Source organism: Hypanus sabinus, chromosome 3, assembly GCF_030144855.1.
Source record: "Hypanus sabinus isolate sHypSab1 chromosome 3, sHypSab1.hap1, whole genome shotgun sequence".
NCBI lineage: Eukaryota > Metazoa > Chordata > Chondrichthyes > Myliobatiformes > Dasyatidae > Hypanus > Hypanus sabinus.
In genome coordinates, this window is record NC_082708.1 from 145,487,899 (window position 1) to 145,776,256 (window position 288,358).

Sequence of the window (288,358 nt, forward strand, 5' to 3'; positions counted from 1 at the left end):
TAATGTTCATTTATTTATTATTACTATTTATTTCTTTTTTCACTTGCACAGTTTATTGTTTTTTGCACACTGATTGAATGCTGAAAGTGTAGTCTTTCATTGATACTATTATGGTTATTATTCTACTATGGATTTATTATGCTTCCAAGGAAATGTAGCTCAGGGTAGTATATCTTGACATATACGTACTTTGATAATAAATTTACTTTGAACTTAGGAAGTCCCTGATGTATCTGCCTCTACCACCAACTCAGCCAGTTCATTCCAGCTACCCACCACTCTCTGTGTAAAAAAGTTGCCCCTCACATCTCCTTTAAAATTACCTCCTCTCAGCTTGGATGCATTTTCTGGTGCTAGACATTTCAACCCTGGAATAAAGATGCTGCCAATCTACTCTATCTATGCTTCTCATAACCATATAAACCTCTATCAGATCTCTCCCCAGCCCCCACCATTCCAGAGAAAACAATGCAAGTTTGTCCAACCTCTCGTTATAGCACATCCCCTCATCCAAGCAACAAACAGGTAAACCTCTTCTGCACCTTGTCCAAAGTGTCAACATCCTTCCTAAAATGGGGTGAGCAGAACTGTATGCAATACTCCAGATGTGGCCTAAGTAAAGTTTTATAATGCTGCAACATAACCTCCTGACCTTTGAACTCAATGCCTCGACTAATAAAGGCAAGCATGTCATATACGTTTTTCACCACCCTATCAACCTGTGAATCCACTTTCAGGGAGATATGAAATTGGGCCCTAAGATCCCTCTGCTTAACAGCACCATTTAGACATTTGCCCAAGATCCTTCTGCTCATCCACACTTGACTTAGCAAAGTGCAACATTTCACATTTGGCTGGGTGTAACTCCACTTACTATTTCTATGTCCATATCTGCAACTGATCGATATCAATGTATTCTTTACCACTCATCTATGCTATCCACAGTTACAATAATATGTTCTGAATCTGTGGCTTCATCTAAAATAAATTGGAATCTCTGGGCCTTTAAAGGAGGGCAAGAGTACAAGCTGCAAAGTTTAATTGTAGGAACCATGTCTTTGTACAATAAACATTCCGGCCTTCTTTTAGAAGATACAAGATGAGTCTACACAATATGAGTTCCCAAGGTCTTAAACTGAAATGGAAAGTTGCTTAACAAGTTACACCAACAGATCTAAGATAGAGTTTGGTATCATATTAGCTTAAAAAAAAACAGAAGTGTAAGCTTTCACAGTTCCTACGGGTGTTTTTGCAAATGCGCTGATATCTGTTGAAACATGGGTGGAACATGTAAAACAAGAGAACTTGTTAAATTCAATTCAGTGGTGTCATTAGTAGACCTACTGCCTCCCAACTTATGCGACCAGAATTCAATCCTGACCTCCAATGCTGTCTGTGTGGAGTTTGCACACACTCACCGCAACTGTGTGGGTATCCTCTGGGTACCCTGAATTCCTCACACATACCAAGGAGGTGCAGATTAGTAGGTAATCACCCATTGCCCATTGCCCTGCTGTGGAGATGAGGGCTAGAACCTGGGTTCAGTGGAATATAAGGGAAGTATTATTATTGCTGGATTAGAGTAAATGGGTATTTAATGATTGGCATGGACTAAGTCTAAATATTGTTTAAATGCTTAATTGTATCGAACTCTATCACTTCCTTAAGTAGTTCATTCCATATCTCCACCACCGTCTATACGAAAATCTTGCCACTTAGGTTCCCTTTACATCTTTTCCCTCTTATTTTAATTAAGCCCATGCTCTCTAATTTTAGACTCCCCTACCTTGGGAAAATAACTTATCTATGCCCCTCATGACCTTGTAAACATCTACCAAATCACCCCTCAGCCTCTTTCCCTCCAGGGAAAACAGTCACAGCTTATCCAATCTCTTCCTGTTACTCAAGCTGGTCAGTGCTGGCAGGAATATTTGAAACACAAGGATTAGGAAAAATAAAGGTTTTATTGAAATTACGAACAAGATTGGGTGTCAAGAGGTTTTTCTCTTTTTTTCTGCTTATCAATGTGGGTGTCAACCTCTGGAATGTTAATGGTTTGTGAACAAATACAGATTCAGAAGGTAGCTGAGTGAGTGGTTTGCCATATTTAATAACACTGCATACATAAAGAAGGTGAGATTGCATGTTGTGCTATTTAAGGGATCAAGGAAGGATCAGCTGTTTTGAAATAGTCAAGGATGTTTCTAAATTGTGCTTTTGTCTCTTCTACCAGATTGTGTGTCTGATGAGGAAAGTGTTGTCATGTTTAATTGTACTGTGACTCTTTGGGATGGGCCCAGAGAACTATTTGGTCATTCCCAATGTTTTTTTGTGAGGTTTTCAAATGTTTACTTAAAACCTATTTTTAGAACACTTACTACTATTATCCATCAATCAATGCTAGATTTGCCCCAATGAGAACAGAACATTGGGAGATAAGGACAGAAGCCTGCTCCAGCTGCAGCTAATGGCCTCATCAGCAGAAAGTGAGCAATGCTGTTAATGGTCAGGTATTTCAACAAGAGTGAAGAGCAAAGAGGACAGTTGATTCTGAAACAAAATGTGAGTGTGATGAAACAAAAAGGACTGGAGATTCCAGCCTGTGACTATATCACTGAGAGACTTTATGTGGATAGATAATCTGCCCCTAAAAGTGCTCATTAAAATAAGGCTTCATTTTGTTTGCTCACAAGAAGTTTCTAATCCTTTTTAAACCTTTCTAAACGGTTTTTCCGGGGACTCTAGGAGTTAAAGTTAATTTGGATATTACCATGAGCAGAGTAGGCCATTATTTTTTAAAAAAAACTTCGAGTGCTTTAATTACAAGGCTGTGAGTGGTGAACTACATGTACCTGTCTGGACATGCCCCTCTGCTGACTGCTCCTGTGGCACCTCCCCACAGACCCCTGTATAAAGGTGATTGGAGGCATTGCTCCTCCCTCAGTCTCCAGGATGTCGTGTAGTGGTCTCTTGCTGCTAATTGTGGTCTCTCGCAGCTAATAAAAGCCTATCGTTCTCCTCCCTTCTCCGAGAGTTATTGATGGTGCATCAGTGTGTGCATGGGTCAGAGTGAGCAAGTAGGGGCACAGACCTAATCAGCACTCTGATGTGGTTATGTATCTGTATGTACAAGCACTTGCACAATAACATTAAGGGAGTCCGCTGCAAAGCCCAGCATACTTAAGGCCTTTGGAGGTCCTTCACTAACTGTTGAAACATTGGCTGAAAAGAGTCAGAGGATAACTGGAAATATAATTAAATCCCTAAGTGACACTTAGCGATATACATCTGTATTCTATCTATGAGCCTGCTCAAATCTTGATCCTATTGGACAGTTGTGTCATGTGGTACAACAATGTACCACCAACTGGAACATTAGAATATTGTTGTACTGCAACACACAATTGTCTAGTACAACAAGCAAGAGAAAATCTGTAGATGCTGGAAATCCAAGCAACACACGCAAAATGCTGGAGGAATTCAGCAGGCCAGGCAACATCTACGTTTCATTACGCATGTCAGCTCTTACCCTATCCTCCTGCCACCCTACCATGGATAGGGTTACTCCTATCCTCATCTACTACCCCACCATCTCTGTGCCCAGCACATAATTCTCTGGAACTTCCGTCATCTCCAACGGGATCCCACCATCAAGCACGTCTTTCCCTCTCCTCCACTTTCTGCTTTCTGCAGGGATCGCAAGCTAGGCGACTTCATTGTCCATTCGTCCCTCCTCTCTGATCTGCATCCTGGCACTTAAGGGGTAAGTGCCAAGCACCTATGCTCCATCTGCCAGAAGAAGCAGGATTTCTCAGTGGCAACCTATTTTAATTCCACTTCCCATTCCCATTCTGATATATCAATCCATGGCCTCCTCTACTATCATGATGAAGCCACACTCAGGATGGAGGAGCAACACCTTATATACCGGCTGGGTAGCCTCCAATCCGATGGCATGAACATCGATTTCTTGACTTCCGGTAATGGCCTGCAACCCCCCCCCCCCCCCTTCACCATTCCCCATTTCCTTTTTCCCTCTCTCAACTTATCTCCTTGCGTGTCCATCACCTCCTTCTAATGTTCCTCCCCTCCTTTCCTTCTTCCATGGCCTTCTATTCTCTCCTATTAGATTCCCCCTTCTCCAGCCCTGTGTTTCTTTCACCAATCAACTTCCCCGCTCTTTACTGCATCCCTCCCCCTCCCAGTCTCACCTATCCCTTTGTGCTTTGTGTTTCTCTCTCCCCTCCCCCCCCCCCCCCCCCGCTTTTAAATCTACTTCTCAGCTTTTTTTTTCCAGTCCTGCCAAAGGGGCTCGGTCCAAAATGTCGACTGTACTTTTTTCCATAGATGCTACTTGGCCTACTGAGTCCCTTCAGCTTTTTGTGTTTGTCCAATATGGTCACAGTATGATCAGGTACATTGCTAGACTACAGATGTGTATCTGAAAGTATCACTCAGGCCTTTAACTATATTGTTTGATGAACGTACATCACGCAATTGTGAAGATATTGCAACCTTCCTGCTGGGAACCCAGGTCCTAGAAGATAAAAATGTCTCGTCCCTTATTTAAAGAGAGGATGGGATATCTCCCAATGTCTCCTTTTAACTTCTGAAAACTTCCACTGAAGATACAGTAATTATTTGGGAAAATCCCCAGGGAAAACTTACTCCACGTGTAGTTCTTATTCCAAAGCCTCAACAATCTTGCTTCTGCGGAAGTGGTGGGGGCTGAGGGTTTGAACGTGATCAACTCAATTAAAGAATTTTGAAAATGATTATTCCTGTTTTTAGCAAATGCAGCTGTATAAAGACATGTAGTGACTTAATGGAATTTGCAAATATAAACAAAACAGAAAATAATTTGCCTCTGTCTCCAACAAAGGTTTCTCCCTAAGGCAAGAAACATGAGCAAGTTAAAAAATTGAAAGGCATTTCTTAATAAGTGTTTTGGTTTGATATAATTTAGAACAAACTTAAATACTTCTGCACCGATCAAACAACATTTTGATTAAGAACATTAAATATGATATATGGTTAAATGATCATTATTCCTAAATATAAATTGAGACAATGAGTGTGTCTGGCACCTGTCAGCTTCTGGGTGAAGAAAGCATTTCATGGCTTGTTAATGGCACAATCAGTATAACTTGTCTTACTGTCAACTCTCAAAGATTCCTGCAATTCCTCTTGGCCCAAGCCCAAGGGCTTCTCCATGCTTTCAACAGTCTAGTTAGCACAACCGTTTTTACTTTGCCTACAAATTGGAGCAGGGGTTATTTCTACTGGTTTCTCACATTTACTTAGAACACAGAAGAAGGTAATTTGGCCTAGCAAGTCAATGCTGGCTTTCAAAGTGTACTTGATAGGCACATGAGAGAAAATCCTTTTTTAAAAATATTTGTTTATCCAGATTTATTGATTTATCACATATACATTGAAACATGCAGTGAATTGTTTCATTTGCATTATCAGCCAATGTACCTACGGATGTGCTGGGGACAGCCCACAAGTATGGCCACACATGCCAGTGCCAATAATGCATGCCCACAATGTTCAGCAGAACAACACAGAACATAACAATAAGGAATACAGCAAGCAATAAAACAACAACAGCAAAACAAGCACCTTTCCTTGCTCCCACCCTTCCTCACATCCACGTACATGGATAGTCCTCCAGCTTCAGGACAGGCCTCCAGGCTTTAGCCATTGGGCTACAACATTCAGACTTCCAATGGACCTTTGTGCTGTGATTTTTAGATATTGAGCCCCAGACTAGCGATGTTGGAACCCCGTAGCTCAAACTGTGAGAGTGCCAACTGACTGCCCTCCTGCTCACGTGGACATGCACAAGCCTGAGACAGCCCTATAACCGCGGACGTCCTTTGGCCACATCTCCACATTTCTGGCCTTCGAGCGCAAAGAGGAGGACTGGACTCCAGATGTCTTTCATCCCTATGTCTATGTCTCTGGTCTTCGAACGCAGAGCGCAGAGTGTTAGCCTGACCTCTAACCCCTCCACATCACTATCCCTAATCTGATCCCTAACTCCTTCTCTGTCCCCAAGACCATTCCTACATATTTATAAAAAAAAGCTTGGCACCATTTTGAAATTTTTCTTTAAGAAATCTTATCTTCTTACCTGTTCTCTCTCATATACTCATCAACCACACCCCGATTCTCATTCCATCCTCCTACGCCTACGCTCAATGCATTTTACCAACCAGTTTACCTTTGGAACATGTGATGAAATCAGAGCACCTATGGGTCACAGGGGGACTTTCACACAGACAATACAGGAGCTTGGTTTCAAACCGAGTTACTGTTGACGTGAAGCAACCACTGTGCAGTCCCCTCCTACCCTATATGTTATCAAATAAACAGGTGGGCACATGAGTAAGCAAAGAACGGAGGGATAGGGATTTTGGGTGGGCAGAAGAGATTTGTTTAGTTGGGCTCTTAATGGTTAATTTAATTAGTATGGCACAAATGCCAAATTGGTCTATTCCTGTGCTGTACTACTCTGTGTTCCATGTTCTACAACTCAGCTCACTCTGAGATCATCATCTATAATTCCCTCCAGAGCTTTTATACACGGATGTACATTACAGGTCCTTGGTGTAAATTTCTAGATTCCTGCAAAGAAATAATGAGGCACTGAATGATAAGCTGGAGTTTATGAAGCATTCATTTGCGCTGGTGTCACTGGCAGGAGCAACAATAATATCCAACATTTGTACAGAGAGCTGGCAATTACAACCAAGCTAGATTGGGTAAAAAAAAAAATTCTTCCCTGAAATGCATCAGGAAAGCTATTTTGCCTAAAATTCCGATTTTATCATTTTTGGTGTGCTAAATCTATAGTGCCTCGTATGCAAAGACACACTTGCCATGCCCTGAAAAATCATGAAATTGGCCAAATATGAATTTGAAATTGTGCTAAAGGTGGTTTACACCCAGCTTCAAGTGCTGAATTGGACTCTGCACAGTTTCCAATAGCTCCCTCCTAGCTTATCCTTGGTAGTTGATCATGGGAGGAGGCACCAGACCATGCAGACCTCTCCCCATGGCAGAAACGGCTGCTTTGAAGACGGAAAGAAAACACAATGGTGTTGGGGATTGGCAGATCATTACTCTTCTGTGCAAAACCTGCCCTGAGTGAATCTTGTCCCAAGCCATCATGAGATGAGCAGTGAGGCAAAAGTTACAGCCGGTAGAGCTGTCTTGCAGAGTATAGAGAGGCTGCATCGGTGATCAAACAGCAGGGGTGACGTCTCAAATACATATAGTAAGAACTGAGGCTGAGTCAGAGAGCACAGATCAGGCCCTTCATGCATGCCAGTCCTGATGAAGGGTCTTGGCCTGAAACATCAACTGTTTATTCCCATCCATACCTGCTGCCTGACCTGCTGAGCTCCTCCAGAACATTGTGTGTATTGCTCCAGGTTTACAGCATCTGCAGTACCTCTAGTGCCTTTATGCCTGCCAACCATTTTACCCATCCTACGCTCATTCATTTGCCCACATTAGGTCTATTTCCTTTTATGCCTTGCCTATTTAAGTGCCTGTTTGAATGTATCCTAAGCATAGTGATAGAATCTGACTCCACCATCTCCTATGTTCCAGATATCAGCAAAAAACTTTTGCCCAGTTCCTCTTTGATGCTCCTTCCTCCCATCTTAACCCAACGCCCTTTTGGTTTTGATACCTCTAAAATGGGAAAGTAATTATCACTATCTCCCCTATTTCTTGTGATTCTTTATGGTTCACTACATTATCTAAGCCTCTTTTGATTTTACAGACCTGAATCAAGTCACTTTGAGCCTGTCTGATATGTCCTTATAATTAAGGTCATCCAGTCCAGGCAACGTCTTTGTGAATAAGAGCATAAGAAATAGGAGCAGGAGTAGGCCATCCGGCCCATTGAGCCTGTCCCACCATTCAATAAGATCATGGCTGATCTGTCCGTAAAATTAGCTCCATTTACCTCCCTTTTCCCCATAACCCTTAATTCTCCGACTATTTAAAACTCTATCTAAATGGATCTTAAATATACTTAGTGAAGAAGCCTCAACTACTTCCCTGGGCAGAGAATTCCACAGATTCACCACTCTCTGGGAAAAAGAGTTTCTCCTCATCTCCGTCCTAAATCTTCTCCCCTGAATCTTGAGGCAATGTCCCCTAGTTCTAGTCTCACCTACCAATGGAAATAACTTTCCTATTTCTATCTCATCTATCCCTTTCAAAATTTTGTTTGTTTCTAAAAGAACCCCTCTCATTCTTCAGAGAGTATAGTCCCAGGCAACTCAATCTCCCCTCATAGGTTAACCCCTTCATCCCTGGAATCAACCTGGGGAACCTCCTCTGCACTACCTCCAAAGCCAGTATTTCTTTCCTCAAGTATGGAGACCAGAACTGCACACAGTACTCCAGGTGCGGCCTCACCAGTACCCAGTATAGTTGCACCATGACCTCCTTGCTCTTGAATTCAATCCCTTTAGCAATGAAGGCCAACAATCTGTTTACCTTCTTAATAACCTGTTGTACCTGCAAGGCAAAGTTTTGAAATTCATGAACAAGCACTCCCAAGTCCCTCTGCACAACAGCATGCTGCAATCTTTCACCATTTAAATAATAATCTGTTCTTCTATTATTCCTTCCAAAGTGGATGATCTCGCATTTACCAATGTTGTATTCCACCTGCCAAACCTTGGCCCACTCACTTAACCTATCCATATCCCTCTGCAGACTCTCCACATGCTCTGTACAATTTGCTTTTCCACTCAGTTTAGTGTCATCAGCAAATTTTGCTATGCTACACTGTCCCCTCTTCCAAATCATCAATGTAAATGGTAAACAGCTGCGAGCCCAGCGCCAACCCCTGCGGCACCCCACTCACCACTGACTGCCAACCGGAGAAACACCCATTTATACCAACTCTCTGTCTTCTATTGGTTAACCAATCCACTATCCATGCCAATACACTTCCTCCAACTCCATGTATCCGCATCTTATTTATAAGTCTCTTGTGTGGCATCTTATCGAACGCCTTCTGGAAATCCAAGTATAAAACATCCACCTGTTCCTCTCTATCCACTGCACTCATTATGTCCTCAAAGAACTCCAGTAAATTTGTCAAACAGGACCTGCCCTTTCTGAATTCGTGCTCTGTCTGTCTAACTCTAATGGAACCACTCCTTTCTAAATGTTTCACTATTTCTTCCTTAATGACAGCTTCAAGCATTTTCCCAACTACAAATGATAAGCTAACTGGCCTATAGTTCCCTGTCTTTTGCCTACATCCTTTTTTAAATAGTGGCGTGACATTTGCTGTCTTCCAACCTTCCGGGACCTGCCCAGAGCCTAGAGAGTTTTGATAAATGATTACCAACGCATCTACTATAACCTCTGTCAATTCCCTCAGCACCCTGGGATGCATCCCATCAGGATCAGGGGACTTATCTACCTTCAGGCCCTCCCTTACAACTTCTCCTGAATGTCATAATGGGATCTTTTACGATGTTTATTGATGAATTCAGTATGATTGTTACATAGAACAGTTCAGTACCGGAACAGACCCTACTGCCCATAACAACTGTGCTGACTATCGTATCAATTTGAACTGCACGTTGCATGCACATGATCTATATCCTTCAGTCCTCAGCCTGTATGTGTGCCTAAATGTCTCTTAAATACTGCTGTTGTACCTGCATCTGTCAACTCCCCTGGAAGCACAATCTGGGCACCTACCACTCTCAATAAACTCTCCTTTAAAATTTCCCCCTCTCACCTTTAAATTATGCCCTCTGGTATGTTTTGAGAATTCAGTCCTGGGAAAAAGAGTCATCTTATCCACCCTGTTTATGTCTCTCATAATTTTACAAACTTTGATCAGGTCACCCCTCAGTCTCTGACACTGCAAAAACCACAATCCAGGTTTGTGCAACATCTACTTGTTTTTTTTTCTTTGCGTATCTCCACCAAAAGGCAGAAGATTACATCTAAAGATTCCATTTTATGTTGGTAAGTAAAGAAATATATGGTGTGTGACTTGTGATGTCATCAGGTACATGACTACTTAAGATTGCTTTGATATGGAACTATCCAAATTAATCACTTCTGTGCATGTCTTGTCAGTGTAAAATTAATGCAGTAGGTTAATTATCTATTGGCACATTGTTCTAAAGAAATCTGAAATCTGGGATATTTTCACCCCCACTAGTAAACCAGCTTCCCTGGACGAGAGGTAATAGTGTCAATAAGACTAGGCCCGTTTATTGTTACAATGGAGAGGGAAACACAGACTGTCCACCTGCTATCCCGATAAACCTGCTTCATTGGTAAAAAGTATGTGGTTCCCCCATTGGCCTTATCAGCCATCTCAAAAACTATAAAACTGAAGTAGGCTCCTCAATCTAGAGGGTCTATCTGCCGCAAACTGGATCCAAGGTAATTGCTTTTAGACATTTTGAGCTTATGAGGGATAAGTTTATCCTTAATTCCAAAAGCAGATGTATAAGCTACAGTTGATTCTTATAGTCATGAGAAAGATCCCTCCTGGTGCTTCAGCATAGTTGTAAACTCCAAAATCACAGCTGCTAGTTTCCTGGTTCAACTAGTTCATCAGTGCTGTTAATGCCCACAATTAGGTAGTAGAGCAACCATACCATTCAGAATTGGGCTACCACCCTGCTCTTCTGCTGAGAGCTGTAGCAAGAACTCTCACATTGATAAGAGTCCAAGATTGTTTCTATTTGTGATACGTTCCACACCCACCCTGTTCTACAGGTTTTTCCAAAAGGCAACCAATGTAAATTTACAATGTTTGCATTTTCTTGTTTTCAACAATAGCTCATCCTAAAGTGAGCAGCCAGGGAAAGAAAAACAGTTGGGTAGTATTTGGAAGAGCACGTTTTTCAGACATTAGCTAGCAGTCATAAGTACTTTGATTTTCATAAATATTCATTGCTTCTTATAACCATATTCTGGAGAAGCATTTTATTTAGTATTGTGGAAGAGCTGTTCTTGTGTCCCAGAAATTTTGGCAAAAATTGGTTTATTACTTTTGTGAAGCTGTCAGCTATGATCAGGCATGACTTAGCTCCACCCCAATTTAATGGGTTCTGCAGAGACTGCTGAGGCTAGTGTGGGAACCACAGGCCCAGACTAGGGCAAATAGTGCTGGATGGGACAGATGGACAGTTAGACTGTGGGGTGGTGCTGTTCCTTTTGTTATTTATTCAGGGTATCTCCGTGAACCCAGTGCGTAGTCTCCAGGATCTCAATACCATACTGAATGCTTCTTCTCCACTTTAAGTGATCAAATGCCAGAGATTCCCAGGAGTCAGCACTCAAGTAGTTTTGAACACATCCTTGAATCTTTTCCTCTCTTTGATAATCTTATTCAATGACAGTATTTGGAAAAGACTCTTACGTCAGGCCCATGAATAATGTAGCCTGCCCAGTGGAGTCAGCTGTGTATAAGTATGCTACTGGCAGCAGTATAGTTGAACTGAGCAAGTCCTTCAGAGAGCGAGCAAGGTAAGGAAAAGTTTGTAATTTACGTTAATAATCAGTCATCAGGTTTTATGTGCTCCTATATCAAACCAGCTGCTCACTCTTCATGTAGAGATACTTTGATATTTATGGTAGCAACTGGAAAGATCTGGGCTCTCCCTATCAATGGGCAGTCCATTGTGGGCCTATTATCTCCTTACATAGTTTGGCAATTCCTTGTTTTCTCACATGAATATGGAAGTTCTTTCTGGCCACATTGTCTTGACCTGATAGTTTTCAACACAGAAATTTTCATGGAGACCAGAGGGAGGATGAAAGCTTGTGGAAATCTACCAGTGAGCAGATTGCGTAAGTTCAGGAATTGCCTGAGATGCCAGCAGCATCCTAATGCAGCTTTGATCAGAAATATTGACAATTCCTTTACACCCTTAATGCCCCCCACACAAATGACACTCAAGCCACTGAATCAGATCGTTTGCTGCTCGAGATGCCAGCAAAATCTGATCTACAATGTTTTTGAAAGGTTTCACAAATGACTATTCAAGTGCCGTGGCCTGTACTGCTCTCTAAGCTGCTTCAGCAGTTTCGTAGGGAAGGGCCTATTCAATATCACTTCCCCTAATGCCCCACCCCCATCACATAATAGCATTTATGTGCATCAACTTCTGCTAGCGGACAAGGTTTCATTTTGACAATCAGCTGGCGCATTGCAGGAGGCTGTCATCAACATACCTGCAAATGGTTCATCTGGATTTATTCTTTAGATCATTCTAGAAGGTTGGTGTGTTTATGGAATGAGCTGCCAGTGAAAGTGGTTAGGGCAGGTACAATAACAGCATTTAAAAGATATTTAGATAAATACTTCGGTAGGAAAGATTTAGAGAAATTATGGGCCAAACACGGGCAAGTAGGACTATTGTGGTGAGCACCATGGTTGGCTTGGATGAGTTGGATCGAAGGGCCTGTTTACATACTGCGTTACTCTATAACTCGATCAGAGGAGAGTTAAAATGTTCCGCAGTTGACTTTGCCAATTTTATCTCATATTCCACCCTAGTTCCTGCCTTATCATCACCAGCTGGTTCATCTGTGGAACAGTATGCAGTTACCCTCCCCCCCCCCACGCCCCACAGTGACCTTACCCTAGGACCCACAAAATTTAAGTGGAAACCATTATTAATCCCAAGGGACAGCCTAACAAGAATTTCACACAAACTCAGACATTCTTCCAGATTCCATTCAGCCTGCTGATGGCTGTTAACCTTTGAACAGACTGCTTGATTGTCCACCTTAACTGAAAACTTCAAACAATTGATTCAGAGTCTGCCCAGTGGTAAATCAGTCAAGCAAAACCCATCATGAGATGGAGCTCATGTTGTGCAAGAAGTCCCCAAATTCAAGCTGTTGGGGGTAGCAGCAGGAGGAAATGATAATCCTATTGTGACTGGATTTTTCCAGTATTGAGTCTGCTCTGCCAATCAATCACGGCTGATTTAATACCCCTCTCAACCCCATTCTCCTGCCTTCTCCCCATAACCTTTGACACCCTTACTAATCAACGATCTATCAAATTCCACTTTAAGTGTACCCAATGACTTGACCTCCACAGCAGTCTGTGGCAATGATTTCCACAGATTCTTCACCATCTTGCTAAAGAAATTCCTCTTCATCTCCATTCAAAAGGGACATCCATGTATTCTGAGGCAGTGCCCTCAGGTCCTATATTCCCTCACTATTGGAAACATCCTCTTAAATCCCTTTTAATCTAAGCTTTTCAATATTCAGTAGGTCTCAATGAGATCTCCCTCTCAGTCTTCTAAACTCTTGTATGTACAGATTCAGAGCCATCAAACTCTTTTTTGCAGATCCAAACATAATAAGAAGCAAACTGTTATTGTAATTGTAAAATTTGGGAAAATATTTGTTTTGTACACTTGAAAGAATAGGAGGTTATACCAGATTTCTACTTACTGTACGTAGCTTAAAAATGACTTGCCTGAAACAAATTGGAGCTTTATTTAAATTTTAAACATACTGCACACTTTCTCCCTATGTAATATCTCCCAGCAGATCCATTTGATATGAATCTCACTTGACTTGACTCATATCATGGAAAGCTATAAGAAAATTACACAGTAGTTCAGTCAATTTTACCTTTAATTCTTTCTTCCTTTCCGCCTATTATTCTAATTGTTTTCATTGCCATCTTCACTGATATCAGTACCAAAGCATTTCTCAATGCACGGCTCCATTTCAAAAGTATTTCACAGAAGGTTAACATGATATAGGCACGAGAAAGTCTACAGATGCTGTGTGTGATAATGATATAGACCATGTCCTATGGACCACAACTATCAAAATAATAAAGACCAGCATTTATTTTGTGACTTTTATGTCCATCCAAGGTAGCCAACTGCATTTTATTAGTAGTGGGGTGTATTTGAAGTGTAGTCATGGTTCTAGAGCAGGAGTGTAGGAAAGTTTATATGCACATAGGAACACCCATGAATATGATAACAATCATATATTTTTTGTTGATGTTGGCTGAGGATTACATGTTGATCAGACACCAAGAAAAGGTCCTATTCTCTTCAAAATACTGCCTTTGAATATTTTCTGAAAGATTTTGATTTAACTGTCTCACTTGAAATAAGCCAACTGCAACAGAATGGGAGTGGACATTAGATCTCATCCCAAGAGTGAGTTTTGAATGCACCTTTAGGCACATAGACAACTTTAGACACAAACTACACTACAGCTGAAATGCCCTGGACCCACATAGACCATAAGATATAGGAACAGAATTAGGCCATTTGGCCCATCAAGTCTGCTCCACCATTTCATCATGGTTGATCATATTATTCCTCCCAGCCCTAATCTCCTGCCTTCTCCCCATATCCCTTCCTGCCCTGACTACTCAAAAATCTATCAAACTCTACCTTAAATATTTGTCAAGAGTTGGTTTCAACAAATTCCACAGATTTTCCCTCTGGTTAAAGAAATTCCTCCTCATCTCCTTCTAAAAGGACACCCCTCTATTCTGAGGCTGTGCCCTCTGGACCTAGACTCTCCCACCATTGGAAACATCCTCTCCACATCCACTCTGTCAAGACATTTCACCATTCATCTGGTTTCAATTAGGTCACCCTTTACTCTACTGACTTCTAGTGAAGACAGGCCAACAGGCCCAGAGCCATCAAATGCTCTTCATATGACAATTTGTTCAATCCTGGAATCATTTTCGTAAACTCCTTTGAATCCTCTCCAGTGTCAGCATATCATTTCTAAGGGGCCCAAAACTAGTGACAAATACTCCAAGTGAGGCCTCTCCTTATAAAAAACTCAATGTTACATCCTTGCTCTTGTGTTCTATTCACATCCTGCTATGTAGACAGGAACATGTCATCTCTAGCCAAGTATTTCATACTGTTTTTGAGAGAAGTTTATCCTCACAATAGATGACAAAACAGTGAGCCCAATTTCATTGTCATCAATTGACTGCCAGTCTCAGCACAATGTGAATGTCAGATTAACCACAGTATTGACTGCAGACACCCCATTCACACTGGGCTCACACTCATCATTACCATATCAATGGCCAGATTTGTGCAGGATCGAAAGAGCTTGCAGAGGGTTGTAGACCCAGCCAGCTCTGTCAGGAGCATAACCCTCCCCACAATTGAGGACATCCTTAAGTAGTTGGCATGTATCAATAAGGACCCTTACCATCTGGGGCATGCCCTCTTCTTGTTACTATCATTCTGAAGGGGGTACAGGAACTCTAAGACTCACTCTGGATGTTTTAGGAACAGCTTCTTCCCCTCCATCGTCAGATTTCTGAACTGTCCTTAAACCCATGAACATTACCTCAATTTGGACTATTTGTTTATTTATTCTAACATAGTAATTTTAAATCTTGACTTTATAGCTGTGGCTAAGCAAGTAGTTTCATGACAAATGTCGGCGATAAGAAACATGATTCTGATTTGTACACCCTTTCTGTGATAGGGAATGGTGATGGAGGTAGCGATGTTTATTCCCCTATTGACATAACAGCTGGAAGGAAGGTATCGATTTGAGTCCACGGATGTCACTGATGCTTATAGTCAGAAACTCATTGAAACCCAGGGCGGGATTAAGGCTGAGAAGGTGTTCAGCAACGTACAGATTGATCCAGTGAATATTTCTAGATTCTACTTTGCATCAATTATTTGACTGTGAAAAGACTGGGAATTTGTGGCCAAGCCAGGTTTCCACATAATTTAAATTCAAAAGCTACAGACGCTGGGAATCTAAGGGGAAAAAAATCGATGCTGAAAATACTCAGCGCCCAGGCAGGATCTGCGGAGTGAAAAACAGTTCTCTTTGTAGCCAGAGTGTTTCCATCAGTTTCTAAATTTACTTCAAATGTCATAATCTGGTAGCAGTGAATAGTGAAGGGCGATTAGAATTGAAGCGGATATTTAAATGAAGTAAGTCAATGGAATTTTCGTTCTGTCGTTCAGCAATTGAAATGAAGCAGTAACACTGGCAACCGTGTCAACACTTCAAACGTGCTTCATTGGTTGTAAAGTGGTTCAGAACGTCCTGAACCAATGAAAGGCGCTATTGAAATACGAGTCTTTATCAAATTACAGCGTCATTGTTTGCCTCCAATGGCAGAATAATGTTCAACTGAACTGACACTTGTTCTGTGTCATTTGTTTTGGGCCAGTCTCAAATTCTCATGAACATCATCTCCGAAATTCACTACTTTCACTCGGTATCTGTTTCTCTCGCTCTCTGTTTTCGCATCGTAGCTTTGCTGGGAAACATTCAGTGTGCATGGTAACAAGAGAGATCTGGGAATAACTTCGGGAAACTCGTGGACTCCAATTCTTGGCTCCTGGTTTGCATCAGTCCTAGCAACCTCCAAAGAAGGCGGGTTGTTTCGGTGCGATATGTGAACAAGGGTCATTACTTACCCTGGTTTCCGTGAGGAGTATAAACAGCAGTAAAGGTGACGTATGCGCGCGCTCTCCCTTTCGCACACATCACCAGACTGTGTGTAATCGCAGAATTAAACGGCCGATCTTGATGTTTGGAAAATTACAGCAAGCCCGTAACAGAGTTTGCCGCGTTCAATGTGGAGCTGTGTCTGCAATGTCTTTCAAGGCAAAGACAATTTCGCCCGTGTAGGATAATCGTTACCACACAGCCTCTGTAGTCAGAAACAGGCGGTGTCTTTTTTTTTTAAAAGGGGGCGGCATTATGTTTCAGAATCGTTAAATAAGCCTCATCACACGCTCACCTCCTGTTTGTGCATCTCTCCAGTAGGTAACCGTGTTGGAACCCAGCGCAATGCAGAGTGGCGCAGCTGGTAGGTCCGACCCTCTGGCAACTTTGACAGAAGAGCAGATTCAGCAGCTAGAAAATAATTTTGCCCAAATGAAGCAGCCGAACGGCTCGTCGCTGATTCTGATCGCAGCCGAGTGTGGACTCTCGGAGGAGTTGACAGCGGTGAGTGAAACCACCATACACACTTACAACAGAGCGGCAGCTCCACAGCCTTGCATTTTTCGCTGAGGTAACGTCAATCGACTGTGATCCGGTCTTTCTCAACAGGACTGCCCTCAGCTTCCTATTAAGTGCCACCCTGGATTTAGAATATTCGTCCGTAATCTCCAGCCCTTGCAAAATATTCTCTTGGTCCCGATTTTCGTTCATAATACTTTGTAGCTGTCCCATTATCTCTGGAAATATTTATTCCTTCTGCTTTAATGTCTTGCTTTATGCCGCTGCGGCTTATTTGTCGGGTTTGGATTGCAATACTCCCATGAAGCGCCCAAGGGTTCAAGTATGTTTTGGCACTTTCAAGATTAAGATAGTATCTACTTCCAGTTTTTTTTAAATGACAATTAGTCCTTGGTCTTCAGGATATAAAGTTAATTGAATCTCATTTTCATGGGAATTAGTGTGCAATCTCCTAGAAAACAAAAAATGTCTTGTGAAAAGTCCATTGTATAAAATGATGTAATGTGGACAAGACCAAGGTTGGGGAATTGTATGATGAAACTTCCTGGAATGATATTTGCCTGACTCCCAGGTTTGGTTTAACAAGTCTGCAAATTCTAATTGCTATCAACTAGCTAAACCCCTGGTACATTCTTTACACCTGTAGGTTGGTATTTTTAAACATCATGTGGGATATCGGCTTCAAATGTGGACAATTCCCAATTCCCCCCCTCTCTCCACCAAAAAAAATCCAAATATGCTGCTTAACCTGCTGAGTTCCTCCTGCAGGTTGTTCCGGTTTCCAGCAACTGTAGGCACTTGTTTGGCCAAGATGTCTCACCTTTGGCCCACTAAACTGGAAAATAACACTTTTTAAAACATTCTTAATACTTATTCACAGTTTCTGGCCCATTACCTTCCAAAAGGGCTGGTATGATTGATTTTGGGCCCCCTTTTCTCACTGATGGGAAATTCCTTAGCACAAACAATAAGATCTGATGCTGTCTGCAGAATATTGATTTAACCATCAATGAATACCAAATATTTTCAAATATGTAAAGAGAGGTGAAAGTGGATATCAGACCACTGGAAAAGAATGCTGGAGAGGTAGTAATGGTGGTGGGGGGGGGGGGGGGGAGAAACAAAGAAATGATAGATGAGCACAATGAGTATTTTGTTCTCTTCACTGTGGAAGATGCCGAAAATATGCCAGAAATTTGAGGGACAAGGGCCAAAAGTGATTGTGATTGCTATTACTAAGGAGAATACTTACTAGGAGGTAATTACTAGAGAATAATTACTAGAAGGTGCTTGGGATGCTGAAAGTTCTGAAGGTAGATAAGTCACTGGGATCAGATGGATTTGCACCCCAGGGTTCTGAAAGGGGGTAGCTGAAGAAATTGTGGAGGCATTAGTAATGATCTTTCAAGAATCACCGGATTCTGGAATGGTTCTGGAAGACTGGAAAATTGCAAATGTCACTCCACTCTTCAAGAAGGGAGGGAGGTAACTTGGACACCATGGAGGTTCCGGTACAGGCAAACAGGAAGCAGGCAGGAGAAATTTTAGAAGCGTGGTTCTCTTCTGATATCTTAGTAAACAAACATATCAAAATAGACAACATCTATGAACTCCTCAGAGCAAAAGAAACATGATTCAAAAGAATTTAAAGATGATCTGAAGGAGTAGCCAATCAGGACTGGGGCAAGTGATCAAAGGCCTATATAAATGTGTGCCCTCCTAGAGAGAAACAGCAACAACTACACACTGAGGTTGTCACCTTTACTGGTGATGCAAGCTAATTTCCAAGCTCAATGGATATTCTTTACTTGGATTTTCAAGAGGCCTTTGGCAAGGTGCTGCCCATGAGGCTGCTAAGCAAGATGTGTGCCTGGGATACTACAGAAAAATACCAGCATGGATAGAAGATTGTCTGACTGGCAGGAAGCAAAGAGTGGGAATAAAGGGGGCCTTTTCTGCTTGGCTCCTCGTGACACCTGGTGCTCCACAGGGGTCAGTGTTGAGACTACTTCTCTTCACATCATATATCAATGATCTGAATGACGGAATTGACGGTTTTGTGGCCAAGTTTTCAGACGATATGAAGACAGCTGGAGGAGCAGATAGTGTTGAGGATGCAGGGAGTCTGCAGAAGGACTTGGACATATTGGGAAGATGGGCAAAGAAGTGGAAAATGGAATATAGTGTAGGGAAGTGTATGGTCATACACTTTGGTAGAAGGAATAAAGGTGAAGACTTTCCCTAAATGGGAGAAAATACAGCAATCAGAGGTGCAAAGGGACATGGGTGTCCTTGTGCAGGATTCCCTAAAGATTAACACAGGTGGTAAAGAAGGCAAATGCAATGATGGCATTCATTTTGAGAAGACTAGAATATAGAAGCAATGATGTAATGTTGAGGCTTTCAAAGAACACACTTTGAGTATTATAAGCATTTTGGGCCCTTTAGCTGAAAGGATGTGCTAGTAATAATATAACTTTATTTACATAGCGCCTTCCATGCATTAGGATTTAGGCTCAAAGTGCTTTACAGATTGTAAAGATAAATCAATATAGCCATAAAAATAAGAGACAAAATTAAAAATCATGAGTAGAGTCAAACATTATATAGAATAAAATGTAATTGATTATATCAAATTATATAAATGTGAACAACATCAATAGGCATTAATTAATCCTATAAGTAGACTAAATATTTGGGGGAAAAATAGGTTTCTATAAGTCTTTTGAAACATTCCACAGTACTAACCTGATATATTTCAGTTGGGTGAGTATTCCAGATTTTTGGTGCATAAGAGCAAACGACCACATCACCAGTTCTTGTATGCTTGGCTCAAGGAACACCAAGATTATGATTGTGGCTGTAAGAGGATAGGCATTCCAAAATATGGGGAGGAGCTGGATCATTCAGAGCCTTGTATACAATTAAGAATATTTGCAAATTGATCCTAATGTACATAAGCAGCCAGTGTCATGATGCCAAAACCAGTGACAGGTCTTCAGTTCTTCTTTGTTTGGTTAAGATTCTTGCTGTTGCATTTTGAACAAGCTCAACCAATTCATATCTGTCTTAGGAACCTGATAGGAGCCCGTCTAATCAACTAAAAACTAGTGTGTATCAATTTTTCTGCATCTTGAGATGGCATTAGAGAGGGGTCAGAGAAATTTCACTACAATGATCATAAGAAAGAAAGGATTAATGTATCGGCAGCTTTTAATGGCTCTGAGCCTGTACCTGCTGAAGTTTCGAAGAATAAGGGGGCATCTCATTGAAACTTGTTGAATATTGATAGGACCATATAGAGTGGATGTGGGGAGTGTGTTTCCTATAATGGCATAGTTCGTTTGATGCGCAGAACAAAGTGTTCACGAGGAAGGCACCTTCCTGCTCCCCCCCACCCCCAGGGGAGCAGACATTCCATTTGGCTGAGATGAGAAAGACCCTGGTCAGGATTAACCCACATAAATTGCGGGGCTTGAAAATGTACTAAATCGGGTTCTGAAAGACTGCAAGCCCAGCTGATGGAGGTGCTGACAGATATATTCAACATCTCTCCGGAACAATCCATTGTCCCCTGGGTTTTCAAGGTGGCAACCATCATTCCAGTGCCAAAGAAAGTGACAGTAACCTGCCTAAGTGGCCATTGTCCATTGGCATTGACATCAGACATTATGAAATATTTTGAGCGGCTGGTCATGGAGCACATTAAAGCCTTTCTCCTGGCTACATTGGACCCTTTCCAGTTTTGTTGTCGCTCAAATTGATCCAATGATGATGCAGTAACTTCTGCCCTCCACTCTGTCCTGTCCCATCTGGAAAATGGGATCTCGTTTGCCAGACTGCTGCTTATAGACTTCAGTTCAATGTTCAACACCGTCATACCTCAGAAACTGGTGGGGAAACTGTGCTCACTGGGTCAGAACACCTCCCTCTGCAGTTGGATACTCAGCTTCTTAACAGTAAGGCCACAGCCTGACCATGTGGGTAGCAATGTCTCTCGTCCCATTGTGCTGAGTGTGGTCACTCCCCAAGGCTGTGTGTTCAGCCCATTGCTGTTCACATTCGACGCTTGACTGTGTTGATGGATCCAGCTCAAATTTGCGAATGACTAAACAGTGGTTGGCCTTATCAAGACAGAGAATAGAGAGGAAGTGAAGTGGCCAATGGATTGGTGCGAGAAGACCAACCTAACCTTGAATGTGGAGAAGACAAAGGAAATAATTGTGGACTTCCGGAAGGTGCAGACAATCTATCCCCCTCTGCGAAAACATGGCCTATCCATAGAGAGAGTTAAGTGTACCAAGTTACTGGGAACTCACATCACAGATAACCTCACTTGGTCCCTTACTAGCACCTCCCTAAACAAGAAGGCACAGTAGTGCATCCAGTCCCGAAGAAGATTGAGGCAAGCAAGCCTCCCCCCACCCCCCCCCCATCTTAACTGTGTTTTACAAGAACACTATTGAAAGCATCCTGACATGTTGCATCTCCATCTGGTATGGGAACAATCAAGCATAGATCAGAAGTCCCTACAAAGGACTGTGAGAAGAGATGATCATCCGGGTACCCCTACATCCATTGGGACATTTATCAGGAGCATTGCATACACAGGGCCCATAGCATTATGAAGACTCCCATCCATCCATACACACCCTCTTTGACTTTCTACCATCAGGCAGGAGATTACGATGCATAAAAACCAGAATGGTCAGGATGAGAAACAGCTTCTTCCTCCAGGCCACTAAACTTCACCTGACTCTAGGACCAGAGGGCAAAGGCTCAGAATGGAAAGCGGTCCCTTTAGAATGGAGAGAGGACAAATTTCTTTAGCCATAGGGTGGTGAATCTGTGGAATACATTCCCACAGATGCCTATGCAAGCCAAATCATAGGCTATATTAAAGCCGAGACTGATTAGTTCTTGATTAGTAAGGGCATCAAAGGTTATGGCGAGAAGGCAGGAGGTTGGACTTGAGAGGGATAATAAATCAGACGAGAATGGCTGAGCCGGTTTGATGGGTCAAATGGCCTAATTCTGCTTCTTTGTTTTGTAGACCAAAAGACTCACAGTTGTAACCTTATCCAACTTTTGGGTTAGAAAGGTGGAGTGAATAGCAGCTGTAGTAGATGTTCAAACATGACTGGATTTTCTAAAATTTTAGGAGTGTCTCTGGGTGAGATACAAGAACTGCTGAGTTTATGGTTTACTACAATTACCAAATGATGAGTCCAGCTACATAATTCTACTGTTACTGTTACTTCCTGTTAAGTGCTATGAGTCCACAACTTCAGCCAATGCTATGCCCCATTTAATGATACAAGTATGAGAATCTTAGTCTAAATTTGAAAAAATATACAGTTTATTCTTCTACAGTAAATTGATATGCTTAACCTATTTGGCATGCAAGGAATTTTGATCACAGATCGGATTGGTTTGCATTTAATTTGGATATTATGTTGCACAATACAAATATTAAGTTCATAGTTTTGCACAGTATTAATTGATCATTAACTGACAACCATATACTTTCCACTATTTTTCAATCTCTCAGCAATGGTTCAAGCAGCGCATGGCAAAGTGGAGACAATCAGAAGGCTTCCCTGCAGAAAGTGGATCTGTCAAAGATTAAAGAAATTTGAATATGACCAGAAGCATCAAAGGGAATCATTCCACACTGCAGCGAACTGCTCCACCCTTCACCGCCTCCACTCAGCACAAAGAGTCCCCGGGATTAGGGTGTGAGCAGAATGCTGTCTTTAACTGACTTTGGTATATTTGTGGAATTTGAATTCATATTTTGCCTAGTCTGAGTCTCATTCTCTTAGAAGTGCTCATTTATGATATACTAATTATAGTTTATGTAATATTGTTTAGCTAAATAAGTTTGTGAGGTTTAAGTGCAATTATATCAAAATTTTGGAGATATTATATAATATAATTTGAAGTTGAGTACTGGAAGCTATTCATTGTCTAAATAAAACTATCTTTGACCAGTCACAGATTGCTGAGACAACCTGCAACCAGCTTTTTGTGGGTGGTGGAAATTTTGAGAATTGCCTTGAAGACATGAGGCATTTGTGAATTTCACTGTTAAGAGTAAAAAGTTCAAACACAGCTGTGCACAAAAGCTTCATCAATTTATTGTTGGTCTCTCAGAGGATTATTACTGCTGAAGACTGATGTATGAAGCGTAGAAAACATACAGCATAATACAGGCCCTTCGGCCCACAAAGCTGTATTGCATATGTCCCTACCTTAGAACTACCTAGGCTAACCCATAGCCCTCTATTCTTCTAAGCAGCATGTAGCCATTCAGGAGTCTCCTAAAAGACCCTATCGTTTCCACCTCCACCACTGCAGCCAGCAGCCCATTCCACGCACTCACCACTCTCTGCGTTTTTTAAAAAAAAACTTACCCCTGACATCTCCTTTGTACCTACTTCCAAGCACCTTAAAACTATGCCCTCTTGTGCTAACCACTTCAGCTCTGGGGAAAGCCTCTCATTATCTTGTACACCTTTATCAAATCACCTCTCATCTTCCATTGTTCCAAGGAGGAAGAACCGAGGTCACTCAACCTACTCTCATAAGGCATGCTCCCCAATCCAGGCAACATCCTTGTAAATCTTCTCTGCACCTTTTCTATGGCTTTCACGTCCTTCCTGCAGTGAGGTGACCAGAATTGAGCTCAGTACTCCAAGTGGGGTCTTACTAGGGTCCTATACTGCAAAATTACCTCTTGGCTCTTAAACTCAGTCCCAAGATTGATGAAAGCCAATGCACTGTATGTTTTCTTAACCACAGAGTCAACCTCCATAGCAGCTTTGAGTGTCCTATGGATTCAGACCCCAATATCCCTCTGATCCTCCACACTGCCAGGAATCTTGCCATTAATGCTATATTCTGCCACCATATTTGACTTGCCGGAATGAACCACCTCACATTTATCTGGGTTGAACTCCATCTGCCACTTCTCAGCCCAGTGTTGCATCCTATCAATGTCCTGCTGTAACCTCTGACAGCCCTCCACACTATCCACAACACCTCCAACTTTGTGTCATCAGCAAATTTACTAACCCATACCTCCACTTCCTCATCCAGGTCATTTATAAAAATCACAAAGAGTTGGGGTCCCAGAACAGATCCCTAATGCACACCACTGGTCACCGGCCTCCATGCAGAATATGACCCGTCTACAACCACTTTTTGCTTTTTGTCGGCAAGCCGGTTCTAGCTCCACAAAGCAATGTACCCTTGGATCCCATGCCTCCTTACTTTCTCAGTAAGCCTTGCATGGGGTATTTCACCAAATGCCTTGCTGAAATCCGTATACAATACATCTACCGCTCTACCTTCATCAATGTGCTTAGTCACATTCTCAAAAAAATTAATCAGACTCATAAGGCACAACCTGCCTTTGACAAAGCCATGCTGACTGTTCATATTATGCCTCTCCAAATGTTCATAAATCCTGCCTCTCAGGATCTTCTCTATTAACTTACCAACCACTGAAATAAGACTCCTTGGCCTATAATTTCCTGGGCTATCTCTACTCCCTTTCTTGTATGAGGAAATAACATCCGCAACCCTCCAATCCTCCGGAACCTCTCCCGTCCTCATTAATGATGCAAAGATCATTGTCAGAGGCTCTGCAATCTCCTCCCTCGCTTCCCACAGTAGCCTGGGGTACATCCTGTCTGGTCCTGGTGACTTATCCAACTTGATGCTTTCCAAAAGCTTTAGCACATCAATATCTACATTCTCAAGTTTTTCAGTCCACTGCAAGTCATCCCTACAATTGCCAAGATCCTTTTCTGTAATAAATACTGAAGCAAAGTATTAAGTACCTCCGCTATTTCTTCCAGTTCCATACACACTTTTACGGTGACACACTTTTACATTATCACACTTGATTGGTTCTATTCTCTCATGTCTTATCCTCTTGCTCTTCACGTACTTGTAGAATGTCTTGAGTTTTCCTTAATCCTGTCTGCCAAGGCTTTCTGATGGCCCCTTCTGGCTCCCCTAATTTCATTCTTAAGCTCCTTCCTGCTAGCCTTATAATTTTCTGGATTCATATCATTACCTGGTTTTTTGAACCTTTCATACACTCTTCTTTACTAGATTTACAACAGCTTTTGTGCACCACGGATCTTTGTACACTACCAACCTTTCCATGTCTCATTGGAACGTGCCTACTCAGAACCCCATGCAAATATCCCCTGAACATTTACCACATTTCTTCCATACGTTTCTCTGAGAACATCTGTTTCCAATTTATGCTTCCAAGTTCCTGCCTGATAGCCTCATTGTTCCCCTTACTCCAACTAAACGTTTCCCTAACTTGTCTGTTCCTATCCCTCTCCAATGCTATGGTAAAGGAGATAAAATTGTGATCACTATCTCCAAAATGCTCTCCAACTGAGAGACCTGACACCTGACCAGGTTCATTTCCCAATACCAGATCAAGTACAGCCTCTCCTCTTGTAGGCTTATTTACATGTTGTGACAATACCCAGTATGTTATTGCTGTCTTTCATATCTTGTAATCAAGCTTCCGGAGTTGATCCAGCAGATGGGTATGTCAGTAGGGGTCTTGCTGCTGGATTTGTTGCTTTCCATGATGGTTGGATTCGGCTATTGAAATGTGGAGACATTGTGGAACTTCCTTCTAGAACCTGCTCCACATTGGAGCTTAATTCTTCATGGTCGTCATAGCAGATCCAAAAGAAGTGAGAATTAGTGTATGTGTGCAGGTGGTGGGGAGAGGGAGGTATGGTAATTTCCTATGTCTGGTGTCTCAGAAGCCATTGACAATGCTCTGCATTGCAGATAACTGGATAAAGCCAAGAGTTACAATAGCTACACTTTAAAATCCCATCCAAGTTTCTACGGCAAGCACGCAGACCAAATATGTCTAGATTTGGGCTGTAGGATGGCACGAAATTTGATAAGATTTCAAATCTGGGGCATGAGAAATTCTTTGGGAACTGGAGATGTGATTTGTTTCCAGGAATAGGCTTTACAGGTAGCATTCAAAATAAGGTTGATAGAAATGAAAAGGAATTGAATAAATATTTAGATAAAGTGGTGCATGATAATAACTGAAGTGGAGACCAGGTGGGTAATTGAGATTATAATAACTAGCTGGTTATTTTATAGGGTAGAAAGTAAGAATGAGTGTTTGTGCAAATGACCTGTTTGTGTACTAAAATGAGCTCAACATGAGTGTGCACAGATGTAGGTTACTCCTTGATTGTTCAGCTTGTGTTTGGAAATTCTGGCTGATGGTGGAAATGGAACTAATATCCAATCCATGTCACCTTGTTTGCAAATGTCCCTGATCCCGTCGGCTTTCTCTAGAATTGACAGAACTGGATCTTTTCTTTGTAGTTGAGGGACAGCTTTTATCATTAATGTCCAGGTGAAACCACATCTACTATTAAAGAAGCTAAAGACTTTACAAGCAACAGGAATATTGCATCTAGAGAAAAATGTATAGCAATTTCTTTTCTTTTCAATTCTTTTTATTATTATTATTATTATCCAAAATACAAGATTACATTGAAGTAAGTAACACTTACAATGTCTCAAAAGAGAAAAAAAAACACTATTAAAGCAAGAAAAAGGTGAAAAAAAAAGAACCCATTGGGTGTTCAACCCCGGAGTCATGTGTCGTACAAAAAGCTGCTAAAGATAAACATCAAACTGCCAGATGAATTGCAATTTCATAATTTTTTTTTCAGTTTTGGGAACCCATAATTGGAGTACTTCTGAAATATACACACTGTAACATAAAACACAGTAGCTAACTTTGCACATGAAAATATAACAGTTGTTAAATAGTTATTTTATAGGAAGTAGGCATTTATCACAGAAGGACTAAAAAGGAATGCTTTGTAATTGGCGGAACACTGCCCCCTCTTGAAGTGATCATGCATTGCAGCTTTCAGTAACATGGATCATGCTCTCTTGGTTTACGGCCACTGTGGCATGGGCATGATCCCAGGTTTCTGGCTGTAAGCACTGGAGCAATTGTTGGGAAAGAGATGCATGAAATTCCATTTACAAAGGGGAGATAATTTGTTACAAAATCCCCTTTCACTACACAATTCCTGATGTTATAAGTCTATAATAATCTTAAAATTGGAGTTATCACTGATAATGTTAAATATTTTGAGAGCTCGATTAGTGAGAAGCTAGCAATCAATTTGCTGAAGAGAGGTTGTCTACCATTTCCTTGTGGGTCTTAAGCAGAAGAACTAAGATGAGTGCGGGGGTGGGAGGAAACTTTGGTTACTCTGTTCAGCAGCATGGGTGATTTAACTCCAATTTGCCTTTCATTTTCATTTTTTATTATTAACATGGGGATAGGCAAATGTTGTTCTTGTGATTTTTGTCTTCTGAAAGAAGAGAAATACTCATTTTTAGATATGTACTGAATATTTACTTGTGAGCATTGAAACATATTTGATATTTACAATTCTTATCTTTAAAAGGCAGGCTGTGGTTTCTGGGTTCAAGACCCAACCTGTGCATAAAAGTCTAGCTGATTATCCATAATTCACTACTCAATATTGTGGAACTGTCAGACTGAGGGACTATCTTATAGGAGAGGTATTAAATCAAAGTCCTACCTGCTCTCCAGTCAATGAAAAAAAGACCCAAATGGCTCTTTAAGTTCAAGTTATACTGGCTATTGTTTAGCTTTTGATCAACCTTACAAAGAGATGTGTGGGAGCTTGTTGCATGTAAGTGACATGTTTTCCTACACTGTGACATTTTCAGTGCTTTAGAAGTAATTCACTGTTGATGAAATACTTACAAATTTCGAAGTACATTTTATCAAAACATGTATAAATTAAACAACCTTGAGATTTGCCTGCTTAAAGGCAGCTACAAAACAAGAAACCTGAAAGAACCTGATTTAAAAAAAACTAAATAAAGAAGAAATCAAATCATGCAAACAATAAAGCAAGCATCAGCATTCAGAATGAAATTGAGTCCATAAACCAGAAGTCATGAGCAGTGCGAGGAGGCCCATCATCTCAGTCTCTGTCCATCAGACAGAGGCAAATCGCCGTGAAGCTCACAGACACAAAGCCTAGAGCAGCTGGGGCATGATGCATCCTGATGCACCATCAATAACTCCAAAAGACTGGAAGTAGAGTAAATACTGAAAGACTTTTATTAGCAGTAAAACAGAGCACATCCATGCTGGATGACTGTGGGAGGAGCAGTGACACAATCACTTTCATCCAGGGGTCTGTGGGAGGAGCCACAGGAGCAGTCAGCAGAGGGGTGTGTCCAGACAGATATACATGGTTTATCACATTCACCCCTCCTTTTTAAAAAGAGAGTCCCGTGGGGTGAAGTGACTGACAATATTTAAGACAAATATATTTACAGGTCAAGTCTATCAGGCAGTCGAGTCCGTCGCTGCGATCTACGTAGCACCGGTGGTGATTGCACCGGTGACGGTGGTTGTGCTGGCTCCGGCCAGACTTGAGGTGCCAGCCTGTTAGGCATCAGTAATCCCTCGTGTGTGTGCATCACGCCCAGTATGGGAGTGTCGTGAGGTGTCTGTGTTAGGCTTGGAGTGCGCGGTGTCTCGTAGGTATATATGTCGGTGGGTATGGGGTTCATAGTCACCGTGGAGTGTTTGGGGTAGGGGTCTGGTGCTCCTGCAGGCACCAGGTCGATGATGGAGACCGTGTCCTCCAGCCCATCAGGTAAGACCACGTAGACATACTGGGGGTTCACATGAAGTAGGTGAACCCTCTCGACTATCAGGGAGTATTTATTGCTCCTCACATGTTTCCAGAGCAGCACTGGCCCTGTGGATGTCAGCCAAGCTGGTAGGCCGGTCCCAGTGGTTGACTTACTGGGAAAAGAAAAGAGTCGCTCAGGAGGGGTGGCATTGGTGGACGTGCATAACAGGGAGCGGATGGAGTGGAGTGCCTCGGGGAGGACCTCCTGCCAGTGAGAGACCAGCAATCCCCTTGACCAAAGGGCTACCGGCCTTCCTGTCTGGTTGAGGGTAGCAGCCAGCGCGAAGTCGGAGGTGTCACTCTCTACTTGGAAGGGAATGGTCTTGTCCACCGCATGCATCGTTGCTTTGGCAATGTCCCCTTTAATGCGGCTGAAAGCCGTTTGGGCCTGGGCTCCCAGGCACCTTTTGAGAGCTCTGAGGGTGGTGGGAAGAGGGAGTTCCAACAGGGGGTGCATACGGTCGGGGTCAGGGCCAATGATCCCGTTCTCCACGACATACCCAAAGATAGCAAGTCGGGTGGTTCTGAACACACACTTGTCCCTATTATAGGTGAGGTTAAAAGCTTTGGCCACTTGGAAAAAATTTTGGAGGTTGTTGTCGTGATCCTGCCAGTCGTGACCACAGATGGTGATGTTATCCAGATAGGGAAATGTGGCCTTCAGTTGGCACTGGTCCGCCATCCAGTCCATTTCCCTCTGGAAGACAGATACACCATTCATGATACCGAAGGGGACGCGCAGGAAGTGATAGAGCCTGCCACCCGCCTCGAAGGCGGTGTAGGGGCAGTCCTCCAGGCAGATGTGGAGCTGATGGTAAGCGGATTTTAGGTCTACGGTCAAGTAAACCTTGTACTGAGCTATCTGATTGACCATATCCGCGATGTGGGGTAGGGGGTACGCGTCAAGCTGCATGAACCTATTGATGGTCTGGCTATAGTCCACGACCATCCTATTTTTCTGCCCGGTCCGAACAATGACCTTCTGGGCCCTCCAAGGACTTGTGCTTGGCTCAGTGATCCCCTCCCTGAGCAGCCGCTGCACCTCCGACTTAATGAAGGCCCTGTCCCCCGCGCTGTATCTCCTGCTTTTAGTTGCCACAGGTTTACAGTCGGGGGTCAGGTTGGTGAACAGCGGTGGGGGAGGGATCTTGAGGGTGGAGAGGCCACAAGTGGTGTCTGTAGTGCAGCTGTTGGAATGGTGTTGGGTGGGATATGTGGGATAGTGTGGTCAGTAGCGGGGTATGTGACATATTTCCACAGAACTGGGGATTTCTGACAGGGATTGGTGGGAGGGGCCTGTCATACTCCATTGTCACGCTTTTCAGGTGGCTCTGGAAGTCCAGCCCGAATAGCACAGGCGCGCACAGTTGAGGCATGAACAGTAATGTAAAGTCTCGATATTCTGTGCCCTGCACCACTAGTGTCGCTACACAACCCCCCTGGATGTCCGTTGTATGCGACCCAGAAGCCATGGCAACCCTTTGGCTTACCGGCCATATCACAAGTCCGCAGCGTTGCACAGTGTCCCGGTGGATAAAACTCTCCGTGCTGTCCATGTCAAACAGGCAGCTAGTCCTGTGCCCCTCCACCAGGATGTCCATCATTGACCTTGCGAGCTGGTGTGGAGCGCTTTGGTCGAGGGTCACGGAGGCCAGAGTTGAATCGCTGTCTTGGTTCAGTATGGTGGGGTGCCTGGTAAGCACCCGTGGGTCGTAGGTGGTGCGAGGAGGCGCCAACCAAGATGGCCGCCCCCATGCCTTGCACACGGCGGTGGGCAGACAAGATCGCGACGGCCAAGATGGCAACCCCCATGCCTTGCACGCAGCGGCAGGCAGGCAAGATGACGACAGCCAGGATGGTGACCCCCATGCCTCGCACGCGGCGCTGCTCGATCCCGCTCGTGGTTTGGACTTACGGGCCTTGGCCAAGTGGCCCTTCTTTCTGCAGCTGGAGCAGGTAGCTTGTCGGGCCGGGCAGCATTTTTGGGGGTGCTTCTTGAGTCAACAGAAGTAACACTTTGCAGCAGCCGTGGTCGATTCACCAGCAGGTTGCGGTGTCTGCGGCGTCCACGAGGCCGGCAGGAGATCGCGTGCCTGGACAGCGTCAGAGTTGTGCAGAGCAGCCTCCAGTGTGTCGGCCAGCTCAATTGCCGAATGTAAGGTAAGATTGGCGTGTTCCAGCAGCCGCTGGCAACGTACACTGACCTGATCCCTGTGACGAAGGCGTCTCTTACTATTAGCTCCGCATGCTGTTCGGCTGTCAGCCTCTGGCAATCGCAGGCCTGCATGAGTGTCTGTAAGGCCCGGACAAACTCAGCGCTCGACTCTCCTGGCCGCTGCTGCTGTGTTGCTAAGCAATGTCTTGCATAGATGGTATTTACCGGCCGCAGGTACTGTCTACTGAGGGCGCTCATCGCGCCATCGTAGCTCGGCTGGTCTCTAATCATCGAGTAGATCCGTCGACTGACCCTGGAGGGGAGAACTCTGTGCTTCGTGGCGGACTCGGTCACTTCGATCTCCTCCAGGTATGATTCGAAGCAGGCTAGCCAGAGTTTGAAAGCATTGCTGGCCTCAGGTGTTTGCGGGTCGATGTCCAATTTGTCCTGTCTCAAAACGCTCTCCATGCTTTAAAATTACTGCTAATAAAATTGATGCACTATCAATTACTCCAAAAGACTGGAAGTAGAGTAAATACTGAAAGGCTATTATTAGCAGTAAAACAGAGCACATCCATGCTGAATGACTGTGGGAGGAGCCACAGGAGCAGTCAGCAAAGGGGTGTGTCCAGACAGATATACATGGTTTAGAACCATAGAACCATAGAACATTACAGTTTACCACACTTCCTCAGTCTCAGTGCTGAGGAGAGTGGAGTAAAACATCACAGAGAGAACCAGCTTGACCCTCACTTTGGGTCCCGACACCTTTCCTTTCCAGTCGATCTGTCCAGCGTTTAAATTATCCAATTACCGGGTCAGCCCCCAAACTCAAGCCCTTGTCATGATTTGGTACACCCCTACTAAAAGCATACAGATATGTTCTGATTTTCTTCTGTGAGTAAGATGTGTGAATTTAGAAAGTTAATATTTGAATTAAACTTTAACAAACAGTTTAATCTCAGTGAAAATTACATGAGCAAACAAGAGGAAAACAGTACTTCTCCCTATAGATGCTGCCTGTCCTGCTGTGTTCCACCAGCATTTTGTGTGTGTTGTTTGAAAATTACATAACAGCTTTCATCTTTGTGCTATATCTCAGAGTCAGAATTAGCATCAAACTTACTTATTAGATTACGTGAAATTAGTCATGCAGCAGTATAGTGTAAAGACATAACATTTCTATAAATTACGAACCAACTAAATAGTGTAAACAAAAAGGAATAATGAAGTGGTGTTTATGGGCTTATGGTCTTTCAGTGAAGATAAGATGATGTTTCTGATTTGTTGAATGCTGATTTTCAGGCTGCTATACCACCTTTCCAATGCTAGTAGCAAGGATATAAACAAGAATATAAGATGAAAGTCTCTTTCAGATATACTCTACAAATGCAAATGTAAGAAGACTATTTGTACTAATATAGTAACGTCATTGTAACTAGTTCTGCTATCTTTAACTCTTGCCCCATTTTACTGACATCAGCTGTTTTACCACCATTGTAGAAGAGCATACACTTATATCCAACATTGATAGTGTTATGATATTTCTATTCAATTAAATTCTGCAGTGGGCAAAATGTTATTGAGGCATCAACAACTGTAATGCTGCAGATGGTGCAGTTGTCTCCAAGCTCCAAAGACCTGGTTTTGAGTCTGACTTCCGGAGCTGTCTATGAGGAATTTGCAAGACTTTCCTGTGATAGTGTGGATTTCCTCAGGGTGCTTTTGTTCCCTTTATATTGTTAAAAAAAAAGTGATAACTGGCCACTGTAAATTAGTGTAGATGGTGGTGGAAGAATCAGTATGAGTTGGATTAGCAATGCTAATAGGCATATATGACAGAGAATGGACAAAAGGGAGGTAAGTGGGGAGAATGAGATTGGTGGGATTGTTCCCAGAAAGGAAAATATTTCATCACTTTGTGGTGCCTCAGTTGATCCATGTTGCATGGGTTTAGAGCTTAAGCTAGAATGTCTTGCAAGTAGGTTGGTGGCATTCTTTATGTTCCATTGTCGGATTCCTGTGCCATCAATAATTGGTACTAAATCTACAGTTGAGCTACCTCATACCAGAGGAAGGAACTTCTGCAGACTACAGCACTACATGGTTCATGTTAATAAATATATTTGTCATACTTTGCTAGGAATTGTGTGCCATGGGAGTTCTCAGATGAACTTCAAATAAATCAGCCTCAGCTTTTAGAGTCCTTTATGTATCATTCAGCATACTATTGCACCAGTGTACAGGAATTTAGATTACACTGATAATGAGATGGAAAGGAATTGAGATCTATGGAAGCAGAAAGTCTTTAAAGGCACTGAGTGACTTTATACTCATGATAGTGTGGGCGTGAAAACTAACAGTCACAGCAATTACAAAATGTAAACATAAAGAAATAGAGTCCTGGGACAGGCTTCAACACAGGACAAAAGGATATGGTTGGTAGATTGTTGAACATAAACACAAAAGAAGGGATGGAGCAAAATGATAGCTCAGAGCCAAGATTACCATTAGCAGCCTTGGTGCTTGTAACAGAGTGCAAGGGCACATAGCCTCAGTGTAAAGCTGGACCCTGAGGCATAATAACATTAATCAAGTTGAATGTGGATAAAAATGCCACACTATCAACTAGAACATGAATCATCTGTATATACAGTGAAAGAGGCACTAAAAAAAAGCAAGATACGCATGGCAGATCAAGTCTAACTTTAAAATAAAATCACAGTTTTTTCTATTGAGGTTCAGTTCAACACCAGACTTCACCCCAAGATGTATTCTTACAGGAGTGTGAATGTAAATAAGACTCAAGATGTACATATCTGAGTCATGTTCAATCATTTCTGAAAGGGAAGGGTGGAAAAGACAAAGGTAATCATGTTTTAAAGTGGTTCATATTGTTTGATAAGATTAGCATGCTAACACCACTGAAGATTGGAGATCAAAGGTGAGAAAATGGGGCACGGGGCACCGGGCAGATTGTAGTAATATGTGGTTCCAGGACTTGTCTCTTGTAACTGAGACAATATCATGTGGATCACTTAATGCGAAGTCCCTGGGACAACTCTGAGAAAGAATGTGTTTGAATTTGCTCTTGTGGAAAGTCCTGCAGCTGCTGAACCTGTAGATTACTATCAAGACCAGAGGGAGATACTGCAACAAAAACTTCAGCTGAGTTTCCAAGATCAAATCAAGTAACATCAGCACAGTTGCATGAACAAGAAGAATATGAAATGCCACAAATCAGTAAATGTTTTTACACAAGATTAACTCGGCACTACCTACCACTCCACCTATCTTCGCATCACCAGCAAACTTTGCCACAAAGCCATCAATTCCATTATCCAAATCATTGACAAACAATGTGGAAAGTAGTGGTCCCAATACTAACCCCTTGAGGAACATCACTAGTCACTGGCAGCCAACCAGAAAAGGCCCCATTTATTCCCACCTGATTCTTTCTACCTGTCAGCCATTCCTCTATCCATGCCAGTATTGTGTCACTCAATTAGATAGTTGATCATGTGTGTATCATTGTGCACTTGTGCACAGTGGAACCTCGAATAAATCTGAAATGCTTCAATAATCAGAGTTCTGTGTCACTCTCTTGTATTACTTGAGCAGAGACAGGAATCCACAATGACAATCACAATACACTGTAATGGAAGAAGGGAGTTGGAATAAATAATAGCAACTGCTCTCATGCAAAGAAAATAATCACTCTACACATGTAGAGAAAGAATTAGTGTCGCATTCATAATTTAGATTGCCTTCAGCTTTGACAATACTGTGTACCACTTCCATTAGAGACAGCTTCACTACGCTTGTCACCAGTCATCTGATTTTCAACATGTCCGAATCTCCACTGTGTGCACATCTTTTGACATTAAGCTGAGCCTTCAGGTAAATCCAACTCAGCTTCCAGTTACCAAAATTGACCACTGATGCATTCAGCCAAAATTGTTCAGGGAAACTGTGTAGATTCAGCCATTGACACAATTGGGGGTGGGGGGGGGGTGCTGGGGGGAGGGTGGCTGAGATTGACGAGAGGCCTAGGTGAGCATGGTTAGGACCCAAGTTCTGGAGTATCCAAGACCAGAATCAAGGTACAATATAGAAGTTAAACAAAGATAGGGTTCTAAACTAGACACTAGATGAGAATTGAGCAGCAAAACTCAGATCAGGTGTTCTTTAAATATTAAACCCTGGTGCCAAAACATTGCTGCCAATTAGCAGAGCAGCCTGGATCTTTAAAGGTGCTAAACCCTGGAAGCTGGCACGGTTGGGTGCATGCCATAACAGGAACCGCCTCCCTATGGCCAGCTCCTGACGGCTGCTCAGACAGACGATGATGGTGATCATGGATGACAGCTAGATCTAAGGTGTCCCTTTCAGGAACATTGCTACATTCCTAGGGTCCGAATCCTTCCCTGTCTACAAGGAACTGCCAAACACCCTGAACAGTTTGTGAATCCAAAATTCTTCTCACAGTGAAGACCTGTTCCTTATCAACAAACCAGGGTGGCTGCAGGGCTGATGGTGGTGGGGCTAAAGGGCTGGTGTTCACAGGTTTTAATTCAGAGACGTGGAAAGTGGAATTGATCTTGAGGGTCTTGGAGAGTTGCAAGGTGTAAGCCACTGGGTTTACTTTCTTGAGCATCTTGAAAGGTCCAATGAACTTGGGCATCATTTTCCTAGACTACACTCATAGAGGCAAATCCTGAGTTGACAGCCAGACCTGTTGCCCAGGCTGGAAAACTGGATCTCAGAAATGGTTGGACCTATTTCACACTGGATGTTTGTGACTAATGTCTGACTGCCTGAGTCTTACTAGGGTCCATCTTGAGATTGTCATTAGAAATGATGAAACCCGACAATGAAATGGCAGTTACATGAAATTCGGACTTCTCCAGCTTGACGTAAATTCCATGATCAAGAGGCCTCTTCAAGATATCTCTGATGTGAGCGATGTGCCCCTCCATGGGTTTGGAGATGAAGGCGCACTTATGGAGCACATCCTGGAGGCCTGAAAAACTACTGGCACATTCACAAGGCCGAAGGGCTGACCAAATATACATAGTGCCCTGTCGGTGTGCTGAATACCATCTTCCACTCGTCACCTTCCTTTATGTGAACCAGGTTGTCCGCACTCCGCAGATCGAGCTTTGAGAATACTCTTGTCCCTTGGACAATCTCAAAGACCATGTTCATGAGTGGAAGAAAGTAACAATTCTCAGCTACTGTGTGATTCAGCACTCTATTATCAATTCATAGCCACAGACTCTCGTCCTAATTCTGTGCAGAGACGAAACCAGCGCTGGCTGGAGAGGTAGAGGGCTGAAAGATTTCCAGGGCCTCCTTAATATACTCAACAGTGCTTCTTTCCGGGCCTGTGATCGCATATCATTGACCCTGCAGAGGACAAGTACCAGGCAGTAGATCTATTACACAGTCATAGGGTCAGTGTGGTAGAAGAGTCAAGGTTTTTCCCTTGCTGAAGTCTTCTTCCAAATCCTTGTAGATGGAAGGGATTTCTACCAGCTTCGGTGCTGCAATTATCCCCAAACCTTCCTCCTAGGATTACTCATGAGGCTCCTTAGGTAGCAGGGGATTTGGCCCCCAGACCTCAGAGTCTCCTCCATAGGTTCATAAGAGTCTCTAGTGAAAACAGAGGCCAAATTGAAGTCTAAATCCTTGTCCATATCCTCAGACATCGGCAGCGAGGAGCAACAGATAGTTCTTGTGCTCCTGGGGCTAAATTCCAAGAGTCTACATTTTGGATCTTACCTCGTAGATGGAAGCTGGCAACCTTAGCCACTAAAGTTCCAGACTGCGAGGGCATCTCCTTGGCTTGCTTCTGAATTAGAGAGCCTCTCTTTCTAGTTCCAGCTCACTCCTGACTGAACAGGGTCAGGACTTGCATGGACCTGTTGGTGGAACCGGCTTGTCTGCCCTTGAAGGCAGAACTGGGTTTTCTGAAGGCTCCAGGTTACCCTGAACAGAGGTCTGCCTCCTCATTGGCATTTGGTCTCGGGAGAGTCTGGGGGTCTGAACACCAAGCTGAAAACATACCTTTGTGCAGTAGCTGGACATGCAATGATCCTCCCTTTCTTCCAGTTCATGGAATGGTTATACTGGGATCAGGGGTATGTGAGGAGACTCAGTGATATAGAAACCAATGATTTGCATGATCCTCTATCCTCATCCACAAGCCTACTCCCGGATCTGCCTGGAACTAATTCAGATGGCTATCCAGGACATTTGCTATATGCTGAGCTGATGTTGAAATTTCCTGCTGCCCTAGAGTCCAAAAAAGCATTCTCCTCTCATCAGTTCATAGCCCGGGAGATCTCCGCCCTGAGCATGACACTGAAATCCTTGGGTTTGGGGATAGTAGCTGCTACTGTCACAGTCCTCCCAACACCGGATGGTCTTAACAGTTCTCCCGACGGCAACAGCTTTGGATGTTTGGCCCACAAGTGACTTGCTTTCCCGCAGTGATAGCAGCAACCTTGACTCCAATGCCAGAACCTCTCATTGGCGGAGAGTCTTGTGTGGCCGATTTGCATGAGCTCAACAGGATCCTGAGCAGGAGACAGGCAAGTCATTGTTCAAGGTCGGGATGTGGAACTGTGATGCATTAAGTCCAGGCTCAGGCTCGCCCTCTTTGACCTCTTGAGGTAGCCCCACTCCCGCTCTACCGGGCGATTATCAAGGTGGATGGACTGATCAATCAGAGCCTCTAAGTCCTCTACCGGCTCCCCGCAGGGAAGCGCTTCCTTTAATTTGCTGCAGAATTCCACAGCAGTGCCGAATGACCGAGACCGCTCCATTCCAGCCTCTGTCTTGGGCCAAAGTCTGAAACTCAATAGCGTAGTTGGCTGCCGACCAACTGATCTGACACACCTTCAGCGAATGGTCCAATGCTCAGTTTGCTTTGGCAGGATCAGGGAACCCTCCTCATAGCATCCATGAATTTCTGAACTTTTCTCCCAATGCGTGGTGGCTCTCCCGCTCAGGAGAGAGATCATGAAGGCCACCTTTCCACACTGTGTAGGGAACCAGGCTGGCAGGAGGTCGAACACCAACAGACCTTGAGTAAGGAAGCCACGGCGTGAGCACAGGTCACCGCTGAATCTCTCTGAGGTCGGAAGATGGACCGGCTCCGCAGAGTGAACAACAGCCTCACCCGAGCGACTCTGGCTTCCTCCCTGCAATAGTTGGAACACAGCAACCCGGCGGTCATCTGTCTCCAGGCTCTGTCTTGACATTTTCCCACTGTGGCTGGTCACAGCTGACAACAGGATCCAATACTCCACTAGGTTCATGTTGGCTTAATTGTACAGTAACAAGAGACCTAGGTGATGATGGTTAGGACCTAAGTACTGGAATATCTGAGTCTAGAATCGAGGCACAATATGAGATTGGAATGAGGAATGGTTTCCAAACTAGATGCCAGACAAGAATCCAAAATTGAGCTAAATATTAAATCCTGATGCCAAAACTTGGCTGCCAATTAGCGCGCTGGCCTGAATCTTTAAAGGGCCTATGCCAGCTCTCCATATTCCAGAGAGTTAGAACATCTAGACCCTTGATACAGGAGTGGTTGGGTGTCTGTTGTAACACTGAGCCTGCGTAGGAATCTTTCAAACGCTCCAATGGTGCATTGTTAAGGAAACAACATGACTCGCATTAATGCATTGCAAGAATGAGTGTAAAAGATGCTAGATATGCAGAATTATAGTTATTAGAATATGCTATCCAGATTAGGACTGATTTCTTTGGGACAAAGCTGAGAGGGGAAATAAAGGTATATGATTCCTAGCCAGGGCAATTCCCCACATTACATTTTTCTCTACCTTCATGAGTTAGACACATTTTCTTACAAGGTGTAGAGTCATAGAGTACTGCAACACAGAAACAAGCCCTTCAGTCTTTGCCCAACTATTATTCTGCCTAGACCCATTGACCTCAAGTTTCTCCTTAAACAGTGTCCCCATAAAGTGTTTGAGAGACTGTCACATAGACTCAGCACCCTCCAACTCCCCCCCCCCCCACCATGTCCACCAGTGACAGGTCCTTGGACTGTGGTTCTTCCCCACAGATCCTCTGAGGTGACCACAGCGAGCATCCCATGCATCCATCAGCACCTTGAAATGTACCAGTCAGCGCCATCTACTTGCAGACATCTCACTTCACTGGAAACCCAACAATGCAGTTTGGGAGGAGGAATACCAGTGTAGACTATTTTCTAAAAAGGGAGAAAATTCAGAAATCAGAAGGATTTGAGAGTCCTCGTGCAGGATTTCCTAAAGGTTAACTTGCAGGTTGAACTGGTGGTAAGGAAGTGAAATGTAAGAGGACTGGAAACTTTATATGGCATTGGTGAAACTGCACTAGGAGTATTGTGAGCAGTTTTGTGCCCCTTATCTAAAAAAGGTTGTGCTGGCATTGGAGAGGGGACAGAGAGGGTTGATGAAAATTATTTCAGCAATGAAAGGGTTAACATATGAGGAGTGTTTGATGGCTCCAGGCCTGTGCTCAATGGACATGAGAGGGGAATCTTATTGAAATTGATCAAATCTTGAAAGATCGAGATAGAGTGGATGTAGATAGGATGTTGTCTATAATGGGGGAATCTAGGGCCAGAAGGCACAGCTTCAGAATACAAGGTCAGCCCTTTAGGACAGAGATGAGGAAGAATTTATTTGGTCAGCGGGTTGTGCATCTGTAGAATTCATTGCCACAGTGGCGGTGGAGGCCAAGTTTTTGGGAATGTTTAAGGAGGAGGTTGATAGGTTCATGATAAGTAATGGTATCAAAGATTGTGAGGGAAAGGCAGGAGAATGGGGTTGAGAGATAATAAATCAGCCATGATGGAATGGCTCCACCAACTTGATGGGCCGAATAGCTAATTTTCTCCTATATCTTATGGTGAAAGTTCTAGCAGATCAAAATATGTCTTTTATTAAGTTGATCTTTTAGTAACAGTTGATATTTGCCTCACTTTGTATCCCTGGGAACAGTCTGTAGAATGCAGAGTCCCCTATTAAAAGGCTGTTTAGCACAAACCTCAGTGAGGATCAGTGCTTCCTTTTCAGGCCTTCCTTGCGAACTGACTGTCCATAAGGAGGGAAACAATCATCTTACCTTCACCATGGCCATTTCAAGGGCAAAATGGCAGGAGTAGGACTCCAGTTGGGCAGGAAGGATCTGAGGTGGCGAGCCCCTTTCGCTGGCACCAAGTGATGACTTGGTACTTGTTTGTGAGTAAAATACTATGTGCAGGAAATACATTACTGTTAGTACAGGTTTCTCTTTATATCACCAGGCCTGATGAAGGGTCTTGGCTTGAAACATTGGCTGTTTATTCTCTTGCATAGATGTTGCATGACCTGCTGAGTTCCTCCAGCATTTTGGGTGCTGGTCGCCACGGTAACGTAGTGGTTGGCATGACTCTATTACAACTTGGGGCTTTCTGGAGTTCAGAGTTCAATTTGGCACCATTCTGGAAGGAATCTGTACATCTCCCCGTGAAATGCGTGGGTTTTCGCTGGGTGCTCCAGTTTCCTCTCACTGTCCATAGACGTACCAGGTAGGTGAGTTGGTCATTGCGAATTGAGTGTCCTTTGAGTAGGTTAGGGTTAATCGGGTTCATCGGGCTTTGCTGGGGTGGTGTGGCTTAAACGGCCAGAAGGAATACCCTGCTGTATCAGAATCAGAATCAGAATCAGACTTTAATCACCAAGTACCTGTGCACATACAAGGAATTTACTTCCGGCAGATGTTGTCTCTCTGCTCATAACAATAATAATGATAAATATAAATGAAAATATAGATTATACATACAAGTAGTGCAATCCAAGTAATAGTTAGCCGACAGTTAACCGGCAGTTAACTGTTCAGCAAAGTGACCGCAGTAGGGAAAGAACTTCTCCAGTGCCTATTAGTCTTAGTCTGGAGGGATCTGAAGCGCCTACCAGACGGAAGCAGTTCAAACAGTCCATGCGCAGGATGGAAGGAGTCCTTTATGATGTTCCCCGCCCTCTTCTTCAACCTAAAAGAGTACAGGTCCACAATAGAGGGCAGGGAGGCTCCAATGATGCGCTCGGCAGTCCTCACTGTGCGCTGTAGTCTGGTTCTATCCTGCTTGGTGGCGGCTCCAAACCACACAGTGATAGAGGTGCACAGGACAGACTCAATGACTGCAGTGTAGAACTGCAGCAGCAATTCCTGTGGCAGACCATACTTCCTCAAGAGCTGCAGGAAGTACATCCGCTGCTGGGCCTTCTTCAGGATGGAGCTGATGTTCTGCTCCCACTTCAGATCCTGGGAGATGGTGGTTCCCAGGAATCTGAAGTTCTCCACGGTGGACACAGGGCTGCTGAGGACTGTGAAGGGGGACATAATGGGGGGATGTGTCCTGAAATCCACTATCATCTCCTTTGTCTTGAGCGTGTTCAGCTCCAGATTGTTCCGACTGCACCAGAGCGCCAGTTGGTCCACCTGCTGTCGATATGCAGACTCATCACTGTTCTGGATGAGTCCGATGACAGTGGTGTCGTCTGCAAACTTCAAAAGCTTCACATAGGGGTTCAGTAAATAAAAATAAAATAAACGCTGTTGTGATGATCAACACATGTGAGACAATGTCGTTCACTGTTTCTCAGTACATGTGACGATAATCAACCAATTTTCCAGTGTTTGAGAGACTGATTACTTTGGCTTATGTCTGAGGTTGGTTTTGTGATAACTGGGTGGTACACAAGGTATAGCCATGGGTGCAAGCCTTCCTGCCATTGAGGACATCTTCAAAAGTAGCTCCTCAAGAAATCAGCGTCCATCATAAAAATCCTCACCACCTGGGGCATGTCACCATCAGGGAGGAGGTACAGGAGCTTGCACACCAACACTCTGTGTTTTAGCAACAGCTTCTTGTCCTCTACCATCCTCCTCACTTCAGGATGACTAAGCCTGCACTGCTCCCTGTTACTATTGATGGTGAGGACGTGGATGTGGTGAGGACCTACAAGTGCCTGGAGTGCACCTTGATGGCTGATGAGTGGAGCACCAACACAGAGACTGTGTACAAGAAGGGCTAGAGTTGCCTCTACTTTGGAGAATGCAAGCCTCTCCTTCACATATTCTACCAGTCTGTTGTTGCCAGTACAGTCTTCTATGTGGTGGTGTGCTGGGGCAATGGCATCAACACCGGAGATGCTAACAGGCTCAATAAACTGATTAGAAAGGCTGGCTCTGTCATAGGAGTCAAATTGGACTCACTGGAGGCTGTCGTAGAACAAAGGACCCAACAGAAAATCCTGGCAATTCTGGACAATGTTTCTCACCCTCTCATGCCAACTTGACTGAACAGAGGAGCACTTTTAGTAATAAACTAAGACAACTGCACTGCTCCAAAGAGCTCACTCTTACCCTCCTGTACCTCCTCCCTGATGGTGACATGCCCCAGGTGGTGAGGATTTTTATGATGGATGCTGGTTTCTTGAAGTACTACATCCTGGATGACATGCACCCATGGCTATACTTTGTGTACCACCCAGTTATCACAAAACCAACTTCAGGCCTAAGCCAAAGTAATCAGTCTCCAAACACTGGTAAGGTCATTCTAACCCTCAGTCATTAGGCTCTATAATGAGTCAACCTGTAGCCGGGGAAGTGATGCCCCCCTCCTGTTTGACAGTTTGTGGTAACTTTTTAAAAATCTTTCTTACTTCTCTTCTAATATTTGTACATCTGTGCACTTGTAATGTTACTGTGACACTGTCATTTCCTTTAGGACCAATAAAGTATCTATCTATCTATCTACCAGATTTCTGAACAGTCTATGAACTCATTGACATTACTTAGCTGTTCCTCTTTTGCATTGTTTATTTATTTATTCGTTTATTTTTATAACTTGTATTTTTTATATCTTGCTCAGTACTGCTGCCACAAAACATCAAATTTGACGACATACTGCAGTGATAATAAATCTGATTCTGATTATTCAGACTTCCAGCGATATGCATACCTTCATATTTAAGGTTTTGCCAACTACCTATGCTCACATCATCGACTAAAGTCTTCATGACTATAGCAATAAGCATAGATACTTCAGCGCAAAACACACACTGGTGTGCAGGTGAAAAGGAAAAATTTTGAGAAATCAGTAAATAGCTCCAAGATTTCTTCTTAAATCATCTTCTTAGCACTGTAGTCAAAGAAAGAGCAGCTGAGAGGGGTTAGGTCCTTGTTTGTAATCCTCTGGTGTAGGGATAACCCGTCTGACAACTGGGATTATGTTACAGGAGTGAGGAGAACTCGCTTTACAGACTATAATGGAAAATGCCAATAGTTACATCACTGGACTGTAGAGATATTTTGATCATTCACCGGCACTTCCAATGACGCAACATAACGACTCGAATTATTTCACTCGAAAGGATGTTCCCTACTTATAAATCAGGTAAGGGATAATAGCAGGACTGGCTATTATTGTATCACATGACACCTGAGAGAATTTACGCGCGCAGCAAGCAGTTCACCTTCAACAGCATTAGGACGACGCTTGCTGAGGGCAGTGAAACCAGACCGGAGCATCGTCTGTGCTTTCACAGGCAATGCAATGAGCTAGACCTGGTGCCGAGGTTGTGTACCTGACGACAGTGTCACCTGAATTTGTCCGGCAGAGCCCTCAGATAGGTAGAAGTCACCAAAAATGAACAAGGAAGATGTGGCGAAATTCCTGGACGCCAATCCTGCTTTCACCAAGCAGTACTTTGAGAAGAAACTGCGCCCCGAAGTTGTCGCTCAGATCCTGCCCACGACAGACTCTACTGCTGATATCACAACCTTCCGGGAAATAAGCCAAGTGGAAGAGGGGGAGATTCTCTTCGATCTTATCCGGGATATGCAGGAGAGCATAAACATGGAAAAAGTGGTGTTCAAAACTTTAAGGAGGGTCAGTTATCTGATCCACGCCGATCGAATGAGTCTCTTCATGTACCGGCAGAGGAACGGCATCGGGGAACTAGCCACGAGGCTGTTCGACATCCACAAGGATGCCGAGATGGAAGATTGTTTTGTGCATCCAGACCATGAGATTGTCTTTCCACTGGACATGGGCATTGTAGGGAATGTTGCCCAGACCAAAAAAACTATTAACATCCCTAACGTGGCTGAGGTAGGTCTGAGAATGTGGGAACGAAGTAAATATCTGAAAGAAAGTGTTTGGGAGCTCATAGCTTGCGGCGACGGGTGCTTTTATCTGATAGAGCAAATTGATTAATAAGATTACCCGGCTCTGCCCGTAAGGTTGAATTAGATTTTAATGACTTTGCTGGTATGGAACTAAATTTGAGGAAATAAAGGGAAAGGAATTCAAGTTTATTGGCATGGACATACATACCCAGGGTGTAAATACCATAAAACGTTTTTGCAGTAGCAGAATCACATTCGCGCATACAAAAATAAATAATAGAATATAGTTATAAAAATAATATAAAATATAAAGAAATATTGTCGTGCTAACAAATTTGTATATCTATACAATTTTCATTTATATGATTCTGTATTCAGTATAGGAATGTGCGAATTAGGAGACATTACGTAACACTGAGCGCCGGGACATCATAGCAAGGGTATATTTTAAGTCGACTAACTAACGGAAATCTCGGCCTTTTCATCAACATGTTTTATTTGTAAGGCCCCTTCAACGTATGAGGTTAATCAGGCGATGTGCAGTTTGAGTCGCTTGTTGTAAAAAATATGTTTAAAGATGAGTCAAATCCTCTTTTTGTAATCCAGTGACCTGGTTATCATATCTGGGATTAACTTTTCAGTTTAAATCTTATTAATTCTATTCGGTTTGGATCACTAAGGTCAGTTCCTCTGATGGGGAGAGCGTTTGGGATGTAACCCACACTTTATTGTGTTGGTATGGGTTTTCATTTATCGTTTCGACTCTGGATAGTTGAGTCTGTGCGTTTCAGATCATGCGCCAAAATTCTGCACGTGGATCACCTGTGTCAATTTTGTGCGGAATATTTTACCTCCATAAAGTGCGTCCAGGCATTGTAATTCTGGGCCTTTCATGTGGTTATGCGCGGAAAAAAAATGCAGGTTAAGTGTGAAAGGCGCCAGCTGAATACAAAACTCTCCGACGGCAGAAACGCTTAAAGCTGTGACTCTCATTAGGAGTCACCACTTCACGCAGTGGGGTCCACTATCAGTAGCAGCTCAGGCACCGGGTGTTTCTCTGTCTTAGTGCACAAGGAATAACGCGCAAAAAAAGCTGGAGGGACTCCGCATGTCAAGCAGCATCTAGGGACGGAGATGTGCAATGTTCGTTTAGGTTCAGACTCATTTCCATCCATAGGTGCTGCTGAATTTTCTGAGTTCCTCCACCGTTTTGTTGCTCCAGATTTCCCAGCATCTCCGGTTTCACAGCCTGGTGTGTAAACACCAAGGCCCTTGAACAGAAAATCCTGCAGAATGTAGTGAATATGGCCTACTCCATCTGAGGTAAAGTCCTCCCCACCTTTGAACACATCTACACAGAGCAGGAAAGCAGCATCCTTTATCAGGGACCCCAACCACCAGGTCATTATCTCTTCTCAATTTTGCCATCAAGAGGAAGGTACAGGAGCCTCACTCACATTGCCAGGTTCAGGAACAGTTCTTACCCCTCAGCCATCAGGCCCGTGAACCAGAGGGGATAGCTTCATTCAACTTCACTTGCCCCATCACTGAACTGTTCCCTCAACCAAAGAACTCACTTTCAAGGACTCTTCATCCCACGTTCTTGATATTCATTGCTTATTTATTTGTTGTTATGTTTTTTTTGTTCTTTTGTACTTGCACAGTTTGTTGTCTTTTGCCCTCTGGTCATCTGCCCTGTTGGGTGTGATCTTTCATTGATTCCGTTATGATTATTGGATTTGCTGAGTATGCCCACAAGACAATGAATTTCAGGGCTATATGTGGTGACATATATATACTTTGATAATAAATTTACTATGAACTTTGACTTTGATCTGCAGTCTCTCTCATGTCCTGCACAAGGAAGTTCTGATTGCACTGAGCTATTGATTTTCCATACCCAAGTTATTGCTGGCATGAAAAACTGAAATCCCTATTGGCCCAGTATGTCCCACATCACATACATAGGTAAGCCCTGATTTTCAAAGCCCCAGAAAGCATTTACATGAATGAAAACTGCGTGAGGAGCAGGACGTCATTTTCTAGCTATTATCCCAGCTACTGGATCTAACGTCACATCTTGACCCTTCCTGTCTTCAGTCAGTGCCAGAGTGCCACTGAATTGCAGGCTCCAATCCTTGGCATTTTCTGGGAGATTAGCAGAAAGCAAAGTACTGGGATGCTATAAGGAGAACTCCAGAGAGATGATAGGGGAGTAACTCTTCTCAGAAAGGGTGATGCAGACATAGAATGGCCTGCAAAATGAGGCAGGGAAAGCAGCAACATCTCAAAGACAGGTAAATGTGGGCTAAACATGGACTAGCTTAGATAAGCAGTCTGGTCAGCATGGACAAATTGGGCTGAATGGCCTGTTTCTATTCTGCGTGACTCATGACAAGTATCTGAAAGCAAAGATCAAGCATTTGGTTGCTAAGTATTTTAATCTTTTATTGGAGTTATCAGACTCTCATGGCATACATGTAAGGAAGCCATCCAGCCTATTGAGTCTACATTGAATCTTGAAACTTCCCTATCAATCCCATTCCTCTGTTGTTTATTTCCCTGTAACCTCTTCTCCAGTTGATATAAGTTCACAAAGATTAGGCCAACTCAATATTCCTTGTTCTCATCCCACCTACTGATGTAGTATAGTTACTCCAAGTCTATGCATCCATTCCAGTCCATTGTGCATCTTGTTTATCCTTTAACACAATTATCTGAACCTCACTCAGTCCATGGACCTGAGAAATTGGTTCAAACTCTTCCATATGATACTGATGAACACGCCACAGGAGGCGCTGACTCTTGTGTTTCCTGCGGAAGCACTGTTCTGTCTGAGCGGTGCGTACGTGTGGCGGGACAGTAACAGAAATGCTCCAGTGCACCGAGCCTTTGTCACCACGCGGCTGGAATAAGGACAAATGGGAAATAGTTTACAAAACATCAAACAGTATCATGTATATCATGATACCCTTCAATTAATAAATAAAATAAAAAGTATGTGATTTTTCAGTTTTTATTCTAAATATTCATACCATGCATAATACAAAGAAACATTAAAATACCACACAGATTTCAGGCCGTGTAGAAATTTCCTGCTCAGTGCAATGGCTGATCCATGCAGCTGTAAAAAAAAATTAAAGGGAACATTGCTCAGAACTGGTCCCATTGCCCCTGGAATCTGGCACCATCTCTACAGCCGCAAAATCACATCCATTATCATTCTATTTCTGTACTCAATAGGAATCCAGAGATCATTGTCTGATATTCTGCTTAAAAAATTCCAAACTTTCTCAAACCTGAAGGAAGAACTTATTCCTGCACCTATGTCACCTATGCATGGACACAGTCCTCAGCGGTTCACCCCCGTTCCTCCAAATAATCTTCATTCCCCTCACACCCCTCTGTCCTCCCCATGACCATCTTCTGGTCCCCTTACTCCTAATGTTTATTTTATGGTTCACTGTCCTCTCCTATTTGATTCCTTCTTCAACCCTTTAAGGATAAAGATAAAGATTAGCTTTATTTGTCAGATGTAAATGTTCAAGAACTTTTTGCTGTACAGTTCATTTTTCTGATGTATGAACCTGTTTCTCAGAGTAACCTGGGACCATTCATATATAGGAATGAATGTGTGGATGTGGGGTCATTGGGAGGTGTATGGGGTAGTGGTGTGTGAGATCTATTCCTTCCCTTCATTTTAAGTACAATTCCTGTGCCTGCCATGGTGAGTGTATGTTAAAGTGCTGGCCAGCTTTCCAGTGGTCAGTGAGGGAACAATGCCACATCTGCTATTTTTAGCTTTCTTAAGGGGTACAGGGCTTTTTTTTATAGGATATAATGGATAAACAGGAATAGGGTACCAGAATGGCCAAAGATGGGAGGATAAGGTGTAGGTTAGGATATGTGTGTGTGTGTGTGTGTGTGATTGGGTGAAGGGATTTACAATGTGAGTCTATTGCACACTCCGGAGCGGAAGGTGGCGGTAATGCACCATTAAGCTGGGTGCCAACCACCATAAAACAAGACAGAGAGAGAGAGAGAGGTTGAGCAGCATCTGTGGAGAGAAAGGAATTATCAACATTTCAGGTCAAAGCCTGATGCCTCCTCCCTCAGATGCTGCTCGACCCACTGAGTTCCCTTGGTAGATTGTCCGTTTTTTGAGATTCCAGTATCTGCAGTACTAAAACTGCTTCTGGATCTACATACTGCTGCTATCTCAGTCTGTGGACACCAGACCTAACCTCGGCACTCTTCAAAGCACTTCTTACCTATTAACTATACTTTTGAGTACTGTAGTAGATCTCCAAAATAATTTGAAGCAATTACTTTGTGCGTGTCACTTTTAATATTTAGTTATTTCTGTTTAAATCCAACCTGCGTGACTTTATGAGAGGCGAATCAGTTGGTTTAATCTGTTCAGAAGTTTGGAGACTCCAACTAGTGGTCAATCTGTGGAACTCATTGCCGCTGGCAGCTGGAAAATCCAAGTCATCAAGGAGGAGGACTTGGTTAGTCCGGGCATGAAGGATTATGGGGAGAAAGCAGGAGATTGGGGCTGAGGAGGAAATGGATCAGCTATGGCCCAGTTGTGCTCCCATATCTTATGGTATAATGTAGGGGTTCCCAAACTTTTTTATGTCATGGACCAATACCATTAAGAAAGAGGTCCATGGACCCCTGTTGCAATACTCTAGTCTAATGGGACAGGCATAGACAAACCAGCGGATGTTGATATCTTTTAATTTTTTTTTAAATCATCAGATGATTTTCCACATTAAATGTAATGGATAAAGGATTGGTTAATGACCATAGAAATAAATGGGTCACTTCTGATTAGTGATTTCCTTTTTCCTTAGTAATTTCAATTTATACCTTTGACCTTAAAGAAGGAACAAGTAACCTATTTACATGTGCTAGTAATAGAAACCTAGGTGAGAAAGCTGTAAAGAGACACAAGGTATGGCAAAGGGCTACAAGACACATAAATGAATTCGGGTCCTCCCCAGATTTAGAATGTCCGATTGTGTGCAACCCATATATATGACTGAGAATTTGGGTGGCTTTTCTGGATGCTTCGGGGCTGCTGCCATCTTCTGCTGGGTTGGAATGGGGCATTTCCATGTGCCTGCTCTCCCCATCCACTACCCACCCCCTCCCAATCCACAACTGAGCCGAGCAGAGCTGGGAGAGCTGAGCAGGTTCACTCACTCACTCACTCACTCACTCGCCGAGTCGGTGAGGCCAACTGGTGGCCACTCCTCCTGTGCTTGCTCACTGTCCCGTCACGGTGGGTTCTGTGATTCTCTCCCACATACTGTTCTTGTTCATTTCTGACCTACGGACTGGCCAAGTTAGTTCTCAGGAACAGGACACTGTCCTCACCTGGGGAGAACCTGTAGGAAAAGAATGTAGCAGCTGTAACATAATGCTGGGATCTCTCCCAGAAGGTTAATTCACAGGTTGAGTCTGTGCTAAAGAAGACAAATGCAATGTTGGCATTTATTTCAAGTGGAATAGACTATAAAAGCAACGAGATAATGCTGAGGCTGTATAAGACACTAGTCAGGCCACACTTGGAATATTGTCAACAGTTTTGGCTCTATATCTTAGAAATGGCATGTTGTCATTGGAGAGAGTCCAGAGGAAGTTCATGAGGATGATTCCAGGAATGAAGGGGTTAACATTTGAGGAGGGTTTCGCAGCTTTGGGCCTGAACTCACTGGAATTTAGAAGAATGTGGGAGGATCTCATTGAAATCCACCAAATGTTGAAAGGACTAAATAGGGTAGAAGTGGAGAGAATGTTTCCTATGGTGGGGTATTCAGAATAGAGGGCACTGCCTCAAAATTGAGGGGCAACCTTTTTAGAACAGAGGTAAGGAAGAATTTTTTTAGCCAGCAAGTAGTGAATCTGTGGAATGCTCTGTCATAGACAGCAGTGGAGACCGTCCATAGGGATATTTAAAGGGGAAGTTGATAGTTTCTTGATTGGTCAGGACAGCAGAAGAAATGGCGAGAAGTCAGGTGTATGGTTTGAGTGGGGTCTGAGGTTAGCTATGATGGAATGGCGGAACAGACTTGATGGGTTGAATGGCCTAATTCTGCTCCTATGTATTATGGTCTTATTCCTCCTGGTTGTTAGGTTTCCCGGTTGTCCTGTTGGCCTTTTTAAGGGCCCGATTGATTTCCTTCGCCTTGTAGCCGTTCTGTAGGAATATCATACATTATCGTCTACTACCACCTGCCTTTCCTATGTTTCCACTGTTTCTCGAAGAATTGTAGGGATCCTTAAGGAATACCAGATAAACACCGTCCACAAACCTGTGAGGAAGTTCAAATCCCAGCTGATGCGTGCCAAAGATGACCTGGGACTCAGGATGGCTGGTGTTTACAGGATTTTCTGTGAATGCAGAGCAGTGTATGTTGGAAAGTCACATCAAGGACCATAGGAGGTGTATCTGGCTTGCCAGGAGAAGCTAGCTGCAGCAGAACACTGCATTCACAATGACAATAGGATTGACTTTGACGGCACAAAACTACTGTGCCATGCCAATTGTTTTTGGACTGCCTGGTGAAGGAAGCCAATGAAACAAGACGAGAGAACAAGAATTCGACAAAAGCGAAGGTTTCACTTTAAGTAAGAACTGGAGTGTAATTTTCAACAAAGCAGGAGAGCTGAAGCTTGATTCAAGGCTCATTTATCAAAGAATGTATAAATTATACAACCTTGAGCTTTGCTTGCTCACAAGTAGCCACAAAGCAAGAAATCTGAAAAAAACCAATTAAAAGAAAGAGAACAGAAAAATAAAAATAGAAGACCAACACTTGATGCACAAGCAACTCGCTCCCGGCCCGGTTTCTGTCGCCCAGCCCAAAGCCCCTTTCAAGCTCTTCAGCTCAGCTCAGTACCCAGAGTGATCCAACCTCACACCCAGGTCAGTTAAACCAGCATCAGAACTTCTCTGCCTGGGCCTCAACTTCTTCCAGAGCAACCTAACCTTGCTCCCCAGGCAGACTGTATGGGCATCCGAACTCCAACTGCAACAATTCTGTAACGAACATCTTGGCTCGTGCTCTGAACTCATCTCACTATCACTCACCCCTTCACTATTTACAGTAATAATTTAACACTATTTACTACAGAAAGGGTATTTTTAGTGATGACTTTAGTAGGATTTCTTATCTTTATGGCTACCAGAATCTGTTGCACACATTCGGTCGATAGCGTCAGTTGAAGACTAACGAATGAAGAGGGATGGACGATGGGAGATGAGTATATATACCACTGGATTAGACAGGCCTAGGCATCATCCCTGATGAAGATGGCGGGGTGTGTCATCGAAACGTTGGTTAAAATCAACATCTGGACCCAGCTGGAAGCCTGAGAAGAGTTTATGCATTTTCTTTCCTCTTTAAATAATTCCAGTGATTCATCTCCCAGAATAGAGAATTCCAAAGATTCACCACTCTGAAGGAAGAAAGTCCTGCTTTGTAAGATGGTCCTGACAGGGCAATACTAGGAATTAGTCCAGTGAATCTCTTCCGGGATGCCTCCAACATCAGCATATCCTTTCCTTAAATATGTGAACCTAAGTAGTACACAGTAGTCTGTGTATGGCCTCACCAGTACCCTGTTCAATCACTCAACTCTTGTTCAGTCCCTTTTCAATAAAGGTCAGGGTGCCATTTTCCTTCCATCTACTTGCTGCACCTTTCTGCAAACATTTGCAATTTGTGCATAAGAACACTCAGATTCTTAGATACTATGCTTACCTGCAATCTTTCCCCATTCAGTTACTCCTCTGCTTTTTGAATGCACTCCAAAATGTGTGACTTCTCACTCTCCTACACTGAACTCCACTTGCCTAGCTTCTACTCGATCACTCAACCTATTCATATCCATTTGCAGAGTCCAAGTATCTTCATCTCGTTATGCCCTCCCACCTATATTGTCAGAGGCAACACTGGAAACCTTGCACTCTATCTTTCCTTCCAAGCCACCAATACAAATAATAAATAAGATTACAGATATAACTACTTGACATGTCTTCTAAAGTAGTAGCCTCTAACATCCTGAAGATGAGCACATTTCCCAGCAATCAATACAGTTCATAAAATGGAAAGTTACAGAACTTTTTATTGTAATTGAATTGACTTTATTTCTTACATCCTTCACAAATATGAGGAGTAAAAATCTTTGTTACGTCTCCATCTAAATGAGCATTGTGCAATCATAGTAATTTATAAACAAACAGAACAGTCCATGTAACATAGAAATACACTCAATCACTGTGAGTTAATCAGTCTGCTGGCCTGCTGGAAGAAGCTGTCCCGGAGCCTGTTGGTCCTGGCTTTTATGCTGCAGTACTGTTTCCCGAATGGTATAGCAACTGGAATAGATTGTGGTTGGGGTGACTCGGGTCTCCAATAAACTGCAGAGGGATCATAAGAATTGGAAACAGGAACAGAACAGGCCCCTCCAACAGATTCCCCTATTGACCAGATAGTGTCTGACCCTTTATTCAGTCTAAACCCCTGCATTTTGTTATCACAGAATCATTTTATCTTTGGCATATCCAATAGCTGGGCAACAGCGCCCCTCTGTGGTGGAAAATTATGAACGTTCAGTGCCTTTTGCCTGAAGTAATTTCTACTTATTTTTAACTCACTTCATTTAGAAATAAATATATTCTGGCCCGACGAGCCCATGCTGCCTAATTATACCCATGACCAATTAAACTAACACACACAAAATGTTGGAGGAATTCAGCAGGCCAGGCAACATCTATGGAAAAGAGTAGAGTCGACGTTTCAGGCCGAGATCCTTCATCAGGACTCATGTTTGTGACCAATTAAACTACTAACCCGTACATCTTTAGAATGTGGGAGAAAGCTAGAAAACTTGGATGAAACCTATGTGGTCATAGAGTGAATGGCCAATCTCTTTACTGACAGCAGTGGGATTGACTCTGAGTCAGTGGTACTGTAGCACATTACTCTAACCATTACACTACTGTGCCATCCCAGTTGTGATCATGAATGACTAATTACATATTCTAGGACAATAAACCTACAGAACCTGGCAACCTGATATGTTTTATGTTTCATGGAAATCACCTCTCATTCTGGGGAATAACTGCTCAGCCTCCTCTATCGTTAAGAGCTAAACTCATCTAATGAACCAGTCCAGTGAATCTCCTTAAGCAAGCAGATGAAGCCTGCTCACTATGTTCCAGGAACAATCATATTAAGGCCCTAAATAATTAAAGTAACATGTATTCACAATTTGACTTTGTGATTTCTTAATGAATCGTCTCCATTGGATAGAGAGTTGGAATAAAAGTGTCTTTGTCATGTGGAAGAATATAAGGTGAAGTGCCCCAAGGTTCAGTTCTCAGCTGGCCAATAAATGCAATATCTTTGTCATATACTAGTTATTTGTTCCCCACTCATGATATGATATTTGCAAATTCCCCACAAGATCCATATTCCCTATTAGTAAAGTTAGGGACCTGCAGCAAGCCCATGGGTTATTATAGTTGCCACCTCTAGAATCAAAAATGCTCTCTTGAGCATGTTTGATATTTCTCACAATGGCTCATGATGGCTGTCGTACCATGCTCTACCATATGTCTGCCTTTATTGGCATTCAACAGTTTGAAAGACTTAACTCATTTGAGTGATAGCAGCAGTTTAGAAAGAACATAATTCTGCCTTTCCTCTGCTAAGGCAGTGCTAAACTATTCAGGTGAAACCTAGTCTTAATGCAGGGAATTTTTTTTCCCGATATATATTGGTTCCTGTTGTCAACAAACAGAATCATTGCTCGCTATGTCCAACATGATAAACAAATCGTAAAGTTGCTGGTTCTATTTTTCCGGTCAGTAGCTCTTCTCTTGCACAATAGGAAATTGAAAGCAACAGTCTGGTCATTGTGATATCTAAATTTTAGTGAAAGATCTATTTTTAAGTCGTTTGGGAAAGTTACCTTTATAGCCAGTCTTTAGATAGCCATTTGCAGTGGAAAAGGTCAGAGAGGTAGGAATGAGTTTGAGTCAGTTGCTTCCGTGAATATTGGATAATATACACTCCACAAACACGGTGCTTCTCACGTTCAGGTTTATGGTGTCTGACTGTACATATATACAACCAAAAGAAGCAACATTCCTCCAGACCACGATGACTCCCCCCAAAACATATATCACACATAACACAAAATATTACCATAAATAAGTTAATAAAATATATTTAAAAATGCATGTAGTGCACGGCACAGGTAAACAGTAAACAGCTCACTAGTGATGAGACCTCCATGGTAGGGATCCTCAACAATGCTTTGGGCCCTTTATCTGCAACACTCCTATCCTCTCAGCTGTTTTTACTATGCTCTGTTGGGTCATGCCTTGCAGCTTCCATACCACACAATGGTGCGGCCATATAGAACACTCTCGATGATGCTCCTGTAGAAATTTATTACAAGTCTCAGTCTTCTCAGAAAGTGTAGATGCTGCTGTACCTTTTTGACAAATGAGGACATGGTTTGAGTCCAAATGAGGACATGGTTTGAGTCCAGATTAGGCCATCTGTTATGAAACTTTGTACTATTCATTTTCTCCATGGCAGAGCCATTGATGTGCAATGGAGAGTGGTCAACCAGTGTCTTCCTGAAGTCCACAACCATCTCTCTCGCTCCTATAGTTGGATACAAGGGTAGGGCCATAGACTAAAGCAGGTGTTCTGTTTTGGGTGGTGTTATCTGAGTGTTTTTTCTTCCGTAACTCTTTCACATAAGAGGTGAATATTCTGCTACAGTTCTGCCATGTAGATGAGGAAGAGTTTATTGGAGTCAGGAAGTGAGCCATCTTTCCACACTGCAAAGCTTCAATCTTCCTGCTATTAGTCCTAACCAAGTCTGGCCTGTCATGATTCCTAAGCTGGTGTCCGGATGATCTATGGCCGGAAATCAAATATGGTGTAAGCTGTCCTACCACTTGTTAGGTTTTTACTGAGGGGCTGAGTTGGTAAGAATAAGCTAGTAAGGCATGATTACAAACTTAAAGGTTATTCACAGTATATTGTTGGTAACAGGTTACACATCAGCTTTATGCACACTTCCAGAAGAAGACTTGAGATGCATTGTGTTCGGTAGTGTAATCATATGAGCATGGGATCATTTATGTGATAGTCTGTTGCATGGTGCTTGTAGTAACAGATCCTGTGTCCAACTGCTTTAAGGTAGCTGAAATTGTGTTCCTACTCTAATATCCTTGTAGATATACTTCATTTCACTCTTTCATTTAAATGAGCAATCAGAATAATGTTTCCAAAGTTGGGTAATCAGTATCAGAAATAGATTTATTATCACTGATAGGGATACAGATGTACAAGAGTGAGATAGGTTAGCTGCTTGATTGGTGTCACAGCAACCTCGCATTAAATGTAAACAGACCAAGGACAGATCGTGGATTTCAGGAAGGGGAGGATAGTAGAATAAGCACCTGTCTTCATTGAACAGCCAGCAGTGGAAAGGGTGAGCAGCTTCAGATTCCTGTGTGCCAACGTCTCAAAGGGTCTATCCTGGATCTGACAGAATGATGCAAGCAAGAAGAAGGCAAACAAATGGAGTATGAGGAGATTTGGTATGTCACCAAAGGCTCTTGCAAATTTCTGCAGATGTAGGTGGAGGACATTCTGACCAGTTGCATCACAGCCTGATATGGAGCCTCCAATGCACAGGATCAGAAGAGGCTGCAGAGGGTTATAGACTCAGCCATTTCCATCGTAGGCGCATCCATCCCTGCTATCAAGGTCATCGTCAGGAGGTAAACCCAAAATTAAAGACCCTTACCATACAGGACATGCCTCCTTTGCATTACTACCATCAGAGAAGAGGAAAAGGAGTCCAAAAGCCACACTCAATGATTTAGGAAACTACACATGTCAGTGACAATAAGCCAGATTCCAACATTTTGACTTGCATGTCTTTTCAGCAGTTAATGATAAAGATTAATAAATAGTTCCAAAAAATTAGGAATAATGAGTTGGTGTTACTGGATCCATGAGCCATTCAGTAATCTGATAGTGGAGGGGGAAAAAGCTATTCCTGAATCATTGAATGTGAGTATTGAGGATCATGTACCTCCTCCCTGATGGTGGTAATAATAAGAGGAAATTATGCCATTCCTTCAAGTTATATTGAATTTAGTAAAACAAAACTACAGTCTACCATTTGCACAGGGCAATGAAATAGCTAGGTACGCTGTCTTGGACAGAATGATAATGTCTGGTATTGTGTACGATAGTTGTGACCAATGTTCCCTCTAATTTTTAGTAGTCAGTGTGCGCAAAAATCTTACGTTGTGCAAATTTTTTTTTTCCTGCAACAAAAGCATTTGCGCACGGAGTGCACACGTGGCACAGTTTATGTAGGTTTACAAAATATTTGACATAAAACTGCACAGAATAACAACAAAATAACATACATATTTAAGTCACTCGGTTACCTTTTTCTCTCTCCTGTCTTTGGCATCTACCCATTCTTTGTAAACTCTATCTAGACCAATGGTTCCCAACCTTTTTTTGGCCATGCCCCACCTAATCACCTCTAAAATCCTGATGCTCCTGTGGTGATATATAATTCTTATTATTCAAAAAGTGAACTCCTATTCACCTGGAGGAAGCCTAAAAGACCATGAACTTGGTTTAAACAAGCTTCCAAAGAACATGGCATTCATGAAAGAGAAAAACAAAAGAACCAAAGGACTGTTAAAGTTCTGAGGAAGAAATTACTAAGAAATTGTAAAAAGAACATTAAGTGATATTAAAATAATAATAATAATCATAATAAATGAATAAAACAATGCCGATTCGTTTCTACAGCATACAAAGACAGATACACCATTTAAAAGAGATGACACAATGTACACACCTTCACACCACCAAGAACCGAAAGCTACTCCAAAAAGCAGCATTGGCGCAACCTCGTACGAGTTTCTTATGCGTTTGGACTTGTTCATTCGTTCCTTCCTACATCAGTCAATTCATTAATTTAATTATGAAAGCCATTTGATGGTTGTAATGATGGTGATACACTATATATACAGTACATACGCAATTACACATGTACATACACACAAGTATTTTTATGTATGCATACTGTATATACACATATGTATTAACTCGCACACACACTCATACTCACACAGACTTACTAGAAAAAATTCACTGTTAATAACTCATTCTCGAATTGCCCCCCTTAAAAATCAAATTACCCCCCTGTGGGGCGTATGCCCCACGTTGGGAACCACTGATCTAATAGAACCACTAATAGAACTTCCATCCAATTGATATCTTTTGATTCTCATTAACTGTGCATGGTCACAAAACTGTTCATGTTGAAGTACAAATGCCACCATTTGAGCAAAGTTTGAAATCTGTTTGGATTTAATTTTTTTCTTGCATGGAAAATTTGAAATCATTAAACTGTCTAGCTGAAAATACTGTAATAGTTAGAAAATCATGATGTTTTAGACATGACATTAACTTGTTCATCGCCAAATGTGAAGTCACAATCTGCAACTCAAGTCAAGTCAACTCAACTTTATTGTCATTTCGACCATAACTGCTGGTACAGTACATAGTGAAAATGAGACAACGTTTTTCAGGACCATGGTGTTACATGACACAGTACAAAAAACTAGACTGAACTATGTAATAAAAAGAACACAGAGAAAGCTACACTAGACTACAGACCTACACAGGACTGCATAAAGTGCACAAAAACAGTGCAGGCATTACAATAAATAATAAACAGGACAGTAGGGCAAGGTGTCAGTCCAGGCTTCGGGTATTGAGGAGTCTGATAGCTTGGGGGAAGAAACTGTTACATAGTCTGGTTGTGAGAGCCCGAATGCTTCGGAGCCTTTTCCCAGACAGCAAGAGGGAGAAGTGATTGTATGAGGGGTGCGCGGGGTCCTTCATAATGCTGTTTCCTTTGCGGATGCAGCATGTAGTGTAAATGTCCGTGATGGCAGGACGAGAGACCCCGATGGTCTTCTCAGCTGACCTCACTATCCGCTGCAGGGTCTTGCGATCCGAGATGGTGCAATTTCCGAACCAGGCAGTGATGCAGCTGCTCAGGATGCTCTCAATACAACCCCTATAGAATGTGATGAGGATGGGGGGTGGGAAATGGACTTTCCTCAGCCTTTGCAAAAAGTAGAGACGCTGCTGGGCTTTCTTTGCTATGGAGCTGGTGTTGAGGGACCATGTGAGATTCTCCATCAGGTGAACACCAAGAAATCTGGTGCTCTTAACGATCTCTACTGAGGAGCTGCCAATGTTCAGCGGGGAGTGGTCACTCCGTGCCCTCCTGAAGTCAACAACCATCTCTTTTGTTTTGTTCACATTAAGAGACAGGTTGTTGGCTCTGCACCAGTCTGTTAGCCACTGCACCTTCTCTCTGTATGCTGACTCATCGTTCTTGCTGATGAGACCCACCACAGTCGTGTCATCGGTGAACTTGATGATATGGTTCGAGCTGTGTGTTGCAGCACAGTCATGGGTCAGCAGAGTGAACAGCAGTGGACTGAGCACGCAACCCTGGGGAGAAATCAAAAGCTGACCATTCTTGTACCTCATCTTCAGGAAACCTTTCTCTAAATGAACACAAAGACTATTTATAAAAGTCAACAGCAAACTTGTATCTACTGTGACATTTTCTTCACAGTTTTGGCTTAGCAAAACTTTAACTTTGTCACTCCATGAAATATTGTCTTCCAGATACTGCTTTCTTATCTTGTTAATTTTGCTGCTTGCAAAATGAAATGAATCCATCGGTGTCAGTCCACTCTTTTGCAGAATCTTGCACAGGTTTTCAATAAGTATAATTATTAATTACTACATTATTTTAGGTGACTAAGCTTTTGCGTGCACGTTAATTTCCTTTGTGTGCTGGTTGAAGAACACGTGTGCACACGCTCACAACCACAGCTTAGAGGGAACAAAAGTTGTGACTATGAACAAAGTCACCGGGAGACACTAAATCATTCCCCTGGTGGGGAAAGTGTCTTCGCTGGGTCTCAGCACTTCCCCCTACAATTGGATACTGGACTGCTTAACAGGAGGCTGCAGTCAGTCCGTGTGGGCAGCAATGTCTCTTGTCCCATTACACTGAGCACTGGGGCTCACCAAAGCTGTGTGTTCAGCCTGCTGCTGTTCACACTGTTGATGAGTGACTGTGTCACAAGATTTAGTTCAAACCGTGTCATCAAGTTTGCAGGTGACACAACAGTGGTCGATGTTATCAAGAATGATGACGGGATGGAGTATAGAGAGGAAGTGGAGCAGCTGGTGGATTGGTGTGAGAAGAACAATCTAAGCCTGAATGTGGAGAAGGGCAAGGAAAAAATTGTGGACTTCAGGAAGGTGCAGACGAACCATCCCCTCTACAAATACATGGCTCCTCTTTAGAGAGAGTCAAGTGTACCAAATTCCTGCAAGTTCACATCACAGACGACCTCACCTAGTCCCTTAATATTACCTTATGGAACAAGAAGGCACAGCAATGCCTCCACTTCCTAAGAAGGTTGAGGTAAACAAGGCTCCCCCCACCCATCTTAACTGCATTCTGCAAGAGCACCGTTGAAAGCGTCTGGACAAGTTGCATCTCCATCTGTTATGGGAGCAGCCAAGCTTGAGACCAGAAGTCTCTACAAAGGATGGTGAGAACAGCTGAGAGGTCTCCCTACCATCCATCGGGGACATTTATGAGAGGCCTGCATATGCAGGGCCTTTAGTATTATAAATGATCCCACCCATCTATCCAGCATTCTCTTTGACTTTCTACCATCAGGCCGGAGATTATGATGTATAAAAACAAGAATGGTGAGGATGAGAAACAGTTTCTTCCCCCATGCCATTAGGCTTCTGAACTCCCTGCCACTTTGTATTCAAAGTGTCACTGGCTAATCTGTTCCATACCTTATAATAATATTAATGCACTTCAGTTTGTTATTTGTGAGTGATACATCTGTAGATTTTATCTTTACATTTCTATATATATTATATGGTTATATACATTATATATGTGTGTATAGTTAAATGACAATAAACAAGACTTGAAGCTGGTGATATAGAAGCCTCTATTCAGCACACAAAGAGGCATCATTCTGGAGACACTCTTGGAAGAAGAGGATTCCTGACCCAATACCTCATCTCACTTTACATGTTAAAGAACAAAGGTAACAGGACAATTTCTATAGTTATAATGCCTTCATAATGCTTGTCTTGAGTTCCAGGTATTTTCAAATATCTGGATCTTGCCAGCAAAAGACCAAAATGATTATTAATACATAAAATGGTAATTAACACTTATTTTAGTCTTTTGGTGGGAAGAACCAGGTATTTGAAAATACTTGTAACTCAAGACAAGCATTATGAAAACATTGTAACTATAGAAATAGTCCTGCTAACTTTGCATTTTAAACTCCGTCTACAGTCCACATTCAGATTTGAAGACTGATTGTTGTTGAAATTAATATTTGCTATATACGATGATTTCAGAATACACCCTAATAATATTGACATGGAGTGCAATAATCTACTTTGGCATTCAATGATATGGAATGTTGTGACCGGCAACGTGATGGTGTAGTGTACTGTGGTAGCCAACGTAGCGGTGTTTTGTTTTGTGTTTAGCATTGTAAAGGTGATAAATTGCACTTGGTAGTTTAATATTCTGGTGTACTGTGCTTTGCAATATGATGGTGTTATAGTTCAGGTTTGGTGGTGCAACATCTTTTTAAAAAAATTACCAATAGACAATAGACAATAGGTGCAGGAGTAGGCCACTTGGCCCTTCGAGCCAGCACCGCCATTCACTGTGATCATGGCTGATCATACACAATCAGTACCCCGTTCCTGCCTTCTCCACATATCCCTTGACTCTGCTATCTTTAAGAGCTCTATCTAATTCTTTCTTGAAAGTATCCAGAGAATTGGCCTCCATTGCCTTCTGAGGAAGAGCATTCCACAGATTCACAACTCTCTGGGTGAGAAAGTTCTTCCTTAACTCCGTTCTAAATGGCCTACCCCTTATTTTTAAACTGTGGCCTCTTGTTCTGGACTCCCCCAACATCAGGAACATGTTTCCTGTCTCTAACATGTCCAATCCCTTAATGATAACATTGAAAGAGTAAAGATAAATTTCCAAGGGTGTTGGCAGGAATTGAGGATCTGAGTTATAGAGAAAAATTGAATAGGTTAGGACTTTATTTCCTGCAGCACAGGAGAATGACTGGAGATTTGATAGAGGCATATAAAATCATCAGTGGTATAAATAGGGTAAATGCAGACAGACTTTTTCCACTGAGATTTCATTCAGACTAGAACTAGAGGCCATGGGTTATGGGTGAAAGGTGAAATGTTTAAGGGGAACATGGGAGGAACTCCTTCACTCAGAGGGTGGTATGGAATGAGCTGCCAGTGGAAGTGTTTAATTTCAATATTTAAGAGGAATTTGGGTAGGTACTTGGATGGGAGGGGTATGGAGGGCTAAGGTTCTGGTGCAGGTAGATGGGACTAGGCAGAACTATAGTTTGGCATTGACTAGATGATCCAAAGGATCTATTCTGTGCTGTAGTACTCTATGAATCTAAAGAGTGACAAAGCAATGTGTTGTGCCTGCTAATGTGATATACTGTTCTATTGCTATTGGCAATCTGACACTGCCATACTATGTATTTGGGAATAGATGTTGTAATGTGCTGTGCTCGGCAGTGCATTGGTGTGGTGCATTTGGCTGTATAATTGAGTGGCTCACAGAGATTTGGTGTAAAGATGGTGTTGCATTGTCTTTGGCTCTGTGAACGCATGGTGCATGGAACCAGCACTGTGATAGTGTGCTTGCAATAGTGAGGGTGGTTGTTTGGCCTTTCATAAAATGAAGGTACATTTTGTGTTAGGCAGTGGGATTTTGTTCCGCGCTATGTTTTGCAGGTTGATTATATGGTGTCTTGTATTTTACAATTCTTCTGTCTGAGTACTTGCTGCATTTTATATTTTTGTTTCAGATTTCCAACACCTACAGATTTATTTATCTGTTTGTTTTTCGATGAGGTAATGTTTTGAGTTTGCCAGAGGGCAGGTGTGGTGCCTTGTGTTTGGAATTGTGAAAACAGAATATAGCATTTGGCCATTTACTGGTGTGGTATACTGGGGTGTCTAGTAAAGTCATTGTATGGATCACTGTTTCACAGCCTCATGGTGTGATACTACATGCTTTATAGTTCAATGCCTTAGAGTCTTGTTTGGCATTGTAATGTTGCTTTGTATTGGACTGAACAGATGAATGATGTGCAGTGTTGTGTCTGACAGGGAGGTGCTGTAGATTTTGTGTTTATGTGAGGGATAGTCCTATGTATTGTTCTTTCAGTGTAACACTGTGTGCGTTGTGTTTGTCAGGTTGGTGGTCTGGTGTATTGCCATTACCAATCTGATGGTGTGGAGTACTGAGTTTGTTTAGCAGTGGAGTAGTATTGATTTTTGGCACTGTGTTGCTGATGTATTATATTTGTTGGTATGATGATGTGGTGTTTGTGGGTAGCAGTGTGGTGGTACAGAAAATTGTGTTTGGCTGTGCGATGGAATGGATACTGTCCTACTTGTAGTTAACTTATTATTTAGTAATAACTAGTATTTTAGCTACTATAATTTAATAGATTTATTATATCTCTAAGTTAGCGAGACTTTTTCAAGTTGTCCTTGCAGCTTTCTCTTACACTTTCAGCGAGTGTATACACACAAAATGCTGGAGGAACTTTAAAACTTCCTCAGCGGGTGTTGAGTGTGGATTGCAAATCTGTAGAAACCTCATGAAGAGCCTTTTATAACCATATAACAATTACAGCATGGAAACAGGCCATCAAGGCCCTTCTAGTCAGTGCTGATCACTTATTCTCAAAACTCTTTTAATTCCTGCAATACAAGGTCTGCTTTCAAATATCCTTTTGGTTCTCTCATCACCTGACTCTTATACAGTGAAGTGCTTCCATCTCTGGGTCCTGACTTCGTGCCATTAACTGTGATTGACAGACTTGAAATGTGGAAGAGAATTATGTTAAATTTAATGCACCAAAACAAGTTATTTAGTGGATTTTTTAACAGTGTTTCTGCCTCTCTTGAACCTCTTCTCACCCCTTCTTAACTCCATCAAATTTTCTAACTTGGTCTCTCTCACAGACTTCTATTTCCCACTAAGTACATATGTGCTGTTCAGCTAAACCTCATGTTGTGTGTCTGAATTCTGCATTCTCTCACCTCTCTGAGATGTAGATTTCTTCTTCATTCTTTCATGGGATTATTGGAGAATTTATTAAGAAATTTAAAGATTTAGTATTTTGCCCTACCATAAAAATAAATATATTCTCCTTGATTAGAAGTTTAAATAAATTTCAGGACCTCTAACAGATTTTGCCGATGTTTTTGAAGACAGCTCTAACTAGTTCAATGTTTTAGTAACCATCCTTGCAGGATCTTTTTCATCTTTGTTCTTAGCTGTTTTTGTGTCTAACCACATTTTTAGCTGTATTCTGCGAACTTGATTCTCATGGTAATAAATTAGACCATAAAACAAAGGAGCAGAATCAAGCCATTTGGCCCATTGAGTCCGTTCACCATTCCATGGTGACTGACTTATTATCCCTCTCAACCCAATGCTCCTCTATTCTCCCTGTAATCGTTGATGCCCCTACTAATCAAGGACCCATCAACCTCTGCTTTAAGTATAGTCAATCACTTGGCCTCCAAGCCATCGGTGGCAATGAATTCCACAGTCACCACCTCTGGCTAAAGAAATTCCTTCTCATATTTGTTCCAAAGGGACATCCTACCATTCTGAGGCTGTACCCTCTAGTCCTGGACACCCCCACTATAGGAAACATCCTCTCCACATCTATTCTATTTCAGCCTTTCAATATTCAATAGGACTCAATGAGATTCTTGACGCCATTCTTCTTAACTACAGCAAGTACAGGCCCAGGGCTATCAAATGTTTCCCTTTCATTTCTTGGATCATTCTCATAAACCTCCTTTAGATACTCTCCAATGCCAGCACATCCTTTCTTAGAGAAGAGGTCCAAAACTGCTCACTATACTCCAAGCGAGGTCTGACCAATGCCTTATAAAAGCCTCAGTTTTGTTTTACTGAGTCTTGAGAATATACGTTGTGTGCAGCAGTAGGAAAAGTCTGCTTGGCCTCTCAACACTGGTCCATCACAGAATAAGATCATGTTCACTATCTTCAGATGCCACATACCAGGGATGATCCCTTAAACCCTTGCTTAACAAATATCTCTATATGTCTGCCTCAAAAGCCTCTGTTCCAACTTCCACAAAAACTCTAGTACCAAGAACTTACAAGCCTTTGAGTGAAAGATCACTTCACCATGTCCCCTTATTTTTAAACTTTATGTTCAACCAGTTAATCAATCACTAATTAATGAGCTAGTAATTGTAATCAGTAAAACATTAATTTGATTTACCAATATTTTTCTGCTGCATATATTGTATCTGGACTGGCCTTTGTGATTTCAGATCCACCAATGAGCTAGCCTTTTAAAGGTTCTCCCCTGCTTATGAATGCCTAATCTACATGCCGCCTCTATATAAGAACAAGTGTTTGGGAGACAAACAAGGTGGAGTTACCAACTATTGCTTGGCTGCAGGCATCTGTTCTTGACACTAGCTGTAATTTTGCCTCATCAAGTCCAAGCGGAATACATTCTAGTTTATATAATTTTTCTGTCCATTTTGTGACTCCTGTCTAGAGACTCACCATCTGAGTCCACAACTGTGCTCTTTTTAAAAGTGTCATATAGCTTTTTTGGGTGGGGGATGAGAGTGGAGATGCATCTCTACCAAAGGAGGTGTAAGACACACCTTCCGTCCACTAGCCTGCAGGTCAACCTTGGGCAAGGTGTAGCACCTGCTTAGCCCCCTGATCAGATCACATGATGCCATGGGAGCAGGTGGTGGGTGACTGTATGAACAGCTGATGTATATCTCAAGTCCTGGTAATGCGACCACTGACACCAGGCAGACAATCTCTGAAGATTATTGATAATGGCTTGGGTCACCTGTCTTGTAAAGACACTGCCCAGAAGAAGGCAATGGCAAGTCACTTCTGTAGAAAAATTTGCCAAGAACAATCATGCCAAACCATGAACATCTATGTCATATGACATGACATATAATGGCATTTCAAACATCATCTGCAGTAAAATCTTTTAAAAGAATATCATAATTAGCCCAAGATAGGCTAAATTTGTGAAAATCAACTTTAACATTAAGAATGGAAAAACATGATTTAAAATGCCTCTCTAGACCATAGGCATCTCCTGCCAAGTAAAATCTCAGTTTGTGGTGCATTTCTGTCCTGTGAACTGCTTGGGTTATGAACAGTTCTCATGGAAGGAACCCTTCCTTAACCTGGGGAGGACCTGTAATCACCTTCCTTGTCCAGCAGTGGACAAATTTCCAACATTTCCAATGATATCTATGTCTTATAAATAAAACCCCAACCTGAGGCTCCATGTTAACAGTGCTAAAGTCCTTTAGCCCATTGGTTTGTGTATCCCAGTGTAAACAGAGTCAGAAACATGGAAAAGTTTCCAGGTATGTTTGGGTCTTCTTTTGACCCAGATAAAACGCGGAGGCTATATGCCATTATATTTGCATGTAGAGTGGAATGTTTCTTTGCTGACTTCATATCTGCTAAGTGGTGAGCAGCAAATTAAAGACTAAGACTTTCTGCTTATGAGGTTGAGCTGGAAATAAGGAGAACTAAACTTGCAGTGTTGTCCTGCTTTTAGAGACATCATCAGGAGTTTGAGTCCAAAGCTCTACACGGGACCCAGAAAGAGGAATTGGGATAAAAATATTTTAAAGGAAAAAATATTCTTTGGCAAAGGGAGTAAATCAATTCAATAGAAGTTATGTCCAAGTTTTAATTAGATCTTGAGAGGAGAATTTCAGAAAACTCTTTATGGAGACAAAAGGATGTAGCCAGACTCTATGGCTTAAGTTATGAGGAAACTGTTGATACTAAAGTTCTATCTCCTGGAATATGGGAAGTTCAGGGTTGATCGGTTTCAAGTTTTCAAAGCATTAAGGAAGAAATGACAGGAAAATAAATCAAGACTAAATCTTACTCCTATATGGAAAGTCTAGGAGAAAGGGAATAGTCTAAATATCAGCAAGGCTTTTCAGGAGTGAAAGTGGGAAAGTGCTTTCAAAAAGCAATGGACAGGTGAAACTCTTTGGAAAATAACAATTGACATTAAGTGTTAATTTTGATTGATTGATAGATTTGAGTTTACCCAAAGATGTTAAAGGATATGACTGAAATGCAAGCTTATGAAATAGACACAGGTGAGATTTGACATTGAATGACTGAAAGGCTTGAGAGGTTAAATAACTCATTTTGCTGTAAATTGGATGATGCATAAAATCATATTAGTATATAGCTTATAGACAGTGTAATGCTGTGGTGTAGATATCAGTCCCAGTGTCTCTACAGTAGACATTGTGTCTTTACAGCTGTTCTCAAATCATACTTGGAAAATGTAGATCAAATAAAATAAAAACTAAGCAAATTACTCTCCTCGCTATTCTGCATAGCATTTAATTTGTGAAAATTCTCTCCCTCCTCTCTTCTACCTAATTTATTATTGTTTGTTTCTTGCGGATTAGTCCAGCTTTTACAGCAGTTTTGTCGATGAGCTGACGGAGTATGAAACAAAGAGTGTGCTTGCAACTCCCATCATGAATGGGAAGGATGTTGTTGCTGTGATAATGGCAACCAATAAAACAGATGGATCTCATTTCACTGAAGATGATGAAGATGTAAGTCTTCCCATGTATCTGTAAAATCAAGTTCTTATATAAAGCAAGTATGTTTGTTTTGGTTTATTTACAGAGCATAATCTGTTTTCTTTCAGCTTTTCTTGAAATATCTCAACTTTGCCAGTTTGAACCTCAAAATCTATCATCTGAGCTACCTTCACAACTGTGAAACCAGAAGAGGCCAGGTAAAGGAAATTAAAATTAAACATTTCCAGACAGTGGCAGTCCAAAAGAAAACTAAAAGTAGTAGAAAAACTCAGCAGGCCTGACAACATCTGTGGAAAGAGAAAGAATTGGTATTTCAGGTTGAATAGATTGTGGTAGAAATGGGTCTTTGACCTTCAAGTTTGTTTCTCTTCCACAGATTTTTCCTTGAAGTTTCCAGCATTTTTGGTTTTTATTTGAGCTGAGGCAAAATTTCTGTTAGGATTTCTTGCTGTTATCTCTGCTGCATTCCCAAGGAATATTATTATGATTATGATCAAGGAATGCATAGATTTTGCAAAGGTTGTAATTTTCATAATATTACATTGGGAATGTGGAACTACTGTTACATTACATTAAGTGCTCACATAAACTATTCACACTCCAAGAAAAGCCAGTTGCTTGGTATTCACTGTTCACTTACATTACTGTGACATATATATGTAACATAACACCAAGGAAGACAATTTCCAAATTAGCAGAATCAGTCACTTGGGATTTGGAAATAGTTTATTTTTATTTACATAGGTCATGAGCATTATTGACAAGCTCAGCATTTATTATTCATCCTGATTGCCCTTAGGATGGTTGGAGGAAACAATCTTTATGGAGTGTGGTGGTCTATGAGATGATGGTACATCCAGAGTAGTGAGTTTAAAGACATGCATAAATTAACAATTGGAATTAGATATTTTAAAGACAAAGATGGTGTGTGACTTGGGGGGAGCCTGATTACATTTCTGTCAAGGTGTCAATGATAGTTGCTTCATGGTGTTTCAGACTTATTACTACTGACACTGTGAACTTCACATGAACAGGGAATTCCATTGCGCACCAGTGTATGTACAATAATCTAAACTACATGCGTGTGTTTGGGATGTGGGAGGAACCTAGAGCACCTAGAGGAAACCTGTGCAGTCACAGGGGAACATGCAAACTTCACACAGACAGCACTTAATGTCAGGATTAAACTTTGGTCTCCGGCATTGTGAGGCAGCAGCTTTGTTGCTACCTCCAAAATGGTACCTGATTTGTTAGATATTTCTAGTAACTGTTGCTGTATTATGCATTTCTAGCATTCAGTTTCATATCCACTCCTTTTATTCTAATATCCTGATTTTTTTTCCATTGCTGTAGGTTCTTTTATGGTCGGCTAACAAAGTATTTGAGGAGCTGACAGATATTGAGCGCCAGTTTCACAAGGCTCTTTATACAGTGAGAGCTTACCTGAACTGTGAGAGGTACTCAGTTGCACTGCTAGACATGACCAAGAAGAAGGTTTGGATCATGCTAAATTTATTATATTGATTTAAGTACCACATCATTTAGAACCATTGAATTGGATCTTGTCTACAATGAAATCATTTATGTGTCTGAATATTATTTTACACTTTTAACATTTGAGGAAAGCTTGGACAGGTACATGGATGAGAGGGATATGGCCCAGCTGCAGGTCAGTGGGACTCGGCAGAAAAATGGTTCGGCACAGCCAAGAAGGGCCAAAAGGCCTGTTTCTGTGCTGTAATGTTCAATGGTTCTGTGGTTCTAAATTTAGGCTTAAACAATGAAACCTATTCACAAATACTTTCCTAAGCCAAATACCGAGGGTTCAGTTGAGTTCATTTGCATTCAGCCTGAAATATTGATGACATAACTCTACTGAGGCCTGGTGCAGCCACCACAAATACTCTGTAGGGAGAGGTTACAGTACAAGGCCTCCTGCCTTTACACACTGAGAGTCTGGATCATGTAATTTGGTCATGAAATGAACGTAGGTGAAAACATGATGCCATTTTATCTAATGGTAGAATGATATGTCTTGGCTACATGTAGTACTAAACATATTTATTAAATATTAAATATTTAGTTTTGTTGTAGATAAAGCTGTTTCTCATGATAAAAGAACAACACTAATACAACTATATTTTACTGTAATATAGATGGTGAATGAGACAGGTAATTCACCTGTGTGATGGTATTGGCTTTGCTTTTGGTGAAATTCTAAACTCAAATGAAGATGTTAAGCCCTTAAGCCCTATTAGATAGATAGATTACCCCATAGATAGCTATGGGTATCCTCACTAAAGAGAGGTTATATTGTAGCCACCTATTCTTTAAAAGCTAGATCACTTGCCTTTTTATCTTCCATAGCAAGTTTAACTGCTGGTACCCAGTATTTGAATGGTGTGTCCCCTCTTCACGTAGATTATCCAAAAGATTCTGGAGACAGAGTTCCAAACAAACAAAATAAACACTGTGAACGTTGATCCTGAGTACACAGATCTTTCAGCTATTGATGGATAAACTATTTGATGTACTAAATGACAGTATCAATTTGGTCTGCAAACCTCCTTGAACTTAATAAGTTTGACAATGTTGTCTGGTTTTATATTGGCCCAATTAACAACCCCATTGTCTTGCACTGCATCTCTTAAACAGTCAGCCTCCTGCTGTGGGTCATCAGTCTATGCCAGGGGTCAGCAACCTTTACCACTGAAAGAGCCACTTGGACCCGTTTCCCACAGAAAAGAAAACACTGGGAGCCGCAAAACCCGTTTGACATTTAAAATGAAATAACACTGCATACAACGTTTTTTTTTGCCTTTATGCTATGTATAAACAAACTATAATGTGTTGCATTTATGAAATTGATGAACTCCTGCAGAGAAAACGAAATTACATTTCTGCATGCAACAAAAACATTTTGAACTCCGAAAAAAAGACGTTGGGTTGAAAGTTACTTTTAAGTAAAATATTCAATGTCTATTTGAGTCCTTCTTGTATTTATGAAAAACGCCGAACTTAAATTTTCCGCCAGCAGCAAACCAAAAATAACGTCAGCCAGCTGTCATCCTGAAAAATGAAAGGACTATTTCACTGAACTATGAAAAAATATGAATATAAGTAAAATAATAGGCAATTAAAATATTTATCATACTTGGTTAATGGGATTTCTGCTCCTGGACCTCAGCGCACAGCGTCTGCACATCAGGGCTGTATGATGTCACCTTCATCTTTACACAGGATCGCAAGCTGTCATCTGTGAGGTTTTCAATATCACTCCATTTGTGTTTCTGAGCAAGAACGGCCTTCTGACGGGCAACATCTTCAAGGTCTGCTGTCAAGCGTCTAAACTTGGACACCCATATGTCTTTGTCGGCTATGTCGGCCAGTTCCATCTCAAGATCAGGTTGACTCACACCTGCCAATGCAGTCGTATTCAGTAGGGAAGGATCGATGCTTAAGGGAGTGACCGGGAAGGATAATGTGTTTTTTTCCTCTCTGAACTCACAGAAGCGTTTCCCAAACGATGTTTGCATTGCGATGATTGCAGAATGTAAATACTCCGAAATTATCATGTCGTGACCTTGTTTGAACTCTCTCAAATTGGGGAAGTGAGACAAAGTGCCTTTCTGTAAATCTCTGGCAAGCACTGTCAACTTGCGCTTGAATGCCAAAACATCCTCCAACATGTGCAGGGCTGTACGTCCTTTCCCCTGAAGAGCTGTGTTCAGCGTGTTCAGGTGCGCTGTCATGTCTACCATGAAGTGTAGCTTTTCCAGCCACTCTGGCTGTTCCAGCTCAGGAAAGGTGAGCCCTTTGCTGCCCAGGAAAGTTTTCACTTCTTCCAGACACGCGACAAAGCGTTTCAGCACCTTCCGTCTGGACAGCCAGCGATAAAAACACGTTGTAGCGGTGTCAGTAAACTGCAGTCAAAGATAGCTTTATTCGAACTAAACAGCCTTGCTTTTAAGCCTCCCTCAACCCAGCCCCCATGGACGCAGATGCTGCAAAAGACGCGTACTCACAAACCCCCGTAGGCTATCTCCCTTAGCCGGAATGCCGGCTAATTGTGAGCCGTTTCGGATGTGGCAGGAAATGTACAAGATCACCATAATTACATTTCAAAAGCTAACAAACTAACATAAAATACATTTTAATTAAATACTGACCAATTATTTCCCAAAGCCACAGGGAGCCGCAGCACAGAGGTGAAAGAGCCACAAATGGCTCGGGAGCCGCAGGTTGCCGACCCCCGGTCTATGCTCTATAGACAGCTTGCAAACGGTCCTTTTATCTTCAGACTGACTATTGCTTGCCATTTACATCAAAAACTGAAGATTGGCTCCAGTTTATGACAGGAGGCTGAACAAGTATTGTTGGTTGGAAGTTTGCCTTACTCAAAAACAACACTTCGGTCTGTACGAGTGTCAGCAGCTGTATTAAAAAGCTGAGTTTGGCAGAAAGGTCTCCTGGCCTCAGACAGTGAATATCCGTCACATCTGCAAATCCACCAAGCTCTGTAGTCATTAAAAGTCCATTGATGCTTACTTTCGCTGGTTATCAATGTCGAGTGGGGGTCTTGGTTGATTTCATTTATGTAACCCAGTGACACAGGCTCGTTGTAGCTTTGGCTAGGAAATTCAATCTAAACTGATAGTGTAACTTATAGACTTGATAATAAAGTTGCCATTGTTGGTGATGAATTCACTAAGGAAACCTTATGTCATCTTTATTGTGGTAATAAAATAGGGTAAAAGGTATTTTAAAAAAAATTTAAATGGTTTAGGTTTAATTGGTTCTATTGGTCTATGTTGCATTAAAGTAATATCTACTCTACAATTAAACAAATATAGAATAAATCTATATAAATCTGAGGTTCTTAACTTCACATTTCCAAATTTGTCATTGCTTAACACATTATTAATTAGTTTTATATTCCTGAAACTGTGTCTTATATTCAATAAGACCTTGATGGAAACCACGATTGATAGTCTATGCTGTAACAGTAATAGCTTTTACTGTGTCACTGGTAATCTATTGATAAACAATGGATACCATAGATCAGTAGGATCTTGTCTCCCTTGTGACTAGCTCATCAATATTTTCATGGCCACGTGTCACTCTCTCTTGTGATAAATTAACAGGCTCAATATACAGTTTCATAACAATAGATTCGACATGTTTTTTATATTTCATTTGCAGGAGTTCTTTGACCTATGGCCTGAACAGATGGGTGAAGTTCCTCCCTACCAAGGTCCCAGGACACCAGATGGCAGAGTACGTTTTTATTGGATTTGGTTGGAATATAAGAATCCTGTTATTGACATTGACAATAGAAACTATCTCCTTTTATATTGTGCATTTCACAGTCAGTTCATCCCTTTACAACCAATGAATTATCATTACTCTTACAATGTAGGGAAGGTGGTAACTCATTTGTACACAGCAAGGTTCCATAATGTAATGAGGATCAAATAATCTGATTCATTCATATTGGGTGATACATATTGGCTGGAACTTCTGTGATCTCCTTTGTATTGTGCCATAGATTTCTTTCAATGGACTTCTGAAACATCGATGTTGCTTCAGTTCAATATTTCCTCTACTTTCCCATCATCCCAGTGCTTGCTAACCCACAGTGATTCACAATCAAGCTATGCCCCGATTTTTACATTCTTAGCCTTGTCCTTAAACCCTCCCAGGCCATATCCCTCTCTATCTCTTTAATTCCTCCTCGTGCACTGTGATAAAGGACCCCCTCAAATTTTGGCTTGTTGCTCAATCCTGAATTTAATTACATAAGTATTAGTTTCCTTGCCTTCCTCTGCCAAGATCCCAAGCTCCAGAATTCCCTCCCTGTACATCTTTGCCTTTCCACCTCTTTTCCTTTCTTCAAGGCATGTGTTAAAACCTTAGTCTATGACCAAGATTTTGGACATCTGCTCCAACACTGTGCTGAACATAAAGCCAAATTAAATTAAACCTCTTCTGCCTAATAGTATCTGAAATATATTTTATGGAAATGTTTGTTTGATGTTGAACTTCAATAAAAAAAATTACAAAAAAAACTTGATCCATATCCCTCCATTCCCTGAACATTCAGTGTCTATCTAAAATCCTCTTAAATTTCACTGTCGTATCAGTTTCCACCATTTTCCCTGGCAGCCCATTGCAGGTATCTACCATTCTATGTAAAAAAAAACCTGCCCTGTACCTTTCCTTTAAACTTTCCCCCACCCAACTTTAAATGCATGCACTTGGTATTTCTGCCTGGAGAATAATTCTGACTACCTGTGCTTCTCTTAATGCTACAAACTTCTGTTGGATCTCCCTTCAGCCTCTGACATTCCAGAGAAAGCAATCACAGTTTGTCCAACCTCTCCTTATATCTCATACCCTCTAATCCAGGCAGAATCCTGGTAAACCTCTTCTGCACACTTTCCAAACCTTCCTCATCTTTTCTGTACTGGGATAACAAGAAATGCATATAATAGTCCAATGCAGCATAACCAAAGTTTTATACAGCTGCAACATGACTCCCTTATTCTTACTCTCAATGATCTGATCAATGAAAACAAACATGGCATGTTCCTTCTTTACCACCGTATCTACATCAGTGGCCATATTCGAAGTTATTGAATGGCTCTGTGATTTGAGGAATTATCCTGGTATACCTTTGCTAGATTAAAGATGCTGAGTAACAAAAGCTGTTGTTGGAAGGTGGCAGAGTAGAATTTAATCCAATAAAAAGCAACACACACATTCCACTTCTGAAACTTGATTTTGTTAATTTCAGTAGAATCATATTTCCGAACAGAGTACAAAACAAGATGAATTACTTCCCACCCCAGATCTCTGACAATCCCTCAGATTTTGACAGAATAGTATATGAAGCCACAACCTTATAGGCAGGAAGAATATCGTCAAAACCAAGGTAGAAACTAGGCCATAGCAGACAACAAATTCCAGCTGATTTCATCGTAAATTCTGCCTGTTAATAGCAAATGTTATTATTTTATAGGAAATAATCTTTCACAAAATCATTGATTACATCCTACATGGGAAGGAGGAGATTAAGGTCATTCCGTAAGTTTTGAACATCTCAGTTGGCAACTTCTTTTTCAGGTGGTAAAATAATATAAATATCCAACTTGTGGTTTTCTCTCTCTCTTCTTCAGGACTCCTCCTGCCGATCACTGGGCCTTGGTTAGTGGACTGCCAACTTACGTTGCAGAAACTGGCTTAGTAAGTTTTATTTTCAAAGCCTCTAAAACATTTTGCTAATAACATCATCTTACCTTGGAAAACAAATGGAGGAGAGAAATGGAATAATTTATCTACTTAGAGTTGGGGCATAGGTAGTAACAAAGAACACCACCATTGGCAACACATGCTAGGAAACTGAGAACATGAAGTGTGAAAGTAATCCAAAGTAAGATATAATGGGTGATAGCTGCATGTCACAAGAGATGAGGGGGTTACAATTGCTCTATTGTCAAATGCATTGAAAGTCACTCTCAATTCTGACTCCAGTGTATTCTGAAAGTTCTAGCATGTGAGTAATCCTGCTTAATTTTAAATTTGTTTGTGACAAACTTTTCCATAGGCCTCTCAACGTGATCTGTCTCTCAGAAACTGTCTCCAAGCCATTTAATTCCGCTGCTCCTGCATAGCCTTTGTTTCATTATCTTTTGCTTCCATCTGAGAGCAACCTGTCATTCCACTTGAGCAGCTACTGAAAACCCTGCTGACCCTGCTATAAGGTTCCCCATGTGGAGATCCATTCCTCTAGCACTGGAGATCCAGGGCATAGGTTGTGAAGTGATACAGCCAGCTGAAGTGCACAATGTGTACTTCACCCCGTTTGTAAAATTGCTGAGACTTTAAAGTTCCTTTGTTTGTTCTGTAGATACCAATATATTGCATTCTGAAGAATCTCCTTGACTTTTGCATGGCAATTCGGAAATATTTTTGGATTGGAAACCTGGTGTTTCCCATCATCCTGAGGAGTTTTACCTCAACTGTGAATACTTATTGTTTAAGACAAAATCCACACATGGAAAACAGCCTGATTGGCTGACTGGATTCTGATCAAAAAGGAGAACATCCAATCCATGACCCACTGCAGTGAGAGGGTGCATGGTGGGGTCAGGTTTGAAGTGAGGTGATATATGTCAGGTGATGAAGCTAAGATGCAATGATACCTTGTGGAGTTGGGAAGTCAACTTCACAAAATGTTTGAACTCATTAACCTTTTCCTGGAAGCCAACTTCATCCCTTTTCAGTTGAAGTTGGAAGAGTTTCCAGAGATTTAGGACACCCATTCTTCCCAGTAAAACAGAGTTAGCTAAATCAGAGGCTGAATATATTTGGGATGTTAACCTAGAATTGAAATGATTTCCCCCCTCTTGTTCTTTCCTAGTAAAGTCAGAAGATGGCTTGTTAAAGTCAATTTTCCAATACAATAGGAGTTTTATTTCCAAGTTAACCCTCCTATCCTCACAATTACTCACATTTTCATGTTTGTGGACAATGATTGGTGGAATCAGCATTTATTTTAAGTAGGCTCCTGAATCCTCCGTGGTACAGTGTCACAACTAGTAGAGTTTCTGCCTCACTGCATGGCTTTGTTGTCTGTGTGGAGTTTGCATGCTCTTCTTTTCACCGCATATGTTTCCCCAGATAAAATGCATGCTCTTCCTGTGTTTGCTTCCACATTACAAAGACATGTAGATCTGTAGGATAAATGACTGATGTAAATTGATTCTAACGTATAAGCAAATGGTTGAATTTAGATAGGGCCCTTACAGTTACCTTTTTTGAAGTTTTGGATTTGATCAGAAAGTTTTTCCTTGTTTTCTTTTTTGCTTTCACTCTCAGTTTGAGCTGCCCAGTTTTTTTTTCTTTTTTAAATTGTTTTTGTGTTTTTCCTGTATATGTCAATTATAAAAGTTTCTTTATCTTTTTTTTTCTTTTTATGGATAACAGGAGAATCAATTACCTTTTTCTTTATTATATACTATTAGATTAATACTATGTTTGATCTCGATAATGTTTATTTTTTTTATTTGAACTGATATAGATATTTGTGATAATTCTCTTTTTTATATATATCTATATATAATATATATGTGTGTGTACTTTTTTATTTAACTAATAAAAAGATTGATAAAGCAAAGCAAAGAATTTAGACAGGAATTGTTGAGAATATTGGGAGAATATTAAATCACATTAATATATGATTAGTGTAAATGGTAGCTGCTGTTTGGCACTGACCCAGTGGGCTGAAGGCTCTGTTGTTGAGCTGCAATTCTCTATGCCTCTATGACTAATCTGGTTTGTTATTATCTTTTCAGATTTGCAATATCATGAATGCAGCAGCTGATGAAACTTTCAGCTTCCAGGTAAAGCAGCTATTTGCTAGAATCACAAGCCTACTGACTTCCACACCCTCTTCAAATCCCAAGCTCTACAATTCAGAATGACATTTTCCAAAAACAAAACTGAAAAGTATTTTGATTATTCTATTCATAATAAGAAACCGGTATTTGTTGCTCTCAATAATTTTATTGCTTTTGGATTTGCATAACTATGGCAAACAGGTTTAAAAAAGGATGGAACGTCAACTGTGGAAAATTGCTTTTGCCAGCTAAAGGGCAACGAGACCTTCTTCAATTGTAGTTATGGAAATAGTTAGAGGCTCAGAACTCATGAGTAATTTCTGAATCCTGAGGACACATGGAAGAGAAATGGTCTCTCTGGCACTCTTGTGACTCCAAGCCACTTCAATAATGCCAGTGCCTGGTCAATCACAAGATAGGTAGGTCAGTGGCATTGGTAGAGATGGAGTCACCAGTTACAGCACTATCCTGGGTTATGTCTTTGGACCCTAACATATGGACTCATGCATTTCCTAGCTCCTGATATTAAAGTATAAGTGAATTGTGTTTTGGTCCCTTTTTCACTGAACCAGCAAGAGAAGCTAGAACTTGTATACAGAGGAGATACAGTACTGTTTTACTGAAAAGTCTCTTTGAAGTACGGCTACTTTGAAGATTTCCCTCTCCCTTTGATGAGAGTTCTGTGAGATTCTCTCACTGCTCACCTCTCGATCTCTGCGCTCTTCTGCTCTTTGACCATGTGTTCATGCAGACTCACTACCACAGCCATGCATTCTTCCTGGGAACTCACCTCCCTACCTCCCTCCCTTTATTCCATGGTCTTTCTTACCCTCTATCAGATTCCATCATGTTCAGCCCTTTGTCACTGTCATCCATCACTTCCCAGCTTCTAATATCATTCCCACTCTTCTCTTCCTCATCTGCCTATCACCTCGCTCACTTGGATCCACATCACCCACCAGCTTTTGCTCCACCATTTTCTACTGGTTATTTCCCCTCCAGGTGAAGGGTCCCGACCTGAAATGTGGACTGTCCATTTCCTCCAAATATGCCATCTGACTATTGAGTTGACTATTGACTATTAGTTTGTACATCACTCAAGAATGTGTATAGTGCACACTTATCCGAATTCAATTGTAAAATGGCAATTGGGGTCAGGTGTGGTTACCACCAATTTAATGTGCCTGGTGTCTGGATCAGGCAAAATTAGGCCCATCAGTGGGAAGAGGTAGTAAATCATTGAACCCGATCTCTAGGGATTACCAAACCAAAGGGGAACTTCAATCAGGTATCTCTTGTTATGGTAATGTTTTACATCAAAGTGGTTAACATTTTTGGATGAGAATGATACAGATTAACTCACTGAGAGTTGTCCAAGCTGCAATAAAAGGGAATGAAAACGAAGTACTCAGCAGGTCAGGCTAATGAAATAAAATTAACATCTCAATTTGGTGATCTTTAGTCAGAATTGGGGAACGTTAGAAATAAACAGGTTTTAAACTACAGAAAAATACTGTAGTGTGAATCAATGAAGAAGAAAGAAAGTTTATGATAGACTGGAAGGCAGGAAAAGTTAAATGAGAAAAGGGATGACAGTGCAAAGGTATCAGGTGGTTGTGGGGTAAGTAAGGAATTAAGTGAATAATTCAGGGAGGCTCAAATGATAGAAATAGAATCAATATCTGAAATCAGCTGAGTTAAATTCTGTAGATGTTGAAATAAGTATAAAATATTTTAGCTAACTATTCTACTTCCAGGTTGTATTCCTCCCTCAGATGATTCTTTTGTTTCTTATCAATCACTACTCCTTTTCTGTTTTTCATCTTTGGGAAGTACGGATCATATAGGGAAATACAAAATATCTTCATGACAAATAGTAAATAACTCAGGGAATAGATTGCCCTTTATGCAGCCAACACTAAAGAGTTTTTGGAGAGAAAAGTATTTGAGAGAGCTGGTTAGAGAGCCAAAACAGAACTCACGATAGCTCACACAAAATGCTGGTGGGACACAGCAGGCCAGGCAGCATCTATAGGGAGAAGCGCTGTCGACGTTTCGGGCCGAGACCCTTCGTCAGGACTAACTGAAGAGAAAGATAGTAAGAGATTTGAAAGTAGTGGGGGGGGGGGGGAGGGGGAAATGTGAAATGATAGGAGAAGACCGGAGGGGGTGGGATGAAGCTAAGAGCTGGAAAGGTGATTGGCAAAAGTGATACAGAGCTGGAGAAGGGAAAGGATCATGGGATGGGAGGCCTCAGGAGAAAGAAAGGGGGAGGGGAGCCTCCAACCTGATGGCATGAACATTGACTTCTGTTAATGCCCCTCCTCCCCTTCTTACTCCATCCCTGACGTATTTAGTTGTTTGTTTTTTTCTCTCTCTCTCTGCCCATCACTCTGCCTGTTATCCATCTTTCTCTGGTGCTCCCCCCTCCCCTTTTCTTTCTCCTGAGGCCTCCCGTCCCATGATCCTTTCCCTTCTCCAGCTCTGTATCACTTTTGCCAATCACCTTTCCAGCTCTTAGCTTCATCCCACCCCCTCCGGTCTTCCATCATTTCACATTTCCCCCTCCCCCCACTACTTTCAAATTTCCTACTATCTTTCTCTTCAGTTAGTCCTAACGAAGGTTCTCGGCCCAAAACGTCGACGGTGCTTCTCCTTATAGATGCTGCCTGGCCTGCTGTGTTCCACCAGCATTTTGTGTGTGTTGTTTGAATTTCCAGCATCTGCAGATTTCCTCATGTTTATTCACAATAGCTGCTGGATCAAAGTCTTTTTCTGTTATTTCTGCTATTGACGTAGCATATTCCAGTCGTTTAAGCATTGGAGTTGTGTCTTAAGTGTGTTACATCTTTATTTGTATGTAATCACCTTGGGGCCCTATTGCAGATCTGGGAAGAGAGCAAACTACATTAAAATGGTTCCTAAGTGGATAAGAAAAGAAAATTTTTACATTGGGGCAAGAATTGCATATTTCAAACTAGTGATTTTTTAAATTTATTTCTAGGGATGTGGACTTTGCAGATTGAGTCAGTATTTAATTTCCCACCCCTAATTTCTCTTGAGAAGTGGTGCTGAGCTGCCTTCTTGAACTGTTGCAGTCCTTGAGGTGTGGGTATATCCACAATGTTGTCAAAGTGGGAGTTTCATGATTTTTACTCATCGACAATGAAAGAGCAGAGATATATTTATAGAATGAGATGATAAATAGCAAGAGGGCAACCTCCAGGGGTTGGTGTCCTCATACTTTTGCTGCCACTGTTCTTCTTGTTGACAGACGGCATGGGTTTGGAATGTGATGTCTAAGGATGCCATTTAAAATATTCTCTCATCTCCTGCATTCAGACTGAACCTTTGGATAGCTTTGGATGGACCATCAAAAATGTCCTTTCAATGCCAATAGTAAACAAGAAGGAAGAGATTGTTGGAATCGCTACATTTTACAACAGGAAAGATGGGAAACCTTTTGATGAAATGGACGAAGTTCTTATGGAAGTAAGCCTCACACCATAACTTTTCATCATATTTGACCAGTTTGATTTTTACTCTGAAGTGGTATCTGATATTTCATTATTCTCTGCCTCTAATTTCACTCCTAGTCCTTGACCCAGTTCTTAGGCTGGTCTGTTCTCAACACGGACACTTATGATAAAATGAACAAGCTGGAATATCGGAAAGACATTGCCCAAGGAATGGTGCTGTATCACGTGAAATGTAGCAAGGATGAAATTCAGGACATATTGGTAAATATTCCAATGTCACCACGCTTCCAGCGCCTACATAGGATGTCCACAACTCACTCATCCTAACAATACATTTTTGAAATGTGGTAGGAATACATATAGAATCTGAAATACATCTAATGGAAATGTTTGCATGGTGCTGAATTTCAATAAAAAATAAATTACAAAAAAAAAGAAATGTGGGAGGAAATCAGAGCATCCAGCAGAAACCTATGCAGTCATGAGGAGAATGTATGAACTCCTTACAGACAGCAGTGGGAAATGAACCCCGATCTTGCAGCAATTGATTTGATAACTGCTGTGCCACTGTGTCGCTCCACCTAATTCATCTAATGGTCTAATTCAGTGTAGTTAAGATTGACATTTGCACACAACTGAAGATGGTTTGACAAGTAGTCTTTCAGGAAAGTTAAACCCCCACTATTCTGACAGTGAACAGTGTGTCTCTTCAGATGATCAACAGTAATTGCAATGAATCAGTAAAACAATAAATCTACAGAATCAAACTATACAGAATGTAGCCATTATCACTAGGGCCACATTTGCCTTCACCTAGTTTTCTGGTACCTCACCTGTGCCTAGCAACAACTTCTGTCAGGGTCCCCATAATCCTCTGCTTTACCTCCTGGAACAGTTTGGAATACATCCCATTGTGTCCTGAGAATTTATTCACCTTTATATCTAGTAAGATATCTGAATACATCTGCCATTTCAATGTTAACATGTCCCAGATTATCTGTACCTCTCCTTGAAAAATGTAACTTTGGTGAATATAAGTAAGAAGTATTCAGTAAAGAGCTCTCCCACTACCTCAGGCTCCATGCACAAATTGCTCCTTGAGTCCTCTTTCCCTAGTTATCATTTTGATCTCAACAAATTTATAAAATCCCTTGGGATTTACTTTACTCTTGTCTGCCAGATGATATTGCATGCCCCATTTGTCACGCCTCCCCCCCCCCCCCACACATTCTAAACCCCTGGAGGTCTCACCCATTTTCAGTGTTCAGTACTTGTAACATGATTCAGTTTTCTTCCTGCATCAAACCTTCAATATCCTTTGTCAACTGGGGCTTCATGGACTTGTGTTCCTTTGCTTTCACCCCTACAGGTACCCGTTGGCCCTGAATTCTCACTATTTCAGTTTTAGAAGGCTTCCATTTGTCAGAAGTATATTGACCCACAAACTCGCAATTTACTTTTTTCTGAGCCCTGTCTTGTAATATTGAAATCACCCTTACCATTGTTCATGTCCATAATTTCTGGACCACTCTTATCCCTTCCCATAACTACCTTGTTACCTTGTAGCATATAGAGTTACGGTCATTATCCTGAAAATGCTTGCCCACAAACATTTCAGTCACTTGCCTGACTTTATTCCCTAACTATAAGGTCCTGTACAACTTCTGCTTTCTGTGTGCTGACACAAAAGGCTCTCCGGAATGTACTTTACAAATTCTACTACCTCTAAAGCATTCACACTAAGACGAGGGATAATGGGGAGGTTGAATCACCCGCTACAATAACCTTATTCTTCAACACTTCTCACTGATCTGCTCTTCAGTCTCCTGCTGACTATTGGGAGGTATAATGTGGTATAATGCCAGCAAAATAATCACTCCTTTCCTTTCATTTCTAAACTCTATCCACTCGATTTTTCAAAAAGCCTTGTAGGAAGTCCTCCCTCATTACTGAATATTCTCCCTAACCAATACTGTAATGCCACCTCCCCTTTTACTTCCCCAGAAGTCTGAAGCTTGAAGATCACTTTTACAGTGCTTCCATTTATTTACCATGTTTCTTTAGTTCTAGTTCTTTGTACAGCATTTATGTGGACTATGATATTTGTAAGATTATCTGATTAATTAGCTGGCTAGTGGTGTAGTGACACCAGCACCGGGCTTCAAGGCAGAGGGTCCCAGGTTTGAATCTGGCCAGCCCCTTGCACTCTTTCTGTCTGTGCTGGTATTGAGCGTTGAGCTAGCAACTTGGCCTCATAAAAAATCAGGCAAATGCTAAGGAGGCGGCAAAAAAAATGCTGCCCAATGCACCACAAAGCACGGAAAGGAAGAACAACCTTATGAATTCCATTCTATCAACTTAAAATACTAAATAAATAATGCAGCAATAAACTGCAGAATAATTCTCTTGGAACAGTCATTTAGAAAATGATACAGTAAAATGTGAAAATAGTAGTAGGGTCTGAATTCCCACAACTATGTTCACATTTTATGTATCATTTTCTAAATTCTAAATTTAAAGTATATTGAGGATTTTTGGAGCTAATCTACAAAACATTGTGCTTCATTTCAAATCAAAAAATATATTCCAAATTTTGTCAATAAATTACTAAAAATTAAAAACCAAAATTGTGAAGCTGAAAAAGTATCCATACCCTTTGTAACTGCTATGCTAATTTTCCTCCGGTGCAACACTGTACCTTACCTTAACAATTCACCCAATTTGTTGATGTAGGACGATCTTCTGTTTTCAATAGAATAATTAACCCCTCGCCCTGTAAGGTCCAACAGTATGGTAGATTTTCAGCATACCAAACCAAATGAAGACTAAAAAGAATTCAAGACAAGTCAGGGAAATGATAACAGAGAAGCACTAATCTGGGGAAGGGTACAAGAGCACTTTAAAGACACTGAACATACCTCAGAGCTCAGGGCTGTCCATCGTAAAAACATGGAAAACCTATGAAACCACAGCCACACTGCCTAGGTCAGGCTACCCCTCTGAATGTAGTCACCAGAGAAGAATGCCATGGGTAAGAGAGGTACTGTGATGCCAGCAGTCACTCTGAGTGAGCTGCGGGAGTCAGTAGCTGTAGGTGGAGTTTCATTTCATGGCTCCACAATCTCTAAGTTCTCACATAAAAAGGGTATTTCTGGAAAAGTGGCAAGGAAGAAGTCCTAGCTAAAAAAAAAAGCATATCCTTGCCCGTAAAGACTTTGAAAAGCACCATTTAGAAGGTACTGCAAAGATGTGGAGGAAGATTTTGTGGCTGGATGAGACTAAACTGAAAAGTTTTGGCCTCAACTTCTCAGTGGTTCATGTGGCGTAAATCTCATATTGTGCATTATCCAGGTAATTCCATCCCTGCTATAAAGTATGGTGGAGTAGCATCATGCTGTGGGGATGCTTTTCCATAGTAGGGACTGGAAATTTGATCAGGATTGACGGAAAGATGAATTCAGCCAAATACAGAGAGATCCTGGATAAAAGGCTGCTGGTCTCTGCCGGAAAGCTTAAAATGGGGAGGTAATTCATCTTTCAGCAGGACAACAACCCAAAGCACACTGTCAGAGCAACCATGGAGAGGCTTCAAATGAAGAAAATTGATGTCTTTGAGTGTCCTAGTCAGAGTGCTGACCTTAACCTGATCAAACATCTCTCGCAAGAATTCAAGATTACTGTCCATCACTGCTCTTCAACTAAATTGGCACACCTTGAGCAATTTAGCAAGTAGAACAGGGAAATCTTGCTCCATCAAATTGGGCAAAGACTATAGAGACTTATCCAAAAAAACTACTGGCTGTAGTAGCTGCGAGAATTAGTTCAACTAGGTAGTGAGCAAAGAGGGATGAATACTTTAGAACTGCTGGCACTTCAGGAGCATGTGATTCACAAATAAAAATTATTAGTTAAATAGATCAAAATCCCTAGTTGTAATACTCATTTATGTAAGCAAAGGGTTGGGGCTGAAAACTTTTTCAAGGCATTGTATACAAGATTCATGATAAAAACAAATTATACAAAATTATACAAGAACACAATTAGAACGAAATAATTTAAATGGAATATGGATGATCTGTACTATATTCCCATTTATTACTACCTTCACCTATTAAAAATGAACTTACATTAGTTTTGAAAGCTCCAATGAACTCAGCAACCATAACTATTTGGGAAGTATAGATTTCTACTACCATTTAATGTGCTGAGCTTGTTTCCTGATTTCCCTGCCTACTACCAGTATTACATATTTGAGGTTTTGACCTCCTTAAATTTCCCTGATCAGTAGAAGCAGTTGCCTTCTATAAACACCTTCAGGCAAGAAGTTAACTTTGCACAATGGCCTGCTCAGCCATTGAAGCAATAATTTTGTGTGATCAATATAACGCTGCCATAAGCTGGTCAATACGACTGTCTAAATCCAATTTGCATCACTTAATTTAACTGCACTAAGTAGCATCAAGTCTGATTCAAACAATGATCATTCTCTTAGCCAATATTCAAGAATAAAAATTTAATCATTTGTGCAATCAATAAATCTTGTTCTTTGTTACCAGCCAACAAGGGAACGTTTTGGAAAAGAGCCTAATGAATGTGAAGAGGAAGAATTGCAAGAGCTCCTGGTAAGACATTTCTGATTGCTGATGCTCAAAGCATTATCAAATTGGGCTGTCATGTCAAAACAGCATTAAGCCTTCCATCTATCAGAGCAAAGAGGTGACATGCACAAGTTTATACGGAAATGTGTAAGTTGAGATGCCTGTTACTAGATCATCAGCAGTGAGAAAAAGTTAGTTTTAAGTTACTTCTGTATCTATATTCTGAGTTGTGATAAAGCATCTTGACCTGAAGTATCAACTTGTTCAAACTTTAATTCCCCATCTCACTGCCACTCTGACTTCCCCGCCTGCAATCTCCTGAACTACTACAACAAGATTGAGGAACAATACTTCATCTTCTGACTGGGCATGTGGGAGTCATCTGAACTCTCTGCACTCCAACTTTAGTTAACTCAATCTTTCTGTAACCTCTGTGTTACAGCTGGCCATTTCTCCAGTCATCCATCTCTCATTTTGGCTGAGGTTTTAACTTTCTAGTATAGTTTGGTCTGCTGGACATTTTCTACACCGTTGCTATTTTCAAACCATTAAACTGACAAAGTAGAATTATCTGATTCTAAATCTCACATTAACTCATTTAGTCACATCCTATCAGAGATATTTTTATTCTATTCTTCCCTCCCTTCATTCTCCAAATGAAAATTAACTTGTTTTCTCTCTCACCCAGTTCTGACAAAGGATCACAGACCTGAAACGTTAACTCCATTTCACTTTCTACAGATGTGGCTGACCTGCTGACTGTTTCCAGCATTTTCAGTATTTATTTCATGGTTTCCAAGACAGTTTTGGTTAACTCAAAGACACTTTAATCTTCCATGTTCTCTCTTAACCCCTCCATTCAAAGTCTATGAGGGTTCAGGCTGAGATTGTTGCCATGGAGAACAAAATTCTTTCATGCTTATTCCACCATTAAGACCTTCATCAGCATTGTAAACAATAATAACATGAAGCTTTTTATAAGAACCAGTTAAATATTTATTGATAAATTCTCTAGATAAATTATTGGATTTATTAACAAAGATGATTTCAATATCCTATTGATCTCAATTAATATTTTCATTATTGAATTACAGTGCAAAAAGTGACATTGATATTTAACGACCTTCCAAAATTTTTGAGTCATTATCAAGTGAGTAAAATTAGAGTTATGATGAGACTTTGACTACCTAAGCATACAGACACAACTCCCTCCTAAATCCATTTTCCTTTAAAAGAATGCGCATGAGAACAGTAGGCCAACACACTTCCACAATAATAGTGACTGTGGTGAACTACATGTACCTGTCTGGACACGCCCCCCCCCGCTGACTGCTTCTGTGGCTCCTTCCACAAACCCCGGTATAAAGGTGATTGAGGCCTGAGCCCTGCCCTCAGTCTCCAGGATGTAGTATGGTGGTCAACTACTGCTCGTTCTTTCTTCCAGACAATAAAAGCCGATATCTCGCCTCACGTCTCAGAGAGTTATTGATGGTGCATCAGTGACCAAATAATCTGACAAAATCATCTTATTTTTCAGGACCAGCAACTTCCTGCACCAGAGCAGTTTGACCTTTATGAATTCAGTTTTAGCGATTTAGAATTTGCTGAGATGGATCTTGTGCGGTGTGGCATTCAGATGTACTATGAATTAAAAGTTGTGAACAAATTCCATATTCCACGTGAGGTAAGTAATTCTGTGCTATGGGGAAGCTGAAAAGGAAGGAGCTGGATAATTATTGGGATTTAAAATTCCTGGACACTAAGGGGATCTTCAAAGAACCCAGTTGTTGTTGTTGTTGCTTGTGTGTTCTATAAACATGGTAGGCATGTTATGTTGGTGCCGAAATATGTGGTGACACTTACAGGCTGCCCTCAGTACATCCTCAGGTGGTGGTGGTTGTTAACACAGATAAAAAATTTCACTGTATATTTCTGTGTACATGTGATCAATAAACCTTAATCTGAATCAGATTGTAGTAGATTATTGAATAAACTGAATATAACTTTCCAAGTGTCATTAAGAGCAAGGGAGTTACACAGCATGAAAACAAATCTTTAGGTTCACCGAGTTCTTGCCAACCCATTTACACCAACCTTACACTTGTTCCAATCTTACAATTCTTCCCAGATTCCATTCAATTCTCCCTAGACTCTACCATTCACCCCAAACACTGAGGGCAATTTCAATACCAATACCTTCATCTTCGGTCCTTTGAAGAAAATATCTGACCCTGAAGTTTCTCTTTAGTTGATACTTATTGAGGAATTTCAAGGTATGTGATTTAAAAGATGTAATAATAATAAGTACTTTATTGATCCCATGTGAGAAATTATTTTGTTACAGCAGCAACATTTAAAAACACACTTAGCAATGATAGTAAATAATAATAATAACTAATAATAAAGTACAGAATAATAATAAACACAATATTAATTTACCAATGTGCAATACTGTACAATAATGTGCGAAATAATAAATGAGACTATTGTATTATGATGTGTATTCTGCTGTCACACAGAAATGAACTATTGTATATGCTTACTGCATTTAGTCTAATTATCTAGACCAGGGGTCAGCAACCTTTACCACTGAAAGAGCCACTTGGACCCGTTTCCCACAGAAAAGAAAACACTGGGAGCCGCAAAACCCGTTTGACATTTAAAATGAAATAACACTGCATACAACGTTTTTTTTGCCTTTATGCTATGTATAAACAAACTATAATGTGTTGCATTTATGAAATTGATGAACTCCTGCAGAGAAAACGAAATTACATTTCTGCATGCAACAAAAACATTTTGAACTCCGAAAAAAAGACGTTGGGTTGAAGGTTACTTTTAAGTAAAATACTCAACGTCTATTTGAGTCCTTCTTGTATTTATGAAAAACGCCAAACTTAAATTTGCCGCCAGCAGCAAACCAAAAATAACATCAGCCAGCTGTCAGCCTGAAAAATAAAAGGACTATTTCACTGAACAATGAAAAAATATGAATATACATAAAATAATAGGCAATTAAAATATTTATCATACTTGGTTAATGGGATTTCTGCTCCTGGACCTCAGCGCACAGCGTCTGCACATCAGGGCTGTATGACGTCACCTTCATCTTTACACAGGATCGCAAGCTGTCATCTGTGAGGCGTGCGCGATGTTTGTTTTTAATAAAGTTCATGTTGGAGAACACCTGCTCACATACATATGTGGATCCAAAGATCGACAGGACTCCAAGCGCATACTTTTTCATGTTTACATAAATGTCGGGCATAGCATTCCATGTTTCGAACACAAGTTTGTCCGGTTTTGGAAGGTTTTCAATATCACTCCATTTGTGATTCTGAGCAAGAACGGCCTTCTGACGGGCAACATCTTCAAGGTCTGCTGTCAAGCGTCTAAACTTGGACACCCATATGTCTTTGTCGGCTATGTCGGCCAGTTCCATCTCAAGATCAGGTTGACTCACACCTGCCAATGCAGTCGTATTCAGTAGGGAAGGATCGATGCTTAAGGGAGTGACTGGGAAGGATAATGTGTTTTTTTCCTCTCTGAACTCACAGAAGCGTTTCCCAAACGATGTTTGCATTGCGATGATTGCAGAATGTAAATACTCCGAAATTATCATGTCGTGACCTTGTTTGAACTCTCTCAAATTGGGGAAGTGAGACAAAGTGCCTTTCTGTAAATCTCTGGCAAGCACTGTCAACTTGCGCTCGAATGCCAAAACATCCTCCAACATGTGCAGGGCTGTGCGTCCTTTCCCCTGAAGAGCTGTGTTCAGCGTGTTCAGGTGCACTGTCATGTCTACCATGAAGTGTAGCTTTTCCAGCCACTCTGGCTGTTCCAGCTCAGGAAAGGTGAGCCCTTTGCTGCCCAGGAAAGTTTTCACTTCTTCCAGACACGCGACAAAGTGTTTCAGCACCTCCCCTTTGGACAGCCACCGGACTTTGTTGTGCAGCAGGAGATCAGAATATGCGCTTTCCATCTCGTCCAGTAACAAACGGAATTGACGGTGATTTAAACTTTTTGCCATTATTTTATTGACAATCTGAATGACAACATCCATTACTTCTGTGCATTCCGGAGGAAATGTTTGAGCGCACAGTGCCTCTTGGTGCAAGATGCAGTGAAAAGTCAGCAGCTTTCTGTCCAGCGACTTCTGCAGTAAAGCCACAAATCCCTTGTGCGTTCCCATCATATTCGGAGCCCCATCAGTAGCTACTGACACCAGATGGGTGGTCTTTATTCCTTTGGCTCTTAAACAATTCAAGACAGCCTCACAGATGTCCTCCCCCCGTGTTTGGTCTTTTAGAGGTATCAACTCAATCAGTTCTTCCTGTGGCCCGGCAGAGTTTACATACCGGCAGAACAACGCTATTTGTTCAATATCACCTTTGTCTTTAGACTCGTCACAGGCAATCGAATAGGCCACAGCTGAATTGATGTCTTTAATTTGCTGTCTTGTGATGTCTTCTGCCATTTTTATGGTTCTGTCTTTGACAGTCTTTGCAGAGAGGGGCATATCCCTGATTTTCTGCACAATTTCACTCTTGTTTTTAAAGTCCGTGAATAGATGTTCTGAAATCTTAATGAAAGATTCTTTTATATATTCACCATCTGTAAACTGCTTCCCGTGCCTGACTATTTCCTGAGCGGCAATATAACTGGCGTATGTCGTTGATTTTCCAGACTTCATCCATTTCTGGAAATGATTTTTGCTCAGATCAACCTTCCGCATCAGTTCCGAAACGGCTTTTTTTCTCTCATCTCCATCCGGATATTTTTGAGCAAAGGCTGCGTGTTTACTCTGGAAATGCCTTGCGACATTTGACTTTTTGTTGTTTGCTAGTTTCTCATTGCATATTAAGCATACCGGTAAACCAGTCTCGTCAACAGTGAAAGCAAATGAATCTGTCCACGTATCGTTAAACGTTCTGTTTTCTTCAGTCACTTTTCTTTTTTTAGAATTCTCCATAGTTGGCTTACCTTGGATCGAAAAATTAAAGAAATCGCGCACTGGCGGGTGTCAGGTATTGGCAGTGGTGACGTATATTAATAGCGATAAAAACACGTTGTAGTGGTGTGCTCACGTGCGTCAGTAAACTGCAGTCGAATAACTTTATTCGAACTAAACAGCCTTGCTTTTAAGCCTCCCTCAACCCAGCCCCCATGGACGCAGATGCTGCAAAAGATGCGTACTCACAAACCCCCGTAGGCTATCTCCCTTAGCCGGAATGCTGGCTAATTGTGAGCCGTTTCGGATGTGCCAGGAAATGTGTCGCCACACTTAGATTGTACAAGATCACCATAATCTTCAAATTTAGAATTACATTTCAAAAGCTAACAAACTAACATAAAATACATTTTAATTAAATACTGACCAATTATTTCCCAAAGCCACAGGGAGCCGCAGCACAGAGGTGAAAGAGCCACAAATGGCTCGGGAGCCGCAGGTTGCCGACCCCTGATCTAGACCAAGAAAATCCAAGTGTCATTGCTGCCACGTGTTGATGATTTCAGCCATAGCAGCATGTTAGCGAGGGAAAGCAACATACTTTTAACTCGTGATAATTCATCCACTGAACTAATGAGGTCCAAGCCTAAGACTGGCAAGGGACAACTGATTGGAACAGAAACAGAAATCTGTAGAAATAAATCATGATCTAACCAGTTCCGGCACCGTTGGAAAGCACATTAATTCGTCATTCAGGATGCAGAGGAGATTTACCAGCAATGGAATTGTGGTGAGCCACTTCAAATAGGTGGAGAGTCAAGAAAAGCTATGATTGGCTCCCTTGAAGCATATAAAGCTAAGGCAAGATTTAATAGAAATGATCAGAATAATGAAGGGTGTTTAGAATACCAGGGAGATGCAAGTTAACAGGAAGACACACTTGAGAAATGGGAAAAGAATCAGGAGGAGCTGGAAAAGGAAATTGTTGTCATCCTATGAATTGTTGTGTTCTGAAATGGACTGTGCAAAAAGATGGTAAGAGAATACTAAATTATCATATCAAAGTGAACTGGAGAATGTATTTGAAGGAATTGAAGAAGGAGCAGGCACGTTAGATTAATTAGATGGGCTTTCAAAGAACTACACAGGTATAACAGCTACAGAGTCCCCTGTGCTGCTTCAGTCTATGATCCTGAGAGGTTCCGAACTGATCAAAGCTGACATTTTATTCAAGTATTCTTCTCCAGCTGTATGCCAGGGCTTGGTCTCAGAGTTTTGGGAATGACAGGCTTATAGGGATATTGTTCGTGAGCTCCATTGTACTGATTGTTCTTGATTCTCATAAAGTGTAAAAGACAATGTTTTATATTGATTGCCTAATATTGCTGTCTCATTTTCCTGCATTAATAAAATATTCTATGGATAATTCATAGGTGCTAGTCCGATTTATTTATTCATTAAGTAAAGGATATCGAAGAATTACGTACCACAATTGGCGCCATGGTTTCAACGTTGGACAGACCATGTTCACTCTTCTGATGGTAAGATTAGTCTCTTGTTTGAGACTCGAAAATCTACATTAATGTTAGAGCCCGCTTTCCCCCCTTTGGTCTGTAACACATAGCACTACCTTAACATTCATGATCTAAATTATGCCTTAATAAATCGCCTTTGAGAAATCTTTCTAAATTAATGCATTATATCGGCATAAGGTATGAATGTCCTTAAAGGAGAGGACAACGCTAATGACCGACATTAGCACCCTACATACTTTATTGACAAATTCCATGATCACACTTTTGTGGGCCTGCAGTTTCTGATTACTGCTTAAAAAAATGTAATGATCAATTCTCCAGTCAGAAAGCTATAGGAAGTTGCATCAATAAGATATGCAGTCATGTGGATTAGCCCCATAACGTCTTTGATTGTTTTGCATTTGCAGACCGGTAAGTTGAAACGGTATTACACAGACTTGGAAACACTGGCCATGTTAACTGCAGGACTTTGCCATGATATTGATCACAGGGGGACCAACAACTTGTACCAGATGAAGTAAGTTCTTGATGAACAGATGTTCTACTTTTCACTTACAGCTACATTTCACAATTATTAAACAAGGTCTCTTTATGTTTCTTTTACTCATAGTTCTCTGACAAGTTACTATTTGTCATTGTTATTTATTTGTCATCAGATCCCAGCACCCACTAGCAAAACTTCACGGCTCTTCAATTATGGAGCGTCATCACTTGGAGTTTAGCAAAACTCTACTTGCCGATGAGGTGAGCCTTTGGATCACATGCACACTTGTGTTTATATGTGGGCCTTCTACTAATCCCATCAAGTATTAGAGTGAAATGGAGCAGGACATAGTTAAAACAGGGGGAACTGAAGATGAAATTCACTTGCGCAATCCCTCTGCCTCTGCATGATGACTCACCTGCAGCATATTGTGATTATTTTTCCCATCGACTTCAAGAGAAATTTCAGTTGTATTAACGCCAGGAGAAAATAAAGTGGGCTACTGCATATATTAATTGAGCTAAAAAGACAAACACTGGAAATGTGAACGACAGAGTGCAGAGGCCTGATGTACATCTCCATTTAGTAACTGTTTTCTTATTTGTGCATGGAATGTAGATGCCATTGGCAATGCCAGCATTTATATTTAATCATAATTATCTCATGAACTGCAAAGCCAGTTAACAGCCGTACAGGGTAAGGATGCCAGATTTCCTTCTCTGAATGATACGTGGACCGAAGCAGATTTTACAAAAATACAGTGCGCTCATGGCTACCATTACTAATTTGTGACCTTTAGTTTCAAATTCAAATTCAGGCTTAATTGTCATTCAGTCATACACATGAATACAGTCAAATGAAACAGTTGCTCCTCTGGGCCAAGGTGCAATACACAGGGCCAACAGTCACAGAGAGCACATATAGCATCTATAATTACAATAGCAGAAAAACATAGCCCAAGTCCCTGAGTGTCATGGCCTGGAGATTGATGGTGCACGGGATGTTGTCCTGGAGCCACGCTTTCTGCAAGTAGAAGCCCCCAGTAGTCTTTCTCATGCACTGGTATGGCTGCAGACGAACGCAATCCACCTTGTCATCTAGTGAGCAAAAACAGGCAGGCAGGACCAACAGAAGGGGCCAGCCGCCCACCCAAAACTGAATCCAGCTGTGTCCCTGCTCTGTCCTACACCGCCTTCAGCACCTCCTTCCTTGTGCGGCTGCAACAAGCTTGTGGGGTACGTAACACAGCTCCCCTGCCGGTCCCTCGCCAATGAACCCATCAATTGGGCTTGTATCATTCAAATTATCAATGTCCAGGAGGGTTTTGTGACCGTAAGAAAAACGACCAAGACAATCATTTGCACTGTTTGTTGGACTGCGCACAGACCCTGCTCAGCACCTTTCTCCTTGGGTGGCCTTAGCAGGCTGCAACACAGTATGCAACAGGTCCAGCTCCACCGTTGTTGAGCAACTCACCAGTGGCGTAGACCCGCAGTACTTGATGTTCTTAATTCCCAACAGAGTCTTGCTATCATAAAAAAACCTTTGTTTGGACCCCAGAGAGGCTGCTGCAACCGAGCGTACCACCATCTTACCGAAAGATAATTCACTGAACAAACCAGAAGTGTAATGATGTGAAGTTAAATTCCCCTGCTGACATGGTAGGAGTCGAATTCACATCCCTGGATAAATAATCCAGCAATCTAGTCACTAAATCAGTAACTACCTCACATTGGAGTGCTTAACATAATTGAAGGTTGTGTTAATAATATCACTTTAGAGGTTAAAATATCTGTTATTCCTGGGATGGCAGACTGTGAATTAACCTGCCTCACAGCACTGAATAACTGGGCTCAATCCTGACATGTGTTATGCTTTTGTACTGCTGTGTTTTGTAACCCTAGAAATTAATTGAAAAAACCATGGGAGCCCAGGAGTACTCATGTTCTTTGTTTTATTTTCAGTGAAGCATGCACAAATGCTATGGTGGCGTAATGACTTATTCCACTCACTTATTTCTTACGTACAACCCATAATGAATTAGGTAAACAAACAAAGAATGCTTAATCAACCAATATATTTACAATATTACTCAAATAATACAGTAATATTAAGTACACAAACACTTCTCCCTGCTTAGTTATAAACTCCAACTCAATATAGAATACACCCCTAATATACATGCATACACACGCACAATATACTACTGTATATAATACAGCTACTATACAGACATACGCAACTAGTAAATTTTAAATTGTCCCATTCAGGCCTAATGATTTAATCACTGTGGAGGATTTCTTACTGTTGTGGAATAACATCTTTCCTGACAAGAGGAGTCATTGTGTTTGACAGGTGAGACTTGTGGCTGTGAAACACTCCCAGGTTCTGGGGTCTCCTCTGTGGTGGTTGTAGGAGTTGACTCAGGGACAGAAAGAAGTGATTCTGACAGCTCTGGACTCCTTTCTTCTCCCACAATTGACCTTGCTGTCCTCAACTGATTGATGTGCATCTCCAGATGACATCAGATGCAATCTCCTCTGTGTGGGCGAGTGGTCCAGTTCTGTTCCTAATCTTTCCAAGTACACAATTTTGATCACCTCTGTAGTCCCTCACCAGGGCTGCTTGTCCAGGAGTGAGATATTGAACCTACTTGTTTGTGGAGCTCTCAGTTTGCCTCAACTGTTTGTCCTGCATACTCCTTCTGAGACTGGGTTTGAGGAGATCCAAGTGTGAACACATGGGACGACCCAGGAAAAGCAAAGCTGGTGAGTTGTTTGTGGAGTGTATTGCATTGTGATATGCAAGGAGAAAGTTGGCCAGTTTCGGATTTAGTGTTAGTGTGTTCTGTTGACATTGCTCAAATTATGTTCTTTAGATTTTGGTCAAGCATTTCCATCAAACCATTTGTAGCTGGGTGGTATAGTGCTGATGTAATTATTCCATTATTTTCAGGAATCTTATTCCATTCATTTTTAGGAAAGCCTGAAACTGTTCTGCAACAAACTGTGGTCCATTGTCATTGACTAAGTGTTCTGGAACACCAGAACTCCTGCAAAGAGCCTTCTCAACACATTAACAGTGTGCAGTGCTGTAGTGGAGGCTGTTGGGAACACTTCTGCCCATTTTGTAGCTGCATCCACTACCACCAAGAAATAGGAGCCCATGAATGGTCCTGAAAAACCCCGGTGAATCTTCTGGCAGGGCATGAAAGCCATTCCCAGGGATGGACAGGCCCTGCTCTTGGCATCCCAGACAGTGCATGGCAAGCTGCTTAGTCTGTTGATTAATCCCATGCCACCAGACAAAATGCCTTCACTTTAACCATGCCTAGATGACTGGCATGTAGCTTGTCCAACACTTTAACTCTCAGCTTGGATGGTACAACATGAGTCCCCACATAAGACAACTCCTGCCAAGTGCAAGGTCATTCCTGTGCTGGTAAAAATGGGGGAATTGGAATTTCTGCTGCACATTCCAGCCAGTTTGTGTTGCTATATAGACTGAGATTGTGTGTGTTCTTTCTGGTTTCCCTTTGGATCATCTCTGCCGTAATAGGGGGACTTTCAGTTTTGATTCGGGAGTAAAAGAGGAGAGTTCTATTTTGTCAGGTTTTCTGATATTCCCTTTTCCAAGGGTGAAAGGGACAATCCATCTGCTTTTCCATGATGAGTTGCTCTCTTGAATTTCATCTTGTAATTGTGTCCTCCAAGAAACAGAGCCCATCCCTGCACTTGTGCTGCTACTGTTGTGAAACACCCTTCTGAGGACTGAAAATGGAGACTAGTGGTTGATGAACAGTAATGAGGATAAACTCTCTCCCATACAAGTACTGGTTAAAATGTTTTACTGCCCAACCAGTCTCAAGGCCTCTCTGTTAATCTGTACATAATTTTTCTCTATAGCTGTAAAGAAACATGATGCAAAGGCTATGGGAGTCACTTCCATCCCTCATAACATGTGACAAATAGCCAGGTTTGGAAGGAACCTGTTATAGGAATTGACAAATCCTAAAAAGGCCTGCAGCTGTGACACATCCTTTGGCAGTATCACCCACCACTGCTTGAACTTTCTTGTGTATTTCTTGTGCATCAATGGTGTGACCACAGTAAGTGATGCTTGGCTTAAAGAAGTCACACTTGTCACATCATATTCTGAGTCTATATTTTTCTAATCTTTTTCACACATTCTTGAGATTTTGGAGATGATCCTTTTAATCCTCATGGGTAACAATGTAACGCTGAGTACCTGTGCAGCCTTGTAGCACCTGGTCGACAGCTTACTACCAGTGTGCTGGTGTAGATACTACTCCAATCATAAGCCGATTATAGTGCTAAAGTGCTTTGTGAGTGGTTTTGGTGAGAAACACTTTGGACTCTTCTTCCTCCTCCATCTGTAGGAAGGCCTAAGCTATGTCCACTTTGCTGAAGTGTTTTCCTCCAGAAAGGTTTGCAAAGATATGTATAGGTCTCTATTCATTGGAGCGTAGAAGGTTGAGGGGGGATTTGATCGAGGTATTTAAAATTTTGAGAGGGATAGATAGAGTTGACGTGAATAGGCTGTTTCCACTGAGAGTAGGGGAGATTCAAACGAGAGGACATGATTTGAGAGTTAGGGGGCAGAAGTTTAAGGGAAACACGAGGGGGTATTTCTTTACTCAGAGAGTGATAGCTGTGTGGAATGAGCTTCCTGTAGAAGTAGTAGAGGCCAGTTCAGTTGTGTCATTTAAGGTAAAATTGGATAGGTATATGGACAGGAAAGGAGCGGAGGGTTATGGGCTGAGTGCGGGTAGGTGGGACTAGGTGAGATTAAGAGTTTGGCATGGACTAGGAGGGCCGAGATGGCCTGTTTCCGTGCAGTGATTGTTATATGGTTATATGATATCCTCCATCCTGGGCAGAGGGTATTGATTGACTTTCAGTACTGGGTTAATGATGACCTTAAAATCACCACAGATCCTGACAAACCCATTTTTCTTAGCTACTGGGACAACTAGTGATGCCTAAGTGCTCCACTCAACCTTGGAAAGAATTCCTTCAGCCTTCATATGATCCAGCTCACTGGCTATTTTATTACAGATGATATAAGGAACTGGATGGGCTTTGTAAAACTTGGGTGTAGCATTTTCATTTAACACTATTTTACCCATGATATGTTTGAATTTTCCAATGCCATCCTTGAATACTGCTATGGCATCTTACCTTTCTTAATTTGCTTTCAGTTGACTCTATTGCAGGGGATGTGGTAGGAAATTGGTGGATGGATCTCCAATCAAGTTGTAGTTGTCTGAGCCACTCACTGCCCCACAGTGCAGGCCCTCCTGTTTTTACTGTACTCAAGCCCAATGTGGTTTGTTGGTTGTTGTATTTCGCTGTTACAAACATTATTCCCACATGAGTTATCTTTTCTCCAGTATAAGTTCCTAGTGGAATATCTGCAGGCTTCGGTTCAAACTGCCTTTGTGGAATGACTGAAACAGCCAAGTCAGTGTCCAAATGCATTTTAATTAAATTGCTGTTCACTTCTGGTGTAAGTCATATCGCCCATCTCCTGTTACTTTTCGCATTGTATACTGTATCTCAAGGTTACTCAGTTTTATATCACTCTCATCATTATCATATTTTTCACCAACAGCATGCTGTATTTGAAACTGCAACTTGATTTTTTTTTCATCTTTTTCTGTTTGTCGTGCAGTACATTTATTTTGTCTGCTCAACATGATTTTTGTATGTGTCCTACTTTGTGGCATTTTCTGCAAGTTCCACCTTTAAACTTACATTGGTCTGGTGTATGCGAACCTCTGGTAACACAACTTGATCGATCAGGCCAGTTTCTGTTTAGATGTTGCAATTTTTTTCATGCTCACTTTCATTCCTGACTGCTACTCTCTTGCTGTTGTTTTCATGGATAAAGCAATTTCAACTGTTCTTTTAAATGTGAGATGTGCTCCAGAGAAAAGCCATTTTTGAATGCTTTTTTGTAAGATTCCACAAACAAAACAATCTCCCAGTGTATCATTTAGCCCAGCACTAAACTGACAATGCTCCGACAATTTCTTAATTTCAGCCACGTATACTTAACTGGACTCCCCTTCTGATTCTGTATATGAAACATAAGATGTTCTGCAATTAGCAATGGTTTTGGTTCTAAATGTTTTTGCATAACTTTCGCAATATCGGCAAAGCCCATTTTAGTTGGTTTGTTTGGAGCAGTTAAACTTCTAAGCAAATTCCTGCTTTCCCAACTATTGCACCAGTAAACTGGCACCCACCTTTCTTTGGCTATTTCATTTGCTTTAAAACACGACTCTGTTCATTCAGTATACATCGGTCAGTTATCTGTTGTACAATTGAACATGTCTATCTGTCTGATCTAGCCAGCATTTCTGTATTTATTTATGATTATTATCACCCGGTACACACTATTTATGAACCTGTGAATTTTATTCGTTTTCTGCCTTGTTTTTAACTCAAACATCTCGTTACGCTTCAACAGGTAAATAGTCATATCAGGTTTGTTTTAATACTTCTTCTTCACCATTGTCATGTTTATGTAATGCTATGTTTTGTAACTCCAGAAATTCATTGAAAGAAAAACATGGGTGCCCATGAATACACGTGCACTTTGTTGTATTTTCAGTGAAGCATGCACATATGATGTGGTGGCATCGTGACATAAGGCATTCATGAGTTTGTTCATAAAACCAAAACAAATTGTGTAAACAAACAAAGAATGCTTAGTCAAACAATATATTTACAATATTACTCAAATGTTACTGAAATATTCAACATGTAAGAACATGAGGTTCTATTAGTCTAGAATTTGCATGTCTCTGTGACTGTATGGGTTTCCCCTGGCTATTCTGGTTTCCTCCAGATCTAAATTTTCTCTGCTGTAGATGTGTGATAAGAGCTTCATATGGGATTGATGAGAATGGCTTACAGGGAAATAATTGGGAGAAAGGGACCGAAAAGAGTGTTCTGAGAGCCAGTCTGTACATGATGGGACATGTGGCCTCCTTTTTCATAAGGAAATATGGGAAAATAAAAAAATAGAAACTGCTGGAGCAGCATTTATGGAGGGAAAGGCTTCAGGTTGGGATCCTGCATCAAAACTGAGAGTGGAGAGGGAAAGTAGCAATTTTTTCTAAGCATTATAAACAATAAATCATATGTACATAACCATCTTGCTTTAGTTTCCTAACTTAACAGATATGCTGCACTTGCTTCTACTTGTCAAATTGCACGGCAATTTTTATTTGTGTGGTTCAGTGTAATTTATTTGTCAGCCTTTAAATCCTTTGCATCAATCCTTATTTTCACATTTAAAATGAAGCACAGAGAAACTGTGTACAGAGTTCTCTCAGATAGGTTGTGAGAAAATGAACCATTCCGGCTCTTACTTCCACTGTGCTAACTTGAGTCAATTGCAATGTTCTTGCCCTTGTGCCTTGCAAGGGCTGAATTTACCATGTTTCAGAAATTTAAAGCATTCCTTGGCCTTCAACATCAGTGTAGTAAAAATATGTTACATTCTTGGTGGTGTGAATAGGATAATAATGGGTTAAATCAGGCTGCACAGATAATTCTTTTTCCCTATTATTAGCTGGTTCAAGGACCATGAGATACAGAGTTACTATGAATTGAAGAAGATATAGAAGGGATATGAGGATTTTTTTTATGCAGAGTAATGATGATCTGAAACTCACCGTTTGTACGGTGGTGGAAATGGAGGCAATCACACTTTTCAAAGGTAAATAATTCATGTGTTTGAGGAAAAATAATTTACAAGCTGTGAGGAAACAGCAGGGTGACTGGATAGAACTGATAGCTGATGAGGAGCAATATATACTAAGTGGAGTAAATAGCTTCCAGTGCACTGTATGATTCTACGGTAATGAATTTATATTACATTCAATGACTACTTCTAATATTTAGTACTGGTATCCAGCAATTTGAGGTCATTTGGTTCATAATATTCAGCTACAATGCAATTGACATTCAGGAATAAGTGTGCTCAATTTACAGAGATTTTTCATTATAATGAACATTCTTAAATTTATGAACTAGTCAACAAAATTATTTCAATATGTCTGGTAATCTGCTATTGAACTCCCAGGTGTGTCTTTGCCAAAAAGACTCATTACACAATAACACCGACAGGTGCATTGACATAAACAGCTGTTTACACAGACCATTGACATAAAGACCTAAGGAACAAACCATTGCCAATCACGTTAATTGATTATTGATGTAACTCACTGTTAGAAGTAGACTCTAATGGCTATAATAGAATGCTACCCCTGGAGGTACAGCTTGTTGTTATGAAGGGCAAAGATATTGTGATGTAGAGAATTGGAAAAGGTTTGGGCATATGGTTAGAAGGCATGTGCCTCTGAGTTTGTGATGTAGAGGAAAAGCTGCATTTGCAAGGCAAGGAGCTCACAGGATCTGTTAGAGCTTGAGTATCAGATGTCACAGGAGGAGGAAGCCACCACTACTGCACCATCACCATGACCAAAACAGCTCACCTTAGACAGTCATTTACAGACTTCCAGCCCTTTGAGAAAAACAAGTCAGCTACAAAGATGACAATCCCAACATGGAGCACAACATTAGAGATGAGCACATCACTGGACTTGCTTAATCAGATGAAGAAGAGGCAAGTGGACCAGATGCCCATTGATATCTTCCCTAAATCTTGTTTGTTAGCTTGCCAGAAAAAGTCAGAAGGATCCTTATCTTCAATGTTGCCAGCTCCAAAAGTTCTCAGAATCATCAGGACCACCATCAAGTGACCCTGGGGAACTCTGCTGATGTTGATGCTGATATCTTAGCAACATCAGTCAGTAGCAAGAGTAGACTAGTGGGCCCCTTGAGCCTGCTCCACCATTCAATATAATCATGGTTGATCTGATTGCTAGCTCAACATACCGTTCCCACTTTCGTTATCCATGTGTAAGGAAAGTTTCTCAAAGAAGATTTAGACTTATAACTTAATACAACTTCAATGTCATATTTAAGTTTTCTGATGATGCTACTATTGGCTGAATCAAAGGTGGTGAGTGAATTGGCATATGGGGGGGAGACTGAAAATCTTGTTTAATGGTGGGACAACAACAACCTTTCACTCGCTATCTTCAAAACTAAAGAGCTGATTATTAACTACAGGAGGAAGAAACCTGAAGTCTACAAGCCAGCCCTTATTAGGTGATCAGAGGTGGAGATGGTCAGTAACTTTAAAATCCTTGGTGTTCTGATATCCGAAGATCTACTCTGCATCCAGCATATATTATCCACACAGATGCAGCATATTATCTAAAACTTTGACAAACTTCTACAGATGCACAATGGAGAGTATGCTGACTGGTTGTATCACGGTCTGGTCTGGAAACACCAGTGCCCAAGAACAGAAAAGTCAAGACAGAAAGTGGTGGATACAGCCTAGTCTATCACAGGAGAACCCCTCCTTACCATTCAGCACATCTCCAAGGAGCGCTGCCACAAGAGAGCAGCATCTATCGTCAAGGGCTCCCATCTTCCAGGCCATCCCTTTTCTCCTGCCATCAGGACGGAGGTACGGAATCCTTAGGTCTCACAGGATCAGGAATTTCAATCATCAGGCTTTTGAACCAGTGTGAATAACCTCACCCACTTGAACCTAGGGATTTACTTTCAAGGATTCATGTTCTCATTATTTGTTTGTTTATTAATTATTTTTTGCATTTGCTCAGTTTGTCTTTTACACATTGGCTGTTTGTTAGTTTTTGTTTATATGTAGCTTTCCATTGATTCTATTTTTCTTTATTCTACTGAGAATACTTGCATGAAAATGAATCTCAAGATAATATAGTATATGATGACATATGTATAGTTTGATAATAAATTTACTTTTAACTGAAGTTCCTGTTTTTTAAGAAGCAGAACATTGGGAATCTTAGTGCAGGAGTCCCTCAAGGTTCACCTGAAGGTTGAGTTGGTAGTAATGAAGGCAAGTGCAGCATTAACATCCATTTTGAGAAGACTAAAATATAACAGCAAGGATATAATGCCAAAACTTTACAAGGCATTGCTTAGACCTCATCTGGAGTATTGTGAACACTTATGGGTCCCATAACTAAGAAAGGGTGTGCTGGCATTGGAGGCAGTCCAGAGGAGATTTATAAGAATGATCTCAGAAATTAAAGAGTTAATATATGAGGAGCATCTGATGGCTAGGGTCCAGTACTTACTGGAATTTAGACGAATGAGTGTTGTTTTTTTTTCATTTAATCCTACTGAACATTGAAAGGCCTAGAATGAGTGAATGTAGAGAGAATATTTCCAATAGTGGGGGAGTTTAGGATGAGAGGGCAGTAGTCAAACCTGAGATTGGTGAGTCCTGAGGTTAAGGCCCGAGTGAGAAAGTCCCATTATTTGTGAACCCTGGGGTCAATACCCAGAGATTGATGAGGTCCAGAGGGCAAAGACAGAGAGTCTGGAGGCAGAAGCCTGAAAGACAAATGCTAAAGTGTACAAGTCCAGAGGTAGAGGCCTGAAGTTGAAGCACCTGTGTCAGGAGGTTGGAGACCTGATGTCTGCAAGTCTGAGAGTCTAGTGCCAAGGACTAGAGGCCTGGAGGAGGCCTGCCCTGGAATTGGTGGCCTATCAGTGAATGTGAATGGGTGGGAACGGCCTTGTTTGGATGGTTTTTTTGCTGCTAGTGTTGTTCTGCTGAACATTGTGGCAATGCTGTGTTGGCAGTGGTATGCATGGTGAGATTTTCAGTTTGCCCCATCACATTCTAAGTTGTGCTGGTTGTTAACACAAGTGAATTTCACTCTATGTTTCAATGTCATGTAACCAAATCCAAATCTGAATCACAGCCTCAGAATGTAACGACATCTTTTTAGAACAGAGATAAGGAGGAATATTTTTGCCAGATAGGGGTGAATCTGTGGAATTTGTTGTCACAGATGGCTGTGGAAGCCAGGTCATTCGGGATATTTAAAGTGGAGGTTGATAGGTTCTTTATTATAAGGGTGTCAAAGATTATGGGGAGAAAGCAGAAGAATGGATCCAAGTGGTTGAATGGCCTAATTCTGCCTCTATGTCTGATGCTCTTATGGTCTTTCACCAGCCTTTGAGGAAAGTTCTAAAGAACTTGAGAGAGAAAAATAAATCATTCATCCCCATCTTAAATGGATGTGCCTCGATTTCAAAATGATTGCTAGTTCTAATTTCTCTCTCAGGAGAAGATATTCACTTTGTCAAGACCTCGCAAGATCCTGTGGCTTTATATGGTATCTATATATATCTTTATATGGCATATTATGACATTTATCTGTATTTTGTTATTAGTTGATTTAATAGTTAATAAAACACTTTTTTTAAATTTCAGCTAATTGTATTGGTATCCTTTTTAGGTGTCATTGACTGTGCTACTTGAACTTTGAAATACAAATTTTTACATTGAAACCAGTGCAATCATCTCTTTGATTACAAATTTCTGCTTTAACTAAAACATTTTTGCAGAAAATAACTTCTTAAATTGAGGAACATCCTGATAATGCATTCCTCTGCTTCTAAAGTAGAGTTTAGGTGGTTATTATTAAAACCTAATTTCAAATGTAGAGCACAATGTATAGCTAACATTTGCACTATCTACTGAGGACAAATTTTTACCATTGTTCCTTCATCCATTCCTCCTTGTAAGTATCTTCAATCTGATGCCGCCCAAATCCACAGTATAGCTGAGAGCAGGAGCTCCCTGTCCCGGAGAATTACAGGTGCTGTACTGTTTTAATACATCACTGGACAAACATTTTTAACACATCTCATCTGTTTTCTTCCAGACATTGAACATATTCCAGAACTTGAACAGGAGGCAGTATGAACATGTCCTACGCCTGATGGACATTGCCATTATTGCTACAGACTTGGCTCTCTATTTTAAGTAAGGGACAGTAAGTTTCCCATTTTGAGAAACAACTTTGTTGTTCATCCAGCATGTATATTGTACAGAGAGGGAAATGAGGCCCAGCAGAGTCTGATCCAGAGAATTGATCTTAGTCACAAAGATTTAGGATAAAGAGATTTTAAAAAATGCATTGTGACATAGTTTAAATTCTTCATTTCAACTACAAAGAGTTTGTAGGAAGTGGAAGCTGGTGGACCCCATTGTAGTACTTGATTACCACATCTGCTGCAAGTGTTGGTTGCTGGAGGAACTCAGCAAGCTGGAATATGAGCTTCAGACACCGTGATGCATCAGGGAGGGGGAGAGTTACTGGGCACTGAATTTCAGGGGGCAGTCAAATCCACTAGACTGAGTACTGGAGGAGCCTCAGCCCTTGAGGTTGCATGGCAAGAATGTTGCTCCCTGTGAGGATGAGAGTGAAGGTTGAACAGCTGAACTACGGCACTGTGGTTCAGATAGCCATTCACAAGAGGGGGGAGAAGAGAAATGTAGCTGGAACTGGGGATAGTTTAGTCAAGAGAATAGACAAAGTCCCTTAATGCGCAGATCAAGAGTCTTGAAGGTTGTCTGCCTAAGTACCTGGGTTTGGGATATCTCAGGAATTTCGAGTGGAAGGGGAAATATCCAGTTGTCATGGACCATGTGGGTTCCAACAACATAGAAAGAACAAGGAAAGATGTTGTACTGAAGGAATTTGAATGGCTAGGGATTACTTAAAATGCAGAACCAAAAAGCTAATAACATCTGGATTGTTTCCTGAGCTACATGGAAATTGGCACAAGGTTAATATGATTGTAGAGAGCTAAATGCTTGACTCAAAGATTGGTGTGGGAGAAGTAGGTTTGAATTCATGGGACATTGTCACTGGTATTGGAGAGGGAGGGAGTGTTCCAATGGACAGGCTCCACCTAAACTATGCTGAGACCAGGATCCTGGCAAATTGTACAACAAAGGTTGTAGATAGAGCTCTCAACTAAATAATAGGGGGATGGGTTCAATGACTTGGAAAAGCGTGAATAACGTAAAAGGGAAGTAGAGTTTTGCAAAATTGTCGAGAGTAAAGAACAAGACAAAACATTTAGAAAGGGATAAGAATTTAACTTCAGGCTACTTGGAGACAAAATTGAAAATGCTGGTGATTACAGAAGATATTTCAATGCACAGAACATATGAAATAAGGTAGAAATTGACAGGTATGATTTGGGCATCACAGAGTCATGGTTGAAAGAAGATCACAGCTGGGAACTTAACATACAAGGATATACAAGGTGGGTAGAGGGGACAGGGTGGCTTTGTCAGCAACAATTAGTGGGAAGCTAGAGGATTGAGAAGTTTAAACAAAAACAACAGAACATAACTAAAAAAAACAGTAAGGAGAGAAATGATGAACTATGATGGTAAGCTAGTCAATAATATAGAAGAGGATACCAAAGGTTGTTTCAGATATGTAAAGAACAAAAGAGAGCCAAGAGTGGACATTGGACTGCTGGAAAATGATGCAGGAAAGATAGTAATGTGGAACAAGAAATGGCAGATGAACTGAATAAGTATTTTGAGTCAGTCTTCACTGTGGAAGACACCAGCAGTATGGCAGAAATTAAAAGGGTATCAAAGAGGACTGATGTTAGACAAGTCAGCTGGACCAGACGCACACACATACATGAGTATTTGCACTATATAATTCAGTGTGTCAGAGAGTTTTAGGATGTAGAACAGTACGGCGCAGTACAGGTCCTTTTGTCCACAATATTGTGCCAACCCTCTTAACTTACTCTAAGATTAATCTTGCCCTTCCCTCTTGCAGGTGCCTATAATAAATGCCCCTATTTCTTGGTTCTGAATCTTGGTTTTACCAAGAATTGTTTTGCTGGCTAAAGCTCTCATTTGGTGCTAATGCCAGTTAAGGTCTCTCATGAGGCATCATGAAGTTTCCCCAAAAAAGTCATCTAAACCCCATCAGGGTGGATTTCACCCTAAGAACTGCACTGTAACAAGATGTGTACACTTTCTCCTGGGACAAGGTTCAAACGAATGTGACTGCTGAGCAGCAAATATAAAGAAACATCAGCCTCCAAAAGCAAGCTCTCTGTGGCAGTCATAACACCCCATGGAAACCAAGGAAAGGACAAAGGCTGCACAGAGGAAGAGTTCCCAGAGCCACTGAAATGAAATACATTCCTTGAGCACTGGATGGAGCTGGTGCTGGAAAACTGCCTGGGCTGCTGTTAGCAGAGCTTGGCAGGAGTTGGCTTGTCCTTTCCGAGTCCATGGAACAATGAATTTGAATGGCCTCACAAGTTAGTATGTCCAAGTGAGCTGCGCATACCATTGAAAATACTGGTCTCTTATAGACGCACACATCCTGGTCGCAATGAGAGTTTCTGAATATTGGATAATGTTGGAACAAAACTCATGACTTGCCAAGATATATCAAGGTAGCTATAGAGAAATAGAAAATAAAACTCTTCAATGCTGGCATTTTTAAACCCACACACTCACATGCATATAAACTTCATTCACACCTCCAAACACATTTTATCTCCTCTATCTCCAATATGGGCCAGAACCTTCAAAGGGGTGAACATGAAAAGATTACTTGCTGTCCTTCATCTCCACCCCTTAGGCTATGACAGCAATGAATAGATGAGAAGCTAGCTGTACAGGAACCTCAGTGAATCTAGTAGTTTAACAGGTTAGAGGAGACTACCCTGCTCCTCCAGGCTAAAGGGAACAAGGATGCCTAAAATCCTTACAGGCAAAGACTATGTGAATTATCAGGCAAGGTGAAATATCATCAATGAAGAATTATTGCAAGTGATTTCAGCACAGAACAATTAGATCTGAGAATGTAGACCTGTTCATCACTGAACGAAGAAAAGTCTGAAAACATTACTGCTGTCTTCACCTACCCTAGCTGTCACCTATTCACCAAATTGCCATCAGGGAGACACCATCACCACCAGGACTCCACGGCATCTCCAAAACATCTTTCCTGTGGCTATCCAGCTTCTCAACAAAACTCACTCAGGTGTAATATTCTATCTGTCCCCTGCACAACATCTGTTAAACGGTTTTCCTGCTCTCCTTGTTGATAATTTTTGACTCTGTTCATATGATCACATTTATTTAAGTTGATGACTGATGTTGGTGCATCTGACTGTTCTGCGAATTATTGATTGCTCATTGCTGATGCACTACTGTCTGATAAATTTTTGGTTGCTATTGTGTTGTCTGTTATGGTATTATCTTTGTTCTGTGTGAAAAGCTGTGCTCTACCACTGACATACCATATTGTTTATCTTGAAATGGTTAGTTGATACACTGCTTTAAAATGAACTTCAATTCTTCACTTCAAGTCTAGTGAGTGATATTTCATCATTTTAACAGTTCTGGATTTTATTGGCGTCAAATGCAGGGCAATATGATAAATGTGTTATCAAGTGCATCACTCTCAGCTGGAGTTACTATAATGCTGATCTGCTGTTCTCGATACAAAAGGCTTGGGAATTTGTACAAAGTTTATACCTACAGAGTGGTTCTGCTTTGAAGAAAGGATATCTTGCATTGAGGTCAGATTTCCTTAGACCAGGTATGACTCATCAGAAGACAGAGGATTAGTGGAAACCAATTTAAGTTATTAGATCAGGAAATCTTTCATGACGATTTATAAGCAGTACAAAGGATGAAACAACAGACAACATGAATGATTATTTTACTCAACTGGGTTCTGCTGGCTGTCTAATTGTAAATGATGCTGGTGCTAAGTACTGTAATGTGGAGTGGACTGCAGCGGGGGCACTCATTCTGCAACCTATGAAAAGTGTCTCTCTGTGAGGGAATCCACATTCTGACAATGCATCCCTCTTCCAATCTGATGGGAGTGCAGATGGTTGCTTTTGGCTTTACCTGCGATCTCTACAGTCTTCGGTCTGCACTAGTTGTTGTTTTTGCTTGTCTAGGGTGTGTAGGACACCTCAATAAAGTCTCTGCACTTGACTGGCACTTTTTGCAGGGAGCCCCTGAATTGAGCAAGTACTGAACCTTATTTCAAAATCAGAGTTGATTGTTAAACACAGGTGCAATGAAAAACTTACTTGCAACAGTGTAACAAGCACACAACTTTCACAAGAAAAACATAAATTATACATTAATTATACATGATTTTTACAAGAAAGAATATAATTAGAACAAAATAAAATAATTTGTAGTGCAAAGTGGTCAAAATTGCAAATGCCACTCTGCTCTTCAAGAAGGGAGAGATGCAGAAGAAAGGAAACTATAGGGCACTTTGACCTCAGTAGTTGGGAAGATTTTGGAGTTGCTTATTAAGGATGAGGTCTCAGGGTTCGTAGAGGTACATGAAAAAATAGGCTGTAGTCTGCACGGTTTCCTCAAGGAAAAATCTAGCCTGACAAATCTTTAGATATTCTTTGAAGAAGTCACATACAGGGTAGACAGAGGAAAATCAGTTGATGTTATGTACTTGGATTTTCAGAATGTCTTTGACAAGGTGCCATACATGAAGGGAGAGATCTGTTGGCACATGGCCAAGTGGTTAAGGTGTTCATCTAGTTATCTTAAGGTCGCTAGTTTGAGCCTTAGCTAGTGTGTGTCCTTGAGCAAGGCACTTAACCACACATTGCTCTGCATCGATACCGGTGCCAAGCTGTATGGGTCTTATTAAATGGCAGATGGAATACAGTGTCAGGAAGTGTATAGCCATGCACTTTGATAGATGAAAGAAAGGGCTGACAATTTTCTAAATGGAGAGAAAATACAAAAAACTCAGGTGCAAAGGGACTAGGGAGCCCTGGTGCATGATTCCCTAAAGGTTAATTTGCAGCTTGAGTCTCTGCTGAGGAAGGCAAATGCAATGTTAGCACTAATTTCAGACTAGAATATAAAAGCAATGATGTAATATTGAAACTATATGAAGCACTGGTGAGGCCTCACTTAAGAGTATTGTGAGCAGGGTTGAGCCTTTTATCTTTGAAAGTATGTGTTGTAACTGGAAATGGTTCAAAGGAAGTTCATGAAAGTAATTCCAGGATTAAATAGCTTGTCATATGAAGAGCGTTTGATGGCTCAGGGCCTGTGTTCACTAGAGTTCGGAAGAATGAGGGGTGACTTCATGGAAATTTATCAAATGGTGAAAGGCCTTGATAATGTGGAGAGGTTGTTTCCTGTGGGAGAGTCTAAGACCAGAAAACACAGCCTCAGAATAGTAGGCGTCCTTTCAGAACAGAGATGAGGAAGAATTTCTTTAGCCAGAGACTGGTGAATCTGTGAAATTCTTTGCTACAGGCAGCTATGGAGGCCAAGTCTTTATGTATATTTTAGGCAGAGACTGATAGATTCTTGATTGGTCAGGACATGTAAAGATACAGGAAGAAGGCAGGAGATTAGAGCTGAAAGAAAGATGGAATCAGTAATGATGAAATGGTGGCATAAACTCAAAAGGGTCAAATTTGCTATACTGAGGTGCTGATCAGGGTGTGCAAATTGTTTCAAAGTCTGATTGGTTGAATGGGTAGCTTTTCTTGAACCTGATGGTATGGGACTTCAGGCTTCTGTACCTTCTGCTGAGTGGTAGCTACAAGTAAATGGCATGGCCCGGAAGGTGGGGATCTTTGATAATAGATGCTGCCTTCTTGAGGCTGTGCCTCATATAGATACTATTGACATGGTATGAGATGAGCCAGTGATATGTTGGGCTGAGGCAAGTTTTATCTGCGGCTTCTAACGTTCCCATGCATTCACATTGCCATAATTGCTATGATGCAATTAATCAGGATACTTCAAACATCTTTGCTAGAGTTTTCAGTGTCATATCAAACTCCTAAACCTTCTAAGAAAGCAAAGGTTCTGATGTGCCTTTCTTGTGATTGCATCTATGGACTGAGCATAGATCAGATCATCTGATACGTTAACAACTAGGAATGTAAAACTGGACTCTCTGCACTGCTGATCCACTGATGTACATTTGCATTTTTAGAAGACCAATGATATTTTAAGCATAGTGGAATCTTCATTTCTCACGTTGTGGCAGTGTTCAGGTTCATAGTCTCAGACAGTAATAGCATGGAAACAGGCCTTTCGGCCCATTGAGTCTGTACTCAGCATCAACAGCCCATTTACAATAAGCCTACAATAATTATTTTATTCTCCCCACATTCTCATCAATTCCTCCTGCATTCTATCTGCTCCTACACACTATGGGAAATTTACAGTGGTTGATTAACCTACCAATCTAGCAAGCTTTTGGATATGGGAGAAAATTGGTGCACCTTTCAGAAATCCATGGAGTCACATGGAGATGATGCAAATTCCACATAGACAGAGGTTGGGATTGAGCCCAGGTCTCTGTTGTTGTGAGGCAACTGCTTTACCAGCTATGCTGCCCGGAAGGAGGAGTGTACACGAGTGTTTGGAGTGTGGTCCGTAGCCTCCAGAAGCCATCTGTCTGGCGGTGCCAGCCACTAAATATGTCTGCTAGTTTGGTCTTCCTGTGGTTGAAGGTGTCATTGTGCTTCCCAGAAGATCTAGCTTCTTACATAGTTTTTGTGTGCATGAGTGGAAAATCATGATGTTCCAAGCACCACTTCATTCTCGCCGTAATGACAGAAAATGAGACAATTTCTCTATGAAGACAATGCAAGGGTGACTTCGCTGAAGTAGTATGTTAATTAAAATGAGATGCACAACAAATATCTGCTTCGGCTGCTTGGAAAGTTCTTGGGTGAGGAAATTCAAAAGCCAAGTGACTTCGGTATTGAGGAAGCGTGCATTCCAGGCATGAGAAAACATGCTGAAAGTCTCTCTGCATATGTTAGTGATGACATACTCATTCACACTCATTCCATATCACCATATCAAAACATTGGACACATTATTAAATGTATGGGGTGGCCTTCATAGATAAAGCTTCTGGGCTAGATAATGACAGTTCCAAGTGTTCTTACTGCAATGATGCTGCCATTTCCCTTTCACCCTTAACACATTTCTCCACTTACCATACAAGTAAATCTCATCCTGGGCAAAACCGCGCTGCTTGTGTTTGAGAAAGGCTGGTTCAAACAGTGTTCTAAATATTGCTTGGTTTACAGAAAGCAGGAAGGTTGCCTTATCTGCTGGATGGGATATGTTTTTAAGCCCAAAGTCGATCAGGCAGTTTAACACAAAAATTTACCCCTGGAAATCCAGGTCCCTTCTGAGTCCATTTTATTTAAGTTTGGCATTTTAAAATTATTTTTAAAATAGATTTAGATTTATTGTCAGCTTTTGTTTACAGTTTACCAGAGCTTGACAAAGCAACAATGATGTAGAAAACAAAAGTCTATGTCATAACATAGAACCTGTTCCATTGAGTTCTGATCTATATCAGGAAAGTAAGAAATGGAAAATTCTAGAAAGGTACATTTTTTATAGGATTTAATTGTTTCTATTCTTGCAGAAAAAGAACAATGTTTCAAAAAATTGTTGACCTCTGCCAGACTTATGAGGATGAAAAGGTATGGGTAGAATATATGTCTCTGGAGAACACCAAGAAAGAGATTGTAATGTAAGTATAAGATTTCTGAAATTCCATATATGTAGGCTGATGAAAACAGGCTGAAGGTTTAAAGTTCAAAGTACATTTATTATCAAAGATGTACACATTATACAAACTTGAAATTCATCTCTTAAAAGGCAGCCTGGAAATGAAGAAACCCAAAAGAACCCATTTTTAAAAAAACGCCAAACACCCAATGTACGGAGAGAAAAAAACAAATCATGCAAGCAATAAACACAAGCAAATGGTGTTCTGAACTGAAGTCCACAAAGAGAATCCAACCCCAGAACCTTAGTTGGAGTGCAAGGCAGAGCAGCGAACTGAACCAGCCCATCCCTCACCTCGGGCCCCGACACCCCAACTTTTCCAATTTGGTCTGGCACTTAGATTGTCATCTGAACATCAGGTTCTGTCACTTCAATATGCTCTGGAGACTGGACCCCACCACCTCAATTTGGCCTGTATCCGACCTTTCCAATTTGGCCCGGCCCTTAAAATGCCATCCAAACATTGGGTTCAGTCACTTTGATACGCTCTGTGGCGTGGACCCTACTGCTTCAATTTGGCCTGTATCCGACCTTTTGAATTAGGCACGGCACTTAAATCATCATCCAAGCATCGGGTTCTGGAGTCTGGATCCTGGCTCCTCAAATTGGAATGGCACTTAAACCGTTCACACCTCAGGTCTGAGAGTGAGGGCCTGCTGCCTTGCTTTGCCTTGGTTCTGCCACATCAAATTGCCTCCAAGTCCAAAGGGAAGTTACAGACTTTCGAAGTTACGGTTATGTTGAAAAACTGTGTGAATAACTGATAATATTTGGTCTTGTTACATTCAGGGCCATGATGATGACAGCATGTGACTTGTCAGCCATTACCAAACCCTGGGAGGTTCAGAGCAAGGTGAGTTCCAAGATCCATCAGCTGTCTGTACTGTCAAGAACCCATGCTATTTGGAGGGTCACACAGTTTTCCATTGTTCAGACTAAATGTTGATAGTGCCATGTACTGTAGCTTATTCTATATTGAGTTTTTGGTGAACTTGCAGGCTACTGTGCAGATTTACAATGAGTTTGATTCAAATGACAAGACTGATTGGAAGTTCTTAGTTACTATCTCCCAGTGGAGATGTGGTGATTTAATGGTTATTAGATTATTAGTATTTTAAGTTTAGATTTTAGAATCAGCTTTATTATCACTGACATGTCATGAAATTTGTCATTTTGCAGCAGCAGTACAGTGCAAGGCATAAAATTAGACCAGAAGACATAGGAGCAGAAATGTTTCAGGCATCTTCTCCACCATTATTAATTACTATAAATTACAGTAAGAATATATAATAAATAAATGGTGCAAAATGAAAGCAAAATAGTGAGGTAGTGTTTATGGGTTCATGGACTGCTCAAAAATCTGATGGAAGAAGCTATTCCTAAAACATTAAGTGTGAGGCTTCAGTCTCCTGGACCTCTACTCTGATGGTAGTAATAAGAAGAGGGCATGTCCTGGATTATGAGGGGCCTTGACGATGGAAAACACGAGGATAGAAATGGGTAAATAATCATATAAAGTATAAAAGGGGGAGAGGAAAATAGATATATGTTACAATATTTCATTGTTTTGAACTCATTGTTTGATTATAACATTGAGATTCCCATGCTTGCAAATTGTCTATTCTTTGTATTCAATTATAGCATCCATGATGTTAAAATAACATTCTTACATTGGACTCCAAATGAGTCAATATCATGAATTTGGCACCAAAACCTGGAATTCTAACTTGAAGAAAATTGGCTTGATTTTTAATACATTGAAGCAGAATTACTGAGTGAAAATGAATTATAGTATTTCAACAGTCACCTAAATGGTGTCAAATACTTCAGAGCAATCTCTACATTTGGATAATCTATGGAGATCATACATAAATCAATGGAGTTTTAATGGTGGGTGAAGATACAATTTGAAACAACATGGTCATTGGTGTTTGGGGAAATCCCAACCATGGAATCACAATAACATCCACTGAGTAAAAAATACAGACAGGGGAAAAAAATCACACAGCGGAAAAAATCACAGAGGAAGGTTGGGCTCAGGTAGGTGTATAGTGGGCAAATTCCTCTCCACCATTCACATATTCCTTTTATTTTTGGTGCCATCATTATTATTACAAGATTACAAGTATTCCTCGATTTATGAATGATAAACTTACAAAATTTTAGTATAATGTCATTCACTCTTACATATCTTTAATTTACACATCTATACTCAGTAGCCAATTTATTGGGTTCACCTTTAGTACGCCACCTCATTAATGCAACTATCTAATCAGCAAATCATATGGCAGCAACTCAATGCATTAAAGCATGCTGGTGTGGTCAAGAGGTTCAGAATGGGGAAGAAATGTGATCTAAATGACTTTGACTGTGGAATGATTGTTGGTACCAAATAGGGTGGTTTGAGTAACTCAGAATCTGCTGATTTTGTGGGATTTTCACGCACAGCAGTCTCTAGAGTTTACAGAGAATTGCATTTCTGTGGCCAAAAGTGCCTTGTTAATGAGCGAAGTCAGTGGAGAATGGACAGACTGGTTTGAGCTGACAGGAAGATGACAGTAACTCAATTAACCAGGAGAGGTTTAAAAAATGCTCAGTGCTTTTCAGAACTTTTCGAAGGGCTGCAAATATAACGATCTCTTAGGCATTCAGCAGGGGCCAATAAAAAGAAATGAGATGTAAGTGGAGTGGCCATTGCTGGAGTGGATAGTGCTAGAGTGGCCAGGCTTTGGCTAAACAGGCTTGGGCTAAAAACTAACCAGATAGAGTATAAAGCCAATAATTACCTACCCTCTATTTCTTTGTTCCTTTTGGTATCCAGACAGATGCAGACTAGAACTTAAGCTTTAGAAATTCAAGATATAACAAGTGTAGGCAGAATAGTAGTTAAGGCAGTTGGATGGGCCTCCTGTGAGATGTGAGATTTCAGGGTACAAATAGGCTCCCTGGTGACATACTTCTCCAGGAAGTGCACCCAACTTTAGCTCCTGATTATCAAGGTCATGGCACTGGAGCTGGAGCTGAATATACTTAGGACCATCTGGGAGGCAGAAAACATCATAGATGAGTCTTTTACTGAAGTGATCACACCCAGATGCAGGCTTCACATAGTAGATGGGTAAGCACAAGGAGAGTAAGGGAAGTAAGCAGGCAGTGCAATATTCCCCCTGTGGCCATTCCCCTCAACAAGTATACCCCTTGGGATACTGCTGGGTAGGGATGACTGATCATGGCATAGCAGTAGCAGCCAGGCCGGCTCTGAATCTCAGCAGGAAAGGGTTAAGTCAGGCAGAGCAATAACGATAGGAGACTCTATAGTTAGGGGGACGGATGGAGACTCTGTGGCCATGAAAGACACTAGGATGATGTGTTTCCTCTGAGCTGTTAGGATTCAGGATGTCTTAGAGCGGCTGCAGAAGATTCTCGAGAAGGAGCAGCCAGAGGGAGTGGTGCACATTGGCACCAAAGACATAGGAAGAGATCCTGCACAGTGACTACAGGGAATTCAAGAAAAGGCTGAAGAACAGTTCCTCCAAGCTAGTAATCTCCGGATTACTCCCAGTACCATGTTCTAGTCAAGGCAGGAATAGGATGATAGTACCGATGAGTGAATGGCTGAGGAAGTGGAGCAGGGACTATTGTTTCTGGATCATTGGGAATTCTTTTGGGTATGACCTGTAAAAAAATAAATAAATAATAGGTTACAGCTCAACCTGAGGAGGACCGATATCCTTGCAGGCAGGTTTGCTAGACCAGTTGTGGAGAGTTTAAGCTAACTTGGCAGGTGATGGGAACCAGAGTGACAGGGTGGATGATGAGGTAATTGGTATACAAGTAGATGCAATGTGTTGTGAAACGGTGAGGAAGGACAGGCAGATGATAGGGTAAATTTGCAGTCAGTGGGATGAGTTGAAATGTAACATGAGTGTAAAATTGAAAAAGGTGATGAATACAGGACTGAAGAATGCATGCAGTATATGGAATAAGGTAGATGATCTTGTAGTACATTTATAGATTGGCAGGGATGGCATGCACATCACTGAGCCATGGTTGAAAGAAGATCATTGTCAAGAGCTAAACATACAAGGATACATATCATATCATAAAGTCAGACTGGTAGGCAGAGGGGGTTGGCTGGCTTTGTTGGTAAAAACTGATGACAAAGCCTTGGAAAGAGGTGACGTAGATTAGAAGCGTTAAGAAAATGTAAGGGTAAAAAGACCCTAATGGGAGTTTTATAAAGGCCTCTGAAACATAGCCAGGATGTGGGATATAAATTACAATCGGAGACTTTAAAAAAAGCATGTAGAAACAGCAATGTTACAATAGTCATGGGGGATTTCAATTTGTAGGAGAATTAGGAAAATCAGTCTGGTGCTGGATCCCAAGAGAGGGGATTTTAGAGCAGCTTGAGATTGAAACCATTATAAGACATAAAACCACAAGACATAGGAGTGGAATGAGACCATCTGGCCCACTGAGTCTGCCCCGCCATTCAATCATGGCTGATCTTTTTTTCTTCTCCTCAACCCCAGTTCCCGGCCTTCTCCCCGTAACCTGTGTTGCCATGTCCAATCAAGAACCTATCAATCTCAGACTTAAATACACCCAATGACCTGGCCTCCACAGCTGCATGTGGCAACAATTCCACAAGTGCACCACCCTTTGGCTAAAGAAATTTCTCCAGATCTCTGTTTTGAAAGGGCTCCCCTCTATCCTGAGGCTGTGTCCTCTTGTCCAAGACTCTCCCACCATTGGAAACATTCTTTTCACATCTACTCTGTCTAGGCCTTTCAACATTCAAAAGATTTCAATGAGATTCCACCCCCCCCCCCTTCCTTCTGAATTCTAGTGAGTACAGACCCAGAGCCATCAAACTTTCCTTGTATGATAACCCTTTCATTCCTGGAATCATCCTTGTGAACCTCCTTTGGACCCTCTCCAATTCCAGCACATCTTTTCTAAGATGAGGGGCCAAAAACTGTTCACAATACTCAAGGTGAGGTCTCACCAGTGCCTTATAAAGCCTCAGCATCACATCCTTGCTCTTGTCTTCTAGACCTCTTGAAATGAATGCTAACATGGCATTTGCCTTCCTCACCACCGAACCAACCTGTAAGTTAACCTTTAGGGTGTTCTGCACAAGGACTTTGCATCTCAGATTTTTGGATTTTCTCCCCATTTAGAAAATAGTCTGCACATTTAGACGTACAAAAAAGCTGGATGAACGTCTTGATTTGACCACAGCATCTGCAGTGTACTTTGAGTCTGCACATTTACTTCTACTACCCAAGTGCATGACCATTCATTTTCCAACTTAGTATTTCATTTGTCACTTTTTGCCCATTCTCCTAATCAGTCTAAGTCTTTCTGCATCCTACCTCTTTCCTCAACACTACCTGCCCCTCCACCAATCTTTGCATCATCTGCAAACTTGACAACAAAGCCATCTATTCCATCATCTAAATCACTGATATACAGCATAAAAAGCAGTCCCAAAACCAGCCCCTACAGAACACCACTAGTCTCTTGCAACCGACCAGAAAATGATCCTTTCATTCCCACTCGCGGCCTCCTACCAATCGGTCAATGCTCTAACCATGGTAGTAACTTTCCTGTAATACCTTGAGCTCTTAACTTGGTAAGCAGCCTCATGTGTGACACCTTGTCAAAGGCCTTCTGAAAATCCGAATATAAAACATCCACTGCATCCCCTTTATCTATCCTACTTGTGATCTCCAGCAGGTTCGTCAGGCAAGATTTTCACTGGAGGAAACCATGCTGAATTTATCCAGTCTTGAATACCATCACCTCATCCTTAACAATTGACTCTAACATCTTCCCAACCACTGAGGACAGGCTAACTAGTCTATAATTTTCTTTCTGCTGCCTTCCTCCTTTCTTAAAGGGTGGAGTGACATTTGCAATTTCCCAGTTCTCTCGCACCATGCCAGAATCCAGTGATTTTTGAAAGATCATTTCTATTGCCAACACAATCTAATGCTACCTCTTTCAGAACCCTAGGGTGCAGTTCCTCTGGTCTGGGTGACTTATGTACCTTTAGGTTTTTCAGCTTTTTGAGCACCTTCTCTCTTGTAATAGTAACTGCACCCACTTCTCTTCCTTCACACACTCCAATACCTGGCCTATATTGGTTGGCTGCCGGTGATCAGTGGTGTGTTGCAAGGGTCTCTGTTGGGACCGTTTCTTGTCAAGTTATATATTATAGGTTGTTTGATGGAATTGAAAGCTTTGTTTGTGGATGATAAAAAGGTAGGTGGAGTGGCATGTAGTGTTGAGGAAGTAGGGTGTCTGCAGGAGGACTTGAGGCAGATCAGGAGACTGGGCAAAAAAGTGGCAGATGGAATATAGTACAGGGAAGTGTATGGTCATGCACTTTCGTAGAAGGAATAATTCAGAAATCAGAGGTCTTGAAAGACCTCATGCAGGATCCCTTAAAGATTAACTTATAGGTTGAATCAGTGGTAAGGAATGCAAGTGTAATGTTAGCATTCATTTCGAGAGGACTAGAATATAAGAGCAAAGATGTAATGCTGAAGCTTTAAAAGGCACTGGTCAGACTGCATTTGGAGTATTGGAAGCAGTTTTGAAATGACGTGCTGGCATTGGAGAGGGTCCAGAGGAGGTTCATGAGAATGACTCAAGGTTTCATGGCTTGGTTCCTGTACTCGCTGGAGTTTAGAAGAATTAGGGGGATCTCATTAAAACTGATCAAATATTGAAAGGCCTAGATAGAGTGGACATGGAGAGGTTATTTCCCATAGTGGGTGAGTCTAGGACCTGAGAGTACAGCCTCAGAATCAAGGTACATCTATCTAGAACAGAGTTGAGGAGGAATTTCATTTGCCAGAAGGTAGTGAATCTGTGGAATTTGTTGCCATGGACAGCTGTGGAGGCCAGGTCATTGAATTTATTTAAAACAGAAGTTGATAGGTTCTTGATTAGTTAGTGTATCAAAGATCAAGGGGAGCAAGTTGGAGAATAGGGTTGAGAGGGATAATGAATCAGTCATGGTGGAAAGTGGAGCTGATTGCTGAATGAATAATGGTCTGTAAGAAACAAGAGTGCATGTTGACTTTTGCTAATTATGGTTGGATGGGAAGTAAATTGGAGAGAGCTGAAAGGATTGAAATTTTACCTCATTCAGAATGATGGCAAATGCCAGAAGTTGTGGCTTGTAAAGTCTCAGATTTGTATTTTGTCATTGCTGAAGTTAATAAGGCAATAAGATGATATTAATGCATAGCAACCCTCAAAAACAGATTAGTCCATTTTAGGATTGTTGTACAGAGAACCAATAGTGGCCAGGGCATTTGGGACAATTTCCTGGGTTCCCCTTGCTCTAGCCATCCCTGTCCCTTTGCAATTTAAAATGTATTTGTTTTCTTGCTTTTCAGGTTCTGAAACAATGATTTTATTTCTCTTTTGACAGATGTTGTTGACCTGCTGAGTTTTTCCAGGTTTTATTTCAGGTTTCCATGCTCTCTAGTGCTCCATCAATGGGTTTGATTGCATTTGCACAAAAGAGCTGGCTTAAGCCTCATGTTTCTGTTGTGCAATGACAATGGAGACAACAAACAATAGGCCACTCTTGATTGCCTACTGGTGGCTCTCACTGAATGAGTGGGATTAATGTTACTCTTGATAGCTCCAATCAAAGTATCTGGTTACAATTCATTCTGAGCTCTGACTGGAGCAGAAAATTAAAACAAGTAGAAATGGTGCTAAACTGAATTATTATGGTAATAATGTTATGGATATTGAGCTGAACTGAGCAGTTGCATTTGTGCTGTGTTATATAGGTGGCTCTCTTAGTAGCAGCTGAATTCTGGGAACAGGGAGACTTAGAACGGACTGTATTGCAGCAAAATCCTATTGTGAGTATGGAACAATATACTTCACATCAGTTTAAAGTAAAAAATTGACAACATTAGGAAATATTATTTATCCCCATACCTCTGTGCCAGTGTTTTTCCTCCACTAAAGCAGGTCCTGATCCTCTTCAAAGTTCAAAATCAATTCATTATCAAATTACAATGAGCTGAATGTCTTCTATGCTCGCTTTGACCATCCAAACATTGAGGAACCTTCATGAACTCCCACAGCCCCTAATAACCCTGTGATTCCAGACCCTGAGGCTGATGTGAGAGGAGGGTGAACCCACAGAAAGCATCCAGCCTAGATGGGTTAACTGGCTGGAGTGATCACCAATATCCTTACCCTTTCACTTTAGCAGCCTGAGGTATCCACCTACTTCAAGCAGGCTTCACTTATACCGGTGCCTAAAAAAAAACATGGTAATCTGCCTCAATTACTATTTTTCAGTAACACTTACATCCAATGTGATGAAATGCTTTGAGAGGTTGGTGATGAAACATATCATCTCCTGTCTAAGAAACGCCTTGCAGGTGGTATTTCATTGGTTCTTCACTCAACCCTGGAACATCTGGACAGCAAAGATATATACATCAGGATATTCCTTATTGACTACAGTTCAACAATATCATGCCCTCAAAACTTATCAGTAAACTACAAGACGTTAGCCTCAGTGCTACCTTATGCAATTGGATCCTTGATTTCCTCACCTCCAGGCCCCATTCAATTTGGATTGTCAGCAACATCTCCTCTATGGTCTCCATCAGCACAGGTGCACTACAAAGCTGTGTGTTTAACACCTTGCTCTACTCACTTTATACGTATGCCTGTGAGGCTAAGTACAACTCCAATGCCATATTTAATTTGCTGTTGGCACTATTGTTGTTGGTTGAATCAAAGCTGGTGATGTATCAGCATATAAGAGGGAGATTGAAAACTTGGCTGAGTGGTGCCACAACGAGGAGCTGATTACTGATTTCAGGTGGAAGAAACCGGAGGTGCATGAGCCGCATTATGAGGTGGAAAGGGTCAGCAACTTTAAATTCCTCATCGTTAACATTTCAGATGATCTGTCCTGGGCTCAGTATATAAGTGCATTCTGAAGAAAGCACAGCAGCACCTCTACTTCCTTAGATGTTCACAAAGATTCAGCATGACATCTAAAACTTTGACAATCTGCTATAGATGTGTATTAGAGAATATATTGATTAGATGCATCATGGTTAGGTGTGGATATGGCTCAGTCCATCGGGTTTAAGCCCTCCCTGCAAATGAGCACATCTACACAGAATGTCATTGCAAGAAAACAGCATCCATCATCAAGGACCCTAACCACCCAAGCCATGTTCTCTTCTGGGTGCTGCCATCAGGAAGAACATACAGGAGCTTCAGGACTCACACTACAAGGCCCAGGAACAATTATTACCCTCAAGTGACAGGATCTTGAACCAGTGGGGATAACTTCACCTTGCCCCATCACTGAATTGTTTCCACAACACAAGACTCACTTTCAATGACTCTTAAACTCATGTTTTTGATATTTATGGCTTATTTATTTACTTACTTTTGTATTTGACAGTTTGTTGCCTTTTGCACATTCTCTGTTTGTTCATCCTGTTGGGTGCATCCTGTTGATTCTATTATGTTTCTTAGATTTACTGTATATGCCTGCAAGAAAATGAATCTCAGGGTTGTATGTGATTACATATATGTACTTCGATAATAAATTTACTTAAAACTTTGCATATGTTGCCATATACTACCCTGAGATTCATTTTCTTGCAAGCACTTACAGTAAAATAAAGTAATGCAATGGACTCAAAGAAAAATACAAAAACTGACGAACTACTAGTGTGCAGATACAAAGAAAAACACCCAAAATAAATAACCAATGCTGAAGATAGAACTACATGAGCTTGAGAGTCTGTGAAATTGAGACCATGGGCTGTGGATTCAGTTCAATGTTGAGGTGAGTGAAGTGCCACATGTTTCACAAGCTGAATGGTTGAAGGGTATTAGCTGTTCCCAAACCTGGTGGTATGGGACCTAAGGCTCCTGTACCTCATTGCTGATGGCATAGATGGTGCAGTCTGACAATGGATGCTACTTTTTTGTTGCAGTACTCCATGTAGATGTAGGCTTTGTTTCATTCTATAATGATAGCCATGATATAATGATAGCCTTTCTTCCTCATGGTCATCAAGCTAACCACATAATATTCTCGTCAAACACCCCAAGTGGTAGCAGGCTCCAATAACTAATAGCTCTGTAGGTAAAAATGTTGCCTCTAAATTCATAATTGGATTGATCATTGACACTCTCATACTGTCCTTTTTGTGGACTTTTTATCATTTTACATTAATGATCTGTTTATAGTTTTAAAGACATCAGTTAGATAACCTCTTGACACTTTTTTTAAAAGAAGGAATCCCAGCTTCATGTCCCATTGAAGGTCCTTGTAAATAGGAGCACATTTGCCATACAAGTGTTGACTTTATATCAAACAATTTTAACAATAATGTTTTCATAAATAAACAAGATAACTCTGATACAAGATACTGTTTATGTATTTAAAGCTCACAGATTTTAACTTTTCAGTTCTGTTTATTAAAATCCCTAGCCTATGATGGACAGGAATAAAGCTGATGAACTGCCCAAACTTCAAGTTGGTTTCATCGACTTTGTGTGTACATTTGTCTACAAGGTATGTCCATCAAAAAGATTTATGAGTCAGTATAATTTCTTTTGTAACCTCGTAATGGGTTTGCATCTGAGCATGTTAAGAATAATTCTCATTACCTTGGTGGTTTCCAACAACTACAGCTGCAGAATAACTGACCACAAAATTATCACCAGATTCATTTTTGTTAGCAAAATGTAAAAGCAGCTTGTGTCATCCACAGAAATGCAGCCATAACTGGAGAGCTGAAGCCTATTCCAACTTTAGAGTGTTAACAGTTAATTAGTCTTAAACACAAGATGTTGGAAATCCAGAGCAGCATACACAAAATGCTGGAGGTCAGGCAGAATCTATGCAAATAAATACTGTAAGCAGTTGACATTTCAGGCCAAGACCCTTCATCGAGAATATCAGAACAGGAATGGGGATAGGAATTAAAATGTTTGGCTACTGGGAAATCCTGCTTTTTGCAAGTGGAAGTGCTCAACAAAGCAGTTCCCAAACTACATCAGGTCTCAATAACACAGAGTAGACCACATTGGGAGCACTAAATACAGTAGATGAATGGAGATGAGGGAGGGTTTGAACAGACAGGTGTACCACTTTGGCTGCTTGCCAAGGATAGTGCCAGGAGGGAGATCAGTGGGGAGGGACAAGGGCATCACAGAGGCAGTGGTCTCTGTGGCGGTTCTCAGCCACCTCCTCTTACTTACCCCTTGAAAAGGTCCCCATTTGGGACCATCAGGCCATTTTCTCCCACACCATCAGCAAACTCATCAACTCTGGAGATCTCCATTCTACTCCCACCAACCTTACCTTGCCCCACATACTGCTGTTTCTACCTCCTACCCAAAATCCAGAAACCTGTCAGTCCAGTTGGCCCAATGATTTCACTAGCTCCTGCACCACTGAACTTGTGTCCAAATGCCTCCATTCTATCCCCTTTGTTTCAGTCTCTTCCCAACTACATCCATGATACTTCACATGCTCTTGATCTCAACAACATGTAATTCCCTGGCCCTGATCGCCTCATTTTGACCATGAATGTCCAATCCCAATTTACTTCCATCCCCCATCATGAACGCCTTAAAGCTCTGGTCTTCTTTCTCAACATTCCTGACTAATTTCCCTTCACCACCACCCTTCTCTATCCAGTAGAACTGGTTCTCACATGCAGTACTAGCACCCACCTAGGCTCCAGTTATGCCTGCCTTTTTGCAGGCTAGATGGAAAAGTCTGTTTCAAGCTTTCCATGGTAACGCTCTTTCTGCACTGGTACAGCTTCAAGCAACCATTCTAAGCTAATTAATTTCATTATCCTTGTCTTCAACTTCCACCCTGTCCTTAAATTCACTTGGTCTATTTCCAACACCTATCTCCCCTTTCCTGATCTCTCTGTTGCCATCTCTGAGACAAACTGTCTACTGATATATTTTATAAAACTACTGATTTCCATGGCTATCTTGACTATACCTCTTCCTGACTGTCAGCAGTAAAAAAACGGCATTCACTTTTCTCAGTTTCTTAGTCTCCACCACATCTATTTCCAATATGAAGCTTTCCTTTCCAGGACATCAATGATGTCCTCCTTCAAAGAACAAGTTTTCCCTTCTTCCAACATTGATGTTACCCTCATCTGCATCTCATTTCCCGGACAACCATGCTCCTCCCATCTTCTCACTGCCTTAACAGGAATAGAGTTCCTCTTGTCCTCATCTATCAACCCCTAAGCCTCTGCGTACAACCCATTATTCTCTGCAACTTCTGCCATCTTCAGTGGAACCCTACCACCAAACACATTTTTAATTCTGCCTCCCCACTCTCTGCTCTCCACAATGGTCACTTCCTCTGTGATTCCCTTCTCCATTCAACCCACCCCACTAATCTCACACCTGGCACTTATCTCTTCTCCTATCAGATTCCTTCTTTTCCAGCCCTTTACATTTTCCACCTATCACCTCCCAGCTTCTTACTTATCTCTCCTCCCCACCCACCTGGATACAAATATCACCTTCTAGCTTGTCATTCTCCTGCCCCCACCTCTTTTTCTGGCATCTTTTCCCCTCCTTTCCAGTCTTGATAAAGGATCTTGACCCTATATGTTAACGTCATTTAATTTCCATAGGTGCTACCTGACCTGCTGAGATCCTCCAGCACTTTGTGTGTGTTGCAGACACTCTGTTGCTGGTAAGACTGGGACATCTATCTTCTGTTAGACAGATCATCTTCAGATCGTTCCCTCAAGTGCAGAGTGCACAGAGTTATTTTCTCTGCAGTCTAAAAGAATTCCAGCAGTTTGCCATTGCCACAATGTCATTGCTAATCCAGACAATAATTTGTATCATTACAAAATAAAAGGGGATGTATTTGCTTTCAAATTCAAAACAAAGGAAGCTATAGGCATTACTCCTAAAATCTAATAGAGTAATTTTTTAGAATTATGGTCACTGGATTGATTTTGGAAGAGCATATGGGGAGATCTTATGCCAATATTTCAGGTTCTGAAAATAATGAGACTCAAGTTTAGGATTGTTGCTGCCCAAGTCCCAACCCTAATTGGTAGTTGCATTTGATTTCTTTCAGGAATTCTCTCGCTTTCATGAGGCTATCACACCAATGCTCAACGGTCTGCTCAACAACAGAAAAGAATGGAAAATACTTGCTGAAGAATATGAGATGAAAGTTAAAGCTTTGGAGGAAGCAAGACAAAAGAAAGCAGAAGAGTTAGAAGCAAAGAAAGGTTAGAGAAATCTTTTTTTCCTTCTCAAAAATCAGAGACTGGTAATCACTTCAAGAGCTTAACATTTTTTCTTAGGATGAACAGTTTCCTGGGGAATCTGTGTGATTCATTGTTCTTGCACTTCTCTTGTATTCAAACCAAGTCCAGGGTAACCAGAACAAAATTTTCTAAATATATACATACATTACTAAATGAAAGAACTCGAGGTTTCTGCCCATTTGCTTTCCATAAGTGACAATAATTGGATGATTATCTTTGATATGCAATATATTTCAATAATGTAATGATACCAACAGCAGGTTTCTTGACTGACGTCTAGAGTAATTAAAACTCAGATCCAATCTGAGGTGAGTTTATTTTAATGTGAGAATTAATTAAAATGGTACTGCCAAAAGTGGCCTTCTTAGTCAATTTTACCTCTGCTTCTGTGAATTGAGTTTCAGGTCTCTTGTCTTGACCTATTCTTAAAATGTTTTCCTTTTCAGTGTGCATGCAATTCAGTTATGAAAGTTAATACTTAATAGTGAGATCTTTCCTTGTCTATCAATGCTGAATCCAAATCTCCTTTAGTTCAGACATGGTTTCCTGCAGTTCTAGAACCTGTAATCCACTGACAGTACGCTCATTAAGCCAGCAGGTCCTGAAGTTCAAAATATCCACCAACTCAGTGCCATGAATGTATTGGTCTTCTATTTCTTCTTTCCCTTGAGGAAGGAAATGGCCCATTTACAAATGGCTTTATCACAGGGCAGTGATTATCGCCTTTATTTGAAAATGTTGGTGAATGTACTTTGGCTTCAATGGACAACGCAGAGCTGGTACCAACTACCTGGGATCCCCAGCCACAGTTCACATATGCTTAAATTTAGCCACTATGAATGCTGAAAACTGAACCCACAGTTCAAAGCAGAGGTACACTACACAACCCTGATATATTTTGATAATAAGCAAATCCATCACTCATCAGAGCAGTTTTTACAAACTGTTTGGAACTATTGACCCGGTATTTGCAGTCTGGACTCTGCAGTTACACTCTATATAAAAAAAAGACAACACTGGAATAGTAATTTAAAATATTGATTAAATTGACACTAATACATATTGAAATGACAAAATAAATAATCTATTAAAATGCAGCTTTCTACAATCAATAGAGAATAGAAGAGCATAAAGAAAACCTTAAAAAAGAGAGACTAATGAGCATATAGGAGACCAGGATGTAGGAGCTAAGGAACAGAGAGACTCTGAAGGCATGGTGACATAGAGAGCACTTGGATAAAATAACCACCTACAAGAAAAACTCTGCAGATGCTGGAAATCCGAGCAAAGCACACAAAATGCTGGAGGAACTCAGCAGGCCAGGCAGCATCTATGGAAAAAAAAAACTAAGGTCAACGTTTCGGGCCAAAACCTGTCACGTTTCAGCCTAAAATGTCATGTGTATTTTTTTCCAAAATAACTACCTAACTTGTTTAGTTTTTTTAAAGCAGAAAATAAGAGTTTTTCAAACACATTGTATTCCCTCATTAATTTTCTCCTTTCTCTATTATTTCCCCTGGTTTCTTCCTTTCAGCTGCTGCTGCTGCTGCTGCAGCAGAGAAGGCTCAATCCAAAAGTTGTTGTGTGTTGTAACCCTTGTGGTTCCTTGGCTGCCTCACCCTGATATTCACAATGACAAGAAACTGCACAAACAGTACAGCAGGAAATCAAGAGAATGCTGTCTTTTCATCTACTGAATCATGCTTGGAATCTAGAAGTGTGTCAAGGAATGACCATGTAAGACCACCCTGTGTTAAAGGGATATATTCTTTACAATGGTTATTCTCTTACGTGTGGCGCTTTTGTTCTTATGTACATATTAATAAATTTTGAAACCAGTAAATGTTGCAGATCTCCCAAGTTCATGTTGATGGTACACGTGGGTACAGAAATTGGCTATCAGCTGTGTTCTAAACAATATTCTGTTTCTTTGATGGCAGTGAGAGTTAATACTGAGTAGAAAGTCAATGTGCTACTGCCATCCAGAATAAGCGCTTCCTTCAGGAAGAGTTCCTTCCAATCACATAATTTTGAATAAGTTACTTAACGTTAATGTTCATGAGTAAAACATGTGGGTTTTAAATTATAATAAAACAGCTGAACGCTCTTTTTGAAGCACATTATCAAAATTATGTTATTACTTTTCTGAGGACATTATGGAAATACTAATCTATAAGGCTGGATATGACAGTGTTGGTCCAGACATTGTAATAACAATGCAATCTGATCAACTTGATTACAATATTGTTTTGTTACTCTTTTCCTCCTTGGGATACGTGGTACTTTAAAGTAAGCAGTTTCTAATCATTCAGGATACAACATGAAATCTTTGACCTAACAGAAAATTTAGAAGACATATTGAATTTTAACCACTGTGAAGCATATTTAGACTTTCGAAACAGGTGTTGAGCTTTTCTGCATTTTGGGCCTCTTTACCCAAATAATTTTATTTTTATTTTCATTTTTTCCCCTTGCAATAAATTGCAAATGTTACTTTTCCATTGTTTAATTTAGATATTTTTTCTGAATTTCTATCAGAAAGAAAAATAACATGTTAATTTTAAATGGAAATTGACTTATTCAAACTCTTTTAGATTTTCCAAATTATTTATACATTTAAATATATAAAAGTTGTTTTAAATTCTACAGAACACTTAGATGCTGGAATAGGCAGTTATAAATTAGATGGATTAGATATAGACCTATGAGATTATGCATTAGGGCAGTGCTTCCATTCTGATATATTACTATATTTTTACATAACTGCATTGTAAAAATGTCCATATATTTTTAATGCAGTCTACTTAATTCCTAATTACAGAAGCTTCAGAGATAAAAAGTAACTACTGTGAATTTGTATTGTGTCATCACCCTTCAGAGCTAGTTAGAATGAGCTGATTCTTTAATACAGTACTAAAGTTTAACAGAAACCTTAAATTTTTGCATAATTTGTGGACAACCAAGATGTTGCATATATATTTTCACCTCAGCATACTTAGAACTCATCTTCTTTTAACCATAACAAAGCATACGATTATCAGATCTCATGCAATAATGTTCCATTTAGTTGCTCAATGATTCTATGAAATTAAGCCCACAAGGTAAATACTCTTCGAAGTGTTATTTATAAGGGATGAAGAAAACACTTGGTACTTCAACTGCCTGAGTACATTTAATTGTATATTGAATACATTGTATATTTAACGATTTGTGACATTTGTTTTGTGTTGTACATTTGCAATGATGTTTTCATTTATATATGATACAAACTAGATTATCTTACAGAATACTTTAAAATCTGTCAATGCTTAGACATGCTTCCATCAACTGCAATTGGCTGTTAAATGTAGCCCTGTTGTATATTTATTATAAATAGCTGATTATAAGCAAGAGTTTTGAAAGTGGACATGTCTTGATGAAAATTCACAGAAGAGCAGTATTGAAGGATTGAGTGTAATAATGGTGATAAATAATCAGTTCATAACATTTATGTAGAACCTAATACCATGTCCTTAGATTATGTCACCTACTGAAAGTATAAAGATGACAAAGCAAAACAGAGAACTATTTCTCAGAATGAAGAACAGTGTGGCATCAGGGAGACAATCTAAGTTTATGGTTCTCTGACCAACACCGTCTTAAATTACATAGAAAAAAAAAGGGACAGGAAGCTAGTGAATTTCCCTAAATGGAGAATAAACTGTATTTTTAAAACTGTAAAACTGCAATGTTCAATAGCCATTTATATGACAGGTGCCAATCTGGTATTGATACTATTTGTACACAGGAATTACCACATTTTGCTTTACGAAGATCAATAGCTGAACAAGCAGCATAACTTTCAACTTACTAAAATTAATAACAAACTTTATGACAAACAATGGTTAATTGTATACAAAAACAAAATTCCAGTGATAGAATGTTTGTGTATTTGAGAAAAGAACAGGAAGCTGACTTGGGAGGAATACATTCTTGATAGAACTTAGGAAACTATGTATGAGCAAATATCTTAAATATTATTATTCATGTTAATTTGTCATTACAAACATTGACAATACATAAATTGCATACATTTTATGTTTATCCCTGCCACATTTTAAAAAAACATTAATAATATTTAACAGCACTCTGCATTAGGTATTACAGCAGTTAATTCCACACTTACAAGGATTACTGACTCCATTGTATAATAATACACACCAATGTGAGCAGATCAGTAATTCATTGGTTGATAAATCTTCTTATCCAATAGAAATACTCAGCAGTTTCCTAAATCACCTTGAAATTTCATTAATGCATTTCAAGGTCAATCTAGATTTCATTTTTATGTATTTAACTATTGAATATTATTTCTATATATTCATAATTCTTATTCATTTACTGCATTATGGATGCAGTTTAGCTGTATATAAATAAAGTGCATGAATCAAAACTATATATATATATAACATAGTGAAAGCAGTTTGATCCAGTTCCATTCCTGTCTTTCCAGCACTAGTTTCTTCTGGCCTCCATATGCTTTCAGATTAAAACATACATACTGTATATTAATCTTCATGGTTTGAAAAGGCCACTATCACTTGGCAACACTTTATTCATTATGTATTATAGATATAATAGGAAGGTCTTCAAGTTATAAAACGCAGTATGCTAAAATATATTTTACATTTGCATGGTTAGATGTACCTAAGATTAATTACTCATCAGCTTTAAGCCCTGCTTGACCTAATTCGAGGGTTAGATTACAGAACTTTCTCTTTATCTATTTTGAGGGAAGGCCTAACTAATAACAAAGTAAAGGTTTGTCATTGCAGTTCACTCCCTCTCCGCTGGAAATAAATCTTAAATCTAGGTAGCAATTGTGGTTTTCCACATCACAAAGCAATTACACTTCAAAAACCATGACGCAATTTGGGACAAGCTAAGATGGTGAATATCAGTGTTGAGAAGATATTTTAAAGCTAGAATATAAAGTGGTCATCATAAATGGAATATTGCTCTCCCCATTAACAATATTTAGATCTTAAATGCACATAACTAAGTACAGTTTGCTACCAACCTACAACTGCAGGCAAAAAATACCCCTCCTATTAAGGCTCAGTTCAAATGAATATTATTTGTTCACTATAATTTAATTTCTATTATCACAGCCCTCTAATACTGGGGGACAGTAAACTCCAAACTTGCAGAGGGCACCAGTGCCAAACCCTCAAGATCATATAAAACCATCTTCCCCTGCTCAGTCAACATCTAAGGAAACAAGTAAATAGTCGACGTTTCACGCTGATACCCTACATTGGGACTCATGAAGGGTCAACTGTTTACTCTTTTCCATAGATGCTGCCTGGCCTGCTGAGTTCCTCCACCATTTTGTGTGTGTTGCTTGGATTTCCAGCAGCTGAAGATATTCTCATCTTCCCCTGCTCAATGCTTGCTTTTGAATAAGAAGGGTGTCTTTTGAAATACTCCCTACTGAGATATAGGTTCACGCTTCACTGTGCTTCTCAGGGAAAATGTTAAATTAAGACTCATTGATGGAGTTAAAAGTTCTGTTAAAGTGCCAGGAATCTACTCTGTTATCCTTACTGGTATTATTTCTCAACTAAAGCAAAACAATATAAAACTTCAGTGTTGTGCTGACTTTTTAGTCTACTCCAACTTCAAGCTAACCCTTCCCACCAACATAACCCTCCATTTTTCTTTCATACATGTGCCTATCTAAGTTTCTTAAATGTCCCTAATGTATTTGCCTCTACTACCACTCTTAAAAAAATATAGCTGTAACATCTCCCCTATACTTCCAAACATCTAAAATTATGCCCCTTAATATTAGCCATTTCCACTCTGGGAAAAAGTTGTTGGCTGCCCATTTCATCCATGCCTCTTATCATCTTGTAGACATCTATCAAGACACCTTTAATCCTCCTTCATTCTAAAGAAAAAAGCCCTAGCTTGTTCAACCTATCCTCATAATACATGCTCTCCAATCCAAGCAGCATTCAGGATGAGGCTTTTCTTTCCAAGACGAAGGAGATGTCTTCCCTTTTTAAACAAAGGGACTTCCCTTCGTCCACCATCAACTCTGCTCTCAAACGCATCTCTCCCATTTCCCACACATCTGCCCTCACCCCATCCACCTGCCACCCCACTCGGGATAGGGTTCCCCTTGTCCTTACCTACCACCCCACCAGCCTCCAGGTCCAACATATAATTCTCTGTAACTTCCGCCACTTCCAACGGGATCCCACTACGAAAAAAACTTTTTTCCCTCCCCGCCTTTCTGCTTTTTGCAGGGATCGCTCCCTACGCGACTCCCTTGTCCACTCGTCCCCCCCCCCCCCATCCCTTCCCACCGATCGCCCTCCTGGCACTTATCCTTGTAAACGGAACAAGTGCTACAACTGCCCTTACACTTCCTCCCTCACCACCATTCAGGGCCCTAGACAGTCCTTCCAGGTGAGGCGACACTTCACCTTTGAGTCAGCTGGTGTGGTATACTGCATCCGGTGCTCCCGGTGTGGCCTTTTATATATTGGGGAGACCGTTTCGCGGAACACCTACGCTCGGTCCACCAGAAAAAGCAGGATCTCCCAGTGGCCACACATTTTAATTCCACGTCTCATTCCCATTCTGATATGTTTATCCATGGCCTCCTCTATTGTCAAAATCAATCCAAACTCAGGTTGGAGGAACAACACCTTATATACCGGCTGGGTAGCCTCCAACCTGATAGCATGAACATTGACTTCTCTAACTTCTGTTAATGCCCCTCCTCCCCTTCTTACCCCATCCTTGACATATTTAGTTGTTTGCCTGTTCTCCATCTCCCTCTGGTGCTTCCCCCACCCCCCTTTCTTTCTCCTGAGGCCTTCAGTCCCATGATCCTTTCCCTTCTCCAGCTCTGTATCACTTTAGCCAATCACCTTTCCAGCTCTTAGCTTCATCCCACCCCCTCCGGTCTTCTCCTATCATTTTGTAATTCCCCCTCTCCCTCTACTTTCAAATCTCTTACTATCTCTCCTTTCGGTTAGTCCTGACGAAGGGACTCGGCCCGAAACGTCGACAGCGCTTCTCCCTATAGATGCTGCCTGGCCTGCTGTGTTCTACCAGCATTTTGTGTGTGTTGTTGTTAGCATCCTAATAAATCTGCTTTCCACCCTCTCTGAAGCTTCTGCATCCTTCCTGTCATGAGGTGACCAGAACTGAACGCAATACTCCAAATCTGGTCTAACCAGAGTTTTATACAACTGCAACATTACCTCATGGTTCTTGAACTCAATCCCCCAACTAATGAAGCCCAACACACCATATACCTTCTTAACTTGCAGGGTGACTTTGAGGGAACTATAGCAAGATCACTGTTTCTCCACACTGTTAAATATACTGTCATTATCCCTGTACTCTGCCTTCGTATTCAACCTTTCAAAGTGTATCACTTCACCCTTTTCTGGATTGAAATTCATCTGCCGCTTTTCAGCCTAAATCTGAATCCTATCAATGTCTTACAGTAACCTAAGGCAATCTTCTACGTTACACACATCTACGTTCTGAATCAAAAGATTATTTTCATCATTTAAGAGGGCATTAAAATTGCTTTTGTTTGGGCATCACCACAGTATGTAGAAAGTATTAAAAATGAAAATTAAATAGCAGATTAAATTAGATAGCAGAAATCTGAACAAACATGCTGGAAAACTTAGGTCAGACAAATAAGTTTTATGTTCCACCTGTATATACCTGTTCTTGTGCATGATAATATAATAAAACCTACTTTAAATAAACTGTGCAAGAAGAGTTAATGTTTCAGAAACACTTTGTTTCTTCTTGCACAGATAGTACCTGAACTGCTGAGTCTTTCCAAAATATGCAAAATGTTCTTTACTGGCTGCAGAAGACTTGCACTATTCTGCTGTGAATGGTACTACATAATCACAGGCCTTGTTTTGCTTTGTTTTATGTGGTAAATATATTTCCTAATTGTGGATCAATCTTCTGTTATTGAAGAGTCATTGGATCACGAGAACCAGATGAAGAGTCTTACTTTAGCACCACCTTCAGGTCAGCTTAGTCAGTCAAGCAGGTAGAATTCACAGTATCTGACCAATACACCATGCAGTTCGCACATTCACAAAATCTGCAGTGCTCTTGATGTGCCATCTATAACAGACCAGCTACATCAGGATTAGACATTGAGCAGCAACAGCAAATAAAGAGCTGCCAACTTCCATGTGTGACAGGCTAGGAGAAATATGTAATAAGCATGATAAACCCTGTGCAGTACTCACTTAGTACTGCATTATTATAATTGTTGTGTGTTGGACAAAACATTGAACCTCACTTCTTTGTAAGAATATAGTTAACCTCAGCAAACAGGCAAATATTTATTTCTCCAAGAACATTACAAAAACATGCCACATCAGTTTTCAAATTTCCTATGGTGACTCTTCTTGGCCTCAGTCAGTGACCATGGTTATCACATCCTGGCTGTCTAGATATGCAAGCCTGGCCAGTACGATATAGAAAGCAAGCTTTTGCCCATGCATCTGGTGAACCCAAAGGAATGGCAGAGACCAATAAAGTTTGGTACCAACAGCATCGCCAGTTAGCACTGAACTCAATGTAGGGCTGCCTCAAGGAGTCCAGCTCCATATCTTTCCCCTTGGGATTTACTTCTGAAGCCTTCCCCTTAAGTGGACATAGCCACAAGGTAGAAGTGGTTTGAGATCAGTGTCTTCCTTCTACTAGATGAGCTGCCAACCACGGCTGACAAGCTCCATCTAACTTTACCCCTTCTCCTGTCAGTAGAAACGGTTCCGCCAAGCTTAGTAGCTAGGCCGCATGAAGGCCAAGAGCTGGACTTGGGTGTCAGAGGCTATTTGAGACGCACATTGGGAGCATTTAGTAGGTAGTGGGAGCTTGAATAAAGTATTTAGTTATATGATGTGCTTGAGATGAACTGGATGCAATATAACTCACCTTAAACTCATTCACATATACATTTCCCAATATTACTTGCAACTTAATCAGGATTCATTTTAAGCATTGTTGAAGTTGATATTCATAATACAATGACCTTTGCGAGATGTTGCATAATGTATATCACACTGAAGTATCCTTGAAAACTTTGTTGCATGACCTGAACAAAATCCCTGGGTAGATCCAGGCACTAGAGCTTCTGCTTCAGCATCCGAGATGTTTGCTACACAAAATCCCTTCGTTATACTTGTGTCATGCATTATTGTTAATTATAGCCTTTAAAAGAAAGGTTATAAAATAGTTAACATCCTTAAATCTTCTAGCTTCAGAATACAGTTCATGCAGGAATTGAGGGAAATGCATAACTCAAAATGATTTTGAATGTTCCTAATAATAGGGAGAGAATTAGCAAATAGAAGGGTTAAAGAACCAAACATTTGGGTTGTAAGACAACGTGGTTAAAGTGGGTCAGAGCAAGGGTATAAATAGTTATACACTGAGGGAATTAAAACAGAGAATGACGTAAGGAATGATCATAGAAAGGTAGAGACAAATAATATTCCAGCAATGGAAGTGGTCTTAATGTTAAATACAAGGGATTCTGCAAATTCAAGAAATCCAGAGTAATACCACAAAATGCTGAAGGAACTCAGCAGGTCACCAAGGTCTGGCAGCATCTATAAAGGAACTAACAATTGACGTTTCAGGTCCAGCATTTTGTAGATGGTCTTAATGATGGAGGTAATACTATGGATTCCAGTTAGTTGAGCCATCGGTTAATCAAGGCAGCCACTTATATTTGCACGACTCTTAATAGAACAAAAATTAATCAACAAAATAGCCAGGATTCCCTTTATTTTCTTGGGACAGGGTACTGTTGCTGAACATTTTCTAATTTGGGTCAGTTGCATGCAATTGTGTGACTGTTACACTACACCATGCTTAGAGAGAACAGTTTTTTTAAAATGGCGTCAGTTGCATGTGTTTGTGTTAAAAAGACAGTGGTTTTTATCACTGATAGTGGGTGACAGATAAGCAGCAAGTCAGAACTTTTGCTCACTGCAATTTCAAGCATTCTGACTTGGGGATATGCCTCTACTGGGATGCAAAGTCAGCTCCAGCAGACTCTGCAGATGAGATCCACAGTGAAATCCAACCTCCAGCAGCTGGTTATGCAATGCTATGTGGAGGATCAGAGGGATCTTGGGGTCTGAGTCCGTAGTACACTCAAAGCAACTGTGCAGGTTGACTCTGTGGTTAAGAAGGCATACGGTGCATACGTCATCAATCGTGGAATTGAATTTAGGAGCTGAGAGGTAATGTTGCAGCTATATAAGACCCAGGTCAGACCCCACTTAGGAGTACTGTGCTCAGTTCTGGTCATCTCACTACAGGAAGGATGTGGAAACCATAGAAAGGGTGCAGAGATTTACAAGGATGTTGCCTGGATTGGGGAGCATGCCTTATGAAAACAGGTTGAGGGAACTCGGCCTATTCTCCATGGAGTGACAGAGGATAAGAGGTGACCTGACAGAGGTGTATAAGATGATGAAAGGCATTGATCGTGTGGATAGCCAGAGGCTTTTTCCCAGGGCTGAAATGGCTGCCACAAGAGGGCACAGATCTAAGGTGCTTGGGAGTAGGTACAGAGGAGATGTCAGGGTTAAGTTTTTTTATGAATGGGCTGCCGGTAACAGTGGTGGAGGCAGATATGATAGGGTCTTTTAAGAGACTTTTGGATAGAAACATGGAGCTTAGAAAAATAGAGGGCTATGGGTAACTCTAGTAATTTCTAAGGTAGGGACATGTTCAGCACAACCTTGTGCGCCGAAGGGCCTGTATTGTGCCGTAGGTTTTCTATGTTTCTGTCAGTGGGAAAAGTAGTGTTAGATTTCAGAAACAGCTAACTCACAAATGATGTGATGCAAAAGGAGATGTGTGGCACTAAGGCTAGTTATTAAACGAGGAAGATATAGAACAGATGGGTTATGTACCTGTAGTTAAAAAAAGCAATATAATTTTAGGACTATATAGCTTTCCATGTATAGAAACAAGAAAAACCAAAGTAAATTATTTTATTTTTTTTCTCAGAAGCTTTGCTTCAACAGCATATATTGGTCAATATTTAAGAGTTTAGGGGCTCGGAACAAAGAACTGTCAAAAACTATTAGACTTCTTACACAATTTATACAGACACGACAAATTATACCTGAATTGTTAACATGTTTTTGAAATTCAAAAGCACACACTGTTAGCAATTCCCTCTAAATCACATGTTCCACAATTAATTTGAAAGCAATAAACTTAAAGACTACATAATGTTCAAAAAATTTATTCTCTCACATTGGGATAGTGGAAAAATGCACCAGAAAGTTGTCTTGAATAGATTCTGTTGATTAGTCCGTACTAGGAAAACAGAAGATCACTTGACATATTCTTCATTCTTTCAATGAGTTCAATCATTTCAAAATAGTGTCTTCATTTGCTGAAATGGGAAGTAAATTTCCTATTATATGCACAGACAATATCTATTTTTCCAATTTTGTTTTGAACGTTTGGGTTACATGTTATCTTCAAGGACAAATCATAGTATCACTCTCAGCATAATCTCCCTGGACTGAAGCAAGATAAGGATCCCCAACTCTCCTTTCATGTCTGACTCTCTAAATTCAACCAATAGCCTCAAAATCTGGAAAGGATTCCTATATTGCCATTAGTATTTAATTTAACCTTTATCTATGCTAACACTATTTCTCCTACCCAACTTGGAGTCCTATTTTATGCAAAATCTTGTTATGCAAGACCTAATCAAATGCCTATCGTACATTCAGATTTATGACATTCATTGTTTCTCCCATTAGTCACAACTGTGCTGGTTATGTTATAGAAATAGACTTTACTTATAGGAACAAAATGGAAACTATATTGTACCAGAGTGCTTTGCTAATAGTGTTTGTACAACATTAAGACACCAGGGTCTTTGACAAATGCAGACCAGCAGATGCATTACGAGAAGAAAGTCAAGTACACTGATTAAGGAGAAGGACAGAATGCACCCTTTCCTTGAACTGAGGTGTCGGTAGCAGCACTTGTGTATAAAGGAACAACTATATTGCCTGTTTTTTTTTGGAGGCTATCACCAGTGCTTCTGTGGCAATGGTCTCCCCTTGCTGCAAGTAAAATAATCATGCTTACGATTGATACACTCTGTTATTTGTTGTTTGTTATGGGAATTACTGAAAAGGTGCTTGACAATGTTCATAAAACAAAACTCTTTCATAAAATCATTATCCCTGTGTTCTTTTACCACTAATTTTAATGGATTCCACAATTTTCCTGACAACTAATGTCATGCTATCAAGTTTGATACTATGCATTTTCATTTTTTTTTAAGCAGCAGTATTATAGTTGCTACCTTATAAATCACTGAAACTATTATTAAGGGATTGGACACGCTAGAGGCAGGAAACATGTTCCCGATGTTGAGGCAGTCCAGAACCAGAGGCCACAGTTTAAGAATAAGGGGTAGGCCATTTAGAACGGAGTTCAGGAAAAACTATTTCTCCCAGAGAGCTGTGAATCTATGGAATGCTCTATCTCAGAAGGCAGTGGAGGCCAATCCTCTAGCTGCTTTCAAGAGCTCTTAAAGATAGTGGAGTCAAGGGATATGGGGAGAAAGCAGGAACGGGGTACTGATTGTGGATGAACAGCCACGATCACATTGAATGGCGGTGCTGGCACGAAGGGCCAAATGGCCTACTCCTGCACCTACTGTCTATTGTCATTCTAAATCAAAGTAATTTGGACAACAGTAGCAATGAATCCATTTTCTTACTGTCCAATCATTTTAGAATTCAAGACTGTGGTCCACCTACTCTAAAGATTGAATCCATAATTTTTCCAGTGCTATTTAGACCAGTTGCAGATATATGCAGAGAAACGGCAGATGGAGTTTGACTCAGATACTTCGATAGGGCAAATACAAGGAGACGGTACACTGTTATGGACAAGATCCCCAACAGTGTTGCTGAGCACAGAGATCTTGGGATCCAAGGTCTTAACTCTTTGAAAATGGCTTCACAAGCAAATAAGGTGGTGCTTGCTTTTATTAGTCAAGGCATTGACTTCAAAAGTCAAATAGTTATGCTGCAACTTTATACAAACCCCATTTCCAGAAAAGGTGGGATATTTTCCAAAATGCAATAAAAACAAAAATCTGTGATATGTGAATTGACGTGAACCTTTATTTAACTGACAAAAGTACAAAGAAAAGATTTTCAATAGTTTTACTGAACAACTTAATTGTATTTTGTAAATATACACAAATTTAGAATTTGATGGCTGCAACACACTCAACAAAAGTTGGGACAGAGGCATGTTTACCATTGTGTTACATCACCTTTCCTTTTAATAACAATTTTTAATCATTTTGGAACTGAGGATACTAATTGTAGTAGATTTGCAATTGGAAATTTTGTCCATTCTTGCTTGGTACAAGACTTCAGCTGCTCAACAGTCCGTGGTCTCCGTTGTCTGATTCTCCTCTTGATGATGCGCCATACATTTTCAATAGGAGATGTTTCTGGATTGGCAGCAGGCCAGTCAAGCACACGCACTCTGTGTCTACAAAGCCACACTGTTGTTGCCCGTGCAGAATGTGGTCTAGCATTGTCCTGCTGAAATAAGCATGGACGTCCTGGGAAGAGACGTCGCCTTGATGGCAACATATGTCTCTCTAAAATCCTAATATACGCCTCAGAGTCAATGGTACCTTCACATACATGCAACTCACCCATGCTGTGGGCACTGATGCACCCCCATACCATCACAGATGCTGGCTTTTGCACCTTTCGCTGATAACAATCAGGATGGTCGTTTTCATCTTTGGCACGGAGAACTTGACGCCCATTTTTTCTGAAATGTGGACACATCTGATCACAGCACAAGGTTCCACAGTCTTTCGGTCCATCTGAGACGAGCTTGGGCCCACAGAACTCGCCGGCATTTCTGCATAGAGTTGATGTATGGCTTCCTCCTTGCATAATACAGTTTCAAGTTGCATTTCTGGATGCAACAACGGACTGTGTTAAGTGACAATGGTTTTCCGAAGTACTCCCGAGCCCAGGTGGCTTTAATTGTCACAGTAGCATGACGGTTTCTTAGACAGTGCCGCCTGAGGGCTCGAAGATCACGCGCATTCAACAGTGGTTTCCGACCTTGCCCTTTACGCACTGAGATGTCTCTGAATCATTTCACAATATTATGTACTTTAGATGTTGAAAGACCCAAATTCTCTGCAATCTTGCGTTGGGAAATGTTCCTTTTGAACTAACAATTTTCTCACAAATTTTGGCACAAAGGGGAGAGCCACAACCAATCCTTGTTTGCAAAGACTGAGCCTTTGATGGACGCTACTTTTATACCCAGTCATGATACCTCACCTACTACCAATTTGCTGGCTTAATGTGGAGTCTTCCAAACTGGTGTTACTTGAATATTCTGTGCACTTTTCAATCTTATTTTAACTCTGTCCCAACTTTTGTTGAGTGTGTTGCAGCCACCAAATTCTAAATTTGTGTATATTTACAAAATACAATTAAGTTGGTCAGTAAAACTATTGAAAATCTTTTCTTTGTACTTTTGTCAGTTAAATAAAGGTTCACGTCAATTCACATATCACAGATTTTTGTTTTTATTGCATTTTGGAAAATATCCCAACTTTTCTGGAAATGGGGTTTGTAAAACTCCGGTTAGGTCACATCTGGAGTATTGCATACAATTCTTTGGGTACATTCTCTGCACTTTGGTAGATATACAGCAATTGCGTACATCTACAACAATATATTTGTTTGAATATTATCTTAAAGGATTGAACTGAATATAGGCTGCAAGTTTCAGATATGAAGCAATTGAGGTGTTTAAAAACTTTGATAGGTCCATGGAAATAGTATTGTTTGGTACCCAAATAGAGAACACAGCTTTAAAAATTAGAGTTGAAATATAAGTGGCTTTACACTTGTGTACTGGAAATATTATAAGCAAGAAACATTTTATCCCCCATAGAGAATATTGGAAATTTTGAAGTTATTGCCAATATTCCGTGTGGGTCAACTGAAATGTTTAAGGTTGAGATTGATGGACTTTTGTTAGGTAATACGATGCATGGCTATTGCACAACTCAGAATGGGAAACTTTATGATATTTCTGTGTCTCAAAATTTCTAGCATAAATTATACAAGTTCCTAGACACATACAACTCTTCCTTTCAAACTTATACAAGAAACTGGTGAATGAGTGGGGCATTAGCTGCTTAAGCCATCTTTATGGCTCATCAAGATCCTGGCTGATCTCCTACCTCAATTACATTTTCCAGCAGTAACACCCATATCCCTTGAATCCCTGATCTGTTTTGAATTAATTCACTGATGAGGTTTCCATTGCTCCTTGGAGCATAGAATTCAAAAATGTGTGACACTAGGTATTTCAAATTTCTCATCTCAGACCTAGAAGCCCTTCCCCAGGTGAAACATTCTCAATGCATCTAGCTTGCAATGCACTGCAAGATTTTGAATTTCAATGAAACCTTAACTACTCAAATACCATTGCAATGAATTAAGTCAACTTTTTAAAATACCTTCTGCTAGTTGTTTTGCAATACGTTCAAGTTCTTCTCTCTTCTTTTTTTCTTCTGCCTCTATTCTTCTCTCCTCTTCTGCAACAGGCTTCAAATAATCTTCAACATAAAATAAGCAGTAAATTAAACATACACATAATTTTATAATAATCTTTGTATTTTAATGTTTTAGTTCTTAAACAAGAAATTTCAGTTGTTCCTTCAAATGCAGTTATTGCCTTGTTTACACTGAGACTAATCTTGGGCCATCAGCTCAGGAATGATCAAAAGTGCAGAGCAATTTCTTCCAACTCCGATAATTTGTTCACTGACAATCCTGATGGGCCAGTATCTGAGTCACCAAATAATGTTTGCCACACTGTCTTCCCACTCAAATGGGCAGACATGTGTAATTCATTTCAAGCCAAATACAGTGAAACTCTCAAACTGCTGTTTAATGATTTGGAAAACCCAATGGTTCAACATTTGGTCATTAAGTAATGGCTACTGTGCTGCCTTTTGACTTGTCAGGGCTAGTTCCCCTGCTGTCCTTATGCTGACCGGTGTCACTGGAAAATCTTATACTGGTATATCTTTTTAAAAAAAGTCAATTTCAAAGAGTGTTGAGGTATTGGTAGAAACAGCAACCAATTGTCTGAAAAATCTACAATTCTGGCAGCACATCCTGAATATGACAGATTACTGCAGTTTTACATGCTGGATAAAAAGGTCCAAGTTCTTACCATATCGCTTTTTGCCATAAAAGATACCAACCAGCAATGCTGAGTACCTAGCCATCTGCAAAAGAAAACAGTACAAGTTAGTAACATTTTCATTGTGAAAGGTCTCGACCTAAAATATCAGCTGTTTACTCATTTCCATAGATGCTGCCTGACCTGTAGAGCATGTGAAAGAGCGTGCGTGTTGCATGCTTGGAATTTCCAGGTTTACAGACTTGCGTTTCACATTGTCATCTGTACTGATGACCAGAAAGAGTGATGCCACCTCACCACAGTTAGACCTATTTCTTCACCACACAGCTGAAAGAGTTTTGATTGAAAACCTTCTGGAAGTACAATTAGGTGGCAAGAGTGAATGTATTCTTAATTGAAGCTTTAATCTTAGAAGGCAAATTGGTGGACTTAATCAATGAGATTAATTAAATTAGCAGTAAAAAGGCTTAGAAGATGCTTCTGCATCCAACACATTCTCCATAACTTCCACCATCTTGAACGGGATGCTACCATCAAACACGTTTTTACTTTCCCACCCCACCCCCACCCTCTGCTTTCCACAGAGATCGCTCCCTCTGTGATTCCCTTGTCCAGTCATCCCTCCCAGCACCACACCTTTTCTCACCTCCATTCCAGGCCCCAAACAGTATTTCCAGGTGAGGCAAAACTTCACCTGCAAATCTGTTTGGGGTCATCTATTGTATCTGGTGCTCCTGATGCAGCCTCTACATTGGTGAGACTCAAAGTAAACTGAAGAACCGTTTTGTCCAACACCTCTGCCAAAAACAGAATTCCCCAGTGCCCAACCATTTTAATTGCAGTCCCATTTCTGCACTTGTAGATCCATCAGTTCAGACTGGCAACATCTCCTCCACAATCTCCATAAGCACAGGTGTACCACAGGGCTGTGTGCTTAGCTCACTGCTCTACTCATTTTATACCTATGACTGTGTGGCTAAGCACAGCTCCAATGCCATATTCAAGTTTGTTGATGACACCACTATCATGGGACAAATCAAAGGTGTGATGATTAAGCATATAGGAGAAAGACTGAAAATCTGGCTGAGTGGTGTCATAACAACATCTTACTCAATGTCAGCAAGACCAAGGAACTAATTACACACTTCAGGAGAGGGAAACCAGAGTCCATGAGCCAGTCCTCATTGGAGGATCAGATGTGGAGAAGGTTAGCAACTTTAAATTCCTGAGTGTACTATTTCACAGAACCCATCATGGACCAAGCACGCAAGTGCAATTGGAAAAGAAAGCACAGCAGGGCCTCTACTTCCTTAGAAACTTGCAGAGATTTGCCATGGCCTCTAAAAACAAATCTGACGATCTGCTATAGATCCATGGTGGAGAGTATATTGACTGGATGCATTGCAGCCTGGTATGGAAACACCAATGCCCTTGAATTGAAAATCCTACAAAAAGTAGTGGATCCTGCCCATTACAACACAGAAAGCCCCACCCCAGTAACCACTGAGCACATCTACATGGAAGGCTGTTGGAGGAAAGCAGCATCCATCATTAGAGATTCCCACCACCTAGGTTATGCTCTCTTCTTTCTGCTGCCATCAGGTAGAAAGTACAAAAGACTCAGGACTCACACCACCAGGTTAATGAACAGTTATTACCCCTTAATCAACAGACTCTTGAATAAAAGGGAATAACTACATGCAACTTCACTTGCTCCATCACTGAAATATCCCACAACCAATTGCCTCACTTTCAAAGACTCTACCTCATTATTCCAGGCTTTTGTTATTTATTGCTATTTATTTATATTTGCATTTGCAGTTTGTCATCATTCTGTACTGGTTGATCTTTCGATTTGCTGAGTATACTCACAAGAAAATGAATCTCATGACACTATATGGTGACATATATGTACTTTGATAATAAATTTACTTTGAACTTTGACATGCCAATCCATAGTCTCCTCTTCTGCCATGATGAAGCCACTCTCAGGGAAGAGTAGTAATACTTCATATTCCGTCTAGGTAACCTCTAACCTAATGGCACAAACATCAATTTCTTTTTCCAGTATTTTTTCCTCCTTCGCTCTTCTTCTGTTCCCCACTCTGGCCTCTTATCTCTTTTCACCTACCTATCACTTCTCTCTGGTGCCCCTCCTTCTTCCCTTTCTCCATTCTCCTCTCCTATCGGATTCCTTCTTTGCCAGCCCTTTACCTTTTCCACTCATCACCTCCCAGCTTCTTACTTCATCCCCCTCTCCCCCACACTCCTGGCTTTACCTCTCACCTTCTTGCTTGCCCTCCTCCTCCCCCCACCTCCACCACACATTCTCATTGTAGCAAATTCCCCCGTCCTTTCCAATTCTGATGAAGGGTCTCGCCCCAAAAGTTGACTTATTTTCATAACTGTTGCCTGACCTGCTGAGTTCCTCCAGCATTTTGTGTGTTGCTATAGAAGGGCCAAACATTGAATTCAAATTAATCAGCTTTTAAAAGAAATTCCAAAGATCCCTCTTCCTAAACCACCTTCCCCAATCTTCACTCTCGCTACTCACCATCTTCTCCCACTTACCCTCGTTTTCTACTCCTCCTACACCCTCCTGTGCCCCTCACCCTCCTCTCCGTTGACCTCCCTCCTGCACCCCTTTACCCTCCTTTCCTCTGCATTTCCGCCTGTAACCCTCACCCTCTTCTCCGCTGCATTCCTCTGACTCAGCATCCCACCTCATCCTCCCTCCTGTTACTTATCGCCCCCCGAATATCGCCGTGTCCCGGTCACAAGGTCCATGTATGACCTTAGCTCAGGCTCCACTAGGCCCAACGTGCAGGGAGAGGCGACGCAGCATCCCACTGAACCCATAGCGGTGGGACGAGGGGATACATCGGTGTCCCTAGGCGCCGCCACCTACCTTGATTAAGGGCGACACCTGCACCGGGGGAACCATGACGGCCGTCAGGAACCGAAGTCAATGTCCGCCGAAGGATAGAAGGTTCGGCCGCGCGCCTTACGTCATCACGCAGCGGGTGCGGAGATTTTACGCACATACGTAATAGTGTCGTGCGTGGTCCGGCTTTGAGACGTGCAACGTCATGAAGTTGACAAGATGGAGGTCCGCAATGGTGGGAATTATATTTCGGCAAAGTCTCCCTGGATGTTTATGAAGTAGGATGCGAGGGGGAATGTGAAATTAAAACGTAAAAGATTGAACAGCGTTCGTAAAAGTGAAACAGAGTAAACGTGAGGTGAGAAGCCCATCGAGCCCTGTCCACACTAATCATTAAATCAATCAACCAGCACTCTGTTTTCCATCCCTGCCCCATATCTCTCTGTGTCTTTAATGATCTTCCACAGTCGTCCGCGGTATAGACCCAAATAAATTGCTCTTTCTGGCAATCTTATTTTGAAATTCCAACCACTAGTTTTAGAGTCTTCATCCAGGACAAATGGTCTCTCTGGATCTTCTTTGTTGATTGCTGTAAGATTTTGTAAGTTTCAATGAAAAAGTCGAGTTTACTGCCATATTCATAAGATCAACACAATCGTACTCTCAGTTCTATTCAACAAGCTCCAACCCTGGACCTCTGTGCTTCCCTCTGACTTCTTCACTGGGGGACCATCTCCTCACTGACAATCAACACTGGCTCACCTCAGGGACGTTCTTAACCCAAAGTTCTAGTCTCTGTACACCCATGACTGGTGAGGCATAGCACAAACAGCATATAAATTTGCTGGTGACACAGTTTGTTGGCAGAATTTCAGACAGCCGAGGAGGAGTATGGAAGCCAAATAGGTCAGCTGGTTGTGTGGTATTGCCACATCAACTTTGTACTCAATGTCATTAAGACCAGGGAATTGATTGTAAACTTCATGAAGGGAAAATTGAGGGAACACATGCTAGTCCTCATTGAGGGATCAGCAGAGGAAAGGGTGAGCAGTTTCAAGTTCCTGAGTGTTAACATCTCTGAAGATCTATCCTGGGGCCAACATATTGATTAAACAATGACACTTGATTTCTACGGATGTACTGTAGGAGCATTATAATTGGTTGCATCACCAGCTGGTATGGAGGGACCACTGCACAGGATTGGAGAAAGCTCCATAAAGTTGTAAACTCAGCTAGCTCCATCATGGGCACCAGCCTCTTCAGCAATGAGGGCATTTTCAAAAGGTGATGCCTCAGAAAGGCAGCATCCATCGTTAAGGACCCCACCACCCAGGACATGTTGTCTTCTTATTGCTACCATCAAGGAGAAGGTAGAGGAGCCTGAGTACACAAGCTCAATGTCTCAGGAACAGCTCCGTCCCCTCTGCCATCAGATTTCTGAAAGGACAGTGAACCCATGAACACTACCTCACTATTTTTTCCTCTCTTTTCACTACTTATTTATTTTTCTTATATATATATATAATTATTGAATGTTACCATTTAAAAAAAAATTATGTATTGATTCTGATTCTGATTTTCAAGTACACATGAAATTGTAGTAGCATCATATGCACATAGTAAAAAAATAAATGTAACTTCCACTAGAAAGGACACAATTATAACAAATAGAAACACCATTTAGATTTATAGAACAATACAGCACAGATACAGGCTCTTATTAATCTGTTTTACTTGTTAGACCTCATGCATTAAAATCAATGCAGTTTAAGTGAGTATTCCTTTCTCTATCTTACTACATTTGCTCTTGCTTGCTGCTGCTTTATTCCATGTCTTGCTCCTGCTCAGTATCCCACCCATCCTGCTAAACCAGTTTAAACCCTCCTGTGTAGCATGAGCAAATTTTCTTGCAAGATATTGGTCACTCCCTGGTTCAAATGCACCTTGTCTCTTGTTCTTGAAAAAAGATGCCACTGGTCCAAGAACCTGAATCTCTGCTCCTTGCACCAGCTCTGACTTATCCTTCTAATTCCAACCTCGCTAGCATGTGGCGCTGGGAGTAATCCAGAAATCACTACCTTTGAGGTTCTAATGTTAAACTTACTAACTAATTCTCTATACATTCTGCAGGACCTCATGTCTTGTTCTCCCTATATCGTTTGTACCAACAAGAACAAAATCTGAATCTGAATTAACTCTGGTGTTCTCTCCTGCTTAAGAATTTTCTGCACCCACACAGAGATATTCTTGACCCCAGCATCAGGGAGGCAATGCATCATCCTGGCATCTCTTCTGTGGCCACAGAATCTCCTGGCTGCACCAATCACTATCAAGTCTCCTATCACTAATGTCCCGTCTGATTGCACCCTTTCCCTCTTAGCCTCACAGCCAGTCACAGTGCCAGAGATCTGACTGCTGCTGATAGCCTCCAGAGATACTGTTAACAAGGGGAATTGTTACAGGGGAACCCTACACTAATTGTATTCCCCTGGTGGTCATCCATCTACAGTACCTCAAGCCTGCAGCTTGAGTGTGACATACATAAAGACACAAAGAATTACCCTTGCAATTGCATCTATGTTCCTTAAGTGCAATTTCCTTTGAATATAAAGTGATCAAACTGAGCACTTGTTGAGCACTAGTGATTAGGGTTGTGTTGTGCTGCTTTGTCAAGAAGCGAATTGTTGAAGGAAAGTAGGTGTTCTTCAGCCTGGTGGTGTGGGACTTCAGGCCTTTGTACCTCCTGACTGATGGCAGTTCAAGAAGATGGCATGACCCTAATGGCAGGGATCTTTGATGATGGATGTTACATTCTTAAAGGATGGCAGTGTGGAGATATGTCGCTACCAAAGGAGGTATAAGGCACTCTTTCCTTTTGTTAACCTACAGGTCACCATTGAGCAAGGGATAGCACCTGCTTAGCCCCCCGATCAGGAGGCCATGGAGCAGCTTGTGCATATCACAAGTGCTGGTTTTGTGACCATTGATTACAGGCAGACAATCTCTGAAAAGTATTGATAAATGCTGGGGTATTCTGTCTTGTAAAGACACTGCCCAGAAGAAGGCAATGGCAAAATACTTCTGTAGAAAACTTTACCAGGAACAATCATGGCCACAAGACCATGATTACCTACATCATATGACACAGCACATAATGATGATGATGATGATGATGACCTTATTGAAGCAGCTCCTCCTGTAGATACTATTAATAGTTCAAAGGTTCATTTATTATCAAAGTACACAACTCTGAAATTCCTCTCTCTGGGTAGCCATGAAACCAAGAAAGAAAGAAAAAATGGGCAGCACAATCAACAACCCCAACTACCCCAGGAAAAAAATTGAAGAAAGGGAACAGGCATATCAATCCCCAAATCCCTCCTCCCACACAAAAAAAACAAGCAAAAATGGAAAATGCAGAGGGACAGATTAGGAGAATGGGCAAGAAAGAGACAAATGAAATACAATGTTGGAAAATGCATGTTCATGTACTTCTGTATTAGAAATAAGTGTGCAAACTATTTTCTAAATGGGGAGAAAATCCAACCATCTGAGGCGCAAAATGACTTGGGAGCCCTTGTGCAGAACACCCTAAAGGTTAACTTACAGGTATAGTCAATGGTGAAGAAGGCAAATGCAATGTTATCATTCATTTCAGAAGGTCTAGAATACAAGAGCAGGGATGTGATGCTGAGATTTTATAAGGCACTGATGAGGGCTCACCTTGAGTATTGTGGACGGTTTTGGGCTTCTCATCTGAGAAAAGATGTGCTGTCATTCGAGAGGGTTCAGAGGAGGTTCCCAAGGATGATTCCGAAAATGAGAATGTTGTCATACAAGGTACGTTTGATAGCTCTAGGTCTGTACTTGCTGGAATTTAGAAGGATGAGGGGGGATCTCATTGAAGCCTTTCAAATGTTGAAAGGCCTATACAAAGAGGATGTGGAAAGGATGTTTCCCATGAAGAGGGAGCCTACGATAACGGCAAACTCAGGATAGAGGGGCGTCCATTTAAAACAAAGATACAGAAAAATTTCTTTATCCAGAGGGTGGTGAATTTGTGGAATTTGTTACCACAGGCAGCTGTGGAGGCCAGATCATCAGGGCATTTAAGGCAGAGCTTGATAGGTTCTTGACTGGACATGGGATCAAATGTTATGGGGACAAGGCCAGGGAGTGGGGCTGAGGAGGAGAAAAAGGATCAACCATGATTGAATGGTGGAGCAGACTTGATGGGCCAAATGGCCTAATTCTGCTCCTATACCTTACAGTTTTATGGCACATTGACCCCTAAGTCCCTCCTCTGGGACAAAAAAAAGCAAACAAAACGAGCAGGCATATCGACCCCCAAAATCCCCCTCCCTGCAGAAAAAAAATGAGAAAGATTGGACTTTCTCCATTTTCCTTTGGCTCAGTTACCACGTAAATCTGATTGTTCAAACATGGGAACTTTCTTGTTACGTAAAAACTTTTTTACTTAAGTATAAATTCAAGATGTCATTTCCAGTACACAAATGTAAAGGAGAATGAAATAATTGTTTAACCATTTAGAAATATTTTTGTTGTTGAGAAGATAGCTAATTTACTGAATCTTAAGCATTAATAAACTTTATGCAAGGTAGATGATTCAATAAGCTAGGTTGAATAACTCTTGTTAATCCTTTGCTGAAATTGTTGGCATGAAGCATAGAGAAAAAAGGATTAGATTTTTGTTGTATGTGTAACACTTGCTTCGTCTAGTGCAGGGGTCAGCAACCTTTACCACTGAAAGAGCCACTTGGACCCGTTTCCCACAGAAAAGAAAACACTGGGAGCCGCAAAACCCGTTTGACATTTAAAATGAAATAACACTGCATACAACGTTTTTTTTTGCCTTTATGCTATGTATAAACAAACTATAATGTGTTGCATTTATGAAATTGATGAACTCCTGCAGAGAAAACGAAATTACATTTCTGCATGCAACAAAAACATTTTGAACTCCGAAAAAAAGACGTTGGGTTGAAAGTTACTTTTAAGTAAAATATTCAATGTCTATTTGAGTCCTTCTTGTATTTATGAAAAACGCCGAACTTAAATTTTCCGCCAGCAGCAAACCAAAAATAACGTCAGCCAGCTGTCATCCTGAAAAATGAAAGGACTATTTCACTGAACTATGAAAAAATATGAATATAAGTAAAATAATAGGCAATTAAAATATTTATCATACTTGGTTAATGGGATTTCTGCTCCTGGACCTCAGCGCACAGCATCTGCACATCAGGGCTGTATGATGTCACCTTCATCTTTACACAGGATCGCAAGCTGTCATCTGTGAGGTTTTCAATATCACTCCATTTGTGTTTCTGAGCAAGAACGGCCTTCTGACGGGCAACATCTTCAAGGTCTGCTGTCAAGCGTCTAAACTTGGACACCCATATGTCTTTGTCGGCTATGTCGGCCAGTTCCATCTCAAGATCAGGTTGACTCACACCTGCCAATGCAGTCGTATTCAGCAGGGAAGGATCGATGCTTAAGGGAGTGACCGGGAAGGATAATGTGTTTTTTTCCTCTCTGAACTCACAGAAGCATTTCCCAAACGACGTTTGCATTGCGATGATTGCAGAATGTAAATACTCCGAAATTATCATGTCGTGACCTTGTTTGAACTCTCTCAAATTGGGGAAGTGAGACAAAGTGCCTTTCTGTAAATCTCTGGCAAGCACTGTCAACTTGCGCTCGAATGCCAAAACATCCTCCAACATGTGCAGGGCTGTACGTCCTTTCCCCTGAAGAGCTGTGTTCAGCGTGTTCAGGTGCGCTGTCATGTCTACCATGAAGTGTAGCTTTTCCAGCCACTCTGGCTGTTCCAGCTCAGGAAAGGTGAGCCCTTTGCTGCCCAGGAAAGTTTTCACTTCTTCCAGACACGCGACAAAGCGTTTCAGCACCTTCCGTCTGGACAGCCAGCGATAAAAACACGTTGTAGCGGTGTCAGTAAACTGCAGTCAAAGATAGCTTTATTCGAACTAAACAGCCTTGCTTTTAAGCCTCCCTCAACCCAGCCCCCATGGACGCAGATGCTGCAAAAGACGCGTACTCACAAACCCCCGTAGGCTATCTCCCTTAGCCGGAATGCCGGCTAATTGTGAGCCGTTTCGGATGTGGCAGGAAATGTACAAGATCACCATAATTACATTTCAAAAGCTAACAAACTAACATAAAATACATTTTAATTAAATACTGACCAATTATTTCCCAAAGCCACAGGGAGCCGCAGCACAGAGGTGAAAGAGCCACAAATGGCTCGGGAGCCGCAGGTTGCCGACCCCCGGTCTAGTGGCTTAATATAGGGGGTGATAACCCCCTGCCTGGCCAAACTTAAGAAATCTCATTTGGGTAGATGCTGCGTGATGTGTCCCCTGTTACAAATCAGTACCACGAAATAGCAAACAGTACACAATATGCAATTAAACGATTAAGCTTTATAACTCATACTTTGACTATATGGTGGGTAGAGAAACAACATATAGAAGAAAAAGGGCCCAAATCTTATTAAACGGTCTGTGCACAAAGTTGGAGCTCTACTCATAGGCCAATCAGTCCCCATTGACCTCCTTCGGTTCTCGCTATGCTTCCCCTCTGGGTCTATCCCGTCTGGCGGTCTACCAAATCTCTCCATTCATGTCTTCTCTCTTCATCTCTCTCTCTCCCTCTCTGGCAAAAGTCCGCAAAATCAACTGCTTCCAGAACCACAAGACAGGGCAACAAAATCCTGATTGGCTAACATACATCTACATTCCTGTTATCTCCAGCCCTAACCCAAACATGGCTGCTACAGAGCAACAGTTGCTTCAGCAGTGAACATTACAAAAAAAAGCCATTACATTAGCAGTGAAACCTTACACAGAGTGGAACTCTCCCCCCACCAAATTTAGTCATGTCCTCATGACGTTGAGATAACACTTCTTGCAAAACACAAAGCCCAATCCAGGTGCAAAAGACAGTGACATAGCTCCCCAAAGCAGTAGAGATCACACCCTGTTCCCCAGACACCACATAGGCCAACCTTTCCGGTGGTCTCCTAATTCTCTGAGACCTCTATACCTCCTCACCTAACTCTTCAGGCTCAGACGCTACTGAGGATACTTCGGGTCCACTTGCCGAGTCCTCCTTCGATCTATCACTCATGTCCCTCTGCAACTCAGAGCCCTCTGTCCCGTGTCCAGGCCCCACTTCCTCTCCTTCAGGGTCCTGCTGGAACCCAGGCTGCACACAGATAACCCCTCAATTCACCCGACTCAGTGGGGGAAGGGCCAGGAGCCTCTTCCTCAGTCAATGGGGAGTTAGAGAAAGGCAGCATGTACCACACATCCAAATCATCCTCCTCCGAATCAGTATCCCTTTCATGGGCGGGGCCCGGCTCAGCCTCTCCTGCTGTGGGCCCTGCAGTCACCCTGCGTTTTTGCAGAGTCCTCTTACTAGGTGTAGGCTCCAAGTCGGGCTCCGGGTCTACCTGCACCTCTTGTCCCGGGGTAACAGGTGGTTCCGATGGAGAATCTTGACAGGCCCATTCCTCTCCTCTGGTTTCACCCGGAAAACTGGTAGGTTTGGCACCTGACTCTCCACCTCATAGGGTGTGGCTGCTCAGCGGTCAGTCAACTTGTGCTTTCCAGGTAGCCCCAAATTCCTTATGAGGACTCGGTCTCCCGGCAGGAGTTGGGAGAACCTCATTTTCTGATCATACCTCCTCTTATTTCCTCGATTCTGCTTGGCAGCCACGACCCCAGCCAATTCATAAGCCCTTTTCAGCTCTCTCCTCATATCAGACACATAATTCCGATAAGGCTTCAGTGGTAAGTCACCCTCATCAGACCCAAAACAAAGGTGAATGGGCAACCTTGCCTCGTGCCCAAACATCAAATAATATGGCGAGTATCCAGCTGATTCATTTCGTGTACAGATGTAACAGTGAACCAGATGCCCAATATGTTGACTCCACCCACTCTTCTTGCTGATCTCCAGGGTCCCGAGCATGTCTAGCAAGGCCCGATTAAACCTCTCAGGCTGGCGATCGACCTGCAGGTGTTAGGGTGTGGTCCTCAATTTCTCAACTCCAAACATGCCCAGTAACTAATAGATGAGTCTGCTCTCGAAGTCCCATCCCTGGTCACTATGTATCCTCCTGGGAAGGCCATAATAAACAAAATACTTCTCTGATAATATTTTGGCTACCGTAATCGCCCTCTGGTCCTTGGTTGGAAAAGCCTGAGCATATCTGCTGTTGTGGTCCGTGATGACTAAGACATTCGCCGTGTTGCTGGCATCAGGTTCTATGGACAGGAAATCCATACACACCAGGTCCACATCTACATTCCTGTTATCTCCAGCCCTAACCCAAACATTGCTGCTGCAGAGAAACCATTACTTCAGCAGTCAACATAAAAAAAAACCCATTACATTAGCAGTGAAACCTTACAGTGCATTACATATGTTTTTAAATTCAAAGGATTGTAACTAAATATGGATGATAAGTTGCAATCGACTGTGCTGGGAACTCATGGTGGGCTCAACTGTCTGTGTAAATATAACTTCTTCATTCCTTTGTATAATGATATTCTCTCTGGGATGTGACCAAACCATCAGGTTCTTCTTTTAGATTTTGCTGTTGCATTCTCAATCATTTCTTGTGTCTAGCCAGCCTATAAATATTTTCTAATAAAGTTACTGTTTAATGAAAAGGATCTTCTGCATAACATGGGATGCCTTTGAATATTTTATATGATCTCTAAATGGATTGTTAAATGTTATATTAATGAACATCTCTTTATCAAGTCTTTTATAGCTAATCTCATTCTATTCTGTTTCAGTATAACACTATTTGCAACAAGCTAGAAGGCCTCACTATAAGAAAGTGGTTATGTTCACTTCATCCTGTCATCCACTTTACCAATTTAAAGCTATCTTAACTTTGAAAATTAGTGGTAGTAGACTTAGTTGATAGGATTTTAATGCGTTATTTGAGAAAGAAATCATGTTTCTGCAATGCATACTGAAGTCGCCAAAGGACCTGCAAATCAAAATTGAACCCATGCTAAAAAAATCAAAGCAGATGTTTTATAAAAGTGACCTTTCTGCTACTTCTCATTGTTTTTAATATGGTTTCTTCTGTGGACACTTTTCCTGTTGCACAAAACAAATCCATTAAAAAAAAGACTGTCAAATTCCCAATATGCAGAGAAAAGAATAAATAGTTCAAACAATAAAAGTAAGCAAACAACAGAAGTTTACGAAAGTGAGTCCACAGCCAGGAAGCCAGTCTTCACTGCAGCAGATCCAGGAGCCTATTAGTTACAGGCCACAGCCTTAGTTTAGCGCAGAGAAGAGTAAACCTCATGGAGCAGTGAGCTGAACATCAGCCTGCCCCTTGCCTTCGGCCCTGACACCCTGACCTTTTCAAACTGGCCCGGCACTTAAATCGGCCAAGCCTCAGGTCAATCCCCATTCTCGGACATGGGCCCAGGCCCACAGCCTTGATTCTGCCTCACCTCCAAGTCCACTCCAGCTATAGCCAAACATTGGCTAATTCCCACACTTGAGCCCAGACCCCCTTGTCATGCCACATCCATCCTGCATCTTCGAGACTTCACTGCAAAAATGCCAGATCGTACACACGGTTCAAACAATCAAATCCAAAAGGAAAGTTACAGGCAGTGATTGTATCCAAGAAAAAGTGTGACTAATACAGTAACTTGTAGTTTTGTTTGTTTTCTTTTCTACCAGCAAGTCATCACTACATGTACCTCCAGTTTCAAAGCAACTTCTGTCCAACTGTTATTGGACTCCTGATCTCCCAGTCTACCTCATAGTGGCCCCTGCAATTTATGTGTTTACCTGCACTGCACTTTCTCTGTAGCTCAACACTATATTCTGTATTGTTTTCTTCTTACTATCTGGATGGCATGATGCGTAAACAAAAAAGTTCACTGCATGTCAGTACCTGTGACCACAATAAACCAATACCAGTGCTGTTGAGTCAGAATATTTCATGGCTAAATGAATTCAGTGTTGCATCTGTAAGACATTTATGATAAAATTATAGGTGTATTTTCCTAGTCTATTAGCATAACTTGAAGATGGCTAAGCTTCAACAGATGATTATGGTTAAAAGAAATTACCCTGCTCTTCTTGGGCACTGGAATAATTATTGCTCTTTTGAAGCAGGTGGGAACTTGTGACTGTAGAAATGTGAAATTGAAAATGTTTTTGAACACTTCTGTTTAATTCTTTTCTGTTTCATTATAATCGGAACTGCCTGGTTTATTTACTAAATGCTTGTGGAACACAGCAGGCCAGGCAGCATCTATAAAGAGAAGCACTGTCGACGTTTCGGGCCGAGACCCTTCGGCAGGACTAACCGAAAGGAGAAATAGTAAGAGATTTGAAAGTAGTGGGGCTCCCCCCATGTGAAGTGCGCAGCTCAGGTCAACACTAAACTGCACAGTAACAGTAAACAGCTCGTTCGCTGTCCTATTGACGAGACCTCGGTGGTGGTAGTATCCTCTGTTACTCGTATAGCAGTCCTGGTCCTGATAGACCTGTACGTTCTTCATGATGGTTGTGGATCAAAGAGATTGCGGGATTGGTGGTGGGATCCTCAACAATGTTTTGAGCCCTTCATATATAGCGCTCCGGGTAAATGTCACAAGGCGGGGGGGGGGGGGGGGGCTGGTGATCGTCTTGGCAGTTTTGGCAATCCTCTGTGGGGTCTTTCTGTCCGATGCTTTGCAGCTTCCGTACCACATAAAGATACAGCCGGACAAGACACAGATGCTGCCTGCCCCGCTATCAAGAAGAGCTCAGTTTCTATTTCTGTTTTATTAACGTTGTCTATCTAGCAAGTATTGGGCAAGAATGAATTACTTCCTTAACTCTAAGTTCCACCCAAGCAGTGTCTGAACATTACTCTTTTTCCGCTCCACCATTGGTAACAGTTTTTAACTGACGTTACTCACTCCCAGAAAGACCCATTTTACCCTCCAACAGGATCCTAAAAACCATCATTTCGCAAGTGCAGTGATTGGATCGACTGGGGTGCATTTCTGTCCGTTTAAGCTCATAAAGGATCTTAACGAGTTGATAATAGGGCTCAGTAAATGCAGACTGCTGTTACCTTTATAAACAGTTTTGAATACAGTGTCACGTCTGTACTGCCCTGTGCTCGTTTGATAGCAATTACGTGAACCTAGTTCTGACAAATTTACCCAAGTGAAAGGGATCAGTTGGAGAATCTTACAAACTGCACCAACTTTTTGTTTTAGACCTGCTGTTTCATGAGAAGTGTTGAACTAACTTGGAATAAACACGCTAAAACTTCAACTGGGAATCCAGAGATTTTCTGAAAAGCCTTTCTTTTGGCAAATGGATTTCTTGCTATCTATTCTTGACGGAGTCAATTAAACTTCAAAATTCCTCCCCGAAAGTTCAGAATGGATCTGCATCAGGTGCTGATGCTTTAATCGCTCAGTCTCCGGGGACCCATTTGCTGTCGAGCCGAACTTTTCCTTGTAAGGAGTAGTTTGTGCGGGTTGTCGGTTGCCTTAGGGACTTGAGTCGGCTCCAGTCTTCGCGTCCGGCACCAGGACAGTTCTCTATATAAGCCACAACCCTCGCTGCCCTACCACGGGCGAGCATGGTAAGTGTGTGTGTGTGTGAAGTTCGGGCGCTGCGTGTTCGCCTAATCCAGCTCATTCTTGTGATATTTGTCACTTACTTTCTTTGCCCTGCAGGCGAGCAGGAAAACCAAGAAGAAGGAAGGCGGCGCCAAGCGAGCCCAGAGGGCTTCCTCAAACGTCTTCTCCAGTTTTGAGCAGACCCAGATCCAGGAATTCAAGGAAGTGAGTGTGTGCGCCACACTGGAATGCCAGAAACTTCCAATTATAAAACGACTTTCCATTTTCCCCTAGAAGCACTCTAGCCCACGATATAGATGAAGGGGAAGGAACCTGCAGCCAATACAGCATTTGGGAAAGAGTGGAGAGAGGCTGATAGGCTGATAGACGGGATGTGGGAGGAGGGAGGACTGACAATACGGCATGAATGGGAAAAAAGATTACTCGGATTGCTCTGGGTGCAGCATGGGTCCGATGGGCAAGATGATCGTCTTTTCTATTTTGAGGGCATATAAGAAGGATTAGAATATGACATATGACTTTAAAATTTAATAATTTGCTAGAACACTTTTTGATATTTGAGGCGATCTAAATCTGATTCCCTTTTTCGATTAGGGACACTAACGTTGAATGGAATGTATGGATGAATCTAAATTATTAAACAACGTCCCAGAACAAAATTTAAAAGAAAGCGATTTCCCTTTCCTCATTCTCAGTTTGGCTTCTGCTGTTCAATATATTTCTTGTGACGTTTTTGACTTTGTAGATATTTACCATTTAAAAAATGCATGAAACCAGAAACAGATGTCTAGTAACGTATGCAATGAAGTACATAAATTAACATATTTTACAGATGAATTAATTTGTTAGTGTATTGCTCTTTGTTCAATTGCACTACCAGAAGCAAAGGTACGTGAGAAATGACAAGGAGACGTTCGTTATAATCCAGTGATCTTCTATTGTATCTGGCAGATTGTCATGTTCAACTGGATTATTTTGACGCTTTTCCGCTCTTTAGGCTTTCACTCTGATTGACCAGAACAGAGATGGCTTCATTGACAAGGAGGATCTGAAAGACACTTATGCATCCTTAGGTAAATTTTATTTACAAATCTTATACCGCCTTAGTATACTGATGCGAGGCCCCATGTGCCACCCAGGCGCTAAGGTTTCAGACGACGACGATACTGATGCAGGTCGCAGAAACACATCATTATGAAATTGGTCTGTCCTTATGAAAACTATTAATAGCTTGAGACATTCTCGTTGATACTAAAATATTCTGTAAATGTTTGGATATCACATTTCATCCTCTGAGATGTCTCAGTGGTATCAGGTGGATTGACCAGCTGACAATCAGTCAAACAGCTTGTCTCTGTCTTCAGCTGTTCTTTTCCCATAAGCCAGTATCAAACGAATACTGAAGAAAGCCACCACTTGTGTCTGTTTCATTTTAAAGTTTACTGCAACCTTTGAATTACTTTCTGAACTCTCAGTAATACAAAAAATAGAACTAGCAAACAATCAGATGGAGCAGCAGCATTTATGGTGTAAAGGAAATGTTAAGACTTTGGATTGAAAGCCTGCATACGGACTGGGAATACAAAGGGGAGATGCCCAGCATGAGGTGATGAGAGGAGTGGAGAGATAGAGAAATGAGGACCCGTTGTACCACTCCCCACTCTTCCTGTACAGGCTATTTTCCTTCTCCATTCTCAATATTGACACGGCATTTCAATCCGAAATCATGTCAATTCCTTTTCCACCAGAGATACGGTTCAGGCCACTGAGTTCTACCAGGTGATTGCTGATCCAGATTCCAGCATCTGCTGTTTCTTGTGTTCCAATTTCTTTGACTGTCCATAGCTTAGTGTGCTACAATACACTTCAATTTTATTGAATAATCATGTAACATTTAATTGTACTAATAGAATACAGTATATATTGTATCCAGCCATTAATGAATAATATGAAATACAAATGTATTTTGTTATTATTACTACTAGTTTGAAGAATGTTTTAAAAATGTGTGGAAGAGTTTGCATAAAATCAGATTCCGTAGGTCAGGTCATTCATCACTGAGGGAATCTCTGATAATATCGAGAGATGCCACTAAAAGGAAAGACAAACTGTTTAAAGGTGTGTAGGTATTAATCAGACAAACTCATGACATGGTCTGAAGAGAATAAATGAAAACCAGAAAATAAGCTAAACTAGACATAACTAGAAATGCTCCCAATAAAATACCAAGATCCTTACAGCTAAATTAGCTTCTAAGGAATTTGTAAAGAATTTAGAATGGTTGGGATGGCTGTCTATTCCCTGAGAACAATTGTAATGCGGAATGCAGGATCATTAACATGTGAAATGTTAAAATGAGCAACATAGCTACCTTCAAGGGAAAGCAGGATCTACATCCAGAGTGAAAGGGATGGAGGATATGCTAGGGATTTAGGAGGATAAAAGAATACTCATAGCACAGTTTTGACAAGAGCTCATGAGGTGGGGAGTCACAGCGACTGAGAACAGAATTGTTTGTTTCTCTGTCCTAAATTCCATGTAATCAAATTCCATGTAATCAGGTACAATTCCATGTCATCAAATGTTTGATAAACAGCCATGCACATTGGATGATGAGAGGAGTTGATATAAAGTATCAACCCATTAATTTTTTGTTCTATTTTCAGGCAAACTCAATGTAAAAGATGACGAACTAGAATCCATGCTGCAAGAGGCCACTGGTCCAATTAACTTCACCATGTTTTTAAATCTATTTGGAGCAAAGTTACATGGTATAACAATACTACTTCTCTCTTTTCATTTCTTGCTCCCTAACTTTATTCTCATGTATTCTTTTCATTGATTTTTTTTTATACATATACGCAGGCACTGATCCAGAAGAGGCGTTGCTAAATGCATTCAGATTATTTGATCCAGAAGGCAAAGGACACATCAACAAAGACGAGTACTTGTTTCTTTTACTTTCCTGATTTTTGTTTGTTTTTATTTTGCATTTTCTGTAGCATCCTTATTGACAAGTTTCTCATGTTTTTTTCCCACCTTCAGAATAAAACGCATATTGATGACACAAGCTGACAAATTCACAGCTGAGGAGGTTTGCATAAACACTTAATCATTTACTCTTCTTTGACCATTGCAATTGCCAATTAGGAAAGGAAGTATATTTATGTTCAGTTATACTGAGGTCTTAAACCAGCAGTGTAATAGGTGTAACAAGAAAACCTCTGCACATTGAAGCTTCAAAATGGAATAAATTCTATATTTGATTTTCCAAAGATTAACTAGCATTTATACAAAACAGAAGTAAATAAAAGGTGTTGTATTTTTTTCATAAGTATATGTAAAGGTAATATAATCAGGATATGAGGTGTAGATGAAAATAATCCCTTATTAATAACAATTTGTATTCATACGGTGTCTATGCACTAAATAAGTTGTTGAGTTGATTACAACAGATATCATCATTTCCCTTTTATATTTACATTTGATGAGATTGTTAGCATATATTTTATTTATACATCTTGCAAACTTGCAGCAGTTAATATTTTAATAGCAACGTAATATGTCTCCCTCCCTTTCTTCTGTCTATGCATGTGCTGTAGGCTGAACAAATGTTTCGGTCCTCTCCTATTGACTCAGCGGGCAATCTGGATTATAAATCACTCTGCTACATCATTACGCATGGTGAAGAAAAGGAAGACTAAATGAAAAATAAAACCCACTTACTCAAAGTCCTCAGGATTTTGTATTTATCATGTTGCATCAACTGTGAATAAAACCACATTGTAAATAAGTGATTCTTGTAGTTTTTGTTGCTCCCCAATCCCATGACCTAACTGCAGGTGCAATTTACTTTCCCATTTGTGCTATATATGTACGTGCTAATCCTGATAATTCAAAAGCATTTTTGAGATGTATGTCACTGGTAGCTCAGTTGGTGGCATTCATGCTTTCTGACTTATAACTGTGGGTTCAGGTTCTGCTTCAGAGATTAGAGCATAAAATCAAGACTGTCATTCCAATGCAGAACAGCCTAGAGAGAGGTGTTTCCTTTCAGCTAAGTTAGTAAATCAAGCCCCTTTGGATGTAGAGGAATAATTCTTGTTCTGTTTTGAAGAGCACCAGGGGAATTATTCCTGGACTCCTGGCTCTGAGATATTGCTCTGAATAAACAGTACTGTTTAGAAATGGATGACCCAAGGCTGTGAAAGGCTCTATTCAAATGCAAGGGACTTCTTTGTATGTGGGGTGGGGGGGGGGGAAGTAGAGTTAAGAAAATGTGATTTAAAAATTGGAAGTTGCTTGAGAAACAGAGTCAACTTCCAAACCATACAGGAGGTCACAGTCAACAAATTTTGTAACTTCTAACCTCTAGGTGCAGTTTTCATAGTCATAGGTTGTGAATCAATAAAATGCAAAATGATGAGCATTTTTTGGTTTCTTCAGCCCCAAATTGAAAGTAAAATGTTCTGGACATCCCTTCCATCAATGTAATCTTGTAGTCAAAAACTGCTGCTGCTTGACTATTATCTATCAACCTCTGGTGACTGCTCTGGTGCTCTCAGCTGATCACAAGCAATGGAGCACGAGGACCAGAGAAATAAATGATGTGACTGCATTACTGCACACAGGGTAAAACCAACTAAAGGCACTTCTTTTTTCTCTCTCTTTTCAAATCTTTTTTATTATCAATCCAAAATTTTACAAGAGTACATCAAAGTAAACATCACTTACAAAACCTCAAAGAAAAAAAAAGATTTATATTATAAGATTGAAAACTTCTTTGTGACAAAAAGAAAAAAGAAGAAAACCCTACTAAAGGAAAAGAAAGTGAAAAAAAACCCATTGGGTGTTCAACCCCGGAGCCATGCATCATACAAAAAGCTTCTAAAGATAAACATCAAACCACCAGCAAAAAAATACACAAAAATTTACAATTAGATTGTGAAGGAAATCTATCAATTAACTCAAATGATAATAGGAAGTAAATGTACCCCATCTTTTCTCGAAATCAAACATAGGTTCAAAAGTTCAACTTCTAACTTTCTCCAAACTAAGACAAAGCATCACTTGAGAGAACCACTGTGACAAACGCATTCTTCCACTTCAACAGAATGGCCCTCCTAGCTATCAATGTGACAAATGCAATAACGTGTTGGTCAGACAAAGAAATACCATGGATATTTTGAAGAATTATTCCAAAAAGCACAGTTAATTTGTTAGGTTGTAAATTAATTTTTAGTGCTTTAGAAATTGTAGAAAAAACTGACTTCCAGAACTGTTCCAATATAGAAAAGGACCAAAACATATGTGTCAATGTAGCTGTCTCAGTTTTACATCTATCACAATAATTATCAACATTAGGAAATATTTTAGACAATCTCTCCTTCATCAAATAGTAAAGGTGTACAATTTTGAATTTAATCAGTGAATGACTAGCACAGATTGAGGAAGAGTTAACTAACTTCAGAATCAGTGTCTAGTCCTCCACCAAAAAAATCAATTTAAGTTCCTTTTCCCCAATCTTGTTTAGTCTTAAATAAAGGACGCTTATCCCATTGTAAAAGTAAATTATAAATTCTTCCAATGGAACCCTTCATCAAAGGGTTCATACTCGTAATAATATCTAACAGGTCTGCATCCGATATGTAAGGAAAATTACAAATATTTTTGTAAGAAATGTCTAACTTGAAGGTATTTTAAAAAGTGTGAGTATGAAAGAGAATATTTATCAACTGAAGACATCAGTTTATCTTCTTTAAATAAATCCAAAAAAGAATTAATGCCTTTATTCTTCCAAAGTCAAAACAAATTGGATCACTCAATGACGGTTTAAAAAGGTTTAAATTTTTTAAGGTTAAAAAATTGGAGCCAAATTTGTAAAGGATGCTTAATCACAGGATATAAATTTAAATTAGCAACTTTAGCTAATTGTACAGGTAAGGCAGCTCCCAATAATGTGGTTAAATAAAACTGTTTCACAGCTTTCAGCTCCAAGTCTACTAAAGGTACTTTTGCATTTATATTAGGAAATGTTTCTTGGTGGTGTAGCTATCTATTTCTGGGTAATAGTCCTATCATCTTTCAGTCTTCATGAGAGTGATCTTACTGAAACATTTAAGATTTCTTTCGAACACACACCAAATGATGAAGGAACTTAACAGGTCAGGCAGCATGTATGGATAAGAGTATAGTCGACATTTCAGGCCAAGACCCTAAGGATCTCAGCCCAAAACATCGACTGTACTCTTTTCCACTGATACTGCCTGTCCTGCTGAGTTCCAACAAAATTTTGTGTGTGTTGCTTGGATTTCCAGCATCTGCAGATTTTCTCTTGTTTGTGATTAGCTTTCTTTGGATTTTTGTTGGTCAGGTCACAATTTCAGGTAAAATATGTCTCCTTTGTTCCTTTCCCATTTACACTGGTCCATCCTTATTCTGTCTCCCTTTATTCACCTTTTTCATCAGCTTCCCCATCCCCCTTTCTTGTTACCAACTGGCTTCCCCACATGGTTCCATCTGCCCATCATTCACATACCTATCTATTTGGGTTTCTTTACCCTTGGTTTACCTTTCATATGCTCCCACCCTCCAATCTGGTTCTATTTGCCAGGCTTCCTTCCTCTCTGGTTCCAGTTATCAGCTACCAGCCACTGCCTTTACTCTTCTTTCCCTTTCTCCATCCAGCACCATCCATCTTCTCCCTTCTGTATGCATCTTGTTATCACCTACCAGTCTCTGTTTCAAAACTCCCCCTTTCCTATAGAGGTCTATCTACTGATCATCCCCCACCTCACTTTGTTCCATCTATCACCTACCAGTTCCTGTCTCACTCCTCCCTCTCACTTTCATGTACTGGCTGTCTTCCCTCCACATTCCTAGTCCTGACACAGGGTCTCAACCCATTCCTTTGCTTTCACTGATTCTGCTTAAGGTATTGAATTCCTCCAGCAGTTTATTTTTGGCTACCAGTGCTTTCAAATAGTGTTATTGTATTATTTATATTCACCTAGAAGGGCAGAAAAGTCTTCACTTTAATGTCTTAATCGTATACTGTATGTCAATAGTGGAGCACTGTTTTGGTTTTTGTACCAATGTTGGTCTGGATTCTTGTGTCCAGTCTTTTGAACCTTAACTTACTAACTGTGTCATAGTTCATGTGTGTTTGTGATAACTGCCTCATGTGTGTTTGTGATACCACCGAGTCCAAGTTAACCTAAAGTCTGGACTGAAGTAGTATGGGAATGTAATAATATTTAATGATATAGAGTAAGATTATTTGCAAAGTCTCTGATATTGAACATTACACAGCTCAAGAAATGAGACAAAGCCAAAAAAAAACTGTGAACAATCCGAATTAAAGATCTCTGAAAGGTCTTAGAGCCATGGAGTTGTGCAGTACAGAAAGAGGTCCCTCTGACCACGATGTCCATGCCAACTATTTTGACTATATACACTGATCCCATTTGCTCACGTTTGTCATCTGACCAAGGGTCTTTGACCAGAAATATCAACTCTTATTTCTCTATAAGAGAAATGCTGTATCACATGTTGGAAGTCTTTTCAGCACTTTCTTGTTTCAGCTTTCCAGCATCTGCAAGTTTCTTGATTTTCAAAATAATTAGACTATTGACATATGGAATCATGACTGCAATACCTAATTTGGCTCCTGATTGCCCTTTTTGCCCACCTTATTTTCCTCAGAGAATCTGATTCCTCCTATTATACGGATGTTGGTTTTCCTCTAATATATTATCATTATTTGATGATGGGCTACATTGGAAACCAAAATGGATTGATCAGGAGTGGGACGTTTGCCAGTGTTAGGTTCTCAGCCACAACCCTCGTCAATGAGTTCAGGGTTCACTCAAAGTCTACTGTGGTCTTTATATTTCAATTATTCATTGACAAACTTGCTAAATCATTCGGGAGCCTACTGGTGTCAATATAGTCCTTTCAATGTCAGCCTCAATAACTGCATCAAATCTGTTTTCCCTTTGGCAACGTCAATTCTAATAATTTAAACATACTCAAAGAAATGAGAAAAAATATTTCCAAATCTCAAGGTTTTTAAAAGTGGTGCATCTTCTAAACATCTTCTAAAAACGGCAGAGGGGAATCAAACTGTCAGTTTGAATCTCTGCTAATCTTGTTACATAGTGTAGATTGCTTTAAAATCAGTTCCTAAACAAGTGGCTCACTAACCCTAAAGCTCATTCCTGTCTTTAACTTATCAGTCTGTCACTGAAGGTGTTCACCACATCAAAACCACTAATGTTAGGTCATAAGACATAGGAGCAGAATTAGACCATCAACTCTGCTCCACAATTCCATCATAGTTGATTTATTGTCCCTCTCAACCCCATTCTCTTGCCTTCTCATTCTTCTAAGTTCCAGAGACTTCAGGTGCAGAGCCATTAAACGCTCCTCATGTGTTAACCTTTTCATTCCTAGGATGATTCTTGTGAACCTCCTCTGGAACATCTCCAATACCTTTTCTTAGATGAGGGGCCCAAAACTATACATGATAGTCAGACTCGAAATCAATGCTAGCACAACATTTGCCATCCTGACCACTGACTAAACCTGCAAGTTAACCTTTGGAGAATCCTCCCATGTCCCTTTGCACCTCTGATTTTTGAATTTCCTCTCCATTTAGAAAATAGTCCATGCCTTTATTCCTTCTACCAAAGTACAAGACCATGCACTTCCCTACATATTATTCCATTTGCCCTTTTCCCCAATCTGTCTATGTCCTTTGGCAGACATCCTGCTTCCTCAACACCACCTTCCCCTACACCTATCTTTGTAACATCCGCAAACTTGGCAAAAGGGCATTAATTTCATCATAAGACCATAAAACCATAAGATATAGGAACAGAATTAGGCCATTTGTCTACTCCGCCATTTCATCATGTCCGATACAATTTTCCTCTCAGCACCAATCGCCTGTATTCTCCTTTCATGCCTTGACCAATCAAGAATCTATCAATCTCTATCTTAAATATACTTAAAGACTTGGCCTCTACAGCATGGCAAAGAATTCCACAGATTCACCACGCTCTGTCTAAAGAAATTCCTCCTCCTCTCCATTATAAAAGGACAACCATTTATTCTGAGGCTGTGTCTTCTGGTCTTAGACACTCCCACCATAGGAAACGTCCTCTTCACATCACTCTATCAAGGCCCTTCATGATTCAATAGGTTTCAATGAGGTCACCCCGATTCTTCTGAATTCTGGTGAATACAGGCCCAGAGCCATCAAACACTTTCCATATGATAAGCCATTCAGTCCTGGAACAATTTTTATGAACCTCCTTTGAACTCTCTCCAGTTTTAGACATACTTTCTAAGACAAGGGACCCAAAATTTATAAGATCATATTATATCCTTGCTTTTATATCCTAGTCCTCTTGAAATGAATGCTATCATTGCATTTGCCTTCCTCACCATAGACTCTACCTGCAAATTAACCTTCAGGGAATCCTGCATAAGGACTCCTAAGTGTCTTTATGCCTTAGTTTTTTTTGTATGTTCTCTCCATTTAGAAAATAGCCAACTCTTTCATTTCTTCTACCAAAGTGCATGACCATACACTTCCTGACATTATATACCATCTGCCATTTCTTTGCCCTTTCTCCAAATCTAAGTCCTTCTGTAGCCTCTCTACTTCCTCAAAACTATCTTCCCCTCCACCTATCTTCATATAATCTGCAAACTTTGCAAAGCAGCCATCAATTCCATCATCCAAATCATTGATATATAATGTAAAAAGAATTGGTCGCAACACTGGCCCCTGTGGAGCACCATTAGTCACTGGCAGCAACCAGAAAAGGCTCTTTTTATTCCCACACTTTGCCTCCTGCCAATCAGCCACTGCTTTAACCATGCTAGAATCTTTCCTGTAATACCATGGGCTCTTATCTTGTTAAGCAGGCTCATGCATGGCATCTTGTCAAAGACCTGAAGATCCAAATAAACAACATCCACTGACTCTCCTTTGTCTACTCTACATGTTATTTCCTCTAAGAATTCCAAAAGATTCGTCAGGTAAAATTTCCCCTCAAGGAAACTATACTGACTTTGGCTTACTTTGTCATGTGCCTCGAAGTACCCTGAAACTTCATCCTTAAATAGTAGATGTCAACACCTTTCCAACTACTGAAGTCAGGCTAACTGGCCTCTAATTTCCTTTCTTCTCCCTCCCTCCCTTCTCAAAGGGTAGAGTGACATTAGCAATTTTCCAGCCCTCCAGAACCATTCAAGAATCTAGTGTTTCTTGAAAGATCATTACTAATGCCTCCACAATCTCTTTAGCAACTTCTTTCAGAACCTTGGGGTATAGTCCATCTGATCCAGATAACTTATCTACCTTCAGATTTTTCAGCTTCCCAAGCACATTCTCCTTAGTGATAGCAACTACATTCCTTTCTGTCCCCTCACACTCTCGCATTTCTGGCATTCTGCCACAATGTCCTCCACAGTAACGACTGATGCAAAGTACTTATTAAGTTCATCTGCTGTTTCTTTGTCCTCCATCACTACCTTTCCAGTGTCATTTTCCAGTGGTCCAACATCCTTTCTTGTCTCTCTTTTATTCTTTATATATCAGGAAAAACTTTTTGTACCCTCTTTTATATTATTTACTAACTTACCTTCATATTTTATCTTTTGTTCCTTTATGGGTTTTTTATTTGCCTTCATTTCGTTTTTAATAGCTTCCCAATCCTCTAATTCCCACCAATGTTTTGCTATATTATATGCCCTTTCTTTTGCTGCCTTTGACTTCCCTTGTCAGCCACGGTTGCCTCATCCTCCCTTTATAGAGTACTTCATCTTTGGGATGTATCTTTCCTACACCTTCTGAGTTGCTCTTAGAATCTCCAGCTACTGCTGTTCTGCTGACATCCCTGCTGCTGTCCACTTGTAATCAACCCCGGCCAGCTCATCTCTCTAATTCCCTTTACTCCATGCTAATACTGGCACATTTAATTTTAGCTTCTTCTTCTCAAACTACAGGGTGAATTATATTACATTGTGATCACTATCTTCTAAGGGTTTCTTACTGATGCACCATCAATAACTCTCGGAGACGGGAAGTGAACGATAGGCTTTTATTAGCAGCAAAAAGGGAGCATGACCTCTCGGAGACTGAGGGGGAGCAGTGCCTCCAATCGCCTTTATACAGGGGTCTGTGGGAGGAGCCACAGGAGCAGTCAGCAGAGGGGCGTGTCCAGACAGGTATACATAGTTTCATGTGTGTCCAGACAGGTATACATACATTCACCACCCCTTTGTTTTAAAAGAGAGTCCCCACAGGGCGAAGTTTCTTACAAGTATATTTACAGGTCAAGTCTATCAGGCAGTCGAGTCCGTCACTGCGATCTACGTAGCACCGGTGGTGATTGCACCGCTGACGGTGGCTCTGGCCTGACTTGAGGTGCCAGCCTGTTAGGCATCAGTAACCCCTCATGCGTGTGCGAGGCGCCCGGTATGGGAGTGTCGTGAGGAGTCTGTGTAGGGCTTGGTGTGCGCGGTGTCTTGTAGGTATATACATCGGTGGGTACGGGGTTCATAGTCACCGTGGAGTGTTCAGGGTAGGGGTCTGATGTTCCTGCGGGCGCCAGGTCACGGACGGAGACCGTGTCCTCCCGCCCATCAGGTAAGGCCACATAGACATACTGGGGGTTCGCATGAAGTAGGTGAACCCTCTCGACCATTGGGGAGTATTTATTGCTCCTCACATGTTTCCGGAGCAGCACTGGCCCCGGGGACGTCAGCCAAGCCAGTAGGGTGGTCCCAGTGGCAGACTTCCTGGGAAAAGAAAAGAGTCACTCATGAGGGGTGGCATTGGTGGATGTGCATAACAGGGAGCGGATGGAGTGGAGTGCCTCGGGGAGGACCTCCTGCCAGCAAGAGACTGGCAATCCCTTTGACCTAAGGGCTAAGAGTGTGGCCTTCCACACCGTGGCATTCTCCCTCTCCACCTGTCCTTTCTCCCAGGGATTATAGCTCGTAGTCCTACGAGTAGCAATGCCCCTAGCTAGCAGGTACTGGCGCAGCTCATCACTCATAAATGAGGACCCTCTATCACTATGGATATAGCAGGGATATCCAAACAGAGTGAGGAGCTGGTGCAGGGCTTTTATGACGGACGTGGCAGTGGTATTGGGGCAGGGGATGGCAAACGGGAATCGCGAGTACTCGTCGATTATGTTGAGAAAGTAGACATTGCGGTTGGTGGAGGGAAGGGGGCCCTTAAAGTCGACACTCAGTCGCTCAAAGGGGCGGGTGGCCTTGATAAGTTGTGCCTTTTCAGGACGGTCAAAGTGCGGTTTGCACTCAATGCAGACTTGGCAGTCCCTGGTCGTTGTCCTGATTTCCTCAAGGGAGTAAGGCAGGTTCCGGGCTTTCACGAAATGGTAAAGCCGGGTGACCCTCGGGTGGTAAAGTTCTGCCTGGAGGGCGTATAGCTGGTCGAGCTGCGCGCTGGCACACGCTCCCCGGTATAGGGCATCAGGGGGCTCATTGAGCCTTCCAGGCCGGTACAGGATATCATAGTTGTAGGTGGAGAGTTCTATTCTCCACCTCAAAATTTTATTATTTTTGATTTTGCCCTGCTGTTGGTTGCTAAACATGAACGAAACTAAGTGCTGGCCGGTCAGCAAGGTGAACCTTTTGCCGGCGAGATAGTGCCTCCAGTGCCTAATAGCTTCCACTATGGCCTGGGCTTCTTTCTCCACCGCGGAGTGCCGAATTTCAGGGCCCTGAAGGGTACGGGAGAAGAATGCTACCGGCCTTCCTGCCTGATTGAGGGTAGCAGCCAGCGCGAAGTCGGAGGCGTCACTCTCTACTTGGAAGGGAATGGTCTCGTCCACAATATGCATCGTTGCTTTGGCAATGTCTCCTTTAAGGCAGCTGAAGGCCACGCAGGCCTTGGCTGAGAGGGGAAATGCAGTGGATTTGACTGGGGGCGGGCCTTGTCTGCGTAGTGAGGGACCCTTTGGGCATAATAGGAAAAGAAGCCCAGGCACAGTTTGAGGGCTCTGAGGGTGGTGGGAAGAAGGAGTTCCAACAGGGGGTGCATACGGTCGGGGTCAGGGCCAATTACCCCATTCTCCACGATATACCCAAGGATAGCAAGTCGGGTGGTTCCAAACACACACTTGTCCCTGCTGTAGGTAAGGTTAAGAGCTTTGGCCACTTGGAAAAATCATTGGAGGTTGGTGTTGTGATCCTGCCAGTCGTGACCGCAGATGGTAATGTTATCCAGATATGGGAACGTGGCCTTCAGTTGGCACTGGTCCACCATCTGGTCCATTTCCCTCTGGAAGACAGAGACATCATTTGTGACACTGAAGGGGATGCGCAGGAAGTGATAGAGCCTGCCGCCCGCTTCAAAGGCAGTGTAGGGGCAGTCCTCCGGGTGGATGGGGAGCTGATGGTAAGTGGATTTTGGGTCTCAGGTCAAGTACACCTTGTACTGAGCTATCCGATTGACCATATCCGCGATGTGGGGTAGGGGGTACGCGTCAAGCTGCGTGAACCTATTGATGGTCTGGCTATAGTCCACAACCATCCTATTTTTCTGCCCGGTCCGAACAATGACCACCCGGGCCCTCCAAGGGCTTGTGCTTGGCTCAATGATTCCCTCCCTGAGTAGCCGCTGCACCTCCGACTAATGAAGGCCCTGTCCCCTGCTCTTTACATCCTGCTTTTAGTTGCCACAAATTTACAGTCAAGGGTCAGGTTGGCGAACAGCGGTGAGGGAGGGACCTTGAGGGTGGAGAGGCTGCAAGTGGTGTCAGTAGCGCGGCTGTTGGCATGGTGCTGGGTTGGATGTGTGGGTCGGTGTGTGTGTGTGGTCAGTAGCGGGGTATATGACGAAGTCCCACAAAACTGAGGATTCGTGACAGTGATTGGTGGGAGGGGCCCGTCATACTCCATTGTCACACTTTTTAGGTGGCTCTGGAAGTCCAGCCCCAATATCACAGGCGCGCACAGTTGAGGCATGACCAGTAACGCAAAGTCCCAATATTCTGTGCCCTGCACCACCAATGTTGCTACACAACCCCCTCGGATGTCTGTGGAATGCGATCCAGATGCTATGGTGACCCTCTGGCTTACCGGCCATGTCACGAGTCCGTGTCACTTGTCCAGGTGAATAAAACTCTCAGTGTCAAACAGGCAGCTAGTCCTGTGCCCCTCCACCAGGATGTCCATCATTGACCTCGTGAGCTGGTGTGGAGTGCTTTGGTCGAGGGTCACGGAGGCCAGAGTTGAATTGCTGTGTTGGTGCCTGGTAAGCACCCGTGGGTTGGAGGCGGGGCGAGTTGTCGCTGACAAAGATGGCCACCCCCATGCCTCACACACGGCGGGCAGGCAAGATGGCGGCGACCAAGATGGCGACCCCCATTTCTCGCCGGCGGCGCTGCTCGACCCCACTCGTGGTTTGGACTTACAGGCCTTGGTGAAGTGGCCCTTCTTTCCGCAGCTGGAGCAGGTAGCTTCTTGGGCCGGGCAGCGTTTTTGGGGGTGCTTTTTGAGTCCGCAGAAATAACACTACGCGGACTTGCGACTGGCAGCAGCCATGGTCGACTCGCCAGCGGGTTGCGGGGTCTGCAGCGTCCACGAGGCCGGCGGGAGATCATGCGGCTGGACGGCGTCAACGTTATGCAGAGCGGCCTCCAGCGTGATGGCCAGCTCAATCGCCGAATGTAAGGTAAGATCGGTGTGTTCCAGCTGCCACTGGTGCATGTATATTGACCTGATCCCCGTAACAAAGGCGTCTCTTACTAGCAGCTCCGCATGCTGTTCCGCCGTCAGTCCCCTGCAGTCGCAGGCCCGCACAAGTGTCTGTAGGGTCCAGACAAACTCAACGTTCAACTCTCCGGCCCACTGCCACCGTGTCGCTAAGCGATGTCTTGCATAGACGGTGTTCACTGGCCGCCGGTATTGTCCTTTGAGGGCATCCATCGCACCCTGATAGTCCGTTTGGTCCCTGATCATGGAGTAGACCTTTGGACTGACTCTGGAGAGGAGAATTCTGCGCATCGTGGCAGGCTCGGTCACATGAATCTCCTCCAGGTACGATTCGAAGCATGCTAGCCAGTGTTCGAAAGCGTCGCCGGCTTCCTGGGATTGAGGGTCGAGATCCAATCTGTCAGGTCGTAAAATGCTCTCCATGTTTTAAAATTGCTGCTAATAAAATTGATGCACCATCAATAACTCTCAGAGACAGGAAGTGAATGATAGGCTTTTATTAGCAGCAAAAAGGGAGCATGGCATCTCGGAGACTGAGGGAGGAGCAGTGCCCCCATCGCCTTTATACAGGGGTCTGTGGGAGGAGCCACAGGAGCAGTCAGCAGAGGGGCGTGTCCAGACAAGTATATGTAGTTCACCAGACTTACCTTAAGCTTGCTCATCAAATCTGGGTCATTACATAACAACCAATCCACAATTGCCATTCCCCTAGTGGACTCAACCACAAGCTGCTCTAAAATGTCATTTTGTAGGCATTCTACAAATTCTCTATCTTGGGATCCAGCACCAACCTGATTTTCCAAATCTTCCTGCATAGTGAAATCTCCCATGTTTATCACAACATTGTCCTTTTTACATTCTTTTTCTACCTCCATTTGTAAATTGTAACCCACAATATGGCTACTGTCCATCCTATACATAATTCTCATCAGAGTCTTTTTATCTTTGCAGTATCTTAACTCAACCCACAAGGTTCTACATCTTCTGATCCTGTGTCATCTCTTTCTAAGGATTTGATTTTGCATTTAACCAATAGAAACACCCCACACATTCTACCTAATAGCCTATCCATTCAATACAGTCTGTATCCTCGGATGTTAGGTTCTCAACTATGATCTTCTTTCAGCCATGACTCAGCAATGCCCAAATCATAAATGTCAATCTCTAACTTTGCTACAAGATTATCTACCTTAGTCTATATACTGTATGCATTCAAATATAACACCTTCAATCCTGTATTCATCACCCTTTTTAATTTTGCCCCCGTTATACTTTAACTCAACCACTGACTACAATTCCACCCCATCGTCAACCTGTCCTTCCTCCCCAGTCACACTACACACTGTACCTAGTTCTATATCAACTGGCTCATCCTCAGCACTGTCACTCTGGTTCCCCTCCCCCTGCCACATCCACCTCCAACTGCTCTAGCAAACCTACACCTAGGGTACAGGTGTAACCTGTTTTTTTGTACCAGTCATACCCTTTCTAGAAGAGATCCCAATGATCCAGAAATCTGAAACCCTGCCTCCTGAAAATGTTCTTGCATAATACTAACGTTATTTATAAAATTATGATAAAATTTATGAAACCATTACAAAGATACTTATTACCAAAGTTATGACTATTCTTCAAGGCAATTGGCACTATTGGGCTTTGAAGTGCAGTAGAATTTGCCCAATAACAGCCACTAGGTGGAGACAAATGACTAAAAGGAGCTAAATAGACTCTCAGCAAAGCAAGAGCAGGGATCTGAATGTGTGCCTAACCTGTGCACATCGATTGTAATGTAGGTAGGAAATCTGCCTATTTTAATGATTTCTGCATGCAGGCTGCACTAAGAGCCTGATTGGCTGCTTGTAAGAGGGGAACTGCTAGCCCCAATTAAACTTGATGTAAATGCACCTCGCAATTCTACAATGGTCTTGACCGCTATGCAGCAATTAAATCTGCAGCAGAAAGCATTAAAGAGCATAATGAACATCATAGACTTCGGACACTTCTGAAGTTTGTAGCAGTAGATGTATGAACATGTATGCATATTTACTCCACAGTCTGTACAACGACTTCTAGGCCAGAATGATTCGATTTTTTAATTACATTATGTTTGGAATTGTGTCACTTCCTCTTTCTCAAGGATCTATTCTTTTCTTTCCAGTCTCAGTCAATAGGTGCATAATTGATGGTTGTAATGGATCCGGTGGGCTGAGGGGCCTATTTCTAAACTCTAGAACACTTTGCCTCTAAGTGCACACAAATGGCGATGTGAGAGTTGCAGGTAATTTGTTCTATAATGATATGAGTTGAAGGATAAATATTGGTCATCGTTCTCAATTTTTTTCCTCAGAATGGTGCCAAGCACTCATTTACATCTACCTTGCTAAGTACAACAATTTCTCCTCCTCATCATGGAAGACACCAATAGTATGTCAGAAATTAGAGAGCGTCAGTGTTAGAAGTGAGTGCAGTAGCTATTACTAAGGAGTTCTCTGGGATGCTGGAAGTTCTGAAAGTTCAAAGTAAATTTATTATCAAAGTACATATATGTCACCATATTCAACTTGATGGCACACTCAGTAAATCCAAGAAACATAACAGACTGTATCCAACAGGACGGACAAATAGCCAATGTGCAAAAGACAAGAAACTGCAAATACAAAATGGAGAAAGTGAAATACAAAGTGAATACAAAAATACAAAGTGAATCCATAGGTTGTGGAAACAGTTCAGTGATGTGAAGTTATCAGTGAGTGAAGTTATCAGGTGAGTGAAGTTATCCTCACTGGTTCAAAGGCCTGATAGTTGAATGGTAATAACTCTTCCTGAACCTGGTGGTGTGGGTCCTGAGGCTCTTGTACCTCCTTCCTGATGACAGCAATGAGAAGAGAGCCTGGCCTGGGTAGTGAGGATCCTTGTTGATGGATACTGCTTTTCTTGCAAGTAAGTAAACTGAGGATTCAATTTCACAAGGGAGGTATTGAGACCAACATTTTCAAGCTTCTTGATGAGTTTTGAGGGGATGATAGTATTTAATGCTGAGCTATAATCAATAAAGTACATCATAATGTATGCATTTTTGCTGTCCAAATGTTCCAGAGTTGAGTAAAGAGCCACTGGAAGCTACTGTGGACCTGTTGTTCTGGGAGGCAAATTGTTGAAATCCAAGCCACTTCGTAGGCAAGAGTTAATATGTTTCATCACCGACATCTCAAAGCACTTCATCACAGTGGATGTAAGTAGTATTGAATTATAGTCAATGAGGCAGGTTACCATGTTTTTCCTAGGCAGCAGTATAACTGATGCCTGCTTGAAGCAGGTGGGTAGCTCACACTGCTGAAGGCAGAGGTTAAGATATCAGTGAGTACTTCAGCCAGTTGATCAGCACAGATTTTTCGTACACGGCCAAGTGCACTGGCTGTATCAATTGTTTTCTGTGGGTTCACCCTCCTGTAGAATGCTCTCATGTTGGCCTCAAAATCTGAAATCACAGGCTCATTGGATCTCTGGGAGTTCATGAAGGATCCTCCATATTTTGACAGATAGAGAGCACAAGAGGCATTGAGCTCATCTGGAAGTGAAGACCTGTTGTCACCTATGTCACCTGGTTTCACTTTGTAAGAGATAGGTCATGCGGACTAGATGGACTATATCCAGGGTTCTGAAAGAGATAGCTGAAGAGATGGTGACGTCATTAGTTGTGATCTTTCAAGTATCATTAGATTCTGGAATAGTTCCAGATGATTGGAAAATTGTAAATGACACTCCATCCGTTACAAAGGGAGGGAGGCGATAAGAAAGGAAATTATAGGCCAGATAATCTGACTTCAGGGATTGGGAAAATGGAGTCCATTATTAAGGCTGAGGTTTGGGGGTATTTGGAGGTGCATGATAAAGTAGGCCAAAGTCAGCATGGTTTACTTAAAGGGAAATCTTGCCCGACAAATCTGTTGAAATTGTTTGTGGAAATAACAGGCAGGATAGGCAAAGGAGAATCAGTGGATGTTGTTTACTTGGATTTTCAGAAGGCCTTTGACAAGGAGCCCAAGATGAGGCTGTTAACCAAGGTAAGAGCCCATGGTACTAAAGGAAAGATACAGCATGTGCAGAGATTGGCTGAATGGCAGGAGGCAAAGTGTGGGAATAAATGGGGCTTCCTTGATTGGCTGCCAGTGAACAGAGATGTTAGCAGAAATTGGTTTTGGGACTGCTTCTTTTCACATTGTATGCCAATGATTTGATGGCTTTGTAGCCAAGTCTGCAGCCAATTCAAGGATAGGTGTGTGGGCAGGTAGTGTTGAGAAAGCAGGGAGTCTGCACAAGGAGGGTGATAGGTTCTTGATTAGTCAGGGCATCAGATGTTATGGAGACAGAAGGCTGGAGAATTGGGTTTAGGTGGATATTAAGTCAGCCATGATGGGATGCTGGAGGAGAATAGAAGGGCTGAATGGCCTAATTCTGCTTTTATGTTTTATGGTCTTCTTAATATATGAGGAGCACTTGATGGCTCTGGGTCTGAATTCACTGGAATTTAGAAGAATGGCGGGGGTGGGGGGAATCTTATCGAATCTCCTAGAACAGGATGTTCAGACGATGTTTCCAATAGTTGGGTAGTCTAGCACTAGAGAGCATGGCATCAGAATACGAGGATGTCCCTTTAGAATAGAGATGGGAGAAAATCTCTTTACCCAGAAGGTGGGTGAATTTGTGGAATCTCTTACCAGAGGATGTCCCTTTAGAACAGAGATGGGGAGAAATTTCTTTACCCAGAGGGTGGGTGAATTTGTGGAGGCCAAGTCATTGGGTATATTCAAAGTGGAAGTTGATAGTTTCTTGATTAGAAAGGGCATCAAAGTTTATGGAAAAAGGCAGGAGAATGAGGTTGATAGGGAAAATTAATGAGCCATGATCAAATGTTGGAGCAGACTCAAAGGGCCAAATGGTCTAATTTCGTTCCTATGTCTTATGATCATCTCACCTCTGATTGCGGGTTATACATAAAAACATGTGAATGGCATACATCATCATGTCACCACGTCATAAGTCCATGCCTCACTAAAGTAAAATCGAAGCATACACGCATCTCCTGGTCTCCCATGTTTTTGTTTCAATTAGCTTTGGAGTTACAAAACTTAACAGTGATGACAAGTAAGTTTTAAAGTGAATCTGAGATGACTTCCTACCTGTTGAAGTGCAGCGAGGCATTCAAGTTAAAAAAAAAATTTTCTTCAGAAGGAAGGAAAAAGATGTTCAAGTTAAGAAGGGCAGAAACAGACAAAATTCAGGGGTTCAGATACAGTGATCATAGTAATAAATTTTAAAAAGGTCGAAATGGCTGGCTACATTTGAAAGATAGATCACACAACAGCTAATGGAATTAAGCAGTATTTTAAAGCAAATGGAATAGCCAATGAGTAATGAGTGCCAGTTTTGCTGAGTGCAATTGTTGGAAGAGCATATGGTTTGCTTCAAAGTTTGACTGCTCCAACCAAACCCTCCGAAATGAGTTTTGCTGATATCATGAAAGTAATGTAGGAACATTTAGAATTGAAACTATTGTTAATTGCAGAATGCTTTAGGCTTCATATGCAGAATCAAAAGGCAGGAGAATCCATTTCCATTTACATGGCTGAATGGAAGAGATTGCCTGAGCATTGTCAGTTCAGTGATAGGTTTAATGATGCAGTGAGAGATTGTTTAGTTTCTGGAATCTTACAAGAAAGCATTCTAAAATGGTACCTAACTAAAGCACAAATCATATTTAAAAGAACAGTTGAAATCACTGCATCAATGAAAATTGCGGACGCAATTGAGTTGCAATCAGGAATGAAAATGAAAGTGAACTTAATTGCAACGTCTCAACAGAAACCTGCCTGGCTGAACAATTTGTGTCATCACTGTGGCAGAGGTTCACAAACACCAGATCAATGCAGGATTAAAGATGAAACTTGCAGAAAATGCAACAAAGGAGGACACATACAAAGAGCATGCTGAGTAGACCAAACAAATAGACTGCACAGGGAAGAGAAAACACTTAAAAACTCAAGTTGTAGTTTCAGAAAGAGCACAAATCTGCATGCTGTCGATGGAAAATCTGATTTTGATAGGAGTGACATGGGACTAGGTAGCCTTACGATTTACAATGTGAAAACTAACAAGAGAAAGGCACTACGGCTTACACCAGAAGTGAATGGCAAATTAATTAAAATGGAGTTGGACACTGGCTCAGCTGTTTCTGTCATTGCACAAAATGAGTTTGAATGACATTTCAAAGGCACTGAACTGAAGCCTGCAGATATCCAACTAAGAACTTATATGGGAGAAAAGATAACTCCTGTGGGAGACATTCATAACAATGAACTACAACAACCAACAAGCCACACGGGTCTTGTATATGGTAAAAACAGCAAGGCCAGCATTGTGGGGTCATGAGTGGCCGAGGTAACTACAACTAGATTGGAGATCCATCCACCATTTGTGTGCCACATCCCCTGTAGTATTGTCAACTGAAAGTGAATTAAGAAAGGTACCACATGATGCCACATCAGTGTTCAAGGATGTTTGAGTTTTCAGTATGTGAAAGTATTGAAATATTGAGTGTGGCATTTTCATTTTACACTATTTTACCAAGGATTACACCCAGGGCCATGCCCAAGTCTTACATAGTCCGACTAATTCCTTATACCCTCATGATAAGGTAGCCAGTGAGCTAGATTGCATGGAGGCTGAAGCATTTCTTTCTAAGGTTGAGTGGAGCTCACGGACAATGCCAGTGGCACCAGTAGCCAAGAAGGATGGATCTGGTGGGATCTGTGGTTATTTTAAGGTCACCATCAACCCAGTACTGAAAGCAAACTGATACTCTCTGGCCACGATAGAGAGTATCTTTGCAAATGTTTCTGTGGGAAAACAATTCTGCAAAGTACACTTTAGCTGGGCCTGCCTACAATGGAGATGGAAGAAAAGTCCAAAGTGTTTCACACTCACAAGGAACTTTGTCACTGTAATAGGTTCATTTTTGGAGTAGCATCTCCACCTGCTTCCTGGCAGAAAGTTATGGACCAGGTGCTGCAAGACTGCCCAGGATGACATTATTGTTACGGTGAGGATGACAAGGAACATCTCCAAAATCTCCCGACAATGTAAAAAATATTAGAAGATTATGGACTTGGAGCATGATGCAACAAGTGTGAATTCTTTAAACCAAGCATCACTTACTGTGGTCACACCATTGACTTACAAAGATTACAAAAGTATGCTGAGAAAATGTAAGCAGTGGTGGATGCTCCAAGGTCACAGTTGTGGTCCTTTTTAAGAACTGTTAACCACAGTAATCATCAACACTAGTGCCATTTTTAATCCCCAGAAGTGTGTGCTAATTGCTGCAACACCAATTCAGAGATGGGCTCTGTTTCTTAGAGGGCAAAATCAAATTCAAGGGGATGACTAATCATGGAAATGCTGATGTAATGGCCAGTTTACTGTTGGAAAAGGAAATACCTGAAAAATTTACAAAAGAGGACACTCCTCTTGATGCATTCTCCCTAATACAAATCGGAAGTCTCCCTATTATGGCAGATGATCCAAAGGGAAACCAGAAAAGACCCCATACTCTTTCAGGTCTAAATGGCCACCCAAAATGTCTAGAATGTACAGCAGATATTCCAGTTTCCACATTTTTGCAAGTGCCTGGATAAACTTGATGTTGATGGAGGCTGCCTTATGTGGGGATTGATGAACTTGTACCATCCAAGCTGAGAGGTATAATGTTGAAGGAGCTACATGCTGGTCATCCAGGCATGGTCAAAATGAAAGTGTTGGTTCAAAGCTTTATCTGGTGGCCTGGAATAGGTCAGCAGATCGAGCAACTTGCCATGGTCTGTTTGCAATGCCAAAATGTCAGAAGAAAGGTATCCACAGCAGTCAGAACTGCTTCCTCTTGTCCCAGAGACAACTCCTACAATCACCATGGAAAAGACCTCAGAACCTGAGATTGCTTTCTCAGCTACATATCTCACCTGTCAACCAAAGCGATTCCCCCACCCCCCCATCAGGCAAGATGTTATCCTACAAGAGTAAGAAATCCTCCACACTGATTAACTATTAAATTTTTTTAGGCCTGAATGGGTCTATTTAAAAATTTCTGTTGTCGATTTCTATATGATGGTTGCATTTTTTATATATTATTAGACACACACACACAACACACACACACACACACACACACACACTTGTAGATGAATAGAGAACAATACATTACATATTTGAGTTGGAGTTTATAGCTAAGGACGGAGTGATGTGTTTTTAATATTTCAATAATACTTGAATAATATTTTAACAATATTGTTTGATTAAACATTCTTTGTCAGTTTAAGTAATTCATTGTGGGTTATTTGTAAAAGTACGTGAACGGCATACGTCATCATGCCACCTTGTGTACATGCATCTCCAGGTCCCCCATGTTTTTCTTTTGTTTCATTTTAGAGTTACAAAGCATTACAGGAACTATCTGAGTAAAGTTTGCATGTGCTCTCTTTGTATGGGTTTCCCTCAGGGGCTCTGGTTTCCTCCTACACCCAAAGATGTGCTGGGAGGTTAATCGAATATATAGGATTTCTCCTAGTGTAGGTGGGAGGCTGAAGAATTGTGAGGGCATATGAGTGAGGATAGGTTCCTGGGAGATAAATGGTAATGGGACTGATGAGTGTACTCTAGGTGTGAGCATTGACACAATGGGCTGAAAGGACACACGGGCAACCTCAGTCATAGTCAATTAATCCTAGGCAGCACTGAACATTACAGTGTTGTATTAGATGGTCCAGATTTCTCAGACCAGACATTTGGGCTGAACATGACATTGTTATATTGACTAAATGTCTCATTACACTATAGTTTCCAGCCACTGTGACATTTCAGCTTCAGCAGATAAATACATGAGTATTCTCTTGATCAGTAATCAGTGGTAGATTGAAGTTGATCAGTGCTACATTAACAGTGCAACAGTAAGCGTTTCTTTGGAAACACAAGAGACTGCTATGAATGTCGGAATATGAAGCAACCAACAGTCTGCCAAAGGGAATCACCAGGTCAGACTGCATCTGTGCGCTGGGAAGGAACTGTCAGTGCTTTGGTTCGAAATCCTGCATCTGGACTGATGAGGGTTTTGACTCAAAACTCATGATTTCTTTCCTCTGCGAAGATGCTGCTCAACCAAAGAGTTCTACTGGCAGATTGTTTGTTGTTTGAACATGTTTGTGTTCTATCAAGGCGTCAGGTATACATCATTATCAGGAGAAGAGGTTTGGAAAAGGGAACAAAAATGTTACGACTTCAGATGGATTGTAAGCAGAGAGGAACATGAGATCAGAGTTACCTGAAATTGGAAAATTCAATGTTCATTCCAAAACTGACTTGATTCCCTGTAAAATAAATTTCTTTGATCTACACATTTCCATTTTACTCTCAATGAAGCAATTTGAACCATCTATCATTAAGTGTATGACCTACCATGCTAATACAATAACTGGGTTGCTAATTCACGTTTACAAATATGTAATCGCTTTTATAGGAACAAGTTGATCCAAGCAGATATCCTATCCTGACATAAAATATTACACTTGAAAGCTCTTCAAATGAGCATGTAAAATACTTTATTTCTTTGCTTCAGATTTCAGCAGTTCATCAATTTTAATCCTTAAATGCTTTACTATTTATGTTTATCTTAACAGTGCCATAAAAGTGTCTATCACAAAGCACTGTCTGACTTCCAATAGGCCAAAGAAATTTCTGCAGCAGTAGGCTTGGCAGTGTCTAGTTTAAACAGTGTAATCACTGAAATGAAGAGCTTCATTAAAACTGCATTTTTTTTTTGCCTTTGGATGACAACAATAATGTCATTTATTTGGTTCTCTGAGGTTCAGTAGACAGAAAGGCTATTTATTATAGAGACAATGAATTACAAATTACTGTTACAATGAAAATCTGTCTGTGATGCTGCTGCAAGTGTTTCATTGTAATCTGTACCTCGGCATACTTGTGCATGTCACAATAGGCTCACCCACTGAGGCTGTCTACAAGAAGGGTCAGAGCCATCTCTATTTCCTGAGGAGACTGAGGTCCTTTAACATCTGCCGGATGATGCTGAGGATGTTCTATGAGTCTGTTGTGGCCAGTGCTATCATGTTTGCTGTAGTGTGCTGGGGTAGCAGGCTGAGGGTAGCAGACACCAACAGAATCAACAAACTCATTTGCAAAGCCAGTGATGTTGTGGGGGTGGAACTGGACTCTCTGACGGAGGTGTCTGAAGAGGATGCTGTCCAAGTTGCATGCCATCTTGGACAATGAGTCCCATCCACTCCATAATGTACTGGTTAGGCACAGGAGTACATTCAGCCAGAGATTCATTCCACCAAGATGCAACACTGCGCGTCATAGGAAGTCATTCCTGCCTGTGGCCATCAAACTTTACAACTCCTCCCTCGGAGTGTCAGACACCCTGAGCCAATAGGCTGGTCCTGGACTTATTTCCACTTGGCATGATTAACTTATTATTTAATTATTTATGGTTTTATATTGCTATATTTCTTCACTATTCTTGGTTGGTGCAGTTGTAACGAAACCCAGTTTCCCTCGGGATCAATAAAGTATGTCTGTCTGTCTGTCTGTCACCTTGGCTTAACAGGTGAGTCATTGAATTGCACTCTTATCATCGTTTCAGTTTTTATACTTCCTTAGAAATAAAATGGAGGCCATTCACCTCAACAAATCTAGGCCTGTTTTCAGAACAAACTCATCAATTCCATTCTCTAGTTATTTCCTTTTCTTCAACTCCACCTTGAATTTCCAACTACCTAGATACACAAGGGCTGTTTACAGTAATCAGTTAACCTACCAGCATACCTTTAGATGTGGAAGGAAACCGGAGTGTCCAGAGAACAACTGGGAGAATGTATAAACTCTACATGGACATGTATAACATAGAGACAGGCCATTTGGTCCACCCCGCTCCTGTTGATTGTGTTGCAAAAAAAAACCAACCAGGTCTCTGCTATTTGAGAATGCTGCAGTCTTTTTCCATTTAAGAACTTATCTAATTCCTTTTTGGTCATATGTTTGAACATTCGTTTATCATCCTTTCATTCAACATATTCCAGGACATAATTATTTGATGCATGAAAACGATTTCTCTCCTGGTGCCATTGTTTGTGGGGCTGTGGCTTGATCTGTTTGGCAGTAATTCATAACATACCCATTTATTATGCTGTATTCTTGCTGCAAGATCTCAATTATAACTATTATGAAGATACAAGAGAGACTGCAGATGTCGGAAACATGAAGCAACACACACAAAATGTTAGAGAAAATTACTATGTATTGTATAATTCTTTTGCAAAGTGGTGACTACCACAAATTCATAAGCAAGTTTTCATGTTAAGTAATCTGTTTTTAAAATTATTTTATACCCCATTTCTAATTAAATAAAACTGACCCAGGTGACTTTGCATGTAGGTGCTTTGTCTGATTTTGCTACTGAGCCATGCCCAAGGAAAAGGTCTAAGCTTGAATGCACTATGCTGAATAAGCAAATCTCTTAGCTCCAATCAATATCATCTGAAGCCAGTTTGGCTGCTAATTAATTTCACTCATGCTGTAGCTGCTGCAATTATTTGCATAATGACAGTCAATGCATTTTAATATATTCTCTGAAATAGTGTAAGGCATGGTATGAATCCAAGTATTGAATTAAAAGGCCATTATTTCTATAGTTTTTTTACCACTTCAGGAAGCCCCAGTGCATTTTTACAACCAGTATAGTATACAATCTTTTGATGTGGTGCTGATGTTAAACAGCAATGAGATAAGCATTTCAAAAACAGAGCTTCTTGTCTGGTATCATTTGAGGGATAAATTAATGGAACGGTAGGCAAAGTGCCTCTGCTCTTCTTCATATACTTCAGTTGGATCTAAGATATGAATTATGAAGATTGGACCTTGCTTAATGTGACATACTAAAGGCAGTGTAATGTATGTTGTGACACATGTAATTTCAGTTTATGGACAATAATTTTAGTTTAATCCTGCCATGCTTGCACAATGACTACACAACACAAAGATGAATATGGAGATAGTAATGCACCCACTGAAAGATGCTCCATTGACTCTAATGGAGAAACTTCAAAGCCAAGCTGAAGTGACGGACTAATGCAGGGATAGTAGTCGTTTGTAGAAACACCTGCTTCTTATATATCCACTTTGAAATATATTGAGAAAACAAGTGACAAGCTAAGTATATTTGAATAGTCTGAAGAGGCCTGATGGAGTTGTGAAGAAGTCATTACTTTGTAATAATGACAGAAGATATTCCGCCAGTTTTGAGCAAAGCAGATAAAAAAATCAGTGTACATAAGCACTATTGAAGAGAGCTCACATTCAATGTACCATAGGGCAGATACCATTTGGAATCAATTCAGCACCAAAGGAATTTCATTAAAAGATTAATTTTTCATTTGAAGGTTTTATTTGGATAAAGAGCATTGTAGTTGATGTATTAGGACTTGGAGAAAGAGAAAGAGTGGAAAGTGAAAAATTAAATCCAGACAGAAAGCCCTGACGTGCAACTGAAAGGACAAGCAACTGAATTTGGCCAAACAAAAAGGTCTTCATTGTGGGTCACTTTGTGATGATTTGAAGCTGATCCAACTAATGTCAAGGCAATGAAGGCGATACCAAAGATGTGCATGGATATTGCTGGAGTATATCACTGTTTGAGTTCTGAAGCAATTGGCTATTTACATACCACCAATGGCAGACTATAGTCAAGTGCTTGAGATACTGCATATTGCCATTTCTAAACAAGAAACAGTCCATCCCAATGCATTTCAAGCCATAACCATGGACTTCAGTCAGGCTTGTTTGAAGAAAAACCCTGCCCAATTACCATCAGCATATAGCCTGTAACACCAAAGATCCCAACACACTAGACCACTGTTATACTGTTATAAAGAAGGTCTACCACATGCCCAGACTGCATTTTGGTAAATCAAATCACTTGGCCGTTCTTTTCCAACCTGGGTATAGGCAGAGATTAAAGAGCAAAGCTCCTGAGATTAGGATATCAAAGAGGTGGTAGTAGGAGGCAGAGGAGTGGCTACAGGATTTCTTCATGTCAGTTGTCTGGGCCGTGTCCAAGGACTCATCTGTGGATCTGAATGAATACACCATGGTTGTCATGGACTTTATTAAAACATCTGTAGATGATTATGTCCCGACAAAATCATTCAGAGTCTTCCCCAATCAGAAGGCCTGGTTGGAGATCTGTAATCTGCTAAGGGCTAGATTATTCAAGTCTGTTCACCAAGAACGTCACAAGAGGTCCAGGCAGTCCAGGTATGATCTCTGGAAAGCTAGCTCAAGTGTGAAGTGGCAGTTCCAGACTAAACTTGAATTAATGAGGGATGCTCGACAGTTCTGGCAGGGCTTGAATACTATCACCTCCTATAAAGATTAACCAAGCAACAGAGGCAACAGCACAGCTTTGCTTCCAAATGAGATCAATGCCTTCTATGCTTACTTTGACCATCAAAACATGAAGGAACCATCACCACAGTCCCCAATGATACTGTGATTTAAGTCTCCAAGGCCAACATGCAAGCAGCCTTCAGGAGGATGAACCAAGTAAATGCATCCTGCCCAGACAGGGTACCTGGCTAAGTACTAAAGACCTGTGCAGATCAACTGGATGGAGTGTTCACTGAGTGATAACCTTTCACTTCAGCAGTCTGTGGTGCTCACCTGCTTCAAGCAGGCTTCAATTATACCAGTGCCAAAGAAGAACATGGTGATCTGCCTCAATGACTATCATCTGGTAGCACTTATATCCAGAGTGATGAAGTGCCTTGAGAGGTTGATGATGAAACATATCTACTCCTGAAACATACTGTATCTGCTCCAATTTGCCTGCAGGCACAACAGGTCCACAGCAGATGCCATCTCATCAGTTCTTCATTCAACCCTGGGACATCTGATCAGCAAGGATCATACATGAGGCTGATCTTCATCGACTACAGCTCAGCATTGAGTACTGTCATGCCCTCAGAACTAGTCAATAAGCTCCTAGCCCTTGGCCTCAAGACCTTCGTGTGCAATTGGATCCTTGATTTCCTTACTGCAGACCCCAGTCAGTTCAGATTGGCAACAAAATCTCCTCCACAATCTCCAACAGCACCGGTGCACCACAAGCCTGTGTGCTTAGCTGCTGCACTACACACTTTACACTAATGACTGTGTAGCTATGCACAGCTCCAATGCCATATTCAACTTTGCTGATGACATTCTGTAAGCTGAATCAAAGGGTGGTGGTGGATCAGCCATATAGGAGGAAGACTGAAAATCTTGCTGAGTGGTGCCACAACAACAACCTCTCACTCAAAGTCAGCAAGACTAAGGAGCTGATTATTGACTTCAGAAGAAGGAAACAGGAGGTCCATGTGCCAGTCCTCACTGGAAGATCGGAGGTGGAGAAGGCTTTAAATTCCTAGGGGTTATTATTTCGGAGAACCTGTCCTGGGCCTAGCACATAAGTGCAAATGCAAGGAAAGCACAGCAGCACCCTACTTCCTTAGGAGTTTGCAAAAATTTGGCAAAACATCTAAAACTTTGATAACTTCCATGATGTGTAGTGGAGATTATATTGACTGGCTGCATCACAGCTTGGTATGGACAACCAATGTCCTTGAATGGAAAATCCTATTAAAAGTAGTGGATATAGCTCAGTCCATCACATGTAAAACCCTCTCCAACAATGACCACATCTATATGAATCACTGTCACAGGAAAGCAGTGTCCATCATCTGGGACCCTGACCATGCAGCACATGGTCTCTTCTCCCTATTGCCATCAGAAAGAAGGTACAGGAGCTTCAGAACTCATACCACCAGGTTTTGGATCGATTATTACCCCTCAGCCATCAGCCTTTTGAATGAGTAGGGATAACTTCCACTCAATTTCACCTGCACCATCATTGAACTGTTCCCACAACCAATGGAGTCACTTTCAAGGGCTCGTCATCTCATGTTCTTGATACTTATTGCTTAATTGTTATTATTTATTATTATTATTATTATTATTATTATTATTATTTCTTACTTTTTGTATTTGCACAGTTTGTTTTCTATGGTACACTGGTTGAATGCCCATGTTGGTGTGTCTTTCATTGATTCTGTTCTACTTATCTTTCTATGGACTTATTGAGTATGCTGCAAGACAATGAATCTCAGGGTTGTACAAGGACATGTACTTTGATAATATTCTTTTAACTTTGAACTTTGAAGAAGTCCCTGCCCCGTTGGTATGAGAAATTTGAGTCACTCAGATAAGTGACAAAGAAAGATGTGGAACATAATGGCACATGAGAAAATGGTCAAACAAATCAGAGAAGCAGTTGGAGTAGTGTGAGACCTGTGTGACTGGGAGACTGAAAATCTAGACAAATCCCACAACTCTACAATGTGCAGATTCTGTCATGACCCCATGAAGACGTGCATTGACCAATATGTACATTATCTGAGCAAACAGCATCTGCAGATGCTGGAAATTCAAACAACAACACACACAAAATGCTGGTGGAACACAGCAGGCCAGGCAGCATCTATAGGGAGAAGTGCTGTCGACGTTTCAGGCCGAGACCCTTCGTTAAGACTCAAGATAATATACATTATCTGAGCTTATCTGAAGGACGCAATGGATGCCGAGAATACTGAGCCTGAGATAATCAACATATTCTGTTATACAGCTTTTGATGCAGGCAATCGAGGAGTCTACCACATATGGCACAGTGCCTGAAGTGAGTGAATCAGATAGATTGAACCAGTTTTTCCAATCACATTGAGACAAAAGCTTAGCATTCAGGGTGAGCTGATTTTTCAAGGTGAGAGGATAAGTGGTCACACACTCTGAAAGAATGACATGATGAAACTAGTTCACTCTTTACTTTTGGAGTGAATGATTGCCTCCACCAGATGGGAATACTGTACTCATCTACAGTCATGGGACTGATCAAGGAATGTCTGCAGACTCATGAGATCTGTACACAGATTTCTCGATAGCCACCAACAAAACTAATCACTCAGTTGTCATACGATAGGGTCTTTAAAAAGACTGCTGGATAGGTACATGGAGCTTAGAAAAGTAAAGGGCTATGGGTAACCCCAGGTAATTTCTAAAGTAAGTAAATGTTTGGCACAACATTGTGGGCCAAAGGACCTGTATTGTTCTGTAGGTTTTCTATGTTCTATGTTTTCTATGATTTGTGTTCTATGATTCCCAAACTGACTGTGGGCTAAAACTGGGTCAGCTGACAAACAGATGGAAAGGCTGAGAGCACCGTGAATTTGACCAAAGATGTGTTAAGTAAGGATAAACTATTGCATTCAGATCTCTGAGCATTGCAGTCTTCTAAAATAATCCAATACAAGAGGCAAAAGCAATCCTATGTGGTGACTTCTAAATTGACAAACTATTGCCAACAACATTCTGTTACCAACAGCAAGGAGGCTGCCAGAATTAGAATTGCGATAAAGTGGAAAGTTAATTTAGCTGTTTGTTTATCCCCCCTTTTTTTTCTTTTACGTTTAAGAGGGAAACAACTTATGCAACAATGTGCATCAACTGTTCTGGGACATTTTGATTGACAGAAAGCTGTCATAAGAATGCATTGTAAATTCCTTCATTAATACGCCGACTTTATTGATGTTTAAGTTACTATCTCTTTTCCTGATTGTTAGAGAGTTACTGGCGACATTCTCAGATAGGTCGCACCTCTGTCAATTCAGTATCATGCTGGATTAATGCTTCATTCTCTGGAGTAGAAAAGGAACTCACAGCCTATTGAGTCATAACTGACAATGATTAGGTATGATGCAACAAGTTCACAGAGCACCCTAGATGAAGAGCAAGATAAAGCAGTCTATGTTCCCAATCACATTGGAAAATCTAGTCATTGGATAACAGCAGCACCATGCTTAATAACGATATCTTCTAAGGTGAAACTGCTTGTTTTGATCCAATATTTCACTCATGAAAAAAAAGCTCGAGCAAATTTTGTAAACATTTCACATTCTTGTTTTCAAGTGTCCCCATATATATATATATATATATATATATATATATATATGCTGGTCTTCAATATTTTCTTTTATATTCTTCCTTTTGGAATGGACTAAATCTAGTTGATTCCTTTTATGATATATTTGGTTAGATTGGAACAAAGATAAGTTGAACTTGAGGATGTAAACAGAAGACTGAATATTCCATAAAATGAATGGAAGGGGCAGGAGGGACTCATCCGTTTTATGCGCTGGTGTGTTTTAAGTGCATTTTGTAGTTAATTAATACAAAAAACCTTCTGGCATTGGTATTGCTTTATGGCATAATAATAGCATGTTTTCATTATAACATTGAGCCAAGAAAAACTTAAAAGCTGGCCAGACGTTCTTTGGACAAGCAAGAAGTCAATTATGTCTAAAGTTAAATGTAACAATAGGTCCTAATCTGTTTTATAAAGAGGCAGATGTAGATAATGAACAGTAGCCAGAAGAATGCTTTGGAAAAATGATCATAGGTATGGCTTAAATAGAGATGCACAAAAGTTTCCATTAAGCTGTAAAAGGGCAAAATTTACTTAAATTTATGGCTGCTTTCAGAAGTGTAGTTTCTTTCCCCTCAGGTTTCTGTCATCCCATTTGCATATTGCTGAATGTAAAATTTCCTATAGACAAAATTTTGAAATATGCTGGAGTTTTATTAAGAGTGGAAATACAGTTCATCATAAAAAATAAGCATTTTTAATCATAATATTCAGTTTGGTCTCTGAATATGCCGGTATTAAATAACTACAAATTAAATTGACTGGCTACATTGATTTTTTGTAGGATTTCTCAGTAAATTAATTTAAAACAAAATAAAATCCTTTAGAGTAGGCTTTTTCCACTGAGCTTGGGACTACAACTAGAGGTCATGGGTTAAAGGTGAAAAGTGAAAAGTTTAAGAGAAACATGAGAGGAACCTTCTTCACTCAGAGGGTCATGAGAATGTGGAACGAGCTGCCATTGCAAGTAATGCTTGCGAGCTTGATTTCAATATTTAAGAGAAGTTTGGATAGGTACATGGAGGGCTATGGTCCGGATGCGGGTTGCTGGGACTGGGCAGCTTAATTGGTTCAGCATGGACAAGATGGGCCGAAGGAGCTGTTCCAGTGCTGTACTTCTCAATGACTCTACAATCCTAGAGTACTTTGGAGTACTTTCATCTAAATTGTGCCTAATTCAATCAGACACTCAAAAGCCCATCAATTGGAAAACATCATTCATTGATGATTACGCAATCATAGACAAGTCCTATTTTCTGGTTGAACAAGCTGATATTAATTAAGCTAAAGCAAAAAAAAAGAGGAATTAATGCAAGGTGTAATTCTACACTCAAATTTTATGATATTTTGAGTTAGATTGGCCTCTTAATCTCATGATCTCAATATGTTTTGCTTACTTATTGCTATTCTTTCCTTTTGTATTAGCTCAGAATTTTTTTGTCTTTTGAACACTGGTTGAATGTCCAATTTGTGTGGCCTTTCATTGATTGTAATATGGTTGTTATCCTATTATGGATTTATTGAGTAAGAAAATTAATCTTAGGTTGGATATGGTGACATACACGGGACTGTGCAATAATCTCAGACACACATATATAGCTAGACACCTAAGATTTTTGTACAATACTGCATTTGTCAATGTAGAGTGGAGAATGAGTTTGCAAATCTGGTGGGAGCATAGGACGTTGTGAATGGCGAGGGTGGAGTGCCATGGGAAGATGGCAGAGAAGGAGTACCGGGGCGGGGGAGGCACGGCTGTAGACACACTCAGCCCTGAGACACCCGTTGATTCCAGACAATTAGTTTATTGAACATTATTGAACATGCCGCTCTGGTGCTTCCCACTCCCTCCCCTCTTCCCACTCTCAGTCCACTAGGGACCCATATCAGAATCAGGTTTATCATCACTCACAGATGTCAAGAATTTCTTTTTTGGTGGCAGCAGTACAGTGCAATGCATAAAATTGCTATAGTACTGTGCAAAAGTCTTAGGCACCCTAGCTAAATATACCTAATACTTTTGCATAGTACTGCACATACTTCGATAACTTTGAAATGGAAAAGTCAAATAAGCATAAGCTAGTTTAAACTCTAGATCAGTGTATGCTAATGGCAGGGGCCCATGGCATAAAAAAAGGTTGGGAATGGTTGCAATAGACCATTGTATTAGATAGAATTCAGAACTTCAAGATCTATAGGGTAGATGGTCCTGTTGATATTTGTCTAATATTCCATGAGGAGGTAGGACAAGTGTGATGCTACATTGCTGATAGCCCATTGGATTCTGAAGCTGCTCCCTTAACCAGAAGGAGCCAAGTGTACTTCTACTCTATAAAAGGAGAGATAGATCAATCTGGCTAACTGAAAGTGCATTAACTTGAACTTGACATTAGTAATTAGGAAGATGCTTGAGGGCATTATAAGGGACTAATGTATGACTTTAGGGAGAGTGACTGTATCACATAAGCAATGTAATTCCAAGAAAAGGGGGTTAAGCATTATCAACTTTATCATATATTCTGAAGATCTGCTAAAATCATCTACACAGACTTTTTAAGAGACTGGGTACCTTTTCTCTTGTTGGAGCAAGGATGAGGAGTGATCTAATGTAAGTCATTAAATCATGAAAGGTTTAGATGGAGTGGATGCGATGTGAATTCTTCCGCTTCCATGGGAAATCTTAACCAGAATCTGTCAATATAAAACAGATCAAAAAAGCCAGCAACACAGCTCAATGCTGAGATCCAGTGCTGTCTGTGTGGAGCGTGTACATTTTTACCGGTGGCTTAGGCATTTCCTAAAGTTGGTCCGCTTTCTTCCCACACCCCAGAACGTGGGGGCTGGTGGTAAACTGAATATTGCCACCAGTGTGTAAATGAGTGATTGAGTTTGTAGTGAAATTTGGAGAAAATAAAAATGGCTTTGTTTAGGATTCATATAAAAATTGGTACTTGATGACTGCTGACCAGAAACCCTATTTCCATGCTTAATGACTGTAAATCCATTAGAGAATTCAGAATAAACTTCTCTCCTGAATATATGTTGAGAACACTAAACTCAGTACCACAGGAAGTTATTGGGGTGAATATAACAGATGCCTTTTAAAGGAGGCATGGAGGCTGGAATAATAAATGAAGAATGATAGAATAGAGAATTCTGCTTACAGATTTCAGTGAGAGCGCTCCAGAGAACATGTGAGTGGAGCTTAAATGGATGTTTTGGGTTGAATACTGTATGATCATCCTACCTACATAATCAACCAATAGGTCATGGCAGTACAGTACCAAGAATTGACACTTCTATTTATCACCTCTGGCTTCTTACATCGTTCCCACTCTTCCCCCTCCCTCAGCTGCCTATCACCCCCCTCACCTGGATCCACCTATCACCATCGCTTGCTCCACTCCTTTCCCCCACTTTCTGTATACTGGCTATCACCCCTGGATCTTCCAGTCATGACAAAGGGTCTCTACCCAAAACAGCAACAATCCATTTCCCTCCATAGGTGCTGCCTGGCCCATTAAAACCCTCCAGTACTTTGGGTGAAGCTCAGAGATAAAGTAGCTAAAGGTGGATGTGGACCTAATTCTAGTGATGTTCCTCAAGAATTAACATTAAGATGATTCTCTTTCTTTTACTTTTACGAATTGTCTTTTTGTAAATGTTGATGTTATGATTCACAAGTTTGTAAATGATAAGTGGAAGGCAATTGCTAATGGACTAGGTGTGGTGGAAGCTGGTACAATGACTACCAAAGGAATTTCTACCTAGAGAATGGCAGTGGGCAAACCAATTTCTGAACACAATCCATGGAAAAGCAAGAAACTTCCGTGTTCCATAGATTCCACAAAGTGCTTTAACAAAATTGTGAGTTAATGTGGTGCTTCGATAAACATGTTGCACGGTAAACTGAAATTTCTATATTTTATACTTGTATGATGCCTTTAGTTTAGCTTCAGTTAGAATATTGTTTCAATATTATGATCCCTATAAGGTGGATGATAATGACATTTTGAAAAGGGTATAAAGGAGGTCACAAAATTAATTTTCAGTTTGAAGTATTTTAGCTACCAAGAAAAGCTGCAAGCACTGGTCCACGACATTGTTGATGCATAGACTTATGGGTGATTTGATTGAGGTTTATAAAATGATGCATAGTAGATTTGCTGAACTCTTCTGGCCTTACTAAAAGCTAACCCCTGTGGCCTCACACGCTTGTGATTTACAATTATTTTGCAAGACTCTTGGAATTCAGGATGACTTCATCAACAAAACATCAATCTTCCTGAAAGTGACACCAATAAATACAAGTAATAAGTAGAGGAAGGTGACTTTGCTAATACAACTTGCCACCAAAGATGAGGGAGGCCCTTAAATCATCACCACTTCAGAAACGCTTTATCCTTCTCATCAAAAATAGATCCCCAGTAACTATATTTTCAGTGTCAATAGCTGTCGATTGTGATGTCTTGTTTAAAATTCTGCTTGAAATGGCAATTCCCTTGACAACTGAAAAGCTATGACAATAGAAAGTGAAAAATAGATCCTACAGAATCAAATTGAGGTTCAATGGGTTCTTAGTAGGTAATCAGGGTAAGAGCTTTCACTCAAAATACCTTTTTAAAAAGGCATGAGTAGTGGGAATGGAGTGAGATGGAGGGAGGGTGCAGGAATATAGATGCTGTGTAGAATGTTAGAAGGGAGAGGGTAATGTTTGAAATAGACCCACATACTTAATGACCGAATGGATGTCAATTCACCTGGAACAAATTCAGATATCAACCAAATGAACAATTGGGACTTTTGGGATCTTCCTGAACAGTAGATTACCACAACAGCAAAGTAGTCAACAGGAATCAACTTGTTAGGACCAGGAATATTACAGAACGGTGCAACCAAAAGATTGTGATGAAACAATACCAATATAAGGCACCATGAGACCTCAACTTTAATTCTACCCTTGATTCCCTCCTATCGATGGCATTCATCCCTCCCACTCACTTTGCCTTCACAATTGCTGCTCACCTCCCACTCAAACCCATTACTTCCCACCCCAACAGCCCCAAGCCTCACCCCTAGTTACAGATTTCCTCTAATATCTGACTTCATGCATGAATGTATTGTATATCTTTCCATCTCCATCTCTCAGCGTTCACATTTTCCTTACTTGTCAGCTTAATTATTTTCCTCCTGCCAACTACCCTCTCCTGCCAGCATTCCTCTTCTGGCTGTCTGCCTATCCATATATCTATCTGGCTGTCTGACTTCTAATTACTAACCAGAAGATTGTGAGGATTTGTCTTGGAGGTGTTATTGTCCTTGGCAGTGAATCAGAAATAGGTGGTCATAAGCCAATACACTTGAGCTGGAAGTGTTATGTAATCTGCTGTTTTTATTAATCCCTTATAATTTGAAAAAAAGTGGTGAGTAAATCAATATCGGAGAAAACCGATGACAATGTCAAAACCATGTTGATAATCAATATGTCTTCTCTTGAAAGATCTTTAATCAATCTTCATCCTCTTGGTGGCATGGTAGCATAGTGGTTAGCATAACATTACATAGTGGCAGCAGTAAGATCAGTGTTCAATTCCTGCCACTCCAAAGAATTACAAGTTAGCATTAGTAAGCTGTGGGCATGCTATGTTGGTACCAGAAGCAAGGTAGCACATGCGGGCTGTCCCAACCACATCTTGGACTGTGTTGGTCATTGATGCAAACAACACATTTCACTGTACAGTATGTTTCAATACATCTGTGAAAAATTCATATTTCTTTCTTTCACTCTATCACGTATAGATGGTTGACTCTGGAGAAGTCCTTGCTGGCTTCACCAACACCATTTGTCATGTGTGCTAAAGAGGCAGTAGCAGTACATTTGGCATTCCTCTATAAGAAGGTCAGTAAAAAAAAAGATACAAAATTGAAATTATACTTTCAATGAATTCAGATCAAAGTTCTAGATTAAAGGGATGGAGAGAAGGATAAATCAAAAAAAACTACAGGACAGTTAGTCACGTGTCGCTTAAGTGCAAATTTATAGAATCCATAATTAAAGACAAATTTTTTGCAGCTTTAGAAGCGCATGAGTTAATCAAGGACTTCAATAAGGATCTGTTAAAGGAAATTGTTCTAAAGAAGTGACAAACTTCATATAAAAAAGAAATGAAATAGCTGCTCAGAATCAACGGTGTCTAAGGTTATAATTAAATCTGCCATAAGAGAAAAATCATACATATACCATTGGAAGGAAGGCAGCAATATGGATAGACCACTGATAGACAAAAACTAGGGTAAGTACTGTAGGTAATGCTGAGATAGGAGACACTGGTTTGTTTATTAGACTATAAGACCATAAGATAATAGGCGATTTGCCCTATCATGTCTGCTCCGCCATTCCATCATGCCTGATCCAATTTTCCTCCCAGCCCCAATCTCTGGCCTTCTCGCTGTATCCCCTCATGCCCGCACTAATCAAAAGTTTATCAACCTCTGACTTAAATACATTCAATGACTTGACCTCCACGCGTGCTTGTGGCAACAAATTCCACAGATCCACCAGTCTCTGGCTAAAGAAATTCCTCCTCCTCTCTGTTCTAAAAGGGTGTCCCTCTTTTCTAAGGTTGTGTCCTCTGGTCTTATATATATTGGGGCATGATATATACTGAAGAGCATTGTAAAAGATATTGAGAAGATACAAACAGGTTTAATGGGCAGTCATGGAGAAGCAGTGAATTGTTGGAAATGAATGCAAGGTCATATATTTCAGGATGACAACCTTGCACTCAACATCAGTAAGACCAAGGAACTGAGTGTGGACTTCAGGAAGGGAATGCACCAGCCCTCTGCAAGGGATCATCAATGGAAACAATGAGAAGTTTCAAGTTCCTGGGTGCAACAGTGCTAAAGATCTATCCTGGGCCCAATAACCTGATGCAATAACAATGAAGTTACAACCACAGCTAGTGTATATTTCATTAGGAGTTTGAGAAGATTTGGTATGTCATGAAAGACAAATTTCTAGAGATGTACCGTGGAGATCATTCTGACTGGTTGCATCTGGTATGGAGGGGCCAATGCATAGAATTGGAAAAAGCTGCAAGAAGTTGCAAACTCAGCAGCTCCATCACAGGCACTAGCTTTCCCAGCGTCCAGGACACCTTCTAAAGGGGATGCCTCAAAAAAGGCAGCATCCATCATTAAGGATCCCTATCAGCCAGGACATGACTTCTCACTGCTACCATCAAGGAGAAGGTACAGTAGCCTGAAGACACACACTGTGTTTCAGGAACAGCTTCTTCCTTTCCAGCATCAGATTTCTGAATGGACAAAGGACCCATGTACACTACCTCACTATATTCCCCCTCTCTTTTTGCACTACTTAATTAATTGAATTTATATATGTATATGTACAGCATATGTAAGTATGCACATATATGTATATACTGTATATATTTCTTATTGTCATTTATATCATTTTTATTATATACTGCTGCCACAAAACAACAATTTCATGACATATGCTGGTAATTTCAGTGAGCTTATGGGGAGAGTCATTTCCTCTGCCTGGAGGGGCAGTGATGAGAGATTATCAACATAATGTTATGAATAAGGCAACAACATTGTGTGATATTATGCAGAGAGTGGTTGAAGATTGAATTGATAGGGTAAAGACAAATTATCCCCTTAATAGAAATTTGGAAAAATATTTTAAGCAATGGAAGCTATGGACAGTTTGCAAATAATTACATTTCAGACATTACAAAAAACTACCCATCCTTGCTGCAAACAGCTTTGTTTTTTTTATTGTCTGAACCAAACCCATGTACGTTAGCATGTTAATGGAAATATTAGACGTGGTTTTGAATTCAGCTGGACAAAGACTGGCATGAAGCAATCTCCTTGTTCATTTGCAAAAGGATGGTAAATTAAATAATTGGCTTGCAAACTGATCACAAGTGGCACATGGTAGTCACTGGAAGAAGACAGCTGCAAAGATCTACCAAACAGCGAAGGACCCTATCTTCATAAGACAAGTGGTTACCTACCCTGGGAACGGAGACTTATCCCAGATAATTGCAGAGAATTTCACCTAGTCTTGTTCCCTGACTCATAAGATAACATCATGCTCGGACACAGTGGCCACTCTGGGTCCAACCAAAGGAACAATTGTTCATCATTTATCTCATTTTTATGATTGGAAGACACTGCTGGTTATCAAGAACATCAACTACTTCAGATTTACCCCATCAGTGAGTTGCTCGAGAGTGATTGATCTGGACTTGTTGCGTACCATTGTTGTACTGAAGCAGTGTGTGGTCCAAAGAAAAGGTGCAAGTGATGGTTTTGTACATCTTCTTGTGATCACAAGACCCTGTTAGACATTGGTAATGTGCAATACTGCAAGTCTGGTTCACTGCTTCAATGGCAAGACTGATGGTGGGGGAGCTGTGTTTCCTTGGTTGTGGTGAGGACTGTGCTCTTGGACTGCTGGGTCACCTGTTGCAGCAACCCAGGCAAGGAGACACTGAGGCAGAATGGGAATGAGCAGAACCCTCTGTGGGTGCACAGAAGTCAATGCTGTATCAGGGGCTGATCCATCCCATTAGTGCTGCTCTCCAGTGTTCCCTCTGTGCTGCTTTCTCGTGTTTGTTTTTGCTACCCTCCTGTGTTCACTCAGTGGAAGAACAAACTAGACTCGGATGCATCCCATACACTGCTATTCTACAGGCCAGGTCTTTCAGGGACTTGGGCTCTATTATATTTTTTCTTTTCTTGTGATGGTATGTTTTCCACTATCATAACAATATGCGTTATGTGATGTGTGCTGTTGGTAATCTGCTTTGCACCTGGGCCCCAGAGGAATGCTGTCTATATTCATGCAAGGCTGATTTATAACTAAACTTGAATCTCGGATGCCTATCCAAGATGGCAACACTCAATATGCCACTGTGGAGTCAGCCCAATGTCATTTTTAGACTGCTAAAATTGGACTTCTTGAATTGCACTAAAATAACAAAGTGCATGATCATAACTAAAAGAGAATGTAATTTGTCTAAAATTTTGGCCTTATTTTAAAATGTTACTTAATGTCCAAGAGGCTAATTTGAGAAATGCCAGTTTTTGCATTTGCCATTAGATATATCCATTTAACATCCATCATAGTTAGTGTTTAAGTAGTATGAATCCATGTTTTTCTATCAAAGTAACTCAGCAGGGTGAAATCTGAGACACTGACTCTGATCAATTACATTGTTAGCTCAAGCTCAAAGGCCATGACCTAAATAGGCCAAGAAATATCTTTTCTGCAAGGCGCCAACTTTTGGTTGAAGGAAGTTATATAATCACCACCCTTCTTGTGTTTTACTTGCCTGAAGTATAATGTAAAGTGCTTCAGTTGAGTTCAGCATCAAATCCATCCTATTCGATCTTAAAGAGTGGGTCTCCACAATTGGCAATGTTGTTATTCAGTAAGTTTCTTTTCACCTGGATTTAATCATATCATATGCTGCACAATAACTTATGGCACTCATGTAGCATTGGATGCTAGAACTATGCCTAACCACAATCATAAGCTTGATATTTAGATGTTACACTTATGCTGGTGTTTGTTTGAGAGTAGAACTTCGGGCCCTGAGTGGGATGTGCAATTAAACTCCCATGATCTAACATGACTATAAAATGCTCATATGTCACCATAATGAAAATAATCTTCTTAACCAGTGTAAATATTTCCTTCTACTTCAGCCATGTGCTGAACAATGCAGTGCTAATGCATGGATTTTCACCTACAGGTACAAGCTGGAGTAAAACTGCCCAAAATCATTTAGCACAGAAACCCTCAACAGGGAAAAGAACATTTCAGCACATGTAAATGAGGCTGATATGAAAAACTAGCCATTGTATTACCCAATCTGGTAATTTCCAGCCGGCAGCCATCATAGAATCACATGGTTGTACAGCATGGAAACAGGCTCTTCAGCCCATCTGATCCATGCTCTCTCTAATCTGGTTCCCTTTGCACCAGCATTTAGCCCATAACCTTCTAAACCTTTCCAATCCTTGTAAATGTCCAACTGACTTTTAAAAGTTCTTATTCTACCTGCCTCAGCCACTTCCACTGACAGCTCATTCCACATAGATACCACCCTTTGTGTAAAAAAATAGCTCCTCAATTTCTTTTATTTTTCCCCCTCTCACTTTAAATCTATGCCCTTTAATTCTAGATTCAGAGAAGACTGAGTGCATTCACCCTATAATTTTAGACATCCATGTAAGATCACTTCTCAGTCTCCTGCACACCAAGGAATAAAGTCACAGCCTGTCCAACCTCTTCCTTTTAACTCAATCTCTCACGTTCTGGCAACATCCCAGTAAGTCTTTTCTGTACACTTTGCAGTTTAACAATATTTTCACTGTTGCATGGTGACTACAACAGGACACAGGGATGGCCTCAACAGCACCCTATACAACCACACCACGAACTCCCAACTTTTATACTCAATGCCACAGTGTTTAACATTAAAATGTTCAATGAGTTATAAAGCACTTTATTCTGTTTTCACAAATAAACTTCACTGTTCCCATTATATCTCAATTGTGGGTCAAAGATCATCTCTCATTCCCTCAAAAAACCATGAGATATTTAATAGTCTTTGGTAATCCATCCAATATATAATAACCTGGACAGGCTAGAAATATCATAAGTGTAGGTGATAAAAGATTAATAGAAATTTAAATTGAACAGGAGTATGCATACTGGCCAAGAAGCTCAGTGTCTGGGAAAGCATATTGATCACACTATTAATAGGTGTGAGATGCTGCTTCATAAAGTAATTGAATGGCTATGCAACAATGTGAAAGTTTGTGGCTGACCCAGTTTTATTAGCCAGTGAATAAATTCTGTGAATTTGTCCACAGATACATGATCTCAAACCAGAATCTTTGCAGCCAGGAATCTCTATCAATCAAAGCTTATAGAAAGATTTGATGAGACAGGCAGAATGATTACCACACAATATATTTTCCTTGTATCGTGTCACGTTATGCATAGTTTTAAATGAAAAGGTGAAAACCCTTATACCGCTTGTAACCAAATGGGTTGTAACAAAATCATCCAGTTCTCATTTTGATGTTCTCAACCCAATTTGGGTTTAATTCTTTGAGAGTTCTCCTAACGTTCTCTGTCCAAGGATATTATTTGGATTTTTTCAAACCTGTTTGCTATGGAACCCAATGAGATATGTGACATAATTTAGCCCATAAAATATAGAAGCAGAATTCAATCATTCATCCCATTGAGTCTACTCCACCATTCAAACATGGCTGATTTATTTTCCCTCTCATCCCTATTCTCCTGCCTTCTCCCTATAATCTTCAAAATGAAATTACTAATTCAGTGCTGGCAAAATTAGGAAATCATTCAGATGGTGACAGATTAAAGCTATTTTCCTTTATCAGTCACCAGCAAGGGTCCCTTCATGACTGATGTACATGAGCAAGTACAGCCAAGTGCTTCAGTGCATATTAAGTTACATTCAAGGACAATCTATGTTTATGACTTTGATGAAAAGACAGTTTAATAATAAAGGATGTCAAATTGGGTTGCAAAGAGAATGCAAAGAATTTATAAAATTAAATATGGACAGGTAAGTGGCTGAGTAAGAAGATGGTTAAAGGAGTATAATTTATGCAAATACCAAGAGAGGAAGAGGAAGGAGAGAAAAACAATATGAATTGAATGGTGGGAAACAAGCTAATGCTGATGAATGATCACCTCTCCCTGACCTTTAGAATTATCATGGAGAAGGATAGAATCAAAGACGACAGGAAAATTTTTAATTGGAGAAGGGCAAATTATGAGGCTATAGAGCTAGAACTTGCGGGTGTGAATTGGGATGATGTTTTCGCAGGGAAATGTACTATGGAGATGTGGTCGATGTTTAGGGATCTCTTGCAGGATGTTAGGGATAAATTTGTCCCGGTGAGGAAGATAAAGAATGGTAGAGTGAAGGAACCATGGGTGACAAGTGAAGTGGAAAATCTAGTCAGGTGGAAGAAGGCAGCATACATGAGGTTTAGGAAGCAAGGATCAGATGTGTCTACTGAGGAATATAAGGTAGCAAGAAAGGAGCTTAAGAAGGGGCTGAGAAGAGCAAGAAGGGGGCATGAGAAGGCCTTGGTGAGTAGGGTAAAGGAAAACCCCAAGGCATTCTTCAATTATGTGAAGAACAAAAGGATGACAGGAGTAAAGGTAGGACCGATTAGAGATAAAAGTGGGAAGATGTGCCTGGAGGCTGTGGAAGTGAGCGAGGTCCTCAAAGAATACTTCTCTTCGGTATTCACCAATGAGAGGGAACTTGATTGCGGTGAGGAAAATATGAGTGAGGTTGATGTTCTGGAGCATGTTGATATTAAGGGAGAGGAGGTGTTGGAGTTGTTAAAATACATTAGGATGGATAAGTCCCCAGGGCCTGACAGAATATTCCCCAGGCTGTTCCACAAGGCGAGGCAAGAGATTGCTGAGCCTCTGGCTAGGATCTTTATGTCCTCGTTGTCCACAGGAGTGGTACCGGAGGATTAGAGGGAAGCGAATGTTGTCCCCTTGTTCAAAAAAGGTAGTAGGGATAGTCTGGGTAATTATAGACCAGTGAGCCTTACGCCTGTGGTGGGAAAGCTGTTGGAAAAGATTCTTAGAGATAGGATCTATGGGCATTTAGAGAATCATGGTCTGATCAGGGGCAGTCAGCATGGCTTTGTGAAGGGCAGATTGTGCCTAACAAGCCTGAAAGAGTTCTTTGAGGAGGTGACCAGGCATATAGATGAGGGTAATGTAGTGGATGTGATCTACATGGATTTTAGTAAGGCATTTGACAAGGTTCCACATGGTAGGTTTATTCAGAAAGTCAGAAGGCATGGGATCCAGGGAAGTTTGGCCAGGTGGATTCAGAATTGGCTTGCCTGCAGAAGGCAGAGGGTCGTGGTGGAGGGAGTACATTCAGATTGGAGGGTTGTGACTAGTGGTGACCCACAAGGATCTGTGCTGGGACCTCTACTTTTTGTGATTTTTATTAATGACCTGGATGTGGGGGTAGAAGGGTGGGTTGGCAAGTCTGCAGATGACACAAAGGTTGGTGGTGTTGTAGATAGTGTAGAGGATTGGCAAAGATTGCAGAGAGACATTGATAGGATGCAGAAGTGGGCTGATCAGTGGCAGATGGAGTTCAACCCGGAGAAGCGTGAGGTGGTACACTTTAGAAGGACAAACACCAAGGCAGAGTACAAAGTAAATGGCAGGATACTTGGTAGTGTGGAGGAGCAGAGGGATCTGGGGGTACCTGTCCACAGATCCCTGATCACAGGTAGATAGGGTAGTTAAGAAAGCTTATGGGGTGTTAGCTTTCATAAGTCGAGGGATAGAGTTTAAGAGACGTGATGTAATGATGCAGCTCTATAAAACTCTAGTTAGGCCACACTTGGAGTACTGTGTCCAGTTCTGGTCGCCTCACTATAGGAAGGATCTGGAAGCACTGGAAAGGGTACAGAGGAGATTTACCAGGATGCTGCCTGGTTTAGAGAGTATGGATTATGATCAGAAATTAAGGGAGCTAGGGCTTTACTCTTTGGAGAGAAGGAGGGAGAGGAGACATGATAGAGGTGTACAAGATATTAAGACAGAGTGGACAGCCAGCGCCTCTTCCCCAGGGTACCACTGCTCAGTAGAAGAGGACATGGCTTTAAGGTAAGGGGAGGGAAGTTCAAAGGAGATATTAGAGGAAGGTTTTTCACTCTGAGAATGGTTGGTGCGTGGAATGCACTGCCTGAGTCAGTGGTGAAGGCAGACACACTAGTGAAGTTTAAGAGACTACTAGACAGGTCTATGGTGGAATTTAAGGTGGGGGGTTATATGTGAGGCAGGGTTTGAGGGTCAGCACAACATTGTGGGCTGAAGGGCCTGTAACGTGCTGTACTATTCTATGTTCTATGTTCTAATAACAGGATTTTGGTGTACCAACACATGAAATGCAAAAAGAAAGCATGGTGGTTTGGAAGGCAATCAAAATGGCTTTTATTGCAATGGGTTTGAATGAGAGAGTGAAAGATTTTCTTCAGGGCAAATGAGTCCACAAATGCTGGAATTTTGAGCAAGTAGAAACAAATTACTAGAGGAACTCAGAGCGTCAACAGCATCAGATGAAAGTTCCCCACCCGAAACTTTGATTATTCATCTCCTTCTAGAGATGCTGCCTCATCCACACGAGTTCCTTAAACAATTTGCTTTCCACACTTTCAACAAGTACAGTACATTGGTGAAGTTACTTCTGCAGCAACTTGTGTAACTGTGATCGCCTACCTAAGGAAGGATATACTTGTCTTTGAGATGATTCTGTATAGGTTCATTCGATAGATTTCTGGGAAAGACGATATGAAGACTATCTTTTCACTCAAGTTCAGAAAAAGGAGTACTGACTTCTCATTGTACAAAACATACAAACTGGCAAGATAAATTGGCCATTTATTTTTGTCTCAAGTACTGAGCTACAGTGCATGCCAACAATACAGATCATTTCATTACAACATTCCATTTGGGCATTACAATGGGAAACAATAACAGAATTAAAAACTGAGTTACAGAGAAAGTGTTGGACATGCAGACAATAAAATGCAAGGCCACAATGAGTTAGATTGTGAGGTATAGAGTCCATTTTATCAAAGTAGGGTACCACTCAATAGTCTTGTAACAGTGAGATAGAAACCGTCCTTGAGCCTTTTGATTTGTGCTTGGCCATAACAAGGTAGATGCTGAGGTCAAGAGCCCCTTTCATCATAGTAGAAGACCATTCCACAGTCTTGTAACAGTGGAGTAGAAAATAAAAGCAGTCCCTGAAATTGGTGGGATGTGCTTTCAGTTTTTGTATTTTCAACATGGAGTGAGAGGTTAGAAGAGAGATGTATGGGATGGATGGGGTCTTTCATTATGTTGACTGCTTTACTGAAGCAGTGACAAGTGTATTCAGAATTATGTCACTTTCAGAACTCTGCTGGACTGCCTTAGTCTTCTCTCTCTCTCTCTCTCTCTCTCTCTCTCTCTCTCTTCTATTCAGTGTTATGAATAGCTCAAAGGACATGTATTTCTTTTACACATAATACAAAGAGTGAAAGTAGAAACTGGGGAGATGAGGCAATTGTTACTGTGCAATTAATATTCATCATTCATCATTCATCATTAAAGTAAAAGTATGTGAATAAGCCAATGAAGGATTTTTGCAGTAAATGATTTGATAATCACATATTATTTTCCATTGAACGGCAAAAAAAATCAGTGGTTTTCTTCTGCTTAATTTCTTATACAAGTTTATAAAATTATTGTAGACAGTGAAGTTTTAAACAGATTTGGCATGAAAGTAGCTTCATTTGGTTTGGTTAACCAGATGTGAATAAAAGACTTGATTCTCTAAGGATGTTGGTTACATTATTTTCCTAGGTAATTGATTCTGGAAAATTTTGCATTATGAACTTTCTAATCATATTTGGTTACAGTTCAATAGGATGTTCTCTATATTACAAATTACTGAGAGAATACTGCTAAAATATGGAAAGACTGAGGTCTACCACTGAGGGTTTTTTTTTGCATTTTAGTACCATAGTTAATTTATGATAATAGTTATTGGAATATAGAATTTACTGTGACCAATCAAAGACTGTCAGAAATTGCTCTACTCTTCTTAATATTCATACTCTTCACCTTGTCCAAGGATTAGAAGGACATTATATAACTTATAAACATTTATCCCACATTGGCCAATGCCTAATTCTCCAAGTCTGTTATGTTTTCATCTGTCCCTCACTTATTGACCAAACTTTAAGTTATTCTGTCTCTGCTCTACCCTTGGAGCTTCCTTCAAAAGCAGTTGATGCTTGTCTTCTTTCAAAAGCTTTCTTGAAGCTACCCTTTGATGGCCCTTCAGTTTGTCTTGACATCCTTTAAATCTTTCATTATCTGCTTAGAAACCCCCTTCCCTCTAGGAGTCCACATTGAGATACTCAGAGTGAGGCAGGAGGTATAAATACAAGCTAGTGTTGGTACTTGACAAGATAGCTGTCTTCATATGGCCCATTATAACATATTGCCTAAATATCTGGCCATTATGTCAACAGCAAATACGTCACCTACATTTTCTCTTTAAATCTACTTGACTCTTCACCTTTCCTTCTTCTTTCAAGATGCTCCAAGCATTTAGCCCCCTATAGCAATGTATCTTCAGCTCAGTATTGATATTAATCATCTTTGAAATATTGAGAATGAATGTGCTATTTTAAGATTCAGCAATGTGCAAAATTAACTATGTACTCTACCATATCAAAATCAAACAGTTCAATGTGCCTCATTTACATTTACTGTAAACCCTTTTTGATGTCCTTGGGCCATGTATAAGCTCTCTATCTTTCTTCTTTTTAAGTTGGGATGGACAGTAAGTATTGCATTGCCAATATTATTGACATCCTTGAAACAAGATTATTAAAGTTAGTGCATTGCACTATGAGGTGTGAAGCTGAACCTCCAAGAAATGAAGACACAAGAGACTGCAGATGCTGTAATTTGGCGGGGAGAAACTGCTGGAGGAATTCAACAGATCAGACAGCAACTCTGGAGGCAGAGGGACTGTCGATGTTTCAGATTGAGACTCTTTATCGGGACTGAAAGTGTAGAGAGAAATAGCCAGGATAAAGAGGTGAGAGGAAGGGGTCTAAAAGGTGATGGGTGGAGCCAAGTGGGAGGGTGTGATGAGCAAATGGAACCAGATAGGGTGGATTCAGGAGACAGGCGGATAATAGGAAGAGAAATATTAGAGGTTTTTAAAAAGGGAACAAATAGAGCTTTATGGAGAGGGGAATGAAATTGGCTTGACAGGAGGCCGGGGTCTGAAGGCCTGGAGAAATGGGATGAAGATGGATAAGTAAGAGAACCTGAATGAATCAGAGTGTGAGAGAAAGGAACAAAGAGTGAGGGGTGTAAGAATCAACATACAATCCATTGTGTTGTAGATCACCCTTGCAAAAGGTGAAGTGTTACTCTTACGGTTTTTTCCCCTCACCCTGTCAGTGAAGAAGGCTGAGGATAGACAGGTCAGTGTGGAAATGGGAAGGGGAGTTAATTTGGAGCTCAAGGTAATAGAACTTCCAACAAAGTTAGATTTTTGGTCACTGTTAATATTTGCTCTTCTTTGTATTTAATTTAGGTTTCTATTGTATTGCATAGATGATAGTACCAGTAAGGCACATTTCCAAATGATAACTTTTCACATTGATCAGTACATTGACAAAATTTGCTTCAAATTTTAGTGACTTAAATGCCTATTCTGAAACATATCTGTAGTAGCAAAGCACATGCTTTAATCACACCAGGCGTACATTATAACAAGGAAAAATACTGTTCAAAAAAGTATAAGTACAAGAAAGACTTTTGCATATGTAATAAATATTTGTTGCAGAGATGTAAAATTGGGCTATGACCCAGACGACTGAGGTGTGTTGTCAGCAGTTGATGCTAACAACAGCAAAATTATATTAGGTGTTCATGCCAAGATGTGTGCTTGGCTCTTTGCTTTTCCTTGAAAATTAATTGAGCTAAGTATTCATCCTTATAATAAACCTGAACAGCAGATTTGATTCTATTCTGCCCAATATTTTTTTGAATTGATTCCCACTTAATTTTTTTCAGGTGCACGTTAAGTTTTCAAATCAATAAGTGCACCTTTTCTCCCTGTCACCGTTGATTCCTGTTGCTGTCTTATTTCAAAGTAAATGTATTATCAAAGTACATATATGTATAACTCTGACAAAAAAGGATATCATTGATGTAAGGTTTCTCTGAAAGTCCTGAAAAAGATACCAGAGGTGCTGACAAGTCTTTTTTGTCTCCAATTAAGCTATTTGACTGGAACTAAAAATTTGTGTGTGTGTGTGTATAAAAAGTGCAAAATGGAAGCCAGTTTTCTTTTCGGAGGCAAGAAAAGATATTGGGCTTGTATTAATTCAGGAAGGGAGTAGTTTACATTTCCCAAGGAATAGAAATATGAGATATTTTAACTGGGTAGGCCAAATGGCCTAATCCTGCTCCCATGCGTTATGGAAATTTAAAAATGAAACATTGCTGTGAGAGACCAACTTCCATCTCCCTGTCAGGGCATCCCCAAAGCATCTTACAAAGATCAGCAGGATACTTTGGGCACAGGAAGCCCCCACAAAATATCATCCCATCAGTGTTATCAATGCTGAAAAATGAATATTATGGCCTACCCTCGTACAGGTAAAGCAGCTGAATCAACAAGTACAAACAAGCTGGATGAACTCAGCAGGTCGGGCAGCATCCGTTGAAATGAGCAGTCAACGTTTCCGTCCTGACTAAGGGTCTTGGCGCGAAACGTTGACTGCTCATTTCAACGGATGCTGCCCGACCTGCTGAGTTCATCCAGCTTGTTTGTACATATTGATTTGACCACAGTATCTGCAGTGTACTTTATGTTTATTAAAGCAGCTGAATGCTTGCCCACTAACCAGATTAACAGGGGCCCATTTTCAAGGTCTCAATCGAATTTCAGGAACCCTCTCAGTACATCACCAGTTTATCGGCTAAAATGGCAGCGTCTCTGAGGGTTTCGGATTTAGAACTTGGAATCTTTTGCCCATTAGGTTGAAGTGAAAATGGAAACCTGCAGGAAATGACCATCTCCGTGATATCAACCGTTGACGGAGACCTTCGGGATGCCTTTCAGTGTTGGGAACATTCAGCATTGGAAACCCTGTTCACAGTTTTGATTATGATGGCGCCAAAAAAAAGGCGATGGCAGGAAATGCCCGGGATATTTTATTACTTGAATGTGATGGCAGAGGTACAACCAGCAGCTTCAGTAGTTCTTCGCCCTTGGTAATTAACATCGGAGGTTCTGAACAGACTCAAATGGAGTTCTGGAAATCGGCGTACCTGTCATGACCCGGAAATACACATCTCGATTATACCCCGAGAGGGCGATTGCCCCTTGACATGTTACTAAAAAAAAAGTCGTAAATTGGGCAAAAAGGCTAGTCACCATCCACAAATCTGCATCCACAGCTCTAGTTCACAGTGCACCTCGTCTCCAAACACTTTTTCAGAACAATGGGAAAGGGTATCTTAACTGATCCTTTGCCCATCTCCTTGGCACAACACCACCGCTCCAAATCAATCTAGCAAAGTGCCAGGAACGACAAGAACAGTACGAATTAACCGGATTGTTACAGGCGAGGTGGACAGACTCTCACTTCAGCAGATCGTGGAAGTGATCCTTTCCTTCAGAAGCACCACACCTTATATTAAATCCTCTTTGAGAGTGTTCAAGAACCGTATACAGTGAGACACCACCTGTAGTCAGAAACGCCTCTTCTAAAAGTCCAGGTTTTGCGCATAATCCAGCTGCTTGAGACGACAGGTTTTATAGTTGATCATTAACCCAACTTCAAGATTGGAATTATACTCATCCCTATCGAACAGTAAACAAGCCATGATAAACAGATTTGTTTGTTAGATGCACGACTTGTCTCATGTCACCAAGTGGTCAGAAATGTCGGCATTAGTTTAAAAGACAACGCCGCCAGATTGAGCGAAAATTCAGGCAGCCAGTTTTAGTAATGAATAGTTAGCAGGAATGAAACAGTTGTCGAAATGAAACAAAAATAACTTAGACCAAAATAGTGCAAAGCATAATACATACAGAAAAAAGATGCGATTCTGGAATTTCGAATGTCCACGATATCATGCAAGATACTACATTATGCGTGCTTTTTTTCTAACGGGTACTTAATTCGCAATTAAACATTTTGCTAATGCTTTTGAAACAGCGAATGTCACGTTTGATTTATCTCGAATAACAGAATCATGTCAGATGTCACAGAGCGGCTGATTTGAGTAGGTAAATTGACACGTTTTCATGGGCATGCGCCACTATGGACTTACTCTTAGCTTCACTTCTGAGTTTTTTTTAAAATTGAATTCTTCCATTAGGAAATGCTTCCCCTGTTCCGCAGCCCGCGCCATTAATCTCAATCGATTTACAAACTGCATTTTATGTGATTTTATGTTCTTTGCCTTTTATGATGACATTGCGATCTTTACCTTGCATAAGGGATAAATTGCGCCAAAAGATCTATTTTAGTGTAGACTGATTCGGTTAGATATTGAGGTGCTACTTCAGATACTATGCTTTATAACTTGCTTTGAAATTGACTTTTTCTACATCTGGTTGATATTGTGTGCATGATGGAACACGTCCTACATTGACTTTACAACCCATATTTCCCCACCTCCTTCCTCCTCTTCATGTATCCAGAAACATAGTGTGTTGAAAAAGCCTTCAGTATGTTTCTAAAAACAAAATGATACTTATATTGAAAGAAAATAAATCAGCCATTGTTATTATTTAAACTCTACAAGTTGCTTGACTCTATGACAATCGCTCCAGAAGGTGGCGGGTGCAATAAAATCTGCGGATTGATATTTTAGGACAATCCCTACCAACGTCACCCGCTACTGATATCTGATAGAAAGTAATTAACAGGCGTTTAGCATATACAAGTCCTTCAGTTAAATGCTCAGAAAAGATTGATTCCATCGTTTGACTCGAAGATCGTTATCCATGAAGACTTAACTTTATTAATCGTGTCATCATTAGCCGAAATGGCCCGCATCAGTCCGCTCTCGAACAATATTTTACGTCTTGACAAATTAGTTTTATTCTCAGTTACGTGTCTCCATCTCTTTCTTCTCTTCTTCTAACTTCTGTCATGCGTCCATTCATTGTTAATCAATTTCCTTCGTAAGACATTCACGCCAGCTCTCTGCATTCAACAAAATGGCAATGCCCCGGTGTATATTTCAGTATAATTGCCCAATCATCAGCAACTTTGTCAAATCTGTGCGGCATGTTACCGGAACGCTTTCACTGTAGATATATATTTTTAAATTAAATATTACACACACACACACACACACACACACAAAATATATTTTAAAAGGTCTTACAGGAGATTGTAAAATACTGTAAACCTCACATTACTGTCAGTGTAGTAAAATAAATTAACATAACTTCAAAGGCAAGCATAAATCAGAGTCCGTGTCATTAAATAATATACGGGAAAGACAAATCGGAACGGGGTCATTCGCAATTTGTAGTTTAGAATTTTTAAGACCGAAACTAATGCATTTCCAAGTTGGACCCCCCTTCCTGCAGTCACTCTAAATGTATAATAGTAATTCAAAGACTAATTATACGGTATTCCTAAATGTGTCGTCTAGATTTACTAGTATGAAATGACAGTGGTTTCGAACTTTGGACAGGAGATTTCTAAAGTACTGCAAATATTGTTGAACATTGCACAACAGGGTGTATTTTGGAATTGATGAACAAATCAGAAAGAATCAAACAGCTTAATTCGCGCTTGTAATTGTGGGGGCTGTGTATGCCTGCGTCTAGGAGATAAGGTTACACGCTGTCGAGATGAATGGCCGGTTTCATTGACAGAGCAGTGGAAGCTAAATACAAGTGCAAACTGGGCAATGAATATCATAAAAAAGAACACTGAATATCATGGAAAGAATTCTTAACCTATGTGAATCTCAATGCCGGAATTCCAATGCAGATGGTCGGCGAACAATAAAATGCAAATTGGAAGTCGGGGAGTAGATTTTGAATAATTACTTTGGTTCCGTGTACCCGAAAATGAAGGTGGAGAGTAGCAATCGCAAAGCAACATCATTTCCGGTGTACAAAACATTTAGGTGTTCATTTATTGACCGCTGGGCAGATTACCCATACATGAAATATTTTATTTTTTAAAAATGCGATTACGTCTAGCGAATCACCCCAGATGTTATGCGACGTTAATGTAAATACAGAAAAGATGCAAGAAGTTACATGATTAGCTAGCTTTGCGCTTCTGTAGATACGCTGCTAACAAACTGCATGGAAAAGATTTCTTAAGACTAAACGAGGACTAAATCGCAGTTTCATATCCGCTAACTTGCTGTCTGTCTTGGTAGCGTTCCCACCTTTACATAAATGCATATTTCGTTGTTACTGGATCTCTTGGCATTTTCGTGGCTCCTCATCGATTAAGCGATTCGCATTCCAGATTAGTTCGCTGGTCACAGTGTGCAATGGACTCCTCGTCAGACCGATCTGACCTTATTGACTTCAGTAGGAAAACTAAAGGCTGTTCACTTTTCCAAACAGTGAATAACAGATTATTACGGTTAATAATTAAGTAATCAGTAATGGAAACACACCTCTTTGAATAACCAGTCCGCAAACTCGGCTCCGAATGCAATGCGCTTACATCCTACACAGAAACAAACCTTTTTTTGGCTTAGTCTTGGGAGCTGTGATATTATTATTGGCTTACTTTCTTGTTATGCTCCACGTTATCTGCTCGGTTCAAGTTACTTTTCACTTAGTTTTCAACGCAACCAGAATCCACGAGACGACCAAGCAATGTGAGAGAACTTGGCGAAAATTCGCTGCTGTAAATAGCACCCCACATTAAGATCTTGCGAGGTATCACGGTATTTAAAAGTGATAAGGGAGGGAAAAACATTAAATTGTAATCGAAAGTGAGACTTTTGGTATATCAGCGGTTAGATTGGAATTATCGCTCCAAAGCCGGTGAAATACTTAGTCGGCAATTTCTACCAAAGCAGAGCCCCAGGAATTGAGAGTTGTTTCTGCATCCAAACCGTTTAGAAGAACACAGTCTCTTCCCACAAACAACTGATTGAGTGGGGGGGGGGGGGGGGGGGGAGAGAAGAATACATGTTATTTTTCGTTCCTCCAGGATCTTGCTCGAACTGTTTCCAAAGACCCTGAACTATGAGCATGGTGCGTTCCAAGCTGCGCCGTCGGGTTTCTCCGCCAGGTGTCGCGATCTGAGCGACTCACCGTCCCTGTTCCAGTGAAGTGCGTCCAAGTGCCGTTCAGTTATCAGTCTGACCTACAAAAATCCTGCACATGAAACTAAATCAGCCGAAATATCTTAGGAGCTATATGTTTGCTCGCCCTTTCTCACTTGTTCAAAGAGCTCCACTTTTAGCACATAACGTATTTCTATCCGAAATGTTTCCCAAAGCTAATAGCCATTCATTAATAACAAGTTTATTAATCGATTACGGTGGTGCTGCTGCAGGTGACAGATTTGCACAAACTCCACAAACTAATTTAAAGACGATTTTTAAGTAAAGCCCTCTGCTTTTGAAGACTTCTGGATTTTAGTTTTTGTTAGCTATTTCGATGTTGATAAGTGTTTACTTCACTGAAAACATGCCCTCGTCATGTGGAATTGTGAACTACGATATCATCCATGACACGAGCACAGACCACAGCCCAATGGACCGTACCTGAAATCAAAGTCTCCAAGACCCGATCCAGTATCCAGTGTGTGTAGAACAAAAATTGAGGCTTCGTTTCAAATCATATCTCCACATTAAACATATGAGGAAAATACAAACATAATAAGATTTCACCTTTTTATTATTAGATTCAATGAAATCTTTATTTATAATAGTCAAAATATTATTCCGAAATAAATATTTATCTGTTTCAGTAATAAAATTATTTTTGTTTAAGCGTCATTATTTACGTTATGCATGAAGTGCAGTTATCTATTATAATCTCTCTGTCAGCACGTTATCCATCGTTCATATATCTACGAAGTATAAAAAATCAAGTACTGGATGGCCAACCGGGTTATTTTGAGACTACACTATATACTTCTAAGTTGTGTCGTTCGTTTTAAAATACATTCCTTAATTAAAATATTCTGCAACTCTACATTAAAGTATCTTCCACAGATAGGAACTGCAAATCGCACTCAGATTTTCCCCAAAATTTATCACTCACATCAGAATACCTTGGTATCTTACCAAAGATTACTGGGACCTGGACAAGTCCCGTTGACACACACAAACGCTTATTGAATGTAGATTTTAGTCAAATAAAGCACAAGACTTCCACTCAAGTTTATATCAGTACAGTACATTTTCTACCAACTTCTAATTGGTTTAACAGCAAACTTATGCTGCTGTGTGTATAATAGAATTTATTAATTGAATGGGATATCACTAACGCCAGTATATATATACAGAAAACCAATTGTACTTGTAAATGTGTAAATTTTTTATTTTAAATCTCCAGGTCTATCGGTATATAGCACTTGTTCTCCTTAACTGTAGAGATGTTGATTTATCCTTTATCAATTCTTCTGTCTTTGATAAAACAAACGATGTCCAAGAATCGATAAATGATCTCCTTTACTGAAATGGTGATGTTCCTCAGCGAGCTGGGGGTGGGTTAGCGTCTAATATATTCAGTTCATTTCCACATTTTATACTTCATTGCTAGCGAATAATTATAAAATTGACATAGGGATTTACACGGCAACCAGAGCAGTTAATCACTCAAGTATTTACGCTGCCTTTTGTTTTTCTGAACGCATCAACTCTCTCCATCGCTAACGGAAGCGGGTGGAAAGGCGAATTCCTCGCTGTCGTTCTGGACACACTGCTGTCACAAAGGAGAAATATTGAGTATTGATAATTCTCCATAAACTACTGAATCTAACTGAACTGGATTTAAGGGGAAAAGACGGACCAAGCATATATTACCATCACATTACTTCACGTCTGAATCTATGCACAATATTTAGTTCTGTTTCGAAAAACCAGTTCTAGTTTGCAACACAGAAGTAGAACGGAAAATTTATAACATTAAAGGAACTAAGTATTAATTCAAAGCAGTTGCGTTTTTTCCCATAATTATGTTAAAATAAACTTCACAAATTACTTGACCTTATCAGAAGCATTTTACTAGTGCATGGTTGGACCATGACACGCGTTCAGCATCTGTCGCCAGTATGCTGTTACTGCATTTACCTTTTGTTTAATTAAAAATAATTTAATCTATACATTCCATGGAAAGCGCATGTTACCCAATTAACATATTAACGCAAGCACAGTAAGTTGGCTTTTAGCGGGATATTTCAGGTCAATGCAATCTTTAAAAAAATCCGATCATTAGATTAGTTTAACAAACCAAGTCGCCGACAGATTTTTTTTCCCAAGGTCTAAATAAGGGCTCCCTTGGACTTTGGACCATTTCTTATATGCTATTGTAGTTTTAAACCTTTTCCCCCTGTTGTTGGTTTCATTGAATATGTAAATATATGTAAGGGCGGGCTTGTTCCCTTGACCAATTAAAAGAGAGAGAGTGGTCAAGTGTTCATTACGTCACGACAATTGGGGCCAATCACCCAAAGCCTGTCTTGCTTCGCCCCAGCCACTTTGATTGACAGCTGGAAAGTTTTTTTGCACTTTCTCTCCAGACAGCGCGGCTAGAAAGCGGCCGAAGTGATGAGAGGGTGTTATTGCCTCAAGCTGGGGCGGGAAGGCGACAGCTCAATATGTCTTTAGCCCGTCGTTGTTAAAAAGTCCAAAATAATGTCTCAAAAATCCTCAGAACAAGAACTAACCCAACACCATTTGTTTTAATCATTCTGTTTACCTTCTATTTTGGAACAAAACACAAATATTTGCTTCAAGTAAAAAGGATCAGAGGAAAAAATAATCTGGATATTTTGTTTTGAGGGACTGATCGGAATAGAAGTGAAGCAAGCTGCCGTTGTTGCTCTGTCTCTTGTCTGTCCCCTTTCTTGTGAGAAGTTGAGACTGAAAGTGACCACTTTTCGGTAATGTTAGCGGTTGGACAGATGGACGGGAGCCGGCAGAGCGCGTTCGTGCTGAACAGCCCACCGTTAGCGGCCCTGCATTCAATGACCGAGATGAAGAACCCCTTGTACCCTTACTCTATGCAGCCCGGAGCTGGGACGGGGCCTGGGGCATCATCAACTTCATCGTCCCCTAGCCCACCAGGTATTATCAGTGCAGCTACCACCGCGGCGGCGGCGGCAGCGGCGGCGGGGCTCAAGTGCACGTCCAGCCTGCCCGGTTTCATGACACAGCAATTGTCCTCCGCCACTCCTCACGGCATTAACGATATCCTGAACCGTCCCGTGATGGTGCCGGGCGGGGTAGGTGGAGGAGGAGGAGGCGGCGGTGGCGGAGGCGGAGGTGGAGGTGGTGGAGGAGGAGGGGTCGCTTCCTCTTTGCTTTCAGGAATCCCGCGATTTAACACTAGCCTGAGTCCCCCGCCACCAGGCATGTACTTTAGCCCGGCGGCGGCGGCAGCAGCAGCGGCGGCGGCGGCAGCTGTGGCCCGTTACCCCAAACCGCTGGCCGAGTTGCCGGGGAGGACGCCTATCTTCTGGCCTGGAGTTATGCAGAGTCCGCCGTGGAGGGAAGCCAGACTGGGCTGTTCACCCCGTAAGTATAAGCTTTCTGTTCCCTCCTCTTTAAGTGGTCATCTAGAAGTACCTATGGCACAACTTGATGAATTATTTCGTTTTACTTGTATCCGGTCCATACAATTTGCTATTTTAAGCGATAGACTTTTGTAAATGAATTTTTCATTTAAATCAAGCTTTATAATTGAACACCTTCGTGATATTTTAACAGACACGTTCTGGGGACAAATTAACAGTTTTTAGATTAGATAAGATCTACCGCTCAGCATAGAGTTGAGGCGTTATCAAATTAAAACTGCCTTAAACAAGTATACTTAATACCTCAGATAGACCGTAAATTATTCGATATACTATAAAAAAGTGTCTTCCTTGTAAAGATTTTTTGTGCCTAACGAGGCGTTGTTCTGCCTGGTTCGCTTCAATAGAAATATTGTTCGTGTTTCTGTTTGGTATTATTATATATGCAGATACAGTATATCATACACTACCACGTGTCAACTTCTTTAAATTTGCATGGTGTTGCTGTAATCATTCTCAGTTCTTTTTACAGATAATTAGCGAGTAAATGTTTATTGTTTTCTTTTACATTTACTGTGCTATCTAATTTCAGATCAGGGCGCCATGCTGATTGACAAAGACGGAAAGAGAAAACACACCAGGCCTACATTTTCGGGTCAACAAATTTTTGCATTGGAAAAAACTTTTGAACAAACTAAATATTTAGCAGGACCTGAAAGGGCGAGACTGGCGTATTCACTCGGAATGACGGAGAGTCAAGTCAAGGTAAGATGGTTCTGAAAATTGTTTCTGCGCCGGTTTAAAATGCAGCAAAGTTTAAGATATTTCCAAGAACTGACGCGCCAAATGGGAAACATTTAATGAGAAGTGAAATAAATTCACAAAACATCAATTTACTCTAAGAGATTAGGGAAATATACACGTAAAATAAAGAAATTAAAATAAATTACTTACGAATTCATTACATTTTGCGAAATGAGATGATGCAGACTTTTTCAGATTCAAAGTGGTCATTCATTAGAATATTTTTCTTTACCATATATATTTTCATTTGCCATCTACCGTTCGAAAACAAATTGTTTTAAATTTATAGCAAAAGCAACACGCTAAACACTGTCACTTTCGTTCAGTTTAGACGTATGATCTTGCCTGTTGTATTTCGAATGTGCTGCGTTTTGTTTGCCGAAGGTGGCAAATTATTTCGTTGTTTTTTCATAATTGCCGCGTTCGACAGCAAGCCATGATCTTAAGATATGAGATTGAAATTAATCTGTTTCGGAACTTGTGGCGGAATTGTTCGTCCCTGTAATTTCCTCCCCAAGATGACCAGTTTTCGTAGAAAGTGTTTCTATCACCCCAGTAATTAAATTTAAGTTACTGACGGTATAACTAAATATTGACCTTACGAAAACAGAGGAAAACGACCGTGCATTTATGATGTTACCAATTCTAAACTATCCCCTAAATAAATGATTGATTTATTTGCGCGCTTTATTGCTAGAATATAAATTAATTTTAAGGCGTATAAAGTGAGTTAAGATTAACCAGCCGCAGTTTATTTTTTGCTCTCCGCTAACAACATGGTTTATAGCACAGAGTCCTACTAGACAGGCTGAGAATGGAGAACGGGCAATATTCTAAAACACGCATGAATATAATTACTAAGGATGTCATATTTTACTATATAGTAAGGTGATTAAATGTACACCGGAACGCTTAATCTCTGCAAAGATGGTGGTGGATTAATAGTGTTATATTGGCGCTGATGCGAGAAGAGGGTTTGCGTGCTTAGCAACAGACAAGTGACAGTATAACTGAACACGTAGGACACTCTGAAGCTGGAAGATGCTGCTGCACTGGGCTTCTGTTTCTCGTTTCTCAAATTACACCCGAGTAAATTCAGCTCTCGTCATTCGCTGCAGATGTCAAAATTGCCGACCTTAATGTTAGAACGAAAAGGAAAGTGGTAAATATTTTTGACAGGGGTTGTGCGACTCGGAGGCGTCCGCTTTCACTGTTGGTAGTCTTCAACGAGCGAGGCGTGAAAGCGAATAATGGTGGGTGATCTTTGTTAAATAGGGGGAAAACTTTTTCTTTACAAACCCACCCTGCATTCCTTCAGTTGCTGACAACTGTGGACTGGCCTTCTCCTTTCAGGTCTGGTTTCAGAACAGGCGGACGAAGTGGAGGAAGAAGCACGCTGCAGAGATGGCGACAGCCAAGAAGAAACAGGACTCGGAGACAGAGAGACTAAAAGGCACCTCGGAGAACGACGATGACGACGATGAGTACAACAAACCCCTGGATCCCAATTCCGACGATGAAAAGATTTCCCAGTTACTAAAGAAACACAAACCCACTACATTGCACGTCCATACAAGTGAAAACGAGAGTTCCTAAGAGACGGATATTTATGGTCCCACAAAATTTAGCACTAAAATCTCTCCCTACACCACTCTCTCTGTACATTTTCAGAGATGTATATATTTTTATAGTCTATATAAGTTATGGAAAGATCTGTAAGCTCCGGCACTAAATGTCATAGCTCTACTCATAAGGACAGAGCGCATTTGATCTCCAACAACGGGCACTCTGGTTGGTGGAAAATTTTTATACCTAGATAGGTGTACATTAATATATTCAGATCAGAGCCTGGGCAGGTCAGTTGTGGGTGGAGAGAGGAAGTATTGGGAGCTCCGCGACTTGTAAATAACTCGTGTATTAAATATCGAACAGAAGAAAATTACTGTGAATATTTATGTGTAAAATACATTTTGTATAAGGAAATATCCGTTTAAATTAGCGCTTGATTTTTACTGTATAGATTTCGTTTCGATTTTCGTGTTTGGAATCTTGTGGAGTCTGAATGCAAGTGTTGCCAGGATTTGTCTTTGTGGATTAAAAAAAAAGATATTTTTAATTCGTTAGCGTTTAATAAATATTATAATTCTAATAAGTTTGCGCTTCAGCAGCTTTCGCGAATTCTGTTTACAAATGAAGCTTTGTGCAGGAGGGTATTAACACTTGATCCACATCCTATTTATCTCCTGTAAATTGTAATCTTCTTCAAATGCACCGGTAACCTTTTGCATTTCATTACCGGTTATTAACGGTGCTGAACGCTACGGTGAGACGAGATATTTTAAAATGTCTATTCTAAGGCCGCATTGAAGGGCATTAAATTTACAATGGACTCCATCCTAGAATTGCCCGGGGATCTTGATTCAGTGACCAAATAATGGTTAATGAAATCAGACCTTTTGTACTGAATTTAAGTGTCATTTGGAGATTTGGCTGGTGGAACTCGTCTGGTATTTCTGGGGATTGGAAATTCAAGTGGTGCACCTTAAGAACAAAGTATGACGGAGGGTCATTAACATTTCGAGCGGCTCCTTTCTGGTTAAGTAAGCATATTATTCAGTTTGGACTCTCCACGCTTGATTGCGCTGGATTTATATAATTCAGCCAGCTGGATAAAGAGGCACTTTCGGTTTAATTCTGAAATACAAATATTTAATAGACGGATTTGCAAAAAAAAACATCTGCTCCAGATTTGAAGGAATCCGTCGAATTAAACTAAGAAGCTGTTCAAATGTAACCAAGCGGCATCAACGGTGATTAGGGGAAATTAGACAATGTCATTTACCGCCATCACGAGGACATCTTCTGATTAAGTGTATCGCCTTTACTTTGCCACAGTAAACTGATCAATTGCCATGAGAACCAGCAGGGCTTTTGTACTCAGGCCGTGAGTTTAAATGTGTGTAGCTTTAATGAGAACATCGAATGAAATTACATTCACCCCATTCATTGCACAGCCGCTTTCGCGGGAGAAATATACTGTTTGCGTGGAGAATATTCCTATCAAGTGCACGGTGAATGGATATTTAGTTTTAACATAACTGTGCGGACAGGGAGGCGAAATAACAACATTTGATGTGCAGGCCAAGAATTAATGGGGGAGAAAGTACAAAAACGTAGGGATGTTGGCTCCGTCATCTCCAAGTCTAACAAATCTACGTTTAGAATTAATTGCTTTATTGAATTTCCTTAGTTTTAAAGTACGATATTGTTTGCTACAAGCAGGAGACAAACCTCATTAAAACAGCACAGGGTCTCAAGGGAGGGGCAGGTATCGGGAGGAGACCCCTGTGGGGTCAAGGGGCAACAGCTGACACAGGTAGAAACCATCCCAGGACATCATGACTCACGGCAGTAATTCTTCATAAAGGGACGCCACATGAAGCGCCATGTTTTAGAGTTGCGGTTACTTTCTCTCTCTCCAGGGAAGTCTACAGGGAAAGAGCACCAGAGACACGTGCAAAACAAGTAGGATGCCTGCGCAGCGGAATATCAAATGCTAATGACAACAGATATCCAGTGACAGGATGCTTGCCCTCCCGATTCACACGAATCTCTAACGGTCGTTACAAAATAAAAGTCAACCGAAAGGATTACTTTTTAAAGATGATTTAAACCAGGTGGTCAATTTTCATTTGCGCGCCAGTGCATATTTAATCCTGATTTACTTGGGCACCTACTCAATTTATTTGGTGCCCGTCGCTTCCACGTGAAAACCTGTAGGAATTAAGTTGGCTGACCGTGTTATGTGTTGTAAATTTCTACTTAGAACTCCGGTGTTGATTTAAACGTAGCTCACTATTAATGGTACGGCACTCTTGGTTCTCTAGCGGGAGATTTTCAAGAAATGGCTTGTTCGGTTACTTCTAAACTGCAAGCGGGACTTTTTTAAGAGCGGATATAATAATTAATATCACGTGGGTCGTCTTTTTTTTAATCAGTTATTTGTAAATAATACTGAGACCGAATTTAATGTCGTTATTGGCTGAACCTGTTTCCAAACATATCCTTCTGGCTGTCACTCATTTTCTTTTCGTTTCCAGGTGCCTTTTGTTATAGCAGTTAGGTAGAAAGCAAAATCTTCAAAATTAGTGACCTTCTTCCAACAATTGAGACAGTATATTTCAACGAACGCGAAGTAAACGAAGTTCAGTGAATTTTGCAGATTATCGTCACCGCCTGAGAGAGTAAGGGGACTTCAGGTGTCCCAAAGAGCTTCAGGAACGTGCAGTCAGACAGAAAGCAGAATCAAGGCATAGCTAACAGCGTCTATTTCAGACAGGAGTTTTAAGGGCAATTCGTATAGAATCTCGATGTCATAATTTGGTCGGTTAAGTTGCAACGAAGGCATCAACAATTGACTTACTAGTAAAATCTTTTGCATGACGTCACTGCGTATCATACAATATATCAAACTATCTGACGTCACTTCAAAACGCCCTGTTTTAATAATAGAGGATATGCGGAATTCGTTTAGGTTCACACTCACCCCTGACTGTATGAAAGGAGAGATATGCACGGCGTACAGTAAACCAGGGTTGAGCGTGAAATTAGGACGGTCAATATGAATAGGGAATGGACCGACGAGACACTGCGCCCAGAAAGCGCTTTTCGATGGAAGAGTAAAAGATAAATATTGCACAATATGTTACAAAGATTATTGGTTTAGCTTTTGCTAAAAATTGTACAGCCGACCTAAGCCAGCAAAATAATTGTTTATATATAAATAAAAACAGCTTTTCGTGAACAAAATTGAGAAGACTTTTTAAAGTAATTTGTAGTGTTTCCCTCAGCGTGGCATGTCCTGCAACAAGTGTCTTTGGTCTCCTCAAGGGCCGCCCGGATTCTTTTAAGTGCGATTTCTGTCTTGTGAACAGCGTTTTGCCAGGGTTCGTGGAGTCAGGAGACATGGATATTTCACAAAGCATCAGGCTATTTCCCACTGAATCCCACACCACCACCATTCAGTGCATTGAGGAGAGATCACACACCACCAGAGGATGCTATTTGTTATTGACGTTCCAGGGACTTTAAAAAACCTGCTTTGCAGGCGGTGACTGCACACAAGTCGACAGCTTTGTATTGATTAAGATGAAGGTCCGGATTGGTTCGATCGTTTCCCAATAACCATGTTCATTACATGCTAATTTGGTTCAAAAGGCAAGAGTTCGTGTGTGGTCTCTTGCTGAGCACAGCAAAGACTAATAAAACAATCTTGTTTCCTCAAAAGTGCAGCTCAGTAACAGTGAAAGACATTAAAACCTAAACGATGGGACAGTTCCCGAATCATTTATCGTCGGGAAAAAAGTTTAAAAATCAGTTCCGTGTCGAAATTAATCCTAACGGAACAAAATCTGCCTTAAATGACAGATAAAAAAATAGATAAAATGTTCAATCGAAATATTTAGAATAGCTGCATAAACACAAGAGATTCCACAGATGTTGAAGATCTCGAGCAACACACAAAATGCGGAGGGAAGTCATCAAGTCAGGCAACATCTATGGAAGGGAATAAACCGTGGACGTTTCGTGCGAAGACCCTTCGTCAGGAGTAAATACACGGTTTTCCATTGACGCTGGTCTTTTATTATTTTATTGAATTTCAGCATTTCTGCTTTTCATCGTTCACTCTATCGGCCGATCCCATTTCTTCTTAGAAGTTCAAAGAATTAAATTATTAAACACCAATTTTAACCATTTACCCTGTACCATAAAATCTGATTTCCTTAAGTACTAGGAACATTCTAGAATTTAATTTGGACCCCAGCGCATTTGAATCAGTCACTAACTTGTAAAACAGCGGAAAAAATTTGCCCTTTCCTGGGCGAAACAAAGGGGAAGTGAGTACAGAACCCAGTTTCTTGTTCAGTAACTGTCCGACAATCCGTAGATCATTATGTAGTTACACAGATCGACAAACAACTCTGAATCGAGTATAATTTGGTTTCTTTCCCCATTCAAGCTAAGTCTAAATATAGAACCACATTGCTGTGATTGATAGCTACTTTGATTTATTATTCCATGTGATTTGGGATTAGCTGCCTTATTAGCCTTCTAGCAAGATAACATGTCCAGTGAGGACTCAGCAAACATCGTTGGGCTTTGGCGACGGTCATAAGGAATCACAAGGAACTGTTGAAGCTCTCTTGAACTAGGACAAAATAAATTTAGTGCCAAGCGTGACCCAGACAGCTACTAGTCTTTTATATCTGTTTATGGGATGTGGATGTCAGTGACAAGGCCATCATTTGTAGCTCTTCCCTTTTGCCCCATGAGCTATATATTTACTAGCAATTTCAGTGGGAAGTTAAGAGTCAAGTGCATTGGTTCTACTGGAGTCGTGAATAGCTCACGTCAGATAAGTATGGCAAATTTTCTTCTCAGAGAACCAGGTTTTTTAAACACTAGAATCAGATAATTTTAATAATATCCCATTGCTGCTAGCACAGATTTATTGAATTATCTGAATCTGAGTTTCCCAATAACTTTGTTGGGATTTGAACTTGCATCTCTAGATCAATAGTGCAGTAATATAACCACAATGGTGCAATATCTCTCAGTGAAAATGGTACCAGAGTTTAACATTTGAATTAGTATTAAGCAAATTTATCAATTATATTAGAAAGAGCTTATTTGTTTAAAGAGAGATGTTCTGAATAATCTGTTGGGTTAGACAGCCAAACATTTGGGAATATTAAAAATACAAATGAATGCAATATCAAAAGGATTAAAGTACTAAAAGTAAGATGCAAAATATTTCCCTTCTTAATCTAAAAATTTAAAATATTCTTTTCAGAGAGATGTAGATAATGTAGATAATGGATAATGTAGATGCTTGCTTGATATCACACTAAGCTTTCTTAAGTTACATTTCTGTATCTTAAAAAGACTGAGATCTCTAAATGAACATGGGGCTGGATTAAAAGTTGATTGAAACAACACAGTATCCTTGAGAAATTCAAGGTCTAATATGGGCCAGATTCGGATATGAGTAGAAGATTCTTCAGATTTGATCAGAATCAGGTTTATTATCACTGGCATGTGACGTCAAATTTGTTAACTTAGCAGCAGCAGTTCAATGTAATACATAATCTAGCAGAGAAAAAATAAAATAAAAAATAATGAGTAAATCAATTACGTATATTGAATAGATTAAAATGTGCAAAACAGAAATACTGTATATTAAAAAAAGTTGATGAATGGTCCTGTTGCTCTACATTAATATGATCAACATTAAAACTGTGGATATCAGTACCAAGGTTAAAGTTATTGCTTTGCCTATAATACCAAGGAACAAAGTTCAGTCAGGATCGAGAAGGAAGTAAAATATTTCAGAAAGAACAAAAGCAGTCTAACTGTTCTGCAACCATTTGAGAGACATGCTAAGTTTATTTGTGAAATATTGGCTTTTGCTTAAAAATATGCAACATTTGCAATGAATGAGGCAAGTTTAACTGGAAGGTTAGAAAGGGACACTGGTGTGGGTAATTAGCACGTTTTCAAAGATTGCATTATATGGCAAAGCAATTAGTCTATGAAAGAAATAGATTTTATTTATAACTATATTATATTAATAAATTATATTGATGTAGTGCTTCTCACAATCTCGGGATGGTACAATCTTCCTTTACCAATGAAATAGTGTAGTCATGGTTGAATTGTATTGAATATTGGAACAACAATATTCCACAAACAAACAAAAAGACCAGATATCTTACTTTGATTAGTGACATTGGTCGAGAACATAATATTCCCCAGGACAGGGAACTAGGGAGAACACACCTGCTGTTCTTCAAATAGTGCCCTGGGATCCTTTACACCACCAGGGATGACTGATGTGGTTTGGGAAGAATGCTTCTCTGACACTCCAGCATTTCTTCACTGCTGCAGTGAACCTAGATTATGCCTGAGATTACATCACAAGGTTTTGGGTTACAGTTCATTAATTCAGAGGAATTGAATATAATGTTCCAGAGACCACAGGAACTTTACAATGCATTGCTCAGAATATTACTAATGAGAAAAAGCTCACATAACAGAGAGTGCAAGACAAGACAAATAAAAATTTTGTTAACATGTGAAGGGATTTAGAATGAGGAATGATTAAGACAGAAGTTTCTTATTAATTTATATGAAATATTTCATAACTTAGACATTAAATTAAACATTTTTTCCAATTACATAAGGGCATGGAACCAGAGTTTACAAAATATACCAGTGTAAAGTAAATTTATCAGTGATATTAGAAAGAACTTTTTTATATAAGAGGAGTTAATATTCTGAATAAATTGGCTGGACAAGAAAATAGAGACAAAACTTCCCGGGATATTAAAGGTACAATGGAATGCAATAAGGGAAGATCTAAAGTAATAATAGAATGATGCATAAAGTCATTTCCTAGCTCCTGATATTTTAATGTCCTTTTTTATCTTCATAAGTACAAATGTAAAATGGAGTGAGAAAAGGACAGAACATCTGATTATATTTAGCTTCCATTTATCAGCTCAGAAGCAACCCCAACAGCAAAACCAAGTGCATTTATATTGTACCTTTTATACAAAAATGTTCAAGGTTGCTTCACAACAGAAATAAACATTAAGCTCTGGAGGGAGAGATTAGAAAAGACTGCAATTATAGCTAAAGAAAATGAATAGGATTTTAATGATGAGAAAGGGATGGAGAACTAGAATGATTTAGAGGCAGACTTCTGGAGAGTGGAGCAGAGGTATTTGAAACTCGCTTCAGCAGTTTTGGCTCAAGTTTTCAATCTGCACTATCCATTGATGTTAACATCATCTGGTGAGACACATATTCTGATATAGAAAAATAATATTGGAACAGTTTTGATCATTGAAGTGATAGTATCATTGTCAAAATTTGTTGCAAATTCATCACAAAACTGATGGCAATGTCGAGCTATTTATGTGTGGAAATCCCAAAGTGATTTCAGGTGACTCTGCTCACCTTCAAACTACGAGCTGGTTACAGCTTTCCCTTTAGAATCAAGAGCAGTCGCTCAAACTAACACGAATTTAATGAATTTAAGTTGATGAAATTGACGAGCTCAGCATGGGTGCAGGAAGCAGCACCAATGTAGTTGTCGATATAGTGGAGGAAAAGTTGGGGAGTGGTGCCAGTATAGATTTGGAGCATAGACTGTTCCACATAACCCACAAAGAGGCAGGCATAGCTGGGGCTCATGCGAGTGCCCACGGCTGCACCCTTGATCTGGAGAAAGTGGGAAGAACCAAAGGAGAAGTTATTGAGAGTTAAAACAAGCTCCGCCAACCGGAGAAGTGTGGTGGTGCTGGGGAACTGGCGGGGTCTGATATCCAAAAAGTAGCGGAGGGCTTTGAGGCCTTCTTGATGTGGGATGGAGGTGTATAAGGATTGAACATCCATGGTAAAAATGAAGCGGTCGGGGCCGGGGAATTGGAAGTTATTGAAAAGGGGAAGGGCATGGGATGTATCCTGGATGTAGGTGGGGAGAGTCTGAACAATGGGGTCCAAGTAGGCAGACACAAGTTTGGTGGGGCAGGAGCAGGCTGAAACTATGGGTCTGCTGGGACAGTCAGGCTTGTGGATCTTGGGGAGGAGGCAAAACCGAGCTGTGCGGGATGTGGGAATTTTGAGTTTTTTGGCTGAGGGAGGAAGGTGTCCGGAGTTGATGAGGGTGGAGTTGGTGCGGCAGACAGTGGATTGATGTTCTTTGGTGGGGTCCTATGCCAGGGATAAGTACGAGGAGGTGTCGGAGAGCTGCCATTTGGCCTCAGTGAGGTAGAGGTCCCTCCGCCAGACTACTACGGCACCACCTTTGTCTGCGGGTTTGATGGTGAGGTTGGGGTTAGTGTGGAGAGAGTGAAGGGCAGTGTGTTCAGAGGGAGTGAGGTTAGAATAGGAATAGGAGAATAGAGAGGGGTGGTGAAGTTGAGACGGTTGATGTTTGGCGACAGTTAGAGATGAAAAGGTTGAGAGCAGGCAGAAGGCCCGACGAAGGTGTCCAGGAGGAGGAGGAGTGTCAAAGCCAGGAGAATGGATCATCACTGGGGGGAGGGGGAGAATCTTTGTTGAAGTAGTAGGCTCGGAGACATAGGCGGTGGAAGAAGAGTTCAGCATCATGGTGGGCACGGAACTCACTGAGGTGGGGGTGGAGGGGGACAAAAGTGAGGCCCTTGCTGACAGAGCGTTCTGCCTCAGATAGGGGAAGGTCAGGGGGGATGGTGAAGACACGGCAAGGGTTGGGACTGGGGTGGGGGTGGAGAGGGACAAAAGTGAGGCCCTTGCTGACAGAGCGTTCTGCCTCAGATAGGGGAAGGTCAGGGGGGATGGTGAAGACACGGCAAGGGTTGGGACTGGGGTGGGGGTGGAGAGGGACAAAAGTGAGGCCCTTGCTGACAGAGCCTTCTGCCTCAGATAGGGGAAGGTCAGGGGGGATGGTGAAGACACGGCAAGGGTTGGGACTGGGGTTAAGGGAGGGTGAGGAGTGGGAAGTCTCAGGGTGAGGAGGGGTGTTGGGATGTACAGGGAAAGTGGGCAGAGGGGAGGATGAGGGATCGGAGGGATGGAGAGGGGATAAGGGATGAAGGGAAGGCTGGGAGTCACAACGAGAATAGGAGGTAGCAGGGGACTAGGACGGGCGGCAGGACCCCGCGGCAGCACCGACGGTCCCGGCCACAGGATCCCCGTCTGAGCTGGACCCGGAGCTGGGGCCTCCGGAGCTTGTAGGCCGCAGGGCCAAATCTGTGGTCAGAGTCTGGAGAGAGAGAGAAAGTTCACATGGCCCACCGGGGGCTGGTGCCAGTTGGGGTCGGAGTCCGAGGCGGATGATTCTTCGATGTGCTGAAGGTCTGAGAAGTAGGAGTCCGGGCTGGAGGCAGTCGTCCTCGTGGGATGCAAGCGAGCAAGCTTGTAATCCTTCTTGGACGTGAGGAAGGAGAAGAAACTGCGGTTGGAGGCGTGAATCCGACGGAGAATGAAGTGGAGTAGTGGACCATGGCAGCTGGTGGAAAGCGTGGCAGAGACAGTGATAGGAACTGCAGGTATCTCCGTATGGCAGTGAGCGTGGCTCGGAGAATCCGACGGGAGAAGTGGAGGGAGCATCGGTTAACAAAATGGTGGTACCTAGGATCCTCGCTGGGCCCGAACTGGGAAACCTGGAACCGAAGCTGGAATCCCTTCGGTATGAGATGGCGGTGGAGACACATTCCCAAAAATGAGACATGGCTATGGTACCGTGTCTGGATCAGGATGTGGTCGAAGAGGCGGAGAGAGGCCTCAATAATTAGTGAGTTGCTTCAATACTGAACATAAAATTTGGTCTAAAAAACACAAAATGCTGGCAGAACTCAGCAGGCCAGACAGCATCTATGGGAGGAGGTAATAACGACGTTTCGAGCCAAAACCCTTCATCAGGAGGGTTAATGTCCGTTGGGACATTAACCGTCTCGACTTCACCACCCCGCCTCTTCTGACAAAATTTGGTCTTTTCAATCTGCAACATTGCAGCAAACTCCCTCCAAGCATTTTACATATTTTGAAAGCTCTTTAGGCTTTGAAATTTATGCTTCGGTACCTGAGGTAAAAATAATGTCTGCGTATTTTAATAGAGCTGAAGAATGGTTTATTTTGGTTTCAGTGTGAGATTTTGTGCAAGTAACTGACTTAGTTTGTGATCTTTTGCACATATTTGATATGAATGGACAGCAAGATTTGCCATTATAATGAGCGGCCAATCAAATCAAAGAATTTTCACTAACTGTATACAAGGAAGAAAATGCATAATTTGAATCAAACTTTAAAATATTACATGGTCTTTACAATTGTGTCATATATGAATAAATTAGAAACTGGAACTTAATACATAAGAGCTTCATTTTGAAATCTTTATGTAAAGTGGTTTGGCCTCAACTAGAATTAGTCATAGAGTCATAGAAAATTATAGCTCAGAAGCAGGCCCATCTAGCCCATACTAAACAATTTAAACTGTCTACTCCAATTGACCTACCCCTACCATCCATGTAACTATCCAAACTTCTTTAAAGCATTGAAATCAAGCTCGCATGTAACACTTGCGCTGAAAGCTCATCCCAAACTTTCATGACCCTCTGAGTGAAGAAGTTTCCCCTCATATTCCCCTTAAACTTATAACCTTTCACCCTTAACCCATGACATAGTTGTAATCCCACCCAACCTCAGTGGAAAAACCTTGCTTGCATTTACCCTATTTGTACTCCTCATAATTTTGTATACCTCTATCAAATCTTCACTCAATCTTCTATAGAGTTCTAACCTATTCAATCTCTTCTCATATCTCAGGTCCTCTAGTCTTGGCAACATCCTTGTGAATTTTCAACCTTATTTACATCTTTCCTGTAGGTAGGTGAACAAAATTGCACACAATACTCCAAATTAGGCCTCAACAATGTCTCATACAACTTCAACATAACATCACATCTCCTTTACTCAATGTTTTGATTTATGAAGGCCAATGTGCCAAAAGCTTTCTTTATGACCCGATCTGCCTGTGACGCTACTTTCCATGAATTATGGACCTGTAATCCCAAATACCTGTGACTCCACTTTCAATGAATTATGGACCTTCATTTCCAGATACCTTTGTTCTACAGCACTTCTTGGTGTCCTACTGTTCTCCGTGTAAGACATACGCTGGTTGGTCCTACAAAAATGCAACATCTCTCACTTCTCTGCATTAAGTTCCATCTGCCATTTTCTGTCCATTTTTCCAGATGTCCAGATACTGCTGCAAGCTCTGATAGTCTTCCTTGTTGCCCACTACACCCCCACCTCGTTGTCATCAAATTTGTTGATCCAGCTAACCACATTATCATCCAGATCATTGATATAGATAACAAACAAAAACAGATGCAGCACCGATCCTTGCAGCTCTCCACCAGTCAAAGGCCTCCAGTCAGAGAGGCAACTGTCTACTACTACTCTTTGGCTTCTCCCACAAAGCCAATGTTTAATCCAATTTACTACCTCATCTTCAATACCATGCAGGACTTATCAAATGCCTTGCTAAAGTCTACGTAGACAACATCCACTGCCTTGTCTTCATCAACTTTCCTGGTAACTTCTTCAAAAAACTCTATAAGACTGGTTAGACATGACCTACTGCACACAAAGCTATGCTGACAGGAGGAATTGAGTATAGGAGTAAAGAGGTCCTTCTGCAGCTGTACAGGGCCCTGGTGAGACCACACCTGGAGTATTGTGTGCAGTTTTGATCTCCAAATTTGAGGAAGGACATTCTTGCTATTGAGGGAGTTCAGCGTAGGTTCACAAGGTTAATTCCCTGACTGGCGGGACTGTCATATGTTGAAAGATTGGAGCGACTGGGCTTGTATACACTGGAATTTAGAAGGATGAGAGGGGTTCTGATTGAAACATATAAGATTATTAAGGGATTGGACACACTGGAGGCAGGAAGCATGTTCCCGCTGATGGGTGAGTCCAGAACTAGAGACCACAGTTTAAGAATAAGGGGTAGACCATTTAGAATAGAGATGCGGAAAAACATTTTCACCCAGAGAGTGGTGGATATGTGGAATGCTCTGCCCCAGAAGGCAGTGGAGGCCAAGTCTCTGGATGCATTCAAGAGAGAGTTAGATAGAGCTCCTATAGATAGCGGGGTCAAAGGATATAGGGAGAGGGCAGGAACGGGGTACTGATTGTGTATGATCAGCCATGATCACAGTGAATGGCGGTGCTGGCTAGAAGGGCCAAACAGCTTATTCCTGCACCTACTGTCTATTGTCTATTGACTATCCCTACTCAGCTCATGTCTATCCAAAATCACCTATACCCAGTCTCTTAGAATACTTTCTAATAACTTTCCTCACTACTGATGTCAAAGATATAATTTCCTGGTTTATTTTTAGAGCCTTTCTTCAATAGCAGACCAATCTGTCACCTGTCACTAAGGATGATTTAAATATCTCTGCTAGAGCCCTGCAGTTTCTGCACTTGCCTCCTGCAGGGTCTGAGGGAACACTTTTTCAGGCCCTGGGGATTATCCACCTTAAATTGCCTCAAGACAGCAAATGCCTCCTCCTCTGTAAGGTGTTTAGTGTCCATGAAGTTGATGGCACTTTGCCTCACTTGTATAGGCTCTGCATCCATCTCCTGAGTAAACACAGATGCAATCAAAATTCATTGAAGGTCTTCTCCAGCTCTTTTAGTTCCATGCATGGATTACCATTCTGATCTTCTTGAGGACCATTTTTTTTCCTTGCAAACCTTTTGCTCGTAACATATCTATAGAATTCCTTCGGATTCTTCTTTACTTTTTCTGCTAACCCTGTGCCTTTTTTGAGCACTCCCGATTTCTAAGTGTTCTCTTTCATTTCTCATACTCCATAAGCACAGTATTTGTTCCTATACCTGCTGTGCACCTCTTTTTTATTCTTATCCAGGGCCTCAATATTTCTTGAAAACCAAGGTTCTTTACCTTTTATTCTGACAAGCACATAAAAACAATGTATTTTCAAAAGGTTCACGTTTGGAGGCCTCCATTTATCAATACATCTTTGCCAGAAAGCGGCCTGTCCCTACATAAACTTGCTAGATCCTTTCTGACATAAGCAAAATTGGCCTTTCTCCAATCTACAATCGCAAACCATGGATCAGACCTATCTTTTTCCATTTTACTTTGAAACTAACGGCATTATGATCACTAAATGGAAAGTGTTCCCCTATATAAGTTTCCATCACCTGTCCTGTCTCATTCCCTAATAGCAGATCAAGTATCACACACTGCCTCGTTGGGACTCTTACGTACTGATTAAGGAAATTTTCTTGAGTACATTTGACAAACTCTATCCCATCTTGTCCTTTTATGGTATGGGTGTTCCAGTCAATATGTGGAAAGTTAAAATCACCTACTATAACAACCTAATGCTTCTTGCAACAGACTGTGATCTCTCAACAAATTTGTTCCTCAAAATTCCACAGACCGTTGGGTGGTCTGTAATATAGCCCATTAACATGGTCATATCTTGGTTCCACACATAACATCTCACAAGACAAATTCCCCAGTCTGTCCTGACTGAGCATACCCATGACATTTCTCATCAATTCCTCCTGCTCTGTTGCGTCTAAAACAACAAAACTCTGGAATTCTGAGCTGCCAGTCTTGCCTCCTACAACCAAATCTCACTAATGGCTACAATAATATAATCCCATATGTTGATCCATGCCCTGAGCTCATCTGTCTTTACTTATAACATTGAAGTATTTGTAGCTCAGGACACCAGTCACACCATGCTCAACCTTTTCATTCCTGACTTTGTCTGAGGTTTTAACATAATATTTCTCCATATCCTCTCCGCTAACTGTTCTGGTACTCTGGTTCCCAGCCCCCTGTTACTCTAATTTAAACCTTCTAGTGCAGCACAAGCAAACCTTCCCTTTAGGATATTAGTCCCCCTCCAGTTCCGGCACAAATTGTCTCTTCTGTACAGGTAGGTGCCACCAACCTTCCCTGGAGGAAAGCCAATAATCCAAATATCTAATGTTCTCCCTCCTATACCAACTCCTTAGCCATGTCTTAAATTCTATAAACTTCCTACGTCTGGCCTCACTAGAATGTGGCATGGGTAGCAATCCTGTGATCACAACCCTGGAAGTCCTTAGAACCCTGAAACTCCCTGAACTGACCTTGCAGAACATCATCACTCTTTCTATCTACGTCATTGGTATCTACACGGACCATGATCTCTGGCTGTATACCCTCCCACTTAAGAATGTTGAAGACTCGATCCAAGATGTCCTGAACCCTGGAACCAGGAGGCAACTTACCATCTGGGAATCTCATTTTTGTTTACAGGACCTCCTTTCTGTTCCCTTAACTAACTAAACCCCTACCACTACAGCTCACCTCCTGTCCCTGCCTTCCCTTTTCAGTTACAGGGCCAGACTTTACTCTGCTAGGTCATTTCCCCCGACAGTATCCAAAGGGGTATACTTGCTGTTGAGGGGGATGGCCACAGGGGTACTCTGCACTGGCTGTTTAACACCTTTCCCCCTCCTGACTGTCACCCAGTTTTCTGTTTCCTGCATTTTGGGTGTAGCTACCTCTCTACATGTCCTATCTATCACTCTCCCAGCCTCCCGAATGATCCGGAGTTTATCCAGTTCCAACTCCAATTCCTTAACAAAAGTTATTTGAAGCTGTAGCTGGATGCAGTTCTTGCAGGTGTAGTCATCAGTGATAGCAGAGATCTCCCTGCCTTCCCACATTCCCCAAGAGGAGCAATCCACTATCCCCACTGTCTTAACTGAGCAAATACAAAGAAAGAAAAACAATCAATAAATTGTGGGGAAACAAAGATCTGCCTTCCGCTTTCTCGCCTTCACTCATTCAATTGCTGAACTGCTTAGCCTGAGCTGGATTTGGCATTTCTCTTCTAATAAATGAACCGCAAAATGGCAGAAGGAAGGATACCAGAGAATGGTATTGGAGAGCTCAGAGATCTGGTTAGAAATCAGAAATCTAATGCACTGCTACTGCTGTGGTGATCTCATTGATGCCCTCTCTGTCTTCAATAGATTTTAGACAGATATTTTCCTTTAATAGGCAAAAAATAGGCCTGTTTCTTTCTGTCAGGAATTTCTGCAAAAACTATTCCTTTGCAGGTGACATCAGTGTAGTGGACTAGATCTCAACTAACAACAAGATGGAGTACAGGTAATGCCTACTCTGAAGAACTTCAAATCTTCTCTTCGAAGGAATTCCAGTAAGACCCTCTCTCATCGCTCCCCCTCTGTGATCTCTGCTACAATCTGACTCTTCAACCATGTACTAGCTATCCTCCTTCCTCTCCTCCTTCCTCTCCTCCCACCTTTTTATTCTGTCATCTTCCCCTCCCTTTCCAGTCCTGAAGAAGGATGAAACATTGACTATTTATTATTTTCCACAGATGCTGCCTGACCAGCTGAGATCCCCTAGCATTTTGTGCGTGTTGCTTAGGTAAGAGAGTAGCATGGTGTCATGATAACAACCATTCCCTAAATGTTAGCAAAACAAAAGAACTAGTCAATAACTTTAAGAAGTGGGGTGTAGCACATATCCTTGTATGTATGTGTCAATAGTGTTGGAAAGAGATGGTTGAAGGCTTCAAGATCATAGCTGTAAACATTGCCAATGGCTTGACCTGGTCCAACCACATTGACACTATGAGTAAGAGAGCACATCCATTTCCTCAGAAGGCTAAGGAAATTTAACATGTTCCTGTTGACCTTCACCTATTATAAAATAGGTAATGTATTATAAAAAGTGCCCTATGCAGATGCATTACAACTTGGTACAGCAACAGCTCTGCTCAAAACCCAAAGAAATTTCAGGGAGCTGTGGATACTGTTCAGTCCATCATGAACTGGTCATTTTTTCTTATGACTCTTCCCATCATGCAGAAGATATAAAAGCATTAAAACATGCATTACCTGGCTCTATGACAACTTCTGCCCTGCGGTTATAAGACTCCTGAATGGACGTCTTGTACAATAATTATTTTCGCTTGTACTACCTGAAGTACAGTACTTATGTTTAGAAATGATCTGTATGGATGACATGCAAAACAGCTTTTCACTGTATCTTGATACATGTGACAATAGTAAATTACAAATTTGCATCATTTCCATAATGACTAATTTCATTACTGTGCACCCAATGTAGAAGTACACTTTTCACTAATGAAAGTGTGGAATACAAAGTTTCAATATGTGCTATATTTTCCAGGGTCTCTGTCGCATCCAATGATCCATTTTATTTCACAATTCATTCCGAAGGCAATGTGACAATTTCTAGCCTTGATCTTGAACACTTTTGGTTCTAAATTCAATTCTTTTAATTAGTTCAATATTTGCACAATAATGAACATGAGAGGTTTCCACCTCAGCAAAAGTAAATAGTTAAAAGTGAACCCTTTAAGCTCCTAGTTTAAAATATAACACCATAGCCTTATGGTTTATAAACACCTATTTCCAATAACATTTCTCAATAAAATTAAAATGACAATTGGAATGCATTACTAATTTCTACAGCTTGGGTTTTAAGCCTGGGATGTTTGGATCTAATGTTATTTGCAGGGAATTAAAGAAACCGCCAAGGTTATGGGATTTCAGTCCGTGTATAAAAGCTGTCCTGGGCAGAGTCCCTTAAGTGCTCTGAATATTATTTTCTGCATTGGGTGCTGTTGAACAGGATTTTGCTGTCGTACATTCAGGAAAATTAGGTACTACAATAAAATCACATAAATTTTGTATGGCAAGTTGGCATTACCTACTTGGCCATTGTTAACTCATCTTCAGCTTTGACTTTTTTCTATTCTTGCACCCAGCTTTCTATTTAGGCAAAGGAAAAATCTACTCTGTAGGTTTAGAATGCAATTGTCACTGGACAGATACATAAATAATTTAGGATCAAGGGAGATACGGCTCAAAAATTTGGAAATTGCATTCTGATGATATATAAGTAAATGGTTAATTTGGAGTTGGTTTATTGTCACATGTACCAAGAAATAGTGAACCTTTTGCTTGCATGCCATCTAGACAGATCATCTCATACATAAATACAATGGGATAGTAAAAAAGGTGATCAGAATGGAGAACATAGTGTCACAGTAGAAAAACAAAGTGCAAGGCCATGACAGGATAGGCTGAGAGATCAAGAGTTTATAAGAGGTTCATTCAAGAGTTCTGTAACATCAGGATAAAAAAATTCATTAGGCAGTGGTTAGCATGGAAAGTCCTGCAGAAACTGCAAGGACTCAGTAGGGTGACTGAGAAGACTGTCCAGAGTATCTGGCAGAATGTCTCATTGCCAGGTCTCACCAACAGGCACCAAGTCCTTGCCTGGTTGGCAGTGAGAGGGGCCCTCCCAGTCAGAACCTTTTTGCATGCCTGGAGCATCACTCCCACAGCGCACTGCACACAGGATGACTGTCGGGGGGAAGAGACAGTAGCTCACCTCCTTGTGGACTGTGGGTTTGAGAAGATGGTGTGGAGAAAGATGAAGGGGCCTGAGACATGGTTCATCCCAAGTAGCTCCATGAATCTCTGATCTATGGGCTGTGTCCAGGAACAGACACAGAGCCAAACATCAAGTCCTGTTGGCAGACAATCAACTCGGTGAAAGATGCTCTTTGGTTTGCCAGAAATGCGTTGGCTTCCCAGCACATCAAGATGACCATGGAGGAATGCTGATTCCAGGATGCAGGAGTACGTGCTGAGGGATACACTGAAGCTTGGTGCAGCCACTGCAAGGGCTCAGTGGGGAAGGACCACTGTGTAGGGTTCCTCTCCTACTGGAGAGGGAGGGACCATTTGGGGGAGGAATTATTATTGTAGCAATGTACTACACCAGTGGCAGCAGTGCTACTGTTGTGTATGAATGTAATAGAACAGAATGGAAAGCTTTGACTATGAATGTAAAGAATAAAAAGGCATTGAACGGTTTATTCTTGTATTCTTTTTATTATGGATAAAGTTTATTTTATACTTAAACACTCAAGTGCTGTTTTTTAAGGAGTCTATATACATCCTCCACTTGGAATCTGTATGTTTGCTCCTGGTCCTTCAGTGTCCTCCCACAGTCCAAAGATATACCAGGTAAGTTAACTTTTTTTGTAAAATTGTCCCTTGATTAGGTTAGGATTAGTCAGGTTCATTGGGGGTTGCTCAAAGGGCCAGAAGGTTCTGTATCATGAAATAAATGAATAACTAAATCGTACCTGTGCCATATTGCATTCTCTGAGCACGTGCTGGCATTTCCAATTTAATTACTATACATTGTACTGTGATGGAAGCCAGTGAGGACATTCATGGTGAAATATCCTCCTGACTTTCAGAAATGGGCTCACATTGAGCACATCAAAGTGGGTCTTCTGGCACAACAATAAGTGGTAAAGACTGGGAGAAAGAGATAATATAATGGATATATTAGATTCCTATTGAAATAGAACTGCACTGTCTCAGGAAAGGAAAATTATTCCCCTGATAATGTTGCAATAGCTCCTTTCCCACCTTCTATTTCCATGTTAATTAAAGGAAATACTTCTTGTGCCAAATCAGGTGAATTTGAATCCAAACCTTTCATGACAATAACCTTATAGATATAAGAGAAACAATGAGATCCAGAACAGATATCTATCAGGGGTTTACCATAATGCCACAACTTATGACGTCAGACTTTGAATTGTGATAAAGATATTTATAAGCACTCGAAAGCTGCTACACATGTGCAGACAAGGAAACATGAAGAATAATGCACACATGCACCAAACATACACATGCATAACTATAGCATACATTATGTAAACAAAATCATATCACCCAATTAATTCACACACATACATGCCCGCAGGAACAACACACATACAGATACACACACTCATTAGTTGTTGCATCCCAGCTGTCTCAATACTTGACACAAAAGGTAATTTATATAAAGGTGTTATATTAAAATTTAATTCATGGCATTAACTCTTATGCTCATTTCATATAACATGCAAAAAGTTAATTTGCCAGACAATCACTGATTAAATATCTTACAGCAGATAGTCTGGCCACACAACAAGACATTCCCCTATGTACAATTTCACTGAGGCACTGAATTATGTAAACATTTCTTAAGGTATCTGTCTGCTAATATTATTCACCTATCACTATTTGCAGGTCTATGGCTCAACTGTTTGCACAGCTTTATCTGCTTCAGTGATGGTGGTGAAGATTATGCTGGCTCACTTTGGCTTTTATTTCAGATGAAATCAGTACAGTAATCTTACCTTTTATTAGATGTTGGGATGCGGGTATAACTAGCAATGCTGCCTTTATTGCCGATATTTTGCTGCCTTTTAGACTATAGCTTTCTCTAGAAGTTAGTGCAGTTCTGGTGATGTAAGTGTTCCCTCACTGATGGTAAATAGTGAACTCCTAAGTATAGTGAAGGAAGGACTAAATATAATGAGCAAACTGAAGGAAAATTTGAAGATGGTGGTGCTCCTTTGAGGTTGTTGAATTCGTTCTTCTCAGTGGAGACCACAGAAGACTCAAAGGTTGTTATCTACATCAATGCAGTGAAGAGTAGTCATCTGCGTCGAAGCAGTGAAGGGTAGTTACATTGATTCAGTGAAGGGCACTTTTCTACATCGATGTTGTGAAGGGTAGTTATCTACATGAACGCAGTAAAGGTTAGTTAACTACATCGACACAGTGGAGGATAGCTATCTACATCAATGCAGTGAGTGGTAGTTATCTACATTGATGCAGTGAGTTGTAGTTATCTACTTCGATGCAGTGAGGGGTAGTTATTTACCTGGATGCAGTGAAGGGCAGTTATCCACAAGGGTGCAGTGAAGGGCAGTTATTCACATGAGTGCAATGAAGGGCAGTTATCCACAAGGGTGCAGTGAAGGGCAGTTATACACATTGACACAGGGAAGGGTTGTTATATACATTGACACAGTGAAGGGTAGTTACATCGATGCAGTGAAGTGTAGTTATCTGCATCGGTGCAGTGAAGGGTAGTTATTTAGATCGATGCAGTGAAACGTAGTTATCTACATTGACGCAGCGAAGGGCAGTTATATACATCAATGCAGTGAAGGGTAGTTATCAACATCAATGATGTGAAGGGCAGTTATCTACATTGACACAGCGAAGAAGAGTTATCTACATAGGCACAGTGAAATGTACTTAACCTACACTGAGGCAGTAAAGGGTAGTTATCTATAATGACGCAGTGAAGGGCAGTTATCCACATTTTCGCAGGGAACGGTAGTTATCTGCATTTACGCAGTGAAGGGTAGTTATCTACATCGGCGCAGTGAACAAGAGTTATCTACATCATTGCAGTGAAGGGTAGTTATCTACATCGATGCAATGAAGTGTATTTATCTACATTGATGCAGTGAAGGGGAGTTGTCTACATAGGCGCAGTGAAGAGTACTTATGTACATTGAGGCAGTGAAGGACAGTTAACCACATTGATGCAGGGAAGGGGAGTTATCTACATTTACACAGTGAAGGGTAGATATCTACAGCGATGCAGTGAAGTGTAGTTATCTGCGTTGGTGCAGTAAAGGGTAGCTATCTGCATCAATGCAAGGAAGAGTAGTTATCTACATTGACGCAGTGAAGGGTAGCTATCTGCATCAATGCAGACAAGGGTAGTTATTTATTTCGATGCAGTGAAACGTAGTTATCTACATCGACACAGCGAAGGGCAGTTATCTACTTCGACGCAGAGAAGGGCAGTTATCTACATCGACGCAGTGAAGGGCAGTTATCGATATTGAGGAACTGAAGGGTAGTTAACTACATCGATGATGTGAAGGGCAGTTATCTACATCGACACAGTGAAGGAGAGTTACCTACATAGGTGCAATGAAAGGTACTTAATCTACATTGAGACAGTGAAGGGTAATTATCTATATTAACACAGTGAAGGGCAGTTATCCACATTGGCGCAGGGAAGGGTAGTTATCTACATCGACGCAGCGAAGGGTAGTTATTGACATTGATGAATTGAAGGGTAGTTATCTACATTGACACAGTAAACGGTAGTTATCTACATTGACGCAGTGAAGTGTAGTTATCTGCATCGACGCAGGGAAGGTTAGTTATGTACATCGATGCAGTTAAGGGTAGTTATCGACACTAACAAACTGAAGGGTCGTTATCGACATTGATGCAGGGAATGGTAGTTATCTACATTTTCGCAGTGAAGGCTAGTTATCTACATTGACGCTGTAAAAGGTAGTTATCTACATCTGCGCCATGAACGAGAGTTATCTACATCAACGCAGTGAAGGGTAGTTATCTACATCAACGCAGTAAACGGTAGTTTACTGTGAGGGGTGCATCGATCCTGTGAGGGGTAGTTATGTACGTCGATGCAGTGAGGGGTAGATATGTACGCTGATGCTGTGAGGGGTTGTTAGGTACGTTGATGCAGTGAGGGGAGGTGTGTACATTGATGCTGTGAGGGGTAGTTATGTACGTCAATGCAGTGAGGGGTAGATATGTACATTGATGCTGTGAGGGGTTGTTAAGTACGTTGATGCAGTGAGGGGTAGATGTGTACATTGATGCTGTGAGGGGTAGTTATGTACGTCAATGCAGTGAGGGGTAGATGCGTACATTGATGCAGTGAAACATAGTGAACTACATCGATGCAGTGAAGGGAAGTTATCTACATCGACGTAGTAAAGAACAGTTATCCACATGGGTGCAGTAAAGGGCAGTTATCCATATTGACGCAGGGAAGAGTTTTTATATACATTTACACAGTGAAGGGTAGTTATCTACATTGACACTGTAAAGGGTAGATATCTACATCGATGCAGTGAAGGGTAGTTATATATATTGACGCAGTGAAGGGTAGTTATTGATATTGACACAGGGAAGGGTAGTTATCTGCATTTACGCAGTGAAGAGTAGTAATCTACATTGACGCTGTAAAGGGTACATATCTACATCGATGCAGTGAAGTGTAGTTATCTGCATCAATGCAGGGAAGGTTAGTTATCTAGATCGGCGCAGTAAACGGTCATTATCTATATCGACGCAGTGAAGTGTAGTTATCTACATCGATGCAGTGAAGGGTAGTTATATATATTGACGCAGTGAAGTGTAGTTATCTACATTTATGCTGTAAAGTGTAGATATATACATTGATGCCGTGAAGTGTAGTTATCTGCATTGGTGCAGTGAAAGGTAATTATCTACATCGATGCAGTGAAGGGTAGTTATATATATTGACGCAGTGAAGGGTAGTTATTGATATTGACACAGGGAAGGGTAGTTATCTGCATTTACGCAGTGAAGAGTAGTAATCTACATTGACGCTGTAAAGGGTACATATCTACATCGATGCAGTGAAGTGTAGTTATCTGCATCAATGCAGGGAAGGTTAGTTATCTAGATCGGCGCAGTAAACGGTCATTATCTATATCGACGCAGTGAAGTGTAGTTATCTACATCGATGCAGTCAAGGGTAGTTATATATATTGACACTGTGAAGGGCAGTTATCTACATCGATGCAGTGAAGGGTAGTTATCTACATTGATGCTGTAAAGAGTAGATATCTACATTGATGCAGTGACGTGTAGTTATCTGCATCGGTGCAGTGATGTGTAGTTAACTGCATCAATGCAGGGAAGGGTAGTTATCTAAATCGGCGCAGTAAACAGTCATTATCTACATCGACGCAGTGAAGTGTAGTTACCTACATCAATGCAGTCAAGGGTAGTTATATATATTGACGCAGTGAAAGTTTGTTATCTACATTTACACAGGGAAGTGTAGTTATGTATATTGACACAGTGAAGGAGAGTTATTTACATTAATGCAGTGAAGGGTAGTTATCTACAATCACACAGTTAATGGTAGTTATCTACATTGACGCAGTGAAGTGTAGTTAGCTACATCGATTCAGTGAAGGATAGTTATTGACATTGACGGACTGAAGGGTAGTTTTCAACATGGATGCAGTGAAGGGTTGTTATCTACATTTACGCCGGGAAGGGTTGTTATCCAAACATGGGTGCAGTGAAGGCCTGTTATACACATGGGTGCAGTGAAGGGCAGTTATCCACATTGACGCAGGGAAGGGTAGTTATCTACATTTACGCAGTGAAGGGTAGTTATCTACGTTGATGTTGTAAAGGGTAGATATCTACATTAAAGCAGTGAAGTGTAGTTATCTGCATCAATGCAGGGAAGGGTCCTTAGTTGAAAGTAACAAAAAAGAGTATTGTTTGATACTTTATATTTATTCTTTAATTGATCAAATGACATTAAGAGAAAAATTTAAGAGAAAAATTAGGTCAAACAATGTTATTGCCGAAATCTAATGAAATAGAAACTTTAATTCAAAAAGGAAAGATTAAAAAAATTATCTCTTGTATGTATAATTTGATTCAAAAACAGGCAATTAAACAAGGAGTCCATAAATAAAAACAAAAATGGGAAAGTGACTTGAATATTGAAATTGAGGAAAAAAATTGGTCAAGACTATGTCTTGAGAGTATGACAAATACAATAAATGTCTGGTTAAGATTAGTGCAATATAACTTTTTACATCAATTATATATTACACCACAAAAAATAAATAAATTAAACCCAAATTTATCTGATCAATGTTTCCGATGTAACCAAGAAATTGGTACTTTTTTACATTCTACTTGGTCTTGTTCTAAAATTCAACCTCTTTGGACAAACTTAAGAGTTTTATTGGAACAAATTATTGGAATACAACTTCCACATAATCCAATATTATTTTATTAGGTGATATTGAAGGGATAAAACCGATACCCAAATTGAATAAATATCAGAAAGAATTTATGAAAATTGTATTGGCAGTAGCCAAAAAGGCTATTGCAGTTACTTGGAAATCGGATACATATTTAAGTATAGATCGTTGGAAGAAAGAAATTTATAGCTGTATTCCACTTGAAAAAATTACTTATAATTTAAGAGATAAATATGAAACATTTTGGAAAATTTGGCGCCTTTATTTACAAAAGACAGGATTAAATATATAGATGCTCCGAAGTTGAAATAATTAGTTATTTGGGGAAATAAATAAATATATATATTAAAGTTGTTACGAACTCCATGGAGCATGTGGGGATCTTCCAATATCCAGGCACTTCTTCTTTCTTTTTTTCCTTTCTTTCTTTCTCTTTTTTTTTTCTATAGGGATGCTAGGGGGGAGGGGTGATGGGTAATATACATTTTTTTTCTCTACTTTTATTTTGTAACTACTTGAAATACAATAAAAAAAGTTTAAAAAAAATGCAGGGAAGGGTAGTTATCTAGATCGGTGCAGTAAACGGTCATTATCTACATCAATGCAGTGAAGTGTAGTTATCTACATCGATGCAGTCAAGGGTAGTTATCTACATTGATGCTGTAAAGGGTAGATATCTACATCGATGCAGTGAAGTGTAGTTTTCTGCATCGGTGCAGTGAAGGGTAGTTAACTGCATCAATGCAGGGAAGGGTAGTTATCTAGATCGGCGCAGTAAACGGTCATTATCTACATCGACGCAGTGAAGTGTAGTTATCTACATCGATGCAATCAAGGGTAGTTATATATATTGATGCAGTGAAGGGTTGTTATCTACATTTACACAGGGAAGTGTAGTTATGTATATTGACGCAGTGAAGGAGAGTTATTTACATTAATGCAGTGAAGGGTAGTTATCTACAATCACACAGTTAATGGTAGTTATCTACATTGACGCAGTGAAGTGTAGTTAGCTACATCGATTCAGTGAAGGATAGTTATTGACATTGACGGACTGAAGGGTAGTTTTCAACATGGATGCAGTGAAGGGTTGTTATCTACATTTACGCCGGGAAGGGTTGTTATCCAAACATGGGTGCAGTGAAGGCCTGTTATACACATGGGTGCAGTGAAGGGCAGTTATCCACATTGACGCAGGGAAGGGTAGTTATCTACATTTACGCAGTGAAGGGTAGTTATCTACGTTGATGTTGTAAAGGGTAGATATCTACATTAAAGCAGTGAAGTGTAGTTATCTGCATCAATGCAGGGAAGGGTCCTTAGTTGAAAGTAACAAAAAAGAGTATTGTTTGATACTTTATATTTATTCTTTAATTGATCAAATGACATTAAGAGAAAAATTTAAGAGAAAAATTAGGTCAAACAATGTTATTGCCGAAATCTAATGAAATAGAAACTTTAATTCAAAAAGGAAAGATTAAAAAAATTATCTCTTGTATGTATAATTTGATTCAAAAACAGGCAATTAAACAAGGAGTCCATAAATAAAAACAAAAATGGGAAAGTGACTTGAATATTGAAATTGAGGAAAAAAATTGGTCAAGACTATGTCTTGAGAGTATGACAAATACAATAAATGTCTGGTTAAGATTAGTGCAATATAACTTTTTACATCAATTATATATTACACCACAAAAAATAAATAAATTAAACCCAAATTTATCTGATCAATGTTTCCGATGTAACCAAGAAATTGGTACTTTTTTACATTCTACTTGGTCTTGTTCTAAAATTCAACCTCTTTGGACAAACTTAAGAGTTTTATTGGAACAAATTATTGGAATACAACTTCCACATAATCCAATATTATTTTATTAGGTGATATTGAAGGGATAAAACCGATACCCAAATTGAATAAATATCAGAAAGAATTTATGAAAATTGTATTGGCAGTAGCCAAAAAGGCTATTGCAGTTACTTGGAAATCGGATACATATTTAAGTATAGATCGTTGGAAGAAAGAAATTTATAGCTGTATTCCACTTGAAAAAATTACTTATAATTTAAGAGATAAATATGAAACATTTTGGAAAATTTGGCGCCTTTATTTACAAAAGACAGGATTAAATATATAGATGCTCCGAAGTTGAAATAATTAGTTATTTGGGGAAATAAATAAATATATATATTAAAGTTGTTACGAACTCCATGGAGCATGTGGGGATCTTCCAATATCCAGGCACTTCTTCTTTCTTTTTTTCCTTTCTTTCTTTCTCTTTTTTTTTTCTATAGGGATGCTAGGGGGGAGGGGTGATGGGTAATATACATTTTTTTTCTCTACTTTTATTTTGTAACTACTTGAAATACAATAAAAAAAGTTTAAAAAAAATGCAGGGAAGGGTAGTTATCTAGATCGGTGCAGTAAACGGTCATTATCTACATCAATGCAGTGAAGTGTAGTTATCTACATCGATGCAGTCAAGGGTAGTTATCTACATTGATGCTGTAAAGGGTAGATATCTACATCGATGCAGTGAAGTGTAGTTTTCTGCATCGGTGCAGTGAAGGGTAGTTAACTGCATCAATGCAGGGAAGGGTAGTTATCTAGATCGGCGCAGTAAACGGTCATTATCTACATCGACGCAGTGAAGTGTAGTTATCTACATCGATGCAATCAAGGGTAGTTATATATATTGATGCAGTGAAGGGTTGTTATCTACATTTACACAGGGAAGTGTAGTTATGTATATTGACGCAGTGAAGGAGAGTTATTTACATTAATGCAGTGAAGGGTAGTTATCTACAATCACACAGTTAATGGTAGTTATCTACATTGACGCAGTGAAGTGTAGTTAGCTACATCGATTCAGTGAAGGATAGTTATTGACATTGACGGACTGAAGGGTAGTTTTCAACATGGATGCAGTGAAGGGTTGTTATCTACATTTACGCCGGGAAGGGTTGTTATCCAAACATGGGTGCAGTGAAGGCCTGTTATACACATGGGTGCAGTGAAGGGCAGTTATCCACATTGACGCAGGGAAGGGTAGTTATCTACATTTACGCAGTGAAGGGTAGTTATCTACGTTGATGTTGTAAAGGGTAGATATCTACATTAAAGCAGTGAAGTGTAGTTATCTGCATCAATGCAGGGAAGGGTCCTTAGTTGAAAGTAACAAAAAAGAGTATTGTTTGATACTTTATATTTATTCTTTAATTGATCAAATGACATTAAGAGAAAAATTTAAGAGAAAAATTAGGTCAAACAATGTTATTGCCGAAATCTAATGAAATAGAAACTTTAATTCAAAAAGGAAAGATTAAAAAAATTATCTCTTGTATGTATAATTTGATTCAAAAACAGGCAATTAAACAAGGAGTCCATAAATAAAAACAAAAATGGGAAAGTGACTTGAATATTGAAATTGAGGAAAAAAATTGGTCAAGACTATGTCTTGAGAGTATGACAAATACAATAAATGTCTGGTTAAGATTAGTGCAATATAACTTTTTACATCAATTATATATTACACCACAAAAAATAAATAAATTAAACCCAAATTTATCTGATCAATGTTTCCGATGTAACCAAGAAATTGGTACTTTTTTACATTCTACTTGGTCTTGTTCTAAAATTCAACCTCTTTGGACAAACTTAAGAGTTTTATTGGAACAAATTATTGGAATACAACTTCCACATAATCCAATATTATTTTATTAGGTGATATTGAAGGGATAAAACCGATACCCAAATTGAATAAATATCAGAAAGAATTTATGAAAATTGTATTGGCAGTAGCCAAAAAGGCTATTGCAGTTACTTGGAAATCGGATACATATTTAAGTATAGATCGTTGGAAGAAAGAAATTTATAGCTGTATTCCACTTGAAAAAATTACTTATAATTTAAGAGATAAATATGAAACATTTTGGAAAATTTGGCGCCTTTATTTACAAAAGACAGGATTAAATATATAGATGCTCCGAAGTTGAAATAATTAGTTATTTGGGGAAATAAATAAATATATATATTAAAGTTGTTACGAACTCCATGGAGCATGTGGGGATCTTCCAATATCCAGGCACTTCTTCTTTCTTTTTTTCCTTTCTTTCTTTCTCTTTTTTTTTTCTATAGGGATGCTAGGGGGGAGGGGTGATGGGTAATATACATTTTTTTTCTCTACTTTTATTTTGTAACTACTTGAAATACAATAAAAAAAGTTTAAAAAAAATGCAGGGAAGGGTAGTTATCTAGATCGGTGCAGTAAACGGTCATTATCTACATCAATGCAGTGAAGTGTAGTTATCTACATCGATGCAGTCAAGGGTAGTTATCTACATTGATGCTGTAAAGGGTAGATATCTACATCGATGCAGTGAAGTGTAGTTTTCTGCATCGGTGCAGTGAAGGGTAGTTAACTGCATCAATGCAGGGAAGGGTAGTTATCTAGATCGGCGCAGTAAACGGTCATTATCTACATCGACGCAGTGAAGTGTAGTTATCTACATCGATGCAATCAAGGGTAGTTATATATATTGATGCAGTGAAGGGTTGTTATCTACATTTACACAGGGAAGTGTAGTTATGTATATTGACGCAGTGAAGGAGAGTTATTTACATTAATGCAGTGAAGGGTAGTTATCTACAATCACACAGTTAATGGTAGTTATCTACATTGACGCAGTGAAGTGTAGTTAGCTACATCGATTCAGTGAAGGGTAGTTATCTACATTGATGCACTGAACGGTAGTTATCTATATTGATGCAGTGAAAGTTAGTTATCAACATTGATTTAGATCAATGCAGTGAAGGGTAGTTATCTACATCGATAGAGTGAAGGGTAGTTATCTACATCGACGATGTGAAGGGTAGTTATCTGCATCGATGCAATGAAGCATAGATATCTACATCGACGCAGTGAAGGGTAGTTATCTCCATCAACGGAGTGAAGTGTAGTTATCTACATCGATGCAGTGAAGGAAAAGTTATATATATTAACGCAGTGAAGGGTAGTTATCGACATTGACGAACTGAAAGGTAGTTATCGACATTAACGCAGTGAAGGGTTGTTATGTACATTTACGCAGGGAAGTTTAATTGTGTACATTAACGCAGTGAAAGGTAGTTATCTACATTTACACAGTGAAGGGTAGTTATCTACATTGACGCTATAAAGGGTAGATATCTACATCGATGCAGTGAAGTGCAGTTATCTGCATCGGTGCAGTGAAGGGTAGTTAACTGCATCAATGCAGGGAAGGGTAGTTATCTAGATCGACGCAGTAAATTGTCATTATCTACATTGACGCAGTGAAAGGTAGTAATCTACCTCGTTGCAGTGAAGGGTAGTTATATATATTGACGCAGGGAAGGGTAGTTATCTACATTTACGCAGTGAAGGGTAGATATCTACATTGACGCTGTAAAGGGTAGATATCTACATCGATGCAGTGAAGTGTAGTTATCTGCATCAATGCAGGGAAGGGTAGTTATCTAGATCGGCGCAGTAAACGGTCATTATCTACATCGACACAGTGAAGTGTAGTTATCTGCATCGATGCAGTCAAGGGTAGTTTTATATATATTGACGCTGTGAAGGGCAGTTATCTGCATCAATGCAGGGAAGGGTAGTTATCTAGATCGGCACAGTAAACGGTCATTATCTATATCGACGCAGTAAAGTGTAGTTATCTACATCGATGCAGTGAAGGGTAGTTATCTGCATCGATGCAATGAAGCATAGATATCTACATCGACGCAGTGAAGGGTAGTTATCTCCATCAACGGAGTGAAGGGTAGTTATCTACATCGATGCAATGAAGTGTAGTTATCTACATTGAAGCATTGAAGGAAAAGTTATATATATTAATGCAGTGAAGGGTAGTTATCGACATTGACGAACTGAAAGGTAGTTATCGACATTAACGCATTGAAGGGTTGTTATGTACATTAACGCAGTGAAGGGTAGTTATCTACATTTACACAGTGAAGGGTAGTTATCTACATTGACGCTATAAAGGGTAGATATCTACATCGATGCAGTGAAGTGCAGTTATCTGCATCGGTGCAGTGAAGGGTAGTTAACTGCATCAATGCAGGGAAGGGTAGTTATCTAGATCGACGCAGTAAATTGTCATTATCTACATCGACGCAGTGAAAGGTAGTTATCTACCTCGTTGCAGTGAAGGGTAGTTATTTAGATCGATGCAGTGAAGGGTGGTTATCTACATTGACGCTGTAAAGGGTAGATATCTACATCGACACAGTGAAGGGTAGTTATCTACATTGAAGCAGTGAAGGAAAAGTTATATATATTAACGCAGTGAAGGGTAGTTATCGACATTGATGAACTGAAAGGTAGTTATCGACATTAACGCAGTGAAGGGTTGTTATGTACATTTACGCAGGGAAGTTTAATTGTGTACATTAACGCAGTGAAGGGTAGTTATCTACATTGACACAGTGAAGGGTAGTTATCTACATTGACGCTATAAAGGGTAGATATCTACATCGATGCAGTGAAGTGCAGTTATCTGCATCGGTGCAGTGAAGGGTAGTTAACTGCATCAATGCAGGGAAGGGTAGTTATCTAGATCGATGCAGTAAATTGTCATTATCTACATCGACGCAGTGAAAGGTAGTTATCTACATTGACGCTGTAAAGGGTAGATATCTACATCGATGCAGTGAAGTGCAGTTATCTGCATCGGTGCAGTGAAGGGTAGTTAACTGCATCAATGCAGGGAAGGGTAGTTATCTAGATCGACGCAGTAAATTGTCATTATCTACATCGACGCAGTGAAAGGTAGTAATCTACCTCGTTGCAGTGAAGGGTAGTTATTTAGATCGATGCAGTGAAGGGTAGTTATCTACATTGATGCTGTAAAGGGTAGATATCTACATCGACACAGTGAAGGGTAGTTATCTATATTGATGCTGTGAAGTGTAGTTATCTACATTGAAGCAGTGAAGGAAAAGTTATATATATTAACGCAGTGAAGTGTAGTTATCGACATTGACGAACTGAAAGGTAGTTATCGACATTAACGCAGTGAAGGGTTGTTATGTACATTTACGCAGGGAAGTTTAATTATGTACATTGACGCAGTGAAGGGTAGTTATCTACATTTACGCAGTGAAGGGTAGTTATTTAGATCGATGCAGTGAAGGGTGGTTATCTACATTGACGCTGTAAAGGGTAGATATCTACATCGACGCAGTGAAGGGTAGTTATCTACATTGACACAGTGAGGGGTAGTTATTTACCTGGATGCAGTGAAGGGTAGTTATTTATATTGACACAGTGAAAGGTAGTTATACACATCTATGCAGTGAGGGGTAGTTATGTACATCGATGCAATGAGGGGTAGTTATCTAAATTGACACAGTGCAGGGTAGTTATCTACAATGACGCAGTGAAGGGCAGTTATCCACATGGGTGCAGTGAAGTGTCGTTATCCACATTGACACAGGGAAGGGTCGTTATCGATAGTGATGCAGTGAAGGGTTGTTATCTACATTTACACAGGGAAGTGTAGTTATGTATATTGACGCAGTGAAGGAGAGTTATTTACATTAATGCAGTGAAGTGTAGTTATCTACGTTGATGCAGTGAAGTGTTGTTATCTACATTGACGCAGTGAAGGGTAGTTATATATATTGATGCAGTGAAGTGTAGATATCTACAATCACGCCGTTAAGGTTGGTTACCTACAATGACGCAGTGAAGGGTAGTTATCTACATCGATGCCCTGAAGGGTTGTTATCCACAATGAAGCAGTGAAGGGTAGTTATCGACATTGACGAACTGAAAGGTAGTTATCGACATTAACGCAGTGAAGGGTTGTTATGTACATTTACGCAGTGAAGGGTAGTTATTTACATTGACGCTGTAAAGGGTAGATATCTACATCGATGCAGTGAAGGGTAGTTAACTGCATCAATGCAGGGAAGGGTAGTTATCTAGATCGACGCAGTAAATGGTCATTATCTACATCGACGCAGTGAAGGGTAGTTATTTACATTGACGCTGTAAAGGGTAGATATCTACATCGACGCAGTGAAGGGTAGTTATCTACATTGATGCAGTGAAGGAAAAGTTATATATATTAACGCAGTGAAGGGTAGTTATCGACATTGACGCTGTAAAGGGTAGATATCTACATCGATGTGGTGAAGTGCAGTTATCTGCATCGGTGCAGTGAAGGGCAGTTAACTGCATCAATGCAGGGAGGGGTAGTTATCTAGATCAACGCAGTAAATGGTCATTATCTACATCGACGCAGTGAAGGGTAGTTATCTACATTGATGCAGTGAAGGCTAGTTATCTATATTGACACAATGAAAGGTAGTTATACACATCGATGCTGTGAGGGGTAGTTATCTAAATTGACACAGTGAAGGGTAGTTATCTACAATGACGCAGTGAAGTGTCGTTATCCACATTGACACAGGGAAGGGTCGTTATCGATAGTGATGCAGTGAAGGGTTGTTATCTACATTTACACAGGGAAGTGTTGTTATCTACATTGATGCAGTGAAGTGTAGATATCTACAATCACGCAGTTAAGGTTGGTTACCTACATTGACGCAGTGAAGGGTAGTTATCTACATCGATGCCCTGAAGGGTTGTTATCCACAATGATGCAGTGAAGGGTAGTTATCTACGTTGAAGCAGTGAAGGGTAGTTATCTACATTGACGCTGTAAAAGTTAGTTATTAATATCGACGCAGTGAAAGGTAGTTACATCAACTGAGTGAAGGGTAGTTATCTACAACGATGCAGTGAAGGGTTGTTATGTACATTGATGCAGGGAAGGGTAGTTACCTACATCCATGCAGTGAAGGGTCGTTATCTATTTTGATGCTGTGAAGGGCAGTTATCTACATTGATGCTGTGAAGGGTAGTTATCTACTTCGATGCAGTGAAGGGCAGATATCTACATTGACACAGTGAGGTGTAGTTATTTACATGGATGCAGTGAAGGGCAGTTATCTATATTGACGCAGTGAAAGGTAGTTATATACATCGATGCAGTGAGGGGTAGTTATGTACATCGATGCAGTGAGGGGTAGTTATGTACATCGATGCAGTGAGGGGTAGTTATCTACAATGACGCAGTGAAGGGAAGTTATCCACATGGGTGCAGTGAAGTGTCGTTATCCACATTGACACAGGGAAGGGTCGTTATCGATAGTGACGCAGTGAAGGGTTGTTATCTACATTTACACAGGGAAGTGTAGTTATGTGTATTGACACAGTGAAGGAGAGTTATTTACATTAATGCAGTGAAGGGTAGTTATCTACATTGACGCTGTAAAGGGTAGATATCTACATCGATGCAGTGAAGTGTAGTTATCTGCATCGGTGCAGTGAAGGGTAGTTAACTGCATCAATGCAGGGAAGGGTAGTTATCTTGATCGATGCAGTAAATGGTCATTATCTACATCGACGCAGTGAAGGGTAGTAATCTACCTCATTGCAGTGAGGGGTAGTTATTTAGATGGATGCAGTGAAGGGTAGTTATCTATATTGACACAGTGAAAAGTAGTTATATACATCGATGCAGTGAGGGATAGTTATCTAAATTGATGCAGTGCAGGGTAGTTCTCTACAATGACGCATTGAAGGGCCGTTATCCACATGGGTGCAGTGAAGTGTCATTATCCGCATTGACACAGGGAAGGGTCGTTATCGATAGTGACGCAGTGAAGGGTTGTTATCTACATTTACACAGGAAGTGTAGTTATGTGTATTGACACAGTGAAGGAGAGTTATTTACATTAATGCAGTGAAGTGTAGTTATCTACGTTAATGCAGTGAAAGGTTGTTTTCTAAGTTGATGCAGTGATGGGTAGCTATCTACATTGACGCAGTGAAGGGTAGTTATCTACATCGATGCCTTGAAGGGTTGTTATCTACAATGCTGCAGTGAAGGGTAGTTATCTACGTTGAAGCAGTGAAGGGTAGTTAACTGCATCAATGCAGGGAAGGGTAGTTACCTAGATCGATGCAGTAAATGGTCATTACCTACATCGACGCAGTGAAGGGTAGTTATCTACATCGATGCTGTGAAGGGGAATTATCTGCATCGACGCAGTGAAGGGCCGTTATCTACATCGATGCAGTGAAGGGTAGATATCTACATTGATGCAGTGAAGTGTAGTTATCTGCATCGGTGCAGTGAAGGGTAGTTAACTGCATCAATGCAGGGAAGGGTAGTTATCTAGATCGACGCTGTAAATGGTCATTATCTACATTGACGCAGTGAAGGGTAGTAATCTACCTCGTTGCAGTGAAGGGTAGTTATTTAGATCGATGCAGTGAAGGGTAGTTATCTACATTGACGCTGTGAAGGGTAGATATTTACCTGGATGCAGTGAAGGGTATTTATCCACATGGGTGCAGTGAAGGGTTGTTATCTACATTTACACAGCGAAGTGTAGTTATGTGTATTGATGCAGTGAAGGAGAGTTATTTACATTAATGCAGTGAAGTTTAGTTATCTACATTGAGGCAGTGAAGGGTTGTTTTCTAAGTTGATGCAGTAATGGGTAGTTATCTACATTGACGCAGTGAAGGGTAGTTATCTACATTGACGCAGTGAAGGGTAGTTATATATATTGATGCAGTGAAGTGTAGATATCTACAATCACGCAGTTAAGGGTAGTTACCTACATTGACACAGTGAAGTGTAGTTAGCTACATTGATTCAGTGAAGGGTAGTTACCTATATTGACCCAGAGAAGTGGTGTTCGCTAAATCGATTCAGTGAAGGGTAGTTATATACATTGACACAGTGAAGGGTAGTTACCTACGTCGTTTCAGTGAAGGGTAGTTATTGACATTGATGCAGTGAAGGGTTGTTATCTGCATATATGCAGGGAAGAGTAATTATGTACATTGATGCAGGGAAGTGTAGTTACCTACATCCATGGTGTGAAGGGTCATTATCTATATTGCTGATGTGAAGGGCAGTTATCTATCTTGACGCACTGAATGCTAGTTATATACATCGACAGAGCGAAGGGTAGTAATCTGCATCGAGGCAATGAAGCATAGCTATCTACAACGACGCAGTGAAGGGTCGTTATCTACATTGATGCAGTGAAAGGTAGTTATCTACATCGACGCAGTGAACGGTTGTTGTCTACCTCAATGCAATGAAGCGTAGCTATGTGCATCGATGCAGTGAAGGGTAGTTATCTACATCGATGCAGTGAGGGGATGTCTTCTATAGCGATGCAGTGAAGGGTAGTGATCTACATACTGTGAATGGTAGTTATCTACATCGATGCTCTGAACGGTAGTTATCTTCATTGACGCAGTGAAAGGTAGTTATCTATATTGACACAGTGAAAGATAGTTATCTAAATAGACGAAGGGAAAGGTAGTTATCAATATTAATGCAGTGAATGATAGTTATCAACATCGACGGAGTGAAGGGTAGTTATTTACATCGATGCAGTGAATGGTAGTTATCTACAACGATGCAGTGAAGTGTTGTTATCTACAACGATGCAGTGAAGGGTAGTTGTCTATATTGATGCAGTGAAGAGTTTTTATCTACAATGATGCAGTGAAGGGTAGTTATCTACGTTGCTGAAGTGATGGGTAGTTATCTACATCGATGCCGTGAAGGGCAGTTATCTACATCAATGCAGTGAAAGGTTGTTATATACATCGATGCATTGAAGGGTTGTTATCTAAAACAATGTATTGAATAGTAGTTATCTACAGAGCCACAGTGACGGGTAGTTATCTACATCGACGCAGTTACTGTTAGTTATCTTCATGGAGCAGTGACAGGTAATTAACTATATCGATGCAGTGAAGGATAGTTATCTACATTGACGCAGTTAAAGGTAGTTACCTACATCGATGCAGTGAAGGGTATTTAACTGAATTGACGCTGTGAAGATTAGTTATCTACATTGATGCAGTGAATATTAGTTATCTACAATGATGTAGTGAAGAGTAGTTATCTACATCGATGCAGTGAAGGGTAGTTATCTACATCGAGGCAGTGAAGATTAGTTATCTACAACGACGTAGTGAAGGGTAATTATCTACTTTGATGCAGTGATGGGTAGTTATCTACATCTATGTAGTGAAGGATAGTTATCTACATCGACGGAGTTAAGGGTAGTTATCTACATCGATGGAGTTAAGGGTAGTTATCTATATCGATGCAGTGAATGGTCATTATCTACAACGATGCAGTGAAGAGTTGTTATCTACAATGATGCAGTGAAGGGTAGTTATCTTTGTTGATGCAGTGATGGGTAGTATTCTGCATCGATGCCGTGAAGGTTAGTTACCTACAAAGGTGTGCTAAATGGTAGTTATCTACAACGATGCAGTGAAGGGTTGCTGTCTACTTCGTTAGCAGGAAGTGTAGTTAGTTATATCGATGCTGCGAAGGATAGTTATCTTCAGCGATGCTGTGAAGGGTAGTTATCTACATTGATGCAGTGAAGCGTAGTTATGTACATTGATTTAGTGAGGGATAGTTAAGTACATCGATGCTGTGAAGGGTAGTTATCTTCATTGATGCAGTGAAATTTAGTTATCTACATCGACACAGTGAAGCGTAGTTATCTACATTGATGCAGTGAATGGTAGTTATCTACAGCGATGCAGTGATGGGCAGTTATCTACCTTGAATCAGTGACGCATAGTTATCTGCATCAACGCCGTGAAGCGCAGTTATCTACATCAATGCCGTAAAGGGTAGTTATTTATATTGATGCAGTGGTGGGTAGTTATCCACATTGTTGCAGTGAATGGTCGTTTTCTACAACAATGAAGTGAAGGGTTATTAAATACATCGATGCAGTGAAGGGTTGTTATCCACAATGATGTATTGAAGGGTAGTTACCTACAGAACTGCAGTGACGGGTAGTTATCTACATGGAGGCAGTGACTGGTAGTTATCTTCATGGAAGCAGTGACAGGTAATTAACTATATCGATACAGTGAAGGATAGTTATCTACATTGACGCAGTTAAGGGTAGTTACCTACATCGATGCAGTGTAGGGTACTTAACTACATTGACACTGTGAAGATTAGTTATCTACATTGATGTAGTGAAGATTAGTTATCTACAATGACGTAGTGAAGAGTAGTTATCTACATCGATACTGTGAAGATTAGTTATCTACAACGACGTAGTGAAAGGTAGTTATCTACTTTGATGCAGTGAAGGGTAGTTATCTACATCCATGTAGTGAAGTGTAGTTACCTACATCGATGGAGTGAAGGGTAGTTATCTACAACGATGCACAGAAGGGTTGCTATCTACTTCGATAGCATGAAGTGTAGTTAGTTATATCGATGCTGTGAAGGGTAGTTATCTACATTGATGCAGTAAAGGGTAGTAATATACATCGATGCAGTGAGGGGATGTCTTCTACGGCGATGCAGTGAAGGGTTGTGATCTACATCGATGCATTGAAGGGTTATTATCGACAATGATGCAGTGAAGGGTAGTTATCCACGGTGATGAAGTGATGGGTAGTTATCTACATCGATGGAGTGAAGGGTAGTTATCTACATCGAAGCAGTGAATGGTAGTTACCTACAATGATGCAGTGAAGGGTTGTTATCTACAACAATGCATTGAAGGGTAGTTGTCTATGTTGATGCAGTGAAGAGTAGTTACCTACATCGATGCTGTGAATGGTAGTTATCTACTTTGATGCATTGAAGGGTTGTTATCTACAATGATGCAGGGAAGGGTAGTTATCTACGTTGATGCAGTGTTGGGTAGTTATCTACAGCGATGCAGTGATGGGTAGTTATCTGCATCGACTAAGTGATGCATAGTTATCAACATCAATGCCGTGAAGGGCAGTTATCCACATCGATGCCGTAAAGGGTAGTTATTTATATTGATGCAGTGACAGGAAGTTATCCACATTGCTGCAGTGAATGGTCGTTTTCTACAACATTGCAATGAAGGGTTATTAAATGCATCGATGCAGTGAAGGGTTGTTATCTACAACGATGTATTGAGGGGTAGTTATCTACAGAGCCACAGTGACGGGTAGTTATCTACAACGACGCAGTGAATGGTAGTTATCTACATGGAAGCAATGAAAGGTAATTAACTATATCAATGCAGTGAAGGGTGGTTATCTACAATGATGCAGTGAATGGTAGTTATCTACGTTGATGCAGTGATGGGTTGTTCTCTACATCGATGCCATGAAGGGTAGTTATCTACTTCGATGCCTTAAAGGGTAGTTATCTATATCGATGCAGTGAAGGGTAGTTATATACATCAACGGAGTGAAGGGTATTTATCTACATCGATGCAGTGAAGTGTAGTTATCTGCATCGATGCAGTGAAGGGTTGTTATATACATCGATGCAGTGAAGGGGTGTTATCTAAAACGATGTATTAAATGGTAGTTATCCACAGAGCCGCAGTGACGGGTAGTTATGTACAACGACGCAGTGACTGGTAGTTATCTTCATGGAAGCAGTGACAGGTAATTAACTATATCAATACAGTGAAGGATAGTTATCTACATTGACGCAGTTAAGGTTAGTTACCTACATCGATGCAGTGAAGGGTACTTAACTACATTGACGCTGTGAAGATTAGTTATCTACATTGATGCAGTGAAGATTAGTTATCTACAATGACGTAGTGAAGGGTAGTTAGCTACATCGACGGAATGAAGGGTATTTATCTACATCGATGCAGTGAAGTGTTGTTATCTACATCGATGCAACGAAGGGTTGTTATCTAGAATGATGCAGTGAATGGTTGTTATCTACATCGGTGCAGTGAATTGTAGTTATATACAATGATGCTGTGAAGCGTTGTTATCTACATCAATGCAGTGAAGGGTAGTTATATACATCGATGTAGTGAGGGGATGTTTTCTGCAGCGAAGCAGTGAAGTGTTGTTATCTACATGCTGTGATTGGTAGTTATCTACATGCTGTGAATGGTAGTTATCTACATCGATGTAGTGAGGGGATGTTTTCTGCAGCGAAGCAGTGAAGTGTTGTTATCTACATGCTGTGATTGGTAGTTATCTACATGCTGTGAATGGTAGTTATGTACATCGATGCTGTGAAGGGTCGTTATCTTCATTGATGCAGTGAAAGTTAGTTATCTACATCGACGCAGTGAATGATAGTTATCTACATCGACGGAGTGAAGAGTAGTTATCTGCATCAATGCAGTGAATGGTAGATATCTACAGCGATGCAGTGATGTGTAGTAATCTACATCGACTCAGAGACGCATAGTTATCTACATCAATGCCGTGAAGGGCAGTTATCTACATCGATGCCGTAAAGTGTAGTTATCTATATTGATGCAGTGAAGGGTAGTTATACAGATTGATGCAGTGAATGGTCGTTATCTGCAACGATGCAGTTAAGGGTTATTAAATACATAGATGCAGTGAAGGGTAGTTATCTACATTGATGCAGTAAAGGGTAGCTATCTACATCGATGCAGTGAAGGGTTGTTATCTACATCAGTGCAGTAAATTGTAGTTATATAAAATGATGCAGTGAAGGGTTGTTATCTACATCGATGCACTGAAGGGTAGTTATATACATCGATGTAGTGAGGGGATGTTTTCTGCAGCGAAGCAGTGAAGTGTTGTTATCTACATGCTGTGAATGGTAGTTATCTACATCGATGCTGTGAAGGGTAGTTATCTTCATTGATGCAGTGAAAGTTAGTTATCTACATCGACACAGTGAAAGATAGTTAACTACATCGATGCAGTGAATGGTAGTTATCTACAGCGATGCAGTGATTGGTAGTTATCTACATCGACTCAGTGACACATTGTTAACTGCATCAACGCTGTGAAGGGCAGTTATCGACATCGATGTCGTAAAGGGTAGTTATTTATATTGATGCAGTGACGGGTAGTTATCCACATTGTTGCAGTGAATGGTCGTTTTCTACAATGATGCAGTGAAGGGTTATTAAATACATTGTTGCAGTGAAGGGTTGTTATCTACAACGATGTATTGAAGGGAAGTTATCTACAGAGCCGCAGTGACGGGCAGTTACTTACATCGACGCAGTGACTGGTAGTTATCTACATGGAAGCAGTGAAAGGTAATTAACTATATTGATGCAGTGAAGGGTAGTTATCAACATCAATGCCGTGAAGGGCAGTTATCCACATCGATGCCGTAAAGGGTAGTTATTTATATTGATGCAGTGACAGGAAGTTATCCACATTGCTGCAGTGAATGGTCGTTTTCTACAACATTGCACTGAAGGGTTATTAAATGCATCGATGCAGTGAAGGGTTGTTATCTACAACGATGTATTGAGGGGTAGTTATCTACAGAGCCACAGTGACGGGTAGTTATCTACAACGACGCAGTGAATGGTAGTTATCTACATGGAAGCAATGAAAGGTAATTAACTATATCAATGCAGTGAAGGGTGGTTATCTACAATGATGCAGTGAATGGTAGTTATCTACGTTGATGCAGTGATGGGTTGTTCTCTACATCGATGCCATGAAGGGTAGTTATCTACTTCGATGCCTTAAAGGGTAGTTATCTATATCGATGCAGTGAAGGGTAGTTATATACATCAACGGAGTGAAGGGTATTTATCTACATCGATGCAGTGAAGTGTAGTTATCTGCATCGATGCAGTGAAGGGTTGTTATATACATCGATGCAGTGAAGGGGTGTTATCTAAAACGATGTATTAAATGGTAGTTATCCACAGAGCCGCAGTGACGGGTAGTTATGTACAACGACGCAGTGACTGGTAGTTATCTTCATGGAAGCAATGAAAGGTAATTAACTATATCAATACAGTGAAGGATAGTTATCTACATTGACGCAGTTAAGGTTAGTTACCTACATCGATGCAGTGAAGGGTACTTAACTACATTGACGCTGTGAAGATTAGTTATCTACATTGATGCAGTGAAGATTAGTTATCGACAATGACGTAGTGAAGAGTAGTAATCTACATTGATGCAGTGAAGATTAGTTATCTATAATGACGTAGTGAAGGGTAGCTATCTACATCGATGCAGTGAAGGGTAGTGATCTACATACTGTGAATGATAGTTATCTACATCGATGCTCTGAACCGTAGTTAACTTCATTGATGCAGTGAAAGGTAGTTATCTATATCGATGCAGTGAAAGATAGTTATCTACATAGATGAAGTGAAGGGTAGTTATCTATATCAATGCAGTGAATGGTAATTATCAACATCGACGGAGTGAAGGGTAGTTATTTTCATCGATGCAGTGAATGGTAGTTATCTACATCGATTCAGTGAAGTGTTGTTATCTACATCGATGCAATGAAGGGTTGTTATCTAGAATGATGCAGTGAATGGTTGTTATCTACATCGGTGCAGTGAAGGGTAGTTATATACATCGATGTAGTGAGGGGATGTTTTCTGCAGCGAAGCAGTGAAGTGTTGTTATCTACATGCTGTGATTGGTAGTTATCTACATCGATGCTGTGAAGGTAGTTATGTACATCAATTTAGTGAGGAGTAGTTAACTACATCGATGCAGTGAAGGGTAGTTATATACATTGATGCAGTGAGGGGATGTTTTCTACAGCCATGCAGTGAAGGGTAGTTATCTACATGCTGTGAATGATAGTTATCTCCATCAATGCTCTGAACGGTAGTTATCTTCATTGATGCAGTGAAAGGTAGTTATCTATATCGACGCAGTGAAAGATAGTTATCTACATAGACGAAGTGAAGGGTAGTTATCTATATCAATGCAGTGAATGGTAATTATCAACATTGACGGAGTGAAGGGTAGTTATTTACATCGATGCAGTGAAGTGTAGTTATCTGCATCGATGCAGTGAAGGGTTGTTATATACATCGATGCAGTGAAGGGATGTTATCTAAAACGATGTATTAAATGGTAGTTATCCACAGAGCCGCAGTGACGGGTAGTTATGTACAACGACGCAGTGACTGGTAGTTATCTTCATGGAAGCAGTGACAGGTAATTAACTATATCAATACAGTGAAGGATAGTTATCTACATTGACGCAGTTAAGGTTAGTTACCTACATCGATGCAGTGAAGGGTACTTAACTACATTGACGCTGTGAAGATTAGTTATCTACATTGATGCAGTGAAGATTAGTTATCTACAATGACGTAGTGAAGGGTAGTTAGCTACATCGACGGAATGAAGGGTATTTATCTACATCGATGCAGTGAAGTGTTGTTATCTACATCGATGCAACGAAGGGTTGTTATCTAGAATGATGCAGTGAATGGTTGTTATCTACATCGGTGCAGTGAATTGTAGTTATATACAATGATGCTGTGAAGCGTTGTTATCTACATCAATGCAGTGAAGGGTAGTTATATACATCGATGTAGTGAGGGGATGTTTTCTGCAGCGAAGCAGTGAAGTGTTGTTATCTACATGCTGTGATTGGTAGTTATCTACATGCTGTGAATGGTAGTTATCTACATCGATGTAGTGAGGGGATGTTTTCTGCAGCGAAGCAGTGAAGTGTTGTTATCTACATGCTGTGATTGGTAGTTATCTACATGCTGTGAATGGTAGTTATGTACATCGATGCTGTGAAGGGTCGTTATCTTCATTGATGCAGTGAAAGTTAGTTATCTACATCGACGCAGTGAATGATAGTTATCTACATCGACGGAGTGAAGAGTAGTTATCTGCATCAATGCAGTGAATGGTAGATATCTACAGCGATGCAGTGATGTGTAGTAATCTACATCGACTCAGAGACGCATAGTTATCTACATCAATGCCGTGAAGGGCAGTTATCTACATCGATGCCGTAAAGTGTAGTTATCTATATTGATGCAGTGAAGGGTAGTTATACAGATTGATGCAGTGAATGGTCGTTATCTGCAACGATGCAGTTAAGGGTTATTAAATACATAGATGCAGTGAAGGGTAGTTATCTACATTGATGCAGTAAAGGGTAGCTATCTACATCGATGCAGTGAAGGGTTGTTATCTACATCAGTGCAGTAAATTGTAGTTATATAAAATGATGCAGTGAAGGGTTGTTATCTACATCGATGCACTGAAGGGTAGTTATATACATCGATGTAGTGAGGGGATGTTTTCTGCAGCGAAGCAGTGAAGTGTAGTTATCTACATGCTGTGAATGGTAGTTATCTACATCGATGCTGTGAAGGGTAGTTATCTTCATTGATGCAGTGAAAGTTAGTTATCTACATCGACACAGTGAAAGATAGTTAACTACATCGATGCAGTGAATGGTAGTTATCTACAGCGATGCAGTGATTGGTAGTTATCTACATCGACTCAGTGACACATTGTTAACTGCATCAACGCTGTGAAGGGCAGTTATCGACATCGATGTCGTAAAGGGTAGTTATTTATATTGATGCAGTGACGGGTAGTTATCCACATTGTTGCAGTGAATGGTCGTTTTCTACAATGATGCAGTGAAGGGTTATTAAATACATTGATGCAGTGAAGGGTTGTTATCTACAACGATGTATTGAAGGGAAGTTATCTACAGAGCCGCAGTGACGGGCAGTTACTTACATCGACGCAGTGACTGGTAGTTATCTACATGGAAGCAGTGAAAGGTAATTAACTATATTGATGCAGTGAAGGGTAGTTATCTACATCGATGCAATGAAGGGTAGTTATCTACATCGACGGAGTGAAGGGTAGTTATCTACATCGACGGAGTGAAGGGTATTTATCTACATCGATGCAGTGAAGGGTAGTTATCTACATCGATGCAGTGAAGGGTTGTTATATACATCGATGCAGTGAAGGGTTGTTATGTAAAACAATGTATTGAATGGTAGTTATCTACAGAGCCGCAGTGACGGGTAGTTATCTACATCGACACAGTGACTGGTAGTTATCTTCATGGAAGCAGTGACAGGTAATTAACTATATCGATATAGTGAAGGATAGTTATCTACATTGACGCAGTTAAGGGTAGTTACCTACATCGATGCAGTGAAGGGTACTTAACTACATTGACGCTGTGAAGATTAGTTATCTACATTGATGCAGTGAAGATTAGTTATCTACAATGACGTAGCGAAGAGTAGTTATCTACATCGACACAGTGAAGGGTAGTTATCTACAACCATGCAGTGAAGATTAGTTATCTACAATGACGTAGTGAAGGGTAGTTAGCTACATCGACGGAGTGAAGGGTATTTATCTACATCGATGCAGTGAAGGGTAGTTATCTACAACGATGCAGTGAAGTGTTGTTATCTACATCGATGCAATGAAGGGTTGTTATCTAGAATGATGCAGTGAATGGTTGTTATCTACATCGGTGCAGTGAATTGTAGTTATATACAATGATGCTGTGAAGCGTTGTTATCTACATCAATGCAGTGAAGGGTAGTTATATACATCGATGTAGTGAGGGGATGTTTTCTGCAGTGAAGCAGTGAAGTGTTGTTATCTACATGCTGTGATTGGGAGTTATCTACATGCTGTGAATGGTAGTTATCTACATCAATTTAGTGAGGAGTAGTTAACTACATCGATGCAGTGAAGGGTAGTTATATACATTGATGCAGTGAGGGGATGTTTTCTACAGCCATGCAGTGAAGGGTAGTTATCTACATGCTGTGAATGATAGTTATCTACATCGATGCTCTGAACGGTAGTTATCTTCATTGATGCAGTGAAAGGTACTTATCTATATCGACGCAGTGAAAGATAGTTATCTACATAGACGAAGTGAAGGGCAGTTATCTATATCAATGCGGTGAATGGTAATTATCAACATCGACGGAGTGAAGGGTAGTTATTTACATCGATGCAGTGAATGGTAGTTATCTATAGTTATCTTCATTGGGTTATCTACATCGATGCTGTGAACGGTCGTTATCTTCATTGATGCAGTGAAAGTTAGTTATCTACATCGACGCAGTGAATGATAGTTATCTACATCGACGGAGTGAAGGGTAGTTATCTGCATCGATGCAGTGAATAGTAGGTATCTACAGCGATGCAGTGATGTGTAGTTATCTACATCGATGCAGTGAAGGGTACTTAACAACATTGACGATGTAAAGAATAGTTATCTACATTGATGCAGTGAAGATTAGTTATCTACAATGACGTAGTGAAGAGTAGTTATCTACATCGATGCAGTGAAGTGTAGTTATGAACATCGATATTGTGAAGATTAGCTATCTACAATGACTTGGTGAAGGGTAGTTATCTACTTCGATGCAGTGAAGGGTAGTTATCTACATCCATGTAGTGAAGGGTAGTTATCTACATCGACGGAGTGAAGAGTAGTTATCTATATTGATGCAGTGAATGGTCATTATCTACAACGATGCAGTGAAGTGTTTTTATCTACAACAATGCAGTGAAGGGTAGTTATCTTCGTTGATGCAGTGATGGGTAGTTATCTGCATCGATGCCTTGAAGGTTAGTTACCTACATAGGTGCGCTAAAGGTTAGTTATCTACAACAATGCAGTGAAGTGTTGCTATCTACTTCGATAGCATGAAGTGCTGTTAGTTATATCGATGCTGTGAAGGGTAGTTATCTTCAGCGATGCTGTGATGCGTAGTTATCTACATCGATGCAGTGAAGCGTAGTTATGTACATTGATTTAGTGAGGGATAGTTAACTACATCGATGTAGTAAAGGGTAGTTATATACATCGATGCAGTGAGGGGATGTCTTCTACAGCGATGCAGTGAACGGTAGTGATCTACATACTGTGAATGGTGGTTATCTACATCGATGCTCTGAATGGTAGTTATCTTCATTGACACAGTGAAAGGTAGTTATCTATATCGACGCAGTGAAAGATAGTTATCTACATAGACAAAGTGAAGGGTAGTTATCTATATCAATGCAGTGAATGGTAGTTATCAACATTGACGGAGTGAAGGTTAGTTATTTACATCGATGCAGTGAATGGTAGTTATCTACAACGATGCAGTGAAGTGTTGTTATCTACAACGATGCAGTGAAGTGTAGTTGTCTATATTGATACAGTGAAGAGCAGTTATCAACATCGATGTTGCGAATGGTAGTTATCCACATCGATGCATTGAAGGGTTTTTATCTACAATGATGCAGTGAAGGGTAGTTATCTACGTTGATGAATTGATGGGTAGTTATCTACATCGATGCCGTGAAGGGCAGATATCTACATTGATGCCGTAAAGGGTATTTATCTATATTGATGCAGTGAACGGTAGTTATACACATTGATGCAGTGAATGGTCGTTTTCTACAATGATGCAGTGAAGGGTTATTAAATACATCGATGCAGTGAAGGGTAGTTATCTACATTGATGCAGTAAAGGGTATTTATTTACATCGATGCAGTGAAGGGTTGTTATCTACATCGGTGCAGTGAAGGGTTGCTATCTACAATGATGCAGTGAATGGTTATTAAATACATCAATGCAATGAAGGGTTGTTATATACATCAATGTAGTGAGGGGATGATTTCTGCAGCGAAGCAGTGAAGTGTAGTTATCTACATGCTGTGAATAGTAGTCATCTACATCGATGCTGTGAAGGGTAGTTATGTACATCAATTTAGTGAGGGGTAGTTAACTACATCGATGCAGTGAAGGGTAGTTATATACATTGATGCAGTGAGGGGATGATTTCTACAGCCATGCAGTGAAAGATAGTTATCTACATCGACGGTGTGAAGGGTAGTTATCTACATCGATACAGTGAATGGTAGTTATCTACAACGATGCAGTGATAGATGCAGTGATCTACATCAACTCAGTGATGCATAGTTGTCTACATCAACGCCATGAAGGGCAGTCATCTACAGCGATGCTGTAAAGCGTAGTCATTTATATTGATGCAGTGATGGGTGGTTATCCACATTTATGCAGTGAATGGTGATTTTCTACAACGATGCAGCGAAGGGTTATTAAATACATCGATGCAGTGAAGGGTAATTATCTACATCGACGGAGTGAAGGGTAGTTATCTACATCGATGCAGTGAAGGGTTATCTACATCGATGCAGTGAAGGGTTGTTATATACATCGATGCAGTGAAGGGTTGTTATCTAAAACAATGTATTCAATGGTAGTTATGTACAGAGCCACAGTAACGGGTAGTTATCTACATCGACGCAGTGACTGGTCGTTATCTTCATGGAAGCAGTGACAGGTAATTAACTATATCGATGCAGTGAAGGATAGTTATCTACATTGACGCAGTTAAGGGTAGTTACCTACATTAATTTAGTGAAGGGTACTTAACTACATTGACGCTGTGAAGATTAGTTATCTACATTGATGCAGTGAATATTAGTTATCTACAATGACAAAGTGAAGAGTAGTTATCTACATCGATGCAGTGAAGGGTAGTTATCTACATCGATGCAGTGAAGATTAGTTATCTACAATGACGTAGTGAAGGGTAGTTATCTACTTCGATGTAGTAAAGGGTAGTTATCTACATCGACAATGTTAAGGGTAGTTATCTAGATCAATGCAGTGAATGGTCGTTATCTACAACGATGCAGTGAAGTGTTGTTATCTACAATGATGCAGTGATGGGTAGTTATTTTTGTTGATGCAGTGATGGGTAGTTATCTGCATCAATGCCGTGAAGGTTAGTTACCTACATAGGTGCGCTAAATGCTAGTTATCTACAACGATGCAGTGAAGGGTTGCTATCTACTTCAGTAGCAGGAAGTGTAGTTAGTTATATCGATGCTCCAAAGGGTCGTTATCTTCAGCGATGCAGTGAATGGTAGCTATCTACAGCGATGCAGTGTTGGGTTGTTATCTACATTGACTCAGTGACGCATAGTTATAGACATCAACGCCGTGAAGGGCAGTTATCTACATCGATGCCGTAAAGGGTAGTTATTTTTATTGATGAAGTGGCGGTTAGTTATCCACATTGATGCTGTGAATGGTCGTTTTCTACAACAATGCAGTGAAGGGTTATTAAAAACATCGATGCAGTGAAGGGTTGTTATCTACAACGATGATGTGATGGGTAGTTATCTTCGTTGATGCAGTGATGGGTAGTTACCTGCATCGATGCCTTGAAGGTTAGTTACCTACATAGCTGCGCTAAAGGGTTGTTATCTACATCAATGCAGAGAAGGGTTGTTATCTATATCGGTGCAGTGAATTGTAGTTATATACAATGATGCAGTGAAGGGTTGTTATCTACATCGATGCCGTGAAGGTTAGTTACCAACATAGGTGCGCTAAAGCGTAGTTATCTACAACGATGCAGTGAAGGGTTGCTATCTACTTCGATAGCATGAAGTGTAGTTAGTTCTATTGATGCTGCGAAGGGTAGTTATCTTCAGCGATGCTTTGACGGGTAGTTAACTACATCGATGCAGTGAATGGTAGTTAGGTACATTGATTTAGTGAGGGATAGTTTACTACATCGACACAGTAAAGGTAATTTTATACATTGATGCAGTGAGGGGTTGTCTTCTACAGCGATGCAGTGAAGGGTAGTGATCTATATACTGTGAATGGTAGTTATCTATATCGATGCTGTGAACGGTAGTTATCTTCATTGACGCAGTGAAAGGTACTTATCTATATCGACGCAGTGAAAGATAGTTATCTACATAGATGGAGTGAAGGATAGCTATCTATATCAATGCAGTGAATGTTAGTTATCAACATCGACGGAGTGAAGGGTAGTTATTTACATCAATTCTGCGAATGGTAGTTATCTATATCGATGCATTGAAGGGTTGTTATCTACTATGATGCAGTGAAGTAGTTATCTACGTTGATGCAGTGATGGGTAGTTATCTACATCGATGCCGTGAAGGGCAGTTATTTACATCAATGCCGTAAAGGGTAGTTATCTGTATTGATGCAGTGAAGGATATTTATACACATTGATGCAGTGAATGGTCGTTATCTGCAACGATGCAGTGAAGGGTTATTAAATACATTGGTGCAGTGAATTGCAGTTATATACAATGATGCAGTGAAGGGTTGTTATCTACGTCGATGCAGCGAAGGGTTGGTATCTAGAACGATGCAGTGAATGGTTATTAAATACATCGAAGCAGTGAAGGGTAGTTATCTACATTGATGCAGTAAAAGGTAGTTATCTACAACAATTCAGTGAAGATGCGGAGAAGGGTTGTTATCAACATCAGTGCAATGAATTGTAGTTATATACAATGATGCAGTGAAGGGTTGTTATATACATCAATGCAGTGAGGGGATGTTTTCCGCAGCGAAGCAGTGAAGTGTAGTTATCTACATGCTGTGAATGGTAGTTATCTACATCGATGCTGTGAAGGGTAGTTATGTACATCAATTTAGTGCGGGGTAGTAAACTACATCGATGCAGTGATGGGTTGTTATTTACATTGATGCAGTGAGGGGATGTTTTTTACAGCCATGCAGTTAAAGTTAGTTATCTACATCGACGGAGTGAAGGGTAGTTACCAACATAGGTGCGCTAAAGCGTAGTTATCTACAACGATGCAGTGAAGGGTTGCTATCTACTTCGATAGCATGAAGTGTAGTTAGTTCTATTGATGCTGCGAAGGGTAGTTATCTTCAGCGATGCTTTGACGGGTAGTTAACTACATCGATGCAGTGAATGGTAGTTAGGTACATTGATTTAGTGAGGGATAGTTTACTACATCGACACAGTAAAGGTAATTTTATACATTGATGCAGTGAGGGGTTGTCTTCTACAGCGATGCAGTGAAGGGTAGTGATCTATATACTGTGAATGGTAGTTATCTACATCGATGCTGTGAACGGTAGTTATCTTCATTGACGCAGTGAAAGGTACTTATCTATATCGACGCAGTGAAAGATAGTTATCTACATAGATGGAGTGAAGGATAGCTATCTATATCAATGCAGTGAATGTTAGTTATCAACATCGACGGAGTGAAGGGTAGTTATTTACATCAATTCTGCGAATGGTAGTTATCTATATCGATGCATTGAAGGGTTGTTATCTACTATGATGCAGTGAAGTAGTTATCTACGTTGATGCAGTGATGGGTAGTTATCTACATCGATGCCGTGAAGGGCAGTTATTTACATCAATGCCGTAAAGGGTAGTTATCTGTATTGATGCAGTGAAGGATATTTATACACATTGATGCAGTGAATGGTCGTTATCTGCAACGATGCAGTGAAGGGTTATTAAATACATTGGTGCAGTGAATTGCAGTTATATACAATGATGCAGTGAAGGGTTGTTATCTACGTCGATGCAGCGAAGGGTTGGTATCTAGAACGATGCAGTGAATGGTTATTAAATACATCGAAGCAGTGAAGGGTAGTTATCTACATTGATGCAGTAAAAGGTAGTTATCTACAACAATTCAGTGAAGATGCGGAGAAGGGTTGTTATCAACATCAGTGCAGTGAATTGTAGTTATATACAATGATGCAGTGAAGGGTTGTTATATACATCAATGCAGTGAGGGGATGTTTTCCGCAGCGAAGCAGTGAAGTGTAGTTATCTACATGCTGTGAATGGTAGTTATCTACATCGATGCTGTGAAGGGTAGTTATGTACATCAATTTAGTGCGGGGTAGTAAACTACATCGATGCAGTGATGGGTTGTTATTTACATTGATGCAGTGAGGGGATGTTTTTTACAGCCATGCAGTTAAAGTTAGTTATCTACATCGACGGAGTGAAGGGTAGTTATCTACATTGATGCAGTGACTGGTAGTTATCTACAGCGATGCAGTGATGGTTAGTTATCTACATCAACTCAGTGACGCATAGTTGTCAACATCAACGCCGTAAAGGGTAGTTATCTATATCGATGCAGTAAAGGGTAGTTATCTACATCGACGGAGTGAAGGTTATTTATCTACAGCGATGCAGTGAAGGGTAGTTATCTGCATCGATGCAGTGAACGGTTGTTATATACATCGATGCAGTGAAGGGTTGTTATCTAAAACAATGTATTGAATGGTAGTTATCTACAGAGCCGCAGTGACTGGTAGTTATCTTCATGGAAGCAATGACAGGTAATTAACTATATCGATACAGTGAAGGATAGTTATCTACATTGACGCAGTGAAGGGTAGTTACCTACATCGATGCAGTGAAGGGTACTTAACTACATTGACGCTGTGAAGATTAGTTATCTACATTGATGCAGTGAATATTAGTTATCTGCAATGACGTAGTGAAGAGTAGTTATCTACATCGATGCAGTGAAGTGTAGTTATCTACATCGATACTGTGAAGATTAGATATCTACAACTACGTAGTGAAGGGTAGTTATCTACTTCAATGCAGTGAAGGGTAGTTATCTACATCGATACTGTGAAGATTAGATATCTACAACTACGTAGTGAAGGGTAGTTATCTACTTCAATGCAGTGAAGAGTAGTTACCTACATCGACAGAGTGAAAGGTAGTTATCTATATCGATGCAGTGAATGGTCGTTATCTCCAACGATGCAGTGAAGTGTTGTTATCTACAACGATGCAGTGAAGTGTTGTTATCTACAACGATGCAGTGAAGGGTAGTTATGTACAATGATTTAGTGAGGGATAGTTAACTACATCGATGCAGTGAAGGGTAGCTATCTACATCGATGCGGTGATGGGTTGTTATCTACATCGGTGCAGTGAATTGCAGTTATATACAATGATGCAGTGAAGGGTTGTTATCTACATCGATGCAGTGAAGGGTTGTTATCTAGAACGATGCAGTGAATGGTTATTAAATACATTGATGCAGTGAAGGGGAGTTATCTACATTGATGCAATAAAGGGTAGTTATCTACATCGATGCAGTGAACGGTTGTTATCTACATTGATGCAGTGATGGGTAGTTATCTACATCAACTCTGTGACGCATAGTTGTCTACATCAACGCCGTGAAGGGCAGCCATCTACATCGATGCCGTAAAGGGTAGTTTTTTATATTGATGCAGTGATGGGTAGTTATCCACATTGATGCAGTGAATGGACATTTTCTACAATGATGCAGTGAAGGGTTATTAAATACATCGATGCAGTGAAGGGTTGTTATCCACAATGATGTATTGAAGGGTAGTTAACTACATCTATGCAGTGACGGGTAGTTATCTACATCTAGGCAGTGACTGGTAGTTATCTACATGGAAGCAGTGAAAGGTAATTATCTAAATCAATACAGTGAAGGGTAGTTAACTACGTCGATGCAGTGAAGCGTAGTTATCTGCATCCATGCAGTGAAGGGTAGTTATCTACATCGACAGAGTGAAGGGTATTTACCTACATCCATGTAGTGAAGTGTTGTAATCTACATCGACGGAGTGAAGGGTAGTTATCTATATCGATGCAGTGAATGGTCGTTATGTACAACGATACAGTGAAGTGTTGTTATCTACAACAATGCAGTAAAGGGTAGTTATCTTCGTCGATGCTGTGATGGGTAGTTATCTACATCGATGCCGTGAAGAGCAGTTATTTACATCGATGCCGTAAAGGGTAGTTATATATATTGATGTAGTGAAGGGTAGTTATACACATTGATGCAGTGAATGGTCGTTATCTACAACGAAGCAGTGAAGGGTTATTAAATACATCGATGCTGTGAAGGGTAGTTATCTACATTGATGCAGTAAAGGGTAGTTATCTACATCTATGCAGTGAAATGTTGTTATCTACATCAGTGCAGTGAATTGTAGTTATATACAATGATGCAGTGAAGGGTTGTTATCGACATCGATGCAGTGAAGGGTAGTTATATACATTGATGTAGTGAGGGGATGTTTTCTGCAGTGAAGCAGTGAAGTGTAGTTAGCTACATGCTGTGATTGGTAGTTACCTACATGCTGTGAATGGTAGCTATCTACATCGATGCTGTGAAGGGTCGTTATCTTCATTGATGCAGTGAAAGTTAGTTATCTACATCGACGCAGTGAATGATAGTTATCTACATCGACGGAGTGAAGAGTAGTTATCTGCATCAATGCAGTGAATGGTAGATATCTACAGCGATGCAGTGATGTGTAGTTATGTTCATCAATTTAGTGAGGGGTAGTTAACTACATCGATGCAGTGAAAGTTAGTTATATACATTGATGCAGTGAGGGGATGTTTTCTACAGCCATGCAGTGAAGGGTAGTTATCTACATGCTGTGAATGGTAGTTATCTACATCGATGCAGTGAAAGTTAGTTATATACATTGATGCAGTGAGGGGATGTTTTCTACAGCCATGCAGTGAAGGGTAGTTATCTACATGCTGTGAATGGTAGTTATCTACATCGATGCTGTGAAGGGTAGTTATCTACATCGACTCAGTGAGGCATAGTTATCTACATCAAAGCCGTGAAGGGCAGTTATCTACATTGATGCAGGGAAGGGTTGTTATATACATTGATACAGGGAAGGGTTGTTATCTACAACGATGTATTGAAGGGTAGTTATCTACATCGACGCATTGACTGGTAGTTACCTACATGAACTCAGTGAAAGGTAATGAACTATATCGCTGCAGTGAAGGGTAGCTAGCTGCATCCATGCAGTGAAGGGTAGTTATCTACATTGATGGAGTGAAGGGTATTTATCCACATCGATGCAGTGAAGGTAGTTATCTGCATCGATGCAGTGAAGGGTTGTTATGTACATCGACGGAGTGAAGGGTAGTTATCTATATTGATGCAGTGAATGGTCGTTATGTACAACGATACAGTGAAGTGTTGTTATCTACAACAATGCAGTAAAGGGTAGTTATCTTCGTCGATGCTGTGATGGGTAGTTATCGGCATCAATGCCGTGAAAGTTAGTTACGTACATACGTGCGCTAAAGGGTAGTTATCTACAACGATGAAGTGAAGGGTTGCTATCTACTTCGATAGCATGAAGTGTAGATAGTTATATTGATGCGGCGAAGGGTAGTTATCTTCAGCGATGCCTTGATGGGTAGTTACCTACATCGATGCAGTGAAGGGTAGTTATGTATATTGATTTAGTGAGGGATAGTTTACTACATCGATGCAGTAAAGGGTAGTTATATACATCAATGCAGCGATGGGATGTCTTCTACAGCGATGCAGTGAAGAGTAGTGATCTACATACTGTGAATGGTAGTTATCTACATCGATGCCGTTAAGGGCAGTTATTTACATCGATGCCGTAAAGGGTAGTTATCTGTATTGATGCAGTGAAGGGTAGTTATACACATTGATGCTGTGAATTGTAGTTATATACAACGATGCAGTGAAGGGTAGTTATCTACATTGATGCAGTAAAGGGTAGTTATCTACATCTATGCAGTGAAGTGTTGTTATCTACATCAGTGCAGTGAATTGTAGTTATATACAATGATGCAGTGAAGGGTAGTTATCTACATTGATGCAGTAAAGGGTAGTTATATACATCGATGTAGTGAGGGGATGTTTTCTGCAGTGAAGCAGTGAAGTGTAGTTATGTACATCAATTTAGTGAGGGGTAGTTAACTACATCGATGCAGTGAAAGTTAGTTATATACATTGATGCAATGAGGGGATGTTTTCTACAGCCATGCAGTGAAGGGTAGTTATCTACATGCTGTGAATGGTAGTTATCTACATCGATGCTGTGAAGGGTAGTTATCTACATCGACTCAGTGAGGCATATTTATCTACATCAAAGCCGTGAAGGGCAGTTATCTACATCGATGCAGGGAAGGGTTGTTATATACATTGATGCAGGGAAGGGTTGTTATCTACAACGATGTATTGAAGGGTAGTTATCTACAGAGCCGCCGTGATGGGTAGTTATCTACATCGACTCATTGACTGGTAGTTACCTACATGAAAGCAGTGAAAGGTAATTAACTATATCGATGCAGTGAAGGGTAGTTAGCTGCATCCATGCAGTGAAGGGTAGTTATCTACATCGATGGAGTGAAGGGTATTTATCCACATCGATGCAGTGAAGGTAGTTATCTGCATCGATGCAGTGAAGGGTTGTTATATACATCGATGCAGTGAAGGGTTGTTTTCTAAAACAATGTATTGAAGGGTAGTTATCTGCAGAGCGGCACTGACGGGTAGTTATCTACATCGACGCAGTGACTGGTAGTTATCTTTATGGAAGCAGTTACAGGTAATTAGCTATATCGATACAGTGAAGGATAGTTATCTACATTGACGCAGTTAAGGGTACTTACCTACATCGATGCAGTGAAGGTTACTTAACTACATTGGCGCTGTGAAGATTAGTTATCTTCATTGATGCAGTGAAGATTAGTTATCAACAATGACGTAGTGAAGAGTAGTAAACTACATTGATGCAGTGAAGATTAGTTATCTACAACGACATAGTGAAGGATAGTTATCTACATCCATGTAGTGAAGGGTAGTTATCTACATCGACGGAGTGAAGGGTAGTAATCTACATCCATGTTGTGAAGGGTAGTTATCTACATCGACGGAGTGAAGGGTAGTTATCTACATCGACGGAGTGAAGGGTAGTTATCTATATTGATGCAGTGAATGGTCGTTGTCTACAACGAAGCAGTGAAGTGTTGTTATCCACAACAATGTATTGAAGGGTCGTTATCTACATCGACACAGTGACTGGTAGTTATCTATATGGAAGCAGTGAAAGGTAATTAACTATATCGATGCAGAGAAGAGTAGTTATCTACATCGATGCAGTGAAGGGTGGTTATCTACAAAGATGCAGTGAAGGGTAGTTATCTACGTTGATACCGTGATGTGTTGTTATCTACATCAATGCCATGAAGGGTAGTTATCTACTTCGATGCCATAAAGGGTAGTTATCTATTTCGATGCAGTGAAGGATTGTTATCTCCAACGATGTATTGAAGGGTAGTTATCTACATCGCCGCAGTGACTGGTAGTAATCTAGATGGAAGCAGTGAAAGGTAATTAACTATATCGATGCAGTGAAGGGTAGTTATCTGCATCGATGCAGTGAAAGGTAGTTATCTATATTGATGCAGTGATGTGTTGTTATCTACATCGATGCCATGAAGGGTAGTTATCTACTTCGATGCCGTAAAGGGTAGTTATCTATATCGATGCAGTGAAGGGTAGTTATCAACATTAACGGAGTGAAGGGTATTTATCTACATCGATACAGTGAAGGGTAGTTATCTGCATCGATGCAGTGAAATGTTGTTATATACATCGATGCAGTGAAGGGTAGTTATCTAAAACAATGTATTGAATGGTAGTTATGTACAGAGCTGCAGTGACGGGTGGTTATCTACATCAACACAGTGACTGGTAGTTATCTTCATGGAAGCAGTGACAGGTTATTAACTATATCGATACAGTGAAGGACAGTTATCTACATTGACGCAGTTAAGGGTAGTTACCTACATCGATGCAGTGAAGGGTACTTATTACATTGACGCTGTGAAGATTAGTTATCTTCATTGATGCAGTGAATATTAGTTATCTACAATGACATAGTGAAGAGTAGTTATCTACATCGATACAGTGAAGGGTAGTTATCTACATTGATGCGGTAAAGGGTAGTTATCTACATCGATGCAGAGAAGGGTTGTTATCTATATCGGTGCAGTGAATTGTAGTTATATACAACAATGCATTGAAGGGTTGTTATCTACATCGATGCCGTGAAGGTTAGTTACCAACATAGGTGCGCTAAAGCGTGGTTATCTACAACGATGCAGTGAAGGGTTGCTATCTACTTCGATAGCATGAAGTGTAGTTAGTTCTATTGATGCTGCGAAGGGTAGTTATCTTCAGCGATGCTTTGATGGGTAGTTAACTACATCGATGCAGTGAAGCGTAGTTATGTACATTGATTTAGTGAGGGATAGTTTACTACATCGATGCAGTAAAGGTAATTTTATACATCGATGCAGTGAGGGGATGTCTTCTACAGCGATGCAGTGAAGGGTAGTGATCTACATACTGTGAATGGTAGTTATCTACATCGATGCTGTGAACGGTAGTTATCTTCATTGACGCAGTGAAAGGTACTTATCTATATCGACGCAGTGAAAGATAGTTATCTACATAGACGGAGTGAAGGATAGCTATCTATATCAATGCAGTGAATGTTAGTTATCAACATCGACGGAGTGAAGGGTAGTTATTTACATCAATTCTGCGAATGGTAGTTATCTATATCAATGCATTGAAGGGTTGTTATCTACTATGATGCAGTGAAGGGTAGTTATCTACGTTGATGCAGTGATGGGTAGTTATCTACACCGATGCCATTAAGGGCAGTTATTTACATCGATGCCGTAAAGGGTAGTTATCTGTATTGATGCAGTGAAGGGAAGTTATACACATTGATGCTGTGAATTGTAGTTATATACAACGATGCAGTGAAGGGTAGTTATCTACATTGATGCAGTAAAGGGTAGTTATCTACATCTATGCAGTGAAGGGTTGTTATCTACATCAGTGCAGTGAATTGTAGTTATATACAATGATGCAGTGAAGGGTTGTTATCTACATCGATGCAGTGAAGGGTAGTTATATACTTCGATGTAGTGAGAGGATGTTTTCTGCAGTGAAGCAGTGAAGTGTAGTTATGTACATCAATTTAGTGAGGGGTAGTTAACTACATCGATGCAGTGAAAGTTAGTTATATACATTGATGCAGTAAGGGGATGTTTTCTACAGCCATGCAGTGAAGGGTAGTTATCTACATGCTGTGAATGGTAGTTATCTACATCGATGCTGTGAGGGGTAGTTATCTACATTGACTCAGTGAGGCATATTTATCTACATCAAAGCCGTGAAGGGCAGTTATCTACATCGATGCAGGGAAGGGTTGTTATATACATTGATGCAGGGAAGGGTTGTTACCTACAACGATGTATTGAAGGGTTGTTATCTACAGAGCCGCCGTGATGGATAGTTATCTACATCGACGCATTGACTGGTAGTTACCTACATGAAAGCAGTGAAAGGTAATTAACTATATCGATGCAGTGAAGGGTAGTTAGCTGCATCCATGCAGTGAAGGGTAGTTATCTACATCGATGGAGTGAAGGGTATTTATCCACATCGATGCAGTGAAGGTAGTTATCTGCATCGATGCAGTGAAGGGTTGTTATATACATCGATGCAGTGAAGGGTTGTTTTCTAAAACAATGTATTGAAGGGTAGTTATCTGCAGAGCGGCACTGACGGGTAGTTATCTACATTGACGCAGTGACTGGTAGTTATCTTTATGGAAGCAGTTACAGGTAATTAGCTATATCGATACAGTGAAGGATAGTTATCTACATTGACGCAGTTAAGGGTACTTACCTACATCGATGCAGTGAAGGGTAGTTAACTACATTGGCGCTGTGAAGATTAGTTATCTTCATTGATGCAGTGAAGATTAGTTATCGACAATGACGTAGTGAAGAGTAGTAAACTACATTGATGCAGTGAAGATTAGTTATCTACAATGACGTAGTGAAGAGTAGTTATCTACATTGATGCAGTGAAGGGTAGTTATCTACATCGACGGAGTGAAGGGTAGTTATCTACATCAATGGAATGAAGGGTAGTTATCTATATCGATGCAGTGAATGGTCGTTGTCTACAACGAAGCAGTGAAGTGTTGTTATCCACAACAATGTATTGAAGGGTCATTATCTACATCGACACAGTGACTGGTAGTTATCTATATGGAAGCAGTGAAAGGTAATTAACTATATCGATGCAGAGAAGGGTAGTTATCTACAACGATGCAGTGAAGGGTAGTTATCTACGTTGATACCTTGATGTGTTGTTATCTACATCGATGCCATGAAGGGTAGTTATCTATTTCGATGCCGTAAAGGGTAGTTATCTATATCGATGCAGTGAAGGGTAGTTATCAACATTAACGGAGTGAAGGGTATTTATCTACATCGATGCAGTGAAGGGTAGTTATCTAAAACAATATATTGAATGGTAGTTATGTACAGAGCTGCAGTGACGGGTGGTTATCTACATCGACACAGTGACTGGTAGTTATCTTCATGGAAGCAGTGACAGGTTATTAACTATATTGATACAGTGAAGGACAGTTATCTACATTGACGCAGTTAAGGGTAGTTACCTACATCGATGCAGTGAAGGGTACTTATTACATTGACGCTGTGAAGATTAGTTATCTTCATTGATGCAGTGAATATTAGTTATCTACAGTGACGTAGTGAAGAGTAGTTATCTACATCGATACAGTGAAGGGTAGTTATCTACATCGATGCGGTGAAGCTTAGTTATGTGCATTGATTTAGTGAGCTATAGTTAACTACATCGATGCAGTAAAAGGTAGTTATATACATCGATGCAGTGAGGGGATGACTTCTACAGCGATGCAGTGAAGGGTAGTGATCTACATACTGTGAATGGTAGTTATCTACATCGATGCTGTGAATGGTAGTTATCTTCATTGCCGCAGTGAAAGGTAGTTATCTATATTGGTGCAGTGAAAGATAGTCATCTACAATGACGTAGTGAAGAGTAGTTATCTACATCGATGCTGTGAAGGGTAGTTATCTTCATTGATGCAGTGAAATTCAGTTATCTACATCGACGGAGCGAAGGGTAGTTATCTACATCGACTCAGTGAGGCATAGTTACCTACATCAATGCCGTGAAGGGCAGTTATCTACATCGATGCAGTGAAAGGTTGTTATATACATTGATGCAGTGAAGGATAGTTATCTACATTAACGCAGTTAAGGTTAGTTACCTACATTGATGCAGTGAAGGGTACTTAACTACATTGACGCTGTGACGATTAGTTATCTACATTGATGCAGTGAATATTAGTTATCTACAAAGACGGAGTGAAGGGTAGTGATTTACATCGATGCAGTGAAGGGTAGTTATCTTCATTGATGCAGTGAAAGTCAGTTATCTACATCGACGGAGCGAAGGGTAGTTATCTACAACGATGTATTGAAGCATATTTATCTACAGAGCCGCAGTGACGGTTGTTATCTACATCGACGCATTGACTGGTAGTTATCTACATGAAAGCAGTGAAAGGTAATTAACTATATTGATGCAGTGAAGGGTAGTTAGCTACATTGACGCAGTTAAGGGTACTTACCTACATCGATGCAGTGAAGGGTACTTAACTACATTGACGCTGTGAAGATTAGTTATCTACATTGATGCAGTGAAGATTAGTTATCTACAATGACGTAGTGAAGAGTAGTAATCTACATCGATACAGTGAAGGGTAGTTATCTGCATCGATGCAGTGAAAGGTTGTTATATACATCGATGCAGTGAAGGGTAGTTATCTAAAACAATGTATTGAATGGTAGTTATGTACAGAGCCGCAGTGACGGGTAGTTATCTACATCGACACAGTGACTGGTAGTTATCTTCATGGAAGCAGTGACAGGTTATTAACTATATCGATACAGTGAAAGATAGTTATCTACATTGACGCAGTTAAGGGTACTTACCTACATCGATGCAGTGAAGGGTACTTAACTACATTGACGCTGTGAAGATTAGTTATCTACATTGATGCAGTGAAGATTAGTTATCTACAATGACGTAGTGAAGAGTAGTAATCTACATCGATACAGTGAAGGGTAGTTATCTACATCGATGCAGTGAAGCGTAGTTATGTGCATTGATTTAGTGAGCTATAGTTAACTATATCGATGCAGTAAAGGGTAGTTATATACATCAATGCAGTGAGGGGATGTCTTCTACAGCGATGCAGTGAAGGGTAGTGATCTACATACTGTGAATGTTAGTTATCTACATCAATGCTGTGAATGGTAGTTATCTTCATTGACGCAGTGAAAGATAGTTATCTACAAAGACGGAGTGAAGGGTAGTTAGCAACATCCATGCAGTGAATGGTAGTTATCAACATCGACGGAGTGAAGGGTAGTTATTTACATGGATGCAGTGAATGGTAGTTATCTGCAACGATGCAGTGAAGTGTGTTCTCTAACACGATGCAGTGAGGGGTAGTTGTCTATATTGATGCAGTGAGGAGTAGTTACCTACATCGATGCTGCGAATGGTAGTTATTTACATCGATGCATTGAAGGGTTGTTATCTACAATGATGCAGTGAAGAGTAGTTATCCACGTTGATGAAGTGATGGGTAGTTATCTACATCGATGCCGTGAAGGGCAATTATCTACATTAATGCCGTAAAGTGTAGTTATATATATTGATGCAGTGAAGGGTAGTTATACACATTGATGCAGTGAATGGTCGTTATCTACAATGAAGCAGTGAAGGGTTATTAAATACATCGATGCTGTGAAGGGTAGTTATCTACATCGATGCAGTGAAGGGTTGTTATCTACATCGGTGCAGTGAATTGTAGTTATATACAACGATGCAGTGAAGGGTTGTTATCTACATCGATGCAGTGAAGGGTTGTTATCTACAACGATGCAGCGAATGGCTATTAAATACATCGATGCTGTGAAGGGTAGTTATCTACATTGATGCGGTAAAGGGTAGTTATCTACATCAATGCAGAGAAGGGTTGTTATCTATATCGGTGCAGTGAATTGTAGTTATATACAACAATGCATTGAAGGGTTGTTATCTACATCGATGCCGTGAAGGTTAGTTACCAACATAGGTGCGCTAAAGCGTAGTTATCTACAACGATGCAGTGAAGGGTTGCTATCTACTTCGATAGCATGAAGTGTAGTTAGTTCTATTGATGCTGCGAAGGGTAGTTATCTTCAGCGATGCTTTGACGGGTAGTTACCTACATCGATGCAGTGAAGCGTAGTTATGTACATTGATTTAGTGAGGGATAGTTTACTACATCGATGCAGTAAAGGTAATTTTATACATCGATGCAGTGAGGGGATGTCTTCTACAGCGATGCAGTGAAGGGTAGCGATCTACATACTGTGAATGGTCGTTATCTACATCGATGCTGTGAACGGTAGTTATCTTCATTGACGCAGTGAAAGGTACTTATCTATATCGACGCAGTGAAAGATAGTTATCTACATAGATGGAGTGAAGGATAGCTATCTATATCAATGCAGTGAATGTTAGTTATCAACATCGACGGAGTGAAGGGTAGTTATTTACATCAATTCTGCGAATGGTAGTTATCTATATCAATGCATTGAAGGGTTGATATCTACTATGATGCAGTGATGGGTAGTTATTTACATCGATGCCGTAAAGGGTAGTTATCTGTATTGATGCAGTGAAGGGTAGTTATACACATTGATGCTGTGAATTGTAGTTATATACAACAATGCAGTGAAGGGTAGTTATCTACATTGATGCAGTAAAGGGTAGTTATCTACATCTATACAGTGAAGTGTTGTTATCTACATCAGTGCAGTGAATTGTAGTTATATACAATGATGCAGTGAAGGGTTGTTATCTACATCGATGCAGTGAAGGGTAGTTATATACATCGATGTAGTGAGGGGATGTTTTCTGCAGTGAAGCAGTGAAGTGTAGTTATGTACATCAATTTAGTGAGGGGTAGTTAACTACATCGATGCAGTGAAAGTTAGTTATATACATTGATGCAATGAGGGGATGTTTTCTACAGCCATGCAGTGAAGGGTAGTTATCTACATGCTGTGAATGGTAGTTATCTACATCGATGCTGTGAAGGGTAGTTATCTACATCGACTCAGTGAGGCATATTTATCTACATCAAAGCCGTGAAGGGCAGTTATCTACATCGATGCAGGGAAGGGTTGTTATATACATTGATGCAGGGAAGGGTTGTTATCTACAACGATGTATTGAAGGGTAGTTATCTACAGAGCCGCCGTGATGGGTAGTTATCTACATCGACTCATTGACTGGTAGTTACCTACATGAAAGCAGTGAAAGGTAATTAACTATATCGATGCAGTGAAGGGTAGTTAGCTGCATCCATGCAGTGAAGGGTAGTTATCTACATTGATGCAGTAAAGGATTGTTATCTACATCTATGCAGTGAAGGGTTGTTATCTACATCAGTGCAGTGAATTGTAGTTATATACAACGATGCGTGGAAGGGTTGTTATCTACATCGATGCAGTGAAGGGTAGATATACACATTGATGCAGTGAATGGTCATTATCTACAACGAAGCAGTGAAGGGTTATTAAATACATCGATGCAGTGAAGGGTAGTTAGACACATTGATGCAGTGAATGGTTGTTTTCTACAATGATGCAGTGAAGGGTTATTAAATACATCGATGCCGTGAAGGGTAGTTATCTACATTGATGCAGAAAAGGGTTGTTATCTACATCGGTGCAGTGAATTGTAGTTGTATACAATGGTGCAGTGAAGGGTTGTTATCTGCATCGATGCAGTGAAGGGTTGTTATCTACATCGATGCAGTGAAGGGTTGTTATCTACAATGATGCAGTGAATGGTTATTAAATACATCGATGCAGTGAAAGATAGTTATCTTCGTTGATGCAGTAAAGAGTAGTTATCTACATCGATGCAGTGAAGGGTTGTTACCTACATCAGTGCAGTGAATTGTAGTTATATACAACGATGCAGTGAAGGGTTGTTATCTACATCGATGCAGTGAAGGGTAGTTATATACATCAATGTTGTGAGGGGATGTTCTTTGCAGCGAAGCGGTGGTGTAGTTATCTACATGCTGTGAATGGTAGTTGTCTACATCAATGCTATTGTAAAGGGGGTTTCTTTTTTTTTCTTTGTTACTGTTGGGAAAGGGTCTCCTTTTGTTAACTAGCAGGAATGCTAATTTACTGATAACGAGAATGGTATTCCTTTGTAAACCAAATGGGGATTAATGTTCTTTTTTCTGAGTCTGTAAGCTTTTGTTGACGGCCTTTTGGGCAGATCGGCGCGAGGGGGTCGAGAGAGAGGACGCAATGCTCTAAGCTGGGCGAGGATCGGACCCCAAAGGGGGGTCCGAGGCCGGGATATTCTCTGTGGAGGGGGGGGGGATGAAGCTAGATGTGCTTGGTTGACCACTCGGAGGGTCCTGAGCTGTTTGGAGAGTCGAGGGGTTCGGAGGGTCCTGAGCTGTTTGGAGAGTCGAGGAGTTCGGAGGGGATCGAATGGTGGCCAGAAGACTTCAGTAATAGAGCTCCAACGGCTGTGCACGAAGTGGTTTGGACTTTGATAAGTTTGGCGCCTTTTCTTTAATTTTCTCTTCATATATACTGTATCGTTATTAATCACTTAGTTATAGTAACCTTTATAAATTGTACTCATTTAATCGCATATGGTGTACTGTCTGTGGGCGAGGCGGGACGTCACACAGCATCCACACCAGCTGATTACCCAGTTTGGCGGGGCCGAAGGCTGCTCCCCTAGACGAAACGAGCTGAGCCAGCCTGAGGCGACCCAGGGGGTTATATTGTGGGGGCTCGTCCAGGATTGATTTCTGTGGAGGCTGTGTGATCACCCTATTTAAATTGTGTCTGCGGCAAAGAGCTGGTGTGCCTTTGTGGCTGTGCAATTGCTGGTTATTGCTGCCTGTGTGTTGGGTGGGGTGGTTGCTGTTGGTAGCAATTGTCGTTGTTCGAGTTCCGACTAGTGCTGGCGAAATGGTGGTGGGACCATGGGTTGTCCGTACTGTTTGGAGACTGAGGAGTGACAGGTTGGGATGTTTCAGCAGTGGTGAGCTCCGCCCAGTTATTGGAATAATGTCCAGCCCTAAAGGGGCGGAGGCGTGGGCGGAGTGGACCTCTCAGTTGTTGGGTGAGTGGCAGTGCTTGGCTGAGGAAAAGCGACAGGGACGGGTTGAAAGTTTGAGTAGGCGGGCTGGTGACTTTGTTAGAACTGTCAGGCACAATTACCTCGAAGTGACCGCTGCCAGTTCTGGGAAAGTGTGGGAAAATGCATGTGGTTCGACTGGAAGTCAAATGCCGCAGCTGGGGGCCTTATTATATCTGTGGCAGGAGATTGGTGGAAAGTTTTTAGAGTATCCCTTTTGCCTAGGGGGGCAGATAAATTGCTTGTAGTGCCAAGGGGATCTGTCAAGGGGATCAGTTGTTCCGTTGATTCGAGAGGTGTCGGGAAACTTAGAGGAGGCCCAGTGGGGGAATGGCTTGGGGTCTCTGGGGGAGCACGTTCCCAGCAATGTACCAAGGAACTCCCAAAAGGAACAGACCCTATTCCTGAAGGCTTAGAGGGGCCATGTGCACAGGTGTTGTTACGGATGGATGGAAGTCAAGTTAAAGCCATCCTCGGCACCGGGGCGCCGGTGAAGTTGCTGTACAGTTTGTTTCATAACCGTTATTGGAAGCATTTACCCTTGACAACATTGAGGACACTGGAGATTCGGGGTACCAGTGCCGGTGATTATCCAGACAATGGTTGTTGGTCAGTGAAAATGGAGTTCTTAGAGGCAAATGTGGAGGAGACTGAGGTTCATGAATTGTTAATGCTGATGTGTCCGGACCCTGTTGAGACGGGCAGCGTTTCTGTTCTAGAGAGAACCAATATCCTGCTGGTGCACTTGGGAGCCTGCCCGGAGGAGGTGGGTGAGCGCTGTTTGGAGGCATTGTCGATGCACCCAGGGTTTCGAGCTGCTTGTGCGGACGTGTGTAGCAGCGTTGGGCTGATACCGAATTCAAACAAGAGCCAGTGGTGGTACGGCCTGGGGGAAGTATCTGAGGGTGAGACCCTCTTCGTGGACGCTGCGAAATACCACAAGGGAGGGGAGTTGACTGCTGAAGACACCTCAGAGAGAGAGAGGTTGCGGCGACTGGCCCCTACAGTCGTGGAAGATGTAGGCAGCGTGTGTATGGATTATATTGCGTTGAAGAGGCGCACTGTCAGTGACCAGAATATGGCCCTGAGGGCCAGAGAGGCAATGGCCTGTCTGAGTGGTGTGAAGTGGTTTAAGGTGCTGGATCTGAGGAGTGGATGTTGCCAGATCCCGATGAGTGGGGCCAACAAGGCGAAGACGGCCATTATAAATTCCCTAGGAGTCTTCGGGTCCGAAAAGATGCCACAGGGCATATCTGGAGCCCTTGCAACCTTCCTGCGGGGCAGGTGGAAGACCATAGGGGATGTGGAGGCGTTTGGAGTTTTGGTGTATGTGGATGATCTCTTGGAATTTGGATTTGCCTCAGGAGAATATGTAGTGAGGTCGTTGCAGGAGCAGCTGAGAACTACCGAGTTGAAGTGTTTTCGGGACACGTGCCAGGGCTGGCGAAGGTCGCAGCTCGTGAGAGACTGTCTCTATGGAATCAAGTTTGAAATGAAGACGGAGAGACTGGAGAAAGTGATCTGGAACCATTCGGAAGACTTACAAGTTGGAGAGAATGAAGAAAGTTGTCTGACTGAGGGTAATAGCAAACTGAGAACCCGGAGAGGGGAGTTTGCAGAGGTGAAGAAATTACAGACGAATCTCAGAAGAGAGAAGCGGAAGCTTGAAGGGAACCTGAAGATGACCATCGACAGTTCAAATGAAGTGCAAAACCTGAAAGTTGATCTGGAAGAAGTCATGAGGAAGAAAAAGCTGGAGAGAAGTGCAGTGAATACTGAACAGGAGGTTGAAGAGACTGCGGGAGCAGTGCAGGCCACGTGTTTCCGTTTGGAGAAGATCAAACAGCAGCTACCGATCACAGGAATGAGGAAGAATACAGATTCGATGGATGATGTGCTGGATGTGTGGTACATGCTGCCTTTTGCTGACTTTCCCTCGATTGAGGAAGAGACCTTTGGCCCTTCTCCCATTGAGTCAGGTGTAGTGGGGAGGGTTAGCTGTGTGCAGTGTGGGGCATGAGTGAGAGGTTTTGGTAGTGGGCCCAAGGTATCCCCAGTTGTGTCCGAGCCTGAAGGGTTTAGGTGAGGGGGTACGGAGGCCTCAGAAGGGTTAGGGAACTCCCAGATAGTTGGCCTAAGTAACGCCTGAGGAACAGGGCGTGAGGGTTACTGTGTGGGGAGGAGATGTCACTGTTTGTGCTTGGGTTACGGTGTGTTGGCAGGAAAGGTGGCGAGTTATTTAGTAGTCATGAGGACATGACTTTTATTTGGTGGAGGAAGTGTGTAAAGGGGGTTTCTTTTTTTTTCTTTGTTATTGTTGGGAAAGGGTTTCCTTTTGTTAACTAGCAGGAATGCTAATTTACTGATAACGAGAATGGTATTCCTTTGTAAACCAAATGGGGATTAATGTTCTTTCTTCTGAGTCTGTAAGCTTTTGTTGACGGACTTTTGGGCAGATCGGTGCGAGGGCGTCGAGAGAGAGGACGCAATGCTCTAAGCTGGGCGAGGATCGGAACCCAAAGGGGGGTCCGAGGCCGGGATATTCTCTGTGGAGGAGGGGGGGATGAAGCTAGATGTGCTTGGTTGACCACTCGGAGGGTCCTGAGCTGTTTGGAGAGTCGAGGAGTTCGGAGGGTCCTGAGCTGTTTGGAGAGTCGAGGAGTTCGGAGGGGATCGAATGGTGGCCAGAAGACTTCAGTAATTGAGCTCCAACGGCTGTGCACGAAGTGGTTTGGACTTTGATAAGTTTGGCGCCTTTTCTTTAATTTTCTCTTCATATATACTGTATCGTTATTAATCACTTAGTTATAGTAACCTTTATAAATTGTACTCATTTAATCGCATATGGTGTACTGTCTGTTTGTGGGCGAGGCGGGACATCACACAGCATCCACACCAGCTGATTACCCAGTTTGGCGGGGCCGAAGGCTGCTCCCCTAGACGAAACGAGCTGAGCCAGCCTGAGGCGACCCAGGGGGTTACACTGTGAAGGGTAGTAATTTACATCAATTTAGTGAGGGGTAGTTAACTACATCGATGCACTGAAGGGTAGTTATATACATTGATGCAGTGAGGAGATGTTTTCTGCAGCCATGCAGTGAATGATAGTTATCTACATCGACGGAGTGAAGCGTAGTTATCTCTATCAATGCAGTGAATGGTAGTTATCTACAGCGATGCAGTGATGGGTAGTTATCTACATCAACTCAGTGACGCATAGTTGTCTACATCAACACCGTGAAGGGCAGTCATCTAAATCGATTCCGTAAAGGGTAGTTATTTATATTGATGCAGTGATGGGTAGTTATCTACATTGATGCAGTGAATGGTCGGTTTCTACCACGATGCAGTGAAGGATTATTAAATGCATCGATGCAGTGAAGGGTTATTATCCACAACGATGTATTGAAGGGTAGTTATCTACATCGCCGCAGTGACGGGTAGTTACCTACATTGATGCAGTGAAGGGTACTTAACTACATTGACGCTGTGAACATCAGTTACCTAAATTGCTGCGGTGAAGATTAGTTATCTACAATGACGTCGTAAAGAGTAGTTATCGACATCGATGCAGTGAAGGGTAGTTATCCACATGGATACATTGAAGATTAGTTTTCTACAATGATGTAGTGAAGGGTTGTTATCTACATCGATGGAGTGAAGGGTAGTTATGTATATCGATGCAGTGAAGGGCAGTTATTTACATCGATGCTGTAAAGTGTAGTTATCTATATTGATGCAGTGAAGGGTTGTTATACACATTGATGCAGTGAATTGTAGTTATATACAACGATGCAGTGAAGGGTTGTTATCTACATCGATGCAGTGAAGGGTTGTTATCTACAACGAAGCAGTGAATGGTTATTAAATACATTGATGCAGTGAAGGGTAGTTATCTACATTGATGCAGTAAAGGGTAGTTATCTACATCTATGCAGTGAAGGGTTGTTATCTACATCAATGCAGTGAATTGTAGTTATATACAACGATGCAGTGAAGGGTTGTTATCTACATCGATGCAGTGAAGGGTAGTTATATACATCGATGTAGTGAGGGGATGTTTTCTGCAATGAAGCAGTGAAGTGTAGTTAGCTACATGCTGTGAATGGTAGTTATCTACATCGATGCAGTGAAGTGTAGTTATGCACATCAATTTAGTGAGGGGTAGTTAAAGACATCGATGCAGTGAAGGGTAGTTATATACGTTGATGCAGTGAGGGGATGTTTTCTACAGCCATGCAGTGAAGGGTAGTTATCTACATGCTGTGAATGGTAGTTATCTACATCGATGCTGTGAAGGGTAGTTATCTTCATTGATGCAGTGAAAGTCAGTTATCTACATCGACGGAGCGAAGGGTAGTTATCTACATCGACTCAGTGAGGCACAGTTATCTACATCAACACTGTGAAGGGCAGTTATCTACATCGATGCAGTGAAGGGTAGTTATCTATATCGATGCAGTGAATGGTCATTATCTACAACGATGCAGTGAAGTGTTGTTATCCACAACGATGTATTGAAGGGTAGTTATCTACAGAGCCGCAGTGAAGGGTAGTTATCTACATCGATGCAGTGACTTGTAGTTATCTACACGGAAGCAGTGAAAGGTAATTAACTATATCGATACAGTGAATGATAGTTATCTACATTGAGGCAGTTAAGGGTACTTAACTACATTGACGCTGTGAAGATTAATTATCTACATTGATGCAGTGAAGATTAGTTATCTACAATGACTTAGTGAAGAGTAGTTATCTACATCAATACAGTGAAGGGTAGTTATCTACATCGATGCGGTGAAGCGTAGTTATGTGCTTTGAACTAGTGAGCTATAGTTAACTACGTAGATGCAGTAAAGGGTAGTTATATACATCGATGCCGTGAGAGGATGTCCTCTACAGCGATGCAGTGAAGGGTAGTGATCTACATACTGTGAATGGTAGTTATCTACATCGATGCTGTGAATGGTAGTTATCTACAGCGATGCGGTGATGGGTAGTTATCCACATCAACTCAGTGACGCATAGTTGACTACATCAACGCCATGAAGGGCAGTCATCTAAATCGATTCCGTAAAGGGTAGTTATTTATATTGATGCAGTGATGGGTAGTTATCTACATTGATGCAGTGAATGGTCGGTTTCTACCACGATGCAGTGAAGGATTATTAAATGCATCGATGCAGTGAAGGGTTATTATCCACAACGATGTATTGAAGGGTAGTTATCTACATCGCCGCAGTGACGGGTAGTTACCTACATCGATGCAGTGAAGGGTACTTAACTACATTGACGCTGTGAACATCAGTTACCTAAATTGCTGCGGTGAAGATTAGTTATCTACAATGACGTCGTAAAGAGTAGTTATCGACATCGATGCAGTGAAGGGTAGTTATCCACATGGATACATTGAAGATTAGTTTTCTACAATGATGTAGTGAAGGGTTGTTATCTACATCGATGGAGTGAAGGGTAGTTATGTATATCGATGCAGTGAAGGGCAGTTATTTACATCGATGCTGTAAAGTGTAGTTATCTATATTGATGCAGTGAAGGGTTGTTATACACATTGATGCAGTGAATTGTAGTTATATACAACGATGCAGTGAAGGGTTGTTATCTACATCGATGCAGTGAAGGGTTGTTATCTACAACGATGCAGTGAATGGTTATTAAATACATTGATGCAGTGAAGGGTAGTTATCTACATTGATGCAGTAAAGGGTAGTTATCTACATCTATGCAGTGAAGGGTTGTTATCTACATCAATGCAGTGAATTGTAGTTATATACAACGATGCAGTGAAGGGTTGTTATCTACATCGATGCAGTGAAGGGTAGTTATCTACATCGATGTAGTGAGGGGATGTTTTCTGCAATGAAGCAGTGAAGTGTAGTTAGCTACATGCTGTGAATGGTAGTTATCTACATCGATGCAGTGAAGTGTAGTTATGCACATCAATTTAGTGAGGGGTAGTTAAAGACATCGATGCAGTGAAGGGTAGTTATATACGTTGATGCAGTGAGGGGATGTTTTCTACAGCCATGCAGTGAAGGGTAGTTATCTACATGCTGTGAATGGTAGTTATCTACATCGATGCTGTGAAGGGTAGTTATCTTCATTGATGCAGTGAAAGTCAGTTATCTACATCGACGGAGCGAAGGGTAGTTATCTACATCGACTCAGTGAGGCACAGTTATCTACATCAACACTGTGAAGGGCAGTTATCTACATCGATGCAGTGAAGGGTAGTTATCTATATCGATGCAGTGAATGGTCATTATCTACAACGATGCAGTGAAGTGTTGTTATCCACAACGATGTATTGAAGGGTAGTTATCTACAGAGCCGCAGTGAAGGGTAGTTATCTACATCGATGCAGTGACTTGTAGTTATCTACACGGAAGCAGTGAAAGGTAATTAACTATATCGATACAGTGAATGATAGTTATCTACATTGAGGCAGTTAAGGGTACTTAACTACATTGACGCTGTGAAGATTAATTATCTACATTGATGCAGTGAAGATTAGTTATCTACAATGACTTAGTGAAGAGTAGTTATCTACATCAATACAGTGAAGGGTAGTTATCTACATCGATGCGGTGAAGCGTAGTTATGTGCTTTGAACTAGTGAGCTATAGTTAACTATGTAGATGCAGTAAAGGGTAGTTATATACATCGATGCCGTGAGAGGATGTCCTCTACAGCGATGCAGTGAAGGGTAGTGATCTACATACTGTGAATGGTAGTTATCTACATCGATGCTGTGAATGGTAGTTATCTACAGCGATGCGGTGATGGGTAGTTATCCACATCAACTCAGTGACGCATAGTTGACTACATCAACGCCATGAAGGGCAGTCATCTAAATCGATTCCGTAAAGGGTAGTTATTTATATTGATGCAGTGATGGGTAGTTATCCACATTGATGCAGTGAATGGTCGTTTTCTACCACGATGCAGTGAAGGGTTATTAAATACATCAATGCAGTGAAGAGTTGTTATCCACAACAATGTATTGAAGGGTAGTTATCTGCATCGCCGCAGTGACGGGTAGTTATCTATATCGAGGCAGAGACTGGTAGTTATCTACATGGAAGCAGTGAAAGGTAATTAACTATATCAATGCAGTGAAGGGTAGTTATCTACAATGATGCAGTGAAGGGTAGTTATCTACGTTGATGCCATAAACTGTAGTTATCTATATAGATGCAGTGAAGGGTGGTTATCTATATCGACGGAGTGAAGGGTATTTATCTACATCGATGCAGTGAAGGGTAGTTATCTGCATTGATGCAGTGAAGGGTTGTTATCTAAAACAATGTATTGAAGGGTAGTTATCTACAGAGCTGCAGTGACGGGTAGTTATCTACATCGACGCAGTGACTGGTAGTTATCTTCATGGAAGCATTGACAGGTTATTAACTGTATCGGTACAGTGAAGGATAGTTATCTACAGTGACGCAGTTAAGGGTAGTTACCTACATCGATGCATTGAAGGGTACTTAACTACATTGACACTGTGAAGATTAGTTATCTACATTGATGCAGTGAAGATTAGTTATCTACAATGATGTCATGAAGCGTAGTTATCTACATCGATACTTTGAAGATTAGTTTTCTATAACGACATAGTGAAGGGTAGTTAGCTACTTCGATGCAGTGAAGGGTAGTTATCTACATCCATGTTGTGAAGGGTTGTCATCTACATCCATGTAGTGAAGGGTAGTTATCTATATCGATGCAGTGAAGGGCAGTTATTTACATCGATGCCGTAAAGAGTAGTTATCTATACTGATACAGTGAAGGGTAGTTATACACATCGATGCAGTGAATTGTAGTTATATACAACGATGCTGTGAAGGGTTGTCATCTACATCGATGCAGTGAAGGGTTGTTATCTACAACGATGCAGTGAATGGTTATTAAATACATTGATGCAGTGAAGGGTAGTTATCTACATTGATGCAGTAAAGGGTAGTTATCTACATCTATGCAGTGAAGGGTTGTTATCTACATCAATGCAGTGAATTGTAGTTATATACAAC

At 40.9% G+C, this 288,358-nt stretch overlaps 6 protein-coding genes and 1 long non-coding RNA gene across 13 annotated transcripts; 4 read left to right on the forward strand and 3 right to left on the reverse strand.

Annotated features, from left to right (window-relative positions):
* The first annotated feature begins 15,626 nt into the window (after positions 1–15,626).
* hopx (HOP homeobox) lies at positions 15,627–22,977 on the forward strand. 5 transcript variants are annotated; one of them, XM_059965306.1, is made up of 3 exons: positions 15,627–16,513; positions 16,828–17,013; positions 22,580–22,977. In XM_059965306.1, the coding sequence occupies exons 2-3, from the start codon at positions 16,855–16,857 to the stop codon at positions 22,655–22,657; spliced, it is 237 nt and encodes a 78-aa protein (XP_059821289.1). In that variant the 5' UTR covers positions 15,627–16,513; positions 16,828–16,854; the 3' UTR covers positions 22,658–22,977. The 5 variants fall into 5 exon arrangements, with proteins under 5 accessions (XP_059821289.1, XP_059821290.1, XP_059821288.1 ...); XM_059965307.1 differs by having other exon boundaries at positions 16,831–17,013; XM_059965305.1 differs by lacking the exon at positions 15,627–16,513 and adding an exon at positions 16,532–16,688.
* A 20,692-nt stretch (positions 22,978–43,669) lies between these two features.
* Positions 43,670–126,071, forward strand: LOC132391742 (rod cGMP-specific 3',5'-cyclic phosphodiesterase subunit beta-like). The gene is made up of 22 exons (XM_059965309.1): positions 43,670–44,134; positions 66,903–67,055; positions 67,151–67,240; positions 68,397–68,537; positions 72,246–72,320; positions 74,065–74,129; positions 74,222–74,288; positions 76,400–76,447; positions 79,787–79,936; positions 80,041–80,184; positions 84,480–84,545; positions 86,059–86,205; positions 90,906–91,013; positions 91,415–91,524; positions 91,664–91,751; positions 103,325–103,425; positions 110,903–111,010; positions 111,838–111,901; positions 118,872–118,946; positions 121,565–121,648; positions 124,208–124,364; positions 125,938–126,071. The coding sequence occupies exons 1-22, from the start codon at positions 43,670–43,672 to the stop codon at positions 125,994–125,996; spliced, it is 2,565 nt and encodes an 854-aa protein (XP_059821292.1). The 3' UTR covers positions 125,997–126,071.
* Positions 69,856–71,076, reverse strand: LOC132390856 (general transcription factor II-I repeat domain-containing protein 2-like). Its single transcript, XM_059963394.1, has 2 exons — positions 70,198–71,076; positions 69,856–70,112 (listed from the first exon to the last, which is right to left on the reverse strand). The coding sequence occupies exon 1, from the start codon at positions 70,802–70,804 to the stop codon at positions 70,202–70,204; it is 603 nt and encodes a 200-aa protein (XP_059819377.1). The 5' UTR covers positions 70,805–71,076; the 3' UTR covers positions 69,856–70,112; positions 70,198–70,201.
* LOC132391743 (uncharacterized) lies at positions 111,085–125,999 on the reverse strand. Its single transcript, XR_009511338.1, has 3 exons — positions 125,657–125,999; positions 119,405–119,515; positions 111,085–114,723 (listed from the first exon to the last, which is right to left on the reverse strand). It is a non-coding gene; the product is annotated as an uncharacterized LOC132391743 (long non-coding RNA).
* A 9,368-nt stretch (positions 126,072–135,439) lies between the features above and the next one.
* Positions 135,440–143,761, reverse strand: LOC132391745 (ATP synthase subunit e, mitochondrial-like). The gene is made up of 4 exons (XM_059965314.1): positions 143,614–143,761; positions 140,736–140,790; positions 140,014–140,112; positions 135,440–135,864 (listed from the first exon to the last, which is right to left on the reverse strand). Exons 1-4 carry the CDS (start codon positions 143,647–143,649, stop codon positions 135,839–135,841), a joined length of 216 nt encoding a protein of 71 aa, XP_059821297.1. The 5' UTR covers positions 143,650–143,761; the 3' UTR covers positions 135,440–135,838.
* Positions 143,762–143,804: 43 nt separating this feature from the next.
* LOC132391744 (myosin light chain 5-like) lies at positions 143,805–159,045 on the forward strand. 3 transcript variants are annotated; one of them, XM_059965311.1, is made up of 8 exons: positions 143,805–143,947; positions 147,248–147,429; positions 155,355–155,462; positions 156,256–156,331; positions 157,925–158,029; positions 158,124–158,202; positions 158,304–158,352; positions 158,861–159,045. In XM_059965311.1, exons 2-8 carry the CDS (start codon positions 147,277–147,279, stop codon positions 158,960–158,962), a joined length of 672 nt encoding a protein of 223 aa, XP_059821294.1. In that variant the 5' UTR covers positions 143,805–143,947; positions 147,248–147,276; the 3' UTR covers positions 158,963–159,045. The 3 variants fall into 3 exon arrangements, with proteins under 3 accessions (XP_059821294.1, XP_059821295.1, XP_059821296.1); XM_059965312.1 differs by having other exon boundaries at positions 143,808–143,947; positions 147,251–147,429; XM_059965313.1 differs by lacking the exons at positions 143,805–143,947; positions 147,248–147,429 and adding an exon at positions 149,685–155,260.
* A 53,889-nt stretch (positions 159,046–212,934) lies between these two features.
* On the forward strand, positions 212,935–215,964 carry nkx6.1 (NK6 homeobox 1). The gene is made up of 3 exons (XM_059963396.1): positions 212,935–213,565; positions 214,157–214,329; positions 215,722–215,964. The coding sequence occupies exons 1-3, from the start codon at positions 212,935–212,937 to the stop codon at positions 215,962–215,964; spliced, it is 1,047 nt and encodes a 348-aa protein (XP_059819379.1).
* Positions 215,965–288,358: the final 72,394 nt, after the last annotated feature.

Excerpts from the sequence above, each read along its gene's own strand:
- LOC132391744 (XM_059965311.1), top strand. The coding sequence starts at position 147,277 with ATGCTGAGATTTTATAAGGCACTGATGAGGGCTCACCTTGAGTATTGT. Across the intron at positions 156,332-157,924 it reads AGACACTTATGCATCCTTAG|GCAAACTCAATGTAAAAGAT; the intron begins GTAAATTTTATT and ends TTCTATTTTCAG. Across the intron at positions 158,203-158,303 it reads GGACACATCAACAAAGACGA|AATAAAACGCATATTGATGA; the intron begins GTACTTGTTTCT and ends TCCCACCTTCAG.
- hopx (XM_059965304.1), top strand. The coding sequence starts at position 16,591 with ATGTTTGGAAAATTACAGCAAGCCCGTAACAGAGTTTGCCGCGTTCAA. Across the intron at positions 16,669-16,830 it reads TGTCTGCAATGTCTTTCAAG|GTAACCGTGTTGGAACCCAG; the intron begins GCAAAGACAATT and ends TCTCTCCAGTAG. Across the intron at positions 17,014-22,579 it reads TCTCGGAGGAGTTGACAGCG|CAATGGTTCAAGCAGCGCAT; the intron begins GTGAGTGAAACC and ends TCAATCTCTCAG.
- LOC132391742 (XM_059965309.1), top strand. The coding sequence starts at position 43,670 with ATGAACAAGGAAGATGTGGCGAAATTCCTGGACGCCAATCCTGCTTTC. Across the intron at positions 74,130-74,221 it reads GAGGAGATTAAGGTCATTCC|GACTCCTCCTGCCGATCACT; the intron begins GTAAGTTTTGAA and ends TCTCTTCTTCAG. Across the intron at positions 80,185-84,479 it reads ATGAAATTCAGGACATATTG|CCAACAAGGGAACGTTTTGG; the intron begins GTAAATATTCCA and ends CTTTGTTACCAG.
- LOC132391745 (XM_059965314.1), bottom strand. The coding sequence starts at position 143,649 with ATGGTTCCCCCGGTGCAGGTGTCGCCCTTAATCAAG. Across the intron at positions 140,113-140,735 it reads TTATGGCAAAAAGCGATATG|ATTATTTGAAGCCTGTTGCA; the intron begins GTAAGAACTTGG and ends TTTATGTTGAAG. Across the intron at positions 135,865-140,013 it reads TGCAAAACAACTAGCAGAAG|CAAATGAAGACACTATTTTG; the intron begins GTATTTTAAAAA and ends TTCCCATTTCAG.
- LOC132390856 (XM_059963394.1), bottom strand. The coding sequence starts at position 70,804 with ATGGTAGACATGACAGCGCACCTGAACACGCTGAACACAGCTCTTCAG.
- nkx6.1 (XM_059963396.1), top strand. The coding sequence starts at position 212,935 with ATGTTAGCGGTTGGACAGATGGACGGGAGCCGGCAGAGCGCGTTCGTG. Across the intron at positions 213,566-214,156 it reads CAGACTGGGCTGTTCACCCC|ATCAGGGCGCCATGCTGATT; the intron begins GTAAGTATAAGC and ends ATCTAATTTCAG. Across the intron at positions 214,330-215,721 it reads TGACGGAGAGTCAAGTCAAG|GTCTGGTTTCAGAACAGGCG; the intron begins GTAAGATGGTTC and ends TTCTCCTTTCAG.